Below are 288,358 nucleotides of genomic sequence, written 5' to 3'. Positions count from 1 at the left end.
TTGGCTTTAAATCTAAGCTCTGCCATTTTTAATTCTTTGAGCCTGGGCAAAGGCTTGCACATTCCTGAGCTTTAGCTTCCTCATCTGACAATTAGAATAGTCGTACCTACCCCACAGAGTTCCTGGAAGTATTAAATGAGATCATGTATACAAATCAATTACCAAAATTCCTGACTCAAAAATGGCTGGTGCTATTTGCGTGTAGATTTGTGAGCCTGCAGAATGTATACGAGAAATGTAGAAAATAGAATGGCTCTGATAATCCTAGTTGTGCAAGACAGATGGAAAAAGGAGCACACTTGAGGATGCCAGCACTGGGAGGGGCTGGAGGAGGAGCAGGCAGAGAGACTGATGAGAAGGCACATGGGAGAGGCAGGAAGAGAATCAGGAGAGTGGCCTGGGAGCCAATGGAGGAAGGAGTGAATCAACAGCCACAGAGGCTGCAGAGATTAAGTAGGACTGAAACTAAGAATTAACCATTTTATTTGGCCGTGAAAAATTCACTGTTGGCCTGGAAAACAGCAACGTCCACGGAAGTGTAAAGGCAGAGGCAGAACCCACTAGAAGGACCATGCAATCCTGAAGTGCTGTAACTTTAATCATGGAAATGGATTGATAACTGGAAGAGAGAAAGAGGATGTAAGCCATCTTCAAAATGGATAGAGCCCGATTAATGGCATTAATACATATAATGAAAGAATTTTGCTGAAATGAAAATTTTGGAGTTATCCATGAATCATTTCTTTCCACCACATCTCACATGTGATATGTGAAATATTTGTTAATATTTGGTGATAGGTCCAACAGAGGTTGTTAAGTTCATCCGCAGCCTCTTTTGGACCTATCACCAAAATAAATCCCAAATATATCCACTTTTCTGCTCCACTACTGTCATACTAATCCAGGCTACCCTCACCTGACTCCTAGGCAAATACAATGGCTACAACTGGCCTCCCTATCTCCTTTCTTGATGTCCTCCCTGCCTCAGCTCTCTTCCCAGCAGCCCCAGAGATATTTTATCATGTAAATAAACTACAGTAGTCCCCTAATTCAATCCCTTCACAATTAGCAAATAATCCACAATATTTACTTTGGTGAGCAAAGCCTCACCTACCTGGTTCCTGCTAACCTTCTGATACCATATCGTCCAATACAACAGCCACTAGCCACACGTGACTGCTGAGAATTTGAAATAAAGCTAGTGTAATAGAAAAGCTAAATGTTAGATTTTATTTAATTTATATCAACTTAAATTTAAATAGCCACATGTGGCTAGTGGCTACCATATTATCCGGCACAGATTCAGAACATGTCTATCATCACAAGCTCTGTTGAATAGCGTTTATCTGACCTGGTGTCTCTGCTCTTCCTTCCTTATTGCACTTCAGCAGCATTGGCAAACTCACCCACAACAAGCTACTTCACCCTTGAAAGCCTTTGCACGAACTGGATATTATGAGAGGATGATATTACTCCCAATATTGCAGAGGCAGAGATAATATTACTACCAATATCATAAACACCCTGGGTGTACACCATCTGTGATATTGTTCATAATATCCAGGGGGGAGAGGAAGATATTACTCCGCATATTGCAGGGGGTGAACAACCTGCCATCATATTGTTTGTAATATTCAGGGGGGAAGAAGATAATATTACTCCCCACATCGCAGGGGGTGTACACCTTCTTGTGATATTGTCTGTAATATCTGGCGGGGGAGAGGATGACATTACTCCCCATATTGCAGGGGGTATACACCCCACTGTGATATTGTTTATACTATCCAGAAAGGACCACTCCCCATATCGCAGGGGTGTACATCCCCCTGTGATATTGTTCATAATATCCAGGGGGAGAGAGGATGATATTATTTACCTGTGACGTTGTTCGTAATAACCAGAAGGGAAGAGGATATTACACTCCATATTGCAGGAGGTGTACACCCCCCTGTGATATTCTTCATAATATCCAGGGGGGAGAGGATGATATTACTCCCAATATTTCAGGGGGTGTACACCCCCACGTGATATTGTTTGTAATATCCGGGGAGGGCATAATATTACTTCCAATATCATAAACACCTGTGTACACTGACAGTGATATTGTTTGTAATATCCAGGGAGAGAGAGGATAACATTACTTCCAATTTCATAGGGGGTGTACACCCCCCTGCAATATTGTCCATAATATTCACAGAGGCAGAGGATGATATTACTCCCAATATCGCAGGGTTTATTCACCGCCCTGTGATATTGTTCATTACATCAAGTGGAGGAGAGCTTGACATTAATCCCAATATCTCACGGGGTGTACACAACCCTGTGATATTGTTCATAATATCCAGGGGGGACAGAGGATGATATCACTGCAAATATTGCAGGCAGTGTGCACCTTCCTGTGATATTGGTCATAATATCCAGAGAGGGAGAGGATAATACTACTCCCAATATCACAGGGGGTGTACACTCGTCTGTGATATTGTCCGTAATATCAAGGATGGAGAGAAAGATATTATTCCCCCTATCGCAGGGTTTCTTCACCCTTCTGTAATTTTGTTCATAACATCCACGGGGGAAGAGGATGATATTTCTCCCAATATTGCAGGGGTGTACACCCGTCTGTGATATTGTCCGTAACATCAAGGGTGGAGAGGAAGATATTACTCCCCATATCACAGGGTTTCTTCACCTTTCTGTAATTTTTTTCATAAGATCCACGGGGAGAGAGGATGATATTTCTCCCAATATCGCTGGGGGTGTTCACCGCCCCTAGATATTCTTCATAATATTCAGGGGGGAGAGGATGATATTACTCCCAATATCGCAGGGGGTGTACACCTCCCTGTGACATTGTCCGTAACATCAAGTGTGGAGGGAAAGATATTACTCCCCATATCGCAGGGAGTGTACACACTCCTGTGATATTGTCCATAACATCTAGAGTGGGAGAGGGTGACATTACTCCCCATATTGCAGGTGGTATTCACCCCACCTGTGACATTGTCTGTAACAATACAGACAATTGTATTGTGGAGGTGATAATATTACTCCCCATATTGCAGTGGGTGTACGCCCTCCGGAGTTTTGTTCGTAACGTCTAGGGAAGGAAAGGATTATATTACTCCCCATATCGCAGGGCGTGTACTCCTCTCTGTGATATTGTCCATAACAACCAGAGAGGGAGAGGAAGACATTACTCCCCACATCGCAGGGAATGGAAGCCCCCTTAAGAAGTTGACTGTAACATCCAGAGAGGGAGAGAATAATATTACTCCCCATATCGCAGGGGGTACACACCCCTGTGATATTGTTTGTAACATCCAAGAGGGGAGAGGATATTTCTCTCCATACTAAAGGGGGTGTACACCTCACTCTGATTTTGTCTGTAATATCTGGGGAGGGGGAGAGGATGATGCAACTCCCCATATCGCAGGAGCACACCCCTGCGATATTGTGTGTAAAGTCCGTGGGTGGAGAGAAGGTGTACACACCCCTGCGATTTTGTCCATAATATCCAGAAAGGGAGACGATGATGTATCTCTCCATATCGCAGGAGGTGTACACCCTACTGCGATATTGTCCGTAATAACCAGGGGGTAAGGATGATGTTACTCCCCATATCGCAGGAGTTGTACACCCTCCAGCAATATTGTCCATAATGTCCAGGGTGGAGAGGATGATGCTACCCCCCATATTGCAGGGGTGTATACGGATCTGTGATATTGTCTGTAAAATCAAGAGGAGGAGAGGGTGATTTTCCTCCCCATATCAGAGGGAATACACAGCTCTCTGGGATATTGTTCATAATATCCAAGGAGGGAGAGAATGATGCTACTCCCCATATCGCAGGATGTGTAAAAACCCCTGCAATATTCTTTGCATTATACCTGGGGGAGGAGATGATATTACTAATCATATTGCCGTGTGTGTGGGCCCCCCTGAGATATTCTTCGGGATATTCAGTGGTGGAGAGGATAATATTACTCCCTATGTCACGGGGGATGTACACCACACTGACATATTGTTACCCCCCGTGATATGAGGAGTAGTAGCAACCCCCTTATCCCCCCCTGGCTACTACAATCCACATCACAGGGGGCTGCACACCCCCCTCAATGCGGGGAGTAGTGGCAAACCCCTCTCCCCCACCCACCGGCTATTATGACCCATGGTGGATCCACACCGTGTTTATGATATTGTGAGTAAATCATGTCCACCTCAGCAAATTACGAACTATTTCACAGACGAGTGTACAACCTCTGCCGTATTGGGAACAATATCATCCTCTCCCCCGCTGGATATTAACAACAATATCACAGGGGTGTTTATACTCTCTACGATATTGCGTGTCAATATCATCCTCTCCCACGTTGAAATTAGGAACAATATCACTGGGTGTGTGTACACCTGCGATGTTCAAAGTAATATCATCCTCTTCTCTCGTGAATCATGGGAATAGTGTCACTCGGGGATGCACACTTTTTCCGATATTGGGAGAAATATCATCCCCTCTGCTTTGGAATATCAAAAACACTCTCACACGGGGGTGTACATCTCCTGCGATATTGGGAATAATATTATCCTCTCCCCCCTGCATATTAGGAAATATATCACAGAGTGGGTGTACACCTTCTGTGATATTGGGAGTAATATCCTCTTCTCCCCTTCTGGATATTAGCAACTGTGTCGCATGGGGTTTACCCTTTCTCTGATATCTGGAGTAATGTCATCCTCTCCTCCTTTGAACATTAAGAACAATATCACAGGAGGCATGTACACCCCCTGCCATATTGGGAGTAATATCAGGCTCTCCCCCCTCCCTTGATACTAGGAACAATATCCTAGTGTGGGTGTACACCTCCTAGTATATGGGGAGTAATATCATCCTCTCCCTTCCTGGATATTAGGAACAATATCACAGGGTGGGGGTACACAGCCTGCAATATTGAAAGTAATATCCTCTCCGCCTCCGGATATTAGGAACAATATCACAGAAGGGTTGTACACTCTCTTTGATAATGGGAGTAATATTATTTTCTCCTTCCCTGAATATTAGGAGCAATATTCCTGGGTGGATGTACACTCACTGTTGTATTGGCAGTAATGTCATACTCTGCCCCCTGGATATTAGGAGCAATATCACAGGGTGGGTGTACACCCACGGCGATATTGGGAGTAATATCATGCTCTCCCTCCCTAGATATTTGGAACAATATCACAGGTGGGTGTATACTCCTGAAGTATAAGGAATAATATTATCTTCTCTTCTTTAGCTAGTAAGAACAATATCACATGGGGGGTGTACACTCCCTGCACTATTGGGAGTAATATCATTCTCTCTTATTCTGGAGAGTAGAAATAACATCACAGATGAAGTGTACACCCCCTGCGATATTGGGAGTAATATCATCCTCTCCCAACGTGGATATTAGGAACAATATCGCAGGGGGCGTGTACACTTCTTTGATATTGGTAGTAATATCATCCTCTCCCCCTTGGATATAAGAAACAATATGACAGGTGGGGTGGACACACCTCGCCATATAGGGAGTAATATCACCCCGTCTCCCTCCCTGAATATTATGATCCACCGTGGACACACTGCGTGTTTACGGTATTGTGAGTAATATCATCTCCCCTTCTAGAAATTACGAACAATATCAAAGATGTGTGTATGCCCTCTGCAATATAGGGAGTAATATCATCCTCTCCCCCCTTGGATATTAGTTACAATATCAAAGGATTGTGTATAACCCCTGCGACATTGGGAGTAATATCATCCTATCCCACGTTGAAATTAGGAACAGTACCACCGGGGGCCTGTACACCCCCTGCGATATTGAAAGTAATATCATCCTCTTCCCTCCTGGGCCATGGGAACAATATCACTGGGCGGTGTACACTTTCTGCGATAGTGGGAATAATATCATTCTCTCCGTCTTTGAATATTGAGGACAATATCACGGGGGGGTGTACACCCTTTGCGATATTGGGAATAATATTATCCTCTCCCCTCCTGCATATTAAAAAAAATCACAGAGTGGGTGTACACATCCAGCAATATAGGGAGTAATATCATCTTCTCCTCTTCTGTGTATTAGGAACAATATAATACAGGGGTGTACACTTTCTGTGATATTGGGAGTAATATCAACCTCTCGGCCTTTGAATATTAAGAACAACATCACAGGGTGGATGTACACCCCCTGAGATACTGGGAGTAATATCAGCCTCTCTCCTCCATGGATATTAGGAACAATATCCCAGGGTGGGTACACCTCCTGCTAGATGAGGAGTAATAGCATCCTCTCCCTTCCTGGATATTAGGAACAATGTCACAGGGTGGGTGTACACAGCCTGTGATACTGGAAGTATTATCATCCTCTCCCCCTCTGGATACCTGGAACAGTATCACAGAAGAGGTGTACACTCCCTGCGATATTGGGAGTAGTAACATTCTCTTCTTCCGTGAATATTAAAAGCAATATCACCGGGTGGATGTACACCCACTGCTATATTGGGAGTAATGTCATACTCTAACCCATGAATATTAGGATCAATATCACAGGGTTGGTGTACACCTACTGCGACACTGAAACGAATATCATGCCCTCTCTCCCTGGATATTAGAAGCAATATCACCAGTGGGTGTAGACCCCCTGCGGTATTAAGAGTAATAACATTATTAATGATTAATTATAGCTTCTTAATATTAATATTAATGATCAATATTATTATGAATTGATATTTTTTCTAATATGATATTAATTGTAATAGTAACAGTAATTGATATTAATTACTCATTATTTTATTATTATTGATATCACCATCAACTAATGTTAATCATTAATATTAATTTTTATTAACATTGTGATCAACATAATTGATAATATTAATTGGTATCATGATTGTCATGTTTATTAATATTTACAATGAATATTAATTATTAATAATTATTATAAATAATATTGTAACAATGATTATTAATAAATAACTAATAATTTGTTAATTATTCATAATTGCAACTTAATTAGAATTAATAATTTAAAATCAATCAATTATTAATTATTAATAAATAGTATTATTATTTCTGATATCCGGGCAGGGAGAGTGTGATATTACTGCCAATATCACAGGAACTGTGCACCCTTCTGTGATGTTGTTCCTAATAGCCAGAAGGGGAGAGCATAATATTACTGTCAATATCACAGGGGGTGTACACCTCCCCTGTGATAGTGTTCTTAATATCTATGATGGGAGAGGATGATGTTACTCCCAATATCGCAAGAGCTGTACAGCATCCCAAGATATAGTTACTAATATCCAGGTGGGGAGAGGATGATATTACTCCCAATATGGCACAAGTTGTGAAACCCCTTCAATATATGTCCTACATTCCGGGAGGAGAGGATGATATTACTCCCAATATGGAAGGAGGTGTATACCCTCCCATGACAGTGTTCTCAATATCCACGTTGGCAGACGATGATATTACGATATTATGCCCAATATCGCAGGGGCTGTACACCCACCCTGGGATATTGTTCCTAATGTCGAGAAAGGGAGAGGATGATATTACTCCCAATATCGCTGGGGCTGTACACCCCTCCTGTGATATCGTTTCTAATATTCAAGAGAAGAGAAATGATATGACTCACAGTATGACAGGGAGTGTACAGGCCCTCCATAATATTGTATCTAAAATCCAGGGGGGATTTGAAAGATATTACTCCCAATATCACAGGGGGTGTAAAAGACCCCTTTGATATTGTTCCTAATATCCAGGAAGGGAGAGGATGATATTACTCCCAATATCGTTGGAGGTGTACACTCCACCCCGTGATATTGTTTTTAATATTTAGGTGGGGAAAGGATGATATTACTCTCAATATCTCAGAGGGTGTACACCCTTCTTGGGATATTTTTTCTAATATCAAGTGGGGGGGAGCATGATATTACTCCCAATATCGCAGTAGGTGTACATCCCCCTGTTATTTTGTTTCTACTATCCAGGTTGGTAGAGGATGATGTTACTGCCAATATCGCAAGAGTTGTACACCCAACCTGTGATATTATTCCTAATAGCCAGGGGAAGAGAGGATGATATTACTCAAAATAGCGCAGGAGGTGTACACACCCCTGTGATATTGGTGCTAATATCCAGTGTGGGAGACGATGATATTACTGGCCGTATCACGGGGGGTGTACACCCCCTCTGTGATATTGTTTTTAATATCCAGGGGGTAGAGTATGACATTACTCCCAATATCGCAGTGAGAGTACACCAACTCTGTGGTATTGTTCTTAAAATCCAGGGAGGGAGAGGATGATATTACTGTCAATATCGCAAGGGGTGGACACCTCTTTTTTGATATTGTTCCTAATATCCAGGGGGACAGCATGATATTAATCCCCATATCGCTGAGGGATACACCCCTTTTTGATATTGTTCCTAATATCCCGGGTGGAGTTAGTGATATTGGCAATATCACAGGGTGTGTACACCACACCTGTTATATTGTTTCTTATTTCTGGCAATGAAGAAATTGATATTATTCTCAAAACGGAATGCACGGTACACCCTGCATAAGATATTGTTTCTAATATCCATGGGGGAAAGGATGATATTACTCCCACTGTTTCAGTGGGTGTATAATCCGCCTGTGATATTGTTCCTAGTGTCAAGTGGGGGGTAAGGATGATATTACTCCCAATCTCGCAGAGGGTGTACACCGCCCTTGTGATATTGTTCTCAATATCCATGGGGGTAGAAAATTATATTACTCCCAATATCACTGGTGGTGTGCACTCCCCCGGTGATATTGTTTCTAATATTTAGGTGAGGGAATGATATTACTCTCAATATCGCAAGTGGTGTACACTTCTCTTCTTCCGTGAATATTAAAAGCTTCTTTGATATGTTTCCTACTATTTTCGGGGGGAGAAGATGATATTACTTTCAGTGTTGAAGAACGTGTACACGACCCCTGTGATATTGCTCCTAATATCAAGGTTAAAAGAGGACGATATTACCCCCATTCTCGCAGAGGGTGGGGTGTACACTTCACCTGTGATATTATTTCTAATATCCAGGGGAAGAGAGGATATATTACTCCCAGTAGCGCAGGGGGCTTACACACCTTTTGATATTGTTCCTAATATCCAGGGAAGGAGCTGATGATATTGGTGGCCATATCGCAGGGGGTGTACATCCTTGTCTGATATTGTTTCTAGTATTCAGTGGGGGAGAGGATAACATTAATATTGCAGGAGGTGTACATATTTGCTGTGATATAGTTCCTAATGTACAGGGAAAAGAGAATAATATTATTCCCAATATCTCAGGGGATATATTGTCCCTGTATATTGTTCCTAATATGGAGAGGGGTAGAGGCTGATATTACTCCTAATATCTCAGGGGGTGTACACACCCATCCTGATATTGTTCCTGATATCCAGTGGGAAAGAGGCTGATATTACTCCCAATATCACAGTGGGTGTACACCTCCTTTCTGGTATTGTTTCTAATATCCAGGGTGGAAGAGGATATTACTGACAATATCGCAGGGGGTGTACTCCCCTTCTGTGATATAGTTCCTGATATCCAGGGGGTGAGTGGATGATATTACTCCCAATAATGTAAGAAGTGTACACCCACCCTGTGATTTTGTCCCTAATAACCACATGGGGAGAGGTGATATTACTCTCAATATTGCAAGGGGTGTACACACCGCCTGTAATGCTGTTTCTTATATCCAGGAGGCGAGAAGATGATATTACTACCAATATTGAAGGAATGTACACCACCCATGTGATATTGTTTTGAAAATCCAGGTGGAAGGAAGATGATATTACTCCCAATATAACAAGGGGTGTACACACCGCCTGTGATATTATTCGTAAAATAGAGAAGAAGAGAGGATGATATTACTTCCAATAGTGCAAGGGGAGTACACCCTTCCTGTGATATTGTTCCTAATATCTAAATGAAAAGATAATGATATTACTTGCAATACAGCAGAGAGTGTACAACCCCCTGTGATATTATTCCTAATAACTAATAGGGGAGAGAATGATATTACTTCTAACATCACAGTGGCTCTACACACCCCCCACAACCCCGTGATTCTGCTCTTAATTTCCAGCTGGTATAGTATAATGTTTCTCCCAATATAGCAGTGAGTGTACACTCAACGTGTGATATTTCTCCGAATATTCAGGGAAAAACAGGATGATACTACTCCGAATATCACAAAGAATGTACACTCCTTTTGTGATATTGTTGCTAACATCCAGAAGGGGAGAGGATGATATTACTTTTAATATCGCAGGCAGTGTACACCCCCCTGTGATATTGTTTGTAATATCCAGGTGAGGATAAAATGATATTACTCCCAATATTGCATGGGGTGTACATTCTCCTGTGATATTGTTAGTAATATCCAGGGGAGCAGAGGTTGATATTACTGTCAGCATCGCAGGTGGTATACACTTCCCTGTGATATTTTTCATAATATCAAGGGAAGAAGAGGTTGATATTAATCCCAATATCGCAATGGTCATACACTCCCTGTGATATTGTTCATAATACACAGGGAAGGAAGGATGATATTACTCTCAATATCTCAGAGGAATATACACATATCACAGAGGACCATATCACAGAGGAGGTATGCCCCCTGAGACACTCCCCTGCGATATTGTTCATAATATCCAGAGGGGGAGAGAATGTTATTACTGCCAATATCGCAGGGAGTGTACACCTTCTTTTGATATTGTTTGTAATATCCATAGTGGAAGAGGATGGTATTACTCCCAATTTCGTAGGCGGTGTACACCCCCTTGTGATATTGTTAGTAATATTCAGAGGGGGAGAGGATGATATTACTCACAATATCACAGGTTTTGTTCACTGCCCTGTTTTATTGTTCATAATATCCAAGGGTAGAGATGACATAACTCCCAATGTCGTATGGAATTTACATTCTATGTGATATTGTTCATGATATCCAAGGTGGCAGATGATATTATTTTCAATGTCGCAGGAGGTGTACACCCTAACTGATAATGTTCGTAATATCTAAGGGGAGAGATCATATTACTCCCAGAGTCGCAGGGTATGTACAACCTCTGTGATATTGTTTTTAATATCCAACGGGGAAGATGATATTACTCCCAAGATCGTAACACCCTGTGTATGCACCCTCTGTGATATTGTTCATAATATCCAAGGAGGGAGATGACTTTACTCCCAGTATCTCAAGGGGTGTACACCCTCTGTGAAATTGTTTCTAATATCCCAAGGGTAGATGATGCTTCTCCCAGTATCACAGAAGGTGTACATCCTCTGTGATATTGTTCGTAATATCCAATGCGGGAGATGACGTTACTCCCAGTATCAAAGGGCGTGTACCCCCTCTGTATTGTCGTTCATGATATTCAAGGGGGGAGATGACTTTACTCCCAGCATCTCAGGGGCTGTACCCCCTTTTTGATGTTGTTCATAATATCCAAGGAGGGAGATGACGTTACCCCCAGTATCGCAGAAAGTGTGCCCGCTTTGTAATATTGTTCATAATATCTCATGTGGTAGATGATATTACTTCCAGTATTGCAGCAGGTGTACCCTCTCTGTGATATTATTTGTAATATCTAAGGGGAAAGATGACGTTACTACCATTATCTCAGAGAGTGTACCTTCTCTCTGATATTGTTCGTAATATCCACGGGGTGAGATGACGTTACTACCAGGATCGCAGGGGGTGTACCCCCTCTGCGATATTGTTTGTAATATCAAAGGTGGACGATGATACTACTTTCAATGTCGCAGGTGGTGTACACCCTCTGTGATATTGTTTGTAATACTCACAGGGGGAGATGATACTACACTCAATGTCGCAAGAAGTGTACATTCTCTGTGCTATTGTTTGTACTATACAAGGGGAAAATGATACTACTCTCAATGTTGCCGAGGGTGCACACCCTCTGTGATATTGTACGTATTATCCAAACGGGGAGATGGCACAACTTCCAATGTCACAGTGGTTGTACACCCTCTGTGATACTGTTCGTAATAATCAAGGGGGACGATGATACTACCCCCGATGCCACAGGAGGTGTACACCCTCTGTGATATTGTGTGTGATACCCAAGATGGGAGATAATACTACTCCCAGTGTCGCGGGGGGTGTACACCCTCTGTGATATTGTTCGTAACATCCAAGGGGGAGATGATACTACTTCCAATATTGCAGGGGGTGTACACCCTCTGTGCTATTGTTCATAATATCCAAGGGGTGAGATGATACTACTTCCAAAGTTGCAGGGGATGTGTGTCTCTGTGATATTGATTTGTGATATCCAAGGGAAAAGATAATATTACTCCCAATGTCACATTGAGTGTACACCCTCTGTGATATTATTTGTAATATCCATGGGGGGAGATAATATTACTCCCAATGTCACAGGGGGTGTATACCCTCTGTGTTATTGTTCATAATATTTAAGGGGGGGAATAATATTACTCCCAATGTCACACGGGTGTACCTTCCAATGGTGGATATTATATTACTCCCAATGTCGCAGGGGATGTACTCCCTCTCTGTTATTGTTTGTATTATCCAAGGAGGGAGACGATACTACTTCCAATGTCACAGGGGATGTACATCCTCTGTGATATTGTTTGTACAAAATCACAGAGGATGTACACCCTCTCTGTTACTGTTCTTAATATCCAAAGGGGGAATGATGTTACTCACAATGTCGCAGGGAGTCTACACCCTCTGTGATATTGTTCTTAATATCCAAGGTGGGAGATGATATAACTCCCAATGTCGCATGGGGTGTACACCCTCTGTGATATTGTTTGTAATATCCAAAGTGGGAGATGATATAACTGCCAATGTTGCCTGGGGTGTACACCCTTTGTGATATTTTTGGTAATATCCAAGGGGGATAATGACGTTACTCCCAGTATTGCAGAAGGTGTACCGCCTCTGTGATATTCTTCATAATATCCAAGGAGGGAGATATCATAACACCCATTATCGCAGGGGGTGTACCCCTCTCATATCATTTGTAATATCCAATGGGGGAGATGACATTACTCCCAGTATCACAGCAGGTGTACCCCCTTTGTGATATTGTTCATAATATTCAAGGAAGGATATGATACTACTCCCCATATCGTAACACCATGTGTACACACCCTCTGTGATATTGTTTGTAATATCCAAGGGGGGAGATGATACTACACCCAATGTCGCAGGGGGTGTACACCCTCTGTGATACTGTTTGTAATATCCAAGGGGGGAGATGATACTACTTCCAATGTTGCAGAGGGTGTACACCCTCTGTGATACTGTTTGTAATATCCAAGGGGAAGGTAATACTATTCCAAATTTCACAGGGGATGAACACCCTCTGTGATATTGTTTGCAATATCCAAGGTGGGAGATTATACTATTCCCAATGTCCCAGGGGATGTACACCTTTTGTGATATTGTTCGTGGAGATGATACTACTTCCAATGTCACAGGGTGTGTATACCCTCTATGATATTGTTTGTAATATTCAAGGGGGGAGATGATACTACTCCCAATATCACAGGGGGTGTACACCCTCTGTGTATTGTTCATCATATCCAAGGGGGGAGATGATACTACCTCCATTGTCACAGGGGATGTACATCCTCTGTGATATTGTTTGTAATATCCAAGGAGATATATGATATTACTCCCAATGTCACAGCTGGTGTACACCCTCTGTGATGTTGTTTGTAATATCCAAGGGGTGAGATGATACTATGCCCTGTGTCGCATTGAATGTACACCCTCTGTGATATTGTTTATAATATCCAAGAAGTTAGATGATATTACTCACAATGTCACAGGGGTGTACACCCTCAGTGATATTGTTCATAATATCCAAAGGGGGAGATGATATAACTCCCAATGTTGCATTGAATGTACACCCTCTGTGATATTGTTCATAACATCCAAGGGGGGGAGATAATATTACATTCAGTGTCACAGGTGTGTATACACCCTATGTGATATTGTTCATAATGTCCAAGGGGGAGATCATATTACTCCCGTTGTAGCAGTGGGTGTACAACTTCTGTACTATTGTTCATAATATCCAAAGGGGGAGATGATATTACTCCCAATGTCATAAACATCCTATGTGTACACCCTCTGTGATATCGTTTGTAATATCAAAGGAGGGAGATGACATCACTCCCAGTATCACAGGTGATGTATACCCTCTGTGAAATTATTCCTAATATCCAAGGAGGAGATAACGTTATTCCCAGTATCACTGAAGGTGTATCCCCTCTGTGATATTGTTCATAACATCCAAGGGGGGAGATGACGTTACTTTCAGTATCGCATGGGGTGTACCCCCTTTGTGATATTGTTCGTAATATCCAAGGGGGGAGATTACGTTACTCCCAGTATTGCAGCAGGTCTATCCTCACCGTGATATGTTCGTAATATCTAAGGGGAATGGTGATGTTACTCCCAGTATGTCAGGAAATGTACCCACTCTGTGATATTGTTTGTAATATCCAAGGGGGGAAATGACGTTACTCCCAGAATCGCAGAGAGTGTACCCCATTTGTGATATTGCTTGTAACATCAAAAAACGGAGATGACGTTACCCTAGTATCACAAGGGTTGTACCCCCTCTGTGATATTGTTTGTAATATGCAAGGGGCGAGATGACGTTACTCCCAGTATCGTAGGGGGTGTACCTTCTCTGTGATATTTTTCATAATATCTAAGAAGGGAGGTGACGTTTATTCCGGTATCACAGGGAGGTGTACCCCCTCTGTGATATTCTTTGTAATATCCAAGGTGGGAGATGACTTTACTCCCAGGATAGCAGGGGGTGTAGTGCCTTCTGCAATATTGTTTGTAATATCCAGTAGGGAAGATGATGTTACTTTCAGTATCATAGCATGCGTACCCCCTCTGTGATATTGTTTGTAATATCCAAGGGAGCAAATGACCTAACCCCCAGTATCTCAGGGGGTGTACCGCTCCTGTGATATTGTTCGTAACTTTTAAGGGGAAAGATGACGTTAATCCCAGTATCTCAGGGGGTGTACCGCTCCTGTGATATTGTTCGTAACTTTTAAGGGGAAAGATGACGTTACTCCCAGTATCGCAGGGGGTCTACCTTCTCTGTGATATCGTTCATAATATGTAAGGGGGGAGACGAGGTTACTCCCAGTGTCGCAGGGGGTGTACCCCTTCTGTGATACTGTTCCTAATATTTAAGGGAGGAGATTATGTGCCGAGACCAGCTCGGCCGGGGAGACCATAACCCAGCGGTGCTAGAGGAATTAAAGACACACACAATGTAAATGACGAGTTAATGTGTGCAGCACACCAACATGGCGCATGTATTCATATGTAACGAACCTGCAAGTTTTGCACATGTACCCTAGAACTTAAAGTATAATAATAAATAAATAAATGAATAATAAAAAAATAAAGTTATTTAAAAAAGAAACAGAAGTGTGGAGTAGGAAATCAGGGGTCTCACAGCCTTCAGAGCTGAGAGCCTCAAATAGAGATTTACCCACGTATTTATTAACAGCAAGCCAGTGATAAGCATTGTTTCTATGGATTCTAGATTAACTAAAAGTATTCTTTATGGAAAATAAAGGGATGGGCCAAAATAAAGTGATGGGTTTAGCAGGAGCGTGTCCTTAAGGCACAGATCGCTCATGCTATTGTTTGTGGTTTAAGAACGCCTTTAAGTGGTTTTCCACCCTGGGTGGGCCAGGTGTTCCTTGCCCTCATTCCGGTAAACCCACAACCTTCCAGCCTGGGCATCATGGCCATCACGAACATGTCACAGTGCTGCAGAGATTTTGTTTACGGCATTTTGGGGCCAGTTTATGGCCAGATTTTGGAGGGCCTGTTCCCAACAATTATGTAACTCCCAATATTGCAGACGGTGTACCCTCTCAGAGATATTATTTGTAATACCCAAGGAGGAAATGAGGGTGTACCCCGTCTGTTATATGGTTCGTAACATACAAGAGGGGAGATGACGGTACTTCCAATATCGCAGCAGGTGTACCCCCTCTGTGGTATGGTTCGTAATAAAAAAGGGGGGATGAGACGTTACTCCCAATATCACAGGGGGTGTATCCACTCTAGATATGTTTCATAATATCTAAGAAGGAAGAAGACGTTAGTCCCAATATTGTAGAGGGTGTACCTCTCTGTGACATGGGTCGTAATAACCAAGAAAGGAGATGACGTTACTCCCAATATCTCAGAGGGTGTGCTCCTTTTCTGACAGAGTTTGTAATATCCAAGGGGGGAGAGGACGTTACTCCCAATATTGCAGAAGGTGTACACCCTCTGTGATATGGTTCATAATATCCAAGGAGGGGAATGACGTTACTCCCAATATCGCAGGTTGTGTATCCCCTCTGTGATATGGTTCGTAACATCCAATAGAGGAGATGATCTTACTCCCAATATCTAAGGAAGTGTACACACTCTGTGATACGGTTCATAATATCCAAGGGGGAAATGACGTTCACCCAATATCGCACAGGGTGGACCCCTTCTGTGATATTGTTCATAATATACAGGGGGGAGATGATGTTACTCCCAATATTTCAGGGGTGGACTTCCTCTGTCATATTGTTCATAATATTCAAGAAGGGAGATGATGTTACACCCAATATCAAAGGGGGTGTACCCCATCTATGATTTTGTTCATAATATCCAACTGGGGAGATGGTGTTACTACCAATATCACAGGGGGTGTACACCCTCTGTGATATTGTTAGTAAAATCCAAAAGACATGACGTTGCTCCCAATATAGCGAAGGTGTATCTCCTCTGTGTTATTGTTCATAATATCCAAGGGGGGAAATTTTGTTACTCCCAATATTGTAGGGGGTGTATCCTCTCTGTAATATTGTTCATAATATCCAAGGGGGAAATGATGTTACCCCCAATATTGCAGGGGGTAGAACCCTCTGTGATATTGTTCACAGTATTCAAAAGAAGACATGATGTTACTACCAATATCGCAGGGAGTATACACCCTCTGTGATATTGTTCATAATATCAAAGGGGGGAGATCATGTTACTCCCAATATCACAAGGGGTGTATGCCCTCTGTTATATTGTTCATAATATCTAAGGAGGGAGATGGTGTTACGTCCAATATCACAGAGGGTGTACCCATCTGTGATATTGTTCATAATATCCAAAAAAGGAGATGATGTTACTCCCAATATCGCAGGCAGTATACCCCCTCTGTAATATTGTTAATAATATTCAAGGGGGGAGATGGTATTTCCCCCAGTATCACAGGGGGTGTACCTCCTCTGTGAGATTATTGGTAATATCCAATGCAGCTGATGATGTTACTCTCCATATCGCAGGGTGGGTGGGTAGCCCCTCTGTGATATTTTTCATAACATCTAAGGGTGAAGATGATGTTACTCCCAATATGGCAGAGATGTAACCCCCTGTGATATTGTTCATAATATTCATGGGGGGAGATTATGTTACTCTCAATATCGCAGGGGGTGTGCCCATTCTGTGATATTGTCCATAGCATTTAAGGGGGAAGATAATGTTACTCCAAATATCACAGGAAGTGTACCCCCTCTATGATATTGTTTATGATATCCAAAGTAGGAGACGATATTACTCCCAATATCACAGAGGGTGTACTCCTTCTGTGATATTGTTTGTAATATCCAAGGGGGAAGATGGTATTACTCCCAGTATCATAAACACCCTGTGTGTACACCCTCCGTGATATTATTTGTAATATCCAAGTGGGAAGAGGATGATATTACTCTCAATATCACAAGAGGTATACACCGCATGTGATATTGTTCATAGTATCTGGGGCGGAGAGGATGATATCACCCCCAATATCACAGGAGGTGTACACCCCCTGTGATATTGTTTGTCATATCCCGGAGGGAAAGGGATGATATTACCCCCAATATCACAGGAAGCATACACTTCCTTTGATAGTGTTCATAATATCTGAGGGGGGAGTATAATGTTACCCCCAATATCATCATGGGTGTTCACCCCCTGTGATGTTGTTTGTAAAATCCAGAAAGGGAGAGGATGATATTATCCCCAATATCACTGGGGGTGTACACTACAACATAGTTCATAATATCCAAAAAAGAGAGGATGGTATTATCCTCAATATTGCAAGGATTGTACACCCCCCTGGAATATTTTTTGTAATATCCGAGGAGGGAGAGGATAATATTACTCCCAATATGGCAGGGGGTGTACACCCCATTGTGATATTGTTTGTAATATCTGGGGGGGAGAGGATGATATTACCCCCAATATGGCAGGGGATGTACACCCCCTGTGATATTGTTCCTAATATACGGGGGGGAGAGGATTATGTTATCCACAATATCGCAGGGGTGTACAGCCCCCTGTGATATTGTTTGTAATATTTAGGGGGGGAGATGATGACATTACCCACAATATCACAGGGAGTGCACACCCCTCTTTTATATTGTTCGTAATATCCAGGGGTAGAGAGGATGATATTACCCCCAATATTGCAGGGGGTGTACAACTCCCTGTGATATTGTTCGTAATATTCGGGGGGAGAGGATGATATTACCCCCGATATCGCAGCTGTTGTACACACCCCTGTGATGTTGTTTATAATATCCGGGGGGAGAGGATGAGGATATTACCCCCAATATTGAAGGGGATGTACAGCCCCCTGTGATATTGTTTGTAATATCCGGGGGGGTAGAGGATTATATTATCTCCAATATCGCAGGGGGCCTACAACCCCCGTGATGTTGTTTGTGATATTTTGGAAAAGAGAGGATGATATTACCCCAATATTGCAGGAGGTGTACAATCCTCTGTGATATTGTTCGTAATATTCGGGGGTGGGGGAGTCAATGACATTACCTTCAATATTGCAGATTGTGTACACCCCCCTGTATTACAGTTCATAATACCCAGGAAAATAGAAGATGATATTACCCCCACTATCACAGGGATTGTACACCCCCCTGTGTTATTGTTTGTAATATCCAGGGGAAGAGAGGATGATATTACCTTCAACATCACAGGTGGTGTACACCCTCCATAATTTTATTCATAATAACGAATTATTCTGAATATCGCAGGGGATGTACACCCACTGTATTGTTATTCATAATAACCAAGGGGTGAGATGATATTATTCCTTATATCGCAGGGGGTGTACACCATTTTTGGTATTATTTCTAATATCCGGGGTGGGGACATGATATTACTTCTAATCTCGCAGGGGGTGTACACTCTCCGTGGTATTATTCGTAATATCCAAGGCGGGACATTATATTACTCCTAATATCGCAAGGGGTACATTCTGCATGATATTATTCATAACATCCAAAGGGGAACATGATATTATGCCTGATATCACAGGGGTTGTACACCCTTCGTGGTATTATTTGTAATATCCAAGGGGAAACATGATATTGCTTTGTGGAGGGTGTCCACTCTCCATGATATTATTTGTAATATCTAAGGGGAGACATAATATTACTTCGCAGGGCGTGCACATTCTCCATGACATTATTTGTAATATTCAAGGGAGGACACAATATTACTTCCAATAGCACAGGGAGTGTACATCTTTCATGGTATTATTCGTAATATCTAAGGGGGGACATGATATTACTCCTAATATTGCAGAAGATGTACACCCTCCGTGGTGTCATTTGTAATATCGAAGGGGGGGCATGATATTACTTATAATATTGCAGGGCATGGTCACCCTCCGTGGTATTATTCATAATATGCAAAACGGGACGTGATATTGCTTCTGATATTGTAGGAGGTGTACACCCTTTGTGGTATTACTCGTAATATTTAAGGGGAAACATGATATTACTTTGCAAAGGGTGTACACCTTCCGTGATATTATGTGTAATATCCAAGAGGAGACATAATATTACTTCACAGAAGGTGTACAACTTTTGTGAGATTATTCGTAATATTCAAGGGGGGGAGAATATTACTTGGCAGGGTGTGTACAAGCTCTGTGATATTATTTGCAATAACCAAGGGGGAAGATGACATTACTTCACAGAAGGTATATACCCTTCACAATATTATTCATAATATCCAAGGGGGGAGATGATATCACTCCTAATGTTGCAGGGGATGTACACCCTCTGTGATATTATTCGTAATATCCAAGGGAAGGGATGATATTACTTTTTAGAAGGTGTACACCCTCTGTCATATTATTTATATTATCCAAGTGGGGAGATGATATTACTTTGCAGGGTATGTACACTCTCTGTGATATTATTTGTAATATCCAAGGGGAAAGATTTTATTACTCCTAATATCGCAAAAGGTGTACAACCTCTGTGATATTATTCGCAATATCCAAGTGGGGAGATATTACTTCGCAGGGGGTGTACACCCTCTGTGTTATTATTTGTATATCCAAGGAATAAGATGATATTACTCCTAATATCACAGGGGGTGTACACTCTCTGTGATATTATTCATAATATCCAACATGGGAGAGGATATTACTTCGCAGGGGGTGTACACCCTCTGTGATATATTTTGTAATATCCAAGGGGGGAGATTATATTAATGCTAATATCACAGTGAGTGTATGCCTTCCATAATATTATTTGTAATATCCAAGGGAAAAGACGATATTACTCCTAATGTAGCAGTGGGTGAACACCCTCCATGATATTATATGTAATATAAAAAGGGAAGGAAGATATTACTCCTAATGTCACAGTGAGTGTACACCCTCCATGATATTATTCATAATATCCAAGGGGAGAGATTATATTACTCCTAATATCATAAATACCCTGTGTGTACACCCTCTTTTACATTCTTTGTAATATCCAAGATGATAGATGGTCTTACTCCTAATATCATAAACGCACTGTGTGTACACACTCTGTGATATTCTTTGTAATATCTAAGGGGAGAGATGATATTAATTCTAATATCATAAACACCCAGCGTGTACACCCTCTGTAATATTCTTCATAATATCCAAGATGAGAAATGATGTTACACTTAATATCGCAGGGGGTACACCCCCTGTGAGATCCTTTGAAATATCCAAGGGAAGAGATGATGTTACTCCTAATATCGCAGAAGGTGTACACCCTCTGTGAAATTATTTGCAATATCCAAGGGGGGATACCATGTTACTCCTAATATCGCAGGGTATGCACACCCTCTGTGATATTCTTCGCAATATCGAAGAGGGAAGATGACGTTACTCCTAATATCACAGGAACTGTACACCCGCTGTGATATTCTTTGTAATATCAAAGGGGGTATATGATGTTACTCCTAATTTCCCAGGGGGTGTACGCCCTCTGTGATACTGTTCGTAATATCCAAGGGGGTAGATAATGTCACTCCTAATATCGCAGGGGGTGTGCACCCTCTGTGATATTCCTCATAATATCGCAGGAAAGAAATGTTGTTACTCCTAAAATCGCATAAAGTGTATGCCCCTCTGTGATGTTTTTCATAATATCCCAGGAGGGAGATTATGTTACTTCTAATATCACAGGGGATGTACCCCTTCTGTGATATTCTTTGTAATATCCCAGCAGGGAGATAATTTTGCACTTAACATGGCAGGGTGTATACACCCTCTGTAATAGTCTTTGTAATATCCTAAGAGAGATAATGTTACTCCTAATATTGCAGTGAGTGTACACCTTCTGTGATATTCTTTGTAATATCTCGGGGGGAGATGATATTACTTCTAATATCGCTGGGGGTGTAAACCCTCTGTGAGATTCTACATAATATCCAAGTGGGAAGGAGATGATATTACTCCTACTAATATCGCAGGTGTGCAGCGCCTCTGTGAGATTCTTTGTAATATCCCTGGGGGGAAGAGATGACATTACTTTTAATAATATCGTAAGGGGTGTACCCCCTCTGCGAGATTCTTCATAATATCCCAATGGGGAGGAGATATTATTCCTAAAAATGTCGTGGGGTGTACCCTCTCTGCGAGATTATTTGTAATATACTGGGGGAGGGGATGATATTACTCTTAATAATATCGCAGGGCTTGTACCCCCACTGTGAGATTTTTCATAATATCCCGGGGGGAGATGACATTACTCCTTATAATATAGCAGGGGGGTGTACCTTCACTGTGAGATTCTTCGTAATATCCCAGAAGGGAGATGATATTATTCTTAGTATCCCAGTGGGGAGACGGTATTACTTGTAATATTGTAAACACCCTGTGTGTACACCCTCTGTGATATTCTTCAAAATATCTAAGAAGGGAGATGATGTTACTCTTAATAACGCAGGGGGTGTACACCCTCTGTGATATTCTTTGTGATATCCAAAAGTGGAGATGATGTTACTCCTAATATCGCGGGGGTTAAAACCTCTGTGATATTCTTCCTAATATCCAAGGCAGGAGATGATGTTACTCTTGATATAGCATGGGGTGTACACCCTCGGTGAAATTCTTCATATGATCTGAGCAGGGAGATGATGTTACTCCTAATATCACAGCAGGTGTACACCCTCCGCGACATTCTTTGTAATATCCAAGCGGGGAGATGATGTTACTACTAATATGGCAGAAAGTATACACCCTCTGTGATATTCTTGGTAATATCCAAGGGAAGAAATGATTAGTTTCACAGGGGGTGTACATTCCCTGTGATATTTTTCATAATATCCAAGGGGGCAGATGATGTTACTCCAAATATCACAGGGGGTGTACAACCTCTGTGATATTCTTTGTAATATCCCAGAGAAGAAATGATATTACTCCTTATATCGCATAAGGTGTACACTCTCCGTGATACTTTTCACAATATCCCAGGGGGAAATGATGTTACTTCTAATATTGCAGGGGGTGTATACCCTCTGTGATATTCTTTGTAATATCCAAGGGGGAAGATAATGTTACTCCTAATATCGTAGTGTGTGTACACCCTCTGTGATATTTTTCCTAATATCCCAGGAAGAGATGATGTTACTCCTAATATCGCAGGGGGTGTACACCCTCTGTAATATTCTTGGTAATATCCCAGGAGGGAGATGATATTACTTCTAATATCGCTGGGAGTGTACACCCTCTATGATATTGTTTGTAACATCCCAGGGGGGAGATAATTTTACTTCTAATATCTCAGGGGGTGTACACCCTCTGTGAGATTCTTCATAATATCCCAGGAGAAAAATGATATTACTCCTAATAATATTGTAGGGGGTGTACTCCCTCTGCATTGAGGGATGAACTCCCTCTGTGTTGAGATGGCATTACTACTAATAATATCGCAGGCATGTACCCCCTCTGCGAGATTCTTCATAATATCCCAGGGGAAAGATGACATTACTCCTAATAATATCACAAGTGCTGTACCCACTCTGTGATATTCTTCATAATATCCCAGGAAGAGATTATGTTGCTCCTAATATCGCAGGGAGTGTACACCCTCTGTAATATTCTTGGTAATATCACAGGAGAAAGATGATATTACTACTAATAATATCGCTGGGGTGTACCCCCTCTGCGAGATTCTTTGTAATATCTCAGGGAGAAGGTGATATTACTCCTAATAATATAGCAGGGGCTGTACCCTCTCTGCGAGATTCTTCGTAATATCCCCATGGGGAGATGACATTACTTCTTATAATATTGCTGGGAGTGTACCTCCTCTGTGAGATTCTTCATAATATCCCAAAAGGGAGATGATATTACTCCTAATAATATCTCAGGGAATGTACACCCACTGTGATATTATTCTTAACATCTGAGGGGGGAGATGATATTACTTATAATATTGTAAACACCCTGTGTGTACACCCTCTGTGATATTCTTCATAATATCCGAGGTAGGGGTTGAAGTTACTTCTAGTATCGCAGGGGTTGGACACCCCCTCTGTGATATTCTTCAAAATATCCGAAGGGGAAGATGATGTTACTCTTAACATCACAGGGGGTGTACACCATCTGTGTTATTCTTAGTAATATCCAAAAATAGAGATGATGATACTTCTAATATCGCAAGGGGTTTACAACCTCTGTGATATTCTTTGTAATATCCGGGGTGGAGGGAGATGATGTTACTCCTAATATCGCAGGGGGTGTACACCTTCTGTGATATTCTTCGAAATATCCAAGGGAAGAGATGATATTATTCCCAATTTTACAGGGGGCGTACACCCTCTGTGACATTTTTCATGATATTCAAGGGGGGAGATTATGTTACTCCTAATATCGCAGGAAATGTACACCCTGTGTGATATTCTTCATAATATCCAAGGGAGGAGATGATGTTACTCCTAATTTCGCAGGGAGTGTACGCCGTCTGTGACATTTTTCATAATATCAAAGGGGGTAGATGATGTTACTCCTAATATCGCAGGGGATGTACACCCTCCGTGATATTCTTCATAATATCCCAGGAAGAAATTATGTTACTCCTTATATCGCATAAAGTGTACACTCTCTGTGATATTTATCGTAGTATCCCAGGGGGGAGATAATATTATTTCTAATATTGCAGGGGGTGTATACCCTCTGCGATATTCTTCATAATATTCTGGGGGGGGGGTGAGATAATGTTACTCCTAACATCACAGGAAGTGTACACCCTCCGTGATATGCTTTGTAATGTCCAAGGGGAGAGATGACATTACTCCTAATATCACAGTGGGTGTACACCCTCTTAGATATTTTTGTAATATCCAAGGGGGTAGATGATGTTACTTCTAATATCACAGGGGGTGTATACCCTCTGTGATAGTCTTCATAACATCCCAGGGAAGAAATGATGTTACTCCTAATATCGCATAAAGTGTACACTCTCTGTGATATTTTTCATAATATCCCAGAGAAGAGATGATGTTACTTAATATTGAAGGGGGTGTACACCCTCTGTGATATTATTTGTAATATCCCAGGGGGAAGAAAATGTTACTCCTAATATCACAGGGCTTGTACACTCTCTGCAATATTTTTTATAATATTTCAGGCAGAGATGATGTTACTTCTAATATCACAGGGAGTGTACACCCTCTGTGATATTCTTGTAATATCCCAGGAGGGAGATGATATTACTTCTTATATCTCAGAGGGTGTACACATCTGTGATATTCTTCGTAATGTCCCAGGGGGAAGATGGCATTACTCCTAATAATTTTGCAGAGAGTGTACCCCCTCTGAGAGATTCTTTGTAATATCCCAGGGGGTAGGAAACGATATTACTGTTAACAATATCACAGGTGGTGTACCCACTCTGCGAGATTCCTTGTAATGTCCCAGGGGGGATATGACATTACTCCTAATAATATTGCAGGGGGTGTCTCCCTCTGCGAGATTCTTTGTACTATCGCAGGAAGGAGGAGATATTACTCCTAATTATATCGCAGGGTGTGTACCCCCTCTGTGAGATTCTTTTAATATCCCTGGGGGGAGGAGATGACATTACTTTTAATAATATCGCAAGGGATCTACTCCCCCAGCGAGATTTATCGTAATATCTCAGGTGGGAGGAGATGATATTACTCAGAATAATATCCCAGGGTGTATACTCCTCTGCGAGATTCTTTGTAATATCCCAGTGGAGAAGAGATGATATTACTCCTAATAATATCGCAGGGGTGTACCCCCTCTGCGAGATTCTTTGTAATATTTCAGAACGGAGGTGACATTACTCCTAATAATATCGTAGGGGCTGTACCCCCTTTGTGAGATTCTTCGTGATATCCCAGGTGGGAGATGACATTACTCCTTGTAATATCGCAGGAGGTGTACCTCCTCTGTGAGATTTTTTGTAATATCCCAGAAGGGAGATGATATTACTCCAAATAATATCCCAGGAGCTATATGCCCTCTGTGATATTATTCTTAATATCTGAGGGGGGAGATGATATTACTTATAATATTGTAAGCACCCTGTGTGTACACCCTCTGTGATATTCTTCATAATATCCAAGTTTAAAGATAATGTTACTTCTAATATTGCAGGGGATGTACACTCCCTGTGATATTCTTTGAAATATCCAAGAGGGGGATGAGGTTACTCGGTTACACTTAATATACCAGGGGGTGTACACCTTCTGTGTTATTCTTCGTGATATCCAAAAGAGAAGATGATGTTACTTCTAACATCACAGGGGGTTTACACCATGATATTCTTCCTAATATCCAAGGGGGGAAGATGTTGTTACTCCTAATATCGCAGGGGGTGTACACCCTCTGTGATATTCTTCATAATATCTCAGGGAAGAAATGATGTTACATTTCATATCGCATAAGATGTACACTCTCTGTGATATTTTTCATAATATCTCAGGGGGGAGATGATGTTACTTCTAATATTGCAGGGGGTGTACACCCTCTGTGATATTCTTCATAATATCCTAGGAAGGAGATGATATCACTTCTAATATTGCTAGGGATGTACACCCTCTGTGATATTCTTTGTAACATTCCAGGGGGCAGGTCATATTACTTCTAATATCTCAAGGGTTGTACACCCTCTGTGAAATTCTTTGTAATATCCCAGGAGGGATATGATATTACTCCTAATAATATCACATGCAGTGTACCTCCTCTGTGAGATTCTTTGTAATATCCCAGGGGGGAGGAGATTATATTACTACTAACAATATCGCAGGGAATGTACCCCCTCTGCGAGATTCTTTGTAATATCCCAGAAGGGAGATGACATTACTCCTAATGGTATCCCAGGGGGTGTACCTCCTCTGCGAAATTATTCATAATACCCCAGCGGGGAGGAAATGATATTACTCCTAATAATATCGCAGTGTAGGTATTCCCTCTGTGAGATTCTACATAATATCCCTTGGGGGAGGAGATGACCTTACTTTTAATGATATTGCAAGGGGTGTACCCCCTCTGCGAGATTCTTCGTAATATCTCAGGAGGGAGGAGATGACATTACTTCTAATAATATTGCAGAGAGTGTACACCCTCTGTGAGATTCTTCGTAATATCCCAGGGGGGAGGAGATAATATTACTCTTAATAATTTCGCAGGGTGTACGCCTCTGTGATATTCTTTGTAACATCCCATGGGGGAGACGATATTACTTCTAATATCTCAGGGGGTGTACACCCTCTGTGATATTCTTTGTAATATCCCAGGGATGAAATGATATTACTCCTAATAATATCTCAGGGAGTGTACCCCCTCTGTGAGATTCTTTATAACATCCCTGGTGAGAGGAAATGATATTACTCCTAATAATATTGCAGGGGGGTTACCCCCTCTATGAGTTTCTTTGTAATTTCCCAGGGGAGAGATAATATTACTCTTAATAATATCGCAGGGGTGTACTCTCTCTGTGAGATTCTTTGCAGTATCCCAGGGGAGAGATGACATTACTCTTAATAATATCACAGGGGTGTACCCCCTCTGCGAGATTCTTCGTAATATCCCAGAAGGGACATGATACTACTCCTAACAATATCGCAGGTGGTGTACACCCTGTGTGATATTATTTTCAATATCTCAGGGGGAGATGATATTACTTATAATAATGTAAATACCCTGTGTGTACACCCTCTGTGATATTCTTCATAATATCCAAGGGGGGTGATGATATTACACCTAATATCTCAGGGGTGTACACCCTCTGTGATATTATTCATAATATTTAAGGGGGGAGATTATGTTACTCCTAATATCGCAAGGGGTGTACATCCTCTGTGATATTATTCGTAATATCCAATGGGAGAAATGATGTTACTCCTAATATCGTAAACACCCTGTGTGTACACCCTCTGTGATATAATTCGTAATATCCAAGGGGAAAGATGATATTATTACTACTATTGCAATGAGTGTAGACCCTCCATGATATAATTCGTAATGATGTCCAAGAAAAAAGATGATATTACTTCTAATATCACAGTGGGTGTACACCCTCTGTGACATTTCTCATAATGATTTTCAAGAAAGGAGATGACATTACTTTTAATATCGCAGTGAACGTACACCCTTTGGGATATTGTTCATAATGATGTCCAAGGGAGGAGAAAACATTACTTCTAATGCGTACACCCTCCGTCATATAATTCATAATCATGTCCAAGGCAGGAGATTACAATACTCCCAATATCTCAGTAGGCTTATAATATCACAGTGGGCATACACCCTCCGTGATATTACTCATAATGATGTCCGAAAAGTAGATGACATTTCTCTTAATATCACAGTAGGCTTAAACCCTCTCTGATGTTATTCATAATGTCCAAGGGAGGAGAGGACATTACTCCTAATATTGCAATGGGCATACACCCTCTGTGATATTATTCGTAGTAATGTCCAAGGGAGGAGATGACATTACTCCTAATATCGCAATGGGCGTACACCCTCTGTGATATTATTCGTAGTAATGTCCAAGGAGAAGATGACATTACTCCTAATATCGCAGTGGATGAACACCCTCTGTGATACTATTTGTAATAATGTCTAAGTGAGGAGATGACCTTACTCCTAATATTGCAATGGACATACACCCTCTGTGATATTATTCATAATAAAGTCCAAGGGAGGAGATGACATTACTCTAATATCTCAGTGGGTGTACACCCTCTGTGATATTATTCATAATAACATCCAAGGAAGGAGATATTACTCCTGATATCGCAGTGGGTGTACACCCTCTGTGATATTATTCATAATATCCAAAAAAGGAGATGATATTACTTCTAATATCACAGTGGATGTACATCATCTGTGATATTATTTGTAATATGCAAGGAAGGAGGTGATACTACTCCTAATATCCTACACACCCTGTGTGTACACCCTTTGTGATTATATTTGTAATATCCAAGGGAGTAGATATTACCCCTAATGTCTCAGTGGTTGTACACCCTTTGTGATATTATTCATAATATCCAAGGAAGGAGATATTACTCCTAATATAGTAGTGGGTGTACACTTTTTGTGATATTATTTGTAATATCCAAGGGAGGAGACGATATTACTCCTAATATTGTACACACTTTGTGTGTACACCCTCTGTAATATTATTCACAATATCCAAGGGAGGAAATGATATTGCTCCCAATATCGCAGGGGGTGTACACTTTCTACGACACTCTTTGTAATATCCAAATGAGGAGATGATATTACTCCTAATATCGTAGTGGGTGTATACCCTCTGTGATAATATTCATAACATCCAATGGAGGAGAGGAATTACTCCTAATAACTCAGGGAGTGTACACCTTCTGTGATACTATTGTAATATCCAACAGAAGAGATGATATTACTTCTAATATCACAGGAGGTTTACACCCTCTGTGATACTATTCAGAATATCCACGGGAGGAGATGATGTTGCTGCTAATATCACACGGGATGTACACCCTCGGTGATACTATTCTTCATAATATCCAAGGGAGGTCATGATGTTACTTCTAATATCACACAGGGTGTACACCCTCTGTGATACTATTATTCGTAATATTTAAGGGAAGAGATTATGTTACTTCTAATATTGCATGGGGTGTACACCCTCTGTGATACTATTATTTGTAATATTTAAGGGAGATGATGTTACTCCTAATATTGCACGGGGTGTACACCCTTCGTGATACTATTATTCATAATGTCTCAGAAAGGAGACAATGTTACTGCTAATATCGCACGGGGTGTACACCCTCTGTGATACTATTATTCATAATATTTAGAAAAGGAGATGATGTTACTCCTAATATTGAACAGGGTGTACATTCTCTGTGATACTATTATTTGTAATATACAAGGAAAGATATAATGTTACTCCTAATATCGCTTGGGACACGTACACCCTTTGTGATGCTATTATTCTTAATAGCCATGGGAGGAGATCATGTTACTTCTAATATCACACGGGATGTACACCCTCTGTGATGCTATTATTTGTAATATCCAAGGGAGGAGATGATGTCACTTGTAATACCCCATGGAATGTACACCCTCGGTGATACTATTATTCATAATATCCAATGAAGGAGATTATATTCTGTCTAATGTCACACAAGGTGTACATCCTTGGTGATACTATTATTTGTAATATCCAAAAAAGAAGATTATATTAGTCCTAATATCTCAGGGGGTATACACCCTTAGTGACATCTTCATAATATCCATGGCGATGATGACATTGCCTCTAATATCACCGTGGGTGGTCACCCTTTGTGACATTATTCATAATATTCATGAGAGATAATTATATTGCCACAAATATCCCCATGGGTGGACATTATGTGACATTATGTTACCTCTGTGACATTATTCATAATATCCAAAGGAGATGATGATATTGCCCCTAATATCACCGTGGGTGGACTCCCTCTGTGACACTTTTTGTTAAAGAGGATTATAGAGTGAGCAATATATTTTTATATATGTGTTGAGGGTCCCTAGCAAATATTATAACATCTGAACTATGAAAGCCTGGATTGACAACTATACTTTTAAATAACACTTGTCTTATTCACAAAATGTTATAAAGCTTAAGATGGAAAAATACAAAATGCTTTGACATTACCTAAAGAAGCATGAGCTCTTGCTAGGTATATGATGGTGGCCCTGAACTTGAGCCAACATCTATAATCTCTTTTATCAATCAAAAAGCCATGTTCTTTTATATGGCCTGTAGACTATTAAAATACAAAAACGTGATAATGGATAAACAACCAACAAAAAGCACCCACACTTCAAACACTGTCCTGGATTGATGAGGGAAGACTGGTTGGTGTGGGGGTGGGGGAGATTTCAAACATTTATCTGCAATCCTAATGGTTAAAATTTTACCAGGAACAGACTTGCCACTCTCTTGAAATACTGTCTCTGAGATTAACGTAAGAACAGCATCATCTCTGTTGAAAGGCTACATTCCCTTATGATGCTGATTTTTTTTGTATGATTTTGTTTTGTTTTGTTTTGTTTTGAGATGGAGTCTTGGCCAGGCTGGAGTGCAGTGGCGATCTCGGCTCACTGCAACCTCTGCCTGCCAGGATCAAGCTATTCTCCTGCCTCAGCCTCCTGAGTAGCTGAGACTACAGGCACGTGCCACCACGCCCGGCTAATTTTTGTATTTTTAGTAGAGACAGGGTTTCACCATGTTGGCCAGAATGGTCTCCATCTCCTGACCTTGTGATCCACCTGCCTCGACCTCCCAAAGTGCTGGGATTACAGATGTGAGCCACTGCACCCAGCCTGTGTATGTTCTTTATGTTTACCCTACCAAGCAGACCTGAGCATTTTGCTGGCCTTAGAGGTATGTAAAAGAACTCTAAACTTAGGCATGCAGAATAGGCACTGGATGTATGTAGTGAGGTTACCAGAAGTCTTGTTGGCTCCATGACGTCCTTATCATCTCTCTTTGCAGGCTGTGGATGCACACAAGGCAACTAAAATCTTAGGCATCATTTGAAAATGTTTGGCTGCCTGCTACAAACCCAGAAGAGAGAACACTTACTTATATTCATACTTATATTGGACTGGATATATTTTAAATCCAATTCTTTTTTTAAAAAGATGCTTCACCTTAGGAAAGAAGACATCAGACCAGCAACATCAACTAGGTGTGGAATACTTGCTGGTGAAACACTTAAAACTAGGAATCTTCTAAATCTTCAAAAGGTGCTTAAGAGAATGGAGAAATCAATAAACAGGCATCCAAGTGTTGTGGCTATAAAGCAATAACATAGGGTCCCTAGTAAAGAGTAGGCCTAAGGGTTGGTTTTGGAGAGAACTTGGGCCAAGAACAGCAGAAAAAGCTAAATGAGCTACTTATGTTGATGTGTTTTATTTTTTTTTTTTTTATTTTTTATTTTTTATTTTTTTATTTTTTTTTTGAGACAGAGTCTCGCTCTGTCGCCCAGGCTGGAGTGCAGTGGCGCAATCTCGGCTCACTGCAAGCTCCGCCTCCCGGGTTCACGCCATTCTCCTGCCTCAGCCTCTCCAAGTAGCTGGGACTACAGGCGCCCGCCACCACGCCCGGCTAATTTTTTGTATTTTTAGTAGAGACGGGGTTTCACTGTGGTCTCGATCTCCTGACCTCGTGATCCACCCGCCTCGGCCTCCCAAAGTGCTGGGATTACAAGCATGAGCCACCACGCCCGGCCTGTTGATGTGTTTTAATACTGATGCATTAGCAGTATCTTATGGAAGCTGTGAACACTAAGAACCAATTTCAAGAAAAACAAAAATGTTTATAGAGAATATTAAAATAAAAACAGCTTAAATTAGTTCTATAAATAAAACAGGCCTGGCACAGCAACTCATGCCTGTAACCCCAGCACTTTGGGAGGACAAGGTGAGAAGATCACTTGAGGCCAGGAGTTCAAGACCAGCCTGGGCAACAAAGTGAGACCCCATCTCTGTTCTTTTTAATATCAAAATTATTATAATAAAAAAGTAAAAATAAACATACCTACTTAGAACACATATCAAATAAAGGAATGCCATGAGAAAATGGCACTGCATTTACCAAGTCACCCCTAGATTCTTGTGCAATGATAAAGATTGGGACTATGTATTAACAATTTCGTAAACAAACAAGTAATCAACAATTTTCTTTCCACTATTTTGATGTTGGGTAAAGCCTGAAATGTGGTGTCAAGTTTTCCATTTGCATTATATCAAATTCTTGTCTACTATGGATATCCTGATATGAAAAAGACTAGTTAAACTCCTATTGAAAGATTTGCCATTTACTACACTCAAATAACTTCTCTTAGATATAGATTCTTTGATGTTGAATGAGCGTTGGGTTATGACTGAATCTCCTCATGCACATACACATGTATTACATTTATAATCTTTTTGCATGGCATGAATTTGATACTAAACAAGGTAGTTTCTTTGACTGATGGCTTTTTCACATTCATTGCAGTAATGGAATTTTATTCCCATATGAATTCTCCAAATGTGACTAAGGTATGAGAATATTAATAGCATGAAAATTGAATTATCTGATGCTGAGTAACGGTTGAGCTATGACTGAAGGCTTTACCACATGCAGTACGTACATGATTTCTCCCTGGTGTGAACTCTCGGATGTTGAATGAAGCCTGAATTTGACTAGACTAAATGTCTTCTCACCCTCATTATATTCATGAGTTCTCTTTGGTATGAATGCTCTGATATTGAACCAGGTGTGCTCTCTGACTGGAGTTCTCTTCCCATACATCACAATCAAAGACTTTCTGTCTGGGGAGGACTTCTTGTTGCAGGATAAGGTCTGAGCTATGACTGAAACTGCCCTCATACTCATTACATTTATATGATTTCTCTTTCCTATGCATTATTTGATGGTGAATAAGGCATGAGGTTTGACTGAAAGCTGTTCCATATTCATCACATTCATGCAGTTTCATTCCTGTGTGAATTTTTTGATGCTGAATAAGATGTGAATTGAATCTGAAGTCTTTGCCACATTCATTACATGTATAGGGCTTTTCTCTGAAATGAATTCCTTGTTTAATATAGGCCAACGCATATTCATCATACTCATAGGACTTCTCTTCATGGTGGACCCTCTGATGTTCAAGCAGGTAGGAAGTATGGCAGAAGTCACTGCCACATATAGTACACTTACAGGACATCTCTGTGAATTTTCTGATGTTGAGTAAGGTGGACACTATGACTGAAGACTCTTTCACAACTGCTACATTTGTAAGCTTTGACTCTGGTGTGCATTTTCTTGTGTTGAATTATGCCTGAGCTTGGACTACAGGATTTATCAGACGCTTCACAGGATTTATCAGATGCTTCACATTTGTAAGGTTTTTCTCTAGTGTATATTCTTTTATGTCGACCAAGACTTGAGCTCAGACTGAAAGACTTTTCACATTCTTTACGTTTGTAGGGCTTCTCTCTAGTATGGATTCTCTGATGTCTAGTAAGGGCTGAGCTCTGACGGAAAACTTTCTCACATACATCACATTTATAGGATTTCTCAGTGTTAGGGATGCTGTCCCATTTATTAAGGAGAGAGAGAGCCATTAAGCTTTCCTTAAATTTACTACTCTGAAAATCCTGTGTTAGATTTATGTGTTCATGTTTACCAGAGGCTGAATTCTGGTTGGAGCTTATGTCGTTCTTATCATTATCATCAGTGTTCTGTATTCTAAGAACTTTCTGATCTGCATCAATAGTAGAGTCCAGACTGAAGCTTTTTTCAGGTTTATTACATTCGTTGTTCTCCTCCCTGGTGAAGGCTTCTTTGCTGATTGGTATTTGCCTAAACTCTCCAGGTACAGAAATTTCCTTAGAATTTCCTGAAGCCTTTCTAGTCTGTCCTCAGACTTATACACTTCTCTAGTCTCAGGAACTTAGGTAATATTGTGTTTGAGTCTTCCTACTATCACTTTGTATGAATGTACTTCTTCTGAAATTTTGTCCTTAGGAATCAACAGCTTGTTCTCTGGTCTCTCCATCTGCTACAATATATAAATAGAAAATACAAATGTAATCTGTACCCTGTGCTTAGGAAAAGAAAACTCAGATGAGAAAACTGAACAATGTAATAGCTCCAAGGACAAGAAAAGTTTATTTACTCTGAAAAACAGGCACAAAATCTCAACAGCAAAAGTAAGGGGATGAACAGGAGCAGTGAAGTAAAACAGCAGACGTGTTCAGCAGAGTAAGAAAACAACAGTTAAGGAGATAATAGGGAAACAGTTTGAAAGAATTTTAGATAAGCAACTTGATTAGAGGCCCAGTACAACATGGGCACAGGTCCTAAACAAATGGAAAGAGTCAACCTAACTGAAGGAAAAAGAAAATAACTCTCCATGCTGGGACACACACAGAACTCTTCATTATGAGTGCCAAAGCAGCTACAACTTGGCTCAACAATTGAACTTTACTTCCCTCCTAATTCCATCTGATTGATTCTGCCTTCCTCATCTGAGCAATCATCTCTTAAGGCTTCACCAGTCTTAGTTTCCAGATCAAAGACCTGTAGATCCTGTTCCAGCTGGGAGAGCCCATCGGGCCTGGAAATTGGAAATCCTGATCATAGAGAAGGAAATGGGATGTGGCAATGTATCCCCAGATGCTACACCAGCCACTTTTTCTTTTAACTAATGATTAAGACAGAGAGAAGGTAAACTCTGAGAAGATGTTAATTAGGAAGGCCTGGAGAGTAAAGAGGGCAAAGATCTTCTACAAGGGGCTCAAATTTGGGCTCTAGAAAGATGTGTGTTAAGGGGCAAGTTGATGGTTTGGGAGCAGAAGGATTCATTTAAACATTATTCGGACAACAGAATGTGTGCATGGGTTTGTCTTCACAGAAGTTATCCTTATCACTCTCCATTTGTTACCTAAAGATCAATCTTTGGATTAGAGCTGGTCTACAAGCATCAAAATGGAGGTCATCAAAATATAATTCTGCTGGACTGGAAAAAGGTGAAACTCAAGCACCTGCTGCATGGTTAGCTAACCTGTAGCAAAAGAATCAGTGAAAACTGAATAAATATTCTAAGAACCAGTCTCAAGAAACAATTTGTTTCAGTGCACATAAGAAAATAAAGAATAATATGACACATTCTTACCCATTAGGAGTGTAGCATTTATTCAGTAAACATTTATGGAGTGCCTCCTTCATGCAAAGTATGCAGGGGATAAAGAGGGCAAGCAAGGTCCCTTCCCTTAAGGACCTCAAGGATCTCACACTCTACACAGAGACAGCTCTAAACAACTAACTACAATAAAATGTAGATAGAGGAAAGTGCAATCAAAGTGCATCTTCACATAAAACGGTCTTTCTATGGCTTGCATAATGGAATGCTTGGATCTAAATCTCTTTTAAAGCTAAAGCAATAAGCAGTCTGCTTCCGAGGAGACAGAATTTTAATACTATTAGCATCAAGGGCAGTTTTTATATGTGTCCAGCCCAGAAAGCTTCTAATAGCACACATACAAGGTCTAGCTCAAGCTCCTCATCTCCAAAAACCTTTCTCTCCATTTACTGAATGTCTACACAATTTAATAGTTGTTCCTCTTATCCTGACATGTCACATATAATGGTGTTTACATAGATTTGTTTTATTTTTTGTTTTTTTGTGACAGAGTTTCTTCACTCTGCCGTCCAGGTTGGAGTGCAGTGGCACGATCTCAGCTCGCTGCAAACTTTGCCTTCCCGGTTCAAGCGATTCCCCTGCCTCAGCTTCCTGAGTAGCTGGGATTACAGGCGTGCACCACCACACCCAGCTAATTTTTGTATTTTTAGTAGAGATGGGGTTTCAACATGCCTGAACTCCTGACCTCAGGTGATCCACCTGCCTCGACCTCCCAAAGTGCTGGGATTACAGGCATGAGCCATAGTGCCCGGCCCTTTACATAGATTTTTTAAAGTAGTTTCAGGTATTATCATTCATACTTGATTTATAAACTCTTTGACAGAAGAGATCATGTATCTTGTATCTTGCACTTCTTTTGATTCATTTACTTAACGGCTACTTATTGAGTGCCAACTCTGTGCCCAAGTATCAATGTATTAACAGCTACCCAATTTTGTAAAACGGGCATTGGGGCTGGAAAATATGAAGAACAGCTCCCCCGAAGATTCCACATGAGAGCCTATGAGCAAGGAGATCAGAACCGATAGAAAAAGGTATTTACGGCCGGGTGCGGTGGCTCACGCTTGTAATCCCAGCACTTTGGGAGGCCGAGGCGGGCGGATCACAGGTCAGGAGATCGAGACCACGGTGAAACCCCATCTCTACTAAAAATACAAAAAAATTAGCCAGGCGTGGTGGCGGGTGCCTGTAGTCCCAGCTACTCGGAGAGGCTGAGGCAGGAGAATGGCGTGAACCCGGGAGGCGGAGCTTGCAGTGAGCAGAGATTGCGCCACTGCACTCCAGCCTGGGGAACAGAGTGAGACTCCATCTCAAAAAAAAAAAAAAAAAAAAAAAAAAAGAAAAAGGCATTTACACCCCCTGCGATATTGGGAGTAATATCATCCTCTCCCCCCTGGATATTTAATCCTTATAACCACCTCTGAGATGTGTGCTAAAGAATTCACACTTGGCCGGGTGCAGTGGCTTATGCCTGTAATACCAGCACTTTGAGAGGCCGAGGCGGGCAGATCACCTCAGGTCAGGAGTTTGAGACCAGCCTGGCCAGCATGGTGAAACCCCATCTCTATTAAAATTCAAAAATTAGCTGGGCATGGTGGTGCATGCCTGTAGTCCCAGCTACTCGGGAGGCTGAGGCAGGAGAATTGCTTGAACCTGGAGGTGGAGGTTGCAGTGAGTCAAGATCGCACCACTGCACTCCAGCCTGGCGACAGAGTGGGACTTCGTCTCAGGAAAAAAGAAAACAAAAGAGAAAGTATTCACACTTTACAGGTGATTAAACTCAAAAGCAAACAGGTCCAAGTAAGCTGTCCAAGCCCAAGCAGCTAGTAAATGGAGGAGTGAGAATTTGAACCCTGGCATTCAGAACCCAGAGCCAGAGCTCTTTGCCACATTGTCATACTGCCTTCCTCCTTATTACAGAGGTGCACACAGTAGCCATTCCATTAAAAATGTAATAAAGGAATGTTCATTGCAGGGCTCCGATAGCTCCTCATTCCTTCCAAAGTAGCAAACCAGGCATAAATAATAAGATGAGATACATAACTTAGAAACGTTTACATAAATTTCTACATATTAGAAATTTAGCACACAAAATGGTACACATTATGCAAGAATACAAACAAAAAGATGTTAAACATTTGAGAGTGGTTATGTATGGAGCATTGTAAATAAACAGGAATAGACAAAACAAGAGCGGCCTCCTGATATCGCATGGACATATAATGATAATGTGCCATGAACTGAAAATATAATTATTTGGCACTCAGCACCTGAGGCCTTAGCACCTGGGCCCATGTCTCCAGAGGTGAAGAGCAGAGTCAGATGCCTCCCTCCTCCCCTACAGAGGTCTCCCACCATTCTAACCTCACAGGGCTTGAGGTGGGATGAGATTTAAATTTATATGAAAATACTTACAAATATTTTAAAATTATCTCTTACTGTTGCTATATTTATCATACAAAAATATGAATACTTAATCATTTTTAGGTGAGGCTAGTGTAAAAAAAATGGACCTTCCAATCAAAACTCCATAAATAAAAGTTTTAAATGCTGTCTTGGTTCTCATCCTTGGCAATGACTCTTAAATATATCTCTCTGTATTAGGAATCTGCAGCTCTGCAGTGTGGCCTAGGCATCTGATAGTGTGTGTATATACAAGTGTGTGTGTGTGTGTGTGTGTGTCTGTGTTTATTTCTGTCATTGCTTTTTCTAATTGACTGAATTTTTTTAAGAGATAGGCTGAGGATAGTCTCAAACTCCTGAACTCAAGTGATCCTTTTCCCTCTGCCTCTGGAGTAGCTGGGACCACAGGTATACACCATCATGCCCAGCTTGCCATTGTTTTTTTGTTTGTTGTTTTCTTTCTTTCCTTCTTTCTTTCTTTATTATTTTGTTCTTTCTTTCTTCTTTTTCTTGCTTTCTTTCTTTTCTGTCTTTTTTTTTTTTTTGGAGAAGACTCTTGTTCTGTCACCCAGACTGGAGTGCAGTAGCATGTTCATGGCTCACTGCAGCCTCAATCTCCTGGGCTCAAGAGATCCTCTCACCTCAGCCTCCTGAGTAGCTAGGACTATAGGCACATGCTACCACACCCAGCTAATTTTTAAACTTTTTGTAGAAACTGGATGTTGCCATGTGGCCCAGGATGATCTGAAACTCCTGGCCTCAAGCGATCCTCCTGCCTCAGCCTCCCAAAGTGCTGAGATTACAGGCATGAACCACCATGCCTGGCTGCCATTGCTTTTTTAACAGCTTTATTGACATATAATTCACATACTGTATAATTTATTCATTCAAAGTGTACAAATTGACAGTTTTTAGTATATTCACAGAATTTTGCACCCATCACTAAAATTAAATTTTAACACATTTTCAGCACTCCAAAAAAGAAACCAATATACTATAAGAGTCACTCCTCATTCTCCAGTCTCACACCTGACCCACAGTCCCAGGCAATCTACTTTATGTCTCTTTAGAGTGACTCACTTTCCGGACATTTTAACCTACTTTCTGTATCTTTGAATTGGTCTATTCTGGACATTTCATATAAATAGAACAATACAATATGTAACCTTTTGTGATTGGTTTCTTTCACTTGACATAATATTTTGAAGTTTCAACCATGTTGTAACATGTGTCAGTATTTCATTCCTTTTTTTTTTTTAATATACTTCAAGTTCTGGGATACATGTGCAGAATGTGCAGATTTGTTACATAGGTATACAAGTGCCATGGTGGTTTGCTGCACCCATCAACCTGTCATCTACATTAAGTATTTCTCCTAATGCTATCCCTCCCTTAGCCCCCCACCCCCAGACAGGCCCCAGTGTGTGATGTTCCCCTCCCTGGGTCCATGTGTTCTCATTGCTTGACTCCCACTTATGAGTGAGAACGTGCAGTGTTTGGTTTTCTGTTCCTGTGTTAGTTTGCTGAGAATGATGGTTTCTGGCTTCATCCATATCCCTGCAAAAGACATGAACTCATCCTTTTTTATGGCTGCATAGTATTCTATGGTGTACATGTGCCACATTTTCTTTATCCAGTCCTTCATTGATGGGCATTTGGGTTGGTTCCAAGTCTTTGCTATTGTGAACAGTGCTGCAGTAAACATATGTGTACATGTGTCTTTATACTAGAATGATTTATACTCCTTTGGGTATATGCCCAGTAATGGGATTGCTGGGTCAAATGGTATTTCTGTTTCTAGATCGTTGAGAAATTGCCACACTGTCTTCCACAATGGTTGAACTAATTTACATTCCCATCAACAGTGTAAAAGCATTCCTATTTCTCCACATCCTCTCCAGCATCTGTTGTTTCCTGACTTTTTAATGGTCACCATTCTAACTGGTGTGTGATGGTATTTCATTGTAGTTTTAATTTGCATTTCTCTAATGATCACTGATGATGAGCATTTTGTCATATGTTTTTTGGCCACATAAATATCTTCTTTTGAGAAGTGTCTGTTCATATTGTTCACCCACTTTTGGATAGGGTTGCTTTTTTCTTGTAAATTTGTTTAAGTTCCTGTAGATTCTGGATATTAGCCCTTTGTCAGATGGATAGGTTGCAAAACTTTTCTCCCATTCTGTAGGTTGCCTATTCATTCTGATAACAGGTTTTTTGCTGTGCAGAAGCTCTTTAGTTTAATTAAATCCCATTTGTCAATTTTGGCTTTTGTTGCCATTGCTTTTGGTGTTTCAGACATGAAGTCTTTACCCATGCCTATATCCTGAATGGTATTGTCTAGGTTTTCTTCTAGGGTCTTTATGGTTTTAGGTCTTACATTTAAGTCTTTAATCCATCTTCAGTTAACTTTTGTATAAGGTGTAAGGATGGGGTCCAGTTTGTTTTCTGCATATGGCTAGCCAGTTTTCCCAGCACCATTTATTAAATAGGGTACCTTTTCCCCATTGCTTGTTTTTGTCAGGTTTGTCAGACATCTGATGGTTGTAGATATGTGGCATTATTTCTGAGGCCTCAGTTCTGTTCCATTGGTCTATATATCTGTTTTGGTACCAGTACCATGCTGTTTTGGTTCTGTAGTCTTATAGTATAGTTTGAAGTCAGGTAGCATGATGCCTCCAGCTTTGTTTTTTTTTCTTAGGATTGTCTTGGCTATATGGGCTCTTTTATAGTTGCATATGAGCTTTAAAGTAGTTTTTTCCAATTCTGTGAAGAAAGTCAATGATAGCTTGATGGGGATAGCATTGAATCTATAAACTACTTTGGGCAGTATGACCATTTTCACAATAATGATTCTTCCTATCCATGAGCATGGAATGTTTTTCCACTTGTGTCCTCTCTTATTTCCTTGAGCAGTGGTTTGTAGTTGTCCTTGAAGAGGTCCTTCACATCCCTTGTAAGTTGGATTTCTCGTTATTTGATTCTTTTTGTAGTAATTGTGAAGGCGAGTTCACTCATGATTTGGCTCTCTGTTTGTTATTGGTGTATAGGAATGCTTGTGATTTTTGCACATTGATTTTTATATCTTGAGAGTTTGCTGAAGTTGCTTATCAGCTTAAGGAGATTTGGGGCTGAGACGATCAGGTTTTCTAAATACACTATCATGTTATCTGCAAACAGAGACAATTTGACTTTCTCTCTTCCTATTTGAATACGCTTTATTTCTTTCTCTTGCCTGATTGCCCTGGCCAGCACTTCCAATGGTATGTCCAATAAGAGTGGTGAGACACCCTTGTCTTGTGCCGGTTTTCAAAGGGAATGCTTCCAGGTTTTGCCCATTCAGTATGATATTGGCTGTGGGTTTGTCATAAATAGCTCTTATTATTTTGAGATCCATTCTATCTATACTAGTTTATTGAGAGTTTTTAGCATGAAGTTGTGTTGAATTTTATCAAAGACCTTTTCTCCATCTATTGAGATAATCATGTGGTTTTTGTCGTTGGTTTTGTTTATGTGATGGATTACGTTTATTGATTTGTGTATGTTGAACTAGCCTTGCATCCTAGTGATGAAGCCGACTTGATCATGGTGGGTAAGCTTTTTGATGTGCTGCTGGATTCAGTTTGCCAGTATTTAATTGAGGATTTTCACATCAATGTTCATCACGGATATTGGCCTGAAATTCTCTTTTTTTGTTGTGTCTCTGCCAGGTTTTGGTATCAGGATGATGCTGGCCTCATAAAATGAGTTAGAGAGGAGTCCCTCTTTTTCTATTGTTTGGAATAGTTTCAGAAGGAATGATACTAGCTCCTCTTTGTATCTCTGGTAGAGTTCGGCTGTGAATCTGTCTGGTCCTGGGCTTTCTTTATTGGTAGGCTATTAGTTACTGCCTCAATTTCAGAACTTGTTATTGGTCTATTCAGAGATTTGACTTCTTCCTGGTTTAGTCTGGAGAGGGTGTATATGTCCAGTAATTTATCCATTTCCTCTAGATTTTCTAGTTTATTTGCATAAAGGTGTTTATAGTATTCTCTGATGGTAGTTTGTATTTCTGTGGGATCAGTGGTGAGATCCCCTTTATCATTTTTATTGTGTCTATTTTATTCTTCTCTCTTTTCTTCTTTATTAGTCTGGCTAGTGGTCTATTTTGTTAATCTTTTCAAAAAATCAGCTCCTGGATTCACTGATTTTTTAAGGATTTTTCATGTCTCTATCTTCTTCAGTGTTGCTCTGATCTTAGTTATTTCTGGTCTTCTGCTAGCTTTTGAATTTGTTTGCTCTTTGCAAAAGAACAAAATTTGTTCTTTTAATTTTTATGCTAGGGTGTCGATTTTAGATCTTTCCCACTTCCTCCTATGGCATTTGGTGCTATAAATTTCCCTCTAAACACTGCTTTACCTGTGTCCCAGAGATTATGGTACATTGTGTCTTTGTTCTCATTGGTGTCAAAGAACTTATTTATTTCCACCTTAATTTCGTTATTTATCCAGTAGTCATTCAGGAGCAGGTTGCTCAGTTTCCATGTAGTTGTGTGGTTTTGAGTGAGTTTCTTAATCCTGAGTTCTAATTTGATTGCACTGTGGTCTGAGAGACTGTTATGATTTCCAAGATTTTGTGCTTGCTAAGGCATTTTTTACTTCCAATTATGTGGTCAATTTCAGCATAAGTGCAATGTGGTTCTGAGAAGAATGTATATTCTGTTGATTTGGGGTGGAGAGTTTTGTAGAGAACTTGCTTTATGAATCTGGGTGCTCCTGTATTGGGTGCATATATATTTAGGATAGTTAGCTCTTCTTGTTGCATTGATCCCTTTACCATTATGTAATGCCCTTCTTTATCTTTTTTGATCTTTGTTGGTTTAAAGTCTGTTTTATCAGAGACTAGGATGGCAACCCCTGCCTTTTTCCCTTCCATTTGCTTGGTAAATATTCCTCCATCCCTTTATTTTCAGCCCATGTGTGTCCTTGCATGTGAGATGGGTCTCCTGAATACAGCACACTGATGGGTCTTGACTCATTATCCAATTTTACAGTCTGTGTCTTTTAATTGGGGCATTTACCCATTTACATTGAAAGTTAATACTGTTATATGTGAATTTGATCCTGTCATTATGATGTTAGATGGTTATACTGCCCATTAGTTGATGCAGTTTCTTCATAGTGTCAATGGTCCTTACAATTTGGTATGTTTTTGCAGTGGCTGGTACCAGTTTTTCCTTTCCATGTTTACTGTTTCCTTCAGGAGCTCTTGTGAGGGAGGCCTGGTGGTGATAAAATCTGTCAGCATTTGCTTGTTTGTAAAGGATTTTATTTCTCCTTCACTTATGAAGCTTAGTTTGGCTGGATATGAAATTCTGAGTTGAAAATTCTTTTCTTTAAGAATGTTGAATATTGGCCCCCGCTCTCTTCTGGCTTGTAGGGTTTCTGCAGAGAGATCTGCTGTTAGTCTGATGGGCTTCCCTTTGTGGGTAACCTAACCTTTCTCTCTGGCTGCCCTTAACATTTTTTCCTTCATTTTAACCTTGATGAATCTGAGGATTATGTGTCTTGGGGTTGCCCTTCTTAAGGAGTATCTTTGTGGCATCCTCTGTATTTCCTGAACTTGAATGTTGGCCTGTCTTGCTAGGTTGGGGAAGTTCTCCTGGATAATATCCTGATGAGTGTTTTCCAACTTGGTTCTATTCTCCCCATCACTTTCAGGTACACCAACCAAATGTAGGTTTGGTCTTTTCACATAGTCCCATATTTCTTGGATGCTTCATTCATTCCTTTTCATTTTTTTTCTTTCTAATCTTGTCTTCATGCTTTATTTCTTTAAGTTGATCTTCAATCTCTGATACCCTTTCTTCTACTTGATTCAGCTATTGATACTTGTTTATGCTTCATGAAGTTCTCATGCTGTGTTTTTCAGCTCCATCAGGTCATTTATGTTCTTCTCCAAACTGGTTATTCTAGTTAGCAATTCTTCTAACCTTTTTTCAAGGTTCTTAGCTTCCTTGCATTGGGTTAGAACATGCCCCTTTAGTTCAGAGGAGTTTCTTATTACCCACCTTCTGAAGCCTACTTCTGTCAATTCGTTAAGTTCATTCTCGTCCAGTTTTGTTCCCTTGCTGGCGAGGAGTTGTGATCCTTTGGAGGAGAAGAGGCATTATGGATTTTGGAATATTCAGCTTTTTACACTGGTTTTTCCTCATTTTCATGGATTTATCTACTGTTGGTCTTTGATGCTAGTGACCTTTGGATGTGGTTTTTGTGTGCAAGTTCTTGTTGATGTTGATGCTATTCCTTTCTGTTAGTTTTCCTTCTAACAGTCGGGCCCCTCTGCTGCAGGTCTGCTAGAGTTTGCTGGAGGTCCCCTCCAGACACTGTTTGCCTGGATATCATCAGCGGAGGCTGCAGAACAGCAAATACCGCTGCCTGTTCTTTCCTCTGGAAGCTTCATCCCAGAACGGCACCTGCCAGATGTCAGCTGGAGCTGTCTTGTATGAGGTGTCTGTCGACCCCTGCAGGGACATGTCTCCCAGTTGGGAGGCATGGGGGTCAGGGACCCACTTGAGGAGGCATTCTGTCCCTCAGCAGAGTTTGAGTGCTGTGCTGGGAGATAACGCTGCTCTCTTCAGAGCCAGCTGGCAGGAATGTTTAAGACTGCTGAAGCTGCGCCCACAGCTGCCCCTTCCCCCAGGTGCTCTGTCCCAGGGAGATGGGAGTTTTATCTATAAGCCTTTGACTGGGGCTGCTGCCTTTCTTTCAGTGATGCCCTGCCCAGAAAGGAGGAATCTACAGAGGTATTCTGACTACAGTGGCTTTGCCGAGCTGCAGTGGGCTCCACCCAGTTTGAACTTCCCAGCATTTTTGTTTACACTGTGAGAGGAAAATCACCTACTCACGCCTCAGTAATGGCAGACACCCCTTCCCCCACCAAGCTGGAGCATCCCAGGTAAACTGTAGACTGCTGTGCTGGCAGCGAGAATTTCAACCCAGTGGATCTTAGCTTGCTGGGCTCCATGGGGGTGGGGTCCGCTGAGCTAGACCACTTGGCTCCCTGGCTTCAGCACTTTTTCCAGGGAAGTGAATGGTTCTGTCTCGCTGGTGTTCCAGGCCCCACTGGGGTATGAAAAAAACTCCTGCAGCTACCTTGGTGTCTGCCCAAAGGGCCACCCAGTTTTGTGCTGGAAATCCAGGGCCCTTGTGGTGTAGGCAGGCATCTGAGGGAGTCTCCTGGTCTGCGGGTTGCGAAGACGGTGGAAAAAGCATAGTATCTGGGCCTGAATGCACTGTTTCACCTGGCATTGTCCCTCATGGCTTCCCTTGGCTGGTTCCTGGACGCTTTGCACTTCCCAGGTGAGGTGACGGTCCACCCTGCTTCTGCTTACCCTCCATAGGCTGCACCCACTGTCTAACCAGTCCCAATGAGATGAGCTGGATACCTCAGTTGGAAATGCAGAAATCACCTGCCATCTGCATTGATCTTGCTTGGAGCTGCAGATCGGAGCTGTTCCTATTTGGCCATCTTGCCAGTCCCCTCATTCCTTTTTAAGACTAAGTAGTATTTCATTGTATGTAGATGCTAATTTTGTTTATCCATTTATCTATTGACAGGCACATGCTAATTTTTGATGATTACGAATAATACTACTATGAACATTTATGTGTAAATTTTGTGTGAATGCATATTTTTGTTTCTCTTGGCTACATACCTAGGAAAATAATTTCTGGGTCATGTGGGAACTCTACATTTAACTTTTTGGTGAGTTTAAGCATCTTCATACTTTAATGCTCCCTGGAAGGACAAGGACCTGGCTCTCTGACTCCCCAGGCTGTCTCTTGAAAGGGCCACACTCCAGGTCAGGTTTTTGAGAAGTTATTTTAATGTTTTATGAAAAGAGAGGTGTCTTCACTTCAACTTTTTAATGAAAAGATTCATCATAATGATTATTATCTCCCTTTCATCATACCTCTCTCCTTAGCTCTATATACTTTGAGAATGACATTATTCACCTTTTTAAGTAAATAGGTCACATACAACAGTTATGAGCACATGCTATAGAGGCAGGCTTCCTGGTTCACATGCTGCCTTTCCTACTTACCAGCTGTATAATTTTGGCCATGTTACTTAACAGTTCCTCATCTATAAAAATGATATGATGATAATATGATACTACTTTCTTAGGGTTATTGTGGAAATTAAATTAATTAATATCTGTGAAGTCCATAGAATGGTACCTGGCATAGTCTAAGTATTCTATAAATGTTCATTTTTATTATCCCACTACCAACATTCCATAATGTTTGTCATATAGATGGTGCTCCATGAATATCTGCTGAATGAGATACATGATAAGAGGGCTTAGCTAGAGCAAGACTCATCACATGGAAATTATTAATAGAATGAACCAGTCCTTCCCATTTGTTCCTAGGGAAACTAATCACTCCTTCCTGGTTGCACCTATAGCACTTAGAACATCCAATAGAGCTGACATCTTGGCCTTGGAATATTGTGGCTGTGCTCAGATCTGTGGCTCACAAACAGCTACAAGCTCTTCTTCAGCTTTTTATAACTGACACCCAGCACAGGAGCCAAGCACTAAGCAGGTTTGCAAATATTCAGTGCAACACCTTATTCGTACTTGATTGGCAATAAGACCAGTCTTAAATAAAATCTATATGTATATTAGCCAGAAGCCAAGACCACCAAGTTTTATGTGCAGTTTTATAATTAGCTTGTAGTATGACATTTGACCATATAGCTACCCTCTTTTGTGTTTTCCTAAGGTATAATATTGGCCCAGATGAAAATGGGATTTGTTTGGTTCAAAAATCATCACAAATCAGCTATTTCATATGATTCAAGCTGATACTTCCAGTCCTCAAGTTCTATGCCCTAAGCAAGTAGTTCTCAAAAGACTCCTTTAGTTGAGGAAGAAAAAATACTCCTTATGACAGACTCGTACAACATAATGTACACCCAAGCATGAGTGTACTTAATAAGCATAGGTGACTTTGAAGCACAGCACTAAACGAAGAGAAATAAGTATTTATTAACAGTCAGGACCACAATCCCATTTAAATTTCAAACAACTTTCAGAAATAGGTATCTGTCCACATTACAAATGAAAGAAACAGATGCCAAATGAATCACCTGTAAATGATACATAAGTATTAAGTGTGGATCCAGGACTCCCACCTACCCCCAAGTCTATCTGAATATAGAACCGATGGGCCAGGCGTGGTGGCTCACGCTTGTAATCCCAGCACTTTGGGAGGCCGAGGTGGGCGGATCACGAGGTCAGGAGATCGAGACCACGGTGAAACCCTGTTTCTGCTAAAAATACAAAAAATTGGCCGGGCGTGGTGGCGGGCACCTGTAGTCCCAGCTACTCAGAGAGGCTGAGGCAGGAGAATGGCGTGAACCTGGGAGGCGGAGCTTGCAGTAAGCCGAGATTGCGCCACTGCACTCCAGCCTGGGCGACAGAGCAAGACTCCGTCTCAAAAAATAATAAATAAATAAATAAATAAATAAATATATATATAGAGAGAGAGAGAGAGCCTATGTTTTCCCCACCATGACCCTCTGCTTTCGCTGAGGAAGCCTAACCTACACAGAATGGCCCTGGAAAGAATGACTAAAGGATAAGCAGCCAAAACCAGAATGGAAAATAATTCATATACTCTAATTTTACTGCAGGATGCAACTGCAATTTTATTTCAGTTGTACCATTTATTATGAAATATCTCTTCTTGACTTCATTCCCAACCCTGACATTGAAGTCTCGATGGTAACATTAAAAAATCTCTTAGCTATATCCTTAAGGGTTCAGAATAAAATCTTCCTGTACATGATAAGAGGCAGCATAGGTTAAGAGCCTACTCTGATTTCTGTTCTTGGTGATCATATAACTTTATACAAGTTACTTGGCCTCCTCTTGCCTCAGCTTCTCACTTCTGGAAAAATTAAGAAACTATCAGTAACTATTATGGAATTTTAAAACACACCTTCTTTTTCTTACAGAAAAAAAAAAAGAGGAGCTAAAAAATTGTATTTCTGGGGTTTTTCGTTTGTTTTTTGTCCATTCTTGGTTAAAAAGGAATCAGCTAAGGAAACTTGAAGGCGAAAGAGTGATGTAGAAACTACAGATACTTTATCGATAAACAGTTGATGTAAATATCTTATTTTGAGTAGGTGACGAAATGGAAATGGCACTAAAACTTGATTAAGTAAAGGCAAAACTGGCCAGGCATGGTGGCTCATGCCTGTAATCTAAGCCCTTTGAGAGGCTGAGGTGGGTAGATCATCTGAGCCCGGGAGTTCCAGACTAGCCTGGGCTACATGGCAAAACCCTGTCTATACAAAAAATACAAAAATTAGCCAGGTATGGTGGTGTGCACCTGTGGTCCCAGCTACTTGGGAGGCTGAAGTGGGAAGATTGTGTGAGCTGAGAAGTCGAGGCTGCAGTGAGCTGAGATTGCACCATTGCACTCCAGCATGGGCGACAGAGTGAGACCCTGTCTCAAAAACAACAACAACAACAACAACCAAACAAACCTAATATGATGTGAATAAATTTAACTCTGTAACTCCTCTGTATAAGTCATGTTAGTTTTCCTCTTGTGTGATTTCCTTCTTTTCACTATTAAAAAAATGAGGACTCTTCTGTTGTTGAACTTTGCTAAATCATATTAATAAAATGTATGCCAGTTAAGGTGTGATTTTTTCTTTTTCTCTTCTTTCTTTGTTCTCCAAAAAGCCATCACAAGAGAGAACAATTTTTTTTTTTTGAGATAATGACTAAGATTAATGTGGTCCCTTTTATATAAGCTAATAAGACAAATTGTTTTTAATTTTTGAACAAAATTATTATTTTTTAGAGACAGGGTCTTACTCTGTCACCCAGGCTGGAGTGCAATGACAGTATTACTGCTCACTGCAGCCTTGAGTTCCCAGGCTCAAGGGATCCTCCTGCCTCAGCCTCCTGAGTAGCTGGGACTACAGGTGCACACCACCACACCTGGCTAATTTTTTATTTTTTGTTGAGACAGGGTCTCATCATGTTGCCCAGGCTGGTCTGGAAGTCCTGGGCTCAAGTGATCCGTCCACCTCAGCCTCCCAAAGTGCTGGGATTACAAGTGTGAGCCACTATGCTCGGCCTATAATATTTTAAATTGTAAAATTAAAACATTAATAAGTTTCTAAACCTGAATCTAACATGTGGCTTTATGTCCTCACAACTCCACATGATGTTATGATGATTAAAGGAGTAAATTCATGAAAAACACTTAGGACAGTGTCTGGCACAAGTTAAGTGTTCAGGAAATTATTATTATTAGTGTTGCATCTTAATGGTCTCAAGCTATTATTTTTCACCAATCATATTTATTGTAAAATAGAATTTGGCCCTGGGAATCAATGACCACATACATGGTATAACTAATCTCAAATGTTTAAATTGACTAAGATATCTATGTTTCATTAAGGTAATCTTGGCCCATAGAGTCTAACTAGATCAATGGTTTACAATCATTAAAAGAAAAAAAAATGAAGCCCATAATGCAAAAACATTTCACAGGACTCCATGTGATATAAATTATATAAATTGTATTTTGATTTATCCCCTAGCTGAAAAAAATACATAAAGATCAAAAGCTACCATAAATCCTCTAATGCTTTGAAATTAATTTGTATTTTGCTTTTGACAACGTATATTTGAAAATTTGTATTTGAGCCATATTCATTCACACGACAGTTAAGCTTGTAGAATATACAGATTCACTGGCGTTTTAATAGCTTAACGGGCTCCTGGGAAGCCATGGCTAGCCATTAGGAATAATGAGTTAGAAGGGTCAGCAAAACCTTTTCTGCAAAGGGCCAGAGAGTGAATGTATTAGACTCTGCTGGCCATGTATGCCTCTGTTGAAACAACTCAACTTCGTCATTGTAGCAGTGGGCAACATGTAAACAAATGGGTGTAGCTGTGTTCCAATAAGACTTCAATTTCAAAAGCCTCAGCCCACACTGAAAGTGGGGAGGTTATGCAAAGGTGTAAATGCCAAGCAGCAGGGATAACTCGGGGCCCTCGCAGAGGCTGCTGGCCACATAGCCCAATGCTCATGATCCCCAAAGTGTATTTGGAGGAACATGAATTGTTGATGTGTTTGGGAATTTTTTTAAGCTGCATTTTATATTTAAACTATATTTTTAAGATTTTACACAGGAGCTTCAATCAAGCTGTGTAATAAGTATATGGAGTCATTTATTTTATTCTCTGTAATTTATTTGTTTGTAATACATCAAAACAAAAATGCCTTAAAAATATATAGTAAAAGAATCAAACACATTCCTAGAGTTGTTTTTATGAAACAATCTGTTTATATAGTTTGTCTATGTGCTGGTTTATGTTTTAATCTTGTCATAATTTTAACATATGTTTAAGATATGAATGTTTATATAATAGTAAGTTTCTCTCATAGACCATCTCTCTTCTGCTTACCACATTTCCTTTAACACCCTAATTACAATGACTCTGAGATTCTACCTGAAAAATTAGCAGGATGCCCCCACATCCTAGCTTTTCTCTCCATAAATATCCAGGAAAGCCCCAGCTTTGTTTATACATGTCCTTGAGTCAGACCTCATTGCCACCTACTGATGTGATATAATTTGGGTATGTGTCTCCTCCAAATCTCATGTTCAAATGTGACCTCCAATGTTGGAGATGAGCCTAGCGAGAGGTGTTTGGGTCATGAGGGCAGATCTTTCATCAATGGCTTGGTGCCATCCCGATGGTAATGAGTGAGCTCTCATTCTGGCAGTTCACATGACAGCTAGATTGTTTAAAGGCGACTGGGACCTCCTCCTCCCTCTCTTGCTCCCTCTCTCCTGCCATATGATATGTCCACTTCCCCTTTGCCTTCCACTATGAATAGAAGCTTCCTGAGGCCCTCCCGAAGCAGATGCTGGTATCATGCTTCTTATACAGAACTATGAGCCAAATAAACCTCTTTTCTTTATAAATTACCCAGCCTCAGGCATTCCTTTATAGCAATACAAAGTAGACTAACACATGGTGCTCATTTTTTTTTTAAAGCCTGCAAACAGTAAGAAGATTCCCCTGTCTTTCTCAGTGGATGTAAAGTAGTGATTCTGCATAAATGTATCAGCCCTGTAGCTCAACTCCTTCTGGAGTGGACTTCCCCTAGACCTGGAGAGTGAGTCCTGCCTAGCATACACGGCCTGAAGTTTGAGATCTCTTCCAATTCAGGTAATATTCTGCTTTCTGTATGCCTGATCTCTACATATATCTGACATTGATTTTTAACTCAAATGAGGAAACAGGAAATTATTAATTACAATCTCCTAAAACTATAACAGGTGTTATAAAACTTCTGAATATAAACAGGCAGACAGCAAAAATGTACACAGGCATAAAAGGTAAATTTGAGTGAGAAAAAGGAGCTGAAAAATGAAAGCCTCGCTTTGAAACAAAACAGCACTGAAGAGTCTACAAAGAGAGAGTGACTGGAGAGAGACTGATGTGGGAGAGCGGAGTGCGGAACAGATTATAACGAGTATCTTTCCCACACTAAAGAATTTGGAGCTTTTTTTGATAGGCAATAAAGAGTCACATATAACAGCTGTATTTAAATTGTTCATAGGTGATGGAGCTGCAGGTAATTCTTTTTTTCTCCCTTTTTGTATTTTACTTTTACTTTTTTTTTTTTTTTTTTGAGACAGAGTCTCACTCTGTCACCCAGGCTGGAGTGCAGTGGCGTGATCTCAGCTCACTGCAACCTCCACCTCCCGGGTTCAAGCAATTCTCTTGCCTCAGCCTCCTGAGTAGCTGGGATTATAGGCACACACCACCATGTCCAGCTAATTTTTGTATTTTTAGTAGAGATGGGGTTTCACCATTTTGGCCAGGCTGGTCTCGAACTCCTGACCTCGTGATCTGCCCCCCTCGACCTCCCAAAGTGCTGGGATTACAGGCGTGAGCCACTGTGCCCAGCCTTAGTTTTTCTTTATTGGAAAAGAAAGAAAATCTATATTTTTAAGACCACCAGCCAGAGCACTTAGAAAAGAAGGAGAATGTATATTGTTTTTGCTGTTTCCTGTTAGCCTGACATTTGCGACTATATTGACTCTGCTGGGGTCACTTTCTCTAATTTGTGGATTTTTTTTTCTTTCTCAACTGCCTGGAGGATATGTATGGGTCCATGACTCGGCCACCACATAAGATTGTGAAGATTATACCTGTCAAGGGTGCCCAGTCAAGGAAGAAGAGTGGCTGAATTCAGCCTGTGCTCTGCCTAAAAGCCCTATGCTCTGTGTGGGCCTTAGTCCACCTAAAGGAAGGGGTACCTTTTAAAAGTACACACAAAGGCACATCATGGGCTGGCAGCAGCCCTGCCTGGCCCCAGGTGAGCTAGCAGTGCCAGATGCCTCCAGAATAGACTGGAAGGCCTTCTGTCCCTCTATTATGTCAAAACTGCAACTGGAACTACTTTGTCCAAGGAAAGGAGAGAGAAACCATAGGAAAAGGCCATAGGAGAATGAATGGTATCTGTAAAAAAAAAAAAAAAAAAAAAAAAAACTGCAAAGAATATAAGAGATATGAATGAAGCAGATGCAATGAAACAACAGGTTTAATTTCAGGCTTAAGTTTATTTTAGCGAATGGAATAGAATCCCTATTGAGTAAACATGAATACAAAGGGTTTATTGAGGAGATACAGAGGAATTGCACAGAGCCAAAAGCCCAGCCTGACTTCACAAGACTTGGAAAACTAGAGTGAGGTTCAAGGAGGTTTTCCCCTTTCATTTCTCTGGAGTCACACAGCCTCTTCTCTCCTCACCTCTGTATTGTCTGCTCTACTCTTCAGTCTCTCTCTAAAGACAAGTTTTTCTTACTCGTTAGAAAGCTTGCGGCAAAAAATGGCTCCTCGATCTCAACTTTATGGGACCATCTATTCACGCATTCACTGTTCTCTGACCACAATGTCTATAGATTTGGATCAAATTTCCAAGAGATGAGAAAGCAAATTCCTATTTTACTCACTTGCAGATTCAAAATTAACACAGATATGATTTGTAAAGAGAGTATTTCTACCAACCTTGACCAGGACAGTAGATTTCTATATTGAGTTCTACAGATCAGCCCGTAGCTGTGTTGAAGTCAAATAAAATGTAGAGACTAATCTCTAAATTTAAAACATTTTATTTGGGAAGCAAAGATTGGATTCAGCACATACCCACAGACTGGGTGGCCTTTAGCATGTCCGAAGAAAAAAGAGAAGGTTGGAGGCTTTTATAAAAAGGACAAATGTTACATATTATTTTGAAAGTAATTTCATTGGCACTAGTAAGGTTTTGGATAGCTGGCAAGCTCTGATTGGTGAATGATGGTGGTGGCTAAAACTAGTTGTAGAGTTACAGCAGGCTGTTTCTGTAGCTATTATATTAAAACTGGTTCACGTTAAAACAGGTAGTTTCAGCAGCCAGGTTTGCAGAGGATTACATTCTTGGAGCAATATGGTATGCCCTGAGTGTATTTTCCCCCTGGCTCCTCAACTCTGATTTAGTTGAGTATAACAAGAATGACCCAATTTGTGTCATCAGCTTTCACAGCTGGTTCCCAATCATTGAGTCCAAAGTAAGAAATAATCAAGACAAGATAGAAGCAATTTTATGAAAATTCCCCCACAATGTGATAAATTTATTGATGATCAACAGTGAAATAACCATGCTTAAAACTCCCTGTTCTATATAAATTATTGAACTGACAGACACAGGTATGTGACTTATCAAAGAAAAAAATAAGTATGCTTTTTAGATAGAATGCCTGGGGAATTAATGAGTTCAAAACTTAGAGAGATGGGTTATTCTCTCTTGTTAAACAAAATGAGACCATATTTATGGGTTAATATTTTGCAAAGGTGTACACCTACCATCAGAGATGGCTTTGAACAGTCATGGAGTCTGAATGCTTTATTTAGCAAAAATTGTACAAGAACCCTGTTAGAATACTAAGGCTACAAAATTCACAGCAGGTAACCTTGATTTATACGTATAGGAAAAATAAGTCTTTCAAATGTCAGATAGAGTCTGGAGTTTTCTGCAATGAAGTCATAAATTTTGCTATTTTTACAGGTCAACAAGAAAACCCAATTCCTCTTCAGGAAGTTAAATGACTGAAAGATTACATAAGAGCTAAGAAGACAAGCCAGCTAAGCATGTTCAAGACCAGGCTTTTTGAAACTGCACCAATTGATCATAATGGTGTGAGTTTCAAGCCCCTTCATAGCTTTCCTATAGCTCACTCTGTGCATCTCCCAAATGACAAAAACAAGGCAAACCCACAGAGTATTAGTTTACATCATATGCAAAAAACACAAAGTCCAGAGTATAGAAAATGGAAGAAGAAAAATGAAATCAATGAACGTTAATGTCATTAAAGTTAACACCATATGCATGGAACTTTGTCTGATCTGGCATAGTTTTTTGCCACATTTTATTTAAAAGATTTCAATTTATGCATCCCTTTCGACATCTAGGTTATGGATTCTGACAGATATAAGATAGTCTCTTATTTAATCTCTGTATCCTTAGCAACTAGTGATATACCTAGCACAGAAAAAGCACTCAATACATTTGATGAATGAATGTGATTGTTCTGTTGACAAAATGATAATAATCTCTTGACTAGAAAAAAAAATCATTCTAAAAATCATCACCTCAGGGACTAAAAGAATTTGGGGGTCTATTTACTGTTGTTCCTCTGTGTTTAAACACAGCAGGCCCTCCCAAGTATCCTATTGCATCTTGCCCACAAGGTCTAGTTGCAGAGATAAATGATTCTAGAAAATTTCCCTGGCGTACTCCCCACTTATACCAGATCCACTACTTTTGCTTTCATCCTCCATTTCTCTGAATTCAGGGCCCAGTACCTCTGACTCTCATCAATGCTTTGGGCTCCTTCAGGTTTGGCAATTGATAGAAGTTCCCCTCTGGTTGATGAAACCTCTGCCTCCCACATGACTCTTGTCCTAGCTTGCTTCACAATGATATGATTGTATTAGGCTCCATAAATACCATCATGATAATCAAGTCAACCCTCTTAGAGGGCTAACTGATAATGGCAATGAATACACCATGAATTCAATGGAGACATCTGTCATTACTTGGGTAAATGATACTCATTAGTGGTTCTCTGCCTTGGCTGTTCATGGGAAATACCTGGGGAAATCTAAAAATATTGATGCCTACCCCCATAGATTTTAACAGGATTGGCTTGGGGGAGGCCTGGCATTAGAACTTTTTAAAAACTTCCAGCTGATTCTTACATAAAGTTTTCAAATCACTGCTTTAGGCTGAAAACCTAACTGGTGCAATTTTTTTCATACTGCAGAGAATAGACATTACTAAATGAAAATGAAACAGTTTCCTAGCTTTGTGTTCTATTTTCTTGTCTATGTATACCATAACATTTAGATAAATATTGGTAGGTGAATGTACGTTGGCTGAGATGACATATTAAAAATTTCCCTGGAGTAAAATGAGATATGCTGAGTGGATAGGTTTGAGACATGTTAAAACCAAAAAATCCAAAATGTTAATGCCATAAGGATTGATTCTTCTCTCTAAAGTGAGAACCAGGGGAGAATGTTCTCCTTCACTTCTTATCTTAACTGAAGGCTGAAAGCTGTCCATCCCCACTCCCACCCCACATGATCAACAAGAACTGGCATTCTCTGACTGTCCCCTCCCACTTGCAGGTCATTTGCCCAGGCATTGGCTATTTTGAGAGCTGTCTGTCTGGAGACATAGGGAACTTAGCTGTTAATGGAGGGATAAATGCCAGCCCTGGGAGCTGACTCATGCCTAAAATATGCAGAGGGAGCCCAAGGGAATGCAGGCTTCCTTTCTCTTCCTTTCTATTTGTCTTTAAACAGCTGATGGGGAAGCTCCCTTGCTACAGGCAACTGAGAAACAGTGCTGACTCGGCTTCTGTTTCCAAGGCTCAAGAGATAAGGGCATAGCACAGCCCTGGGTGCTGGCATCTTCAATTTTAACTCCTGTTTGCCATTTGTCCCTCTCTCTAGACCATAAATGCCTGCTTATATGTTGTGCCAAAAGTAAAGCTTCGATTTCTAGAAGAAAAGGAGGGTTTATTACATTTAACAAAAATGGCAAACAATACTGTAAAAATCGCATACCATGTACAGTTTAAATAAACTACATATAGTATATTTATCTTCTTTCATTAGGCCTCATTATTACAGTTGTCTTCGATCACTCCATTGATAGTGATCCTCCCCTTGGATAGTCCCGGTTTGAGGCCAGGGCAGAGCTGGGAGGAGAGTGGTCACTAACTGTTCACAGCTTGCACCATCCCTAACATGAGATTCCAAATGGATTTTGCCACAGCCCAATTCTTACAGACCCTTCAGGCTGTAGCAGTGTCATTTAAGACACCTGGCTCTTCTCCAGAGACACATATGAACAGGCATTGCTATCACCTTGCTGGCAGAAGAAAGAGAAGATAGGACAGTCCATTAGTGGCTAGAGCTGCAACTTGAACAGAGTCAGAGACAGGCAAAAAGAAGCAGGTAGCCCATGGGCAGGCAGTGAAAGCTGACATTCTCTATGGACAGGACTATCTCACAGGAGAGCTCACGGCAGGGCTTGTGTGGATTAAGAGGGGGGTTAGAGATAAACAGCAGACTCCTCAGTATCTTGAACAGCAGACCCCAGCTTGCCTTGTATGTGGAGATAGCAATGAATGGGTCTCCTTGGCAACGAAGGCATGTATGCTCAGCAGGACTACCAGGCAGGCATCTGGAGGCTTGCAATGAGTGTTGGTGTCCCTGCCCTCTTCTTGTTAATGTTCATGTCATCTAAGTATACTGCCCTTTTACTCCTCTTCACTGCTGTCATCTACTGCCTTCAGATCACTGTCCATCATTGCATAGAAATATTCTCCACCACAAATCCTGAGAGATTTCAACCTCTATTTAGATAGCCACTGAGCAATATTGCTCTGTAACTCCTGAATCTCCTTTGCTGCATTGCATTTCAGCCTCCTAATCCAAGGAGCTGATCTTGGATCTTAATATCCTCCAAATGCCCCAATTAAGAAATCCTAACTCCAATTGTCTAGTTTCAGATCATCCCCTATCCTTTCTGCTGTCTCTAACTTCAAACCATCTGTTCACAGAGACTCCTAATTCCTTGACTTGTTCTTTCATTAAGGACTAACAGGATCTTCTTAGCCTCTCTTCTTCCATTACACCGCTCAGACCCCTTCGTTCTAAATTACTACCTCACCAGAAAGATCAAAACCTATGATCAATTTTACAACCTACCTTTTCTGATTCTAAACTCTGGTGTTCCTGCTGCAAGTGCACACTGGCACAAAGTTACTATACAATTCATTAGTGCTTTTCAATCTCAGCCTAGCCCTGAGCAATTTGTCAATCTTCCTATTTGTCTTTGACCAGGTTCTTCATCCCACTTCTTCAAATGGCTCTAAGTTGACCACCTCATCTCATACTTTATTCACAAAATTGGCAGTGTCAGCACAACGTCCTATATCATCCTACTCATACACATTACAAAGTTGCCTGCCTCCTCTGCCCAAGTCTCAGAGGGCAAGTTCTCCCTGCCCTCACCACCACTGGAGACGTACTCCCTCCTGCTCCTTCTGGAATTGGCTTCGTCAATCTTTTTCTTGTTTTCCTTTACCTTCAACCTCACCTTCTCCACTGAGCCCTCCTCTAGTATATACAGACCTGCTCATGTTCCTCTCAACCTAACATTTTATCCCTTGTACAAATATAACTCATCTGGGGTTTGGCAAACTATGGCTCACAGGAAGCCTATCTTTGTAAATAAAGTTTTACAAATCACACCCTTCTTGAAACTCTGGGGAAAGAACCCAAATTCAAACTCCAAGAGAAGCCAGGAAAGCTGTGTCAATTAATGAAGAAAGCCACATTAAGATAAGAACATTGGCTTAACATGCTAAAGCCTGCGGGGAACTGGAGAGCATGTACCCCATAGCAATAGGGCAGCCCCTTGGCCCCTGTGAGGGACTGCCTTCCAGCCTTAAAAAACAAAATTTCCAGTGTTTCAAAGGAAGCTAGAAATGCAGATTTCTTGAGATACCTCTCAATTCTTAACTGTTGGCAACTATTTTTTAAAAATATTGTAAACACTGGTGAGGGAAACAAAATGAAACTTTGGGCCAACTTGGTCTAAAGGCTGTGGATGAGTGCCCCTGGATTCCATGGCTGAATTTTCTTGGTTTTCTTTGGGAATCTTTGGTTTTTGCTGCTGGTGGTTGTTTGTGAGCCAACCTCCCTCTGCCTATTCAGGTGTTCATCCCCAGCCCACGAGTCTTCTCTTACTACACAGTCTTTCTGAGTGACGTCCTAAGTCTGTATCTCACACTCTTACCTATGCTTTTGTTGCTGACTTCCATTTCCAATTCCTGCTATAGCTGAAATCTTACAAACACTTCAAAGTCCACACCAGCCCTCCCATCACCCCCAACCTCTACCCTTCGCTAAGCCGACACCAACACGTAATTTAAGACTCAGCTTCCCTGAAACCAAGATGCCCTCCTCTCCATTTTTCTCTCAGGATTGGGATACCTCTCCCATGTCTTCAGAACATTTTTATAATTATACTTTCTACAAAGTATTATAATGATCTGTCTTGGTATCTGTCTTACCCACCTACAATGTGACATGTCAATGAGCAGGGGCTGTGTCTCATTAATCTTTGTAATCCCAGCTTCTAGCATAGTGCTGACATATAGTAGCTTCCTATTAAATGCTTGGCAAATTAATAAACAAACAAGAGAAAAATGCACTAAAAAACAATATTGTCATATGTCCACAGAACATATTTCCTAGTGTTATTTTTACTTATGGTCTCTGTTACATAATTAGTGTTACAGTTAATGTAAAATTTTGGTATTTTATCAGAAAAAAGTATTTTCCCTTGTTACTTTTTAAATTAAGAAAAAAACTTAGTCAAGTGCAGTAGCGAGAAGGCAGGGAAGAGTGGAACAACAAGTTCAATCTGTAACTATAAACAATCAAGTGAGATAACTCACTACCTTCAGACCAGCCTTGATTGTTATTTTGTAAAGCATTCATTTGCATGCTAAAATAAAACTTTATTACATTCAGCAATAAAAAATATAAAACTGAATGATGGAAGTCAATTAATAAGGTAGGATTTGCCAAATAAATATACAAAACATAATGACACACATTTCTTTTATTAAGTGAGAGATTTACTAGGACAATTTTCTACCATAAAAATGGAAAAATTTGGGGTGTTTTTGAAATTATTTATTTATATTTATTATTATTATTATCATTTTTTTTGAGACAAGATCTTGCTTTGTAGCTCAGGCTGGAATGCAATCATGGCTCACTGCAGCCCCCCAGTTCAAGCGATCCTCCCGCCTCTGCCTCCTGAGTAGCTGGGATCACAGGAGGCACCATCACGCCCTGCTAATTTTTCTTTTGTATTGTTTGTAGAGACTGGGTTTCACCATGTTGCCCAGGCTGGTCTAGAAGTCCTGGGCTCAAGCGATCCGACCGCCTCCCAGAGTGCTGGGATTACAGGAGTGAGCCACCTCGCCCAGACGAAATAGTATTTTTTGATCTTAAAAATCTTACGTGGAATGAAAGTGAACAATGAGACAATGAAAGTGGAAGTTTCTCTCAAGGAAATACAGAAGTCAGCCATTCCAGCTAAGGTAATACTCTTTCGTCTGTTTTATTTTATGGCATAATGTTAAGACTCCTGTGAGCTATGTCTTCTGGGGAAGTTTGGGAGGGACAGGCAGGGTGTCAATGTTGAATTAACATCAGTTTAATTTTCGCCCATGGCTATCTGGGCCTCATTCCAGTATTAGGACTTTCAGAAAAAACATTGAGATAAAGCTGTCTTTTTATACCAATAGGTGGCAGTATTGCTTTGAAACAAACGACAGCAACGACACCGTACAGTCCCATTTTAAGAAACTTCTAGATCCATTGCATTTCTAAAGTCTTACACTTTTAGACTTCGCCTTTTTAATTTTTCCTTTATTTATTTATTTATTTATTTTTTTGGAGATGGAGTCTCGCTCTGTCGCCCAGGCTGGAGTTCAGTGGTGCGATCTCTGCTCACTGCAACCTCTGCCTCCCAGGTTCAAGCAATTCTCCTACCTCAGCCTCCGGAGTAGCTGGGATTACCGGCATGCACCACCACACTAGGCTAATTTTTTGTATTTTAGTAGAGACGGAGTTTCACAGTATTGCCCAGGCTGGTCTAGAAGTCCTGAGCTCAGGCAATCCGTCCGCCTCCGCCTCCCAAAGTGCTAGGATTACATCATGAGCCACCGCGCCCGGCTTTTTTTTTTTTTTTTTTGGACCGTCTGGTGGCTGTCTCCCAGGTTGGAGTGCAGTGGCTGGATCACAGCTCACTGCAGCTTCGACCTCCCAGGCTCAAGCGATCCTCCCACCTCAGTAGGAAGTGGGACCTACGAGTAGCTGGGACCACAGGCACACGCCACCATGCCTAGCTTCTAGGCTTCAACATGCCCCCCAAAATGACAGTGGAATAGCCAGATGCAGTGGTGCCAGCCTGTAGTCCCAGCTACATGGGGGACTGAGGTGAGAAGATCGCTTGAGCCCCAGGAAGTCGAGGCTCCAGTTAGCTGATTGTGCCACTGGGTGACAGAGCCAGAACTTGTCTCAAAAAACAAAATGAAACAAGAGTGGATTAAATAAAGCACAAACATGGTATTTGAAGAACATTAAAAAGGACTCACCAATATCACCCGTTCATTCAAAGCCTTGCCTTTGGAAGAAACACACACTCATTTATCTTCCCCCAGGAAGGCCTCTTTCCTATCAAGTAAACCTAGAGTGATGATTAATGCAGAAAAACAGGCCCCGTGTTGCAAATGATAAGTTTGCTTCTCTGAGAACCTCCAGATTGGGTTACATTCAATTCACTAATCTAGTCTCCAGCCTGGCAAAAATTTGCTGTGAAAACGTCTTCAAGTAAGTTTCTTTTTTACACTGATTGTTGGGATAGGACTGGAATCAGGGATCACAATTTGATCCTAATTTGTTGATGCTCCCTTAATTTTTAAAAATTTTTGCATGTACCTGCACTTGTAACCATCACACTGATTAAAATATAGAATATTTCTAGTACCTAAGAAGGTTTCCTATGCTCCCTCAAATTTTAAAATCAGAAAAAAATATATTTCTCAATTTGTGTGTTTAAAACAAAAACAAACAAATAGAAAACATGAAGTAGGAGGGTTGGGGATGTGAAAGGAAAATAGAAGTTGGGGGTCCCCAAATCACTAAGCTAAAGGGAAAAGTCAAGCTGGGAACTGCTTAGGGCAAACTTGCCTTCCATTCTGTTCAAAGTCACTCCTCTGCTCACTGAGATAGATGCATGTCTGATTGCCTCCTTTGGAAAGACTCAAAAGAAACTCAAAAGGGTGTAACCCTCCCTCTCTCACCTATCTGTGACCTGGGAGCCCCCTCCCTGCTTCAAGTCTTCCTGCCTTGGCTTCAAGTTGTCCCGCCTTTCCAGACCGAACCAATGTACTTCTTACACATATTGACTGAAGCCTCATGTCTCCTAAAATGTATAAAACTAAGCTGTGCTGCATCACTTTAGGGACAAGTTCAGGACTTCCTGAGGCTGTGTCACAGGCACATCCTCAACCTTGGCAAAATAAGCTTTCTACTCAAATTTTCTGGGTTCACATTTTGGTAACCATGGAGGGATTCTGAGTGGAGATGGCCCTGACCTTTGACAAGTCTCCTATTGGTGCTTGATAGCAGCAGGAGCTAACTTTATGGCTCAAAACAAAAGAACAATTTGCTAAGGTCTGAGAGCACCCACTCCAGAGAATCCCTGATTTCCCAAAATTTGGTCATGACCCAAACTTTATTTTGCTATACAACTCCTCTTTTTCTTTTGAGTTTTACTTGCTCCCAACACAAGGAAGGCAAGTTTTCCTGCTTCCATGATGTTGGAAGGCAGGTAACTCCTTTATGGAGTTTGAGCTCGCTTACAACAGAGAAGATGAGCTTGGTTTTTTGTTGTTGTTTTTTCCTGCTTCTAGGATGGTAGAGAGCAGTCTACAGCCTGAGACCCATCACTAGGTAGGAAACTGGTTTGTGATTCTATCTTGCAAACTCCTTTTAAATGACTAAAGTTAGCGTTTAACAACCAGCTGGTGTTAATTTCTTCTTAACACTTACAGCGCTCAGAAATAGTATATTTTTGTGTGATCATTGTTACTTTAGCAGCATTTTGTCCTAGTTAAAATATGGTAATAAGATTTAAAAAAATTTTTTAAAGGAGCTCAATGTTAAAAATCAACTTAATTAAAAGGCCATCCAAGATGTGTGTGTGTATGTGCATGTATGCATCTTTGTATTTGAAAGGCCTTCAAGTTTTTGCTTTTTGTTTGTTTTTCTCTCCTAAGATCTTGTCTTTGTTTTTGTTTTTTTTTTGAGCAAAAGTTTTTTTTTTTCTTTTTCTTCTCAGTTGACTGAATTCTGTTTTCACTTGATTTTTTTTCTTTTTTTTTTTTTTTTTTTTACTGAAATAGTTATTGCAACAGAGGCTACTCGGGTTTTTAAGAAAGAGTGTAGTTTGTTTCATTTGGCTCAAAATAAAATAAAAAACGTCTCCCTCTAGGACCACCGACTCTTTATCTCTGTACCTTATGATGTAAATTTTGCTATTTGATTTTCACCTGTGTTGTTTCCTTTAGTGTGCAAATTTAAGGCTATTTAGCTGACAACTGCCTAGGGTTGTGAAACAGGCTATCAAGAATCTGAAAGTCTAAGATAGGAAAAAAAAGAGCGGGGTCTTTATAAATCTATAAAATGTACTTCCATCGGCATGCCTAATACATCTTTGTATGTATTTATGTGCTGTGTACAAAATGTTTCACTACTAAAAATATATAAAAGAGCTCTAATTAATTGGCTTAAAGGAAAATAAAAGCTCTTAAATCAGATACTAAAAAAAAAGACAGGCCGGGCGCGGTGGCTCACGTTTGTAATCCCAGCACTTTGGGAGGCCGAGGCGGGCGGATCACGAGGTCAGGAGATCGAGACCATGGTGAAACCCCGTCTCTACTAAAAAATACAAAAAATTAGCCGGGCGTGGTGGCGGGCGCCTGTAGTCCTAGCTACTCGGAGAGGCTGAGGCAGGAGAATGGCGTGAACCCGGGAGGAAGAGCTTGCAGTGAGCCGAGATTGTGCCACTGCACTCCAGCCTGGGCGACAGAGCAAGACTCTGTCTCAAAAAAAAAAAAAAAGAAAAAGACTAGTCAAATGCTTTTTCAAGTTTATGTAACTTAAATAAAATCTTTAACAAATAAGCTAGCTTTAAAATTATTGGTAAAGTAATATTAGAAATGTCTTAAGTGTCTTAAGAATTGCCAGCATACAGTTTTTGTTTTGCATTTATTAATCAAGCAATTCCATACTTAGCCCCGCCAAATGCTATAAGGTGTCAAAATTTGGCATGAGATTACGAAACTATAAACCCAGTCCAAAACAGAATGATTTTTGGTTGTGTAATTTTTAATAAGACAGACATTGATATGGGTTTAATGAAAATAGCTGCATCTTGAATTTAGTAAGATTACCATAACTTCTAATCCTGTGGCTTTAGGCAGTCTAGTCCACAGGCAATAAGGAAGTTTGTTTTGGGAAAGGACTGTTATCATTTTTGTTTCAAAGCTAAACTATAAACTACGTTGCTCCCAAAGTTAGTTTGGCCTATGCCTAGGAATGAACAAGGACAGCTTGGAGGTTAAGAGCAGGTTGGAGTCAATTAGGTCAAATCTTATTTTCACTGTCTCAGTTATATATAATTTTGCAATGGCGGTTTCATAACTTTAAATTCATGACTATCACAGTTTTCATAAATAATCTAGATAGACAATTAAAATAAAATAGATAAATGTAATGGGATAAATACTTGTAGACAAACCAGTCATAATTTCATAATTTAGAATATAAAGTTATATTAAATCAAATAATATTTATTTCATTATTTGAGTATTTTCCAATAAATATATATTGTAGGAAAATATTCTTGCAAAAAAAAAAATGTCTTTTTTAAAAAAAAAAGGTGAAAAATTTTTGTCTAATTCAAAGCTTACTTAAAGGTTATATATAAAACAAGGTAAAAGGAACCATGAAATAAAAAGAGATGTAAAGTTATAAAAAAAAAAAAAAGAGGTATTTTTGTGTGTGTGTGGTAAGAAAGCTTAAAGAGAAATAATTTTATATGAAAAAGAATCTTATATGGTAAACTTTAGTCCTAAAATAAAATGACTGGTTGTTTAAAAAGGAGGGATGTTCAGGACAAATCAGAAAGTCCAAATATTATTATTAAGTTCTGGTTTGCTTAGGGAAAAAAAACTGAGATTAAAAAATTTTTTTTTTATTAAGGTTGTTACATCCATGTATTTTCCTGTATGTGCTTTTAAAGTCCTTGTGACATTGAGTTACAGGGCTTTGACTCTTGGATCTAAAAAGGACACAAAGTCCTGCTACATCTTAAACACCAACAGCAATTAAAGCCTCATCTTCAGGCCCTGTAGAAGACGCCAGTCAAAATAAACTGCATTTCTGCGACACAGGGCAAGAAATTAAAGCTATTTCAACTCCTCAAGGCCCAGGGACTATCACAGAAGAGATGGGCACACAATATTGTAAGGGCCAATTTTGAAAGATAAAATAAGTTAAGCTTCTTTATAAATCAATCATTAATGTCAAAGGCACACTGATGCAAGACCAGCATATGGGCCGCTGTGTCAGATTAACAAGGTTTTCTCAAAGCGTTAACCAACTCCTTAGTGAAGGCCATAAAGATTATAAAGTGCTATGGAAGCTATATCTTATGGTCAAGATTAAAAATTTTATAGATTGTTTATAAAATTTTGAAAAACAAATTTAATTGGATTCATGCTGTTTTTATTGGGGCTTATGGTTTGGAAAATTAAGTCTCTTCTCAAAGAATAAAGGTTCTTGCCTTTTTTTAAAGTCCAGAAGTTATCACTTTGGTTAAATGAATGACTTATTTTACAATGACCTGTGTTCCTATTTTGTGATATCAAGTGTTTAAAACCTTTGATATTTGACAAACTTTCCAAAATCAAATTATAAATTATGTCTTTTTCTGACCTAATTAAAGCTTTAACATATTAGGTTCCCTAAAGTCCAGAAAATAACATAATTTAGCTTATTTGGTACAAAAATTATATAGGAAGCATTGTCAAATATGAAATGGTGTTGGTTTTTTGAGGGCTGTATTTGTAAAATATGTTATTAGTATGTGTTCCAAAATTATGGGAAATTCCTATAATTCTATATAACTCAGTGTACATTATCAGTAATAATCATAATTGTTATATTAAAATTATTGTGTGCCACAGAGGTAACAAATGTCCTTTTCAATTGTGTTTTTGACTATGGCTGTCCTAAAACTTTTTGTCATCCATGGACAATTTTTGTCTTGTTTTGGTCCTCTTTAGAAGGTGGTTTTATAATCAGCTACAAAACTCTAACAGGTGCTCTTGAATGCAGGTTTCTGATAACTTTGGAGATTGTGACATCAGAATAGAGGAAAAACTTTCAGGACTCATGGAGAGCTATAAAATATTCATAAGTATCAAGCAGAACAGGAATTAACTGCATGGACTGAACTGATCTTTTTGACTTTTTGCTTAAAATGTTGCTGATCTTTTGTTTTGTTTTTCAGAGTCTTAAAACTTTTCTTTTGAGCTACTGGCAGCTTTTAACAATTTAGTATACTCCCATAAACAAAATTTGGAGCATATTTGTTTCTCTAACTGATTTCTCCAGAATTTGGAAACTATTTGTAAGTATTCTTAACTTATGGCAATACAGTTATTTGCATAAGTGTAATAAGAATCTGTTTTCATTAATAACAGACCACAATTGGAGAAACTGCTTGTTTTACCAAGGCTTTGACTGGAATGGTGTGCTTTCGTTTAAGGAATCAAACTTGACTTATGGAGCCAATAAAGCCCTTGAAAAAATTGGCCTCATATTTTGTGTACATAGTCCCTGTACAGGGTTTCTGACCTGTGGTAAGTAAAGAATGTCACTTCTAACAGGCACAGAAGCCCCCGGTTTATCTTGGAACCTCAAGAGGAGAGAAAATTCACCCAACTCATAGATATTTGATGGCACAAATCCATGGCTGGGCTCTGCTTTAAAAACATCTTATCTGGGATTCCTTCTATGGAACAAAGTTCCATCAGAGCCAATATAAAGCCTATGTAAAAAATAATTATTTTTTGCACTGTATATAAGTAATTAGGCCAAGTATAATAAAGCAAACCAATCCTACCATGATTTGTCTTTAGCAAAAATGGGAAACTAGAGAGAGAAATATTATATTTCAAAAACAATTGTACACCTGTTGTTAGATTCTAGTCTTTCCTAATGTTTTTCAATTTTTATTATTTCTACAGTTTGGGCTAAATTCTAATTTTCTCTTGACTACAAGTCTTCAAAATAATGTTTTCAATTTTTTTTTTCTTTTTTTTCCTTCTTTTTTTTTTTTCTTTTCAATTTTTCCTAACTGGGAGTCACTGAAAACCAAGCTGTGCTTTCTTAAAGCCCTGCAAACTGAAACTAGACAACTTAAAGTTCAGAAGAAAATAACAGCCACCTATTTACATACATAAGCCACTTTCATACCTGCTACTGATATATAGACTTCAGAGTAGTGGGGCCTATATTGATTTTCCGGGAGTGTTCTTTTGTTTCTTGTTTTTTCTCCCTTCTTCTTCCACTATTTGCTCTTCTAGGAATAAACCATCCTAGCCAGGAAAGATCAGGTGAAACCTGAGACCAAAGACTCATTTTCTAGTTAAATGCTGTCTCCAAAATATTTTAAAAAAGAAAAGAGGGTAAATGTGAAAGGAAAACAAATCTTGAGGCCCCCAAATCACTAAGCTAAAGGGAAAAAGTCATGCTGGGAACTGCTTAGGGCAAATCTGCCTCCCATTATTTTCAAAGTCACCCCTCTGCTCACTGAGATGCATATCTGATTGCCTCTTTTGGAAAGACTAAGCAGAAACTCAAAATAATGCAACCCTTCCTGTCTCACCTGTCTTTTTACATATATTGACTGTACTTCTTATATATATTGATTGATGTCTCATGTCTCCCTAAAATGTATAAAACTAAGCTGTACCCCAGCCACCTTGAGCACATGTTGTCAGGACCTCCTGAGGCTGTGTCATGGGGACATCCTCAACCTTGGCAAAATAAACTTTTAAATTAACTGAGACCTGTGTCAAATTTTCAGAGTTCTCAGGAAGAAAGACAACCCTCCTTTATACGTGGCTCTGGGCCTCTGCATTGCCTGGATGGGAACTCTGGGATAGATGCTTTTAGAAGGGTCTACTGAAGTCATGAGCCATTCCCTTCTCTGGAAATGGCTCCCCAATTAATAGCTTGGGTTTCTAGGAATCATATTGGTAGTCTGTAACTCCCCACTCATGTGGATATAGTTAATTGGAAAATTTGGCCTGGTTTGAGCTAATCATTTTTCTTCTCAGGAATGTGGAATCCAGACCAAAGGAAAGCCAGCCAGTCTATTTTCATGGCTGTAGGTGCAATTTGTATGCTTGGGAGCTGTGGAGTTGCTGTATTCTGTCATAAGCGCAGATCAGCAGAGAAAGCTAAAGCAAGAGGAAAATAGTAACATGGACACAAGGCAGAAATGGAGAGATCAAAGATGGAAAGAGAATATATCCCAGATTCCTAATGGCTTTCCAAAACTGATCCTCTTCTTTCCTTGTTTCCCAAATACTGCCCTCTTCATATGGCCCTTAAATTCTTGTAATAAATTCTCCCTTCTTTGTTTAGGCCATTTCAAATTGGTTTCTGTTTCTTGCAACCAGACACTTTAAAAAAAAAAAAACTCACATTTTCTTTCATGCTCCCTTTTTGCATGGTAATTAAGATAAAAGAGATAAAACTTTAAATTTCAGCTCCTTCATTCACTAGTTGAAAACCTAGTAGAAAAACTTAATCACTTAAACTCTCTGACCTTTAATTTCCTTATCTGGAAAAGGGGAATACTTTTAGCTATCTAAAAGCATTTGGGTGTCAAACAAATATAATGATGTATATAAAATGCTAATTATAGTACCTGGCACAAAATAAATAATTAGTGGTAATAATGATTACATATTTATTCAATAAATACTTATTGATTACTAACTATACAAAAGTTAGATAACCTGAAGTGTACGAATATATTCAAGATTTAATCTCTGCTCTCAGACACGTACACAAATATACATAATAGAAGACATCATAGAATAATAAAGGGTACATGAATATTTTTAAAAAAAACAAGGACTCTAGGTCATAATCAAAGAAATGCAAATTAAAATCACAATGCAGTGCCATCAGAATCAGAAAAATAAAATAGATTAAAGGCCCAGCACGGTGGCTCATGCCTGTAATCCCAGCACTTTGGGAGGCCAAGGCGGACAGATCATAAAATCAGGAGATCAAGACCATCCTGGCTAACACGGTGAAACCCTGTCTCTACTAAAAATACAAAAAATTAGCCAGGTGTGGTGGTGGCCACCTGTAGTCCCAGCTACTCGGGAGGCCGAGACAGGAGAATGGTGTGAGCCCGGGAGGCGGAGCTTGCAGTGAGCCAAGATCATGACACTGCACTCCAGCCTGGGTGACAGAGCGAGACTCTGTATCAAAAAAAAAAAAAAAAAGATTAAAGATTTTTCTAATTTTTAAATTCTTTTTATTTTTAAACATTTTAATGGAGAAACAGGGTCTCACTATGTTGCCCAGGATGGTCTCGAACTCATGGCCTCAAGCAATTCTCCCACCACAGCCTCCCACCACAGCCTCCCAAGCAATTCTCCCACCACAGCCTCCCAAAGTGCTAGAATTATAGGTGTAAGCCACCACATCCAGCCAGTTTAGAGATTTCAAGTAATAGTGAGGATGTTGAACAACTGGAATTCTTGTACATTAATGGTGGGTATGTAAATTGATATAATCACTTGGGAAAACTGTGTGGCAGTATCTACATATACATACCCCATGACCCAACAACTCTACTCTTACCTCTATACACAACAAAAATGCATACATACTTTCACCAAAAGACATACATCAGAATGTTAAATGTAGCCAAAAGCCCATGGACAGATGCATAACTAGATTGTGATAGTATTCACACAATGGAATACTGTACCACCACAAGAACGAATCATTCACAAATAACTATAACAATATGAATTTCATTAACAGAATGTTAGGAGAAAGAAGCTAGATGCAAGAGAGTGCACGTGTTATAATTCCACTTTTATACAGTTCAATATTAATCTATACCCCAAAGTGTGAGTTGTAGTTACCCTTAGGTGGGAGTAGTGACTGGAGAAAGGGTTTCTGGAGTGCTAGTAGTGTTCTGATTCTTGATTATTCCAGTGTGTTCAGTTTGTGAAACTTCTTCAACCTGTATACTTACATTTAGGTAAGTATGTAAGGAAGTACATGTAAATTATACTCAAAGTTTTTAAAAATTAAGCTTAGCCAAGTATAGATAAAAGTCACTTCTACCTGGAATGACAGTACAACTGGATGAAGGAAATCACATTTCTTTTCTTTTTTTTACTTTTGTTTTTCTTTGAGACAGGGTCTGGCTCTGTTGCCCAGGCTGGAGTGCAGTGGTATATTCATAGCTCACTGGAACATCGAACTCCTGGGCTCCAGTGATCCTCCCCAAAGCACAGGGATTAAAGGCAGGACCCACCTCACCCTCAGATCTCACCCAGTAAGAAATCACATTTGCATTAGGCCCTCAAAGATGGGCAAGTCTTCCTAGGTAGAGACAGGGAATGAGCATTCTAGAAAAAAAGGAATGGCAGAATGGCACAAGAGCAAAAGCATAGAGGTTTGAAAAAGTAAGGAGCATTTGGAAAATGACTAAATTAGCCAAAGAATAAGGTTGGTAGAAGAAGGTAGGAAAAAAGTTTCAAAACTTATCTAAAGAATTTGTTCTTATTCATTGGGCAACAAGGAGCTAGTGAAGTGTTATGTTCTATTTTGTTTGAAGTGGAAAACAAAATGATCAGATCTCTACTCTGAGAAGATCAATATACAGGAGATAGTGGAAGAAGAAGAGCCTAGAGGTTGGGTAGGGTAGTATACAAGGAGAACATAGGACCCTTTGTGATCTGCCCCAGACTGTCACTGAATACTCCCATTTTTCTAAGAGATAGATTTAATTATTTTTTCTGTCTCTTCTCTTTTTCCTTTTTCCCACTTCCTACTTAGCTCTTTAGAAATGCAATTATAGTCTTTACCTCCTCTTCAGCAGATACTCCTTATAGGGCAAATTCATCTAACTGTGTGCTTAGAAGCTCCAGAATGGAACTCTTCCCCACCAGGAGGTTGCCCCGAGAGATAACAGTCAATTTACAATCCGAAGTATGCCCGCTAGAGTTTTTGGCCACCATTACAACTCATTTCTGCCCATGAAAACACCAGCTTGACTGCCTGATAGATAAGGCACCAAGCTAGCACAAAACCCCTCACCTGCTTGTGTCCTCCTTTGCCTTTTAAAAGTGCCCGCTTTCTGCTCCAAAGGTGAAGCAGTATACTTAAGGACGGATCCTATACTCCTTCCCCTAAGCTAGTTTTGGAATAAAAAGTCACTTTCTTTATACCAGACCTTGTTCTTGTTAATTGGCCTCTGCAAGTGGCAAATAATTGAACCTGCACTTCGGTTGCATGACTACCAACCCATCTCTTCAGCCTCATCCCTCACCCAATCCCACCCAGCTGCAAGCCAGTCATCCAATCACTTGCCGTTCCTTGAACAAACCAAGCCCTGCTGGCTTTGCACAAGGGGCTCATCCCTGCAGAAGACCCTTCCTCTGCTCCTTCACTAGGCTTAAGCTGGAAGAGAGACAACTTCCTTGCCTCCAGCACTCCAGAGAGCTTTTCCATAACATAAAGTAAAGCCTGCAGGTGTAAAACTTGTCTTTAGGATTCTTAGGACCAAAGAGTGAATACATAAACCACATAAGGAAGCATAAGCTACAATTAGCTTTTATTCTTAAATTGTGTGAAAACTGTGAAGGAAAACAAATCTGCTACTAATTTTTAACATATTAATTCACAAACAATAAAATTGCACATTGTAGTTATTCCTGAGCCTCTCATCACTTTGAGTAGTCTAACCAGGATCTCTGTAACCACAGAAACATGTAGCTGTTTCTATAATTAAAAAACGCCAGAGGTCACCTCAAAAGATAACCCGACCCAATTTTATTGTGGTGCGCAACATGCTATGCCTCCCCGTTCCCACACTAACAATCAGAAAGATTCTCCTTGGTTATTGCCAAGAAATTAGAAATGAGATATTGCATCATTTGAGTTATTTTTACAGACTCAAGTTGTTCAGTGCATGAAGAAAATGTGTAAGAGCAGAAGAGAATTATCTCGATGTTTTCTAAGGTTCAAAAGGAAACAGGAAAACTCAGGTAATCCACAATCTTTCAGGCCATCTACACAATACACACCATTAAGCATTGTTAAGTGCAGTCTTCTACAAAAGCAAATATTAGCCCAAGTAACACACATGCACGGCAGTGGCAAAGAAGAACAAATATTTGTAGTGAGGTTTCAATGCCAGAACCAGCCCAGATAAAGAGGAAGAATGGAAGCCAGCTAATGCCTTTTGCCCTGCCCGGAATGCCTGTTCCTAAGTCCTCCATCCGGCTTATTACTAGTTGTCTTTCAGAATACATCTGTCGTAGGTCACCTCTTATGAGAAACCACACTGGACCCTGCCTAGTCTGAGGAGGGCTTTGCTGGAGTACAAGGGCACTCCATGTTTTACACTAAGCACAGCCGTTGCTACTGTGAAGCCACTAAAGATTTCCTGGTTAGCTCCCATTCTGACTTGGAGTATCTTTAGGATAGGGACTGTATCTTGTTCCTCCCTCAGTCTCCCATGCCTAGCAAGTTCTTCCCAAATTAGGGCCCAGGAAATTTGAATGTATGCCTGAAGTTCTTTTTAAAGCTTTTGGCCTCTTAGCTGGTCCTGCAAGATCTTAAAAGAATATAGCGTGATCTGCTCGTAAGTACTACAGTCAGGACTTGAAGGCATCTTCTATCTCTAAAGCTCATGGTTCCCCCCCATAATAATATCACTATTTTCTTTACCCTGTTTTAAAAGACAGTGACACAATCTAGATTGCAAATAATAAAATATAGGATTACTTTCAAAAACTTAGAAAATACAGATAAACAGAAAGAAAAAATCACTCAGAATCCCATCCCTAACTACAATCACTATTAACACCACAGTACACACCCTTCAAGATCTTTCCTCACATTAAGTCATTACATACAGACATGTCCAGGTTGGGACTAGGCTTATGTGGAGGAATTGTTCTTTACAGGGTCAGTGCCATGACTGCAGTATTGCTCAAAAGAGACTATTCCTTGTTCCAGCTCAAAAATTTCAAAAACGTGTGGGTTTTTTGTTTCTTTGTTTTACCCCTCACCAATTGCCTTAAACAGGACATGACTTTTCATTTTGTACACGTATTCTGTACCTTTCTTATATCCTAAAGTTTTTCAAGCTCTCGATGATAAACCAGGCCAATCCACCTCAGTCTTTGCCCAAACAGCTCCCATCTGGAGTCCTCAATCCTCCTGCTCCAGTGTAGGCTATTGCTCTTCATGCTGCTGCCAGCAAATGTCCTGAGGCCTCAACGACCTGCTTCCCTGGGTTGGAGAGACTGCTCCAGCGTCCCCTACCTTTCTCTTTCTTAAGTTATTCTGTCATTGCTGAAATCCATCCTCAAGGAACATTTTTTTAAAGGGTATATTGGAGATAAAATTCCTAATACTTAACTATTTGAAATGCCTTTTTCCTCCTATTGATTGTTTGGTTAGCCAAACAATAGCATAGCATAGCAACCTGTATTTTAAATTACTATATAAATTATTATTTAAAACAATAACATCGCAACCTGTATTTTAAATTACTTTTCCCAGAACTTGGAAAGCCTTGCTCCATATTTTTCTTAGCATTTCATGATGCTGATAAGAAGTTTGATGCTGGTAATTAAGTCTTCTGTTCTCCTCTCTCTCATCTCAGGTTTTAGAGTATGTGAGTTGTGTTTATGTGTATAATTGCTAGATAAAAGGGAATGTGTATATTTCACTGTAGTGGACCGAATAATGCTCCTCCTCCTCCTCACCCCCCTCAAACATGTCCGTGTCCTAATTCCCAGAACCTGTGAGTTTGCTATCTTACACAGCAAAAGAGATTTGACAGGCATAATTAAGGTTACTGACCTTGAGATGGGGAGATTAGTCTGGATTGCCTGAGTGCACTCAATTTAATCACACAAGTCTTCGAAAGTAGACAACTTTCCTCTCTGGATCAAACTTGAAACAGAAGGAGGAGATTTGAATCGTGAGAGGGACTGGAGCTGCCATTGCCGGCTTTGAAGAGAAAAGACTATAACCATGAGCCAAAAGTACAGGCAGTTTCTAAATGATAGAACTGCCCTCAGCTGATAGCCAGCAGGACCACAGGCAGTTTGGATTTACATATTATCTGCAAGGAACTGAATTCTGCTAGCAACCAGAATAAGCTGCAAACGGATTCTAGAGCCTAGAAACCCTAGATCCTAGGAATAGATCATAGAGTTTCCAGAAAAGAACACAGTCCTGATGACTCTTTGATTTTAATCCAGTGAGACTCATACCAGACTTCTGACCTACAGATCTTAAATTAATAAATTTGTGTGTGTCTTTAAATATGTGTTGTTTTAAGTCACCACGTTTGTGGTAATTTGTTACAGCAGCAATAGAAAACCATTTTTTTAAAATAAATGCTGCCAAAATTTCATCCCCCCAAAGCTAAATTTATTTATACTTATACCAACAGGTGATGAGAAAACTCTTCCTCAAAACCTTCACTGACAAGGGATATTTTCAATATCTTAATTTTTCCAAGTTGATCCTGAAAAATATTTCACTTTTGTTTTCATTTGCAGGCCAGGCCTCTAATTTTTTAACAAGGTTGAGCATCCTTTATATATTTGTTAAACATATTCTGTTTTATTTGGAATTACACCATTTTGTAAAAGTCCCTAGATTTCTAAAATTTCAAACTATTAATAGTTATACTATGCCTATGCATATAAAAAATATGTCCTGTTTGGTATTTGTTAAACACTTTTAATTTAATGATTTATATCTCCTGCACTGGAAATTATTTTGCATAGTAAACCCTGTGGCAGAATCTGTTAGCTGCCTAGCTGAATATCAACACTCCCTTCCTTAATAAGCACATCTTGATCTTTTTAACATCATATTGTTGCCCAGAATAAAGGACTACATTTCCCAACTTTCCTTGCAGCTAGGTTTGGCCAGTGAGATATAAACGGAATTAATGAAAAGCTGCTTAAAGTTAGTTCCCACAGCTTAGAAGGGCCTTTCCCCACACCACCCCGACTCCCCTTCTTTTTCTTGTCTGGATTTAGACTTAAAGGATGCAGTTCCAGCAGCCATCTTGAACCATGAGGTTGCCGTGCACATGGAAACCATTTAGGGCAGGGAGTCGTAGCTCAGCCTGTATTCCCAGCACTCTGAGAGGCCGAGGTGGGAGGATCACTTGAGCCCAGGAGTTTGAGATCAGCCTGGGTAACATAGTGAGACCCTGTCTCTACCAAAAATAAAAATATTACCTGGACATGGTGACTTGTGCCTGTAGTCCCAGCTACTTAGGAGGCTGAGGTGGGAGGATCGCTTGAGCCAAGGAGGTCGAGACTATAGTGAGCTATGGTCACACTACTGCATGCCAGCCTGGGCAAGAAAGCAAAACCCTGTCTTAAAAACAAGAATGAAACAAACCATTTGGTAGATGATAGAATGGGAAGGTAAGAGCCCGGTGACCCTAATGCCTCACTGAAGTCACCAGTCCACCTCAAAATTTTTTTTATGTGAGTGAAAAACTTATGTCTTTTCAATCTTCTATCATTTTGTGATTTTTCTACTGTATGCAGTCAAATCCATTCCTAATACAGAATTCTTACGGTGATCCGTTATGTATTTTATCTGTTATCTTTTGATCCCTCTCTCTTTTTATTTTCCAGGTGAATGCCTTCATTTCATCTTTAAAACTTTTTTACAAAAATTTCTGCAATTATAATTTCATTTTCTAAGAGTTATTTCTTTTTCATAGCATGTATTTTCTTGTTTTGTGTATGCAATAGCTTTTCAAATCTCAGAAGTCACTAGTTGGAAAGTCTGTCCTATTTTGAAGTACACTTCTGTTCCCTGAATTCTTTCTTTTGATGTCACTTTTTTCCCGTTGGTTTATCTTGGGTTTTCCTTTTCATGTTAGAGACTTTCATCTGATGTTTATTGATCCTTGGTTCCTGCTCACACTAAGAGTGAGACAATAATGGGGTAAATCTACATGACGTGCCTTATCACAAGATATGCACTGAGGAAAACACTGACTTCGGTGGTATTCCTGCCAAAAGTGCACAACCTGAGTTTAATCATGAGGAAACATTAGACAAACTCAAACTAAGAGACATTCTACAAAATAATTGACTTGTCATCTCAAATGTCAATACCATGAAGCACAAAGACTAGGAGATTGGGCCCCATTAAAGGAGATTAAAGACATAAGACAACTGAATGCAACATGATCTGGAAATTTCCTTTCCTAAAAAGGATTTTTTAAAAAATCAGCGAAATCTGAATAAGGTCTATATTTAGATAATAGTATTATATCAGTATTAATTTCCTGCATTTGATATTCTTCCTCTAATTATGCAAGAGAATGTTTTTAAGAAATAGGCACTGGAATATCTAAGTATAAAGGGGCATCATGTCTACAACTCTGAAATGGTTCCACAAAAATAAATTGCATATCTATCTATTCATCCATCTATCTCTCTATATATCTATGGAGAGAGAGAAAAGGATAAAGTACATATGTTAAAATGTCAATATTTCAGAAACTTAGGTATATGGGAATTCTTTGCACTTTTCTTCCAACTTTTCTTTTCTTTTTTTTTTTTTTTTTTTGAGACGGAGTCTTGCTCTTTTGCCCAGGCTGGAGTGCAGTGGCGCAATCTCGGCTCACTGCAAGCTCCGCGTCCCAGGTTCACGCCATTCTCCTGCCTCAGCCTCTCCGAGTAGCTGGGACTACAGGCGCCCGCCACCACGCCCGGCTAATTTTCTGTATTTTTTAGTAGAGACGGGGTTTCACCATGGTCTCGATCTCCTGACCTTGTGATCCGCCCGCCTCGGCCTCCCAAAGTGCTGGGATTACAAGCGTGAGCCACCGCGCCCGGCTCTTCCAACTTTTCTGTAAATCTAAAATTATGCCAAAATGAAGACTTTTAAAAAGAATATGGCCCATATAAAGATTTTCTGGGAGCTTTGTGGGCATAGTCAGGACTGGTTAATGACAGGCTTCAGTAGTGTGTGTGTGTGCAGGCGTGAAGCCAGCTGTAACTCTGGGAACCTTTAAATGCCAGACTTAAGAGGTATTTACTCTGAGAGTGCTTTCCCTTGCCATCTGTCCAATTTTTTCCTGGGCAATGTCTTAAGATTATTTAAACCCTCTAATTTTTGGCTTGGGGCAAATGGCTGCCTGCAAATCCTTTCAGTCCAACTTCTCAAACCCATTTCCCACTCTATCTACTACAGCCTTTCTGGGTGTCTGCCAGGACAGTCAGCTTCATGGTGCTGCCTCGGCTATGGCTGTCTCTACTCAGCTTCATCAATCTTGAGAAAACTTCCAGAAATGTATTGCAATCTCTTGTCTACCAATTATTCCCTCATTCTTTTTATTGTGCTGTTTTTGTTTTTATTCTTTATATACTTTATTTTTATTATTTATATAATTTTATTTTTGTTTTTATTTTTTATATATTTTATTTTTGTTCTTATTCTTTATATAATTTTATTCCTAAGCATGTGCTTCGTCAGCTGTCTTGAATCAGAATTCTTTAGATAATTTAATGTTAATTTTTATCTGTAACTGTTTATTCATTATTTAGGAACGCATACTTTTTTTTCTTTTTTGGCATATCTGATAATCCTTCAGCTTTTCAACAGTCCATATTGTCATAATATGGTATCACTACGGATCATATTGGATTCTCACCCTTTGGTACTTTTTGTCATATTATTATTCATTGGGCCATTTAGTCAACTTATGTAATTCTTTCATGTGCATTGTCTTCTATAGCTTCACCTCATAGATATTAAGTTTGCTAAGCCCAACGTCAAGTACGTTATTTATTCCTTTCTTTTACCTGAAGTAAATATATACCCAGAAGAATAAGCAGTCCAACACATTACATGCTACCTCTTCTTCCCCAAGCCATGGATGATTAGGTCAGGTATCTGCTCCAAATGGGCAGCTAATCTGTTGGTTTATCAGAGACCTCTGATTGGTATGGCTTGACTAGAACAGATGATCTGCATCAATCAGATTCCCTCCATCATTATTTTAAACTATAAAATACAGAGATTGTTACAAGTCAGGGATGGACATTGGAGTGGCAAAGTCAGCTTAGTGGTGGTGGAAGCCATTTGCAAGATGATGAGTAAGCAAATGAAATTGATTTTTAGAGAGATAAAAGTGGTATAGTTGTGGAAAAAGAAGCTGAGATTAAGTGAGAGAGAATTAATATTGGTTCTAAACAGCTTTCTAGTTTGTATGAGGCCCAGTTTCACACAGTTCTGTGATATATCTTATCTGTAACATTGAAATTAATCTTCTTTTCTAAGCTAGTTTGAGTGAGTTTCTAATTCTTTCTAACCAATAAAAAAACCTTTCAACTTTTAATTTTATGATTTTAATTTCCTGGTTTTTGTTTTTCAAAAGAGAAAGAATTCTTTATTAACAAAATTGTGCGTAAAAATTAATATCTATACTAATCATTCCACAATTTTTTTTTTTTTTTTTTGTGACAGAGTCTTGCTCTCTCACCCAGGCTGGAGTGCAGTCGCACAATCTTGGCTCACTGCAACCTCCACTTCCCAGGTTCAAGTGCTCCTCTTGCCTCAGCCTCCCTGAGTAGCTGAGATTACAGGTGCATGCCACCACACCCAGCTAATTTTTTTATTTTTAGTAGAGACGGGGTTTCACCATGTTGGCCAGGCTGGTCTCAAACTCTTGACCTTAGGTGATCCACCCGCCTCTGCCTCCCAAAGTGCTAGGATTATAGGTGTGAGCCACCACACCTGGCCCATTCCACAAATTAAAGTGTCAAAGAATTAGAATTTTTTATAAATCCTCTGATAGAATATGGAATCTTCCTCACTAATCCTTGACTGTTTTTACTGTTTAATCCCATCACTAAAGTAAAAGTTTCTTTTGGGGAAATTTGTTTCAAGAGTCAAGGATCAGGCACAAATTTTCAATTGCAAGCTCACTTGTCAGAGTTGCTACCTAAAATGGATTAGGGAAATGCCATGAGCCCTCTGTTCCCTTCATTTGTCCTTCTTCTTCTTTCTCCAGAAGCAACAGGAGAAAGACCCAATGCCTTCAATGTGTTTCTATAGTTGCTATTGTGAAATTATGACCTTTATATGCATTTTGGCCTTTGAAGCTAGAATTTCTTCTTGTTTTTACATCAGATCAATCAGATATATTATAGGTTTTTAAAAGAATATATAGAATTATAAAAATATCCAACCAGGATAAAATTACTTAAACACAAACAAATCTTAATTTTGAAAGAGGGTTACAAAATAATTTTACAAAAGTCCTCCAAAGTGAGTTCCCAAATGTAGCAACCACATCTTTTAATTCCTTTGTATGTTCCCTCCAAAATGAAAAAACAAAAAAAGATTCAGAGTTATGCAACTTTCAGCTGTCCAATAAATGTGGTTGAATTGAATCACTTCAATTACCAGAAGAAAATTGTATTAAACTTCCGTGCCAAGTTTCAATTTGAAAATACTTTTAAAACAATGTTTGGAAATGACATTAAAATTTTTGAGTTGCAAAAGTCGGCTATTAAGAAAAGTACTCCAAAATAAGCACGTCTCATCTCCTGTGAATAAGCAGTTTACTTTGGCAATGGCAGAAGCTTGTCTTGGGTGGATTCATAATATCCCACTCCATAGCTGTTAACTTCCAAACCAGTGAGAGATTTATTTTTTATTCAACTATCTAACTGATTGTTAAAGCTAAAACAAATATGTTTTCATAACAACAATTTTTTCCACTTTAAAATAGTTTATGTTCATAAAAGAAATTTTTGAAAAGTATCACAAAGTTGGAAAAAGAAATTATCTAGAGTTTTATTCTCCAGCTAGATCCACTTTAAATATATTCTTTTTATTATTTCCTTATTACAGTCCAAAAAACACACTAATTGCTTTTTTCATAAGATAATCTAATCGGCATGAAATGTTGAGTAACTGATTATCTAAATTACAATGTACCACTTGTTTGTGGATTCTCCCAGACTTACTTCTGTGCTCTAGATTAAAGTTGCCCTGCTGGGGGAAACACTTTGGCCTTAACCACAGGATGTTCAAGTACATATATGTTGAGCAAAGAGAGGGAAGCCTCCAAAAACAGTGCTCCTCAAATTTTTCTGCACTTAGTAATCATCTGGCAAACTTGTTAAAATGCAGAGTTGGCATTTTAACCTAGAATATAGGATAATTGATGGAAATTTTTGCCTTAATACATCTATCTACCATTAAGCAATTACCCCAACTCTAACCCATTTCTGGGAATACATAAGAGTATTTTTCATACCTGGAAAGTTTCCCATAGTCTGAGGGTGGAGTAGGATTTATTTATTGCAATGCAAGTGAAAGTGTTGAGCAACTATGGTGAGTCCCTCTGCACAGGAAACCTTCCAAGGTTCTCAAAATACTTGTTCATTTCTTCTCCCTTGGTAGTAATACATATCATCTCTGGGCACATAGCTTCCTAGAATAAAGGTTGCATTTCCCAGCCTCCTTTGAAGCTGGATGTGGCCATGTTACTAAGTTGCTGCCAATGGGATCTAAGCAGAAGCATGTGTAAGAGCCATGTTCTGAGGATGGCAATTATATTTAATTAAGATATTTTGTTTGTCCAATTCAGGTTAAGTTACAACCCAAGGGCAGTCAGCTAGAATTTCAGTTGAAAGCTTGCACTCCAGAGGTGGCATTAATGTTCTAATTAAAAAACCTATATCATAGAAGTGACTGTTTCTGTCATTCATATCTGGGTCTTTGCTAATATTCTCAGTGAATTTCAGAAATGGGCTTTTAAGGGTGAATAAAATTAACAGTCTACTAATGAATGCTAGAAAGGAATTGTCATTGGCTAAATTAATGATATTTAAGGTATAAGGTTAGCTAAAATATTTTAGAGACACTCCCCACCTTTGCACGAGTAGAATAAAAGAATCCAGTGTGACCTGTGGCCTATGGTCTGTACCTTTAGGAATAATGCCCGTGGCTTAATCTCTAAATGATCCTGAGTTGAGTATTTGGTTTTAAGGGCTTTTTAGCTCCCTGATGCTGACTACACAGATAACAGATTCCTGCTTCTGGAATGTTGTCATAACTGCCTTGGTTCAATTTTTCATGTCAGGTGAGATTGGAGATTGGAGGAAGGAGAGCCGAGACTACCTTCAATTGAAAGAAAAGACTAGATAAACTATTCTTATGCTTTCTTATAATTAAATATTTTGTTATAAATGATTGCTTTTGTGGCAGAATTTGTTCTGCGACTTGCTTTCCATACAACCTGATAGCAAGGTTGAAGAAGCAGCTGATACTTTCATCTCAAATCTAGTATATTCTACCAAAAACACCCTAAGAGTTGTATGGGACCAAATGGGCTTGTGTCAGTCCACAGTACAGAGCAATGGGATAGAAAAAGATAGGTCTCCTAAAATGCTCTGGACTGCTCTCCTCCAGACAGGTTGTTGTGTCCATGTTGTGTCCAAATTGAAAAACAAATTTCCAATGTGTGCCAGCCTTTATCATCCTATGTTTTCTGTTATTCACAGCAGAACCTATCTGATAGTCCTGTTGGTCCCAGTCACCACCACAGGGAAAACTTCCTATGGAAAACTTTCATGATTTAACCTCCCCCCTCCTCACGCTTGTCCTCCTCTTTAGTTTAGGGTTCTCTCTTGCCCCTCCCCGCCTCTACTTTCAGATACTCCGCATTCCCCTTCAATGTTTCCAATCAGAAATATCTACTCTCCCCAGGAAGGATCTTCTGTAACATTGTTGCCTCGGTGGGGAGTTAATCACTTACCATTACTATTTCAAAGAAAAGAGTTTTGTTGTTGTTGTTGTTGTTATTGTTGTTGTTCGTCTTTTTGAGATGGAGTCTAGCTTCGTCACCCAGGCTGGAGTGCAGTGGTGCCATCTCAGCTCACTGCAACCACCACCTCCCAGGTTCAAGCGATTTTTCTGCCTCAGCCTCCCAAGTAGCTGGGATTACAGGTGCCCGCCACCACACAGGCTAATTTTTGTATTTTTAGTATTTTTAGTAGAGACAGTGTTTCACCATGTTGGTCAGGCTGGTCTCAAACTCCTGACCTCAAGTGATCCACCTGCCTTGGCCTCCCAAAGTGCTGGGATTACAGACATGAGACACCACGCCCGGCCATCAAAGAAAAAAGTTTCTAATCCTAATTATTTTTCCAATGGCAGATATATCAGAAGTCAGATATATTTAACCCTTAGACTCTGCATCTTACCACATATAATTTTAAAAATAAAAATGATCAGTTGTTCAGGATCAAATATAATCCAAAGCCCACATAACATGATATGGTATTTCCTTATTTTTTCAGGTACTTTTTAAAAAGCTCATCTTTTCACATGAAAAAATCCTCATCATCACTGGCCATCAGAGAAACGCAAATCAAAACCACAATGAGATACCGTCTCACACCAGTTAGAATGGTGATCATTAAAAAATCAGGAAACAACAGGTTCTGGTGAGGATGTGGAGAAATAGGAACACTTTTACACTGTTGGTGGGACTGTGAACTAGTTCAATCATTGTGGAAGTCAGGGTGGCGATTCCTCAGGGATCTAGAACTAGAAATACCATTTGACCCAGCCATCCCGTTACTGGGTATATACCCAAAGGATTATAAATCACGCTGCTATAAAGACACATGCACACGTATGTTTATTGCAGCACTGTTCACAATAGCAAAGACTTGGAACCAACCCAAATGTCCAACAATGATAGACTGGATAAAGAAAATGTGGCACATCTACACCATGGAATACTATGCAGCCATAAAAAATGATGAGTTCATGTCCTTTGTAGGGACATGGATGAAACTGGAAACCATCATTCTCAGCAAACTATCGCAAGTACAAAAAACCAAACACTGCATGTTCTCACTCATAGGTGAGAATTGAACAATGAGAACACATGGACACAGGAAGGGGAACATCACACAGCAGGGTCTGTTGTGGGGTGGGAGGAGGTGGAGGGATAGCATTAGGACATATACCTAATGTAACTGATGAGTTAATGGATGCAGCACACCAACATGGCACATGTATACATATGTAACTAACCTGCACGTTGTGCACATGTACCCTAAAACTTAAAGTATAATAAAAAAAGAAAAGAAAAAAGAAAAAAAAAATTCATCTTTTGTGTTCATTTCACAATTTTTTTTAAAAAAAAACAGTTTTTCAAGATTACAAATGCCTCAAAATTACATAATATTTAAGATTACATAACATGGCTTTACCCATTAGAATGCCTTTTAGTCCTATTACCATTCTTTGTCATTCTCTTCATACTTACACTCCACTTCTCCAAAAAGTAAATAGAAAAGGAACTAAGTAAACTAAATAAAGGATCTAAGACCTCTCCAATATTTGCATAGATCAGTACCATAATTTGAATTCTTCGAGGATTTCTGTTTGTGCAAAGTTCAGCCTGCTTTGAAAGCAGGAGAGTCTGATGATTTAGCATATGCTCTAGAGGCAGTCTGAGTTCAAATCCTGACACTACCTGTGTGCCCTTAGGCAAATAACTTAACCACTTTGTGCCTCAGTTTCTCACATGAAAATGGGAATAATAACAATACCTACCTCTCAAGGTTGTAAGGATTAAAGAAGATATTAAAGAGCTTAGTATAGTGCTTGGCATGAAGTAGCATTTAATAATATTCAGTTATTCAACAAATAATTATTCAATGTGTGCTTTGAGCAAAGTACTGCTAAACACCGTAGGGAAATGAACACTGAGGCAGACTGGCTTCTTAGTCTTAAGGAATGTACAATCCAGTAAGAGAAATAAAACATGCCAAGTACATAACTAGAATAATAGAAATGGATATATGTAAAGCTATTCAGATAAATTATTTATTGCAATATATTAAAGATGGTTGCAGATCATTTGCTATTCCTGCTATTGAGTTTAATTCTCCTCACTTTGAATCTGGAACAAGTCTTAGTACTTTGCTTTACTAATAGAATGTGACAAGTAATCCTCTAGGACTTCCACTGTGTCTCTTAGAATGCTCTAGGGGAAGCTAACCATTATGTGAGAACTCCAGGTATCTAGGACCACCATGTATAAGGAAGCCCAAGATATCCCCCTGGTAAATCTGCATAGACATGGCACTAGGCCTAGCTATTCCAACCATCCCAACCAAGACATCAGACATGTGAGAAGAAGTTGTCTTGCAGCGTCTTGGCTACCTCTGTGAACATGAAGTAGAGAAGAACCAAGGAATCCAACTAACAGCCAGAACCAAGGGTTCAGACCTATGGTCCCAGGTGAACTATCCTAGCCAACTAACTAGATATGACTTAAAACAAGCTAGTCAGCCTGTCTGTGCTACAGATGAGTTATCTTAAATGAGATTATGTCAGTTGTCATTCTTATGTCTCTCTGAATGCTGGAATGAAGAAAATAGTGTGAGCAGAATAGTTAACATAGCAGGCCTGAGCCTGCTATCCTTAGAAAGGCCCACTTACAAGATCAGCCCTTGGCTGGCATCTGGGAACTTGGCTGCTAAAAAGTTTCCTGAACACATTTAAAAATTTGCCTAAATAACAAAGGTGACTTACTATGGCTATACTGTTTGTGTAAACAATATGTTTATGGTGAACACCTCCCTGGGAGGGGAGCTTGGAATTTTGGTATATGGTAGGAAGAGAGTTCCTATTTGACAAGCCTTCAGCAAAAGAAACCTTGGACAACAAGTCTCTTCTGAGCTGGCCCAGTAGAAAGCACTTTGCATGTGTTGCCACAACTCATTGCTGAAGGAATTAAGCCACTCCACTATGAAAGAACCCTTGGAAGCTTGTGCTTGGTTTTCTCCTGACTTTGTCTCATGTGCCTTTTCCCTTTTTTGATTTGGCTTTCTATCTTTTCATGGTAATAATATCAGCCATAAGTACAAATATATGCTAAATGATTTGAATCCTTTTACTAAATCATTGGAAATGAGGGGTGGTCTTGGGAACCCCTGACACACAGCATTCTAAAAATTGTGAGAGAAAAGTTGGGAGAAATGAGATTGCTCTTCTACTTTCTTTTTACAAAAGGAGATTTCTCTCCTACCTTTCCCATGTTCTTCCTCTTTTCTTCTTCTTTCCCAGAATATGCATGCTGGACTTCCTTATTTATTCCCCACCAAAGTCCACAGTGGCTCGTGGACATAAACATAACTCTCAGAGACAACACTCTCAGTTCCTCAGCCCTGGAAAAGCTATGTAACTGCTATCCTGCATACAAATACAAGATTGGTTTTGCCTGTATTTTACTTTTTATCTAGTTGTGTTTACTTTGTATGGGTATAGCATAAAGACCTTTATCTTATTGGGCTAAAGATATTGAAATTTATTTTTAAAGTATTTACCCAAAGACTAAACTAATGACAAAAAGTGTTTTCCTTGCAATTACATAGCAGCCTTCTTAGATTTTTGGCTAATCTCTAAAAGAACTGACACCAGAGCAGGAATTTATGTCTACCGCATAAAATCTATGCAGCATCTCCTGCTATGTAGTATATCCTTCTCATATCATACAATATGCATGACTTATTTTCAGATGATTTTCCTGATAAGCTTTGTGATTATATTTTGACAGGTCTGAGTATCGTTTCTTTAATCTTGGAGAATGACAAGAGCTTAGGCACTATGACAAGCAAAGATCTTGGATTTGGCTCTAAAAATTACTAACTGAGCACAGTATATTTTAAGAATTCATGCAAGAAGCCAGTAAACTACTGAGAATTATGTGCAGGAATTCTGTTAAGCACTTTAAATCACGTTGTAGACATAGGCACTGAGAGTTAGGAGACCAAGTTCTGACCTAGTCTATGTTTTAAAGATATGGCCTTGGGAAATAATTTATCCTAGTGGGACCTCTGTTACTGTAAAATGACAGGTTTGAGTGAATCATTTTTTTCCATCTCAAACATTCTATGGTTCAATGATAATAGAAAGTGTGGGATAAGTGTCAAATGAGAGGATACACATGTATTTCATAGGAGGGAGAAGTCCCCAGAGGCTGAAATGAGAGACTTTAGTTGGCCAAATAGAGAGAGATACTTCTGGGGAAGGGAGCTTGAGTGAAGGTAAAGAGACACAATGCACTTTGTGGGATCTTAGTGAAATGTCAATGTGCAATAATAATGATATTAATAATAGTTAACCTTTATGGAGCACTCACTAAGGTAATATGTGTTATCTCATTTAATTCCCACACCAGTCCTAGGTATTATTATTATTCCCATTTTACAGAAGAGAAAACAGGCACAGAAAGATTCAGAATTTGCATGAGGTCAAATAGCAAGTGGTAGAATCCACATGTGAACCTAGGCAATCTGATACTCCAGAGAATAACTTCTAATTACTGCTGTGGCAGTAATGCATGTAAGTCAGAAATAAAATGCTCCATAGAAGCACTATAGTTTTCGTGAATTTGACTGGAAAACTAGCATAAACAGAAAATGATAGGCTGTCATCAAGAAGAATAATGATAGTTACTATTTATGTAGTGCTAATTGTGTGCTTTTCATACATTAGTTCTAATCTTCACAGATGTTTTTGTTTTAAATGACCATTTTACGGATAAGAAATCTGGGCTCAGCGCATGCAACTTGTACAAGGTCAAAGTTTGTAGGTAGAAAGCTGGGATTCAGCTCTGAGTTTGCCTTATTTCAAAGACCCTCCTTAACCCACTATGCCACCCTAGATTCTTGGCTAGAGAGAAGAAACTATTTTCAAATATTAAAAACAGCTGTATTTTGCTGTAGGCTTTCATTTATATGAAATTCTAGAACAGAAAAAACTAGTCAATAGTGACATAAATCAGATCTCTGGTTTCTTGGAGTGGAAGAAATGAGGGGATTGCCTGCAAAGGAACACAAAGGAACTTTTTGGAATGACGGAAAGATTTCACATCTTGATTATGGTGGTGATTACATTTACATCATATCTGTCAAACTCACTGAATTGTACACTTAAGATAGGTGCATTTTATCATATGCATATTATAGCTCAATATACTTGATTTTTGAGAAGCCCAGCTGAATCTAATATTTGGTCTTTGACAGAGGCTGGGGCCAGTGGCATAATGTGTCTTTTTATATGCATGGGACCATAGTGATGGATATAAAACCCTAGCTTTTTAGCAACCATTCCAAACACCTTCTATACTACTTTCCTGTATTGCAGAGGCTGAAAAGCTCAAAATTAGATTTCTCTGACTCCTTCATAGCTAACTTTCTGATTGTAAGTGACATACTTCCAATTAAATAGCTTTGAGTGAGACTAGGGCCACCTGCCTGCTATGATGTTTGTTGCTGCTTGGTAAGCAGGACCATGCAGGTGATGGGTTTGTCTGCAATAGCATTCCAATATCCAATGCCCAGCTTTATGAGTGTTATGAGTTAGTAGCTGCAAGGATGACAGTGGCTTCACCATCCTCAGATTGCAACTATAGCAGTGTGTTCAAGAATCTCAAAGGTTCCATGGCATACTCCTGATTTCACACATTTAGGACTGGGACAGAAGATATAGCTCCCCTAGCAAATCAGCTTGATGGTTATCTCCTGGGAGTTATTTCTGGAGGCTCAGTTTAGAGACTGCTCTTCCAGCTCTCCAATGATTTGACAAGCATGTAGTTACCCTTATTACATCTCTTTCTATATGAAATTGCTGGAGTGACTTCTGTTTCTCTGGAACTATACATTGACATCACCGTGAAAATTGGTATGTTTTTCTTCAGTCAAAATTGTAACTAAAATGATTACCAGCATCATCAGATTAACAGCAACGTTTTCAGGGTACTGACTTTCTGCTAGGATAAATGCAGTAAGATGCAAACAGAGCACACCTTTATTCTTTTTCCCATGCTACTTAAACTGTATGGGTAGATTGTCTCCTACTGCATGAATGAAATGAGGCAGGTCTCAGATCATAAAATCAGTCACTCTCAGATCATCAAAAGTTCTCCAATTCATGTCAGTCCCCAAAATGATCTCATTTTAGTTAGTAAAATGTCCGATCTGGGGTTAATATTACATAACCCAATGTGCTTCTTGTCCACTTACATACACCCCCAGCTTGAGATTCCTTGGGGCTGGAGGAGGACACGGTTGGCTTTTGCTCAATTTCTCTGTAAGATGCCTCTCCATTTCCCTTCTCTTTCCTCTTCCCCTTATATTTCTCATATCTTTCTCTCCCACTTGGGATCCTCTCATGTGGGAATACAACTGGGAAGAGGTAAAACTGGGAAAGGGGAAGAGCCTCTAAACTGGTCTGGATGTCATCTGGCATCGAGCCCTCTTAGTATGGCAGATTCCCAATGCTGATTCTTCCTCTGCTGGGGTGCTGGCAGAGCTTCCTCAGAGAACCTCCATTGCAGCCTTCCCACCGCAGCTCCTTACTAAGCTGGCCAGTGTTGAATCCCTCTCAGTTTCTGTATCTGATGGTATACTCCAATTTCTTTTTGCCAAGATCCAGTTTGGCAGGAAGCCCCCTCAGACAGTCCTTTTGAAATGACTCCAGGCTAGCTTCATCCCTCCAGCCCACTGCGCACACAGGAAATTCCCCACTTCATTGTTCTGCTGTCAGTGGCAGAGCATCTGGACCTCTGCAGCCATCAGGCAGGCAACTCCAAACATAGCCTCCCACATTTAATCTTCACAGATGTGAGTCAAACATCAGGTCCTACTTGCCCTCAAGCCCTCAGAAGGGTTCCTATCGCCTGACCTGAGGTGAGGGGGAAGCATTGGGAGCAGGAAGAAAAATTCTCTCTAAGAAACAATTTCCCTCTACTGGCCTTATCAGCCTTGATTCCTTTTTCAGTAGAGCTGAGTAGTTGCATATACCAGCCCAAATAGTTTTATACTCTCTAAGCATGTCTTGCATAGGTGGTCTAGCAACTCACTTTAGAATGTGAATACTTTGCAATTAATTATTTTGTTTTTGTTTTTTGAGGCCACGGCCAAAATTGAGATTGAAGGAGCTCTACTCTAATATCATGTTACTCATGTATTATATAATGATCTCAACAACCCTATAAAATAAAAATCAATGACCCCATTTTAGAAACAGAGGTTCAAATGGCAGCAAATGGGATTCCAACACAAATGAGTCAGCCACTAAGTCCTTTGCTGTTAACCATCACGTTTATATGAGTGATATCACAAATACTGATGATTGTTGTGGGTTGAATTATGTACCCCCAAATTTATACATTGAAGTCCTGACCCCTAATACTTCAGAATGTGGCCTTACTTGGAAATAGGGTTATTGCAGATGTAATTTGCTAAGTTACAATGATGTTGTAATAGAGTAGGGTGGGCCCCTAATCCAATGTGACCAGTGTCCTTACAAAAAGGAAAATATCTGGACACAGGCACACAGGGAGAAAGCCACGTGAAGACTGAGTTATGCTGCCACAAACCAAGGAACGACCAGAAGCTAGGAGAGAGGCTCAGGGTAGATCCTTTCCTTGTGCCTTCTGAGGGAGAAGGGCCCTGCAGACACCTTGATCTCAGACTTCAAGCCTCCAGCTTGGGAGACAATACATTTCTGCTTTACAAGCCACTTTGTGTTGGTACTTTGTTAAGGCAGTCCTAGAAAACTAATAAAACTACTCTGTGACAGCCATAGAAATATGATGGAGATTTCACGGTTGAAATCTGCCTGTGTGAGGGAGCACCTGAGCTCTGAGGGAAGAAAAGGTACTGGAGCAGCCAAAGTAGGGCCTGCTATTGTCCATGTTCAATGACAACATTGGGTTGGTCACCAAAAACTTTGGATAGGCTGTGAAGTAGAAAGCTTCTAAATTAATTCTACTTCCCTTATAGCAGAGAAATATTACTTGGAAAAACCTGAGAAAGTTTGCCTTGAAAAACTTTTAAGAAAATAAATCTCAAACCAGAATTTTGCATAATTGTTTCTGAGAAGGCCTAAAGAAATTTGAAAGTGGCCCAAACAGGATATTATACCTGTATCTGAATGTACAGAACTAGGGGTAAATGAAAGGACAATACAGTACAAGCTTATATTTAATATTTAATGTCTTGCTGGCTTTGAGAACAGGAGCGCTAAGATAGTGGAATAAGTGTAATGGAATTAATTCTCTTATACATCCATGGGACGTCCAAATGCCTTAATAATTATAAAGATTTTCAAATTGTAATTCATGCGGAATGTGAAGACACATCTGCATGTTCTGATCAAGATATGCACACACACATTATTGTTTTAGAGATTTTAGATTCAATCAATTTCCAAAAATATTGGCTCAAGTAACACAGATATGCAATTAAATATTAATGCAAATATCCAAAACATCTCAATTGCTTATCACAATAAATATTTATTTTTTGCTCACATCACAATCCAGGGTGGGTCAGATGGCCCTTCTATAGTTTGTAACTATGCCATCTAGAACATTTGACCTCCACTGCAGGGGAAGAAAGGGACAGAATAAGGCACTCTGGCTCTCAATTGCCTCAGTCCAGAAGAGACATAACACTACTTCTGTTCATAGTTCACTGGCCAGAACAAGTCACGTGGCCCCCAACCTAACTGCAACTGAGTAATATAGAAAAACAGCTGGAAAATTTTGGAAATGCTAATTGTCTTTTCCATAAAAACAATACAATAATACAAAGAGAATAAGTGTGTAAAACACATTAACTCAAATAATAAGATGTTTGTTAGATGATAGTCCAGTGAGAATCTGATCTCATTAATCTTAACAAGGGGACATTCTGGTGTCTTTTTATCTACGTGAAAATTATTATAGTATGGCTCAATTACTAAAATTAAATGCTGCTCAAGAGATCCCCATTTCTTCTGGAAATTCCCAAAGTAGTGGCTCATATGTGACCTCCCCACAAAAAAGCTAAATTGTTCCACATATAAAACAAAAAGGAACTCAAGAGTTTCCAGGGCAGCCTGGAAGCAAGGAGATAGCAGTAAGAGAATGCCAGGACTTGGAAGTGAAGTAAAAAGATGGAGGAGAGGGTCTCAACAGAGGGCAGGGGGCCCAGTCAGATGGCAGCAGGGAGGAGCCCTTGAGAGAAGGGTGGACAGTGATACATCCCCCATGTCAAGACAGTGATGTCTAATGTTCAAGTTTAAATCATTGTCAATTCTTTCATGAGCTTTCGTACTGTCTGTTAGTCTAAACAATACAAAAAGTCTACTATACCTGAGTAAGAGTCTGACCTTCAGGATCAGGGAAGTTTGGAATAGCTGCAGAAACTTTAGTCCTACATTCTCCAGGGTAAGGCCATCATCTGGTCCCACATTCTACAAAAAGTCCACTTCCCAGACCTTGTGTCCCAATTTTGTCTTCAAAAAATATTGTCATTGTGAAATCATCCCTGTGGAAAAATTGGAAAGAAAGATTTTTCTGTGCTGCAGGGAAGGCCCCATAGAGAGCAGATGACAGCACAGATTTGAAAGTGGAATCAGGCAGCATAGCTTTTGCCAACAGTGTTAAACAGAAAGAAAAGAAAGATCTGTATTTTTATTGTATTACATTTGCATAAGTAAACCCTAGAGGGATATCAAAGAAGCTAATCAAGTAAGTACTTAGGGTGGGGCGAGGTGGGGGATAAGGCAGATGATGGCAGAGATGGGAGTGATAATTTTTACTATGCATACTTTTATATTATTTGATTTTTGAACTATGTGAATATATTATATATTCAAAACGTTGAAAGCAATTGAAAAAGAAAAAAGTCTTCCAACCACCACAGCCTTGTGTTCAAGCTGTTTTGGGAGAACAAAGTAGTAGGACAGAATCCATCAAGAGGGAAGCAACATAGACAGAGGACAGTAGTCAAGGAAAGAACTACAATGTCAAGATAAGCAGGAAATGTGAACAGGAGGGAATCAAGGGAACTAGGAGTCCCTGACTCAACTCCCCCTTCCTTGAAGTTCCAGAAATACTTAGGGGGAGAGGCTTAGGATGAGGAGGAGGATGTTGGGCTTTCCAGAGAATGTGGAATAGGAGCTGGAGACTTTGCAACTTTGAATATTAGAAGAAAGGGTGGCCCTAGAAGGATGGTGTGACTTGAGGACATCCAGGTGGCAGATACTTAGATTATATTAACATGGCATCCAAGGCCCTTGACAATTTGATCTGAACCTTACTGACCCTCAATTCTTTCCCGCAGCACTTTTCTCATTAAAGACCAGTCCAGGCTAAGTGTTGGGGACACAGGATGAATGCAAGATTAAGGAGCACCCAGTCTGATTGATAAAAGCTGATTTAAAAACAAGATGTTACACATGCTCTACTAGTAAAGTGTACAGTTTCAGTAGGGACTCAAGTGCAAAGTGGACAATTGTGTGTTCCAGGGCTTCATTCACTTGTCAGGCACTCTAGCCAGGGTGATGAAAATAGCCAGGAATTGGCTGGGTTTCTCTCTTTTCACCAACTCTCTCATCATCCCATAATCTAGCCCTAGCTTCAGTACATAGAGGCTGGATCCCAAGAGTCTAAAGAAATGTGCAAGCCCTCTTAAAGTCTAGGCCAGCAAGTCACATTGCATCATTTTCACCACATTCTATTGGTGAAAGCAAGTCATGGGGCTAGTCCAAATTCAGTGTACAGGAAACAGATACTACCTCTTGATGGGAAGATTAGAAAAGTCACATTGCAAAAGGGCAAATAGTATGACAAGGATTATGGAGGCTGTCTTGAGAAATGAACTACCTTAGTGGCAAAGCACTAATTTGAGATATCTACAACTCAATTACAGACTCTCACTTAACCACTCGTTAAAGACTTGCTCTCTAAATGTAGTGAACTTAGATTGATAACCCAATATCTGGACTGCCATTCTAAGTATGGGTATCTTCCTTATGATACCCATACCCTTATGGCCCACCACTAGACTTTAACACCCGAAGAGTAAGACTCTATCTTAATCATCCTCTACATTCAGGATTGAATGTGATACCTGGCACTTAGTAACAACATAAAGTATTCAGTAATTACATTTGTTGAATTAATAAATAATAAAATTAGGTATTTATTGGGCACGGTCTTATACCAGAGACTATTCTAAATACTTTAGATGTTGTATTTTGCTGTTCTCATGCTGCCAATAAAGACATACCCAAGACTGGGTAATTTATACAGAAAAGAGCTTTAATTGACTCACAGTTTCATATGGCTAGGGAAGCCTCAGGAAACTTACAATCACGGCAGAAGGGGAAGCAAACATGTCGTTCTTCACATGGCAGCAGGAGAGATAAGTGCAGCAAAAGGGGAAAAGCACCTTATAAAACCATCAGATCTTGTGAGAACTCACTCACTATCATGAGAACAGCATGTAGATAACCATCCTCATGATTCAATTACCTCCTACCAGGTCCCTCCCACGACACGTGGGGATTATGGAAACTACAATTCAAGATGAGATTTGGGCAGGCACACAGCCAAACCATATCAGATGTTTTGATTTATTTAAGTAGTACAACTCTGGCTATAATTTGCCTAAGATTATATACCTTGTGTGCAGTGGCCCTGCATATAGATCTACTTTATCTGGCTCCAGAGCCTGTGCCCTGAAGGCTTTGCTGCCTTAGCAAAAGAGTAAACAACTGTAGTGAAGACAGGATTGAAAACTGCAGAAATAATGGACTTGTAAAAGGACAATTGTCCAAGGCATGAATCACTTAGAAGCATTTTAGTATACTGGTTAAGAGTGCAGTCTCTGAGTTTCAGCGCTGCCAAATACTATCTTGGGTGGGATGCTCTCTGAGTCTGTTTTCTCATCTGAAAAATAAGTCTAAGAATAGTGCTTATCTCATAGGGCTGTGGTGAGGCTCAAATGAGATAGGACAAGTAAAGTGTTTATCTTAGTTCTTCAAACGTAATGAATGCTCAGTGAGTATTTACCATTAATCACACAGACAAGCAATTAAAAAATGAAATGGCAAAACAGTGCTTAAAAGTAAAAATTGGAGTCAGATGTAAGTCGTTTACACCGTGCATGATAAAATTCCCTTCAGAAATGTTTATTTTTTAATACAAAGAAACCTAAATTGGAAAAAGAAAAACAATTAAAATTCTTCATTAGAAAGTCAAAAGAACTTTGAACATTGAGCAACTTTGTCTTTATCAACAATGCTTTGCTAACTTTTTGAAGAGGAAGATTACATCAAAAAGATTTTAAAGGCTACTGCAGGAAGAAAATAAAGGCTAGCTATAATAAAATCATTAAGCATTATAAATCTCAAGAGTCAAGAAGACTATCCAATGAGCAAAACACAGAAAATGATTGAACTCTATAAGAAAGGAAAAGAAAGAAAATTCCAGCATGCTAAAAAGCTAATACCAGCTTTCAAATTAAGGTTCAAGAACACTATAAAGAAATCAATATGTAAACATTAAGTGATGAAAGGCATGAAACCTATCGACACAAGTTTTATTAAAAGGAAACCATGCTAGGTAAATTGAATAAGGCTATGATTGATATCTGATGAGAGAAAAGTCACAGACATGATTACTAGAGTTGTCAAATAACGTTTTTTTGGCACATATATGAAACCTTTATTAGAAAATTAGCAAACAACTTCTAGAGAAATAAAAAATGATGCATCTTAAATTACATTTCAGTCATCATCCCTCAAGTTATTGTGGCTTCCCCTTCTCCTATGCCTTTCGCTTCGTCCCTCCCTCAGGAGAGTAAAGGAAGTGGGAAGGAGAAGAATTTGAGTGGCAGCAGTGGTGGTGAGGCGGAGATGGGTGCAAGCTTCTGAGGCTATTGCTTTCTTGTTTCTATCACATATTAACAACAACCCCAAAAGGCTTGTTTTCCATGTAGATTTTGGACACTTTGTTTTGTCTTTAAATTATAAATACCAATTGAAGCAGAAGATTATAAAACTATGTAGGTTTTTCAAAAGAGGACTTTTCTAAAAGAACTGGCTTTATAAGGCTCTATAAGACTAAAGACTATCAGGTGTTTACGGTGTTCCTTTTTCACTTCGCATGTTCCTTATGCAGCTCTGTAGACTGTAAATGATGCACCACTATAAGCGCTTTGTGGAAAAGAGGCATAAGAGGCAATATTTATTTTAGGTATAGGAAGCGTAAGAGCATGTTTTTAAAGGGAAGATAATATACAAGGCTACTTGACTTTCATTGACTAAAATGATGGGATTCATTTAATCATGCATTCAGCAAATATTTGTGAAACGTACCCTATGTGCCAGGCACTATTCTAGACACTGGGGAGACAGCAATAAACATGACAAAGTTCTCACTCTCTTGGGCCTTGCATTCTAGTGGCGGGAAAGAGACAATAAGCAAAAAGACTTACAAAAAGTTATTGGGCCCTATGAAGAAAGAAAATTCAGGGTAAAGAAAGGAGGGAAGACATTATGAATCTCTTTAGGTAAGGTATTCAGGGAAGGCCTCCTGGGGAGCAGAGATCTGAATACAGTGAGAGAGTCTTGCAGGTATCTGAGGAGAGAACATCCAGGATCCAAGCAGAGGATATGCCAAGTAGAAAGGTCATGAGGCAGGGTTTGTGATCTGTATACTCACATGGGTCCCCACTCTCAGAAGGACTCTGTGGTTTCTTCAATGCTCAGCAGTCACTGTCTTAAAATTCTTAGTAATTTTTTAGCAAGAGGCCCCAGGTCATTTTGCACTGGGTCCAAAATATTATGTAGCCAGTCATGTCATGAGATGGGAGTGGTCTTAGCATGTTTGAAGGATAGCACAGAAGAAGCAGGGATGGTGATGAGTGATCAGGTGAGGAGTAGGAACATAGGAGATGCAATGAGAGAGGTAGAAGAGGAGGGAGCAAATAGGACACTGCAATAATACCGGTAATTAATGAGCTGTCACAATCTCAGATGGTCATCATGGTGCTTGATAAGATACTCATAAGTTATGTTGCCTGATAAATAGATCGCTGATTTCAGATCCACAAATTCCTTGTCGTTCATTATAAATTGCAGTACTATTGGTACAACACTGTATAGTCATGTGCTGCATAACAATGTTTCCCTCAAGGATGGACCACATACATTTCGGTGGTCCCAGAAAATCATAATTGAGCTGCAATATTCCTGTCACCTAGTCACATTGTTGATTTTGCAGCCATCATAATGTTATACTGCAACACATTACATTTTCTATGTTTACATACACAAATACTTAACATTGTGCTACTATGGCATACAGTATTCAGTATAGTAATACTCTATACAGGTTTGTAGCTTAAGAGCAATAGGCTATACCATTCAGCCTGGGTGTGTACTAGGCTATGTCATCTAGATTCGTGTAAGAACACTCCATGATGTTTATACAACGATGAAATCACCTAATGATGCATTTCTCAGAATGTATCCCCATCATTAAGCAATGCATGGCTGTACTCAGGATCGAATAATTGGATGAAGCCCAAGCCCTTCATTTCTAGGAAACAACTAATTTGGTATCTATTACTAGAGAAACTGCTAAATAGCAGTAGTGAACAAAGGATTTCCTGGGTGCTGACACCCAGTGCCTCGCTCTCTCTTTTAACATTCTTTACAGGTATTAAATAAAAATCATAGCAGGTCATTGTTTTGGACTAAGCTCCTGCACTAGGGTCCAATGGACCAAAGCAAAAATCAAAAGGGAGTCAACTGTGCTAAAGTTCCACACTACCAAAACAAAACTAGATTGTTATGTGACTTTGAGAGAAATCAGGATAGAGAGACGACAGCCATCTGTCCAAACAGGTCAGTTTTAATTTTAACAGGCATGATAGTGACATTCCTTCTGTTTTTGTTTGTTTGTTTGTTTGTTTGATTATTGTACTTTAAGTTCTAGGGTACATGTGTACAATGTATGTATAAATGTGCCATGTTTGTTTGCTGCACCCATTAACTCGTCATTTATGTTAGGTATTTCTCCTAATGCTATCCCTCCGCCATCCCTCCACCCAACAACAGGCCTCAGTGTGTGATGTTTCCTGCCCTGTGTCCAAGTGTTCTCACTGTTCAATTCCCACCTATGAGTGAGAACATGTGGTGTTCGGTTTTCTGTCCTTGCAATACTTTGCTCAGAATGATGGTTTCCAGCTTTATGCATGTCCCTACAAAGGACATGAACTCATCCTGTTTTATGACTGCATAGTATTCCATGGTGTATATGTGCCACATTTTCTTCATCCAGTCTATCATTGATGGACATTTGGGTTGGTTCCAAGTCTTTGCTATTGTGAATAGTGCTGCAATAAACATACGTGTTTGTGTGTCTTTATAGTAGCATGATTTATAATCCTTTGGGTATATGCCCAATAATGGGATGGCTAGGTCAAATGGTATTTCCAGTTCTAGATCCTTGAGCAATTGCCACACTGTCTTCCACAATGGCTGAACTAGTTTACACTCCCACCGACAGTGTTAAGAGCATTCCTATTTCTCCACATCCTCTCTAGCACCTGTTGTTTCCTTACTTTTTAATGATCGCCATTCTAACTGGTGTGAGATGGTAGCACACTGTGGTTTTGATTTGCATTTCTCTGATGACTAGTGCTGATGAGCATTTTTTCATGTGTCTGTTGGCTGCATAAATGCCTTCTTTTGAAAAGTGTCCGTTAATATCCTTTGCTCACTTTTTGATGAGGTTGTTTGACTTTTTTCTTGTATATTTGTTTAAGTTCTTTGTAGATAATGGATATTAGCCGTTTGTCAGATGGGTAGATTGCAAAAATTTTCTCCCATTTTGTAGGTTGCCCGTTCACTCTGATGGTAGTTTCTTTTGCTGTGCAGAAGCTCTTTAGTTTAATTAGATCCCTTTTGTCTATTTTGACTTTTGTTGCCATTGCTTTTGGTGTTTTAGTCATGAAGTTCTTGCCCATGCCTATGTCCTGAATGGTATTGCCTAGGTTTTCTTCTAGGATTTTTATGGTTTTAGGTCTAACATGTAAGTCTTTAATCCATCTTGAATTAATTTTTGTATAAGGTGTAAGGAAGGGATCCAGTCTCAGCTTTCTACATATGGCTAGCCAGTTTTCCCAGCACCATTTATTAAATAGGGAATCCTTTCCCCATTGCTTGTTTTTGTCAGGTTTGTCAAATATCAGATAGGTGTAAATGTGTGGTGTTATTTCTGAGGCCTCTATTCTGTTCCCTTGGTCTATATCTCTGTTTTGGTAACAGTACTGTGATGTTTTTGTTACTGTAGCCTTGTAGTATAGTTTGAAGTCAGGTAGCATGATGCCTCCAGCTTTGTTCTTTTGGCTTAGGATTGTCTTGGCAATGTTGGCTCTTTTTTGGTTCCATATGAACTTTAAAGTTTTTTCCAATTCTGTGAAGAAAGTCATTGGTAGCTTGATGGGGATTGCATTGAATCTATAAATTACCTTGGACAGCATAGCCATTTTCAGGATATTGATCCTTCCTATCCATGAACATGGAATGTTCTTCCATTTGTTTGTGTCCTCTTTTATTTTGTTGAGCAGTGGTTTGTAGTTCTCCTTGAAGAGGTCCTTCACGTCCCTTGTAAGTTAGATTCCTAGGTATTTTATTCCCTTTGTAGCAATTGTGAATGGGAGTTCACTCATGATTTGGCTCTCTGTTTGTCTGTTATTGGTGTATAAGAATGCTTGTGATTTTTGCACATTGATTTTGTATCCTGAGACTTTGCGGAGGTTGCTTATCAGCTTAAGCAGATTTTGGGCTGAGTCAATGGGGTTTTCTAAATATACAGTCATGTCATTTGCAAATAGGGACAATTTGACTTCCTCTTTTTCTAATTGAATACCCTTTATTTCTTTCTCTTGCCTAACTGCCCTGGCCAGAACTTCCAACACTATGTTGAATAGGAGTGGTGAGAGAGGGCATCCTTGTCTTGTGCCCGTTTTCAAAGGGAATGCTTCCAGTTTTTGCCCATTCAGTATGATACTGGCTGTGGGTTTGTCATAAATAGCTCTTATTATTTTGAGATATGTTCCATCAATAACTGGTTTATTGAGAGTTTTTCAGCATGAAGTGGCATTGAATTTTGTCAAAGGCCTTTTCTGCATCTATTGAGATAACCATGTGGTTTTTGTCTTTGGTTCTGTTTATGTGATGGATTACATTTATTGATTTGCATATGTTGAACCAGCCTTGCATCCCAGGGTTGAAGCCAACTTGATCTTGGTGGATAAGCTTTTTGATGTGCTGCTGGATTCAGTTTGTCAGTATTTTATTGAGGATTTTCACACTGATGTTCATCAGGGATATTGGTCTAAAATTCTCTTTTTTTTATTGTGTCTCTGCCAGGCTTTGGTATCAGGATGATGTTGGCCTCATAAAATGAGTTAGGGAGGATTCCCTCTTTTTCTATTGATTGGAATAGTTTCAGAAGGAATGGTAGAAGCTCCTCTTTGTACCTCTGGTAGAATTCGGCTGTGAATCCATCTGGTCCTGGACTTTTTTTGGTTTGTAGGCTATTAATTATTGCCTCAATTTCAGAGCCTGTTATTGGTCTATTCAGGGATTCATCTTCTTCCTGGTTTAGTCTTGGGAGGGTGTATGTGTCCAGGAATTTATCCATTTCTTCTAGATTTTCTAGTTTATTTGCATAGAGGTGTTTATAGTATTCTCTGATGGTAGTTTGTATTTCTGTGGGATCAGTGGTGATATCCCCTTTATCACTTTTTATTGCCTCTATTTGATTCTTCTTTCTTTTCTTCTTTATTAGTCTTGCTAGTAGTCTATCTATTTTGTTGATCTTTTCAAAAAACCAGCTCCTGGATTCATTGATTTTTTTGAAGAGTTTTTTGTGTCTCTATCTCCTTCAGTTCTGCTCTGATCTTAACTATTTTTTGACTCTGCTAGCTTTTGAATGTGTTTGCTCTTGCTTCTCTAGTTCTTTTAATTGTGATGTTAGGGTGTTGATTTTAGATCTTTCCTGCTTTCTCTTGTGGGCAATTACTCCTATAAATTTACCTCTACACACTGCTTTAAATGTGGCCCAGAGATTCTGGTACATTGTGTCTTTTTTCTCATTGGTTTCAAAGAACATCTTTATTTCTGCCTTCATTTCGTTATTTACCCAGCAGTCATTCAGGAGCAGGTTGCTCAGTTTCCATGTAATTGTGTGGTTTTGAGTGAGTTTCTTAATCCTGAGTTCTAGTCTGATCGCACTGTGGTCTGAGAGACAGTTTGTTATAATTTCTGTTCTTTTACATTTGCTGAGGAGTGCTTTACTTCCAACTATGTGGTCAGTTTTGGAATAGGTGTGGTGTGGTGCTGAAAAGAATGTATATTCTGTTGATATGTGTATATATATATGTGTGTATATATATGTGTGTATGTATATATGTGTGTATATGTGTATATATATATATATATATACATATACATGTATGTGTGTATATATATATGTGTGTATATATATAGTTTCAGTGGCTGGTAGCAACTGAACCAGAATACAAGGCCAAGAAGACAGTCCAAAAATCTGTCAAATAGATATTAACCAGTGTTCCAAGAGGAAGTGGGCTGTCATTGGACACTCTCCCTTTCAAAAAAAAAGACCCTGAAAAAAAGGGTGGGGTTTTTAACACCAAGAGAAATAGAGTGGTATAAACGGAAAAGCCAATCACTCATAAGTGGGTGAAATTTGACAGTGATGAAAGCTATTATATAAATACCCAAGGGAAGTCAGGGTAGGGGATAAATGGGGCATTTATATCTCTTTCATGAGATAATAGTAGTGATAACAATATCCACAACAATAGGAGCAACAGAGCTAACACTTATTGAAACTTGTCAACAACTATGTTAAGCACTTTGCAAACATTACATAATTTGATCACAATATCCCTCCAAGGTATATTTTCTTAAGGAGGCCTGCAGAGGAATTTGGCCCCAGAACTCTCAACTGCTACATTATAGATTCCAATTTCCTAAAGAAATAACCTATGCTCACTAGGGAAATTTTCTGCTTTTAACATAATTTTTGCCCACTCCCCTCCCCTTCCCCACTACCCCCCTCACCTCCTTTCCCCTCCCCTCCCCTTCCCATCTTTTTAAAGAGACGGTCTCACTCTGTTGCCCAGGCTGGAGTCCAGTGGTGTGGTCTGGCTAATTTTTTGATTTGTAACTTTTTTATAGAGAAAGATCTCACTATGTTACCCAGGCTGGTCTCAAACTCCTGGCCCCAAACAATCCTCTCACCTTGGCCACCCAAAGGGATGGGGTTACAGGTGTGAGCCACTGTACACTATACCTGGTCTCTGTTTCTTTTCTTTTCTTTTTTTTTTGAGACAGAGTCTTGCTGTGTCACCCAGGCTAGCGTGCAATGGCATGATCTCAGCTCACTGCAACCTCTGCCTCCCCGGTTCAAGCAATTCTCCTGCCTCAGCCTACCAAGCAGCTGGGATTACAGGCCCCTGCCACCATGCCTGGCTAATTTTTGTATTTTTTAGTAGAGACGGGGTTTCACCTTGTTGACCAGGCTGGTCTCGAATGCCTGAACTCAGGTGATCCACCCACCTAGGCCTCCCAAAGTGATGGAATTACAGGCATGAGCCACCGCGCCTGGCCACCTGGCCTCTATAATACTCTAGTCTTATTATGCAAAGATTTATTATTTCAAAATTCTTTTCTTTCCCTCAACTATTTGAAAGTATAAGAACTGGCTGGACATGGTGACTCTCTCTTCCTCTCTCGTATTCTCCCACTTCTTCCCCAACAACCCCCCCACCACTGCCCCCACAAAGGGAAAACCCTATCAGATGACACTGCCTCCAGTTTTTAACTGGTACCAAGGAGCTACAAGTTATCATCTTGGCAAGCTTAAAATTTATGTCAACCACATATAATGGGAAAACATAAATTAAGGACACATAAAAGCTAAACTATTTATAAATGACATTGAATGAATTGAAATCATGAAATGCTCAGGAAAATAAAATATAAGGTAACATTAAAATTTACATTTTCATTGATATAAAATTCATTTTAAAGTTTGTGTGTATGTGATTTAGTTCTATATTTATTGAAAATGAAGGATGATTATGATATATTTAGAGAAAAAGACTGCAAAAGAGTATGACCATATGATTCTATCTTTGTTTTAAACATGAGTGTGCATTTGTTCAAAGAATAAAAATGTCTTAAAAGGTAACAACAAAAATATTTATAACATAGTAGTTATCTCTGAGTGATAGGATTATAAATAAAGATTTTTTCTAACTTTTCCAGAGTAAACATAAATTGTTTTTGTAAATTTTAATACTTAATGAAACAAATCACAGCCTGGCACTCAAGAAACATTTTACTCTGGGATACGGAGCAGGATTTATTTATTCAGGGGCCAGAGAGGGGAGTGAGTAACAATATTTAACAGTTATATTTTGCTGGTTACCAAGTTTGTTTTTCTGTTTGTTTGTTTTTGCAATCTTTTTGAAATGGAGTCTCACTCTGTTGCCCAGGCTAGAGTGCAGTGGCACGACCTCAGCTCACTGCAACTTCTGCCTCCCAGGTTCAAGCAATTCTCATGCCTCAGCCTCCCAAGTAGCTGGAAATACAGGTGTGTGCCACCATGCCTGGCTAATTTTTGTATTTTTAGTAGAGATGGAGTTTCACCATGTTAGCCAGGCTGCTCTTGAACTCCTGACCTCAAGTGATCCACCTGCCTTGGCCTCCCAAAGTGCTAGGATTACAGGTGTGAGCCACTGAGCTCAGTCAGCCAGTGACCAAATTTTTAAAGAGATCCTCACTAAGTGTCAGAAAATTCTAGATCCATTTTCTGGCTCTGCCATGGGCCATCTGGGCATGTTGGACAAATCACGCTGAGACACAGTTTACCTATCTAAAATGTGATGGTGTAAATGTACTTAATCTAGAATTTCTTTCCCAGAACTAATATTCATTGACTTCACATTCCTAGTTCTGTGGTAACCAGTAACATGGTGATATGGTTTGGCTGTGTCTCAAATGGAGATAAGGAACTTGTGAACCGCTGCCTAGATTTCAGAAGATATATGGAAATGCCTGCATGCCCAGGCAAAAGTTTTCTGCAAAGGCAGGGCCCTCATGGAGAACCTCTGCTAGGGCAGTGCAGAAGAGAAATGTGGGGTCGGAGCCCCCACACAGAGTCCCTACTGGGGAACTGCCTAGTGGAGCAATGAGAAGAGGACCATTGTCTTCCAGACCCCAGAATGGTAGATCTACCCAACAGCTTGCACTGTGCACCTGGAAAAGCCACAGAAACTCAATGCCAGCCCGTGAAAGCAGCCAGGAGGGAGGCTGTACCCTGCAAAGCCACAGGAGTAGAGCTGCCCAAGACCACGGGAACCTACCTTTTGCATCAGCATGACCTGGATGTGAGACATGAAGTCAAAGGAGATCATTTTGGGGCTTTAAAATTTGACTGTCCTACTGGATTTCAGACTTGCATGGGCCCTGTAACCCCTTTGTTTTTGCCAATATCTCCCATTTGGAATGGCTGTATTTACCCAATACCTGTACCTCCACTGTATCTAGGAAGTAACTAGTTTGCTTTTGATTTTACAGGCTTGCAAGCAGAAGGGACTTGCCTTTTCTCAGATGAGACTTTGGACTGTGGATTTCTGGGTTAATGCTGAAATAAGCTAAGACTTTGGGGGACTGTTGGAAGGCATGATTGGTGTTGAAATGTGAGGACATGAGATTTGGGGGGCCAGGGGCAGAATGACATGGTTTGGCTGTGTCCCCACCCAAATCTCAACTTGAATTGTACCTCCCAGAATTTCCATGTGTTGAGGAAGGGACCTAAAAGGAGGTAGTTGAATCATGGAGGCCAGTCTTTCCCATGCTATTCTCGTGATACTGAATAAGTCTCATGATATCTAATGGGTTTATTAGAGGTTTCTGCTTTTGCTTCTTCCTCATTTTCTCTTGCTGCTGCCATGTAAGAAGTGCCTTTCTCCTCCCGCCATGATTTTGAGGCCTCCCTAGCCATGTGGAACTGTAAGTCCAACTAAATTTCTTTTTCTTCCCAGTCTCAGGGAAGCAGCATGAAAATGGACTAATACACATGGGTAGATCTTTTCTTTTCCTTCCCAGGTATTAATTAATTTATTAATTTATTTATTCCTCCATCCATGCATTCATACTTCTGTCTCCTTGCTTGAATAATATTTATTGGCAAGCTATTATGTGCCTAGAACTTAGCTGAAGCATTTCCTATGATTTTTTGGTTGAAGCTTGTTTTCTCTGTATATTTCTCAGGGAATAATATTCATTCAGTTCTTGCATGCTCACAATTGCTTTATTTTTCTGTAGCTTTTATATTTTAAAGTAAGTTTGGGTATGTATAAAAATTTCATTTTTTTTTGGAGACAGAGTCTCGCACTGTTGCCTGGGCTGAATTGCAATGGCACCATCTCAGCTTACTGCAACCTCCGCCTCCCGGGCTCATGCAATTCTCCTGCCTCAGCCTCCCTAGTAGCTGAGATTACAGGCGCACACCACCACACCTGGCTAATTTTTGTATTTTTAGTAGAGATGGGGTTTCACTATGTTGGCCAGACTGATCTCAAACTCCTGACCTCATTCGTGATCCGCCCCTGGCTTGGCCTCCCAAAGTGTTGGGATTACAGGCGTGAGCCACTGCACCCAGCCTACTTTTTTCTTTTTAATAAATATATTGCTCCATGGACTTATGAAATCTGATGTAAATATGATTTTATTTATGGTTTTATTTTTGATGACTTGGTCTTTATACCTGAATGTTCAAAGAGTTTTTTTATTTTCCAGTTATACTGGAATATGTCTTGGTATTGGCCATTCTGGCTCCACTTTTCCAAGGTTAATGGTGTGCTCTTTCAAAATAGGTGTTCAATTTTTTTCTAATTTTAAGAACGTCTTTTTGCATTATGGATTTTTGTATTTGCTTTTTTCCATTGCTTTCATTTTCCTTCCAACATAAGTTACACTTATGGATCCACTTACGTTGGATTTTCTTTTCCTGTCTTCTATATCTGTCATTTTTCTCTCGAATCCTATTTCTTTCTTTCTGTTTTCTTTTCCTCCTTTGTAAATTGTATTTCCCAAGTCTTGTTTCTGAAAATAGTGAACTAGGTTGTTTTAGAACAATTTGAAGGTATTGAAAAACCACTCAGGTAGTGAGGACTTATGGGGCCAGGATCCAGAAGAAAAGGGAACCCCAGAGAGCCGAGCCTGACATGTGCCATTGTTTTTAGTCTTGAGGCATTTGCCTGTTTGAGAACAATGGTTGAAAGGATGAGAATTTGAACAAAATTTTCAATAGACTCAAGGAGTTGAGGGGAAAATTGGAGTTCTGAGCTGCACAAGGAGGATGAGATCTAAAATAAAACAAAAAACAAAAAACGAAAACACTAGGCTTTCACTTGGGACCACAAGAGACCACATTTTATGAAAAAGGATAAATTGGAAATGGACCAGTGACTCAACTCCAGTTCTGAATTATATCAATCCCCAATTGATGTTTAGCCATCTTGTCTCTGAGTTTCCTGGTTCTAATATATGCTCTTATTTTATAGTTTCTATTATTTTCTTAATTTGCTTCCATTAATTTTGTTATATTATTTAGTTTTCATTTCTTTAAATTATGTCTTTTCTGGTACATATTAACTACACATTTTTTCATTATTTAGTTCATTTTCTTTACAATAGTATACTTGTTTTGTGTTCGACCATGTCCTTTCTGTTGCTTTTGTATAAATAAAATCAGGTGTTCTGTACTTTTAGGAAATGGTTCCCTTGAAGGGAAATGGGATATGCCATGAAAGCCTTTATAGGGCCGGGTGCTGTGGCTCACACTTGTAATCCCAGCACTTTGGGAGACCGAGGCGGGCGGATCACGAGGTCAGGAGATCGAGACCACGATGAAACCCCGTCTCTACTAAAAATACAAAAAAAATTAGCCGGGCGTGGTGGCGGGTGCCTGTAGTCCCAGCTACTCGGAGAGGCTGAGGCAGGAGAATGGCGTGAACCCGGGAGGCGGAGCTTGCAGTGAGCCGAGATCGCGCCACTGCACTCCAGCCTGGGCGACAGAGCGAGACTCTGTCTCAAAAAAAAAAAAAAAAAAAAAGAGAGATTCCTCCCCTATTATTATCACACAGCAGATAGATTGAGATACACATGTAGACGTAGATGGCCTTTGTGTAGTCACACCCACTTTCAGCGATCTGCCTTCTCTGGAGACCCACCTGACCTCCCAGTGTTTGATCTTTTTCTCTCAACAAACAACAAAGGCATTGTAAGGTCATCAAAATATTGGATTTACTCTCAGAGTTTCTATCCTGCTCAATTCGAATTTTCTTCGCAGAAGTGTTTTCCTCAAGAGAGATATTTTATTGGCTATTTCTGAGTTCTTTGAGTACATAAGCCACCCAGTACCTTCTGATCTTCCCATTTTCTCTTAGTGTGTGGCTGAGATATTTTTATTCTACTCAGCCATAAATTGGAGTCAGAAGCCGTCTCCTTTTTACTGTTGTTTTCACAATATTTACCTGCTGAGAATTCCACTCAAGGTAAGACCTTCTCTTTTTGAGTATTTGTGGACAATTTCTGTATCAGAGTGTTCGCAGAACCTTCTAAACTCTTGTTCTCTCCTGTCCACTGCCTCTGCACAGCTGCTAAAACTAGGCATGCTCTGTATGAGTTCTGCTGCTGTTGTCTGTGGTTTGGGTGGGGCAAAACCCACTGGCATTCTGAGGCTCATGGGGATGTTTTTTCAGTTGGCTTTCTGGAGGATGTGGTGAGTAGAACTTATCTTTTGCTATTCTAGTTGGTTCAGTATGATTTTAGGAACGGATTTGGGGAAATTAAAAAACTGTACCTCATAACCTTGCCCTGACTTGAAGTCAAGATGGGTTTATTTTTAAATCATGAATCTATCAATCAAGGCACCGATTCCATGTTGCTCTACTGTCTTGACTGGCTTCTAAGATTATATTTATTTCAATATAGTTTCTGTTCAACTTAGTTGAGTGTTTATTAGCTTCCCTAAGGATACTCTTTTGAGGTATAATCAACCTCTATCTCAGAGTTGCCAACATTCTTATATTGCTTCCATTTTCTTTACCAGCACACTTCAAATTTCAGTTTCTTCATTAGCTAGCCTCAGTAAGGTTATGTATGTGTACATTCTGAACAATTCCTTCAATCAATGAGATCTCTTTTCCTTTAAAATCAGACTTTATTTGAGAACTGTCTTTTTGTTAAAATTGCTGTATTTTCCTCCCAGGCATGTTTCAAATTGTCCTTTATATTTCAGGAACCTCAGTCAGAATGCCTCCTTTAATGTTCAGATAACTTGCTAAATCAAAAGTAGTTTCCTCAAGTTGCTGTTACATTAACTTAGCAGTACATTCCTTTCACATGAAAATTGGTGTATTCAAGCCTGTTACCCTCACACGACCACAGCTGAAATATTTCTCTGATGAATAAAGTATAATTACTATATCCCTCTGAAGTTTTGTAGAGTCCACTCTAGTCTTTAGTACCTGTTAGAATGTCCCTTCCTTTTTGCTAAAGAAAAGAAATTAAATGGGAGGTTAGGGTGGGGCTAGGAAGAGTGGTCTCTAGTCTCCAGTGATCTACTGCAGGGCTCTATACCTGACTCTGTTCCGTCTAATTCAATCAGCATTCCAGTATTCCATTAGCACCTCCTATGTGCTGAGTTTTATGTTGAATAGAAAGGAAAAATAAGTCTCCAAGAAGGCATTGGAGTTAGATGTGGGTTCAAATTCTGATTCTACTGTTCACTAGCGGGTGGCCCGAGTCAGCTGTTTGATCTCTCTGAGTCTTAATTTCCATATCTGAGTATAATGATTCCTATATAACATAGCTATTGTAAACATTTTGTATATTTTTTATTATATTTTACATATTATATACACATACATTTATATATATTTGTATATTATATAAACATTTGTATAAATGTACAGGTATATATACATGTATCTATTTATATATGTATGCATGTATATGTATATATACACATATATTTAATCTATAATTTTATAAAAGCTGTATCATGTAGGACTCATATATGCATATACGACATGTAATAGGTGGTCAAATAAATGTTTGTTCCTTTTGGATAATGTTATGACCTACTTGTAATTAGATAACATTTCTTTCCCTTTTTGCCTCCCCAAACACACAAAATGGCTGTTAGATGGCCTATTGATTTTCTTAATGGATTAAAATTAACTGTTTTAAGACATTCTGTCTCAAACTGTGTGACATTTGTGAAATATACTGAGACAACAAGCAGGGTTCTTGATCTGAGGTCATAAACTATTAAGGGGTTTAGGGAGTTTTTGAATCTTCTGAAATTATATGCAAATAGGGCATGTTTGTGACTTATGCATTTTTGGAGTGAAGCAATTCATTGCTATCACCAGATTTTTAATGGGACTTAGAAACAGAAAAAGAAAAGTCAAGAATCATGAAGGTGTTATAAAATCACAGCTGGGACTCAAATGATTGTATGCTTTTGGAGGTCGGAAACTGTCTATGTAATTTCCTTTTTACAATGCTTGGCACAGAGCCAGAAGGAGTTAAGTATTTAATTTTTATTTTTGAATGACTGTAATATTGACCATCTTTTCTCTACTAGGAGGGGCAGATATAAAAAGTAGAACTAAAAAATAAAAGAGATTGGAAAGACACAGGACAAATACCAAGAGCAGTCAAAGACTAGGAAGCAAAGAAAAGGAAAGAAAGAAAACAGGAAGAGGAGGGGGAGGAGGAAATAGAGTGGAAGAGAAATAGAAATGCAAAGCAGAAGAGAAAGAGAAAGGAAAGAAAGTGGTGTGTTGGACTGTGATTTGTTTCCTCCCTTCTTGTCCCCTTTCCCCAATAATCTCTTCAAGGCAAAAGGTTCCCTAGAGGTCCAATAGAAGCAGAACTCTTACAGACTAGATGAAGGTGTATGAAATTCTAATTTTAGCTTAATTTGATAGTAATGCCTTTGGAAAGTCACTATTTTTACATGTAGATTTTCTTTATCTGCAATCTTTAGATAATGTTAGCAAAGTTAAAAAAATTCGCTGTCTCCATGTAAGCTATATTCAAAAAATCATTTTAATGTGATTCAATTCAAAGAATGCATTTTCCTATAGAAACAGTGTTACAAAGAGTATTACTACAGTTCATAAAAACATACTTAACATGTAATGGAAGAAAAGGGAACTGGCCTTTCAGCTATCAGCTCCGAACTTGGTAAACTGGAGCACAGCATCTCTTTATTTCCTTTCTCACATCCTAGGGAGCTTTGCACCAACCCATGTTCATAAATTGAGGGATATGTCTGCACTTCAAAGATCAATGGCAGCAACGTCATGAACACCTGTTCATACATAAGTAAAACTAGTTAAATTTCCTGATTCTTATTCTTTCCCTCAGCTCTTTCCTGCCCCACATGTGTGTCCTTCTTGTCCCTAGTACCTTTCCACATTTTATATTGGGTACACGTTCCAGTAGCTTCATGGAGCTAGAGATCTGTTTCTTCTCAACTCTGGAAAATTCTTTCTATTCTGTTTCTGCATATGACCTTTACCTTCCATCTAGATCTTTTTGGTCTTCAACTGTATAGAGTGTTATCTCTTTCTTGAACCTCCACCTTCCACCTCCAACCCCTAATCCCTGCCATTTTCCTAATCAGGTATATCCTTGACAAAAGTCTGACGTATAAGGGGACAGATAATGTTATCTTGATTGACAGTGTTCTAATACATATATTAAGCAGTTGATGTAGAACAGGCAGGAAGACAAAATGTTACCCTGTTGCTCATGAGAAAGGAGGCTACACTGCTCTTCTTAGGAAGTAGGAAGATAGATGCAATGACAGATATTTAGAAGGGGAGGAAAATGAAAATGGTCTATGTGTCTGCTAGCCTAAATCCATTCAGTAAAAGAGAAGTCAAGTTCAGTTCAAGATAGAAGTAAGGTTGGTTCCAAAGGATGGACACATACATGTAACTCATTCCTGGGTACAAAAGATGAAATAGAGTGCATGTGTCCAAGTACATGTCCAAAGGTATGAAGTAGCTGCAGGAATTTTATCAGAGAAACCAGTCCCCAGGACTAATGTTAACAGATGACAGAGGGAAAGCTGTGTGAGTTATTTGCCAGTAGACTACTGGTCAAGAGGACTTGGAATGATAGCTGAAAAAAAAACTTAGAACTACACACATAAACACAGTACTAATCAGCAGAAGTAATGAGTATTGAGAGAAAACAATGAGCCATAATTCACAATCAACTTAAATAGAATTTATGCAACTGAAAAGCTAAGACAGAATAGGCAGTAACTTCCAGTTTATAATAATGACTAATTGTGTAGTCATTACTACACAAAATTACTGTCTACTTGTGTACTGACATGTATTTTGCACAATGATATGACAGACTAAGACAAACGGAATAGTTTGCAAGTAAACTACTTGTCAAGAGGACTTGGAACCATAGCTCTATTGACATGTAACCATCCTTACCAAAGACAGACTCAAATTCTCAGAAACGTTCGCTTCTACTTTGGGGAGATCATCCAAATCTATAAACTTGTGAGGCTTAAACAGTGGGAAAAAAACCTTACAACTCACTTAGTCTAACTTCTTTACTTCAAAGGTAATTGCCCCTTGGATGAAAATCACATTTTAGTATAAACATATTTATAGTGAATAACTTTACATTTGCTAGCCAGAATTTGTTGCCAAGGGACTAAAAAATGTGGCAATAAATTGAAGTGTTTGTTAAAAAGATATTTACTTTTAAAATTTTTTGTCAGTCCACTTTTTATTATGAGAGTTGCTGATAAAAATAACTATCATTTATTGAATACTTATAACATGTTAGACCCTTTGCAAATATCCTCCCCTTTAACCAGCACAACCACTAGAAAAGACAGGCATCATCATCTTCCTTTTACAAAGTTGAGGACCATGAGGCTCAGAAAATAGTAGCTAGTAGCTAGTAAATAGTAGAGCCAGGATTAAAATACATGTTTTCTAATACTTAATACTCTATCATTGTGTCACAATGGTATTAAAAAAATTAGAAATATACGAAAACATGAATACTTTCCATATTGTCTATGGTAGATGCTATTTCAAGTATCCTTAAAATATGTGTGCAAGTGCAGAAGATTCTATTGAAGTTTACCTTAAGGCAAAGATAGTCATAAAGAGGTCATAAAGAGGGCTGACTTAGTGAAAGTACTTTAAAATTCTACTCTCTCATTAAATGTGACCAGTTCAAAAACTTTAGCAATTGTCATTGATCAGCATGGTGAAATGATTATGGGCTCATTTGTGGACAGGCCTGATAGGTTGCACTAGATCTATCTTTCTTCCTTTCTCATGTGGAACATTAACGTTAATGGGTCTATGACATATGAAGAGCTAACTCTAAGTAAGCAGAAGTAAGTCAAATTCTATAACCTATTGATCTGAGATACCTAAAAAGGAGCTTGGATTTCAGGAGGATTGGGATACAGCTCTCCTCTTGCTTTATATTTTGCCATAGGCTGGGTTTTCCAGAAAACAGACTCTGAAATGGATATCAGCGTGTAGAAAGTTTATTAGGGAAGACTTTTAAGATCAGCACCTGTGCATGGAAAGAGACAGAAGCAGGATTGGACAGTGGGAAAAGTTGGGCTGTGACGTAGTCTTAACAAAGTCCTCAGTCAACCCGATGGGGAACTCTGAAGGTGGAATGGCCCTAAAGAGTACCACAGGTCAGGGAAGGAAAGCTGTATTTTTAATACCCCTATGTTGATCAGTCATTGGATGTGGGTGCCTAAGGGGAGGCATGGCTTTAAGTTGTTTGCACCTGCAGCAGTTCCCTGAGAGGGCTGTTAGCTGAAGGTCATCTGCTGGCAGCACTCCCAATAGTTATGGAAATAAACCTTTCTGTCCTGAAGGAGGAACAGGGCAAACCATCACAGTGTTCACCTTGGGTTTGCTGCCTTTGATTGCATGTAAATATTATTTTGTATTATTTAAGATGTGTAGGGTGAGTAAAATGCCCTAGAAACCCTAGTAAAGATTAACCTTGCCTGTCAACTTTATTCATTTATGTGTTTCCTTTAGATTTGAAAGCCTAAGAGAAGGACCAAACAGTGTCTGAGAAGTTTGATTTTAGAATAAAAGGTTGGTCTGGCGTTTCTATGTGAACAGAACTAGAATCACATAGCCAGGAAGAGAAGATGGCCAGATAACTGAAAGACGGAAGGCAGGTTAGGAAGGAGCTCAGGCCAGGTTGTGCCCACCCATCTGTGTTAGAGGATGGTGATCCTTGTGCAAGCAGATATGGAACTAAATAAAGCCCCTTTACTCATTGTGGTGGGATTATGTGGAATAAACCATGCATCTAGGAGCCTTGACTATTTTTCCATTGCTTCATTTTACATAATTATACCCATTTAATTTATCCTTTAATATTTGTGAATGCATCACTCTATTTCAGTTATGCTAAGGGAGTAAGAAAAAAAATTGTGTCCATATTTGGATTAGAGAGAAAAGACAAACAAAATATCCATGGGGTGCAGATGAGACAGGTGTAGGAGAAATCAAAGTGAGAAAGATTAAGAGGACGTTTCAGTGTAGGAAGCTCTAGATGCAAGAATTCAAAGCTTTCAAGACAGGAAGAAAGAGTCCAGAAAGGCACGTACTGCTATATCTTTTCTCATTTCCTTCTCCGATATGTTCCCTTTCAGGAGAAAAAAAATGAATAGTTGTAAACACCAATTTATGCTCACATGGTACCAGTTGAGCATCTGTAATCCAAAAACCCAAAATCCAAAATGCTCTAAAATCCAAAGCTTTTTGAGCATCAACATAATGCTACAAGTGGAAAATTCCACACCTAACGTTATGTCATGAGTCACAGTCAAAATAGAAAAACTCGTTTCATGCACAAAACTATTGAAAATATTCTATAAAATTACCATCAGGTTATGTGTATAAGGTGTATATGAAACATACATTTCATGTTTAGACTTGGGTCCCATCCCAGAGATATTTCATTATGTATATGCAAATATTCCAAAAGTTCAAAAAAATCTGAAATCCACAATACTTCTGGTCCCAGGCACTTGAGATAAGGGACACCTGTACTAGGCGTTTTCATGTTATCTCATTTACTGATAACAACCATGTGAAAAATATATATATTACTGCCATTTTATTATGAGAAAAACTAAGACTCAGGAAGAATAATTAGGTTTCCTAAGCCCACACAATAAGTGATGGAACTGGGAAGACAGTGTAGCACAGGTTTAGGGTGAGAAACAATTGGATTAAACGTCCTTCAGTATTTGAATGAATACAAAAATTGTGGTATATTCTTAGAATACTACTGAACAATAAAAAGTAATAAACTATTGATAAACATAACAATACGGTTTAATTTCAAAGTAACAATGCCAGTGAATAAAACCAGATATGAAAAAGCACATAATGTATGATTTCATTTTTATAACTCTAGAAAATGCAAACTAATCTCTATTTACAGAAAGCAGATCAGTGTTTGCTTAGAGACGGGGCAGGGTGGGAAGTGGCAGCAGGAAACTTTTGGAGGTGATAGATACGTTCATTATCTTGACTGCAGTGATAGTTTCATGGGTGTATACATATGTCACAACATCAAACTATACACTTTATGTATATTTAGTGAATGGCAATTATACCTCAATAAAGCAGTTAAAAACAACTGGGTTGAAATCTCTATTATACTATTTACAAAATGCTTAATCTCTGAGACTGCATTTTTTAAAATCAGTTAAATGGAGTTGCTAATGCCTACCACAGAGGGTTGGTATAAACATTATATCAGTAAGGCAAGTACTTAGCACACTGTGTAATACAATAGTAAGCATGCAGCAGTAGTTACACAAGAAGTCCTAGACTGAGTTCTTCCTTCTTAGAGCTTTCTCCACTTTAATTAATCATGTTAGTCCTTTTTATTTACAGCTGGAATTCAAACACATCAGTCTTACTCCAAAGACCAAGATCTTTCCACCAAACTGTGCTAAGCCATGGCAAATTTTATGATTTGAGTTGAGGAGGGCATCCCCTGATTGGACACCAGGCTCAGAGTATTCCACATAAATGCTCCTCTGTATTATCCCAGGGTCTGGAAAAGTCACTCTGGGCCAGGGAGGAAGACCAGTAGTTCAGCTGCATATTCTTTACTTATACTCCTTCAGATTCTATCTCTGCTCCTTTTTCAGATCCCTACTGGCTAAACAGCAATGAAATTGCTTATGCAGTGTACAGATAAATTGAGAGAAACAGGTCCTGTTTCTCAGGAGTTTGCCCCGAATAGCAGTCCAAACTAGACATAATATTGGGAGAATAGCATTCATTGAGATTAACTGACTTACTCTTTATGAAACATTTGCTTTCCTGGATAAAATAGCATATTAAGAATGTTATACATCATGTATTAAAAAAGTTATACTGCACATTACACATCACACATTTAATCTTAAACTATATGTAAATTTATAAAATATATAAACAATGATAAATCTCCCATGTTTATTTTCTAAAGAATACTGTTAAGAGTAATACATCTTTAATATGTCCAATCAAGATGCCATTTCATGGAATTATGTAAGTTTTTTTTTTGTTGTTGTTCATTTGTTTTTTTTCTCCAAGTGATAATCATTGAGAGGGTCAAAAAAGGAAGAATTTGTGGTATACTGACATCTTATTAGATTGTCCTTGGACATTCCAATTCACCAAAATTTGGACCCCCTGATACTACAGCTCTTTCCTTGGCCTACTACCCCCAGGCCTCTTCTCACAGTGCCCAGACCCTTATTCTCCTGAGACTGTTCTTTCTCCTCTTTTCTCACCCTCCCTTTCCCTACTCCTATGAAGCAGCAAAAACATTCTCCTAGACCCAGAGTGAGGAGCTTAATTCTTGTCTCTGAAGCCTTGGTTAGCATCAGCCTTATGGAATCCTAAGAATCTTACCTTCTACTCCATTTTTTCAAGGTATTAAATTTTCTTTCAAAGAAAGACACTTTTCTTTCTTAGAGAAATTCTGATGCCATCTATAAAGAAATCTGTTCTCCACATTTCACAAGGGAATGAATAAATTCATGAATAGGTAAGTAGAGATGTTGAATGCAGACTGCTGTTTCAAAAAATCCAGTGATAATGCAAAGCAAAGAAGTGTGCAGCAGTTGTAGAGGGTGGTAAGGTAATGGGATATAGAAGTCAGAAGAGTGACAGAAATTGGAAATTTAGAAAAGATGCAGGTTAGTCGCTGAGGCAAGTGCTGAAGAGGAGGGAGGGGTTGGTCTCCAAAGCAGAGTAGGGCTGGAAGGCCAGCCTAAAGCAGGAGGAGACAACACTTCAGAAGTTGCTATTGAGGGAAGTTTGCAGGTAGAAGAGAAGGAGTTGAAGTATATTATCTTGAAAAATACCACCTGGTGAGCATAAAAGTGAATCAAATAAAGGAGTGTGAATATTGATTCAAGTAACTTTCATGGGAAATGGGAAAGAGAACTAATTGGAAAAGTAAAAGGAAAGCCGTCAGGCCCCAGCTGAGACAACAAACCTAATAGGTATAATAGAGAGATTTCTCCCAGCAATCTTCTCCTGTTTTCCTGTTAATGATAACTCTTAACAGTTACCATTTTCACTGTTACAAAATATTTCATCAAGTAGATGTATGATAATCTATCAAGATTACTCAATTCCTTTTCAAATGAATTAAAATGTGGTATTTTTAAAAAGACAACAAAGCATACTTTAATTACCTGTAAGAATACTGTCTACCTACAAATAATTAGTCTCTAAAAAAGGAAGCAAAACAATACATTTGCCTTTTCTGCCAACATTATTCCTTTCTTCAGCAAAACACTGTAAATTAAAAATATATACAGAATCATTTATTTTTTTATTATGATAACATATACATAACACAAAGTATGACATTTTAACCATTTTAAGGGTACAATTCAGTGGCATTAATTGCATACATGCTATTGTGAAAACACCACCACTATCTGTTAACGAAGCTTTTCCATCACCCAAAACAAATTCAATAACCATTAAGCAATAACACTCCCTTATCCCCTCCACCTTTAACCTATTTTCTGTCTCTATAAATCTGCCTATTCTAGATATTTCATATAACTGGAATTACACAATACTTTGTCATTTGTCTGGCTTATTTCACTTAGTATAATGTTTTCAAGGCTCATCTATGTAGTAGCATACATCAAAACTTGATTTTTTTCATGGCTGAATAATATCGCACTGTATGTGCATAAAATATTTTGTTTATCCATTTCTTGGTTGATGAACACTTGGGTTGTTTCCACCTTTTGGCTATTATGAATAAGGTCACAACAAATGTTCACGTACAAATATCTCTTGAGTCTCTGTTTTCAATTATTTGGGGTGTATATCTCAGAGCTGAACTGCTGTGTTGCATGGTCATTCTATGGTTAGCCTTTTGAAAAACTGCCATGCTGGTTTCCACAGTGGTTGCACCATTTTACATTCCCACCAGTAATGTGCAAATGTTCCAATTTCTCCACATCCTTGTCAACACTTATTATTTTCTGTTTGGGTATTTTGTTTTGTTTTTTATTAATCTTACAGCTATCCTAGTAAGTGTGAAATGGTACCTCGTTGTTTTGATTTGCATTACCTTAATAACTAAGGATGTTGAACATCTTTTCATGTGCTTATTAGCCATTTGTACATTTTTTTGAGAAGTGTCTATGCAAGTCTTTTGTCCATTTTTAAATCATGTTGTTTGTCTTTTAAGTATGCTGTTGGATTCAGTTTGCTAGTGCTTTGTTGAAGATTTTTGCTTTAATATTCAGAAGGGATATTGGTGTGCACTTTTTTGTGATGTCTTTATCTGACTTTGGTATCAGGGTAATGCTGACCTCACAGACAAAGTTAGAAAAGTGTTCTTTTCTCTTCTATTTTCTGAAAGAGTTTGAGAAGAATTGGTGCTAATTCTTCTTGAAATATTTGGCAAAGCTCACCAGTGAAGCTATCTGGTCCTGGACTTTTCTTTGTTGGGAGGTTTTTGATAACTGGTTCAATCTCTCGCCTTGTTATAGTTCTAGTGAAATTTTCTATTTCATCTTGAGTAAGTTTAGTTAATTTGTGTGTTTATCCATTTCATCTAGATTATCCAGAGCTGGCAGTAATGCTCCTACTCTCATTTTAAATTTTAATCATTTGTGTCTTTCTTTTTTGTCAGTTTAGCTAAAGGTTTGTCAATTTGATTACTTTTTTTACAGAGCCAAATTTTGGTTTTACTGATTCTCTCTGTTGTTTATTCCGTTTTACTGATCTCTGCTCTAATCTTCATTTCCTTCCATTGGCTAGTTTTGGGTTTGGTTTGCTCTTCCTTTTCTAGTTTCCCAAGGGATAAAGTTAGGCCATTGGTTATCTTTTGTCTTTTTAAATGTAGGAATTTACAGTTATAAGTTTTCCTCTGAGCACTGTTTTTGCTGCATCTTACCTTTTAATATATGTGTTTTAGTTTTCATTATTAAACATCTCATCTTAGGCTGGGCGTAGTGGCTCAGGCCTGCAATCCCAGCACTTTGGGAGGCCAAGGTGGGCAGATCACTTGAGGTCAGGAGTTTGAGACCAGCCTGGCCAACATGGTGAAACCCCATCTCTACTAAAAATATGAAAATTAGCCAGGCATAGTGGCAGGCGCCTGTGATCCCAGCTACTCAAGAGGCTGAGGAAGGAGAATCACTTGAACCCAGGAGGCAGAGGTTTCAGTGAGCCAAGATCATGCCACTGCACTCCAGCCTGGATGACAGAGTGGGAGTCCGTCTCCAAACAAACAAAAACATCTTATGTTTTAATATGGGTGTTTTCGTTTTCATTATTTTCTAATTTTTATTGTAGTTTCTTCCTTGACCAATGAGTGTTTGGTAGTGTGTAGTTTAATTTCCATATATTTGTGGATTTTGCAATTTTCCTTTGATTTTGATTTGTAGCTTCATTCCACTTGGTCAGAAAAGATACTGTGTATGATTTCAACTTCTTAAAATTTATTCACTTGTTTTGTGGCTTAACATATAATCTGTCCTAAAGAATCTTCCATGTGCCCTTGAGAAAAATATGTATTCTGCTGTTATTGGGTAAAATGTTCTATATATGCATGTTAGGTCTAGTTGGCTTATTCAAGTCTTCTATTTTGTGACTTATCTTCTGTCTAGATGTTCTATTCATTTTTGAAAGTAAATATTGGAGTCTCCAACTATTATTGTACAACTATTTATCTGCCTTTAATTCTGTCAATATTTGCTTGAAACATTTTGGGTCTCTGTTGTTTGGTGCATATATGTTTATAATTATGATAACTTTTTGATGATATATATATATTTATCTATATATCAATATATAATGTCCTTGTCATTATAACAGATTTTGACTTGAAGTTTTTTGCCTAATATTAGTATAGCCTCCTTGGCTCTCTTTTGGTTACTATTTGGATGTAATATCTTTTCCATTCTTTCACTTTCTACCTATTTGTGTCATTAAATCTAAAGTGAATCTCTTACAGACAGCATTTATCCATTCTGCCAATCTCTGCCTTTGAGTGAATAGCTTAATCCATTTATATTTAAAATAATTACTCATAATGAAGTACTTATGCCATTTTGATACTTGTTTTCAGTACGTCTTATGCTTTTTTCCTCTCTCATTTTCTCCATTATTGCCTTCTTTTATGTTTAGTTGATTTTTTTGTAGTGAACCATTTTGATTCACTTCTCATTTCCTTTTGTATATATCTTTTAGATATTTTCTTTATGGTTACCATAGCAATTATATTTAATGCCCTAAATTTAAGGCAATATATTTTGCATTGATACCAACTTAACTTCAAAAACATTTAAAAACTATACTACTATACATCCTTATCTTCCCCCTTTATGTTGTTGTCTTTTTACATCTTTAACATTGTGTCCCCAACAAGAGATTTATTATTTTTATGTATGTGTATGTTAAATCTTATTAAAAATAAAAGGTAGAGTTACAAACAAAAATTAAATAGTACTTGTTTTTATATTTGCCCTACCTTTACTGTAGGCCTTTATTTTCTTCACATGGCTTTGAATTGCTGGCTAGCGTCTTTTCATTTCAACTTGAAAGACTTCCTTTGCATTTCTTGTTGGAAGGAAATGTTGAACTCAACTTTTGTTTATCTGAATATATCCTAACTTTTCCATCATTTTGAAGGACAGTTTTGCTAGATATAAAATTTCAGTTAATAGGTTTCATTTTCTTTCACCCACTTAAATATGTCACTCCACTGTCTTCTGGCTTCCGTGTTTTCTGATAAGAAACTGGACTTTAATTTTAATGAGGATTCCTTGTATGTGATAAGTTACTTCTTTCTTGTTTGCTGCTTTCAAGATTCTCTCTCTACCTTTGGCTTTTGATGGGTTGGTTAAAATGTCTTAAGTGTGGGTCTTTTTGAGTTTATCCAACTTGGAGTTCATTCAGTTTCTTGGATTTGTAGGTTACTATATTTAATAAAATTTTGGAAGTTTCTGGCTATAATTTTTCAAATATTACTTCTGCCCCTCTCTTTCTTTGTCATCTAAAACTCCCAAAACACGTATGTTGGTCCTCTCGATGATGATGCACCGGTCCCTTCGTCTCTGTAAACTCTAAAAAAAAAATTAACAGACTTTATTTTTAATGCCATTTTAGGTTTACAGTGAAATGCAGTGGAGTTACAGAGAATTCCCATATATTCCTTACTCTCACACATGTACAGCCTCCCCCACTATCAACATCTCACACCAGAGTGGTACATTTGTTACTATCAATGAACCAACAGTGACACATCATTATCAAGCAAAGTCCATAATTTACATTAGAGTTCACTCATGGTGTTATATATTCTGTAAGTTTTGACCAATATATAATGAAATGTATCTACCATTATAGTATCATAAAGAATAGTTTCCCTGCCATAAAAATCTCCTATGCTCCACCTATTCATCATTCCTTCCCCTCATCTGATTGGAATCATGCAGTCTGCAACCTTTTCAGATTAGCTTCTTTCACTTAGCAATATGCACTTAAGGTTTGATATAGTTTGGATATTTCTCTTTGCCTGAATCTCATGTCGAAATGTAATCCCCAGTGTTGGAGGTGGGGCCTGGTGGTAGCTGTTTGGACCATGGAAGCAGATCCTTCATGAATGGCCATCCCTTTGGTAATAAGTGAGTTTTTGCTCTGGTTCACATGAGATCTGGTCATTTAAAAGTGTATGGCATCACCCCTCCACCTCTCTCTCTTGTTCCTGCCCTGGCCATGTGATGTGCTTGCTTTCCCTTCACCTTCTGCCATGATTGCAAGCTTCTGGAGGATTCCCTGGAAGCCAAACAGAAGCCAGCATCATGCTTCCTGTAAAGACTGCAGAACCATGAGCCAGTTAAACCTCTTTTCTTTATAAATTACCCAGTCTTGGGTATTTCTCTATAGCAATGCAAGAATGGATTAACACAAGGTTCAACCATGTGTTTTTTTTGGCTTGATAGCTTATGTCTTTTTAGCATTGAATAGTATTCCATTGTCTGTGTGTACCACAGTTTATTTATCCATTTACCTTGTATTAGTCTGTTTGGGCTGCTATAACAAAATAGTACAGACTGGACTGGGCACAATGGCTCATGCCTGTAATCCCAGCACTTTGGGAGGCCAAGGCAGCAGATTGCTTAAGCTCAGGAGTTGAAGACTAGTCTGGGCAACAAGGTGAAAACCTATTTCTATAAAACATACAAAAAATTAGCTGGGCATGCCCCTGGTCCCTGTTACTCAGGAGGCTGAGACAGGAGGATCACTTAAGCCTGGGAGGTGAAGGTTGCAGTGAGCCGAGATCATGCCACTGCACTCCAACCTGGGTACCAGGGCAAGACTCTGTCTCAAATTTTTTTAAAATAGGAAAAAAATAATATAGACTGAGTGGCTTAAACAGAAATTTACTTTCTCACAGTTCTGGAGGCTGGAAATCCATGACAACAGTGCTGCCAAATTCATTTTCTGGTGAGGGCTCTTTTCCTGGCTTTATAGGCAGCCATCTTTTTTTTTTTATGTCCCCACACGGCCTTTCCTCGTGTATGCTAAGAGGAAGAGAGAGTGCTCTGGTATCTCTTCTTGAGAACACTAATCTTACCAGATCAGGGCTCCACCCTTAACTTGCACTACTTCCTTAGAGACCCCATCTCCAAATACAGCTACACTAGGGGTTAGGGCTTCAGCATAGGAATTCTGAAGGGTACATAAAAGGGCATCTTGGTTACTTTCAAGTTCTGGCAATTATTAATAAAGCTGCTGTAAACATTCAAATGCAGGTTTTTGTGTAGACATAAGTTTCACCTGATCTAGGTAAATAACAATGAGCCCAATTGCTGGATTGTATAGTAAGAGTATATTTAGTTTTGTAAGAAAACTGCCTTTCAACATGCCTATACTGAACTGGGTGTGGTGGCCCATGCCTGTAATCCTAGCACTTTGGGAAGCTGAGGTGGGAGGATCACAAGCTCAGGAATTCAAGACCAGCCTGGGCAACATAGTGAGAACTCATCTCTAGTTAAAAAAGAAAAAAAAAAAGTAGCTATACCATTTGCATTCCAACAACAAATGAAAATTTCTTCATTCTTTTTGCTTTCTGCTCCTCAGGCTCAATAATTTCAATGGTCTTATCTTCAAGTTCACTGACTCTTCTGCTTGCTCAGTTCTGTTGCTGAAGCCACCTAGATTTTTTTATTTTTAATTTTCAGCTTCAGAATTTCTGTTTGGTTCCTTTTTATAATTACTATCTCTTTGTTGATATTCTCATCTTGTTCATACATCATTTTCCTGGCTTCCTTTAGTTCACTGTCAATGTTTTCATTTCCATGTTTAGCATTTTGAGCATATTTAAGACAACTGTTTTAAAGTCTTTGTTTAGTAATTCCAATGTCTGGACTTCCTCAGGGACAGTTTCTATCCATTTATTTTGTTCCTTTGAATAAGCCATACTTTCTTGTTTCTTTGTATGCTTTGTGATTTTTGTGTGTGAGCTTGAAAAGTGGACATTTGGCTCCTATGATGTGGTAACTAGAAATTAGATTTTCTTCACTTTCCTAGGGGGGTTTGCTGTTTTCTGGTTCTTGAAGGCTGTAGCAGTCAGTTTATTTGATGTTTGTCTCAAACTATTATTTCAAAGACTGTATTCCTTGTCAATATGGTCACGGAAGACTCTGTCCCTTAGCCTGTGTTCAGCTAGTGTTTTGGTAGATTTCCTCGAATGCCAGAAGCTCTCACAGTCTTTGCAAAGTGGCTGTAAGCCAGGGCTCTGCTTCAATTCTTAGTCAGGCTTGCACTGTCCTAAGGGATCAGCCCAAAATGAAAGCTTAGGGTTTTCTCAGGTGTTTTCTAAGCAAGTGTTTTGCCCTGGGCATGTGCATGGCTTTCTAAATTCCCATGTATACATGGTTACTTTTGAATATTTTAATTTCCCAAAGAAACTCTCTCCAGATTTTGCCTTAGGCAGTCTATTGCATGTTTCAACTGTAATCTCTGCCTCCAGGTGTCTAGGGTTATTACCTCAGTTTGCTGTGTTTTCCAGCTTTTTCTGCCCTAAGTTCTGAGTTCGCAAAACAGAGGAGAGGATCTTGCATCAATCCTTCAGGTAGCCCCTTTTATTAGTCTGCTTGGGCTACTGTAACAAAATATCACAAACTGAATAGCTTAAACAACATAAATTTATTTTTCACAGTTCTGGAGGCTAGCAAGTCCAAGACCCACATTCTGGCTGACTTGGTTTCTGCTAAGGGCTTTTTTTTTCTGGTTTACAGATGATTGGCTTCTCTCTGTGTCCTTACATAATGGGGAGAGAGAACTCTTCCTATTCTTAGAAGGGCACCAGGTCTATTGGATAAAGGGCCCTACCTTTATCCCCTCATTTTACCTTTATTACCTCTGTAAAACCCCAAAAGGATAGGGTTGGGGGGCTGTCCAAACACATAGAGGTTCCTAGAGGTTGGTATGCCTGGAGACAGCATGGAAGCTACATGCCATTTCTCCCATACCTTACATTATACATCTGTTCTATCTGGCTATTCATCTGTATCCATTATAATAAGTGAGTAAACATAGGTAAAGTATTTGCCCAAGTTCTGTGAGCCATTTCAGCAAAATGGGAATTTGTGGAAAAAGGTCGAGGAAAGAGATGCTTCTCAATGGAGGGTGAATAGAAACCAGAAAAGGTATCTACCATAGGTCCACCTTTAGATTTGGAAATACAACTTGAAATAAGAAAAAAAAAATGCCACATTATGCAGCTACACAATTTGTAAGTCAATTAGTTCTTTTCAATAACAGATGCAACATATACATTTACAAATAATTTACTCCTTTGGGATTTCAAACTAAAGAAACTTCAACTATTTCATTTACAACAAATGTTTCTGCTTCTGTTTCTCATTAATTGAGAAAACAATTAAGGAATACTCTTGATTCTTATTCCAGGGAACTAGAGGAACAAAGAGTAACCCCAGGGATTCTAGCCTCATAAGCTGAGAATATTTTTCTAGATGACACAAGTTCCTCAGTGCACATGTGACAGTCTCTGCTTTCAAGCTAATATGCTGTGAGTCACACTGAGTTCTCTTCCCTCGAGGTTAAATGTATTTCCTAGACTTTTTTTCTTTATTTCTTCCTCTGCTCTATTCTCCATCTTAACCCTATTCCTCTGTCAGTCAATTCAGAAAACAACACCAGCCATTCCAATTGTCTCAAAATCTTGGTAAATTTTGTGAAGATGTAGCTGCAAGGAATAAAAACTGTTTAGAAAATGTTCTCTTAGGTTATACAGGGTGGCATTGTCAGGTATTTTCAATAGAAGACGAGAAGCTCTGTCTAAAAGCATAATGTTGCCAGAAGGATTTCCCTCATCTTTGTTTCCTGCTGTCCATTTTTCACTTACTACCTAATTTAACATAGGAAATGAGGCGCATGAAGCTCTGTCCCTTTCTTCCCCCTAGAGTTCTTCTTTTTCTTACTCAGGGATCATCCACAACAACAAACAGTCTGATATCTAATTAGGCCAGTAGTTTCAACTGATTTGGGCTCACAGCTGAATAGCTGAAAGCAAGAAAAAACCATACAATTAAATTAGGGACCTTGTATTTACGGTCATTCATCCACTACACAATCAGGACTTGAATCTCACACTAAGGCTCTGTCTTACTCATTCTAACATAGTTACCTCTCAGGTTAGTCATGCCACAAAAATGTGCATTGCTAATAATTGCCTCATTTCTACCTTTGATGTCCCAGTATATAAAGCCTTCCCCTGTGTGCCCTAAGTTCTGTCCTCTGAAAGAGAAAGACATGTTTTCTGCCATTTATTTTCTTGCTATTGGGTGCAATTTTGCTCTAGGATGAACTCATAAACTCAAATAACCGGTTATATGTATGTTTGTTATTAAGTTTGTTTAAGTACCTCTGTCACAATCAAGAGGAGCAGATATACTCGGCCACAGTTACAAATTAATTCATGAAAAAGAGAAAGGAGCCAGTGATAATTATGCATTCTTTTAAAAGAGTAATAAATTTTCAACAGGCTCATAAAATGAGATCTGACATATAAGCTACCATTCTGCCATACTCTTAAATCCAAACTGCTTGCTATGAATGATGCTACTATTTTATACAGTATACAGTAAAATCAGTAAATAAGTTGTCACTTCCTGAAAGATTTCCATGGTATTCATGTAAAATACTTAATGCTTAATTGCTTAAACATCAGGTAGACCTCATCAGCCTAATTTAATTAAAAGAATGATAATGCTTTATATGTAAAGCATATTTACATGTAATCTCATTGACTGACTTTTGGGGTACATTGGGATAATTTTCCCCAGTTAGTGGATAGGGAAATTGAGATTCAGAAGGGTTAGGTGACTTACTACAGGTCACCCGGATAATCAGTGATAAAACTGGGGGCACTGAAAGATAAGTACCTGGATTGGGCTTACCAAAGTGGTGGCTACAAAAAGGCTAGAGCTGTGTTTAAAAGTTTACAGGAGAGCTATCCATTTTTAGTTGACTTTTTAAGGAAATGATTCAGTTTGAAAAGGAGCAAGAATGCAAGAATCCTGCAACAGAGGGCTTTGAGAGAATTTAGATCTGTAGATTCTGATCTTTGGATGGATTACATCAAAGCAGAATTGAACCGCCCCCTTGGTAGACCTGAGAAATGCAGACAGACCTGTTGGCGAGCCATGAAAATGTTGCAGGGAGAGTCATCAGAGGCATCTGTAGCTAAACATGCTATGCATCAGACTGGTCATTTGTGAAGAGAAATAATACAGCCAACTTTGTGAAATAGTATTGCAAGCCCTCTGGGCAAATTTGTATTATGAGTCAATCTGTAATTTGCTTGGAGATGGCAGACAAGATGGCTGTCTGGTTTCAAGACATGGTTTAATTTTGTGTTAACTCATTAACTTTTAAAAAAACTAAAAAAAATTGATTGAGGAAAAACAACTGGAGGCAGAACTCAAGTTTCAAGGATTCCATTGTTCTATTCACCATGTTACTTCCACAACTGGCAAAGTTTAGCTCTCAGTAAGATTCACACTTCATCTCTCTATAAGAGATCAAAAAACCCTTATATAATACAGGTGTCAGGGAGCAAAGATAATCCTAACATTGTATGCTACCCACTAAAGTGAAAAAGATATACTTCATTCAATTATTTATTCATTCAAACAACAAATAATTGAACACCTGCATGTGTGCCAGGCATTGTGCTGGGCTCTATTATATCCAGCTGTATGAGTTACCTATTGTTGCCTGACAAACTATCCCAAAATTTAATGGCTTAAAACAACAATCATTTAAACATTTAGTATCTCACTGTTTCTGTGGCCTAGGAATTCAGGAGCACCTTAGCTGAATGGTTCTGTCTCAGGGTCTCTTTCTAGGTTACAGTCAAGATGTTGACCATGATGCATGCAATCATATGAAGGCCTGACGGGTTGGAGGATCTGCTTCCAAGCTCACTCACATGGCTATTGTCAGAAGGCCTCAATACCTCACCAGTTGTTGGCTAGAAGCCTTAATTACTCACCATGTGAGCCTCCTTATAAGTTGCCTGAGTGACCTTACGACTCGGACATAACAGCTACCTGGCCCCAACAAGTAATCCTAGAGAAAGACTAAAAAGGCTGGCATGTTTTATAGTTTCCCCTCAGAAGTCACATTACATCATTTCCACTACATTCTATTCATGAGAACAAGTCATTTAATACAGTCCAAACTCAAGGTGAGGGGAATGAAGTTTGACCCTTTGAAGGAAGAAGTATCAAATAATTTGTGAGCATATTTTAATACTACCATATGAGTTAATAAAATTTAATTCACGAAATTTAACTTAATTATTATAAAGTGGTGTTAGTATATTTGTAAAATGTAGGTATTTAAAGGGAAACTAAGTCTATTAAAGAAGACAATGTTTTAATGTTGTTGCTAGCTTGTTTGCATTTTCTGTCACCATTTTCACCTCATTCTATTAAAAAATTCTATATATAGTGCTAAATAAATGATGACTTGGCCTATCTTATTATGTCAACTAAGAATTGTATTCGATACTTACAACAGACAATAACAAAATCCTCACCTAACAACAAACCCAGAATTGGATAGTCCAGAGCTGGTAAGTCAGCCCTCCAAAGCAACCATGGACCTAGGCACCTCTGGTGTCCTACACCATTAATAGTGTCTGTGTGGCTTTTGTTATTATGGGTGAAATATGGCTGCTCTACCTCCGGTATCATGTCCCTGTTTCAGGTTCAAAAAAAAAAAAAAAAAAAAAAGGGATGGGTGCAGATCAAATGGCTAAAGCGGTATTTCTTCCATAAAGCTTTCCTTGAGCCTCCTCTGCAGAAATTCACTTTTATTTAATTGATGGCCACATGGCCAGCCATGACTTATGAACGTCTAGGGGCATGAATATTTTTAACTGGACACAGTTAAAAATATTTCTTCACCCTGAAGAAATCAGAGTTCTACTAGTAAAGAAGAAAGGATATTGGTTTAGACAACTAGTAATGTCTACTGACCTACTCCAAAGAGCTTTGACATGCATTATTAAACACTAGACACAAGACAAACAACAATACTGAGGTTTATCTGTGTTTCAAATATGTTTCAAATGGGAGAATCTGGTCAGTTTTGAGTCCCACATATAAGTATATTTTTCAAAGTAACTACAACTTTTATTCTCTAATTGAAAACGTTGAAGAATTGGCTGACATTAATGTCACTTCTAGGAATGTGTCCAAGGAGATAATTGCACAATTGTGCCAAAGCCTATGGATAAGAATGTTCATCAGAGACTTTTTTTATGGTAGTAAAAACTTGGAAACATAAATGTCAATCAGTAGAATACTGGTTGGATAAATGATGGTATATCCATTTAACAGACAGTATGCAACTTTTAAAAATGATGTTATTCATGACTGTTGTTCACTGTGCAGATAATAAGATCCAATTTATGAAATATTTTATTTATATGTCTATATGTGCTTTTATTCTTAGAGAGATGCCTAGAAGAATGTAACACAAAATTTAAGAAATGGTTATCTCTATATTATGGTACTTGGACAGATTTTAACTTCTTTGCATTTTTGTTTAAATTTTTTAAATTTGTTTGCATAAGCATGTATTGTTTTTATAAAACAATAGTTATTAGCTGGGTGCCACAGCCTGTGCCTGTAATCCCAACTACTGGGGAGGCTAAGGCAGGAAGATTGCTTCAGCCTTCAGCCCAGTTGTTCGAGGCTGTTGTGTGCCAAGATCACACCTGTGAATAGCCACTGCACTCCAGCCTGGGCAACATATAAAGACCGTATCTCTTTTAAAAAAGAAAAAAAAAAAAGCTATTTTCAAAGAAAGGCAGGGTGGGGGCAGGGCTGATTTGGTCCGGTATTGTTTCTAGCAAGTAATTTTCCCGGATAAGGCTGTGGCTGACCTTATCTTAGGAAAGGGTTCTAATCTTTGCTCAATGGAAAAAAGTGTTATTCTTTATTAATTATAACTTTTAATAAAATTAAAACGACATAAGGAGTTGTGAGTTTTGGTTTCTATTTGGAACACTGACCTCTGAAAGAGTCTTCCTTCCGTGTTTCACAATGGGTGGCAAGATATTGCGGAAAGGTGGAAGGATATTGCGGAACGGTGGAAGGATATTGCGGAACGGTGGAAGGATATTGCGGAACGGTGGAAGGATATTGCGGAACGGTGGAAGGATATTGCGGAACGGTGGAAGGATATTGCGGAAAGGTGGAAGGATATTGCGGAAAGGTGGAAGGATATTGTGGTAGGATTTTGTGGAAACGTGGAATGATATCGTGGAAAGGTGGGGGGGCAGGAGGCTGAGCAACAACTGTATACAAGTTGGGGAGGAGTAGAGAATGGACGTAAGCATGTAAGCTAGAGAAGTCTGGACCCATGAGCCAGGGAAAGAGCAATATCCTGGACATCAGGATAGCTGCACTTCTCTTCTAGCATGGACCTATCAGTTTATCTTTCAGGCCTTAGTTTTCTCATCTGAAAAATAAGACATCTATATTAGAATCACTACATGTGCTTTATGTTTCACAATTCTTTTGGATATATTGATGCTACGTCCTGAGAAACTACACTACAGCTGAACCTAAGCAAATTAAAGGAAAAAAGAACAACAATAACTAACGTATATTATTATTTGTCTCAGGTATTCTAAGTAACTTGCCAATAGGTGGAGGGACCAAGACGCCAGCCCAGGCAGTCTGATTTCAGATCCCATACTCTTTAACAACCACGCTGTAGAGTACTGAAGAACCGCTTGGATAGGGCATTTAAAGGAAGCAGGGTAGCTTTCCTATTCTGGAACTTGGTCTTGTAGATAATGGTTAACGCCAGTAAAGCCTATACCTCACCCTCACCTCATGACTATTGTGGGGTTGCCTCAACAGGTGGCTGTCTCCTCCCCCTATTCCAAAGACAACTTCCTTATTCAGAGCCCAGCGAAAGGGGAGATAGGTTTTGTTAAGCTGACAGAACCAAAGACGAAATGTGCCTACAGAAAGCTTTCTGGTATTATTATCTCGGTTTTCAGCTCTTCCTGGTTCTCACATGACCCAGCACCCGTATGCATACTTCATCTTATTACTTCCTTTCATTAAGCCCAGAGAGATACTGAGTAAAGTGAGTACGGGGAGAGAACAGAAAAACAAATGAACGGGGTAAGAGCAGGCTACAGGCCACAAGAGTCCTGCAGGGTTAGAGCCTGTACCTCAGACAAAGGTCCCTCAGGCATCCCCTTTCTCGTTCCCTATTGTTGCCCTACTTTCGTCTCGCTCAAGGTCTGGAAGCTAGTGCATAACCTTATAGCAGGATCAGAAGGTGAAGGGTAGCCGACACAAGCCGCAAGAGGGGTACAACAAAATCTACTGCTCGTGGAAGATCCGACTTCCCAAACCCCTTCGCATTAGGGCGGAGCGTGCGCCCGACGGCCAATCCCCGCTTCCTCACGTCGCCGTATCCCCGCCCACCGCCCCCACCCCCGCTCCGCCCTTCCCGCTCCGCCCTTCCCTGGGGCTGGTGCGGCGGCGGAGACGTCAGCGCCAGGAGACTCCGGGTGGCGGCTGCGCCGTAGGCGGGCCACGGCCTGGACGCGCTGCGGGGAGGGGCGGAGCGAGCGGGCGGGAGCGCGCGCTGGGCCCGCCTTGGCCGCCGCTGCTGCTGGGGAATAATCTGGGCGGCAGCGGGCGGCCTCGGCTAGCGGCCACGAGCCACTTCTGCGGCTGCCCAGAGAAGCAAAGGTCGCCGGTCCCAAGTCGTCCCCCTCTCCGCCCCCCAGAAGGGGCGAGAGGGAGCCGCAGCTGATGTCAGGTATGGCCGGCGGAGGCGCCCTCAGGCTGCGGGTCCAAGGTCTCGTCTCCCCTCGCCCTCCCCCCTCTCCGGGTTGGTGGGGAAGCGTAGAGGATAGAACCAAACCACGGGCGCGGCGGAACAGGTGTCTCGGGGTCAGAGCCGGGCTGGGGTCGTCTGGGCCCCTGAGGAAGGCGCGAGGACTTCCTGCTCCCGGAGCCTTAGCGATCTGCCACAGCGTCCGGGTGCGTACCCGGCCTCAATTTGGTGGACATGTACCCTCCTCTTCGTCGTGGGTCCTTCCCTTGTGCCCGCTTGCGCTACTCTTCTGCTCGCTTGCTGCCTGGCGGCGCGGCGGGGCGCTGAGTGCTCCCGGGCCAGACCACTTAGCGGTCCTGCCCCGCCGGGCCCTCCCAGTCCCTCCTCCCGGGCCCTCCCCGCCCCGCCGCTGATCTGTGGGTCCCGCCGGACTCGGCGCCCAGGTGTGGGGCACCTTCGCCGGGGAGCCACTCAGCTGCCGCCCCGCCTGAGCGCCCAGCGAGCGGGCTCTTTCCAGAAGTGCCTGGAGCTTGCTTGGGTCTAGCTTGGATCATCAGGTTTGTCTGTAGTTGATTTATTTCTTTAAGTGTCCCTGCCGCAGAGTGAACCAGATACGTGTGTGTTGGGGCATTCGCTGCGTGGAGGAGGAAGAAAGGCATTAAAAAAAAAAATTTTTTTTTGTTTCTGCACCCCATTTTCCCCCAACAAATTGTGATGGGATTAGTAGGTGTTGACAGGTTGTCCATTTGCTTTGAATTTGGGTAAGTTGTACACTCTTAAAAGATGACCATAATTTAGCGCTGTGGATTTATTCTTTCCTAGCCCTTACCGTCTCCCCAACCCCCACCACCCCGCATTTAAAGCAAACAACAATATCAGCAACAAAAACCCCACACATCCTGGAAAAATTCTCAAGATTTCTAACCTATCTCTCTATATCCATTGTACATATTACTGTATTTCCTTTTAACGCTTTTTAAGATAGAAAACTATTGTGCTAACCATGGATTGATTTCATTATGAATTTAAAAGTTATAAATTTAGAACCATAATGAATCTGAATAATTAGGCCAATGTGTAAGGAGAGAAATATGTTAACTTACTAAAAGTTGGGCGTAGAACATAGTTCTGCCAGGAAAAAGTGCGCATAATTTCAAGTTGCTTGATTCTGGTGTGAGTTTGGGAAGTGGGAATCCGAGTTTTTAGAAGGTATTTAGATGACAGCTTTTCACTCTCTTAGGTAAATGGCAATTGAGCTTAATGCACATGATACTGTACGTTCTAAGTATTGTATATAGTAAACTATACTGTCTACCAGTCTTTATATATAGATGTACAGTTTAAGTGAATATAAAGTTTCAAGTTAGCAAACAGTTAACTCTTCACCTTATGTTAAGTAAAACAATGACTTAGTAAGGAAAGTATGACTCATTTAAAATTCTTCATAAAGACAATAATTTTTCAGTATTAGTGGAGAACTATTAAATGCCTCTCTTAAATTTGCCTGGAATGTGTATTTTTTTTGTATCTTCCTACTTAGGATTAAGCATTTTAGAAATATTTTGTGTTTCCTATTTAAAGTTTTTCATAATTATGCTTTTTAAGACTAGACTACGTTGAGTAAATTCAATATCCAGTTATTCTTAAAATGGTATCACAAATTCATTTCAGGGTACATATAATGAGTTCTTGTTTACCTAATAGAAATATGAAAAAGTATGTCACTAGGCATATGCTACTATTTGTATATTGATTTGTGCTAAAATTAAAATTGCATTATGCAGTTTAACTTTATAAGCCATGGTAATTTAGAGTCTTTGGTAAAATCATTGATTGGTATTTTTGTGACAGTGCAGCTATAAATAAACCTTAAGTGGAAAATGGAAAGCTTGATGCTGAAATTAAATTCATATAGGCTTAAAAGTTTAAGCTTCCCAGTACAACCATCTTTTCTTTTAGAAGATTTCTTAAGATTTGATTAAAGAGGCTGATGTACAAACTACAGCAAGGCTGAAAGAAAGGTATGACAAAAATCTTTTTACTTCAAATTCAGTGGAATTAAGTCATTCTTTTAAAAGAAGAAAGGGGGGGCGGGAAGGAGACTTGTTCCATAAAATGAGAATTTAGCCCTTTATCTTAAAATCTGGTTAGAGAGGAACTCCAATGTGTACTTAAATTATTTTGCAGCTAATTCAAATGTCCGAGGGGAATATATATGCCAAAATCTGTAATGTGTGAGAATAGGAAGTGTCCCTTGGAGAGAAAAAATATGTATAAAGAAACTGGTGTTTGTGATTTAGGGAAGCACATAAGAAGGTGGGGGAAACTGAAAGGAAAGTCAAAATAAATTATCTAGCACCTGTAGTATGTGCTGCCTTGCACATTGAAGGGGCGTGTTGGGGGCAACGAGAAGCAATATTAGGGAGATTCTGGAATGGGAAACCTGTATATTAAAGCACATTTAAACGGGTAGATGTTGGATAATAGGCAGAATTTGAAATTAAATACAGCTTGGCATAGTTATTTGCATTCTTGGTTGTTGTATTTTCTAGGGCTGCGGTAACAGTACGACAAACTGGGTGATTTAAAACAACAGATTTATTGTCTCAGTTCTGGAGGCAAGATGTCTGAAATCAAGATGTAGGTACGGCCATGTTCTCTCAAGTTTTGAGGGGAGAATCCGTTCCATGCCTCTTAGCTTGTTGTGTTACTGCCAATCCTTGGCATTTTTTGGCTTGCAGCTATATCACTCCAGTCTCTGACTCTGTTATCACGACATAATCCCTGTGTGGCTCTGTCTTCATATGGTGTGCTCCACTTCTTACAAGGATACTAGTCGTATTGGATTAAGATCCACCCTAATCACCTCATCTTAACTTGATTACATCTGCAAAGACCCTATTTTGAAATAAGGTCACATGCAGAGGTACTGGAATTAGGACTTCAATTTGTTTTTTGGGGGGACACAGTTTAACCTGTAAGTTACATGGTTTATCTTTTACAGCGTTCAGTAAATGTTTAGCATTATAGACTGAATCAGAGGCTGTAGTGGAAACAGGATGGGACACCTACATTTATTTACGTATATCAGTGATGTCTTAATCTGTTTTCTGTTGCCTCTAGCAGAGTATCTGAAACTGGGTAATCTATAAAGAAAAGAAATTTATTCCTTACAGTTAGGAAGGCTGAAAAGTCCTGGTTCAGGGGGCCATATCTGGTGAAGGCCTTGCTGGTAGGGACTCTGCAGAGTCCTGAGGTAGCACAGGGCACCACATAGTGAGGGGGCCGAGCATGCTAGCCCAGAACTCTTTCTTTTCTTGTAAAGCTACCGGTTCCTTTCCCATGTTAACCCATTCATGAGGGCCGAACCCTTAGGCCGAACTCTTAGGACCGTTTAAAGACTCCAGCTCTCAATACTGCCACAATGGCGATTAAGGTTCAACATGAGTTTTGGAGGAGACAAACATTCAGACCACAGCAAGTGCTTACTATGTGCCAGGTCCTAGAGATAAAACAGTGGATAGACAAAAATCTCTGTCCTCATGGAGCTTACATTCTGAAACACGGGTTCTAAAAATGTGGTCCCTGGATCTGCAGCAGCATCATCACCTGGGAAGTTGTTAGAAATTGAAATTTTCAGGCTCCATCGCAGAACTCTTTATTTAACTAGCCTTCCAAATGATTCTGATGGAGACTCAGCCTTCAGAACCACTGATCAAGATGGAAAAGAGACAGTAAACAAGATGGATAAGTAAAATAATATTAGATATTAATAGGTGCTGTGGGTAAGCATAGGGTGGCCAGTGAAGACTCCTGAAAAGTAAAGACCTGAAGGAGTTGGAGAGTGAGCCATATGAGCATCTGGGTGCGTGTTCTTAGCAGAGAACAGTAAGTGCAAAGACCCTGGCACGTTTGAGGAATGGCAAGCAGTTAGTATTAGGTTCAGTCTATGAAATTGCTGCTGTTTGTTCATTTTTGACCTACAAAAACACCAAAAACTGGGGAGAAGAGATCGAAAGAAAGGGATGGAGTAGGATGCAGATTGTGGGAAGATCGTTGTAAGGTTTTGGCTCTCTGAGATTAGAAGACGGGAGCGTTTTGAGCAAATGAGTGATACGATCTGATTTCAGTTTTAAAAGGATCATTGTGGCTACTAGTAAAAATGGGCCAAAGAAGGAAAGGCTAAAGGAAGGGAAAAGTTGGTTAGAATGTTGTTGCAGTAGTTAAAAGACAGAGAGGTTGCTCAGACCAGGTTGATAGCAGTGGAGAAGTCAGAAGAGGTACAAGACTAAAAACGCACAGTAAATGTTTTGAAAAGTAAGTTTTTTTCATCCCACTCCAGTTACCCCAGTTACCCAGTTGTCCTCAAAGGCAATTAGTGTTAAAAGTAGTCTTATCTCTATTCTTCCTGAGATTTTTTTTTTTTTTTTTTTTTGAGACGGAGTCTCACTCTGTCACCCAGGCTGGAGTGCAGTGCGCGATCTCAGCTCACTGCAAGCTCTGCCTCCTGGGTTCACGCCATTCTCCTGCCTCAGCTTCCCCAGTAGCTGGGACTACAGGTGCCTGCCACCATGCCCGGCTAATTTCTTTTTTTTTTTTTTTGTATTTTTAGTAGAGATGGGAGATCTTTTATGTAAATATGAGAAACAGTTTTAACAAATTAGTGGAGAGGTTGTTACCTGGAAACATTTAGCAATGTCTAGAGACATTTTTGTTTGTCACAACTAGGGGGAATATTACTGGCATCTAGTGAGTAAAGGCCAGGGATGCTGCTAAACATACTACAGAGGACAGGACAGCTTCCACAACAGAGTTATCCAACTCTTGATGTCAGTAGCGCCAAGGTTAAGAAACCTTAGTTAATGGGATTTACAGAGGTTGGTGGGAAGCAAGTGTTGTAGTCAGAGAAGACAGTAGGAAGAGGAGCTGACCATATTGGGAACCTTTCAGGAACTGTAGATAGTTCAGGATTGCTGAAGCAGACATAAATTGTAAGGCACAGAATAGCAAAAGATGAGGCTGGAAACCTGGACAGGCTCTAGATCATAGCCTTTATATATCTATATCGTGTTAATAAAAAATGTTTAGTTTTTGTCTTGTAGGCAGTGGAGTTCCGTGAAAGGATTCATGGGGTGACATGGTCAGCTTTTCATTTTAGAGAGCTCATTCTGGTGACAGAGGGGGTATCAGTTAAAGAAGAATAGCACTTGAGTCAGAGAGGTTAGATATTGTAATAGCCTGGGGGAGAGAGGAGAGTCTGAAATAGGATAAATACTAGAAATGGAGAGGAGACAATGGATTAGAATAATATTTAGGAAGTAATGTTGGCAAGACTTGGTAATTGGATTTGGGGTGAAGATAAGGGAAACATTAAGAATATCTCTGTACTTTGTAGTTTAGATAATCCTGTGGCTCTGAGTGAAATAGGAACCCATTGGTAGGTAATTGCCAGTAATTAAGGTAAAATGAGCAGAGGAAAGTAATGAGTCACTTTGGATGTGTTGAATTAGAGATGCCTATGGTCCAGGTGGAAGTATTTAGCAGTCATTTGTGTATGTGAATCTGAAACTTGGAGAAGTCTGAAAGGATCAAGAGATCATTTTGTTTAACAAGTGTGGAGAAATTAGTGGACTTTAATTTTTATCATATTATTTCACTTTGCAGATAAAAATTGCCTCCCTTTATTTAATTTTTATCAGAAAAGTAATGTGTTTACCTGATGCAAAATTAAAACATCAAAAGGTTATAAAATAAAAAAAATTTGTCCTTCCTTGCTCCTGCCACCCAGTGCTAGTTCCCAGAGATAGCTCTTGTTAAATATCATATGTATATATATCCTAACAGATTTTAAAATATATGCAGAAACATTTAAAAAGCCAAGTGAAATCATACTAGAAAAGATTTCGGTACATTGTCTTAAAAAATAAACCTTTTATCTTATACAGTTGTTAAAATGAATGACATTGTGTTATGGATAAAATAAGTGAAGGGGTAAAGTGCAGACTAACCGATAAGCATGATCTCTGATGTGAATTAAAAGCTGAACCATACGTGATGATATAGGCATTACCCAACGATACGAAAGCAGTTACTTTTGGGGAGAGATAGTGGTAGAGGTAGTAAAGAAAATTTACTCTTTTCTGTCTATGATTTTCTTTCATTTGTTTAGGTTTGTTCCTTTTGTTTTCTTTACATTTTCTGATGTTTAAAAAAATACCCAGTATACCTTATTAACAATAAAAAGTAACCTTTGTCAAAAGCACAAAGATTTTCCTTATCAGCACATGTAGATCATTGTTTTTAACAGCTACTACTATTCTATGCTATGGCTCTATCTTTTTCTTTTTTTAAACTAGTTCCTCATCAACAGACATCTTAGGGTTATGGCTGTCTTGAGCATCTTGGCTGACTTCTGTGATTGTATCTGTAAAATAAGTTTCTGGTCATGAAGTGATATATCAAGGCATAATTAGTTAAAAATTTAAAAAGATGTTGTGAAATGCCCTTCCAAAAGACAGTAAAAGTGTGTATTATGAGAAAGAATACAGGACTACCAGTTTTCTTATATCTGTGTCAATAACAGCTGTTAATAAACTTTAAAAGTTTTGCCAATATGTTAGGTTAAAAGTAATATCTCTTCATTTGATTTACCTTTGTGAGTGAAATTTGAACATCGTTGACCATTTTTTTACTGTGAATCTTATATTTTCTTTATCTGTTTTTATATGTGGCTATCTTTTATTATTTATGATACTTTTTGGTTCTTTTTGTGGTACAGGAAAAAAATATATCTCATAAAGAAATATGCCCTTTAACCAGCGACTTCATTGCCAGAAATTTATCCAATGAATAAACTCATAGTTTTTTAATAGTCACAGCTTCTGAGTGTGGGAGAGATCTCAATTCGTAATATAAAAATGCAAAAATATATTTTCTTCCAGTTTTGGTTTAATTCCATTTTCTAAAATACTGAAATCTTAGAAACATTTGAAATTGTTACCAGAAAGTAAGGATCCAGCTGGTTTTGTTTTTTTTCCAAAAGATTAATTGATTCAATACCATTTCTTCAATAAGCCACCTTTTTCTTGATTTGAAATGCTGTTTATTATGTATTAAATTTCCACATGAATTTTTGTTTTTCATAGACTCTTTATTTCAACCTGATAAAGTCCCTTTATAAGATTCATCTGGTAAAGACCACCAGGGACACATCTGTAGGCTGACAAAGGTTAATTAGCTTGCTGCAGTGAGGGAGACTTGCACGGCAGAGGAAATGTCAGCATTTCTAAAGAAGGAACCAGGGTTATTATAGGATTTTGGAGAAGGGTGGAGTTTGGACAAAGTTTAGATGCAACAATATTTGATAAGCTTAAAGCACAGCAAGACTGTGTGTCAAGGGTTAATAAACATCAGGCCTGGGCTGAGAAGCTGACTCAGGATTCTGATTCCCTGGGAGACTACAAAATCGAGATACATGTGGAATGTTGTGTCTGGAAACCCCTTATCTGAAGCTCTGAGTTGCAAAGTGAGGCTGCTTCTGTTTCATAATGATCTACCATCAGTGCAAGAGTGGGATGTTCCATTCTCACTTTATAAAATTTCAAACAACATAGTTTCTGACAGTCTGATGTAGAGAACAGTTTCTCAGCACATTGTCTTTAGTATTAACAAATGCATTTTTTTAAACAGACTCAGAGTCTGTTCAGCATAAATACCAAATTGTTTTCATTATCTTTTTTTAAGGTAATATATTTTTATATGTAGTAAACTTTGTCTCTTCCCCTCCCCCAGTTCCCCTTTCAAGAGTTTTCCAGTGATACTCACCTATTTTTCCAGATAACATTTAGAATAATTTTTGCCACATTAATTTTTTAAAATCTTTTTTATAACTTAAAATTGATTGGATCAGATTAGTACACCCCTTCCCACAATGCCCCTTTCCAGAATTTCCCAGTTACACCCACACGTTTACTGGTCCAAAGTTTTAGAATACTTTTTGCCAAGTTATATAATTTTTAAAAATCTTCCTGTGTTTTAGCTGGGATTACTTTACATACAGGTTAATTCGGAGGAAATCAACATCATTATCATTGATACCTTTTTTTTTCAAACTTTTTAAAATTGTGGTAAAATACATATAAAGTTTACCATCATAATCATTTTTAAGTTTACAGATCAGTGGTATTCACTACATTTATGTTGTTGTGCAACCATCACTGCTGTTTATCTCCAGAACTCTTTATTTTGTAAAACTGAAGCTCTATATCCATTTAAACAATAGCTCTCCATTCTCACCTTTCCACAGGCCCTGGAAACCGAAATCCTACTCTATCTCTGATTTTTCACTACTTTAAAGTACTTCATGTAAGTGGAATTGTGCATTATTTGTCCTTTTGTGATTGGTTTATTTCATTTAGCAAAATGTCCTCAAGATTCATTCATTTTGTAGCATATATCAGAATTTCCTTATTTTTCAAGGCTGAATACTATTCCATTGTATGTAAATACCACATTTTGCTTGTTCATTCATCCTCAGTGAACACTTGGTTTGCTTCACATTTTAGCTCTTGTGAATACTGCCGCAATGAGCATGAGTGTACAAATACTTTCTTGAAACTCTGCTCTCAAGGGGTATATATCCAGAAGTGGAATTGCTGGATCATATGGTAATTCTATTTTTAATTTTTTGAGGAATTTTCATACTGTTTTCCATAGCAGAAATAACATTTTACTTTCAAACCAACAGTATACAAGGGTTCCAGTTTCTCCACATTCTCTTCAACACTTACTATTTTCTGAATTTTGATGGTAACCATTCTTATGGGTATAAGGTAGCATCTCATTGTAGTCTTGATTTGTTTTGCTAATGATCAGAGATGTTGAGTATCTTTTCATCTGTTTATCGGCCATTTGTGTGTCTTAGGAGAAATGTGTATTTGAGTCTTTTGCACATTGTTGAATCAGGTTGATTTTTTTTTTTGGTTGAGTTTTAGGAATTTTCTATATATTTTGGATACTAATTTCTTATCAGATAATATGATTTGCCTATATTTTCACCCATTCTGTGGCTTGCCTTTTACTGTTGATAGGGTCTTCTGATGCACAAATTTAAAAATTTTTCTTCAAATCTAATTTGCCAATATTTTCTTTCAATGACTCTGCCTTTGTTGTCACATCCAAGAAATCATTGCCAAATATAATGTCATGAAGCTCTTTTGTTCAATGTTCTAAGAATTTGATAGTTTTAGGTCTTATATTTAGGTCTTTGATCCATTTTGAGTTATTTTTTCTTCTTTTTTTATTTCAATAGGCTTTTGGGGAACAGGTGGTGTTGGGTTACATGGATATGTTTTTTGTTAATGATTTTGAGATTTGGGTGCACCCCTCACCCAAGCAGTGTACACGGTACCCAATGTGTAGTCATTTATCCCTCACCCCCTCCCACGCTTTACTTCAAGTTCCCAAAGTCCATTGTATCATTCTATGCCTTTGCGTCCTCATAGCTTAGTTCCCATTTATGAGTGACAACATACAATGTTTGGTTTTCCATTCCTGAGTTACTTTAGTTAGAATAATGGTCTCCAGCTCCATCCAGGTTGCTGTGAATGCCATTATTTCATGATTTTTTATGGCTGAGTATTCCATGGTGTGTGTGTGTATGTGTATATTATACATACCACATTTTCTTCATCCACTTGTTGATTGATGGGCATTTGGGCTGATTCCATATTTTTGCAGTTACAAATTGTGTTGCTATAAATGTGTGTTCAAGTGTCTTTTTGGTATAATGACTTCTTTTTTTCTGGGTAGATACCCAGTAGTGGGATTGCTGGGTCAAATGTTAGATCTACTTTTGGTTCCTTAAGGAATCCCCACACCATTTTCCATAGTGGTTATACTAGTTTACATTCCCAGCAGCAGTGTAAAAGTTTTCCCTTTTTACCACATTGACGCCAACATCCATTATTTTTTGATTTTTTGATTATGGCCATTCTTGCAGGAGTAAGGTGGTATTGCATTGTGGTTTTGATTTGCATTTCCCTGGTAATTAGTTATGTTGAACATGTTTTCATATGTTTGTTGGATGTTTGTATATCTTCTTTTGGGAATTGTCTATTCATGTCCTTAGCCCACTTTTTGATGGGATTGTTTGTTTTTTTTCTTGCTGATTTGTTTGGTTTTTTTGTAGATTCTGGATATTAGACCTTTGTCAGATGCATAGTTTACCAAGATTTTCTCCACTCTGTGGGTTGTTTACTGATTATTTCCTTTGCTGTGCAGAAGCTTTTTAGTTTAATTAAGTCCCATCTATTTGTCTTTGTTTTTGTTGAATTTGTTTTTGGGTTCGTGTTCAGGAAGTCTTTGCCTAAGCCAATGTCTAAAAGGATTTTTCTGATGATATCTTCTAGGACTTTTATGGTTTCAGGTCTTAAAAGATTTAAGTCTTTGATCTAATCTTGAGTTCATTGTTGTATAAGGTGAGAGATGAGGATCCAGTTTCTTTCTTTCTTTTTTTTTTTTTTTTTTTTTTTTTGAGATGGTGTCTCGCTCTGTCGCCCAGGCTGGAGTGCAGTGGCGCAATCTTGGCTCACTGCAAGCTCCGCCTCTCGGGTTCACGCCATTCTCCTGCCTCAGCCTCTCCGAGTAGCTGGGACTACAGGTGCCCACCACCACGCCTGGCTAATTTTTTGTATTTTTAGTAGAGATGGGGTTTCACCATGGTCTCGATCTCCTGACCTCGTGATCCGCCCGCCTCGGCCTCCCAAAGTGCTGGGATTACAAGCGTGAGCCACCGTGCCCGGCCAGGATCCAGTTTCATTCTTCTACATGTGGCTTGCCAGTTACCCCAGTACCATTTGTTGAATAGGGTGTCCTTTCCCCACTTTATGTTTTTGTTTGCTTTGTCAAAGATCAGTTGGCCATAAGTATTTGGCTTATTTCTGGGTTCTGTATTCTGTTTCATTGGTCTATGTGCCGATTTTTATACCAGTACCATGCTGTTTTGGTAACTATAGCCTTTTAGTTTAGTTTGAAGTTGGGTAATGTGATACATCCAGATTTGTGGGTTTTGGGGGGTTTCTGTTTTTGCTCAGTCTTGATTTGGCTATGTGTGTTCTTTTTTGGTTTCATATGAATTTTAGGATTGTTCTCCCTAGCTCTGCAAAGAATGATGGTGATATTTTGATAGGAATTGCATTGAATCTGTAGATTGCTTTTGGCAGTATGATCATTTTCACAATATTGATTCTACCCATCCATGAGCATGGAATGTGCTTCCATTTGTTTGTGTCATTTTTTATTTCTTTCAGCAGTGTTTTGTAGTTTTTCTTGTAGATATCTTTCACTTCCTTAGGTATATTCCTAAGTATTTTTTTTGCAGACATAGTAAAAGGGGTTGAGTTCTTGATTTGATTTTCAGCTTGGTTGCTGTTAGTGTATAGCATTGCCACCAATTTGTGTACATTGATTTTGTATCCTGAAACTTTACTGAATTCATTTGCCAGTTCTAGGAGCTTTTTGGATGAATCTTTAGGGTTTCCTTGGTATACGATCATATCATCAGCAAACAGCAACAGTTCAACTTCCTCTTTACTGATTTGATGCCCTTTATTTCCTGGTCTTGTCTGATCCTTCTGGCTAGGACTTCCAGTACTATGTTGAATAGAAGTAGTGAGACTGGGCATCCCTGTCTTGTTCCAGTTCTCAGGGGAAATGCTTTCAACCTTTCCCCATTCAGTATAATGTTAGCTGCGGGTTTGTCATAGATGGCTTTTATTACCTTAAGGCATCTCCTTTCTATGCCAATTTTGCTTAGTGTCTTAATTATAAAAGGACACTGGATTTTGTCAAATGCCTTTTCTGTGTCTATTGAGATGATTTTGTGATTTTTGTTTTTAATTATTTATGTGGTACATCACATTTGTTGACTTGTGTATATTAAACCATCCCTGCACACCTAGCATGAACCCCACTTGATAATGGTGTGTTATCTTTTTGATGTGCTGTTGGATTCGGTTAGCTAGTATTTTGTTGAGGATTTTTGCATCTATGTTCATCAGGGATATTGGCCTGTAGTTTTCTTTTTTTTGTTATATTATTGACTGGTTTTAATATTAGGGTGATACTGGCTTCCTAGAATGAATTAGGGAGGGTTTCCTCTTTCTCTGTATTGTGGGATAGTGTCAGTAAGATTGGTATCAATTCTTCTTTGAATATCGGATAGAATTTAGCTGTGAATCCATCTGATTCTGGACTTTTTGTTTTTTGGCAGTTTTAATTACCATTTCAGTCTTGCTGCTTGCTGTTGGTCTGTTCAGAGTTTCTATTTCTTCCTGGTTTAACCTAGAAGGGTTCTCTGTTTTCAGGAATTTACCCATCTCCTCTAGATTTTCTAGTTTGTGCGCATAAAGGCGTTCATGGTAGCCTTGAATGATCTTTTGTATTTCTGTGGTTATCAGTCTGATATCTCCATTTCATTTCTGATTGAGCTTATTTGGGTCTTCTTTGCTTGGTTAATCTAACTAACAGTCTATCAGTTTTGTTTATCTTTTCAAAGAACCAGCTTTCTGTTTCATTTATCTTTTGGGTTGTTTGTTTCTTTCTTTGTCTCAATTTCATTTAGTTCTGTTCTGATCTTTGTTGTTTCTTCTTCTGGGTTTGGGTTTGGTTTGTTCTTGTTTCTCTAGTTCCTTAAGGTGTGACCTTAGATTGTCTGTTTATGCTTTTTCAGACTCTGATATAGGCATTCATTGCTGTGAACTTTCCTTTTAGCACCACTTTTGCTTTATGCCAGAGGTTTTGATAGGTTGTGTCACTTTTATCATTCAGTTCAAAGGATTTTTAAATTTTCACCTTGATTTCATTGTTGACTGAATGATCATTCAGGATTAGGTCATTTAATTTCCATGTATTTACATGGTTTTGAGGGTTCCTTTTGGAGTTGATTTTCCAATTTTATTTCACTATAGTGTGAGAGTACTTGCTATAATTTTGATTTTCTTAAATTTGTTGAGACTTGTTTTGTGTCCTATCGTGGTCTGTCTTGGAGAAGGATCCATGTGCTGATGAATAGAATGTATATTCTGTAGTTGTTGGTAAAATGTTCCGTAAATATCTGTTAATTTGTTCTGGGGTATAGTTTAAGTGCATTGTATCTCTATTGATTTTCTGTCTTGATGACTTGTCTAGTGCCGTCAGTGGAGTATTAAAGTCCCCCACTATTACTGTGTTGCTGTTTATCTCATTTTTAAAGTCTAGCAGTAATTGTTTTATAAATTAGGGAGCTCCAATGTTAGGTGCATATATATTTAGGATTGTTACATTTTCTTGTTGGACAAGGCCTTTTGTCATGATATAATGTCTCTCTTTTTTTTTTTTTTTTTTTTTTTTTTGAGATGGAGTCTTGCTCTGTCGCCCAGGCTGGAGTGCAGTGGCGCAATCTCGGCTCACTGCAAGCTCTGCCTCCTGGGTTCACGCCATTCTCCTGCCTCAGCCTCCCGAGTAGCTGGGACTACGGTGCCTGCTACCATGCCCAGCTAATTTTTTGTATTTTTAATAGAGATGGGGTTTCACCGTCTTTGTCTTTTTTAACTATTGTTGCTTTCAAGTCTGTTTCATCTGATACAAAAATAGCTACTCCTGCTTGCTTTCTGTGTCCATTGGCATGGAATGTCTTTTGTTGTTGTTGTTGTTTTTAATGTAATTTAATTTTATTTTTTATTATTATACTTTAAAGTTCTAGGGTACATGTGCACAATGTGCACATTTGTTACATATGTATACATGTGTCATGTTGGTGTGTTGCACCTGTTAACTCATTTACATTAGGTATATCTATCTCTTAATGCTATCCCTCCCCCCTCCCCCAACCCTACAACAGGCCCCAGTGTGTGATGTTCCCCACCCTGTGTCCAAGTATTCTTATTGTTCAATTCCCACCTATGAGTGAGAACATACGGTGTTTGGTTTTTTGTCCTCGCGATGGTTTGCTCAGAATGATGGTTTCCAGCTTCATCCATGTCCCTACAGAGGAAATGAATTCATCCTGTTTTATGGGTGCATAGTATTCCATGGTGTATATGTACCACATTTCCTTAATCCAGCTTATCATTGATGGACATTTGGGTTGGTTCCAAGTCTTTGCTATTGTGAATAGTGCCGCAGTAAACATACATGTGCATGTGTCTTTATAGCAGCATGATTTATAATCCTTTGGGTATATGCCCAGTAATGGGATGGCTAGGTCAAATGGTATTTCTAGTTCTAGGTCCTTGAGGAATCGCCACACTGTCTTCCACAACTGTTGAACTAGTTTACAGTCACACCAACAGTGTAAAAGCATTCCTGTTTCTCCACATCCTCTCCAGCACCTGTTGTTTCTTGACTTTTTAATGATCGCCATTCTAACTGGTGTGAAATGGTATCTTATTGTGGTTTTGATTTGCATTTCTCTGATGGCCAGTGATGATGAGCATTTTTTCATGTGTCTGTTGGCTGCATAAATGTCTTCTTTTGGGAAGTGTCTGTTCATATCCTTTTCCCACTTGTTGATGGGGTTGTTTGATTTTTTCTTGTAAATTTCGGTATTAGCCCTTTGTCAGATGGGTAGATTGTAAAAATTTTTTTCCCATTGTGTAGGTTGCCTGTTCACTCTGATGGTAGTTTCTTTTGCTGTGCAGAAGCTTTTTAGTTTAATTAGATCCCATTTGTCTATTTTGGCTTTTGTGCCATTGCTCTTTGGTGTTTTAGTCATGAGGTCCTTGCCCATGGCTATGTCCTGAATGGTATTGCCTAGGTTTTCTTCTAGGGTTTTTATGGTTTTAGGTCTAATATTTAAGTCTTTAATCCATCTGGAATTAATTTTTGTATAAGGTGTAAGGAAGGGATCCAGTTTTAGCTTTCTACATATGGCTAGCCAGTTTTCCCAGCACCATTTATTAAATAGGGAATCCTTTCCCCATTGCTTGTTTTTGTCAGGTTTGTCAAAGATCAGATGGTTGTACATGTGTGGTTTTATTACTGAGGGCTCTATTCTGTTCCATTGGTCTATGTCTCTGTTTTGGTACCAGTACCCTGCTGTTTTGGTTACTGTAGCCTTGTAGTACAGTTTGAAGTCAGGTAGCGTGAAGCCTCCAGCTTTGTTCTTTGGGCTTAGGATTGTCTTGGCAATGTGGGCTCTTTTTTGGTTCCATATGAACTTTAAAGTAGTTTTTTCCAATTCTGTGAAGAAAGTCATTGGTAGCTTGATGGGGATGGCATTGAATCTATAAATTACCTTGGGCAGTATCGCCATTTTCACGATATTGATTCCTCCTATCCATGAGCATGGAATGTTTTTCCATTTGTTTGTGTCCTCTTTTATTTTGTTGAGCAGTGGTTTGTAGTTCTCCTTGAAGAGGTCCTTCACATCCCTTGTAAGTTGGATTCCTAGGTATTTTATTCTCTTTGAAGCAATTGTGAATGGGAGTTCACTCATGATTTGGCTCTCTGTTTGTCTGTTATTGGTGTATAGGAATGCTTGTGATTTTTGCACATTGATTTTGTATCCTGAGTCTTTGCTGAAGTTGCTTATCAGCTTAAGGAGATATTGGGCTGAGACGATGGGGTTTTGTAAATATACAATCATGTCATTTGCAAACAGGGACAATTTGACTTTCTCTTTTCCTAATTGAATATTCTTTGTTTCTTTCTCTTGCCTGATTGTCCTGGCCAGAACTTCCAACACTATGTTGAATAGGAGGGTGAGAGAGGGCATCCCTGTCTTGTGCCAGTTTTCAAAGGGAATGCTTCCAGTTTTTGCCCATTCAGTATGATATTGGCTGTGGGTTTGTCATAAATAGCTCTTATTATTTTGAGATACGTCCCATCAATACCTAGTTTATTGAGAGTTTTTAGCGTGAAGGGCTGTTGAATTTTGTCAAAGGTCTTTTCTGCATCTGTTGAGATAATCATGTGGTTTTTGTCTTTGGTTCTGTTTATATGATGGATTACGTTTATTGATTTGCATATGTTGAACCAGCCTTGCATCCCAGGAATGAAGCCAACTTGATTGTGGTGGATAAGCTTTTTGATGTGCTGCTGGATCCAGTTTGCCAGTATTTTATTGAGAATTTTTACATTGATGTACATCAGGGATATTGGTCTAAAATTCTCTTTTTTTTATTGTGTCTCTGCCAGGCTTTGGTATCAGGATGATGCTGGCCTCATAAAATGAGTTAGGGAGGATTCCCTCGTTTTCTATTGATTGAAATAGTTTCAGAAGGAATGGTAACAGCTCCTCTTTGTACCTCTGGTAGAATTTGGCTGTGAATCCATCTTGTCCTGGACTTTTTTTGGTTGATAGGCTATTAATTATTGCCTCAATTTCAGAGCCTGTTATTGGTCTATTCAGGGATTCACCTTCTTCCTGCTTTAGTCTTGGGAGGGTGTATGTGTCCAGGAATTTATCCATTTCTTCTAGATTTTCTAGTTTATTTGCGTAGAGGTGTTTATAGTATTCTCTGATGGTAGTTTGTATTTCTGTGGGATCGTGGTGATATCCCCTTTATCATTTTTTATTGCGTCTATTTGATTCTTCTCTCATTTCTTCTCTATTAGTCTTGCTAGCAGTCTATCCATTTTGTTGATCATTTCAAAAAACCAGCTCCTGGATTCATTGATTTTTTTGAAGGTTTTTTTGTGTCTCTATCTCCTTCAGTTCTGCTCTGACCTTAGTTATTTCTTGCCTTCTGCTAGCTTCTGAATGTGTTTGCTCTTGCTTCTTTAGTTCTTTTAATTGTGATGTTAGGGTGTCAATTTTAGATCTTTCCTGCTTTCTCTTGTGGGCATTTAGTGCTATAAATTTCCATCTACACACTACTTTAAATATGTCCCATAGATTCTGGTATGTTGTGTCTTTGTTCTTATTGGTTTCAAAGAACATCTTTATTTCTGCCTTCGTGTTGTTATGTACCCAATAGTCATTCAGGGGCAGGTTGTTCAGTTTCCATGTAGTTGAGCGGTTTTGAGTGAGTTTCTTAATCCTGAGCTCTAGTTTGATTGCACTGTGGTCTGAGAGACAGTTTGTTATAATTTCTGTTCTTTTACATTTGCTGAGGAGTGCTTTACTTCCAACTGTGTGGTCAGTTTTGGAGTAAGTGTGATGTGGTGCTGAGAAGAATGTATATTCTGTTGATTTGGGATGGAGAGTTCTGTAGATGTCTATTAGGTCCACTTGGTGCAGAGCTGAGTTCAATTCCTGGATATCCTTGTTAACTTTCTGTCTCGTTGATCTGTCTAATGTTGACAGTGGAATGTTAATGTCTCCCATTATTATTGTGTGGGAGTCTAAGTCTCTTTGTAGGTCTTTAAGGACTTGCTTTGTGAATCTGGGTGCTCTTGTATTGGGTGCATATATACTTAGAATAGTTAGCTCTTTTTGTTGAATTGATCCCTTTACCATTGTGTAATGGCCTTCTTTGTCTCTTTTGATCTTTGTTGATTTAAAATCTGTTTTATCAGAGACTAGGATTGCAACCCCTGCTTTTTATTTGTTTTCCATTTGCTTGTTAGATCTTCCTCCATCTCTTCATTTTGAGCTTGTGTGTGTCTGCACGTGAGATGGGTCTCCTGAATACAGCACACTGATGTGTCTTGACTCTTTATCCAATTTGCCAGTCTGTGCCTTTTAATTGGAGCATTTAGCCCATTTACATTTAAAGTTAATATTGTTATGTGTGTATTTGATCATGTCATTATGATGTTAGCTGGTTATTTTGCTCGTTAGTTGATGCAGTTTCTTCCTATCTTCGATGGTCTTTACAGTTTGTCATGTTTTTGCAGTGGCTCATACTGGTTGTTCCTTTCCATGTTTAGTGCTGCCTTCAGGAGCTCTTGTAAGACAGGCCTGGTGGTGACAAAATCTCTCAGCATTTGTTTGTCTGTAAAGGATTTTATTTCTTCTTCACTTATGAAGCTTAGTTTGGCTGGATATGAAATTCTGGGTTGAAAATTCTTTTCCTTAAGAATGTTGAGGCCAGGCGCGGTGGCTCAAGCCTGTAATCCCAGCACTTTGGGAGGCCGAGGCGGGCGGATCACGAGGTCAGGAGATCGAGACCATCCTGGCTAACACAGTGAAACCCCGTCTCTACTAAAAATACAAAAAAAAATTAGCCGGGCGTGTTGGCGGGCGCCTGTAGTCCCAGCTACTCGGGAGGCTGAGGCAGGAGAATGGCGTGAACCCGGGAGCCGGAGCTTGCAGTGAGCCGAGATCGCGCCACTGCACTCCAGCCTGGGCAACAGAGCGAGACTCCGTCTCAAAAAAAAAAAAAAGAATGTTGAGTATTGGCTTTCACTCTCTTCTGGCTTGTAGAGTTTCTGCAGAGAGATCCGCCATTAGTCTGATGGGCTTCCCTTTGTGGGTAACCTGACCTTTCTCTCTGGCTGTCTTTAACATCTTTTCCTTTGTTTCAGCCTTAGTGAATCTGACAATTATGTGTCTTGGGGTTGCTCTTCTCGAAGAGCATCTTTGTGGCATTCTCTGTATTACCAGAATTTGAATGTTGGCCTGCCTTGCTAGACTGGGGAAGTTCTCCTGGATTATATCCTGAAGAGTGTTTTCCAACTTGGTTCCGTTGTCCCTGTCACTTTCAAGTACACCAGTCAGACGTAGATTTAGTCTTTTCACATAGTCCCATATTTCTTGGAGGCTTTGTTCGTTTCTTTTTACTCTTCTTTCTCTAAATTTCTCTTCTCACTTCATTTCATTCATTTGATCTTCAGTCACTGATACCCTTTCTTCCACGTGATCAGTTCGGCTACTGAAGCTTGTGCATGCATCACGTAGTTCTTGTGCCATGGTTTTCAGCTCCATCAGGTCATTTAAGGACTTCTCTACGCTGTTTATTCTAGTCAGCCATTCATCTAATCTTTTTTCAAGGTTTTTAGTTTCTTTGTGATGCGTTCGAGCATCCTCCTTTAGCTCGGAGAATTTGTTACTACCGATTGTCTGAAGCCTTCTTCTCTCAACTCATCAAATTCATTCTCCGTCCAGCTTTGTTCCGTTGCTGGCGAGGAGCTGCGTTCCTTTGGAGGAGAAGAGGCGCTCTGATTTTTAGAATTTTCAGCTTTTCTGCTCTGGTTTCTCCCCATCTTTGTGGTTTTATCTACCTTTGGCCTTGATGATGGTGACGTACAGATGGGGTTTTGTTGTGGATGTCCTTTCTATTTGTTAGTTTTCCTTCTAATAGTCAGGACGCTCAGCTGCAGGTGTGTTGTAGTTTGCTGGAGGTCCACTCCAGACCCTGTTAGCCTGGGTATCACCAGTGGAGGCTGCACAACAGCAAATATTGCAGAACGGGAGATATTGCTACCCGATCCTTCCTCTGGAAGCTTCGTCTCAAGAGGGGCACCCAGCTGTATGAGGTGTCAGTCGGCCCCTACTGGGAGGTGTCTCCCAGTTAGGCTACTTGGGGGTCAGGACCCCACTTGAGGAGGCAGTCTGTCCGTTCTCAGATCTCAAACTCCGTGCTGGGAGAACCACTGCCCTCATGAAAGCTGTCAGACATAGATGTTTAAGTCTGCAGAAGTTTATGCTGCCTTTTGATCATACAGCTCACCAGGGGAGTGGGGGAAAGCTGGCAGTAACAGGCCTCACCCAGCTCCCACAAAGCAGGAAAGGCCATTCCCACTCCCAAGGTGCCCGTTCCAGCAGCACTGAGTTAATTTCCAGGCAGCTGCTAAGCAGGATTGAGAAGCTGCCCCAGGCTATAAGCCTCCCCTCCACCCCGAGAAAGTAAGCAGGGCTTTCAGGTGTCACGCTTCCCTACCTGCCATAGTTTCTTTGCTGCTTTCTGCACTGCCTGTTTGCCTCCTCCCCCGATTCTGTCCAGGAAACTTCATGTTTGTTTGAAATTGTTACACAGTTCACCTGGAAGTTTCCTTCTCCTTGTGGTCTTTCCCCAATTCCACTGGCAGCCCTCCCCAAGGGCCTCTGTGAGACAAAGTCAGGAATGGCTTCCCTGGTGACAGAGAGTGCCCACAGGGCTCTTCTGCTTCTTCCTTTATCCCTATATTTCTCACAGCTCTCTAAATTAATCTCAGCTCCAGGTGAGGTCACATCCTTCTCTGGTGAATTGGCCCTTCGGGATCCCCAGTGAGGATGTGTATTCAGGGGCAGACATTCCCTTTCACACATTGGGCACTCACAGTTTTTTGGCTGTCTCAGGGGACCAGCAGCTGTAAACTGCTTCCTTTGAAAGGTCTATGGATTCTGTCGGCTTTCCTGGTATGTTCCTGTGGTAGTAGTTCTTGGAGCAAAAGTTCATGGTGTGAGTCTCCACACACTACTCGGTGTGTCTGAGTGGGAGCTCCAAGTTAGTTATGTGCCCTATCTGCCATTATTTTCCCATTTTGAGTTAGTTTTCATATATTGTGTTGCGTAAAAGTCCAACTTCATTCTTTTGCATGTGGATATCCAGTTTTCCTAGCAACATTTGTTAAAAACCTGTCCTTTTCCCATTGAATGGTCTTGGCTCCCTTCCCAAAAATCCTTTGACCATAAAGTGAGATGCCTTTTTTTCCTCTGAATTCTTTATTTCATTTTCTGTATGTCTGTTTTCATGCCAGTACTGCACTATTTTTATTAATGTAGCTTTGTAGTAAGTCTTGAAATCAGTAAGTATGAGTTTTCTAGCTTTGTACCTCTTTTTCAAAACTGTTTTGGCTATTCGGGGTCCCTTAATATTCCATATGAATTTTAGAATGGATTTTTCTCTTTCTGCAGAAAACATTGTTGGGATTTCAGTAGGAACTGCATTGAATCTGTAGGTCACTTTGGATAGTATTGACATCTTAACAATATTAAGTTTTCTAACTGATGAACATGTAATGTCTTTCTAATTATTTATGTATTCTTTAATTTCTTAAAGCAGTGTTTTGTAGTTTTTGTTGTACAGATCTTTCACTGTCTTGGTTAATTCCTAAGGTTTCTTTTTTATGCTATTGTAAATGGAATTATTACTTCAAGAAATGTTCTAGTTAGTGTGTAAAAATGTAACTCATTTTTGTGTTGACTTTGTATCTGCTTATTTGCTAAATTAATTTATTAGTTCTAAGGTTTTTTTTTTTTTTTTTTTTGAATCTTTAGGGTTCCCTGCATATAAAATCATATCTGTAAGAAGATAATTTTACTTTTTCTTTCCAGTTTGGTTGTCTTTTCTTTCTTTTTCTTTCCTAATTGCTCTGGGTAGAACTTCCAGTACTATGTTGAATAGAAGTGATGAAATCAGGAATTCTTGACTTGTTGCAGATCTTAAAGGAAAAGCTTTGAGTCCTTTACCATTTGATCTTAGAGGAAAAGCTTTTAGTCCTTTACCATTGTGTATGATGTTCACTGTGGGTTTCTCATATATGGCTTTTATTATGTTGAAGTAGTTTGCTTCATTTCCTAGTTTGTTGAGTGTTTATTAAATCATGAAAGGATATTGAATTTTGTCAGATACTTTTTCTGCCTCAATTGAGATGACCATGTAGGGTTTTTTTTCTCCTTAATTCTGTTAATGAGGTGTATTGCCTTGATTGATTTCCATATGTACAACCATCCTTGCATTCCAGGATAAATCCCACTTGGTCATGATGTATAATCTTTTAATATGCTGCTGAATTCAGTTTGCTAGTATTTTGTTGAGAATTTTTATATCACTGTTAATAATGGATATTGGTTTATAGTTTTTTTTTCTCTTTTTAGGTTGCTCTCTTTTTCTAAAAACAATTTTAATTGACACAGTCATTGTACATATTTATGGAGTACACAGTGATGTTACAGTACATATAATGTATCAGGGTAATTAACATATCCACAATCTCAAACACTTCTTTGTATCAGTATCCTCCTCCTAGCTGTTTGAAACTATATTATTATTGTTAATTATAGTCATCCTACAGTACTATAGAATACAATAACATTTCTCTAACTATTATCATTAGCTGTAATTTTGCATCCTTTAACACATCTCTCGCTATGCCTCCCTTCCCCTTCTTGGTTTCTACTATCCTTTGTTGGTTTGTGGTTTTCTTGTGTGTCTTTGTCTGGCTTTGGTATCAGGGTAATGCTGGCCTCACAGAATAAGTCCGCAAGTGTTCCCTCCTCTTCTGGTTTTTTTTTGTTGTTGTTGTTGGAAAAGTTTGAGAAGGCTTGGTTTTAGTTCCTTTTCAGATGTTGAGCAGAATTCACCAGTGAAGCCATCATGTCCAGGGCTTTTCTTTGTTGGGAGGTTTTTGATTACTCATTCAATCTCCTTACTGATATAGGATTTTCAGATTTTCTGTTTGTTATTCTGTTTCAGTAAGTTTTGTGTTTCTAACAGTTTTTCCTCATCTAGGTTATGTAGTTGTTGACATTCAGTTGTTCATAGTATCCTCTTATCATCCTTTGTATTTCTGTGAAACTATTAGCAATGCCCTACTTTCATTTCTGATTTCAGTAATTTGAGTCTTTTCTTTTTTTCTTAGTCTAGCTAGAGATTTATCAGTTTTGTTCCTTTTTGAAGAACCAACTTTTAGTTTCATTGATTTTTCCATGTTGCTTTCCTGTTTTCCATTTTGTTTATCTCTGTTCTTTTCGTTATTGTTTTATTTCTTCTGCTAGTGTTGGGTTTAGTTTGTTATTTTTCTAGTTTTTGAAGTTGTAAAAATAGGTTCTTGAATTGAGAACTTTCTTTTTGTTTCATGTAAGTGTTAATAACTATAAATGTCTCCCTTAGCACTGCTTTGTGTCCCATAAATTTTCTTATGTTGTGTTTTTCATTTGTCTCTAAGTATTTTCTAATTACCCTTGTGATTGGTTCTTTGCCCCATTGGTTGTTTGATTTCCACACATTTGTGAATTTTCCATTTTCCTTCTTTTATTGATTTCTAACTTCATTGTATTGTGCTCAGAGAAGATACTTTGTATGCTATCTGTCTTTTAAAATCTATTAAGACTTTATTTGTGGCCTAACATGGTCTATCCTGGGAAATATACCCTGTGTACTTGAGAACAATATGTATTTGGTTACTGTTAGGCAGAATGTTCAGTCTATGTCAGTTAGACCAAGTTGGTTTATTGTGTTGTTCAAGTTCTCCATTCTGTGTGGTTCTGTTAATTATTGAGAGTGGGGTACTGAAGTCTCCCAACTATTATAGAACTATTTCTCCTTTCATTTTTTTCACCTTTGGTTCATATATCTCAGTGGTCTGTTATTAGGTACGTAAGTGTTTATATAGCTGACCCCTGAACAACACGGGTTAGGGTTGCTATCCCCCACACAGAAATCTGCATGTAACTTTTGACTTTTCTAAAGTTTACTAATAGACTACTGTTGGAAGTCTTACTGATAATGTAAGCAGTTGATTAACACATTTTATATATGTATTATTTACTGTGTTCTTATGATAAACTACAGAAAATAATGTATTAAGAAAATTATAAAGGAGAGAAAATTTATTTACAGTTCATTAAGTGGAAGTAGATAATCATGAACGCCTTCATTCTTGTCATCTTCACACTGGGTTGAGGAAAAGGAAGGATTGGTCTTGATGTCTTCTGGGTGGCAGAGGTAGAAGAAGATGCACATATAGATGGACCTATACAGTTCAGACCCACGTTGTTCAAGGGTCAACTATAATTGTTGTATCTTTTGCTGTATTGAATCTTTTATTAATATATAGTGTCCTTCTTGTCTTTTGTAACCTCTTTTGATTTAAAGTCCATTTTGTCTGATATTAGTATGGCACTTCTGTTCTCTTTGTTCTTGTATGAATGAAATACCTTTTTTCCATGCCTTCACTTGCACCCTGTTTGTGTCTTTGGGCCTAAAGTGAGTCTTTAGTAGACAGCATGTAGTTGGATGATGTTTATCCATTCTGCCAATCTCTGCCTTTTGATTAGAGTTTAACCATTTACATTTAAAATCATAAGGAGGAACTTCTGTCATTTTGCCATTTTTTTCTATGTGCTTTATAGCTATTTTGTCCTTCATTTCCTGCATTACTGTCTCATTTCTTTTGGTGTGTATTCTATAAGCTATTTTCTTTGGTTACTATGATGATTACACTTAATATTTAAAAATCACAATATTTATACCAGCTTAATTTCGGTAACATAAAAAAAATTATGCTTCTTTACAATTCCATCCCCACTACTAGTTGATGTTGCAGAATTATATCTTTATACATTGTGTGTCAAAAAATATAAACTAATTTTTTAATGTGTTAGTCTCAAGTTATGTAAAAAACAAAATGTGGAGTTCCAAACCAAAGTTACAATGATACTAGAATTTATAATTGCCTATGTATTTACTGTCACTGCAATTTTTATTTTTTCATATAGCTACAAGTTATCTAGTATTCTTTTGTTTCAACCTGGAGAATTTTGCTCTACAGAGCAAGTCTTTTGGTAATAAACTCAGCTTTTTACTTGAGAATGTTTTATTTAAGAATGTCTTGAGAGGCTGAGGCAGGCGAATCACCTGAAGTCAGGAGTCAAGACCAGCCTGACCAACATGGAAAAACCCCGTCTCTGCTAAAAATACAAAAAAATTAGCTGGGTGTAGTGGCGCACTCCTGTAATCCCAGCTACTCGGGAGGCTGAGGCAGGAGAATCACTTGAAACCAGGAGGCGGAGGTTGCGATGAGCCAAGATCGCGCCATTGCACTCCAGCCTGGGCAACAAGAGCGAAACTCCGTCTCAAAAAAAAAAAAAGAATGTCTCAGCTTTTATTATAAAGGATGGTTTTTGTGGTTGTAGGATTCATGGTTGACATTTTTGTTTGTTTGTTTTCAATTATCTTAATTATATTGGCCTATGCCTTCTGTCCTCCAAAGTGTCTGATGAGAAATCTGATAATTTTATTGAGGACTGCTTATGTGTGATTAGTTAGTTCTTTCAACTTTCAGGATTTTCTCTTTGCCTTTTAGTGGTTTCATTATAATATGTTTTGCTGTGAGTCTCCTTGAAGTCATTCTACTTGAAGTCTTTTTCAGCTTCTTAGATGTTTATATTCATGCCTTTTATTAAAATTGGGATTTTCAACCATTGTTTCTTCAAACATTTTTTTCTCCCTTCATTACTTGGTACTATGACAGTGTGTATGTAGGCCTACTTGATGGTGTCACAAGTCCCTTAGGACCTTCACATTTCTTTAGTCTTTTTCTTTTCCTAAGACTCAATAATTTCAATTGTTCTCTCTTCAAGTTCACTGATTCTTTTTTTCTTCCTGTCCAGATCTGCCTTTCAGTCTCTCTAGTGGATTTTTAATTTCATTTATTGTACTTTTCAGCTTCAGAATTTTTTGTGTGTATCCTTTTAGGTTTTCATTCTCTGTGTTTCTCTTACTCTATTGCTTTTATTTATTTATTTATTTATTTGTTTGAGGTCTCAATCTGTTGCCCAAGCTAGACTTAAACTCCTGGGCTCAAGCAATCCTCCCATCTCAGCTTCCTGAGTAGCTGGGACTGTAGTTGTGCACACTGTGCCTGGCTCAGATTTTCCATGTCTTTATTCATATTTCCATTTTGTTCATACATCATTTTCTTAACTTGGTCCACATTTTCCTTTAGTTCTTTGAGCATTTTTCAGAAAGTTGTTTTATAGTGTTTGTTTAACAGATCTACCATCAGGTCTTTCTCAGGGACAATTTGTTAGTTTATTTTCTTTCTTTTAGTGGGCCATATTTTTCTGTTTCTTTGTATACCTTGTGACTTTTTTATTGAAAACTGGGTGCTTAAATTTAATTTAATGTGGTAATTCTGGAAATCAGGTGGTATCCCTTCCCCAGGGTTTGCTTTCTTTTCTTAGTTGTTGCAGTCTCTTTGCCAAAGATCAGTCTGAGATTTTGTAAAATTAAGGTATTTTCAGGTCTTTTCTGTGCCTTTGCCTTAAGCTGGATATGTAATACAATAGTCCCTCTTTATCCCTGGTTCTACTTTCTGAAGTTTTAGTTATGGTCAACAGTGGTCCAAAAATATTAAATGGAAAACTTCAGAAATAAACAGTTCATAAGTTTTAAATTACGTGCTGTTCTGAGTAGCATGATGAAATCTTGTTCCAACCTGCTTGGGACATGAATTAATCCCTTTGTCCATCATATGCACATTGTATATGTTACTCACCCAATAATCACTTAGCAACTGTCTTGATTATTAGGTTGATGCTCGTGGTATTGCAGTGCTTGTGTTCAGTTCAATAAAGTTAATGTTCAATAAAGTTAAAATAAAGGTTCAATAAAGTTAACCTTTATTTTACGTAATGACCCCAGGGCACAAGAATAGTGATGCTGGCATATTGTCATAATTTTTTTTTATTATTTGTTAATACCTTATTGTGCCAAATTTACAAATTGGACTTTCTCATAGGTGTGTATATTTAGGAAAAAACATAGTATGTGTAAGGTTCAGTACTATCTGCGGTTTCAGGCATCCACTGGGGTTCTGGGAACATATTCCCTGTGGATAAAGGGGGACTACTATGGTGAATTTCTATTTTCCCTCATATATGCAGTTTCTTCTGAATGCCTCAGTCCTTAATGTCTGGCTCCTAAAAAAAGGAAAAGGACGAAAATGAAGAGGGTTGGGGAAAGCACCAGTCTTTAAGTCCCCTGGAAGTTACCTCAGCTAGAGGGGGAGGGGCTTGCATCAGTGGATGGAGGTACAACCACAATGGCTGCCAGCCCCTGCACCTATATCTTCGTGATCAGAAGTAGCAGTCAACAGTCAGAACACCCATTCCTGATATTTGGAGGTCGGGGTCCTTATTGCCCACCCTAACTCCCACAGCTCCATATAAGCTGCTCCACAAACACGTGCACAGTTGCCTGCCTGTGGGAGTGAGGGTGGGGTGGGGTGGGTAGCTCCTGCTGAGCAAGTAACTGAAATTGACTGAAATCAGCCACAATTTACCTTACTGTCTAGGACTTTTTCTTGAAGTTTGAAGTTTTCAATATACTTTGAGAGCTTCAGACTAGTTATATGAGATAGATTCTACCAGTGTAAGTGTTCACTGGGTATACAGACTCATTCTTGGTGCTTTCTACTAGACTGTCTTCCAGGAATCCTCTAACTTAATCATGGATTCTTCATATCTCACAACATATCTTGTCTTTCCATTTACTCAAGTTTTATTTTAGATCCTTTGTGGAATTATAGTCTTCTTTATGTAGAGCCTATACATTTATAGTTTTGTTATTCTTTGTTACTTACAGCTTTTTTGTTTGCTATTGAAATGTGACCTTCCATTATAAGTTGCATATTATCTGTATATATAAAAAGTGATTGACTTCACGTACTTTGTAAATGGCAGCCTTAAGTGAATTTACTGGTTTTTTTGGACAGCATTTTAGTATTTTTTCCAAAGATGGCCATAGTATCTGCAGTTAATGATGATTTTCCCACCTCTTCTGAAATATTTGTACCTTTATCTTCTTGTGCAGTTGGATTGGCTAGCGCTTCCAGTATTAAATAGTGTTGATAACCTGCACCCTTGTCTTAAATGGATACTTTGTGCATATAAGTATAGAAATAAGAGCATGATGCAGAAAGAACAAGCTCTTTGAGAATAATCTGCTTCCAGGTATCTCTTACAGCCTTCTGAACCTTGTAATGGATAAGGATCAGCCTACTCCTGGGACAGGCAGATAGGACATTCGTGGAGAAAGAATATTAGATGTTTCTAGAAAGTTTTCAGTGTGATAAAGCAGTATAATTTTCTCCCAACCTTGGATATTGTAGAACCTTTCACTCAACGTCTGTGTGAAGAGACCACCAAACAGGCTTTGTGTGAGCAGTAAAGCTTTTTATTTCACCTGGGTGCAGGTGGGCTGAGTGCCAAAAGAGAGTCAGCGAAGGGAGATAGGGGTGGGGCCGTTTTATAGTATTTGGGTAGGTAGTGGGAAATTACAGTCAAAGGGAGTTGTTCTTTGGCCGGCAGGGGCGGGGGACACAAGGTGCTCAATGGGGCAGCTTTTGAGCCAGGATGAGCCAGGGGAAGGAATTTCACAAGGTAATGTCATCAGTTAAGGCAGAAACAGGCCATTTTCACTTCTTTTGTGATTCTTCAGTTACTTCAGGCCATCTGGATATATACGTGCAGGTCACAGGGGATATGATGACTTAGCTTGGGCTCAGAAGCCTGACGGAACCTATCGAGGTTGCAAAAAGTATTTGTGACTCTTGGAACAGTAACAAAAAGTTGTTCTGACTTTTTATTTTCTGAACCTGGAATTGTGGGACTATTTTAAAGAATATAATTTCAACTGGAGACTTGTCCAACTTGATTTTAACTTGATTGCGAAGCATCTGTATAGCTCATGTTGTATGTCCAGTTTATGGCTTTGTATTGTAGAAATGTATTTAAAGCTTCAAATGATGAGACCATACATAATTTCATGGTGGGCAAATTCTTTTTTTTGTTTGTTTTGTTTTGTTTTTGTTTTAAGGATTGGAGAGTTTAATAGGCCAGAAAGAAGGGAGAAGGCAGAAGGAAGAAGGTCCCCCGTACAGAGACAGAGGGAGGGAGGCTCCAAAGCCAAGAGAAGGGAACCCCAAGTGCGGTGGACACCAGCCAGGTATATATGCAGAGGCTGGAGAAGGTGGTGTTCGATTTGCATAGGGCTCAGGGGATGGGTTTGACTAGGCACGTCATTCACGTAGCTCATGAAACAGCTGGCCCTCCCACTGTAGCTTTTAATATGCAAATACATGGTGCCATGATGTTCTACGCTTGTGGGGATTCCAGGAACATGTAGGGCAAGGGCAAGAAGGCTGTGGGAATCACCATGTTTGGGTGGGCCCAGTTTCTAATGGCCTGCATTTGCATATGAAAGGTTGCTGGCCTGGCTTTAAGAGCCAGGGCTTTGCAAGAAACTTTTCCGGAGATGCTTTCAAAAATGAAAACGTTCCAAGGATCCCTTTTCCTTCTCTGCCTAAAATAATTTCTTAGTAACTCCTACAGCATTCCCCCCTGTGGAGATGCCACACTAACTGCTGTTAGAGGGTTTTGGGCAACAACTCCTTCTGGCTACTTCCTGCTGAAAAGGGGCATCAAATGGGGAACAGCAACTAGGGCTCCTCCCGGGGTTGATCTAAGGATCCTCGGAAGAATGGCATGTCCATGTGTGGTTCAGTTTGCAGCACCATTTGGAGTTTGATTGTTTCTAGGTGGGAAGAAACAATTTGAGATACAGTATTGAGTATAAAGGGCCCAAATATCAATACAAGACATATAAACAAGAGAGGGCTTAATAAAGGAGTTAACCAATTCCATAAGGAAGACTGGTATTTATTAAAGAAGGATTGTAGCCACCCAGGGCTGAAGCTGGCGTTTTCCCTGAGCCTGTCAATAATTTTGATTTGATCTTTAAGTACCTGTAGATTTTTCTCTACTTTACTAGAGGTGTTAATCACTACTAAACCCAAAAACAGTCCTAGCAGACTCAGTGATAGTAAAACTTTCATGCTTCCTTGTCAGTAACTATTATTCCTGTTCTAAGGATAATAATTAAGCAAAATACAACAGCAATGGAAACTCTGTCCAATATTTCAGTTAGAAGGTTCTACCGTGTGTATCCCTATTGCAAACAGTAGAGTGAGTATAGCAATTCCCACAAGTGTGGTGTAGTAGATAATTTCCATCTAAAATTTTACTTGCCAAGATAATTTCCCTTTGGCGGTCTATGAAGCTTTGGTTTTATTTTCCTAAACAAAGAAACCTTTGGGTTATGGGTACCCTACTTAGTTTCATTACCTGGCAGAATTTGCAGGATAATTGCCCAGAACTAGTATACTGATTCAGATTTTTACATTACCCATGCCTTTGTCTTTCTTCCAAGCTGCAGAAGATTACCACTTGAGTCACAGGAATAAGCAGCGTTAGTTTAAAATGTAGGCAAAAAGCTTAAAAACAATTAATGAGACTAGGATTTAATGACAAATGTATGATAAGCTTTGGAGCAAAATTTTTCTCTCCAGTTCTCATTTTTGGTAAAACTAATTGTGAATGAACTTTAGTCTTATACTTGGCCTGATTATTTGTATGAAGTGTTAGCAAGAATGGTTATTTCTACATAGGTCTTTTGGATTGGCTTTGATAAAACTCTGTTCCACAAGGAATCTTCGGTAAGACCTTTAAAGCCTAGTCCAGCCATGGGTTTGTATCCTCAAATACCTGTGAGTTGGGTGATCCTCTATTCTTGATGTCCCAAGAAACTTGGAGCTTCCAGACCTGTTAGAAAGTGACGTTCTTTACTGACTACAGGTTAGGAGCCCTGTGCCGGGACTGTGTAGACAAGGTATGATGCCAGTTCTCCCAGGGGCTTTTATTGGTTCTGTGTGTCAAGCTTGATTCCTTAAAGGGAAACACACCCTTTCTCTCAAAGCCTTGGTATAATAACCAGTTTTTCCAATTGTGTCCTGTTGACAAAGAAAAATGGATTCTTATTGCATTAATGCAAACAACTATATTGCCATAAGTTAAGAGTACTTACAGGTAGTCTCCAAATTATAGAGGAACCAGGTGGGGAAAAATGAACATTGTTACTTACGTCCCTATAAGAGAGCACCTGAGCAGGCTTAGTGTGAACAACAAGGCTATTTATTCACTTGGGTGCAAGTGGGCTGAGTCCGAGAAAGGAGTCAGTGAAGGATGGTAGGATTAGCATTGGTTTTTAAAGGTTTGGGATAGGTGGTGGAGTCAGGAGCAATTTTTTGCGGGCAAGGGATGGATGTTACAAAGTACATTCACAAGGGCAGGGAGGAATGTTTCAGAGTACATTCACAAGGGAGGGGAGGGTGTATTGTCACAAGGGCTGGGAGGAATGTTACAAAGTACATTCACAAGGACAGGTAATATCACAAAGTACATTATCACAAAGGCTGGGGAATGGTCACGATGGCTTGACCATGGTGCAGCCAGCTCAGAGGACCTTACAAAACATGCTCCAAATTTTGTTTACAGTAGTATACCTTACTCAATTATTAAAGGTCATAAATAGTTTAAAATAAGTTTCCTTGACTCTGAAAAACAAAACAAGGATCAACAATATTCCAAGCAAAAGTTTAAAAGTTGCTTAAACTTTTTGAGTGCAGTCCACTTAGTTAACTCTTGTTTTGCTTGATATTTGTGAGCATGTCAGTTCTTTAGGAGTCCCATACCTTCTTTCTCAATTTCAGTGTTAAAATCTTCAAAGCTATTAAAAACCTGCAGTTAAAGTCCTTAATGTAGCTTGATTATAAACCATCTTTTGAGAAGGAACAAAGCAAGACAACAATTGTCTGCAAATGACAAAATTTTCAGGATAGCTACAGTTAAAAACATGACTGATAAATAATTTATTTCAGTGGCTTACAGTAACTTTACCCTTAATTGTGATTGATAGCATATACTTGGGCATTAGAATTTTGGAAATCCCATGCAATTTTGGAACGTATATTAGTATTATTTACCGAAATATAATTTAAAGAAGATTGGACATCATTATGGCAATCTTATGTGACTAAACATGTCAAATGATTCTGTCTACCTTTTCTCTGAATGTTTCAGGGGCCCTCTGAACCATCCAGAAAGCCAGGCATCAGGAAGGACAATTTCCAGATTGGCATAAATATTTTGCCAAAATGACTTAAAAGGCAAAAACTTTTCATTAGCCTTTACTATGACATGAAAATTTTGTTTAAAGCCAAATTTTACCCTTGCACTAGTTTATTAATGTTAAACCCAATTAGTTTAAATGAAACCTTATAGATTATTTCATCTAATTTTAACCACTTTCACCATGAGGTAAAAATCTTTACAAACCTTTTATAACCTTTTTACTAAAGGGCAGATTAGTGCCTTAAGACCTTCTTGCTATGCGTTTATTTCAGTGCTTAATTTATGAAAAGAACATATAAATATTATGGGAGAAGACACTGTAGTTCTTCTACCATGCGTTTCATTGCAAGGCAACCCAAAGCCAATTGGCTTATTTTGTAATCAGTCCATCCCTGATGGGAGGCTCATGTCCCATTGGAGGGTGGGGATGTTTCCTTATCTTTCAGGTGGCCAAGAGCATGCTTTCCTAATTTATAACTACTGTTAGCCATCCCTTACAGTGTATTTTCTACCTAGTTATTACACACCAAAGTTTTTCATAATGTGAAGTAATTTGATACCCCCAAACTTAAAACACAGTAGATAACACAATGCAAAACAGAATAGAGCCTTTGATTTTGAGAGGGATCCATGTCCTTTTAATTCCTGGGATTTCATGAGGGAAAAAAAGGTTTTTTTCCCAAAACGGGGTCTGTGGCATCTCCTGTTTTTCCCAAGGAGTTCCATGGTACCAGAAGTTATCTTAGGACCTCTCATGCATGCATTAAGAGTGGTAAGACAAAAAATGGAGAAAAATAATTCAGTCGACTGAGAAGAGGAGAGCCTTTTTCCAGAAAAACAAGATCCAAGAAGAGAAAAACATAAAAGCCTTTTAAATATACCTATAACTTGAATATCCACTTTTAATTAAGCTGAGCACTCTTTAAGGAAATCCTTTCAAATCCCCTGTTACTTTAGCCATGCCAAGCAGTTAAGATTTTTGGCTTTCGAACTTTCCAAAGTAACCTCACAGGTGAAACCAACAAGCCTTAATCAGGTTATTACTCAACTGAGAGTGTACAAAGTATTTTCAAAATTGTGACTGAGACAGTGAAAGAGATCCAACCCAAACAACTCCATTTGGTTTCCAGCCCCCAAGCTGTCCTTGCCCTTCCTGGGGGTAGGTGGAACAAACTTTGGGAGGAGCCGGGTTTACATTCTACAGTCAAAAACAAAGATGATAATAGCCACTTGCCATGATATACTTCCCTCTTACCTGGGGACCAGACCAGGAAACTAGCTACAAGATTAGAAACCTTGGCCCAGGAGCCATGCAGCTGGAGGCTACAAGATTTTGACCCTCCGTAAACAGCTCTCAAGATCAGGCTTAAGATACTTTGTAAACCCTGCCCTTGATGGATCAGCTAGTACCATCCAGATTGACTAACTGGATTATCTGATTTTGTGGTCCTCACCCAGGAACTGACTTAGCACAAGAAGACAGCCACCATTGTAAAATGGTGGAGACTAAAACAAAGTATTGCCACGTGGTTACAGATCATGAAACACATGAAACAAGATGGAGGCTGTAGCTAAGTTTGCCACTGACCACTTTGCTGGGCTGGCTTGAACAGCAGGCTTACGGAGTCCTGGGCCTGCATCCTAACCTAAGGTACCTTTTCTTTGACAGAACCATACAGAAAGACATGCAAAGCACACCAGATTGTTTATAACTTAAGACCAACCTCACAAATTCTTCTTCATTAATTATAAATTTACAGAGAATATAAACAATGATCCTTATTATCCCTTTTGCCGGTTTGTGCAGGGAGAGAAAAGCCAAAAGCCCGATTGGTAAGAAATTTTTGTGCTTTTGCCAGCATATCAGACTTCTGGGTTCCCTTCCCCCTAGCTTAACTTTAAGCCAAGCATTTTAAGGTTTGGAAAATTAACCTTTTTCAGGTTGGAAGAACATTATAAAAGAGACAGATGCCATTTTAAACCGCGAAAGAAGGAAAAACACCATAGGAATTCCAGTTAGGGTTTTCAAGAAGTATTGCCTCTCTTCCTATTGGGAATGGTGTTTCCCCTATTTCTTTGGCTTCCCTATTTTTTCTTTTCCCTTTTGGCGTACTATAGGAGACATATTGCTTATCTCCAAAATTCTCTTCTGCTTGCAGAGCTGCCTGTTTTAGCTGCAGTGAGGGGCTTGACTTAGCAGCAACATAACATCCTACCGTGTGAGGTTAAATACCTGAGTTAAATTTTGGAAAGTTTATACCTATTAGGGTCATTAGAAAATCAGTCTAAGTCTCCTTTTACTTGCCTAAGGTCCTGCAATGAGCAGGGAACTTGAAGGTGCCCCAAATAAGGGGGACCCTCAGATGATTTCCCTGAAAGTTACTTTTTTTTAATTTGGGGGAACTATTTTCCCTGGGCCTGCCCAATATGGTTGCTAAAAGATCTGAGTTGATCTTACAACGCTTGCAGAGGTTTAGTAGAAATGCCATGCTCTCGTGCAAAAGAAAATGAGTTGCTTTCTTTAAAGTTCTGAGGTTAAGGAAGTTCCAGTGTTTCAGAGTGCACTCCAAAGGGGTGCAAGCTGAAGATAATTTATTACCCATTTAGAAAAAGAAGCGAAAATAAAAGCATTTTCTTAGTCTCCTTCCTTTCTGTATGACCCAGAGTGGAGGAGGAGACAGGGAGTATCCTCTGAATGTCTTACCTCCCCAGTATCTGGATTCTGGCACTTTCTTAAATGTACTCCCCCATGGTTGTAGGCGTGGTCCTCCAAGCTGTGGATGCAGATGAGCTAAGTGATGGGGCTAACCACATCTACCCAAGCAGCCTTAGCTTATCCACCTTGTGTGATTTCTCTTTGACTTACTAGAACCAGTGTGATTTGCCTGGATCGCCGCCCCCCCCCCCCCAAAAAAAAACCGTCTGGAGAGACTGCGTCGCCTTTGGGCAAGGCTCCTTTAACGGAGGCAATGTGCTATAGATTGCCTGCTATTACGGCCCATGCTAAAGCACTTACCCTTAAAAGAAAACAGTTCTGGTTAACTTCCGAACTTAAACTTCCCTTACTAATTAAGTACTATCTTAATCGGAGACAGAATAGATGCCTTAAAAGAACATAGGAATAGAATGGCCGTTTTCCCACTGATGGGACAATATCGGGACTAAAATCTGGCTGTCGAAGACATTTTACTCCTAACTTAAAAGCAGAAACTTTCGTTCTCAGAAGAGTCCTAGAGCCTGATTTCTACTAAGTGGCTTAGAAATAACCATGTGCTTCCCAGAGAAGCCGTAAAGAGAGAGAGTTATTGAGTTACTGCCTGCTGTGATTCTCTGTCTTTTCTAACAGATCTTTTTTTCCTAAACTGTGAGGATTCCTGCACATTAGACACACACACAGAGGGTAAGAGACTGCCGATAAAAAGAGAAAATTTGGCGACAGGGTGGATGGAAGAGAGCATTGAGATTATAGAACAGATTTAAAGTTGAAATCCGCTACATACTCATCAGTCTGGTGAATGAACTTCCTTTACCGGCCAGTGCACCAAAATGATAACGGTTCTGATGAGTGAAGGAACACCAGGGTTCTTGGTACTCATGCTGGTTTAGATAAAACGACATGGACACACATGGAAGGGTTTTAAGGAGCGGAGAGTTTAATAGGCCAGAAAGAAGAAAGAAGGTAGAAGGAAGAAGCTCCCCCATACAGAGCCAGGGAGCTGGGGGGGTGGGGGGCTCCGAAGCTGAGAGAAGGAATTCCCCTGCCTGCCCCCCCCGCCCCCGCCTTTTTTTTTAAGAGACATGGTCTTGCTGTATCACCCAGGCTGCAGTGTAGTGGTCATTCACAAGTGATCCTCCTGCCTCAGTCTCTTAAGTAGCTGAGACTACAGGCACATGCTACCTGCACCTGGCAGTGGGTAAAATCTTAATGATTATGTGGGCACATGCTTTATTCACTGATGAATTATTTCATTTTTATTCCGTTTTGTTTAATAAGATAGAAACTTCTTTAAAAGCTTTGAGAAAACTTGAAAACTTCAGAGGTGTAGGCATGATCTGAAATACAACAGAAGCAGTTCTTTTGTTGTTTTTATGTATTTATTTAAAGAAGCAGAGTCTCACTCTGTTGCCTAGGCTGGAGTGCAGTGGTACAATCATAGTTCATTGCAGCCTTGTCCTGAGCTCAAGTGATCCTCCCACCTTGGCCTCCTAAAATTCTGGGATTACAGGCATGAGCCACTATGCCTGGCCCAGAAACAGTTTTGTTTGGTAAATCAGGCAGCATAGATACCGATTTAGAAAAATCATTTCAATTGTAGCTCTCCCCTCCCCACTGCAAAAAACTAGATGGCTTTTGCAAGCTGAGCAGTATGTTAGGTACTGGCAGGAGAAAGACACATGAGCCCATAGCTGCCATTTGGGGGAAGCCTTACTGATGAGTATATAGTAAAGGTGTAAATGAAGGAATAAGGAAAAACTTGATGGGATAGTATTATAGTTTGGCCATGGGAGTTAGGGAAGGGGAGCAGTGGAAAGTGCTGAAACTAAGATAACCTTTAAAAGTTAGTTACAGGTCGGCCGGGCGCGGTGGCTCACGCTTGTAATCCCAGCACTTTGGGAGGCCGAGGCGGGCGGATCACGAGGTCAGGAGATCGAGACCACGGTGAAACCCCGTCTCTACTAAAAATACAAAAAATTAGCCGGGCGTGGTGGCGGGCGCCTGTAGTCCCAGCTACTCGGAGAGGCTGAGGCAGGAGAATGGCGTGAACCAGGGAGGCGGAGCTTGCAGTGAGCCGAGATTGCGCCACTGCACTCCAGCCTGGGCGACAGAGCGAGACTCCGTCTCAAAAAAAAAAAAAAAAAAAAAAAGTTAGTTACAGGTCTATGGAATAGACAAAATCAGGCCAGGCACTCCAGTCATAAAGACTAAAATGGTCAGTCATCTGTATAAAAGGCCATGGAAGACTTGGAGAAAGGCTCAGTGTAGGCTTAGGGATAGGGAATGTCAGAAATAAAATGGCAGAAAGGTGAACTAGAGCTAGACCCTGTGTACCAAGTTAAGCAGTTGGATTTAATTTTGTGGCATTGGAAAATATTGTATTTTTAAAACAAGACTGTTAGGTGAAGTCTCTATGGGGTTGTTCGCAGAGAGTAGTAAAAGTTATTGGCCCAACGAAAAATGATCAAGTAATGGAAGAAGAAAAGTGTCATCAGAGTGGTTAAAATGGAGCAACGTAGAGATATTAGATTTGGGAGTAGGGGATGAATAAGGGGAGCTGCTTTGCCCCCTCATTACAAGCTAGTTATTGTGTATTGCACTAGTGTCTCATAAAAAGAATCATAGCAACTCTGAGAGGTAAGATACTCTATTTTGCCTTATTTTGCCTTCTGAGAGTTTACATTGAAACAGTAGAAGATGTGCTAGTGACTATATCTTTGGTTCGTAGTACAATATTTAACACTTGGAAAGGTCCTCATTTGGTAGCACCTTCCAAAGATTGCAGAAAACCTTGTAATTGGGTTTAAAATCAAATTGGTATAAATCTCAAACCATGTTTCTATTTTTTTTTTTTTTTGAGATGGAGTCTTGCTCTGTCACCCAGGCTGGAGTGCAGTGGCGCAATCTCGGCTCACTGCAAGCTCCGCCTCCCGGGTTCACACCATCCTCCTGCCTCAGCCTCCCGAGTAGCTGGGACTACAGGCGCCCGCCACCATACCTGGCTAATTTTTTGTATTTTTTTTTTTTTTTTTAGCAGAGATGGGGTTTCACCGTGTTAGCCAGGATGGTCTCGATCTCCAGACCTTCGTGATCTGCCCGCGTCGGCCTCCCAAAGTGCTGGGATTACAGGCGTGAGCCACCGCGCCTGGCTCGGAAATGTTATTTTTCATAAAATACATTATTTGTGTTAACAGGTAGAGGGTTTAACGTCACTATTTTGAATAGTTTACACACAGGCTTTTAGGGGAATGAAAATATTCTATTATACTGTAATGACAGGTATGTATCATTGTACATTTGTCCAAACCCATAGAATGTACAACACCAAAAGTGAACCATAATGTAAACTGTAGACTTTGAGTGATAATGATGTGTCAGTGTAGGTTTATCAGTTATAACAAATGTACCCTCTGGTGAGGAATGTTGATACAGGAAGCTAGGCATGTGTTGGGGCAGAGAGTATTGGGAAATCTCTGTTCTCCTCCTTCCTCTCAGTTTTGTTGTGAATCTAAAACTACTCTGAAAAAAAATAAAGCCTTAAAAATTTTTCAGTTTTGGCCGGGTGCGGTGGCTCACGCCTGTAATCCCAGCACTTTGGGAGGCCGAGATGGGTGGATCACGAGGTCAGGAGATCGAGACCATCCTGGCTAACATGGTGAAACCCCGTCTCTACTAAAAATACAAAAAAATTGGCCGGGTGTGCTGGTGGGTGCCTGTAGTCCCAGCTACTGGGGAGGCTGAGACAGGAGAATGGCTTGAACCCAGGAGGCGGAGCTTGCAGTGAGCCGAGATTGCGCCACTGCACTCCAGCCTGGGCGAGAGAGCAGGACTCCGTCTCAAAAAAAAAAAAAAAAAAAAAAATTTTTTCAGTTTTAATTTCTAATAAAAATCTAATCAATAGATAAGACCTACATAAATAAAAACTATTTGGAGATCTTCACTAAGAGTTTAAAGGGATCCTAAGATTAATTTTTGAGAGCTGCTCAAGAAATATATATTCATTAAACTCAATTTAGAAAAAATCTTAGTTGGCCCTTATACAATTGAAATTTTAGAAGCATTTTAAATATTTTGGTTTATTCTAGTCTCTTTTTAGTATCACTTTTTTTAAGCACATAATTGGAATAACATTGTCTATAAAATTTTGTATGGAATTGTTTATGAAATTGTATATAAAATATTTGTGTTCACTTGTGTTCTAATATGTTTTCATAATAAAATGTAATCTTCAACAATTTAGCACTTGTATAATCTACTTAGTGGGTATATCTTAATTTACATAATTTTACCTTGTATTGATTCTGATTTGGGATATTAAATCTTTTTCATTTAGCACATACTTGGAAGCTTATTATGTACAGGCACTGCTCATAAATGCTTTTTATTTTTTATTAAGATTTTCTTAGATTAAGAGTTGAGTGGCTGAGTAAAAAGAGGAGAGTGTGCTAAAGAGAATCTTGTCTTTTGAGTTTTTTATAGTAGTAGGCCATATAGCAAGCAATTAAAATTAATAGGAATTTACACAACTCTGTTAGCCAGCATAGGGTTGTGGAAAGTTATGGTAAATTAATATAAAGCACTTAGAAGAATATCCTTTTCAATGAATAATTACTCAGTGTTAGCTATTTTTATTTGCTATATTATATTTTAGATTTGACTGTTCTTTTTAATTTGTAATTCAAATATACAGGTGACCAATTCTGAAACTTCTCCCAGTCCCCAGACCTGTATCTCCAACAGCTTGCTCAACATTTCTACATCAGTGTCCTACTGGTGCTTTAAAATATGGTATATGCTGAGCATTGATCTAAACAAAATCTGTCATGTCTTTAAAGTATCTTTCTTCTTCTTTTTTTTTTTTTTTTTGAGATGGAGTCTCGCTCTGTCACCAGGCTGGAATGCAGTGGTGCGATCTCGGCTCACTGCAACCAACCTCCGCCTCCTGGGTTCAAGCGATTCTTCTGCCTCAGCCTCCCAAGTAGCTGGGACTACAGGCATGCACCACCACGCCCAGCTAATTTTTGTATTTTTAGTAGAGATGGGTTTCACCATGTTGGCCAGGATGGTCTTAATCTCTTGACCTTGTGATCCGCCAGCCTCGGCCTCCCAAAGTACTGGGATTACAGGTGCGCCCGGCCCAAAAGTATCTTTATTCTTCCCTCGCACTTGTTGCATAGTTTGGGTATAAAATTCTAAGTTGAAAGTTGTTTTTCCTCAGAATTTCAAAGGATTTTCTCCACTGCTTTTTAGCTTTCAGTGTTGTACAAAAGTCCAGAACCATGTATTTTCTGGTCTCTTGTATGTGACCTTTTGTTCCTGTCTCTGAAAGCTTGCAGGATGGCTTCTTTGACCCACATGTTCTGCGATTTCATGATATGTCTTTATGGGTCTGTTTTTATTTACTGTGCTGGGTATCATTGAATCCTTTCAGCGTGAAAATGAAAATGTCTTTGAAATACTGAGTTCATGATTTCCTCTTCTGTTTTATCTGGACCTCAAAAGTGATCTTTAGTTTTCACAATTTTTTTTCTTATTTTCCATCACCTCGTCTTTCTTGTCTTTTAACTTTGCTTACTTTCAGGGAGATTTCTTTATCTGATTTACAGCTGTTCTATTTGAGGTTTTCAATTTTCTTATATTTTAATTTTTAGGAGTCTTTTGTCTTCTGATTTTTAAAAACTGATATCTTGTTCTTCATGAATGCAATGGCATGGCATCTTTTCCCTCTCAAGATATTAATGGTGGTATTTTGTTTTTAAGTTTTCATCTCATTGCATAATCTCTACCAAGTTCATTTAAATGTGACTATGTTTGTCTTTTTCTTATCAGAACCATTCCTTAAAATGTCTGGTGATTCATAACTGGTGTTGGTAATTTAGATTAACTAATAAAAAGCTAATTGAAATATCTGTACAAGTTGTTGGGACTAATCACCAGTGGTTTTTAACTGTAGGATGATCCCACTGGAGTGATATATTGCTCAACCTCTTAGGAATTCCATAATGCAAATCCAAACAAAGTGGTTTTTAGCTTTCCATATCCTAAAATTACTGTAGCAGATGATGCCAGTGCTCTCTCCGTAGGCCTGTGTTTCCTTCCTGCTCTCAGACTCCTAGTGTGTGTTGATTCTCAACATCTAGCTCCTAAGGCTTGTTGCAAGGCCACCCTCACCATGCCAGAGCCTGTTTTGCCAATGTACATGCCGTGGAAGTGTCTGGAAAATTTACTTCCTGAGGACAGCCCTTAACCAATGATTAATGATATGAGTAAACTCTGAGGTGTGACCTACATTAACACCAGAGCTACCCTGAGGGAGTGAGCTAAAATTACCCTCTATGGGACCTTCCTTGGTGTCTTACCCTTGCTTAGCTTCCTTCCCTTTCCTGTCCTGTTTCTCTACAAGTTTTTCCATAGAATACTTTCTAATAAATCACTTTGACACAAGCGCCTCATCTTAGAGCTTACTGCCAAAAGACCCAACTTACAATAACTACTACTAATTGCGCTGCATTCTCTTTAATTGGAGTGAAATCAGACTGAAGTTTTCTATGCTGTTCTTTGGGTTCTGTTTGTCAGATAATGTCATCAAACTTTTATATTAAAGAAGAATTGGTTAATTTCTGCTCCTTAATTTTCTGGAATGATTTATGTAGTCCAAAAATCGTTTTTTGAAAGATTGAGAGACTTCATCCAGGAAAGTCTGGACCTTTTTGAAGTCTGGCTCTTTGACAACTTTTATTTTTTCTATGGTTGTCTGGTTGTCTGTTAGGTTGTGTCTCTTGAGTCAGGTTTGATAATTAGCTTTCTTTTAAATAGAAATCTGTGTTTCATTGAGGTTTTTATGTTTAATAGCTATTATACAAAGTGTTACTTTTTCATTTTATCTGTGAACATGAATACTACTTGAATTCTGATTTGAACAAACCAACTGCGAAAAGACATTTTTGTCCTAATTGAGACAGTTTGATTACAGAAGACAGTTGTGGAAATTTGATTACAGACTGTGGGTTAGATGATTCCAAATTATTACTAATTTGTTAGGCATTTAGTAATGGCATTGTGGCTTTTAAGAAAATGTTGATATTTTCAGAGAGGTATACAGAAGTATGTAGAAATGAGATGACTTTATGTCTAAGATTTGCATTAAAATACTATAATCATTTGAAGAAAGAATAAAGTAAATATGCCAAATTTTTTATTATAATTCAATCTGTATGACAGGTATGTGAGTTTTTTTTTTTGTTTTATGCATGTGTGAAGGAAGATTTTTGTAGTTAAGCTGTTTTTTAAAAAATGACAATTGAGTTACTTACGGGATGAAATTAGAACACATACTTCTTATAAGCGCATTCTCTCCTATCCGCCACTTCATTTCAATTGGCAACATAATGCCATTTTTGCCTAACTATAACATAAATTAATGTCATTTTATTTTATAGAGTTTTTCTTTCTGGGATAATAACATTTCTGCTTTGTTGCATAATTATCACACACAGGTTTTTCTTTTTTTTTGGAGATGGAGTCTTGCTCTGTCACCCAGGCTGGAGTGCAGTGGCACGATCTTGGCCCACTGCAACCTCTGCCTCCCAGGTTCAAGCAGTTCTCCTCCCTCTCCCTCCCCAGTAGCTGGGATCACAGGCACCTGCCATCATGCCCAGCTCATTTTTAAAAATATTTTTAGTAGAGACGGGGTTTCTCCATGTTGGCCAGTCTGGTTTGGAACTCCTGACCTCAAGAGATTCCCCCACCTCAGCCTCCCAAAGGGCTAGGATTACAGGTGTGGACCACCGTGCCTGGCCACACACAGATTCTGTAGTTTTATATGGGAAGAGATTGCGTGTCTTTTGCCAAGCCTTTCATTGTATGATTTCTCCATTTGTGAGTTTTATGGGTTTTGTTTTTGTTTTTGTTTGTTTGTTTTTTAAGACCAGGTGTCACTGTCACCCAGGTTGGAGTGCAGTGGCTTGATCTCACAGCAACCTCCACCTCCCAGGCTCCAGCAATCCTCCCACCTTAGCCTCGTGAGTGGCTGGGACCACAGGTGGGCACCACCACACCTGGCTAATTTTTTGTATTTTTGGTAGAAACGGGGTTTCACCATGTTGCCCGGGCTGGTGTTTCATTTCGTTTCTTCAATTTAGATTCCTTGCTGAGTTACATCTTTAGGTAGTATATCAAGGATATATGGGTACTGAATCTGTAGGTATTTGAAAATGTCTTCCTATTATTTTGATTCTTGAATGACATTTTGCTAATTATCTGAGACTGTGAGCATATGTCTTTCCATTCAAAAACTTCAGTTTTTACAGCATTTCTTTTGCCATATATTGATACAGAGGAGAAAGCTGCCTGTTTTTCCTTTGTAGTTCTGCGTGATGCTTTTCCTTTGCCTTGCTTGCTTTTTTTCCTGGATACTTAAAGAGTTTAAGAATAAAGGTCAGGATGTTTTTAAATACTGATCTGTGTATATATTGCATTTTTCTGGTTCATATATGAGGCCTTTAAATATTCAGATATATGGCCTTCATTTCAGTGCATTTTCTTTTATTATATCTTAGACTTTTTTCCTATTCTATTCTTTTTTGGAATATAAGTTATCTCTGTTGGCTCTCCATTGCCTGTCTTTCATATCCGTCAACTTCTCTATAATTTCTTTAATCTCTTCAATTCCTAAATGTGTACAAAACAGTTCTGTATAGTTTATGACTTCCTTATTTTACATGGAATAAGTATTCAGAACTGTCTTCCACCTCTATTTTGTATCCTGTGTTTCATTTTTTTTCCACTGCAAGATTTTTATGTAGAGTCATTACATTTCTATTTATTTTTTAAATAGAATCAGTTCTAGCTAATCTTAAGAAATGTGTGGATGGGGAAACCTCTTTTACTTCTTTCCACATACAGACAATTGTTTTATACATCATTTGGATCATTCCCTTTAAATTTTAGCTGAAGTTTTATGCTGCTGCTGGTTGATAGTCTCTTTGTAGACATTTAGCTGCCTGAGACAGGTAAATAGGAGATCTGGGACCTGGGGCAAGTGCAAGTAGAGATTTATCTTGATATTTTCTGTGATTTTTTTAAAAGACTCCAGGAGATTGGGTGTGTGTGTGGGTGGAAAGCTTTACCAGACGGGGGGCATATCATTCAGATTTGTTTGGTATATTCCCCATTTTGTCAAGATGAATAGTGTCTCAGTTAAAAATCGGTTTAATGGTTTAGAACATATTTTTCTCTGCATAGTTACCTTTGATCCATAGTAGCTTGACACTGTTTTATGGTCCAACCAGCAATGTATAGTAATTCAGTTTCTCTACATCCCCACCAACATTTGGTGGTATCACTATTTTTTAAATTTTAGCCATCTTTGTAGGTGTGTAGAAGAATATTGTAGTTTTAGTTTGCATTTTCCTAATAATGAATGATGTTGAATATGTTTTCATGCTCTTGTCATCTATAGATCTTTGGTGAAATGTCTTTTGCCCATGTTTTATTGCATTTTTATTCTTGTTTGTTCTTGGTTTTTTGGTTTTGAGAGTTCTTTTTTTTTTTTTTGAGACGGGGTCTCACTCTGTCGCCCAGGCTGGAGTGCAGTGGCGCCATCTCTGCTCACTGCAACCTCTGCCTCCCAGGTTGGAGCGATTCTCCTGCTTTAGCCTCCGGAGTAGCTGGGATTACAGGCACACGCCACCACGCCTGGCTGTTTTGGGTTTTTTTTGTATTTTTAAGTAGAGACAGATTTTCACCATGTTGGTCAGGCTGGTCTTGAACTCCTGACCTCGTGATCCACCCTCCTTAGCATCCCAAAGTGCTGGGATTACAGGCGTGAGCCACCGTGCCCGGGCAAGAGTTCTTTGTATACTTCAAATGTGAATTCTTTTTCAGATATGTGTTGCTATGGTTTGAATATTCCCTCCAAAACTCATGTTGAAATTTAATTGTCTTTGTAACAGCATTAAGAGGTAGGACCTTTAATAGGTGATTAGGTCATTAAGCCTCTGCCCTCATGAATGGATTAATGCCATTATCACAGGAATAGGCTCTTGATAGGAAGGATGTTTGGCCCCGTTTTTCTCTCTGTCTTGTGCACACTTCCTTGCCATGTGATGCCTTCCACCATGGGATGACCCTCACCAGGTGCCAGTGCCATGCTCTTGGACTTCCCAGCCTCCAAAACTGTGAGCCAAATAAATTTCTGTTCTCCATAAATTACCATGTTTGTGGTATTCTGTTATGGCAGCTGAAAATGATCTAAGACATGTACTTTGCAAATATTTTCTCCCAGTCTGTAGTTTGTCCATTCTGTTAATAGGGTCTTTCACAGAGCAAGAGATTTAATTTTGATAAAGTTTAATATCAATTTTTCCCATTTATAAATTGTGCTTTTGGTTCCAAGTCTAAGAGCTCTTTTCCTAGCTCTAAATACCACAGGTTTTGTTTTTCTTAAAAGTTTAATACTTGCATGTTTTAACATTTAAGTTTATGATCATTTTGAGTTAATTTTGTCTCAGGTGTGAGACTTTGGTCTAGGTTTATTTATTTTTTTGCCTAGGAATGTCCACCATCATTTGTTGAAAAGGCTGTCTTTGCGCCACCACTTGCATTTGTACCTATGTCAAAAATCAGTTGAGCATATGTATGTGGGTCTGTTTCTGGGTTTTCTATTCTGCTCCATTGATCCATGTGTCCATTCACCAGAACTATAAGGTCTTGATTTCTATAGCCATATGATGTCTTGAACTGAGGTGACTTATCCCTCCCCTTTTTCTCAGTTTTCAAAACTACAGCTATTCTAGTTCTTTTGCCCTAACCTACAAATTTTAGAATAATCTTGTCCGTCTCTACAAAAAAATCTTGCTAGAACTTCAGTAGAAATTGCATTAAGCGTGCATGTCAATTTGGGGAGAATTGACCTCCTTACTAAGTTGAATTTTTAATTCCATGAACGCAGTATGAATCCTCATTTATTCAGATCTTATTTGATTTTCTTCATCAGCATTATTTAGCTTTTATCATACAAGTCGTATACATGTTTTTTTAGCTTTACACATAATTCATGTTTTTTTGAGCAATTGTAAATGGCATTGTATTACTTTAGTGTCCTTGTGTTCATTATTAGTATATAGAAATACAATTTCTTTTGGCATGTGTATCTTTTATCCTGTGACCTTGCTGAATTTACTCTTTCTAGCATTTTTCTTTTCACAAAATCCTTGAGATTTCCTTCACAGTCACATTATCTACAAATCTGCAGATAGGGATGGTTTCATTTTTTCCATTATAATCTATATGCCTCTTCATTCTCCTTTTTATTTTTTTCCTTTATTATACTGGCTAGAATTTCCAGTACTATATTGAGTAAGAGTGATGAGAGTGGACATCCTTTCCTTGTTCATGATCTTAATGTGAAAACATTCAGTCTTTTACCATTAAGTGTAGCATTAGCTGTTAGTTTTTGATACATGTTCTTTATCAAGTTAAGGAAATTCCTCCTGTTTTTGTTTTTCTGAGAGTTATTTGTCATGAGTATTGGATTTTGTCAAGTATTTTTGCTGCATCTTTTCATTTGTGTGAATTTTCCTTTTTATTTGGTTAATAGGATGAATCGTGTTGATTTTTAAATATTGAACCATCCTTACATACTCAGAATAAACTCTACTTGGTCATAATTCTTTTTACATAATGCTGAATTCTATTTACTAATACTTTGTTAAATACTAATACTTCATTAAGTATTAGTACTTAACATGCTAATTCATACTTTTAAGTATTTTTGTTTCTGTATTCCTGAGAAGGGTAGTCTAGTTTTTTTTTTTTTTTTTGTACTGTCTTGGTTGGATTTTGGTATCAGGGTAATATGAACTTGATAAAATGAATTGGGAAGTGTTCTCTCCTCTTCTACTTTTTGGGGGAGATTGTACAAAATTGATGTTAAAACATTAAAAAATAGTTTTTAGAACATCTGTTAGAATTCTCCAGTAAAACCATCTGGACCTGGAGATTTTTGTGGGGGTCGGGTGGGGGTGGGGGAGTTTTAAAATTGTGAGTTCAGTTTCTGTAAATAATTATATGGCTGTTCAAATAATCTATTTCATATTGAGTGAATTGTGATGGTTTATGCTTTTCAAGGAATTTGGTCCATTTCATCTAAGTTTTCAAATTTATACGTGTAGAGTTGTTTGTAGTATTCCCTTATTATCCTTTGATATCTGCAGGGTCAGTAGAAATATCCCCTGTATTATTCCTGCTATTGGTAGTTTGTGTCTCAATCTTTAGAGGCTGTCCATTTTATTAATCTTATCAAAGAACCAGCTCTTTCTTTTTACATTTTAGGTTCAGGGGTACATATACACATTTGTTACAGAGGTAAATTGTGTGTCATGGGGGTTTGGTGTATTTAAACATAGTCCCCAATAGATAGTTTTTCAGTCCTCACCCTCTTCCCTCCGTCCAGTCTTAGGTAGTTTCTGGTGTCATTCCCTTCTTTGTGTCCATATGTCCTCTGTGTTTAGTTACCACTTATAAGTGAGAACTAATAAGGTTTTCTGTTACTGTGTTAGTTCACTTAAAATAATGCCTATTTTAAATTTTATTAATTTCTGCTCTTATTTTATTCCTTCTTTCTTTGGGTTTATTTTGCTCTTTATGTTGAGTCTTGAGGTGGAAGCTTAAATAATCAATTTATTTCTCCTTTTTAAATGTAAACAGTTAGTGCTATAAGTTTTCCTCTTAGCACTGCTTTCGCTGTGCCGCTCTATTGTTTCCGAACTGTTTCTTTGCTATTTTTATTTCCCTGAATCATTAGCAAAACTAAACTCCAGGAAAGCAGGGAAAGATACTTGCTTTTTGCTTTTCCCAGTATATAGCATAGTGCTATATATTTGAAAATAATTTTTGAGCTTTAAAACATAGATCTCAGCTTGGCAGCTTATGTCTGCTTATAACTAGGAACTGGAAGAAACACAATACAAATATTCCCTAAAATTAGAAGAAAACTATAGAGGGTTTATTGCAAGTGAAATTCTACTTAATAAATTTATTTTTGTTTATTGAAAAGTATATTGAAAACACTGTATGGGTTAAGTCTTTAGCAGTGTGTTTGCCTTTTGTGTTTAAGAATTTATATAGAGAAACATTTGAGTTTTTTAATGGCAAGATTAAAGAGCAGAGGCATGAACATTTAGTCTGAAATCAGTTCCAATCTCTCAGCAAAGATTAACATCCACCCAGTCCATTCTTAGAGCCCGTGGACTTTTCAATATCTTATTTTCACCTCAAGATTTATACATAGAGCAAAAGCGGTTTCTTGTTGGACCTACTGATGACATAACCTTTTAAGTATTCCATTTAAAGATAATTTTAGAGGGAAAGGGAAAGGATATGGAAAGTTAATAGACAACTATAGGCGAGAGAGTGGTGTGTGGAAAAACTAGTGAACTTTAAATGAAATGGGGGTGAAAATTCCAATTTACTGTGTTGGCTGGCTGGTTTGGGTCAATTTAATTAACCTTTCTCATACTCAGTTTCTTCATCTGCAATATGAAGGGATACTGCTATCGAGTTTTCAGGTTGCTGTGAGGATCAGAAAAAAACATAAAAATTTCTAACATGGTACCTCACATGTACTATAATTGTAAATGTAAGGTGTGTGACTATAAGATTTATATCACTTTCATAAGGAAAATCTTTTGGGAAAATATAAAGATGTATCAAAAATTATTTTAATATCGTTAGAAAAGGGAATATATTTTGAATATGTAAATGCAGCAAATGCATATCATAATTCAGAGCAAAATTAGAAGTACCTGATTGTCAGCTTGGCAAAATGTGGTATAAAATGTTAAAATTGAAAAAAAAATTACTAGAAATTTCAGGGACTTTATTGTGAATTACACTGACTTTCTGAAAGCCTGAAAGGAGGAAGACATGCGCTCATGGTAAAGGGCATTAAAATCTTAGTGAAAGAATATTCTTGAACTAGTGGAGTGGCTGAAAACCAAGCAAAAAAGAAGAGGATAAAGGCTCTATCCTCAGAATTCTCTGGCACCCATGTAAGAAGACCATGGAGTAATATTTACAAAGTTCTTAGGGAGAAGAAAGTTTGTGCAATAGCAGACATTCTGAAGCCTGCAAGAATTTCAGGTATGGCACCGATTAGCACCATTAAAAAAACTACTTGCTGAAACCCAGCTAACAAAAACATGATATTAATGAAAAACTCAAATTTAGAAGAGTTGTGATTAAAAAGGACTCTTGGCGAGCATGGAATCTAGTTTAATGTAGATCCAGGATTAAGCAGTCATGGAATTACAGTTCATAGTTCATATAATGTAAACTATGTACATTTTTACCAAATAAAAGCAGTTAACAAAAATTGGTTGTGGCAGAGGGAGTGTGTGTGTATGTATATGTATATATATATTTGTACATGTGTGTATCCATGCTGATTTCCACATTTCACAGCAAGAAATCAATAGATACTGCCTAAAATTGAGCTTATTTAATAAGAGCCCTCCAACTCCTTTCTGTTTCTTTGTAAACTCATCTTAATTTTTAGAGGGATCCTTTAGAGGATGGGGGTCATATTACAAATGTCTAGGTGACATTCAGATTTTTTAGATTCATTTTCTTTCCTTTATTTCCTATAAATTCAAATAAATCTAATATGTTAAATCTTTAAAAATGAGATGAGTAATACAGTTCCCATTCTGTAAAACTGTAGTGTTATGGTTTGAATATTTGTCCTCTCTAAAACGCATGTTGAAATTTAATTCCAAGTTTGGCAATATTAATAGGGCCTTTAAGGAAGTGATTGGTTTATGAGACAGACCTCTGCCCTCATGAATGGTTTTATCCATTAATGGGTTAATAACTTAATGGGTTATCATGGGAAGGGAACTGTTGGCTTTATAAAGAAAGGGAAGAGAAACAAACCTAAGCTAACACGTTAGCATGCGTATCCCTCATGCCATGTGATGCTCTGTGCCACCTCGAGACTCTTAGAGAAGAGTCCTCAACAGCAAGAAGGCTCTTACCAGATGTGCCCTCTTTGGCCTTGGACTTCCTAGCCTCCGTAACTGTAAGAAATAAATTCTTTCTCTTTATAAATTACCCAGTTTCAGTCGTTCTGTTATAAATACCAGAAAATGGACTAAGACATAATAGCAAAGTGGTTAAGAGTCTGAATTCTGATTCAGATTGCTAGTGTGACTCTCTGTGTCTGAATTCATCTGTAAATCGGAATATTAGTCCGTACTTTATAGTTTGCAGATGCTGTTAGTACAGGGCTCAAATGTTAACTGTAATTACCTCTCCTATTTTTGTTATTGCTGGAGATAAACCTGTAATGATAATCACAAAATATTAATGATTATTGTTTCTGGGTAGTAGGACTTGTGATGATTTCTTCCTTCTAAATGCTTTTTTAACAATGAATAACATAAAGCTGTCCCTTTAAAAATAAAATTAAAATGTAAATTTTAGTTGTCCCGGGAGTTCTTTTGTATCTGAAACCTCAGTTGTCAAGCCTGGAAATCTGTACTTTTAAAATATCCTCAAGCTATTCTGATTACACATCAGGTTTGGAAGCACTTGGCATTAAGAACTTCCCCCACTCAATTCAAAGAAATATGTATTTAAGGCCTCATAATGTGCAATGTGGTTAAGCTGTGTCTTTTTCCGGTCTAGTCTACCTCAACACTCTTGTGGACATGATTTTTGCCAAAAATCTGAGTGAGCTTTGGGGTGCATTCTACTCCCATGAGATGCCTATTTTATTCTAGGAGCAGGAAAAAAAAAATGGGAGTTGACAGTTATTTAGTCATAAGGCAGGAGTCCTTTAAATTGGAAGGAATGTGGTAAACACAATACAAGAGGAACCAACACATTCTGAGTGTGCTGATACTCTGGAGAAGAGTAAGAGAGTATGACAGGCATCAGACAGCATCACAAAACATTTTAAAGTTAAAAACAATTATGTAACACCAATAAGTCAATTTTCCCTACACTCACTCCAGGAAAGATGCCTTGCTTAAAAAGTGCCTCTTCAGCTAAGAAAAACTGTGTCCATAAGTACTTCACTAGCTTTCCACAAACAGTAACTTTTTTTGTGCTATAGAAGTAGGCTTGTTGTGAAGCTCAACATGTCCTTGGAAAATGATTGAGTAGCATGTTAGTATTCGTAGTTGATGGAGCTGGGTTAGCACTTCTTTAACTTCGGATATCCACTATGATGTTAGAAATAGGGATTTTCTCTGGTCCTGCAGTCCTTCCTCTTCTCAGTCACAGTGCTTTCTGCCTAAGTGGTACTGAATGGCATTGTGACTACTGCTTTCTTCTCCAGTGCCAGGAGCGGTAGACTGCAGCAGTAAAATACTGTCTTTGTTCCTTTCTGAGATGGTGAAGTGGCTATATATGGTATTAAGGCAAAATCATAGCTAGGACAAAAAGCAATGGAAAATCAAGATCAGTGTGCTGTAAGGCAAAGTGTTAGTGAAAGAATCAGAGGATGTAGAGAGTGACACCTCAGTATCTGCTAATGTTACCTTAAAAGTCTTCCTCCAGGTTCACTGCTTCTATCATATTCTGCTTGTCTTTCTCCATAAGAAATTAAGAGTTAAAACACCTTTCATTTACTTCTCTTAGCTTCATGTTTTCAATTCATGGTACTTTCACATCACATACGTCTATTGTAGATTGTCTTGATCATGTATACTGCTAAAGGAAGGACTTGTATAATATCAAACAGATAGTTGAATAATCAGTTCTCTGGCTGTTTGAATGAAATTTCAAACCAAGATTTCTGGTTAGAGCAAGGTCTAATGAACTGGGCCTCAGACAATCAAGATATTTAGAATTTGAAAACAATCACTTAAGACAGGAGGGATATGTTTTATTGTATCTTTTGGATATAAAGATTTCACTAACGGCCAATCTGAATGAGGGAAAGAGGGCAGTAGGGAGGGAGAATTTGAGACCCCCTCATCAGAGAAAACAGCAGAAAGACATGGTAAACTTGTTTCTGCTTTTCCTGTGGGAAATTTGATTGAGGGTGGAGAGAGGGATTGTTGAGTGGGGCTATGTACTCATCATCTATGAAGGCCTACCTTTCTGAACTTGAAGGTACAGTTAAGATAGAGGAAAAGGTGTAAACAAGTATCTGATAGTTTCCGATGGTTAATTTACATCTCAAGGCAACTTTGCTTATACTGTGCTGTTCCGTCACCTCTCCTCTTCTTCTTAGGGTTGTTCTTTCCAAACTGGAATTACAGTTAAGGAGAGAGCCTGAAATATAAGATACATAATGCAGCATAAGCATGGTGTGGTGTGTTGTCATGGCATGTCAATTTTACTTGTAGATTTTGGGATAAATATTTTTATATCAAATATGAATGTATTAAGTATGTACTTAATGGGATAAAGAAGACACATGAAGGGGTTTTTGTATACACTTTTTACTGAAATAAATGTTAATACAGAAAAGTATATAAAATCATAAATGTAGAGCTTAATGAATGTCACAGAGAACAAGCCATGTAACTATTAGTGTTTTTTGTGGTGTCAGTAAGCTTTCCTTTTATTACTGTTTGTATGGTAAATCTTTCTATTATTTTGCTTTCAACTTTATAAATATATTTAATATGTGTCTCTTATATTTAATATGTAAGCTGCATGTAGATGGGTTTATTTTTCTCGAGTCTGGCTGGCAATCTTTATCTTTTAATTGTAGTTTTTAGTCTATTTGCTTTTAATATAATCATTGGTATGTTTGGTTTTAAATCAACCACCTTAGTATTTATTGTCTATTTGTCTCATCTATTCTATATTCCCTTTTTTTTTTTTTTAACATTGCCTTGATTTGGGGTATTTTCCCATTTCATTTTTTTGTATTTGAATTTAATTATATTGTTTTACTGTTTGTTTGTTTAGAGATTATATTATACATCCTTGGTCTTTTAAAGGCTATTATTAATTATTATTATTATTTTTTTAACAACTCCTGGACAGTGAAATGACTTTAGAGCTCTTAAACTCTATGGATCCTCCTTACACTTTTTGATGTCACTTTTGTAATTTGTTTTAATGGTAATAATACTAATATCTTGTGAGACTTTCATAAAATGTTTTATAGCCAATATTTATTTGGATTTACTTACATACATACCCTTTTTATGACTCTCTCTTCCTTCCTACATCTCTGAATTTTTATCTGAAATTCTTTTCCTTCTGCCTAAAGAATTAGAATAGACCTGTTAGTGATAAATTCACTTAGGTTTTGTTTTTCTGAACATGTTTTTAAGGCTCATTCTTGAAGGATATTTTTGCTGGATACAGAATGCTAGGTTGGTAGTTCTGTTCTTTTAGCACTTTAAAAATAGTTCACTGCAGTCTTGATTCTGTTGTTTCTGCTAAAAAGTCAGCTATCAATCTTATTACACCTTTTAAGTTTTTTTCTCTGTCCTTGGTTTTCAGTAGTTTGACTGATGTACTTAGGTAATGTTTTCTTTTTCTTTGTAATCTTCATTGGGTTTTGTAGATTTTTTTTTTTTAATGTGAGGGTTGGTACTCTGTCAGTTTTGGAAAATATTCAGTCATTATTTCTTTAAATATCACTTCTCCTGAGTTATACGTCTCTTCCCTCAAAGGTTCCAGTTAACAAATTAGACCCTTTCACTTTATTCTGTTTTTTTGCTCAATTCTTTTTCAATCCATTTGTTTTTCCATACTTCATTCTGCATACTTTCTTCTGACCTAGCTCTTTAGGTTATTAATTTTTTTCTTCAGCTGTGACTATTCTATGCCTAATTTCTTAATCTTGCCATTTAATTTCTTGACTTTATTAAGAATAGTTATTTCTAAGCTAAAGATATGAAAATCTTATTTGAGTCTTTTGGTTCTGTTTCTATTGTCTACTTTCTTGTGTTTAGCCGTAATTTTCATCTTGATGCCTGGCTGTTTTGGACATTGTGTATCAAAATTTTGTCCATGTTGTATACCGAGAAAAAAAAAAGTAGTGATAATTTGAGGTTCTTCATGATTTTATATTTCTCCAGGAGAATATTTTTGCAGTTAGGCTAGGGCAGATCATCCAGTCAGTGGCTGAGATGACTCCAACGTAGACTTCAGCCCTTGTAAAGATTGGTCTGTTTTTGTTTTGTTCTTATTCTCGGATTGTAGCCTTTCAGAGTCCTTGATACGAGCATAGGTGTTTTTCAGGACCTCTTCTCTAAGCAGACTTTGGACATTAATTTTTGCTTAGCTTTATTGCCGTTACTGTTTTCTCTTTCAGAATCAGTCATTGTCTTGAGGATAGAGCTGTGCCATATGTCTGGTCTGCCTCTTTCCTTCCTTCTTCCAGATTTTGGCCCTACTAATTCTCACTGCCTTATATCTTACCAATGTCTTCAAATGTATATTTATATTTTTTTACATTTTGTTCAGTTTTTCTGATTGTACTTGGTTGTTCTAAAAGAACCTAGTCAGCCATTCCAGAAATACATGAAGTTGTTTTTATTGTTGTAGTGGTGATTGTTGGTTTGTACCTTTGGCTTTCACAAAATATTTCAAAGCAATTTTGATTTTTAGGGTTATATTTCCCAGACCTCTACTTTCACTGCCCATTGCCCTCTGCTGTTTAGTGGTGATTAGGTGAAGAGTTTGTCCCAAAAAAAAAAAAAAAAGCCCATGCCCTTTCCATTACATTTCTCAGTCTTGCTCTGTCACCCAGGCTATAATATAGTGGCATGATCTCGGTCCTGCAGTCCTGCCTCCCAGGTTCCAGTGATTCTCCTGCCTCAGTCTCCCAGGTAGCTGGGATTATAGGCATGCATCACTACACCCGGCTAATTTTTGTATTTTTAGTAGAGATGGGGTTTCACCATGTTGGCCAGGCTGGTTTTGAACTCCTGACCTCAGGTGATCCGCCTGCCTTGGCCTCCCAGAGTGCTAGGATTACAGGTGTGAGCCACTACGCCCAGCCGGGCATGGGCTTTTTAAGCCCACAGACCTATATTCAAACTGTGGCTCCTTCTGATTGTGTCAACCTATATGAATTACCTGTTTAAAATTACCTTTTTAAAATTTCTCTTTCCTAATCTGCAGATGGGCTTAGTGAGAATGAAAAAGGACATTGAAATTAAATTTTATTTAAGATGAAATAATGTATGGACAGCTTCTGGTATATAATAAATGCTTAGTAAACTTACTTTTTTTAATTATCTTGAGGAATAGGAAATTAGAGTCAAGACCAATCTTAAAAGGAATTTAATAGAAATTTATAACTTCACCATGTAGTAATTGTTAACAAAAGCTTAAAAAGGGCCTTTATGTTTGGTTGTGGGGCAGTTCAACAGGCATCTGTGTCCCAGGTACCCTACTTAATCTCGTTAATATTATAGATTCCATCCAAGATCTAGATCTTGCAGTATAGAGCAGAGGTCAGCAAACTTTTTCTTTTTTTTTTTCTGAGACAGAGTTTCACTCTTTAGCCAAGGCTGGAGTGCAGTGGTGCAGTCTTGGCACACTGCGACCTCCGCCTTCTGAGTTCAACTGATTCTCCCACCTCAGCTTCCCAAGTAGCTGGGACTACAGGCACATGCCACCATGCCCAGCTAATTTTTTACCATGTTGTCCAGGCTGGTCTCAAACTCCTGACTTCAAGTGATCCACCTGCCTCAGCCTCCCAGAGTGCTGGGATTACAGGCATGAGCCACTGTGCCTAGCCAGCAAACTTTTTCTATAAACGGCTAGGTAAGGTTTTGAGAGACATATTGCCTCTATTGTAGCTATTCACTCTGCTGTTTTAGGGCAAAAGTAGCCATAGTCAATATATAAATGAATGGGCATGGGTGTGTTCAAGTAAAACTCTATTTACAAAAACAAGTGGCAGGCCAGCTTTGGTCCATGGGTCCCCAAACTGTGCTGACCCTAGTCCTCCACAAGCTACAAATGTTTTTTACATTTGTAAAGGATTGTTTAAGAAGAAGATGCAACAGAGACCACATGAGACCCAAAAAGCCCAAAATATTTTATTTCTAATTCTTTACAGAAAGGGTTTGCTAACTTTTGGGTTGGAGAATGGGTGGTGGTTGCTACCAAAGAAAAAGAAGTAGACTTCAGTACTCAGAGTTAACAGCAAAGAAAAACAACATGACAGGTAGTCCTGGATCCACAAAGGATCCTGGTGGGAAGAATAGGAAATTCTGTGTGCAATACTGATGTACTTATCCATACCCCACCCCAACTATGACTGTCCTACTAATTAATCTTTTTATGGATTTTCCATAGTGTGCTGTTTTAGCAGCAAATAGAGGGGTAAACTCATAGATAATAAATAGCTAAATACTGTTAGAAATTAACTTTCCATTATAGCTAAATGTTACCAGAATTTTTACTCCAGTTATGTATCTAGCTTTGATTTTATAACATCCTGCTAATTTTTGTTCTTACAGAAATACACTTTCGGGAAATGGCCTCTAAATCCTGGCTGAATTTTTTAACCTTCCTCTGTGGATCAGCAATAGGATTTCTTTTATGTTCTCAGCTATTTAGTATTTTGTTGGGAGAACAGGGTGATACCCAGCCTAATGTTCTTCATAATGATCCTCATGCGAGGCATTCAGATGATAATGGACAGAATCATCTAGAAGGACAAATGAACTTCAATGCAGATTCTAGCCAACATAAAGGTATGGTTTACTTTATTAAGGAGTAAACATAAGCAGTATTTTAGTCTAAATTTTGTCATATCCCTGTCTATGTCTGTTAATTAAAATGGGCTATATATTCCAGATATTAAAAATAATTCTTGGTTTGCCTCAAGAGAAGGGAATTGCTAAAACTCAGATTTATTTAGGGAATAACATATTAATTTTGAATTAGTTTTTAAGTAGAAATAGTTCAGAACCCATGATTTGGGGAAGGGCATAACTATTCAGATTTGATTTGTTTCTGAAAATGTTTTTCTAGGTCCAGTTTTGTTATATGTGTGTCTTTGGTTTTTGTTGTTTGTTTTGGTCATAGCTTTTGCTTAAGTCTTCTTTTCCTAGAGAAACTTGAGGTATATATAAGTTTCAATTTTTATTTTTATAATTAGTTAATATAACTAATCTTTTTTTTCCTCAAGAGGCACAAAGAACAAGGAAGTTAAAAACCAAGGATGCGTTCTAAAGACTTCGTTTTCTCCTAGCCTCCTACCTCTAACCAGATTTTCTCGGTTGAGTTATTTATGTGTCCCTTAAGTGTTGGTTATCTCCAAGTTTCTGTCCTTTAGCTGTTTGTCTGTGTGACGTCATCAACCCTCATAATTTTAATTTCCATCTATTTCTTACTGTCTTTAGCCCAGTTCCAGACATTGTGAGAAGACATTAACACGATACTAAGATCTCTGCAAAATACGGTTTGACAGGAAATAATATAAGTAGCTTGAAAACATTTGGAATTCTGGGATGCAGAGGGTCCACTATTCAGAGTTGTTTCTCTTCTCTTCTCAGTAGTAAATTACTTCTTCACCACCTCTCAAGCAGAGGTTGAAGGGTGAGATTTCAAAGCCTGGTTCCATTTTATCAACTAGCAAACATATACATACTATTAGAAAGTATGTCACGTTTTGTGATTGTTTATGTAATAGTAATTCAGCTCTGAGAAAGTGCTCTGTGTTCTTACAGAACAGTTTGGTCACTGTGTATTTGCTCTGTAGCATAGCTACATGTCTTTAGATGATCGATTGGAGCCAGAGTTCCCTACTAATAGTAGGCCGTACTAGGCCTCACTACAGGCACGTGTATTAGATACATACTTGTCCAGCTCAGTGGCCTACAAAATGTGGGGATGCTAAAAGTTTGTCTATTCCCTTCAGACTCAGCATGTGTAAATTGAGTCTCCTTTTCCTTCCTACTCCTAGAAGTTGCTCTTCCTCCTCTATTCTTTCTTTTATATAGCTCATTACCATCTGTCTGTGCCAGAAATTAAGAAATCACGGTAGGTGCTTGCCTTCACATGCTAGCCAATTTGATTTGTCAGTACATTCTAACAATGCTACTTCTTTACCATTTTTCATCTCTTTTCCTCTCAGTCCACAGTGCATTTCTGATTCAGGCCTTCAGCTATACCCGTGTACCTGCACTCAACCAAACTTCACCATTCCTTTTGGTGAACTTATAACTATTTTCTGTATTATCTCTTTATTTTTTAATCTTTTCTCTTTGTTCTACCCAGGTCCCTATATACTGCTCTGTAGGATTTATTAGCCACTACTTTCTTTTCCTTCAGCACATTGAATTCTTTGTTCATACCTCGATAATAACATCTCTTAGTATTTAGCAATTATTGGTTTGTATGTCAGGCTCAGGCTCCCTGAATGGACTGAATTCCTCTGCAGCAGGAAATGTGTCTTACTCATTTTTTTCATCTTCTATGCCAGCCCATGCCCAGTACAAAGTAATTAGTGAATGAAAAATTATTTATCAAGTTCAGCAGTGGACAAACCTGTCTTGCCTGAATGAAACAGATTGGGGATTCCTGCATTCACTGTTTCTATCCATTCAGGGTTTGGTATATTTGTATAGCCAAGAGATTGGGCCCCTCAAGGATATGAGATGTCTATGCTTTCCGACTGAAAGTAGGGTGATTTTGTCTGCTATTGTCCTTTTGGATTGTGAATTGATACTCAGAGGGACATGATAATTTTTTTTTCCTTTTTTTTTTTTTTGAGATGTCTCGCTCTGTCGCCTGGGCTGGAGTGCAGTGGTGGGATCTCGGCTCACTGCAATCTCCGCCTCCCAGGTTCAAGCGATTCTTCTGCCTCAGCCTCCCAAGTAGCTGTGATTACAGGCGCCCACCACTATGCTTGGCTATTTTTTTGTATTTTTTTTTTTAGTAGAGACAGGGTTTCACCATGTTGGCCAGGCTGGTCTCAAACTCCTGATCTCGTGATCTACCTGCCTCAACCTCCCAAAGTGCTGGGATTACAGGCATGAGCCACTGTGCCCAGCCGGGACATGAGAATATTTTTATGTTCCACCCAGCTTTTCCCATTATTCCCTCTCAGTTGCTTAACTAGTATATTATGCCTCCATTGTTAATTTCTCATAGGACTAAGCTTCTGTAACTTACTGTTTGACCTTAATTTTAAGCACATGCTTCGTCAGGATACTGCCCAGAACATTGCTACTGAAAGTCAGTTCATAGACTCATTCTGGTCCTATAACTAAAGAATGTCTGCTTATTTGGGAGTAAGCAGAAACTTTTATTGTAATTGGAGTAATTTTGTCTGAAGCTAAAAATAAAAATTTAGGGCTTGTTTTATATTTTAGTTTTATTTTTCTTATAATTCATTTTTATCCTATTTACACAGTGTAGACCTCTATTAGAAATAAAAATTGGCCTTTCACCACAGATAGCTTGAGAAGTACTCATCTAGAATCTCATCATTGAGCTCCTCCTCTATACCAGTGCTACTCAAAATGCGATCCTGGCCTGACAGTTCGTAAACTGTTTGTCTGCACAAGATAATGAGGTTACACTAGGATGTAAATCAGTTTTAAGCTCACTGCTTAGTTAAGTGGACATTTTGATTGGTTGGTTATGATAGTAGGCCTTTTTCAAAGTAATGTGTTGCTTTCTATTCTGGTATAAGCTCCTTATTTCTTTGCAAACCAGTAGTTTAAAGAGCACTGCTCTAGACAATCTTGGAATTCCCATGTCTACCACTGTTCTCTTCTATTTTTGATTGGTGGATTTACATTTTGGAATGAGGTATGTTACTATCAGAAAGTAATCTCAACTCCTGTGCTTTGAACTTTTACCACCTCAGGGTACTTGTAGAAATTCTTAATAGTGGATTCTTATGAACTTCAAAAATGAACTGCCACTTCAGCAACATATCTTTCCTGCTCTTCAGAAACTCATTCACAGCAGTGAGAAATTTCTGTCAGTAATCTATTAAAAATTGGCTGCTTTCTTTTATGAAGCACCAAGCGGAGACTATTTAAGGCAGCATTTAGCATGCCTATGAAGCACCAGGAGAACTTATTAAAATGCTGATTCCGATTCAGTAGGTCTGGGTTGGGGCCTAAGATTATGCATTTCTAACAAGCTCCCAGGTGATGCTGCTTTTAATCAGTAAACTACAGTTTGAGAAAAATTTAGATTATAATGTCAACTCTTATTAGCTCCAGTGATGTCCTGGATAACACTGACATGAAACCAATAAATCAGAGTGTCAGTTCACATTAGGATGAGTTTTGCTTTCCTTTGGCTAAATCACTAATAGAGGGATAAATAGGAGGGCCTTTGAGATTAGGAAAATGCTTTCTTCAGTATAATTTATTAATATGTGGATTTTACATCTATGTAAATAACTTTTTAAAATGTTTTGTTTAATAGATGAGAACACAGACATTGCTGAAAACCTCTATCAGAAAGTTAAAATTCTTTGCTGGGTTATGACCGGCCCTCAAAACCTAGAGAAAAAGGCCAAACACGTCAAAGCTACATGGGCCCAGCGTTGTAACAAAGTGTTGTTTATGAGTTCAGAAGAAAATAAAGACTTCCCTGCTGTGGGATTGAAAACCAAAGAAGGCAGAGATCAACTATACTGGAAAACAATTAAAGCTTTTCAGTATGTTCATGAACATTATTTAGAAGATGCTGATTGGTTTTTGAAAGCAGATGATGACACATATGTCATACTAGACAATTTGAGGTGGCTTCTTTCAAAATACGACCCTGAAGAACCCATTTACTTTGGGAGAAGATTTAAGCCTTATGTAAAGCAGGGCTACATGAGTGGAGGAGCAGGATATGTACTAAGCAAAGAAGCCTTGAAAAGATTTGTTGAAGCATTTAAAACAGACAAGTGTACACATAGTTCCTCCATTGAAGACTTAGCACTGGGGAGATGCATGGAAATTATGAATGTAGAAGCAGGAGATTCCAGAGATACCATTGGAAAAGAAACTTTTCATCCCTTTGTGCCAGAACACCATTTAATTAAAGGTTATCTACCTAGAACGTTTTGGTACTGGAATTACAACTATTATCCTCCTGTAGAGGTAAGTTTACAAATTTTATTACTATGTTAATACTTGGACTGACTGAATTTTGTTGATAATAACGTGTTAATATGTGTATGTTTCTTTAGTACCAATAACGAGGACTCTTTCTTAGTCTTTTTAAATAGAGTGGCAGTATAACAAAATAGATGAGAACAGGGACATCAGCAGTAGTCACTTAGCAAATATCTATTGGTGCTGTTATATGCCAGGCACTGCGAATGTAGAAGTAAATCACAGCCAAGTTCCAGTTCTCGTGAACCTTACATTCTGGATGAGGAGATATACAGTAAACAGGCAGACTTATAAAGATAAAATAGGATTTTAGTAAGTGCCCTGAAGAAAAATAAGCCAAGTAAGGGGATGGAGAGTGACCCAGAGTGGGACGGAGTCCTCTGGTTTGGGTGATTAAGAAGGCCTCTCAAAGAGGTGACTTTTGAGCAGAAACCTGAGTGCTATTAGAGAGCAAGCTGTGTGAAGATCTGGGTAAAGAGCCTTCTAGTTATCAGGAGGACTTAATGCAGGTTCAGAAAGACCTAGAGTCAAATCCTGCTCTCTCACTTAATAGCCAAACGACCTTGGATGGACAGGAGCCTTGGATGACATCTGAGCTTCAGTTTCCTCATTTGTAAGATGGACATAATGTACCTGTCTTATTTAGTTGTTGTCATTACAACATAGTACAGCCCTTCACACAGTAAGCATTTAATAAGCCTTGGCTCACATTCCTGAGAATTTTATCTAAAGTGCATTATTTTATGAAGTATTCCAGTTGTACAAATATTTCAGAATATAAATTGTACTTATCCCCCATCTTTACCAAATCTTAATCTTTTGCCACATTTGTTTCAGAGTTTTTTAAAGAAAAAAAATGCTATAGTTGAGGCGTGTGTACCCTCTCCAATCTCCTTCCCTGGAGTTAACCACTGTCATAACCACTGAATGTAATATTACTCATTACCATGAATTTTTATATTTTTCCTACATGTTTATGTATCCATTAATAATATATAGTATTGTTTTTCAGATTTTTAAATAAGTATCTTTCTACAACTTGCCCTTTTCACACAACATTGAGATTTATCAGTGTTAATTATATGTCTGCCGTGTTCACTATTATAAGCATTGCTTCAGTGAATAACTGAATGAGACCAAGAATCATGAAACCTAGCTTTTAGACTCAATTCTGTTACTAATAATGCCTTTAGGCAAGTCATTAGTTGTTCTCTATACCTTCTTTTCTCTGGACCTAACATATAAATAATACAGTTCATGCTACTACTGTCATCTTCATAAGGCAATGCTTTCAAATCATCATCTGGAACAGTGATTCTCAACCCAGGGCAATTTTGCCCCCAGAGGACATTTGGCAAGGTCTGGAGACATTTTTGGTTGTTACAGCTAAGAGGCTGCTACTGGCATCTGATGGGTAGAAACCCACTACATTATAAAGCTACTAAATGCTAAACATCCTAAAATGCACAGGACAGTCCTACAACAAAGAATTACTCTAGCCCAAAATGTCAGTAGTACCATGGTTCAGAGACCCTGGCCTAGAACATCTGACCCAAGCTTTAGGTAATCAGCTTTAAAAGGAAACTTTTGATAGAAAAACAGACTATTTTAGTGAGAGTACTACTTTGGATGCTTTTTTGATGTAAACTTTTCTTAATATATTCTGACCATTCCAAGATGACTTGATCTTTTCCTTTCTTAATTCTGTATCCTTTTCCCATATAAAAAATTTACCCAAATTCAAGAATATAAACATGTAGCAAATACATCCAAATACATATAAGATCTTACTAAGAGTATCTGATGTTGGATACACATACAATAGTAGCAAAGGGACATCATAATTGTCATTATTTTGTAAACAGTAAAATAGCCTTCCTTCCAAACAGTAAAATAGCCTTACTATTTTGTAAACAGTAAAATAGCCTACAATTCCTATTTACAAATAAAGTATACCTCACAATATGCTTTACATGAACAAAATAAATATAATGCATCCTTTATTTACACTGTAGTGGTTTATTAAATGGATGGCAAATTTGTTATTTCTATAAAAATTTATCAAATTATGTTGAAGACCATAAAACAGAATCAGAATTCAGAGTACCAAAATTGACCCATCAATCTGACATTGTTCTCCATCAGGAGATTCTTACATAAACCCAACACGAAACTAAAATTCTGTTATTATCCATCCATCATTTAATAAGTTTTCTTCCCCCTAAATGAGTTTAAATCTTATACATACTTTTTTTTCTATATACTAATTACTGAAAATACAGAAAATTTTTATCCAGCAAGTCAGGGTAAAAGATATTCTAATTCATGAAAGAGTTACATTCCTAAACTTCTTGTTCAGCACTGACTCTTAAGCAGTTTTCCCTACCCACTCCACCTTCTCAGTAATGACTTTTCACCAGAGAAGTTGCAGTGAGTCTTAATATGGTAGATTGAAAATATATGTGTAATTGTTTACATATATATATATCTCTCTCTCTACATGAAAAATTGACTTCTGTAGGTCAGAAATGGTCAAATATGATTTATTTTATTCTTCAGTCTTATTTACATTATTCTGTCTGAAACATATTAGTACATAATTGAGGTAGAGAGCTCCTGATTTTTTTAAATTGTTAACTAATTATTCTACTACCATTTTTTAACTCATTACTGATTTAAAATATCCCCTTTATCATACACTATAACCTTACTTATAGTAGGATCTAAATGTGGGATTTCAGTTCTATGCCACTGTTCTAATTTGATTTTGGCCCAGCACCGTATTGTTTTGAACCTTGTAGCTTTACAGTAGTTTTAAGTTATTATTCTAAGGGCAAATTAACTCTTCTTTTTTTCTAAGTGTTTTGGCAACTCATTTCTTTATCTTTGCATACAAACTCATTAATTTAGGGACAATAACATCTTTGCCCAGGATTTGTTTTAAGTTGCCTTTTAGGTCCTTTGGTCAAATTTTATAAACTATTTCCATAGGTATGCAATATTTTTGTTGCTGTTCTACTTGGGCTTTTAAAGACTTACCTTTTTACTGATATATATATATATATATGAAAACTTATTTGTTTGGTTTTATTTTTAAGCATCTTTAAAATCTGGCTTTGTAACCGAATTCTCTATTTCTGATGATTCTTCACTTGAGATTCTTGAGTTTTTTGGGTAACTGTAATTGTCTGCTAGCTCTTGTTTTCTAATAATTATAGCTTTTTTCTTTTATTGTCTTTTATTGCATAAATGCTTAACAGAATCCTGGCCATCCAGTAAAATATAAATAAATAAGAGTAACATAATTAATGCAGTAAATCTTATCAAAAATATTAATTATTTTAGAGAATATAAAAATTGCTTCCAGAGGTCAGCAGTTTAAAACTATTACTGGTCTAGTCCTTAAGTTTAATATGCACTGGACAGTATAGTAGCCACTAAGTACATGTGGTTATTGAGCACTTGAAATGTGGCTAGTCCAAATTGAGATATGCTGTAAATACACACCTGATTTCAAGAATGGCTTCATTAATCATTGTAAAACTATTGCATGTTAAATCAATATGATGAAATTTTTCAGTTAAATAAAATGAAATTAATTTCACTTTTTTTTTTTTTTTTTTTTTTTACATTTTTAATGTGGCTAGTATATGGCTCACATATCTGTTGGACAGAGCTAGTTTAGATAATCACAAGTTGACTTATCTGGTTATTTTTCCTATTTGCTATTATTCTGATATTTCCTAAAGGTGCAAGAGTAGGTTGTCTAAGAATCCACATATCCGGTGTGTGTTTCAAAGGAAAGTTTAGAGATAACAGCAGATAAAATGCAGTGGACAGTTTGATAATTTTTACTACACTGTAGGCTACATACTTCCAAACATAAATTATTAGATTTATTAAATATTCAATCAATATGAATCTTCTCTTGGAACTTGCCAGACTATCTCCCTCATTCTTTACAAAGATGTCAGATGGAGCCTGAAGTTTTGTTGGAGTCACCTGGATGACACCAACATTCTCCAGATACCAATTCTGACTCTAGGTTGACGCTTAATTCATGTTTTTCTGTGTTCCTAATTTTGTTGCTTTCTTATTCATTGTATTGTTGTTGTTTTATTTTAAACTTTGTTCTCATACCAACCCTATTAGGAATTTATGAATTACATAACTGGACCAAGGTTTAAATCTGACCTACCTGAGGGCCACCTGATGAGATTTTTCAGTCAATAATAGCTAACATTTATTGAGCATTTATTTTAAGCAAAGGGTATTGTCAAGCATTTTATACACATTGTCTCCTTTAAACAACCACCTTTTACAGATGTGGAAATTGAAGCTTATAGAGATTAAATAACTTACTCAAGGTCATATACTAGCCCACAAAATTTGGGTTCAAACCCAAGTCTAGCTTGAGAGCTTTGTCTGAAATACTGTACTGTTTGGGTTGATACATATATAGATGAAGTGTATTGGGTTGTAGACACCTAATGGGCAAAGCTTTGTAGTCACTGAATGCCCTAGAGGTATGTTTCCGAGTCTGAGCCACACAAAAAATTACAGTGAGAAAATTAGGAAGAGAAAGCAGATGTTGGAGAAGGAGATTTGTCCTTGTATAACTGCTCCTTTGATTTGAAGAAATCTCAATAATTTTGTCCGCTAAAGAGTGTGAGAGAATATTGTTTCAGTTAAAAATACTTTCCACAATTTCACTTGGTTTCACCAATTTCGATTGGTTTTAAATCATTAGGATGTCTAAGTAAACTATTGATTTCTTCCACAGGTCTAGTACATTAGGTTCCTCTGCTTTACCTTGCCATCTTTAATGTTTGTATTCTTTTAAAATTAGCTTGTCCTATAATTTATAGATATGTAAATACTGTATGCTAGCAATGTGCTGTTTATTAACCATGCCTGTTTCCACTACTTTTTTAGGGTCCTGGTTGCTGTTCTGATCTTGCAGTTTCTTTTCACTATGTTGATTCTACAACTATGTATGAGTTAGAATACCTCGTTTATCATCTTCGTCCATATGGTTATTTATACAGATATCAACCTACCTTACCTGAAGATATACTAAAGGAAATTAGTCAAGCAAACAAAAATGAAGTTACAAAAGTGAAGTTAGGAAACCCTTGAAAGAAAATCATGAATGAACAAAGGTAAAATGTCTAGCATTGCACTGAAAAAGGACTTCTGCATTTCTGACATAGAACACTGGAATCCCAGTGAGGAATTCTAAGTGAACATTCCTTATAGAAACCTTTCACATGAATGACTATAAACTGAAGCTTTAAATGAGCTGTGAAGTCTGTTAAAATGTGTTTTGATACAGTAATATATAAATCTATCTATATATATGAAGAACTTGTGTTTTTTAAATGGTGGCCAGGTAGTGGAACTAGAAAAGAGATTTTGTTGCCTGTTTTCTGACCATCTGTATTACTGTCACTGAGAAACTAAAATAGTTAAATTTACTAAAACTACACTGCACCATGTTAGTAATAAACAGATCTGCCTTAAAGAAAATTTTAGAAAGAAATATTGTTGCTCAGTGTTGTTAATACAGCTCAAGAATTGAGTTTATATTTGCAGTATGATATAAGAGATCCCCCCCGCCCCACACACACACACACACACACACGGAGTTTTTGTCTAATGAAAATGTTGCTGTGATTATTTATAATTGGTAGTATTTCTTCCAGAAAAAGCTAAAATAAGACTGGCACTTAACCTGAAGTGCATTAATAAAACCACACTTTAAAATTATCATGGGCCTTGACTATATTATATACTTGATTCTAATTAGTAATCTTTTACGCAATCTCTGTTGTCTCTTTTCTAAATATGTTCAGCCACTCTTGAATACCATTCTCCACTATTAACATTAATTTACTCAAACCGTTCATAGCATTCTGTAAACATGTATTTTACATATTTGTTCCCAAATTTACCCATTGTTAATTATGGGTAATAATAAATTTAATGCTATTTCAGGATGCTTTTCTTATAACAGTGCCACTCTCAGGAATTACTAAGTGACATTTTAAATTGATTATTTTAAACTCTTTCCAACCTACATAGTTATGGTTTATTTCATTCTCATCCTGTTGGGATGAGAACTTGTTTGTGCCTTTCATAACTTGTTTAAAGCAGAGTTTTAAAATTAATTTATAGGATCTGAGGTGGCTATTAGTTACAGTGTTAAGATTAGAATGCAAGATTTTGATGAGAATTAAAAACAATAGAAAATGCAGAGTGCTTAAACAAAAATGTTATGTATTGAAAGAGTAGATACATAATTTATAAATAACAGTCTGAAGGTTGATGCTATTTTGGGATAATTGTTTTGCTAATGGATAATTCTAACAACCCAAAATACCTAGTCAAGGCTGTCATCAAAAACATTCACAAATGTTTCATTCTATTTTTAGTGACTCTGTTTAAAGAGTTTCTGAAAGGAAAGAAATTTTTTATTTTTATTATCTTTAGCAGAACTGAGTGTGTCATAGCAGAATATTTTACAGACTTTCTATGAGATTATTTTTATGGTACAAAATATTTACATTTCCCTTATGTTTATCATTTTGCCAATTTTACATGGCTGTCATGCCACTGACTCTGCTATTTAGCTAGGTAATTTCTTTTTTCGGAGACCGTCTCACTCTATCCCTGAGGCTGGAGTGCGGTGGTGTGATTCTCCTGCCTCAGCCTCCCGAGTAGCTGGGATTACAGGCACGTGCCACCAGGCCCCGCCAGTTTTCATATTTTTAGTAGAGACAGGGTTTTGCCGTGTTGGCCAGGCTAGTCTTGAACTCCTGACCTCGGGTGATCCACCCGCCTCGGCCTCCCAAAGTGCTGGGATTACCAGTGTGAGTCACAGCGCCTGGCTAAGTAATTTCTGTTTATTGTGCCAAAACATGTCAAAATCATGACCTCTTTGAATGGTATATTTGAGAGGACGTTCATTTCATTGGCTAACCATGGACTACTCTGTCCACATAGTGAAAACATGCACCAGTTTTTACCTATTATCATGGTAGTATCATCTGCCAGAATTTCAAGGCATTCATTTTATTCTTTGAACAACTCTTCACCATGGTATGGACATGAATTTTCATATGTGTTACTTGACTAGAAGTATAAATGGTTTACTATAAATATCCAAAAACCTTAAGATTTGCTCATAGGAAATGAATGTGGTGATGAATACTGGGCTCTAGAGTCAGACTTGCTTGGGTTTAAATTCTTGCTCCAACACTTACTGTTTTTGTAACCTTGAGCAATTTTACTTAATCTCTCTGTGTCTCAATTTCCTCATCTGTAAATTAGGGATGATAATACTACCTACCTCACAGGATTTTTATGAGGATTAAATAAATGTAAGGTTCTTAGAACATTGTCTGTCCCAGAATAGGGAGCAATAAATAGAAGATTGTATTATTATTCTGTTACCTTGGAGTGTAAATACTGCATTTAAGTGAATGAAAAATTTGCTTTGACCAGATACTGAAGGAAATAAATAAATAATAGCTAGTATTTATCAAGTGCCAACTGTATGCTAGGTACTGTGCTTAGATAATCTGTGTATAATAGTGTTAATCCTCAAAATTTGGGTGTTATTCCCATATTATAGATAAGGAAACTGAGACTCAGAGAATTAAAGTAACTTTGTCACTGTCAAAAAGCTAGTAAGTAACAGAGGTAGGATTTATATTCAAACGCTGTGTGTTCATTTGAACCGTATCAGGCTTGGGGCTATTCATTTAGCATTATTTCCGTTTTTATATATATGATATGTGATACCTGATACATTGGCCAGTAATAGTCAAATTAACCGAGCCAAATTGTCACAGTGATTCTTAAACTGTGGTTCTCACACTTGCCCAGGATGTTTGTTGTTAAATGCAGATATGAAGACCCCAATCTCAGAAATTCTAATTTAAGCATGGGGCCCAAGAGTATGCATTCTTACCAGATACCCTAGGGCAGTGATTGTCAAAAGTGTGGTCCCAACAAACAGCATTAACATCACCTGGGAACTTGGTGGAAATGCAGCCTTTCTCAGGGCCCCATCTCAGATCTACTAAATCAGATACTCTAGGGGCAGGGGCAGGGGCTAGCAGTTGTGTTCAAGCAAACTCTGCAGGTGTCTTTCTTATCCTAGTTTGAGAACCAATACCCAACAACCTACATGATTTTGGTGCAGATAGTGTTTGAAACACACTGAAGATTACTGCCCCATTACCAAGACATTTTTCAAAAAGCATGTTTTAAATCAGTGTAGTCTAGGATCACACTATATTAAATATAAAATAAAGATAACTTAAAGGATCATTGGATCATTCATTTTGGTCAAATTTTTAGCTTCTCCAAAGTGATTAACATCAGGGCCCACATTAAAATCTGTAATTCTCCAAGTTTAGTAATTTTATATTGAGGCAGGAAGGGTTCATTAAGTACTAATAAGTATATAATTTATTAAAAGCATACATAAGTGTCATCAAAAAGGTCCATAATTGTTAGTAAAAAAAATTAAATTGAAGTAGTAAATGCTATTTTATAACATACATTTTTCTGCTAATTCATTGTTTTGTGTGACCTAATAAAGCAAAAGAAAAACAAAAAAGCAATTCTCCAAGTACTTCATAGAGCACATAAAACCAGATTTCATGATGATGATGTATTCATTATCTTTTAGATTAAGATCTCTGTTATTTGGTAAATGATTTTAGTATGGTTTCAAAACATAAGGCTTTTGATGTCTTATGTTCTCTAATAATGGTATGCTTGTATTTTCTAGTGGAAAGTTCATAGATAAAACAGACTTTTGTCCCAGTTTGCTTTCAAATATAAATTTCAGAGGAGTTTTTCTTACTGTAATGAGGTATGAAAATAAATCACTGAAATCGGCCGTTAATATTTTTTGAATATGGAGTTGGATTTGAGCAGTAAATTTGCTAACTGGTTATTTTCACAATTTTCTTGAGTATTAATTTTTCACTTCTTTGAGACTGTCAAACTATAGTTATTACCAGGTTGATGCACTGTTGTACCTGAAAGAATCCCTTGATTAAATTATATCTAGCATTTTATTTGCCATTTAAATTTTCAGGTCATTAGACTATAATTCTTTGACAGTTTCTGCCTGGTGTTTATTGCCCTTCTTTATTTGCTTTATTACTAACTTCCATTTTCTAGTTACTCTTAAATGCTGCCTTCACAGGGTTAATTTGGCTGTTAATAGTGATTAGAATTTTTATTACTTAATTGATCATTTTAAACCTACTAACTAGGGTTCCCTATGAAATTGAAAGTAAAAGTCTAAGAATAATGCCTGCTGGCTCTGCCTACTTGAAAATCTATAATTTTAAATTAATTCTACATCTACAATTATTAAAGGAAGTAACGTTATTTGGATTCTTTCACTCACCCTTTTCCCAAAAACAACAAAAAACAAAAGTCATTTTCTTTATTTTTCTACTTTATAGTAGGCCTGACAGAAGCATACTGAAGCAATCTGGGAGACAACCTGTGATAGTTTAAAAAATGTGTTTATATATAAGATTTGAAATGAAAACTTTAATGCGGGCTAGAATAAGGAATTTTACAAATTCTCTTTAGAGAAACCAACTTTAAAGTTTTAGAGTTGAATTTTGCTCTATCTCAACTCCCTTACCTCTCTAGTTTTCAGTTTATATTAATAACTTTGCAGGGCCCTGCAAATTAATAATCTATATGAAGTACGTTATTAGAGGGAAACTAATCTTACTGCTAAGCAGTGTGTTGTACTACATAGTGAATGTTGGTGTTTTGGAATTTAAAAATTATTTAAGGTAATGGTGTTATGAATGGTTTAAAAATGTCTGGTGACTTGCTTATTTTAAGTGATCACCATTAAGTCAGAAAAATGTATTTTTAAATGTTTCTTGAAGTGCCTTTTGAACATTTTTAAACAGCGGATTTAAATAATGCATAAAATAAATTGCCATGTTCAAAGTTGTTTCATCTGATTATTTTTAACCAATATAAAAGTTGTGAGATAAATGTTGTCTTTTATGGGTAGTTTGGGGTTATTTTTCCAAAAGTTTAAAATTGTTTTCCCATCAAAGCTATTTAGTTTGAATAGGCTTACGTAAGTTTTACTGCAATATATATTATTTACTTTAAAGCAAAAAAAATTCCACCTCTGACTGAGAATAATGTACTGTAAAAAAAATTAGAAACACTGTAGTCCAGGTAAGTGTGTCTAGATGGGTGGGGGCGGAGGAGGGGAGAGAATCTCATATATTTAGAGAGAGATTGCTTCTGTGCTCCTTGGTATAGTTTGATCTGTCTCATACACTGAGAAATTAGTTTATTCAACAAATACTTATGCCAGGCATCTGCTAGAAATACAGTGGTGAGCAAGACATACAGGATGTCTTAATTCTAGAGTTAGAAAATAAGCTAGTAGATGAATGAACAAAGTATTTCAGAGATTGGCATTAGGAAAATAAAAATATCAGAACAATTTTCTGGATGGGGGTATTAAGGAAGACTAGGAAGTAACATTTGAGCAGAGACTTGAATGTTGAATAACAGACATTTTATATACTTCAGAAGTTACTTTTATCTATGAAATTATTTGCTCCAACTATGTGTTTAAAAAAAAAAGTTTCCACCCTTGCTTAATCATGCTGTGGGTATATGTGAAGGCTTACTGAAATGTAAACTATAGGCTAAAAAACTTTTGTGTTTTTAGGCATACTTCATCCAGAGCTCAGGTCTATTGATAGATTTGTCTGAGAGTTTCAGGATATGTATAAAAACAGACCTAGTGTTTTATCTCTTCCTAGGCAAACAGTTACAAATTCCATAAGGCCCTTGAGTCTAGCCTGTATGTCTTGATTTTTCAGTAATCTGCTACCTAGTATGTTCTTTAGTAGCATGTGTGTGTGCACACGCAAGCATGCATACACACTGTTATTTGGATTAGACAGCTTTAGAAAAGCTGAGGAGATAAATACCACTTCATACTACTTTAGTGGTAGAGTTGTATAATTTAACATATTCAGACAGCTAAATATTTTCCAACTAGCTGTACTGATAATTGTTAAGTCATTGGAAAAGAGATATATTTACCTAAATATATACCATTAAATCTATTTTAAGTTTTCCAAAGGTATGACTTCATAGTACTGGAAAGGATACAAGAAGATTCTTGCTGAATTTATCTCCTTGTTAAAGGGAAGTACTCTGCAGAGCTCAACATAATTTTTGTCTTAAAGTCTAATAATGCTGACAGTATTTATTGTTCAAGGGAAATTTTTTTAGTGGTTAAGAATGAATGAACATTTAACTAAAGTTGAATAAGTTCGGCAACATTGGCACTCTCCAGATACATCTGTATTAGTAAAACAGAAGTGAACTTTGTTTTGCCATGAGTTTATTACTAATGAACGCATTTTGTATTGCTGCCTAGAACTTAAAACTGTCTCTGTGTTGCATTTCTTCGTGTTGCATTTCTTCTACCAAATGTGCTGGTGTTTCTTGTATTGTTATCAATATTGCTTTTCTCCAGGACTGAAAATTTGTCCAAGGCGTTATATACTTTCTTATATATTGCCCCTATATAGTGTAGTTGAATACAACAGCTTACTTTGAAATAACAAAATACTCATTTTTTAAAAAATGAGATTCAATCCTAGAACTTAGGCTCTTTGGCTTTTCTAATGAATGCCCAGTGAAAGATTAACAGTACTTCTTCATTTCTAGAACTGCTGAATGATGTGCTGTCATAGAACTAATTTGGGAACAGTGTCTTCATTTTTACAACTAATCAGGCTTTGACTTTCATAAGCTTCAATTTTTTTTTCATAGAACTACCTAAACTGCATTGTCTCCCCTTCTATAACTCTAACAGTTCATTCTCATTAATTTTCTTGTCTAATTGTTAGATTGTGGAAAGGTGGTGATAAAATCCAGAACATAGGTTTAGAAGAGAAGTAATATTCAACTTTTCCTTTAGTTCTACACATGACTGTCTTCCTTGTTTTTATACTTTTTGGTGGGGTGTGGGTAGGTGAGTGTGGGTGTGTATATGTCAGAGACAGAAAGAAAAAGGATGGTTATTATATTTTAATAACTGGATTTTTAATGTAATTGAAGTATTAAAACTACTGCATTTTCATGTTGATTAGGTTTATGTAATAAGCGGTTTATTTGATGAAATGAAGGTAAATATGTGTTTAGAATAATTGGCCACAGAGAGAATTCCTGATTTTTAAAGTAATTTTTACAAACCTACTTGCCTGACTGAATTTCTCTCTTTTTTTGGCCTTTGAATTTATAGCTCTTGGAACCTTCTCCTACTCATCTCTCCTTCCATGTTTTTTTCTTTTACCCTTTCTTTTTCTTCTAATTGGCAGCAGCAAGTCTTTAGTTTCTTAAGACTTTTTATTGCCCCCATTCTTTTTTTTTTTTTTTAAGTAGGGACAGGGTCTTACTGTGTTGCCCAGGCTGGTCTTTAAACAGTTTGGCCTCCCAGAGTGTTGGGATTATATGCATGAGCCACCATGCCCGGCTACCTCTATTTTCTATCAAAATGGATATGTTTAAGACTTTTTTAAAAATTATGTATCTTTTGTGAACCTCAGTTCCCTCTCACCAGCCTAGAAGTTGCTGAAAGAAGAGATAGCACTCAGAGAATTGATGCCCGCATTATCCTGCAGTTTCCTCTTTCGTAAGGAAATGTTTCCTTCTAGAACCTACTCAGTGAAAATATGGGTGCTTAAATACCTGGAAACCAGTGGGGAGAAAAACTTAACCTTTATAGATAAAAGATTTCAGTGTTCAGTATTAAGGCAGTCCTCTCTCACATCTTAAAAATGGTCACTATGACCTATTGAATAAAATGAATATAACCTCAGATTATGTGACCTTCCACAGCCTGACTCTAGCATGTATCCCCTTTTTAAATAATTGCTATTCCTTACCTAAACTCCAGACAAATTTAGCTCCAAATCATTTAACCAACATTTGAGTGCCTACTAAAAGTATTGAGCTAGATAATAGGGATAAAATGGCAAATTATATTTGTGGCTGTCAAGGAACTCACCTTCTATTAGAAGCAAAGTACCCAAAAAAGTAGTTGTGTGCAGTGGAGTTATACTCTCAGGCAATGTGCTAATTGTTTTACATTGCATTATCCCATTTAATTCTTATTACAGTCCTGGTGGATGGACTCTACTATCCACCGTTTCAGGCATCTACTGGGGATCTCGGTATGTATCCCCCCATGGTTAAGGGGGAACTACTGTATTTTGTTAACCTCCAGCACTTTACAAAAAAGAGGAACTGAAAGTACCAGATGTTACATAGAAGAAAGAATAGAGTGTGAAGCAAGAGACTCTTCTTGAAAGGGGCCATTTAAATCGTTTCATTTCCATATGCAGCCGTAACCGTGTAAAAACTTCCATCCACATCATTCAATGGCTTTTATACTCTTAATTCATATTGCTAAGAAAACTTCTGGCTTATTCTTCTTGTTAAAGTTTATGAAGTATCCTGATACTGGGGCGGGGCGGGGGAATGCCATTTCTATGACATAAGCCCATTAACCCATCCAAATTGTCAGAATCAAGAGGAGGTGTTTGAGAAATTGTTTCCTCTTTTTAAACATTTAACATTTTTCTTTTGTGTTAGTTTTTCTTCAAAACTTACAAAAAAGTATTCATCATTATATCTTGTGTATTTACTACCAACTTTTACTAAATAAGTCATCTTTCCATAAAAAAAGTGATAAGCTCCATTATTTTAAAAAAAACTTAAACATTCATTAAAGATGGCCATTTCAAAGACAAAAATTTTAAAAGGACCCCAAACCCCACCATCCCCCAAAGTAGGTCCAATTAATGCATAAATATAAATTGGATAGTAAGCTAAATAGATAGAAATGGTTTTATAAAAGTGAGATCGTGTAACAAATGCTAATTTTAACATTATAATTTTAAAAAAATACAGTTGCTCTTGATCTGGCCAAAATCTGCAAATTGTCCTGGGAGCAGGGAGAGGGGGTTGTCATCTTAGCAGCAACAAAATTAAGTGATTTCTTTGGGAGGGGGAGATGGAGAGAGGAAGAACAGACTGGACTTAGGCTTCTCTGTGGCAACATTGAGTGCTAAAGCAGAGTGAAACAAAGTCTACCAGATTCTTGGGGGAGGAAGAAGCCAAGTGATTTCAAATGTAAGGGTAAATTGAAAGAGTCAGGGTGGACACTTCTTGAAAAATCTAGATGATGAAGCCCATCTAAAGAGATGAATGGACAAACATTGAGACAGGACTGATGGTGGTTAATTATTTAGCTATGTAGTTATAGAATTATTTAAATAAGACTATAGAAGCATATTGAAATGTTATAAATCTTGATATAGAAAAGATGATTAACAAGTTAGAAAATAGAATATCAAAGACAAGGTAAGAGGTAATATATACATGCCCTAATTGGTTTTACTTTTCAGAATAGAAATTTTGTAAAATTGATAATATATCAAGAAATAGGGATGTAATATATTCTGAATAGTTAATGAAGGTAATCACCAAAACTCTAAGCCTGATAACTTTTAAAATGAAAACACAAAATTAAAGATAACACAGGCCGTATAAGAAAGCTAAAGCGGGAATTTAAAATAGAAAGATGACAGAATTAAGACCAAACATAGATATGATGTCAAATAAGGATAAATATGATTTAACTTATAAATGTATGAATATATAAAAACTGTTGGCAGTACCTTTGGGGAAGGGTACTAGGATTGGAAAGAAATTCAATAATTCACTGTTTTCCTTTTTGAACTTTTAAAAAATCATGTTTATGTTGTCATAGTTTAGAGAACTAAAGTGGGGAAAAAAAGCTGTTGGCCCTGGCTCCCTAGGGTTTTTACAACTAGTGGTGAAGAATGTCCACAGACATTCTTAAGCAGCAGTAGAGGTAAGCAGGTACACACATGAGCTGGAAAGATCTCAAAGCTGATTTGGATTCTTTTATCTTGCCATAAGAAATTACTTTCTTCAATCAAGGGTATAAAGACTGCTGAACTAGTTCATAATGAGGGTAGATGAAGGAGGTATCCATCTTAAAGAGTGGTAAATAGTTGACCCATACAAAGGACCAGCAGCCTCATGTGGACCCATCTTAGCATCCCTCTCTCCTACTCCAAGGGTGAAGAGTACTCAGAAGTTACTATTTATTCTCAAAGCCTTGTGTCAGATTATTTTCACATCTTTCTTAGATCTGTTCTGGCTTAAGTCTTACTCTCTTATTCATGGAAATAGAAGACATTGAGCCCTTTCCCACATAAAAATATGGGACTACTGATTTCTAGAGCTTAAAGATGTTCTAACACCTCGTTTGAAAGATTCAGAAACAGATCTAGAGATGTTAAAGTTTAGAAAAATGACACAAATAATGCCAGAAGTGGCAACTCAATTTTCCTGACCCCCAGGTTAGTGGTCTTTGTACTAAATGCAATTTCTTATCTTCACTGAACAACCTGAGCTATGTACTTTTTTTAACAAAATTTTTTGTGGGTACATAGTAGGTGTACATATTTATAGGGTACATGAGACACTTTGATACAGCCATGCAATAAGTAATAATCACATCATGGAAAATGGAGTATGCATCCCCTCAAATATTTATCCTTTGTGTTATAAACAATCCAATTTATACTCTTTTAGTTATTTTTAAATATACAATTAAATTACTGACTATAGTCACCCTATTGTGCTATCAAATACTAGGTCTTATTCATTCTTTCTGTTTTTCTTTGACCCATTATACTGCTAGATAGAACTCACATATTTGGTCCCTGCCTTTTCCCACCATTTGCAAATAGATCCTAGGCATGATCCTAATAGTTGCCAGGCACTGTTATCAGAGATCATATCTGTCTTGTTTCCAATTGTGTCTGGGACATAATAGGATTTTTTTTTTTTTTTTTTTTAAATAACAAAGCCACGTGTAGTGCTGCATGCCTGTTGTGCTAGCTACCCAGGAGGCTGAAGCTCAGGAGTTCAAGTCCACCCTGGGCAACAAGACTCCATCTCTACAACAAAAAAGTTTAAAAAGATTACTATACGATTACTATACATTGTATGTATCAAAATATTACTCTCTCCCCCATAAATATGTACATTATGTATCAATTAAAAGGAAATAAATGGTGAGCATCCTTTCACTATGAAGAAAAGTTCTCCATATGCCCCCTACTTTCTTCTGTTTCATTTTTAAGGAGACCTCTAAACAAAATGCTTTTCTCATAGATATGGAGGGACCCCTAAACAGGTTTTCTACTTAAGAAAATCTTGATTTGAACTCCACATATCATACACCATCGGGTAAAAAGCCTCACATTTATATTGGAGAATATAGTCCGGAAAAAGAACAAAACCTCAAGTGTGGGGAGAAGATTGTGTTTATTTGTCGTTAGGGAGGAGAGCTCAGGTTCCTTTTCTCTACAGTGACCATTAGACATTCCAAAGCACTGACACTTGGTGTATCTCAGTGCTCTTGGTTACTGAAGCAACAAGTGGTCTGTGATGACAAAAAAAAGGTAGGATCGTTCCTAACACTGGTAAGGAGAAAACTGTGTCGAGTTAATAATTAATTTACATTTCAAGTTACAAGTTTTCTATCCTAAAATCCAAAAAAAGCAACAGCTCTTTTTTTTCCTCCAGTCATTAAATCACCCATTCAACAAACTTTTACCAGGCTCATGGTTTGTCAACTATAGAAGAGAAAGGAGGACGAAACCTGTGGTTAAGGCTTGCCTGAAGGATCTCACATTTGAGTTGGGGGCTGACATGCCAGTGAACAAATAGCCTCCTCAGGACTATGATAGAGGTATTTACAAAGAACTATAGCAGGACTATATATTAAGTGTTTAGGGATCTGAGAAGTTTCAAAGAAATTGTGGCATTTGAACTAGATTTAAAGAATAAGGCTCAGGTACAACTTCATGTGAAAGAGTCGATATATTCACAAATTTGCTAAAGCCCAGTTAACTTCATTCTTCTGGAGTTCCAGTTTTTTCCCAAAAGTGCAGTCAGTGTACCATTTTTTCTGAGACCCAGAGCCATTTTCTTTCATTGGCATGTTTTTAGATTTATTTTTCAATAACTCCAGTACCCCTGAAGTTTCCTTCCTTAGATCTTGAACAAATATATTCAAGTTGGGCATTACTGCATGGTTTGAGGATAATGTCTTTCCTGTTAAAAATCTTTTTAAGTTTTTATGCAAAGGTAATATATGCATTTGGTAAAAGAGAATGAATATAAAATGAAAAACAATAATCTACTACAGCCCCACCCAGCAGTCCCTTTGTCCAGCCATAAACAGAAAATAACAGAACTGTGCTCATTTCCAAACTAAACACATCATTCTGCTCCTTCCCTTTTCTGCTTACTGTTTAATAACTTAGAGATAATTCTTTTTAATAGTTACCTAGATCTCTGCATGGATGTGCCATAATTTTTTAGCCATTCCTCTATTGATAATTGAGTTGGATACTTTTATTATAATTATTGCTGCACTGAACATCCTTGAAATGATTGTGTGAAATGACAGCCACAGGATAAGTTCCTAGCAAGGAATTGCTAAGATAAAGAATGTATGCATTTAAATATTCATAGATACTGCCAAATTGCGCTCTTAAACTGTACTACCTTATACTGCCACTCAACATTTGTGAGTATATTTTCCTGCCCCTTTTACCAAAGTTTTTCATTATTAAACTTACTAGTTTTATCACTGCATTAATATCTGATAATTGTTGATTTGTACTTAAGGTTTGAGTGTTTTTTTTATACATTGGTAATTTGCATTTCATCTTAGCCAGTTTTTAATATTGAATTACTAGGGTTTTTAAAAATTTTTATAAACTCTGAATATTGGCTTAGTTTATATGTATTAGAACTGTTATGATTATTTCGTACTTAAGTTGTTTTTTTCCCACACAAACCAATTAATCAATCTTTCCTTAGGGCTATTGAATTGTGTGTCTTGCTCACACCAAGGTTTATTTATAATATGCTTATGTTTTCCTCTTTCTTTCATAGTTTCATTTTTTTGTAGTTATATTTTTGATCCCTCCAGAATTTATTTTCTTACATGGAGTAAGGTAGGAAAATGGCTACCCATTTGTTAATACACTTTATTTGACGATCCTTTCTTTCAACATTTATTTTAAGTCACCATTACCACATGATATTTCATTATTGGTTTGTGTATAAACTGTATTCTGGTCTGCTTATCTGCCTATTTCCTCTGCAGTACATTGTTTTAATGATTTCAGATTCATAACACTTAATAACTGACAGAATGAATTACCTACTTAAATATTTTGTACAGACACTGTGGTGGATTCTGCTACATATCATTGGCATTATGCCATGAATCCTTTCCAGCATTACTGGCAGAAATAGCTACCCTTAAAATATTCCCCTCATGATCCTCAGCGGTTCCCAGGGTACAGTGTCATGTGTACCCAGAAATGGGTTGCCCTCTTGCCCATTCCTGGGCTGCCTCCTAGGGACAGTGACTCCAGTTAACTTGCTGCTTCAGTGGGCACTACCATCTTCTGCTGGTGTGACTTCTATCATCTTGTTTGACCCTGGGGAAAAGACTTATTTTCCTCTTTGTTGCCCACAGTAGAGACCAGACTTTCCTGACTGTTCCAGAATAATGAAAGAAAGGGTCCAGATAGTACTTTATGAGAGCAGCCAAGCTCCAGTGGAATCCTCTCCACCCTTACCAGGCTAGTGCTCTGCCCTCTTTGCTATCTGTTCCCAGGTCACCAAAGGTAGTTCAGCTACCCCACTAGGAACCTTCAGTTATCAGCACTTCTTTAGAATTGGAGCCAAATTGACATCTGCACTAAAGGAAATGAGGAAGATTTCCCCTCACCTAACACTCTGGACACCCTCCTCCCAAAATTCCTCCTGAACCAACCTCTTCCCTGGGAAACTGACAGTGAAAACATTTAGTCTTTTCAGTGGAAATTACACCTTTACTCAGAGAAATGTGGTCTGGATTTTGGATTTGCAGCCCCAATAAGAAAATTGCCTAATGATCTGGTATCAGTTAGTACAATCAGGCCCTTCATATCTGTGGGTTCTACATCCATGAATTCAGCCTATCGTGGATCAAAAATATTCAATAAAAAATAATACGACAAAAATATAAACAATACAGTATAACTGTTATTTCCATAGCATTCATATTAGGTATTATAAAGATGATTTAAAGTATGCAAGAGGATAAGCATAGGTTATATGCAAATACTATACCATTTTATATAAGAGATTTAAACATCCATGGATTTTGGTATCTGAGGGGGTCCTGGAACCAGTACCCCAAGGATACTGAGGGACAACTGTCTATTTCGCAGTCTATATTGTTTTTACAAGTGGGGCAGCAACAACCAAACCCAAATGAGGCTGCATCAGGCTCAGCCCTGTTCCTATTTTGTCTCCCTGCACTAAAGGTTTCAAGCATATCTTAGGGCTGTGGTCAGCTTGTTACACGAATCAGCCTTGAAACCTAACAGAATGTTACTTTACAATTTCCTCTTATTATGTTCCTTTTTAATGTAAGCTACTTCGAAATCGATCTTCATCCTTTTCAAAATACCAAATTTTGGAAATGGAAAGGGGAAAGGAATGGGGGAAATACTAAGTGAAATCACCTGTATTTTCTTCGGGACCCTAACTTAGACATGACCAGCTATTTCTGAGATTCTTAAGTAAACAGTGCTTTTTTTCTCTGAAAGTCTGACAGTCTTCCATGTCAGGCTCTTTATTTCATGTCTTCTTATACTTAGACCCACTCAGCCTACTTGGACAAATGCTCAAATAAATTGACCAAATGAAAAACGTGTTCAGAGGTTGAGTGACTCAGAGTGAGAACAAGTGAAGCAGAACTGAGTGGTGGAACTTAACCTGCATCTGAAGTTTCGAAACACATCAAGTCTAGTCTTCCTGTATGTTAATAATATACAGACTTAGAGGGTGGAAAGAGATAAACTGTTATGTGCTCATAAAATCAATTTATAAGTGACCTCATAGGGTCAATCACCTCAAGATAATATAAATTCATGATTTAATATATTAATGTGACCTTTGCTCTGTATTAATTCGTATAAATTTATAATTCAGTAGTCCACAAATACTAAACTTGGAGAATATTTTCTGAATTTGCTCTTTGATTACTCCATGTCTCTGCATAGAATTTTCTGATACTCATCAGGATGTGTTTATGAAGGGTTTTCTTTCTTCCTCTTCACATCTAAATGATACAGATTTACCCAAACTTCCTGTTGCTTCTGAAACTGAAGCAAGAGAAGCAAGGGAAATTGAAACTGAAAATGTGAACCAGCGACTTTACCCAGAAGCACAGTTGTTGGCATCAATGAAATTATTTTTTAATGAAATTAAAGTAGAGGTTTCAACTGACACTGTTTTTCTCCAGACTCTCTACTATGCAGCAGGGTGGTAGTTGGTTCCTCTCAACGGAGCTAAAAATTAACCTCATCCTATGGCATGATGTATTAAAATCAGGAGTGTTTGGCCGGGCGTGGTGGCTCATGCTTGTAATCCCAGCACTTTGGGAGGCCAAGGTGGGCAGATCACGAGGTCAGGAGAACAAGACCATCCTGGCTAACACGGTGAAACCCCATCTCTACTAAAAATACAGAAAAAAAAAAAAAAAAAATTAGCCGGGCGCGGTGGCGGGCGCCTGTAGTCCCAGTTACTCAGGAGGCTGAGGCAGGAGAATGTCACAAACCTGGGTGGCGGAGCTTGCAGTGAGCCGAGATCACGCCACTGCACTCCAGCATGGGCGACAGAGCGAGACTCTGTCTCAAATAAATAAATAAATAAATAAATAATAAAATAAAATCAGGAGTGTTCATGGTAACTTTCTCTTTCACCACTCCAACAGGTAATTTCTCTCAAGATCCAACCCAAGCTATTCTGTATACACAAGGTCAGCAAACATTTGATTCATTTTGTCAGTTTTAATATAAATCAAAATCACACCCACGAGCCTGGGGTGTGGTAAAACAGACATCAAATCCCCTATTGCACTAATAGCCAGTCAGTCACCCCCCTCTTTCATATGGGAAAGAACACCGGAAGCAATTTGACAAGTAACAATCAGGCTTCTAGAGCCATGGACAGTTGCTGTTAGCTCTAAAATGTTGTCAGAACAGTCAAGAGTTATCTTTTAGGAATATTAGCCTCCCCCATTAACAAAATGGGGAAAAACTCATTCCTCAAGGACCTCACTCTTCATTTAGTTCAACAGTTTGGATGGAGAAGGGAGATACATCTTGAGGGAACAAGTACATTGATCCCATTTTCTACCTCACTACATTGCTTACAGGAAGAGGTCTGCAACTTGGTTCACCCCCTTTTTTTTTTTTCTGCTTTAGTATTTTAGTTGGGTCAAAGTAACTAAAGAGTTACTTAAATTGCATATTGCAATCCCCATAATTTCCATTGGGTAAAATTTAGCTGTACACTTAAGCTTGCTGTAAACATGCAAGTGAGTTGGGAGAAAACATTACCATTAGAGAAGTGGAAAAAGACCAGCCCCCTTCTCTATCCCCACCAATCAGGTCTTAAGTGAAATCTCCCACTTACTATTACATATTACTCTCACAGAGAATAAACACCGTATCTTTCAGTAAGGATCCTCTGACCTGTCATTATGAAGGGAGGACTAGCTAGACTGAGGGTGTGGTGAGGAACTAGGGGAAGCACAGACAGAAGAAACTGCTTTGAGAGGAGAAGCAACTTTGAAGTGTTGCTTAGTCCAGGCCCTGACCTAGGGTTTGGTTTTTTTGAAGTCTGTCATTAACCCTTCCCTCACTTTCCTTCTACTCTTCAAGTCCTATTCTTACATTCATAGGAATGACTATTTTTGCCCCCAGGTATTTTGCTGGTCCTGGGATTGCAGAGAGGAAAAGATACAATCCTGCCCCCAGGAACTCAGTGTATAGAGATGGCTGCTACAACTTAACTATTACGGAGAGCTGATAATACTTTTCAGACATGTCGATCCAAAATGACCAATTAAGGATAAGGACTTGGAAGTAAAGAACATAACTCAAAGGCAACAAATGCCCATTCACCAAAGATAAAGCCATGAACTGTCCAGGGCAAACGAGCTCGCCTTTTGGAGATTAAGCTTCATGTGGGAATTTGTAGAGTTTGGGGGAGGTCACTCAGTAACTTATGTAATGAAAAGTTTTGTGGCAGCCAAGCGCGGTGGCTCACGCCTGTAATCCCAGCACTTTGGGAAGCCGAGGCGGGTGGATCCCTTGAGCCCAGGGGTTTGAGACCAGCCTGGGCAATATGATAAAACCTCGTCTCTACTAAAAATACAAAAATTAGCCAGGTGTATTGGCACACAGCTATAATCCCAGCTACTTGAGTGGCTGAGGCATGAGAATCAGTTGAGCCTGGAAGGTGGAGATCGCAGTCAGCCAAGATCGTGCCACTGCACCCCAGCCTGGGCAACAGAGTGAGACTCTTGTCTCAAAAAAAAAAAAAAGGAGTTTTATTGGTAGTATTTGTTCTCTGTTAAGCCCATCTATTGAGTTCTTGATTTCATTTATCAAATTTTTCAATTCGAGAATTTCCATTTGGTTATTTTTAATATTTCCAGGTCTCTGCCAATGTTCTCAATCTTAATTTTTATTTCCTTAAACATTGTAAGCATAATCATTATAGAATCCACGTTGGATAGTCACATTATCAAGATCCCCTATTGGTCTATGTCTATTGTCTGTTTTTTTTTTTGGTATTCAATTACATTTTCTAGTTATTTTTGGTTGAATTCTGTCTTTGGCAGGAATACGTCAGTAGCCTTTTGAATAGGATGAATGAATCTGTTACACCTTATGGAAGCCATAAAATCTATGCTGCCCCACATGGTGGCAGTGGTGTATATACAACTGAAAATCTAAGAACCCCACTGACCTGCTGACCGACATCATAGTGAGGTAAAGAAGTCTCAAACAGAGTTTAGCAAAGTATTATCCTTAAAGAATCAAATGAGATTGTAACCAGTTCATCTTGCCTGCTGCCCAGATACAGCCAATTTGTAAAGACAGGGAAGTGCAATAGAGAAAGATTTTAATATGCATAGAGCCAGCTAAATAGGAGACCAGAATTTTACTATTATTTAAATCAGCCTCCCCCAAAATTTGGAGGCTAGGATTTTTTAAAGACAGTTTGGCAGGCATGAATTAGTTCCTGGGTAGGGGCCACAAGACCAGATGAGTTGGTTTACCAGTCTGGGCAGAATGCAGGGTCTAAAAAATATCTCAAGCACCAATCTTAGGTTTTATAATAGTAATGTTATCTATAGGAGCAATTGGGGAGGTTAGTAATCTTGTAACCTCTGGGTGCATGACTCCTGAGTGATAATTTTTAATCTTGTGGCCAATCTGTTGATTTTACAAAGGTGGCCTGGTCCCCAAGGTACATTTTACCCAAGATGTAATATCACAGGAAACCAGAACCTTCCGCTCAACCTCTCATACACAACTGGCTTTATTAGTTTCCCACCACATTCAAGAGCACCTGTTGCCCTAAACGGTTTAAGGTTGAATTAAGGAGTGCTCTTGTCAAACTATCCCAATTTCCATGAAACCAAAGATATCAGAAGACCTAGAAAATATATATAGAATTGGATATCTTGGGACATGAAACAAGTGGATACTTACATATGTGAATCTCACATGTCTTAATATCCAGACTAATTCCACCTTGTCCTATTCTTACATACTACCTATTTTTCTCTTGGGAAGTTTTCTAATACTAGCTTAGCATCAGCATGTCAGTTTCAGTCAAATTAACACTTTAAAATATCCCCACTGGAGGTCAGCGAGTCAGGGCACATGCTGCTCTACAGAAGGGCCCAGTTACAACCTGAGGAGTAGCACTTCATCAGAGCTACTTCTTCAGGCCACATTCCCCACTACCCCAACCAACCACTCGTCAGGAGAACTAAGATGGATTTGTGGGAAATAATTTCCTTGAGCCATTTTTCCAAAGATAGTGGGGCATTCTTAAATGGTATTCATTTGAACATACTATTCATTTGAACTTTGACATAATGCCATTATTTTGTAAATGCCGTATCCTGGATAGCTAACTATGGCTGACAATCTACCTCTCATCATGACTGTGCTCAAATGCAGATACCTCTAGTGATCATTGAACGAAGGAATTTCACACACTTAAGTCCTCTCTGAAATTTTCACCTTTCAATTGTTCACTTTTGGAACTGTTTTTTGTGGGGATGAAATTGACACTTTAAAAAGAAAAATTGAAGCTTCTGATGGGATTCTAAAATCTAAAAAATTTACTTTCCAATCACATTTTAAACTGTTAGATCATTTGCCCATTTATTGTCAATTTAACATGAAAATAGACATGTGCACATGGACACATACACAGGCACACGTGTTGAAGGCCTCTAGCAAACAGTCTATCCTCAAGGTTGATGAGACTTGCTCAACTCTATTGCTAGCCACAGATGAGCATACAGGAAGGTTGTAGGACCCAAGTATGTCCATCCCACAGCCTGTGGGCTGCATGTGGCCTAGGATGGCTTTGAATGTGGCCCAACACAAATTGGTAAACTTTCTTTAAAAAAAATTTTTTTAAAATCTCATCAGCTATCTTTAGTGTATTTTGTGTGTGGCCCAAGACAGTTCTTCTTCCAGTGTGGCCCAGGGAAGCCAAAAGATGGGATACCCCATAGTGCCTTTCAGATTGACGCCTATGGGGAAATGGAGGGAGCAGAATTGGGTGGAGGGAGAAGTTGGACCATGAAGCAGTTCTAGCAAAGGCCTAAGCCAATTCCTCAGGGAAACTGTGCAGCCAGGATAGCCCTTCAGTCTTGTTCTACTTGAGTCTGTCCTTGCTACCCTAATATTTACCGGTCATTGGATGAGGACTGCCCAGGGAGGAGCCATGACCTTGGACAAGATGGCTCTTTTCAGCTCCTCTTAATTCCCTGAGAAGAACTCAGCTGAGGGTCATCAGCTGCCAGCACTCCAGCAGCTGAAGAATGGGTGCCTCAAACTTGAAGTGGGGACTGGCCCACATACCACAATGTTCCCTATAGAATGAAGTAAAAAATAAAAGTGGCCATGAAGCTCATCTACAGTTTCTGTCTTCAAACCTGTAATTTTTTTTTCATTTTGGTTTTTCAAGATTATCCCAGACTCTCCCATTTCCAGTAGATTTCTTTGTGCTTTGATTTTTGTTTGGTCATTCTTTTGTTTGTTTGTTTCTATTTTGAGACAGGGTCTTACTGTGTCACCCAGGCTGCTGTGCAGTGGCACAGTCATGGCTCACTGCAGTCTCAAACTCCTGGGCTCAAGAGATTCTCCCACCTCTGCCTCCTGAGCAGCTGGGACCAAAAGCATGTGCCACCATGCCCGGCATTTTAAAAATTTTTTTGTAGAGACGAGGTCTCCTATGTTGCCCAGACTAGTCTCACACTCCTGAGATCAAACAATCCTCCTGCCTCAGCCTTCCAAAATGCTGGGCTTACAGGCATAAGCCAGTGTGCCTGGCCTGATTTTCAATATTTAAAAAGTACTCCAATTTGAAGATTGAAAAGCAGACTAAAATAATATTGGCCTGAGAACTCCCAAAAAATTATCTGGACAACTACAAGGTATGTCTTGCTCCAAAACAGTAATTTCAGATCTGCCGGCACCAATTTGGGCTTCTGTGAAAAGTAGAATTGAGCTTAGGAAGGAGGGAAGTGGGTGGCTGCCAGTGCAGTATGATTAGAGTGGCCGTGGAAAGATTTCTCAGGCCCATCTGCTCTGAAATCATCTTTATTCATGACAGCTTCTGAACTCCAGAAGTGCTTACCTGTCAGTGTCCCTCACCTGTCTCCTCTTGCTGTTTGTCATTTTGTGTCTAACTGAAATCCTAGGCTTGAATACCTGAGGCCCCGAACCTCTCGAGGTCAGGCCAGCCTGCTATTCCTCTATGTCCATGGGACCCACAAATGCAGCAAGTGAAATTGCCATCATTCCTGCCTTGGTTTTTGCCCAATATAGGAAATAATTATACCTACATAGAGCTGCAGTGAAAGACATGATAGATGCTAACACTTCACCTGGAGATTGCTAAATACCAGCTGATAAGATTGAAGGCTGGATGAGAGCCACTGGGGGAAAGGGGTGCTGAACAGGAAGGTGGACAGACAGCTACAGTAGGCAGAATTTCTGAAAATGCCCTGAGGGATGTCCCATCCTAATCCTCAGAACCTGTGAAGATTGAGATATCACTTCCATGATTATGTTATAAGGTACAATTAACCTTAAATTAAGGAGATTGCCTGCATGGGCCTAGTGTAATCGCATAAGCCTGTAAAATTAGCTTTTCCAAAGGGGCAGAAAAGGAAGTTAAAGAGTTGCTGCTTTGAAGATCGAGGGGACCATATGACAAGGAATGTGGATGGCCTCTAGGAGCAAAGAGAGGACTCCAGCTGACATCCAGCAAGAAAACAGGGACTTTAGTCTTAAAACCACAAGGATGGAATTCTGCCAATATTCTCAATGAGCTTGGAAGTGGATTCTTACCCAAGCCTCCAGGGAAAAGCCCTGACAACACTTTGATTTTGGCCTATGAGACTCTTGAGTATAGAACCCAATCTAGCCTGCCTGGAGTTGTAACCTACAAAAGTGTGAGATGATAAACTGGTGTCATTTTAAGCTGCTAAGTTTGTGGTAATTTGTTGCTGCAGCAATAGGGAACTAGTACAGTAGCCAAGACAAACAAGTCTACTTGTCACTATTTTTGAAAAACACTTTCTTTGGAAGAAACTGGAATCTGCCTCTAAAACCATCTGGCATCTGGCATAAGGGGAAGGCAGACTGAGATCCAAAACTATTATGTGCTGGCTTGAGCTTCAACTTTATGTATACCAAACCATTTATACCTCACACCTACCCTCTGTGACTAACACTATTATTATCCCAATGTTATCTCCATGGGCTTCTAACTGCTGTTCGGAGAAATTAAATGATTGGTCCAGTAAGTTCTCAATCCTAGCTGTGCACCAGAATCACTGCATCACCTGAGTTTTGTTTGGTTTGCTTTTTGTTTTTAAGCTAATGAGCTTTTAGAAAGTCATGATGCTGAGGCCTCAACCCTGACCCACTGAATCAGGGAGGCTCAGACCTCTTGCACTTATTAAAGCTCTTGGATGATTCTGATTTAACCCAGATGTTTGGCAAATGGTGGTTTAAAGTGTGGTTAATGGACACCAGCATCAGATGCCCTCAGGGTGGTGGTAACCACTGATGTTGTGTCCCTAACAGCCATCCTCTACTACTTCACTTACAACAGGTCCTCAGGTGTGCTCAGATGGCCACATGCCTGGCCAGAAGGGATAAACCATGGTTCTCAATTTTCAGCTCTAGTCATGTTATCACATTTCTCTTTCCCAATACCATCCTGTGAAGGTTAATTTCATGGAGCAACTTGACTGGCCATGGGGTTCCCAGATTAAACATTATTTCCAAGCGTGTCTGTGAGAGTGTTCCCAAATAACATTAGCATTTGAATCAACAGACTCAGTAGGTTGTCCTCCCCAACATGGGTAGGCATCATCTAATCTACTGAGGGTCTCAATAGAACAAAATGTGGAGGAAGGAGGAATTTGCCCTCTTTTTCCCGCCTCACCTCTTGACCTGGGTCATCTCATCATCTCTAGTCCTTAGACTGAGATTTACACCATCAACTCCTCTGGTTCTCAGGCCTTTGGACTTGGACTGAATTACACTGTCAGAGGCATTTGAACCAAAGTGACTCCATCTTGCATAGGGGCTAGGTAAAATAAGGCTGAGACCTGCTGGGCTGCATTCCCAGGAGGTTAGGTGTTCTAAGTCACAGGATAAGAGGTCAGCACAAGATACAGGTCATAAAGATCTTGCTGATAAAACAGGTCGCAGTAAAGAAACTGGGCAAAACCCACCAGAACCAAGATGACGACAAGAGTGACCTCTGGTTGTCCTCACTGCTCATTATACACTAATTTTAATGCATTAGCATGCTAAAGACACTCCTACCAGGGACATGACAGTTTATAGATGCCATGGCAATGTCAGGAATTCACCCTATATGGTCTAAAAAGGGGAGGAACCCTCAGTTCTGGGAATTGCCCACCCTTTCCCGGAAAACTCATGAATAATCCACCCCATGTTTAGCATATAATCAAGAAGCCACAATAAGTATAAGCAGCTGAGCAGCCCATGCTGCTGCTCTGCTTATGGAGTAGCCATTCTTTATTTCTTTACTTTCTTAATAACTTACTTGCTTTCACTTTACTCTATGGACTTGCCCCAATTCTTGTGGGAGATCCAAGAACACTCACTCTCTTGGGGTCTGGATCGGGACCCCTTTCTGGTAACACCACCACCAGCTTTCTTGGGTCTCCAGCTTGCAGATGGCAGATTGTGGGACTTACTTCTTAGCCTTCATAACTGCATGACCAATTTATCATATTAAATCTTATTTTATTTATATATATCTCCATCCTACTGGTTTCTCTGGAGAACCCTAATACATTTCCCATCTCTCTGCAGCTAGAATCAGCCAAAAACATATAAGGAGACTCCACCAGGAGTGGGGAGTTCTTGGGAAAGCTTTTGCTTCTGAAAAAAAATAAAAGTACACAGGAGAGCTGTCTGGTGCCATTCTTTGAGCATGTGAGACACTGTGTCACTGGGAGCAGCAGTTATCTGTGGCCATAAGTTGAGATGACTGGATGAAATGCTAAAATGTTGAGAAGGTAGGACAAAAAGAAAGAACCAGGGACCCTGATGACATTGTTGAGGTGCATCAACCCTAGAACCATTATTAAGAGATGATGTGAGATATTATTATTTACTGTTTTACTACTTGCAGCTGAAAGCATTTCTAACTGTGTACAGGACTACTTTTAAACACAAGAAAGAATTTCTGGTGTTGAGGACTGGGTTATTTGCATTAACAACCAACCAATTCTTTGTGCACTGAAGTCTAAGTCACCCACATTCTAGGGTCACCTACACAGATAGTGTTGAAGCTGCTTCTAACTGGTCCATGTTTTTTCCACTCTATGATACTAAAAACAAATAGAAAAACATCTGCATTCTTCCCTTTTCACACACTTCCTGTGGCAATGTTGGTATTAGACATAGCAGAAAATAATAACTAAGAAAATAACCTGAAGAAAACATGTCTGCAAGCTTTTTGTTAAGAAAAAAAAACCCAACCTTTAAAGCCCATATTTATTATACAAATAAATCAGAAATAATAGGTATATGGGGAGAAATGGGAAAAGAGAAAGGAATACCAAGATAGTGCTCATTTTTCACATTAATTTCAAAGGACAAAGGATGGGATGGGAGCTCGGGGGGGTTCTGAAAATGCTCACCACAATCAGTTCACACTTTTCAGAAATATGTTAACTCTGTATCAGAACATACTTTAATAATCTAGATACATATAGAGACACAATCTGTCTAAAGAAGCTTCTAGATTTTCCATTTAGTGTGTCTTTTACCTTTACCATAACCCTGAGTCATCTCTGATAGTTCTCATTTTGGAAGTGATTCCATGCATAGAAAGTTGTGTGTGGGCTCCCTAAGGAGAGTAGCTGTGTCCCTTTTGTTCATTGGCCTACTCATAGCCTGCAGCACAATGCTTTGAACATAGGGAGTATTCAACCAATGTCAACTACAAGATCCCAGAAGACCCAGAAGGCCCCTTACACTTTAGGAATGTGTGTCTTGTGAGTCACCTGGGATATTATTGCTAGCTCATTTTCTCAGACAAAACACAGAACAGTGACATACTTTTGTAAAGGTCACAGGGCTAAGCAGCTCTCTCCAAATTTATTCCTGTGCACTTTTCCCTAGGTTTATTCCCAACAATGCCTGACACACTCTTTAAAACCAGCCTCAGACACATCTGTTCTATGAAAATTAAATGGAACAGAGAAGTAACTATTTCCTCTCAATGAACAACATTCTGCCATTTAAAAGGAAAAAGTGAACTTTGTGGGTTCCTCTTGTATAATTAGGATTTAATTTCCTTCAGATGGAGATGTGTAACTGATATTGTGTATTATATGCTGCACAGTCACTAATATAGAGAGATTTAATATGCACTCGCTATGACAATGCATCAAAGAACATGCAAAAAAGAACATGGTTTTTTTTTTTTACCCTTTTATCTTCATACCCCAGTTTGTTTTGCAAAAAGAATTGGCATTTCATTAAATATATAAATAAATAAAAGACTATTTTCCCCAGATTCACTAAATAGGTGTTGCTTACCTTAAGGCAAAATTTTCATAAACCAAAAAAATTCAATTTCTGTAACTGTTCCAACATGAAAAGGACTAGTTATTCACTGAGAGGAAATGTCTTATAATGAACTGAAGACTTTTTATTGAATCTGGATTAGTCCCTTGCCCAACACTAATACTGACATTTTTCCTGCTGAGCTGCAATTGACAATTCACTTTTGGAAGAATTTATGGGAAAATATAACATTATTCTATTTCCCGACCACAAGTTTTGTTTATTCCTCACACTATATAGATGGTGAGTCTCAGAGAACTGGGGGCTTCTTTGCTCCTTGATGGGGAAACCCAGCTGTGTGCTTCACGCAGGGCTGTCCATAGCCTGCAGCACAAGGCTTTGAACATATGAGGGGGTGTTCAACCAATGGCAACTGTAAGATCCCAGAAGGCTCCTTACACTGTGGGGACTGACAGCCTCTTATTCTCCAATAACTCCCGTGGCATTTCCAGCTTCACTCTTACATTGGCAAGTAGGGATGGAACGCGCTGACTGCAGTGTGAATGAACTGTGCACCTTGTTACTTCAAACACTGAAACTCTGATATTAAATTTTTTATTTTTATTTTATGTTATTTATTTATTTTTGAGATGGAGTCTTGCTGTGTCACCCAGGCTGGAGTACAGTGGCACAATCTTTGCTCACTGCAACCTCCGCCTCCCGGGTGCAAGCGATTCTACTGCCTCAGCCTCCTGAGTAGCTGGGATTACAGGCACGCACCACCACACCTGGCTAATTTTTCTATTTTTAGTAGAGATGGGGTTTCACCATGTTGGTCAGGCTGGTCTCGAACTCCTGGCCTCGTGATCCACCTGCCTTGGCCTCCCAAAGTGCTGGGATTACAGGCATGAGCCACTGCACCCGGCTCGTTAAATATTTTTTAATTTGAGAAGATATACTTGTAATCATGAACATAAAAGGGAGGGATTTGATTGTAGCCAAGCATTGAGGACATGTGACTTTGTCCTCTGGACAAACTCTGGAAAAACTCTGGATACCAACATCTGATCAAATGGAAAATTCATATGCCTAGGAAAAGTAGCCACTGTGATGAGTGAATTTGGTGGCACTGAAATTTTTTCTTTAATTGCATTGAAAGGAGGTGTATCAAACAAGCTTCAGCATGTTAATTATGAGATCTGTTTTAAAACTTAAGTGAAAAACCAGAATATCTAGAAGCAAGTTACAGAGAATGCAAAACCTATTCCCCTTTAGGTATTCGGCTTGATGAGCCAAGTGATATTAATGGCTGTAGTCATTTTGCAGTATGCTGTTGCAGTATGCAGTCATTTTGCAATAATGGCTGTTGTTATTTTTGCAGTATCTAAGGAAGAGAGTGTAGATGAATTCTTCTCTTGTGAACTGCTTCAGTTAACTATGAAAGGAATCAATGTGTTCAATCTCATCCAAGATTTCTTTCTGAACCATTAGCTAACACTTCATGTGTGTGGATCAACTCTTACTGATGGTACCTCCTGCTATGCTTGGTAAAACATCAAGCTTTGCTGCCTAGAATACAAAATAAAATAAAAATAAATAAAAATGAGTAGCTATTTGTATAATGCACTATTATGCACTTGCTGCAAGAAGTTTGCCTGCAAAAACAAATAATGTTCTGTCTTCTTTATATGGTAACAAAAACTCCACCAAGAAAAAGATCCAAAACTTTGCCTCTTCCATGATTTTTTTTAAAGGAATTGGTAAGCTGACACATCCATTTCCATATAGAAATGAGGTGGCTTCCCACAGCAACATGTTTATTTTGCAACTAGATAAAGTTATGAAAATTACTGAAACACTTCTCTCTTTCATCCTTCAGAGAGGGTAGCCTTCCCTTAGTTGTCTTGGGTGCCCATCTAATTGAAGAAAGAAAGAATGCAAAAATATTATATTTTTCCTATTCTGGCACTAAAAAAAAAAAAAGACTATGCAGGAAAAAAAAAAAAAAAAGACTTTCAAGTCAGGTTATTTCCTTGAGAGAAGATTTCCCAAATACTCTGTCTCCTCTTTAGCATACCACAGTCCCAGCCTGGAGGATCCAGCTTATGGAATTCTCCTGTGGGCTAGAGAAGAAACCTTTGCTCCCCATGACAGCAAAGCTTCAAGACCTGCTGCTACATGGCAGAAGATACAACATCACAAAATAGACAACCTACCCATTTTTTCCCCAAACGATGGCGGGAGGAAGGAAGCAGAATGGAAAAGAAGAACTAGGAAAGCCAAGCACAGAGATGATGTATGTTCCAAGCACCACCCCCCTTACCCCACCCCTGCCCCGCCCAGCTTAGAGGACTGAAGAAAATGCAGAATTAGGCATGGGTAGGGCTGCTCTTGTCCTAGTTCCCTTGGGACTGGTGGGGGACTGCCTCATAGGCTGTGCTGCACCACCCAGAGAGAACCTGGCAGTACAGTAGGTCAGGAGAAGATTGTGGTGGGCCCACGTGGCTCTGTAGTATTTACATAGGATCCTGCAGCTGCTGAGTCTCTGGTGGGGAGCAGCCCAGTGGGGGTTGTTATAGTGGCAGTGGGGTGCCCTGTAAAGAGCATTACAGAGTGGGTCACCAGGCCCAGGATTAGAAGTGTCTATAGCCCCCGAGGAACCAGGACAGGGCTGAATGAGTCAAGAAAAGACGAGATGACAATGATGGAGGGGCCACAAATTCCTCCCACCCCCACCCTATCCCAGATGAGCCCATGCTCTAATCACATGAAGAGCAAAGAAACAACAATTTCTTCTCAGGGACTACGTTAATGATTCCCAACCCTCAGTATTGAAGAAGAAGTCTGGAAGAATGTGAAGAATGCTAAGGCTTGTGTGGAGAATAGAGGGGAGCATGAAGACAATCCACAGCCTGCAGGCGGGGACGTCATGGACACTACATTCTGCAGCAGCTACAGAATTCAGCCACAGGTGCCAGCTGGGCGAGTACCAACCAGGTGGATTAGGTCCACCACCCGGAAGATGCATAAAAAGCCACACCTGTCCCCCCAGATCCACAGAAGCCATATTAGGGAAGAATCAGTGGGGATACTCAAGATCAAAAATGTGAAAGGCTCTTTTTCTGTCTTTTTTCCAAGAGCTGATTATTATCTGAAGGGATTGCTTACTAATTGGAACTAAGATTTCACCCAGATAGGGCTAAAAGTTAGAGATTTTTCCCCCCACTACTAGAGATCAGAGAGAAGTTCACAACATTTATAGATAAAAATAAAGGAGCATATCTCAATTGTAGTATAAGTGAAATTTGTAACTATTATATTTGTTTTTGAAAGCCATAAAAGTCTGCTTATTTACAACCAAATAATGCCATAGTTGACAATTTTAAAAAATAGAAAGTTTATGTTTTACCTAGCATATGCAGTAGCTGTATTCAAACATGAAAAGGAACACAATTAATTCATCTAAATATTGATCTAATAAGAACATGGTGTGACCAGAGAGAAATTATTCGCTTTTATAAGAAAATTTTGGTGGGTGATAAAGCACATTGAAGTAACTTTCCTTTTCTTAGAGAAACTGTTTTAACAAAATGAAAAAAATGACCATTGCAACTGATATGACAACATACTTTGCAACCATTGAGTGACTCATTTTTATGGATTTTCCACTAGACATTTCATGTAGAAAAAAACAAAAACAAGAACCAAGGATACTGGAGCTTTTTTAAAAATTTCAATTCTATCCATGATTGTCTTCTATAAAAATTATTATATTTAGTTAATTATAACTCAGTGAATGTATTTTAACAAGACTTGGGAGTTTCTGAGAACTTGACTAGCATTTTCTACAAATGGCAAAGAGAGCAGTGAAGATTATGTGATTTTAGATTTTTCTTACTTTTACACATCAAAATAAGGACTAGAAATTGATGTTGACATGAATATAATTATTTCCAAGGGAAATATCCTTGTTTCTTGAATATCTTGGAACAAAAGCTAAAGGAGTATATATTATTTTTATATGGCAGTAACTTTAATGTGTTATTAATTCAGGGTTGTAATAAACTCTAGTTGTGTTTTTACTCTATAATTATAGTTAAAAAGTATCTCTCTCATCATTATGTCCATGATGCTTACATGGACATAGTTTGAGAAAAAAATGATGCAAGTTGCCATGCGATTAGGATCATAGTTCAAAATTCAAACTCAGCACAGCTTTCCAAAGATCTGGTACTTAAGTTCCATTCCTATAGCAGCAACTCAACACAAAGCCCACTGCCCTGATCAAAATGTAACCAAAACCTAATGCAAGCATTCATTTACCTCTCATTTTAAACCATGTCTTGTAGATTTTGATAGACTATATATGTTAAGAAGCAACTGGAAAAGCTAGGGCACTGTATAATCACTGCTGTTGATATAAAACAAATGTAACTATGTCTAAATTGTAAGAGCACATGTTGAACATAGAATCATTTCAAGCAGGCATTTTCTCATGAGCTATTTGATCTTGAAGGCTCAGCATGTCAACATTCAATACATTAGCTCAGTGTCATCCCTTCCCTCCAGTGTTCTTCCAGCTGGCAGTCCTGTACATCCATTTGTCAATGGCAACTCCTTTTCCTTCTTCACTGGCAGTTAGTCTCGCTCGAAAATGTTTGGGCCTGCACCCGACATCTCAGCCTTCCTCCCTCCTTACTGTGCTTGTTGTTGTCCAGTTATTACATCTTCTCACATTCCAATGGGCACCAGATTCATTTTCATAAAAGGAAGTAGGTAGTGTGGAAAATCCTTACATGTATAGCATTTTGTTAAACTGTGCATTGGTTAGAGTTGAGCAATTAGATTGTCTAGATTCAAAGGTAGTTTTTACTACCAGATATCTGCTTCTCCCAAGAAGAAAGTCTGTCTCACAGTTTCATCCCCAGGTCCCAAGGGGTCCACGGGGGTGTGTGAGCTTGCTTCTTGGGAAAAAAGACATCTGGAGTTCTCCCACACTGCCCATGCTGTGCAGGATGTCTGGGAGGCTCTCCTCTGCTGACTTGATGCTTCCATTTCTCATTGTGTCTAGGTCAGTCTGGCTGTTCACTTTGGTATCTCAGCCACCCACCCCTTCTTACTTCCAACAAGTGCTTAAAGTAGATTCAGTATTGGATACATATAATTTTTTTTCACAATTTTATCAGGAAATCAACAAAGTACTGCAGCGTGTTTACTAATGCTGCAAAGAAAAGTCCCTCATACAACCCTTTTCCAATCTCCATACTGCCTCGGCTCCTGCCAGTCTCAGAGACCCTACCCTTAGACCTTTGTGTTTTCCACAAGGACTCTGCCTCTTTGGCCCAGTCACCTGGGTCACCTGAGCTCATGGCCCTCCATCCATAACCAAAGACCTATCTGAGTGCCACCCCCTTGGGAGGAACTCCTAGCAAACTCACACAAATTTTATGGATATAAAACTTAATAGACATAAAAATATCTGACTAATGGATATACATGAATTTATTTCTGGGTATATTTTTGGCTAACAAAAGAATGTTGGATTAACAGCAGCTCCTATCAGGGGTACTTAGAAAAAAAGAAAAAAACAACAAATTAGTCACAGACAAAAGGAGGCAGAGAAAGTTGGCAGGAAAGGAATAGAGATATGTGTAATGGAATACTGAAAAGATAAAAGAAGATAATGGAAAGTAACCTAAAGCTCAAGAGCCAAAGCATGTGAGGATATATGAGTAAAGAGAAGTACTGAAGAGCTGGGATGCTGGGAAGTAGGTGATGGGTGTCAACAACCTCAGAGTTACAAATTCAGAAAAAGATTTGCAGTAAATATGGCTAGTTATCTATGGGATTCAATTTTCCTCTTCTTCTAAAATAAAATACTTATTTGTTTAGGGCAGAAATTTCATCAGTTCAAAATATTTAACTTCCTAGACCACCCTTTGGCTAAGGGGCAGATGTGACACCAATGAGATGCAGGTGAATGGGGTTCTAGGGGCTTTCCTTCCACAGCAGGGTAAAAAGCCTCAGAAAGAAAAGGATGTTGCTATTCTCCTCTGCTTTCTTCTAATTCCTGCCTTGTGAGTGGTCCTGATGCTGACAGATGCAGTAGGTATCTTGCAGCCACGAGGAAGAAAACAGCATGACTAAGGACAGGAGGAACTGAAAGGGGGACGACACATGATTTCTGATGAAAGCCTTGAGCCATGACATTTTTTAAATGAAACTAGATACCTCTTACTGAAATGATGGAGGGATTTCCAGTTACATTTCCAGCAAAAGAATGAAAAATGGAAATTAACTATAAATCACCTATGTATGTAAAATAATATGAACATAATTTCTATTTGGGGTTCTGACTTTGTTATTGTATTTTAGTAAACCTTAAAATATAAGAGATTTAAAGTTTACTTATAACCTGAGTCTGCCAAGTGCTTTCTATTTCTTTGTGTATGGTTTTAAGTTCTTCATCCTCAAATAGTACTTCACTGGGTGTTTTCAGGAACCTACATCTGTTTGGGGAGGAATTGCTATGTTATAATCCTCTAGGACTTTGAGTCCAAGGATATACACACCCCAGCAATCATAGTCTTATAGCCACTAATTCAATTCTTCTTACAGCTTTTGGGGTTTGGGTATAACCCCTTAGAAGCCAAGTTATTAGCTGAATAAGGAACTAACACCTCCAACAATGCTGTTCACTCAGGTTTCTTAAAAAACTCTTTGTTATCCGAGCAAATCCTAAGGATATACACCCAAGATGAGTTATGGAGAATTAATTACTGACTCCTGAGAATCTAAGAATGGGGCAGCAGCCCAGGTGTTCTCATCCTTGAATCATGCTGTTTCATAGATGCAACTTACCTTAGGTAAACTTAGTGTTTATTTTTGATAGTACAACAAGTATAGACCTCAGACATGTTTCCAGTGACTTTCTTTAGGAAATCTGAGTATGTATTTGTTAACATTCATATGCAATAAGAATAAGCTTTCTAAAATTTGGACAAGTAGAAAAAAGTGGTATTTCTGTTCTTTGAATAAAAAGCAAATGCATTTAAAACATGCATAATACACAAGTAGGTAAATTTATCAAAAGGAAAAAATGATCAATCCTATTTAAACTAGCTGTTTTACAATTACAATAGTTTCTTATTCAGAAATGTATTAGGTCAACTTAAGTACTATTTATTACATCAGAACTACCAACACCTTTATTACCCTGTTTGGAAGACCGAACATGGATCAGATGTTAGTTCTACCTTAGATATAGCAAATCATTTCTTTCCATTTTAATAGTTGAAATTTAGAAAGCAAACGGACCCATAGGGGATATGCCCACAAGCAGGAGATGAACGTGTTCCAAATGGCAGTATTTCCAAGGAGACTTACAGGCTTTTTATTCCAATGATTGGCTCAATATTTCATTACTCAGAAAGTGTGTTTGATCAGGCGAGACCTTCAAATTTGAGCTCCTCTGTGGTCAGGGGAATGCTAATGACTGTCTGACAGCTTGTCACAGACATTGGATTTTTTTTCCTAGCATCTCTGGCCAGATTTCCTGTTTTCTGGCAGCTGTGCTGGTGCAGACTGCCAAGAGGCACCATACCCACAATCTTGAGAGGATTCTGTTTCCAACAAGCCTTCTTTTACTGTCATCTATGTATTACATCTCTATTTCAAGTCTCTCTAGAATTTAGTCATACTGGGCATTTAGTTTCAATTTGCATTTGTTTGTTACGTGGCTTTACACGACTTTTGTCTACTTCATGAATCTGTCCGATCTTCCCATTTTTACCTTAGGGTAAAAATGACCTTATATGCAAGTAGTAGTAATTCTTAGAGTAATATATGATGCCTAAACAATATCTGCAGGTGGTAATAAATTAGAGGTGTGACAGGGCAGTGCTTCACAAATGTTCCAGCTCAAGGTACAATCTCAAGCTTGTTCCAGCAAGTACATGCCCAAGTATTGGGGTTAGGGGCTTTGTCTTCTACCTTCACCATTCCTAAGGTATTTAGATCCAAGTCTCTAATAACTTATTCTGGTTTTTAAAGAGGGTAGTTGTTCACATGATACTAATTTCAATAGGGCTGAGATGTTTTGGAGCATGGTAGATGGGCATCACTCCTACTGAGGCTTGCAGGCAAAGAGGAAGACAGATATTGACATTTCTCAGCATGGGTACATGTGCTGCAAGTCACCTATTGGTCAGTTGTGAGAGCAGGTGCAGGACAGTGTATATACAAGTCAACACTGGGAGAGGCGTGTGTAAGAGCTGAGGGCTTATAGCAAGGCTTGGGCAAAGCAAGGGGTATGGTAGAACCAGGAAGTCTATGAAAATGAAAAGGCCAGGGGTAGAACCTCAGGCCTCAGATCTTGGTTAAATCCTAAAAACTGCTCATTGTGCTTCTGTTGCAGACAATGCATAGGAGTGAATGAGACAGAAAGCAAGACCATGAGGATGACTAAGAAGAGCAAGTACAACATGGCTGAGACTAAATGTCCAGGGAGTTGAGAATAAGTGGCCTATTGTCATGTCCTATATAAGTAGAGTATATGGATGGGAGGGCAAGAATACACCAACGAATAAGATATTGAATATATCGGTCAAGGGCATATCGAGATGATCAGGATGCTGGCTACTGGAATGTTTATCCTCCGACCCCACCCCAGAAGAGGAACTTCTTGTCTTGTTCACCGCTGTTTCCCAGCTCCTGGAAGAGCCTGGCACATAGCAGGTGCACAATGAACATTCATTAAAATCAATGATTAAACTGGCTAGTATTCCATCTCACTTTCATTACTGGAGAACTGAAGAGCCAGCTAGCCTACAAAAACTCATTCTGGATATAGAAGCAATAAGAAAACATGCATTCAAATAAAAGCAGAGAATCCTTCTAATATTTCCTCATGTGTCTATCTTTTCCCATCCCCAACACCATTTATTTATTTTCTTTGACCTGCAAAGGATCTGTTTTGTCCATGATGAGTCCCAAAAGCAGCCCGCAAAGTGGTTCTCCCCATCTACCCCACCCCACTGATGCTGCATCACATTAGGATGTTGCCTTGCTCCTCCATGCAGGGAGCTTTTCTCAGCACTACTAAGGTACCAGGGAAGTGGTAACTGGGAACAATTTTCCCAAATACAGATAAAGCCTAGATAAAAAGTAGGGTGATACATACGCAAGGGGTAGATGGGGCCTTCCTAGAGGACACTATGTCTTCCTGAATTTAATCCATTAATAATCAACAAACCAGCCCTACTGATTTAATGCCTAGGCTCTGCTGCCTGACTATATTTAGCAAAGCTTTTGAATGGCAGAGTGATTTCCTATAGGAATACTGAGTTTTTTCCAGGGACAGATGTAGCCTTGGTACATTGTCTGGTTATGTAGGATTTCCTTTTTTTTTTTTTACTGCACTTGTGCTGTTCTCCTTTTTTCAACTTATAGCTGGAGACCCTTTTCTGCTACCTCAAAACCTTTTTGAAATTAACCAGTAATAAATAAGATCTTTCTCTATAGACAGCTTTTTTCAAAGGAATAAAAGAACTAGAAAATATGGAGGATCCATAGTATGCATGCCTTTGGTTTCCTGAGGTCCCTTAGGTGATATGGAATTCTTTAAAAATGCAGATAGATTTTGATAACATCATAATCAAGATCCTAAGAAATCACTAGCATCCATCGGATTGTAAAGTTTCTGAGCAATTCTCTCCCCAAGCCCCATCCTGAGCCTAACATGGTGACTTGCTCACAGCCTCACTGGATAGATACTGGTTAGATAAATGAAAGCATTCATTAATCAATGTGATGTGAAGAATTCAGATAAATGATTCCTATTTCTCTCAGTCTAACAAGGGGAAATAGTCCAATAAACATACCTGTAAGTTTGATAGAATTTGTAAGTTCCTTTGAATATTTGGAAATCTATGATTTCATTTTTAAGACACACAGAATCTATTATGATAGAGCATTGAATTTTATTCAGTTAGGTAATATTGTGCCTCTTATCTTTAACCAGTTTGGTGTCTTTCTTGTGCTTCTCACTGTAGTATTCATGGATCCTATTAACAGTAAAGAAAGTGGCAGACGCCAGGCATGGTAGCTCAAGCCTGTAATCCCAGCACTTTGGGAGGCTGAAGCAGAATTATTTGAGGCCAGGAGTTCAAGACCAGCCTGGGCAACATAGTGAGACCCTTTTTGTTGTTGTCGTTGTTTTTTAAAGAGAAAGTAGAAATAATAGGTCACTCCATGGTGAGGCTTGGGATGTTGGTGGGAATGGAGTGGAGGAGGGACTCCCTTCCCAATGACTAGATATGTCTTAATTTGTAAGAGGGCTCTCTCCCATGTGACATTCTCTCCTCTGCCTATGTCAACTTTGTGTTGGGAGTGTTCAGGACAATACATGAATGGAAAATTCATAAATGAATGTACCAATAGAAATAAAGATACATGTGGGTGTTGCTTTTTCACTTTTTTTTTTTTTTTTTTTTTTTTTTTTTTGAGACGGAGTCTCGCTCTGTCGCCCAGGCTGGAGTGCAGTGGCGCGATCTCGGCTCACTGCAAGGTCCGCCTCCCGGGTTCATGCCATTCTCCTGCCTCAGCCTCCCGAGTAGTTGGGACTACAGGCGCCCGCCACCATGCCCGGCTAATTTTTTGTATTTTTAGTAGAGATGGGGTTTCACCATGGTCTTGATCTCCTGACCTCGTGATCCGCCCGCCTTGGCCTCCCAAAGTGCTTTTTCACTTTTTCAATGAAGATCTGATCCTTTGGTGTTTTACTTGGTCCCAATCCCACTTTTCCATGAGTTGTGGCTAAGGACTTGTCCTTAATTATAAGATTCTGGTTGTTGAAGCTGTTATTTATGCATGAAGGACTACTCAGAATATCACTGTAATTACACATCTGCCCCTCTGAGTTCTTCAAAAATAGGAACATGACTGATACGTTTGGAAAAGGTTAAAAATATGCTTAGTGCTAAAAGGAAAATCAGCTAAAATTTTCCTGGTGTTTTATTATAGTTCTATATTTTAAGATGATCTTTATTGCAACAGTAATACCTTGGCTTTATAAAATTCTTTCATGTTTTAACCTTTGGTGTCCATACTTTTGCCTTTGGGAATATCATGCAGGCTTAATGTAACCATTTTGCTTATAAGACAAGCAAATTGGGCCAGCCACAGTGGCTCACACCTTTAATCCAAGCACTTTGGGAGGCCAAGGGGGACAGAACACTTGAGTCCAGGAGTTCGAGACCAGCCTGGGCAACATGGTAAAACCTCGTCTCTACTAAAAATACAAAAATTTGCCAGGCATGGTGGCACACGCCTATAATCCCAGCTATTCAGGAGGCTGAGGCATGATCTTTTGTCAATTTAGTTTACAGGGCCCCAGCGACAGAACCTAGAAGGGTAAAAGAAAAGAAACCTTGTTCTCCCCTGCAATACAATAGGAGAGTTTAAAGGATGTGACTCAGGATGGGTCAGAGATCCACAAGGGTTTCATTTCTGTTGTCAAAATAAGTACAGTGAAAATACCTATGAAAAGTAATAATTTAGAGACTATTAGTAAATAGTTCTTTGGTATAAGGTAATTTGTTATATTATTTGACTGGGGAAGGAACTTAGGTCATCCTCAGCTCTGGGATGCCTACACGGCAGGCAGATTGGTGCTTTTTGCAGCCTCACAGAAGACAGAAACAAGCAGAGGGCAAAAGACAGAACTCAGAAGGAGAAAGTCTAGTTCACAGAGCAGGAACATCACCATCTTGGACAAGCACTGCCATTTTAAAGTTCACCTTCATCAAAAACCTCCTAAATCCAAGGGCATCAGCCTAATGGCTAAGGTCAGCATGACCATAAGCCACAAATGACATCTCTTACCAGAAACATTCCAACCATAAGATAAACCCCTCCCCAACCAGAGACATGCCAGCCCCAAGATAACCTCCCCTCCAGCCAGAGAGATGTCAGCCCCAAGATAACCTCTCCTCCAGCCAGAGACATTCGGATCCTGCAATAAATTTCTGCCCCACCAGAAACATTCCAAGCCTGTGGTAAGTTCTCTCACCCTGAACCCTGAAATACTCTTAGGCTGTATTTCTTTCCTTTTTAACTCTTACATTTGGTGCCAAAACCCGGGATGGGTGTTGGAGGTAGAGGATCCCTTGTAACCCAGGAAACAATGGACAGCAGCTGCTCATCCTGCTGGATCCTGAGAGTCTCTGGTCGCCCACCCCGTCTTGTCTCTCACTTCACTTTTCGAGCCATTTGCATGAGGAGGACAACCAACCTGAAGGGGACTGCGAGGCTTGGGCTGGGGCTACTCTCCAGTGAGCCCTCAAAACCCTCACGTCTCAGGAATCCACCTCCAACCACCTGCAGCAAAAGTATTTCACTCTCTCTTCTCTCTCCCTCTCTCTCTCCCTCCCTCCCTCCCTCTCTCACACACATGCACGGCTCTACTCCAAGAGGCCCTTTGCTGATTCCAACTGAAACATCCAACATCACACACTAATCCAGCTGACTGGTAAGGGCTGCCCTCCCCTGGCTTTCTTGTGGTACCTGGGAAAGTCAGGTGTGCTGTCCCGGTCCTCAGAGGACCAGTGTGACTAAGCTAGAAGAAATCTTGGGGATGCCTAGTTTCTTCTCAACTTGACCATCCTCTTTAGAAAGATGATTCTGGGTCTCTGTCTTTTGTCTGGGGATGCCTAGAACCAAAACAGACATCCTCGGCCTCTTCTCACCAGTTCACATGGGTGCCAAACAATCCCACATTCCTACATCCTCTACACTGGGCTGTCTCCTTCACAAACTCCCCAAACTTGTCTTACGGGGAAGCATAAAGCCAAAGCATTTAGCCTTTTATAGCAACACTGCCTGGTCCCAATACAAATTAGATAACGACAGCCGACAGCCCAAAAATGGAACCTTTGACTTTCAAATTCTCAAGGACCTTGACAACTTTATAACCAGGAACAGTGAAAGGCAAGAGGTTCTCTATGTTCTGACCTTTTTCTGCCTTAGATCCTGACCCCCTCTATGTCAAGCTTGCAACCCCTCATGAAATCCTTCGTAATGAAAACCCTCCCCGGGTCTTTCCTTCCTCTGAAATTCCTTCCTCTGAAACCCCTCCCTCCAAAACCCCTTTTGACCCTGCAGATGAACCCCCTCCATATTTCTCATGCCCCTGCATCCACTCCTCACCCATCTGAACCCTCCACCCCAGTGGCCCCTCCTGGCCCCAAGCCTTCAGACCCAAATCCTGCTCCTCCTCCTTCTCCACCTGTTAACCATTCACAAACTACTCCAACCAGTCAAACCACCTCTGCCATTCTCCCTCTCCAGGAAGTGGCTGGGGTTGAAGGCATTGCTCTCATTCATGTCCCTTTCTCCATGTCTGATTTGTTGCAGATCAAACAGCATCTGGGATCTTTCTCTGAAAATCCCTCTCATTATCACAGGGAATTCCTACACATAACCCAATCCTTTAATTTAACTTGGCATGACATTTATATAATTTTAACCTCTACCATCGTTCCTGATGAAAAACAGCACATCTGGCATTCAGCTGAAGTCCACAGAAATGAACTCCATAACCAAGCCCTTATACAAAATCCAGTGGCCAATGATGCAGTCTCCCATAGAGACCCAGATTGGACTTACCAACAGGGAGACAATGGCATCATGCGAAGAGACCACATGATTGCCTATCTCCTCGTGGGCATGGACAAAAATGCCCAAAGGCAGTTAATTATGACAAACTTGGAGAAATTACACAGGAGCCCAAGGAGAGTCCTACCCTTTTCTTACCATGCCTCACTGAAGCTATGCTAAAATATACCAATCTAGACCCAGAATCTAGAGAAGGGCAAACTTTTCTCCACCTCCAATTTATTTCCCAATCTGCCCCAGATATCTGGAAAAAATTACAAAAATTAGAGGAGGGTCCCCAGACATCTCAGCAGGACCTCCTAAATGCAGCCTTCCATGACTTTAACAACAGAGATGAGGAACAAGAAATTCAAAAAGACAAATATCTCTGTCCAAAATACCAGATGTTCACCTCTGCTGTCCAAAAGTCAGTTATACAAAAGCCTCCCAATAACCCAAAGGGAAACTTCCTCACCTCTCCAGAAGTCTGTTTCCAATGTGGCAACCTTGGACACTGGGCAAAGGCTTGTCCTAACCCCTGGCCCCTCACCAAGCCATGTTCAACTTGTGGTCTTTGGGGATGCTGGAAAATGGACTGCCCTCAATGGGGACATCCTCCCCATTTGGTGTGGTCCATAATGAGGCCCCCTGACCACCATAAGAGGAAATCTCTTCACTGCTGGCACTAACAATGGAAGACTAAGGGTGCCCAGGATCCTTTGCCCCCACGTCAAGTTAGTCCATGGGACCCAGGGTAACTGGGACGGTATCTGATAAGATTATTTCTTTTCTTCTTGATACTGGGGTGAGCCTATCGATACTAACCAAATATCAAGGCCCATCAGAACGTTCATCCATTTCTGTTGTTGTCATGAAGGCCATGCAAGAAACCCCATACAAAACACTGCCACATTGTATTCAACATACCACCAGGCTTTTACACTTTTTGGCTGAAGGCGTTCATAGAATGTGAGTTTTTGTGCCTCAGGGATAATCAGAGAGGTTGTGGCCAAAATCTGTAAGCAAAGGGGCCAACTTTTGTAAATGGGGTCTAGTTGTTTTGAAAAATACGCCACTATTTGGAGGGAATCTCCCATGGGTCAGGCTAATAGTCCAAGGGCCTGATTATGAGAACTGTGTAAATATAGAAGAAAGGGTCTCAGGGAGTTGGAAGACCTAAAGCAGGGGCTGTAATAAGGCACATTTTAGGTGAGAGGAAGCATGATAAAGGTCTGGAGTGGGAGCGAGTGTTTGGTTAAGATTTCCTTTTGTGTGTTCATAATGAGGTTTAGTGATAATGGCAAAATTTGCTATCCATAATCGGAAATATCTCACTAATCTGAGGAAAGAAAGTAAGTCCCTTTTTGTTTTAGGAAAAGAAATTTGTTGAGCACCTTGCTTTCATGCTGGTGGAATTTCTCATGTATTTGGAGTTATGATTAATCCTAGGTATGAGACTTTTGAAGAGGTTGATATCCTATCCAAAAGGAAGGTCCAATTAACCTCTTCAAAAGTCTCATACCTAGGATTAATCATAACTCCAAATACATGAGAAATTCCACCAGCATGAAAGCAAGGTGCTCAACAAATTTCTTTTCCTAAAACAAAAAGGGACTTACTTTCTTTCCTCAGATTAGTGAGATATTTCCGATTATGGATAGCAAATTTTGCCATTATCACTAAACCTCATTATGAACACACAAAAGGAAATCTTAACCAAACACTCGCTCCCACTCCAGACCTTTATCATGCTTCCTCTCACCTAAAATGTGCCTTATTACAGCCCCTGCTTTAGGTCTTCCAACTCCCTGAGACCCTTTCTTCTATATTTACACAGTTCTCATAATCAGGCCCTTGGACTATTAGCCTGACCCATGGGAGATTCCCTCCAAATAGTGGCGTATTTTTCAAAACAACTAGACCCCATTTACAAAAGTTGGCCCCTTTGCTTACAGATTTTGGCCACAACCTCTCTGATTATCCCTGAGGCACAAAAACTCACATTCTATGAACGCCTTCAGGTATTTTCTTCTTATAGTCTGCAAAATATGCTCAGCCATAAGGTGGTCACCTCCATCTCATCCTCTCACATGCAAGCCTTACATTCAACTCTCCTTCAACCCTCTATCTCTCTTCATTAGATGCTCCCCACCAATCCCACCGCTCTTTTGCCTTCAACACCAATTTTGGACCCTGACCAACACTCAAGCTCTGATTTAATTGAAAATTTTCCCACCATGTTTCACCACCTTACTTCTACTCACATAAAGGGAGCCCCAGATTGGTTTACAGATGGCAGCGCATCAAAAAAACCCTCCCATCCAAGCAGGGTATGCCATCATTGAGGCATATCATGATGACACTCACTCTCTCCCACCTAGAAAAGTCATAAAGCCTGTCCCCTTGCCTTTGGGCACATCCTCTCAACAAGCATATTTAGTTGCCCTAATAAGAGCATTAACCCTAGCAAAAAACACACAAGTTAATATATACACCAATTCTAAATGTGCCTATAACATCACCCATTCCAGTGCCCAAATTTGGAGCAAGCAAGTCTATCTCACGGCTAAGGGAACTCCTATCATTAATGAAAAACTAATCCATTATTTACTAAAGGCAGCTTTACTTCCAGAAAAGGTTGCAGTTACCCATTGCAAAGGACATCAGTCAGATAAAAGCCACATTTTGGTAGGAAACCGTGAGGCTATCGGGCAAAATACACCTCAACCAATTATCCAATGCCCCAGTACCTGTTTCTCCTCATACAACACATCCCCTCCTTTTATCCAGAACACCAAATACAATAGCTAGTCACAATGGGGGCACAATTCAAGCCCCCATACTGGTTCATACAAAACAAATTAGTCCTACCTGACCCTGAAAAAAAACAACTCTTTTACGGGACATTCACAACCTCTTCCAGAATAGCCATTCCCCTCTACATTTCTTAGGTTCCCATATACACATAACCCCAGATATAAAGGAACAGCTAAAAGCCATTTCCCATCAATGTTTTATTTGCCAAAAAGCTTCACCCCACTCCAACACTAGATCCCCTTCTTTCCTAACCCATCAAGCCAGGGGACACCTTCCAGGACAGGATTGGCAAATTGATTTTACCAATATGCCCCTGGTTAAAAAGGTTCAATTTCTTCTAATTCTGCTCAATACCTTTTTAGGATGGGTCAAGGTTTTTCCCATGACCAAAAACAGGCTTCTACTGTCACCTCAAAATTAATAACAGAAATCATGCCCAGGTTCAGGGTGCCTCTTTCTTTTCAATCCAACAATGGTCCTGAATTCATCTCTCTAATTACTCAAACACTTGTACAAGCTCTACAAATCACCTGGAAGTTACCCATCCCCTGTCGACCTCAAATCTTCAGGAAAGCTTGAAAAAATGAATGGCATTCTAAAAAACACCCTCACCAAGTACTCACTCCAAACACAAATACTGGGTTACATTTTTACCATTGGCCCTCTTAAAAATTCTGGCACTCCCGAATGCTCAGCCTTAATGCTCAGCCTCTTTGAACTCATGTATGGAAGACCACTCGCCCCCTTTGTTCTACCTCAGGGTCAAACGCCAATTCTACCAACTCCTCTCGTTTCCCGTCTTCTACATACCATCCACCATTTCGTTTGGGAATATGCTGACAAATACCTGCCACAACCCAATGCCAACTCCTCTAATCCCTTCCTACAGTCAGGAGATTGGGTTCTGATAAAAGATCCCAGTCCTACCCCCAATTCCCCCCTCACACCTAAATGGAAGGGACCTTACCAAATCATCCTTATGACACCCATGGCAGCAAAACTCCAGGGACTCCCCAACTGGATTCATTATACTTCTCAAGAAAACAGATTTCCCTTCCCCACATACCCAAACAACCAAATCTAAAACCCCTTCAGCCTTCTCTTGTGTCTCCATAGGACCCACTTCCCTCTGCCTCACTTGAATCCTGGAGGAAAAGGAAGAGAAATCCACATAAGCCACTTATGTCTCTTTCTCTCCCAAACTTTCATCACTTCTTAACCAATCTTGTTACAGACCTTCAGTAGTACCCTTAATGAAACTCTGATTATACATCCTGAGCAGCTCCTTGCTGTTCTGTGGGACCTATGGCTTCAAGGAACTTTCTAGGACTTTACTCCTATCCAAATAACCTTTTTCCCTTTTTGCTTTTTTTTTTTCTCCAATATAAATTCCCTAAGTACATCAACCTTACCAATGCAACCAATCCTCACTGCTCTCAAGCTAGAATGCTCTATAAACCTTACACAATCTCTCTTGTTGCAAGCTAACTCCTCCTTTGCTCTGGAATCCTGGATGTGCTTATCACTATCTTCCTCAGCTTACACGGTCCTTCCTGCACCCCTTTATGACCTTTTAACAGGAAACATAACCCTAATTTATAAATTCCAAAAAAGAGCTTCCTTTTTTGAAAGGGCCAACACCCTGGTCAGTGATTATCCCACTTCCAGGGCCAATCAGGCTAACAAATTATTTCAAACCTATTACAACTCCTACAATGCTTCAAGCCCCAAGGCCTTTTCATTGAAGTCCCTATAACTAAATACACCCCTTTTTACAACAAGCTTCACTTTGCTTTTCAGCCTCTGAGGGAAATCTCCGGGTAGGATCATTAACACCTAACCAATGCAACTGCACTATCATTATTAAACACCCCTCTGACCATCAAACTAACTGAGTTGACTACCAAGTATCGACTGAAGCAAATGGAGTGTTTCTGCATCTGGCTTGTTTTACGGCCTCTTCCTTAACCAATGCTTCCAGCCTAACTTGTGCTGTCCCTGGTGCCCACCTTTTCCCATGGCTCAATATCAATGGTGCAACATCGATTGCATTAAATGTGTAAAAAATAACTCTTGCTATATTTCTACTACAGTAAGTGTCTCCCTGGCCTCCTCCTTGTCCATCTGGAGTAATGAACCACAGGAAAGAAAAACACTCCATCTTTAATTTACTTATTCTCTTTACATATCTTTGTCTCCCCACAAACTGGACTGGAACCTGTACCTTGGTTTATCTATCTCCCCCTACTGGACTAGTTCACCCTAATCAACCTTTGCCCATCTCATCCATTCAATATGTTAGGAAAAGAAGGGCCAACCACATCATTCCCTTAATGGGTGCCTTGGGTATAACCTCTGGACTTGGATTGGGAACAGGCAGATCAGCCATCTCCTTAACATACTTTAAGGCTCTTTCAACAGAACTACAGGCCTCTTTGGAAGATATAGCCCGAAGCCTTCTAAGAGTCCAAGACTAACTAGACTACTTGGCTCTGGCATAGTCCTCCAAAACAGGTGGGGACTAGATCTTATAACTGTTGAAAAAGAGGCCTCTGCCTCTCACTGGGTGAGGAATGTTGTTTCTGTATCAATCAATCAGGCCTAGTAAGAGACACTGCTGAAAAACTTAAAAGAAAGGGCTAAAAAGCTAAGGGAATAACAAAACAACCAAATAGATTATTGATTTGAGAACAAAATCATAGCATGGGTCATCCCATCCCTGGGCCCTCTCCTATATGCCTAGGCCTAATGTACTTACCCTGCCTAATTAACCTTTCAAAGATTTTTAACCTACAGGATCATGGCCATTTCACAGTTACCCCAAAACATCTACAGATGATGTTACTCCTGCAGTCAATCTGAGACCAAAAAACTCTCCATCCCCTTGTCAACAGGAAGTAGCCAGAAAGAACACGCCACCCCTCATCCTTTTTATAACTATAGGGTCTGGATTGACAGAGCAGGAGCATTGCCATCTTGGACAAGCTTCATCATTTTAAAGTTCACCTTGATCAAAAACTGCCTAAATCCAAAGGGCATCAGCCTAATGGCTAAGGTCAGCATGACCATAAGTCAAAAATGACACCTCTTACCAGAAACATTCCAACCATGAGATAAACCCCTCCCCAACCAGAGACATGCCAGCCCCAACATAACCTCCCCTCCTGCCAGAGAGATGTCAGCCCCAAGATAACCTCCCCTCCAGCCAGAGACATTCCAACCCCACAATAAACGTCCTCCCCATGCAGAAGCATTCAAGCCTGTGTTAAGTTCTCTCACCCTGAACCCCTAAATACTTATTCTGTAAGACAGAAGGCTCCTAACCAAAAATCAGCCAGAAGCCCCTCTCAGGTTTATTCTCCAAAATAAACCTGTCTTTGACGGTTTAGCTGCTTTTCATGTTTCTTTCCTCTTTAGCTCTTACACTAGTGCTTTAGTGCTACTTTACTATTACTATTTTTTCTTCTAGAACAGCTGGAATTCTCTTTTTACATAGAATGGGACTCAGGGAGATTTGATCACTTCATAAATTTTTTTTCAAAGCAGGTCCCATTTCATTCCATCCCTTTCAACAATCTTTAGTGCCTTATATAGATTAAATGACAGTTTTCTAATAAATGACAATATTCTAGCTTAGTAGACAATAAACAAAATGGAGAGGGAGAGTTTTGCATAGTCTTAAAGTAATAATAGCTAAATAAAATATAATCTTCAACTTAAAGATGAGAACTCTAATTACCACACAATGTGAACATTTCCATATAATTAAATTAACTGTTGTTTAGGCTATAGAGTAACTAAGACAGCTCTCTGGTTTTCCTGTAGGTAGAAGACATATTGGTTTGGCAGATGTTTTACTTACTATCAACTGCTTTTCAATAGATAGTTTCCCTTCCTTTGCAGTGAATTCAACACAATCCACTTAAAACAACAAATGTTTATTGAGTAATCAGTACATACAAGGCAATATGTTAGGCCTGAGAAGAAAAACAAAAATAAGCCTCAATACTTTCTCTTGAGAAGGTAATAAAAAGGAATAAAATGTATGGGTAAATTATGATAATCTGTGGCAGAAGAAGTAAGTGAATAAACACATTTCATCTGAGTGGAGAAGTTTTGTCTTACATTTGTTATGATACTAGAAGGTAGGCAAGATTTAAAGGACTGAGATGAAGGAGTTTCCAAGAAAAGGGAACACTGCCTATGAAAATATGAGGCAGATAATCTTGAAGTGTCTTAGTTTTTTCAAGTTTCTATAACAAAATATAAACCACATGGCTTATAAACAATAGCAATTTATTTCTCACTGTTCTAGATGCTGGTCCAAGATCAAGGCACCAGCAGATACAGTGTCTGGTAAGAGCCCATTTCCTGGCTCCTAACTGACACCTTTCTTGCTGTGTCCTTAGATGGTAAAAGGGGCTAGCTAGCTGTCTGGTATATCTCTTATAAGCATACTAATACCTGTCACTAGGGTGGAGCCTTCATTATCTAACACCTTCTAAAGGCCTTACCTCCTAATACCATCACCTTGGACATTAGGATTTTACCATATAAATTTGGGGAGGACAGAAACATTCAGACTATAGCAGAGTGTTTTCAGGGAAGAATGAGAGATGTGGTTGACAGAAATTTAAGGGATCACAATAGAGTAGGCCTAGTTTATGCTAATACAGTAGCCATTAGCTACACGTGGCTATTCAGCACTTGAAATATGGCTAAAGAGAAATTTTCTGTAAGTGTAAAATACATACCAGATTTTGGACACTTAATTTTAAAAAGTAAAATATCAGATGCTTTTATATTGATTATATATTACAAGATATTTTCAATAAAATAGATTACTAGAATTAACTTCATCTGTGCCCTTCTTTTTTTAATGTGCATGCTAGAAAATTTTAAGTTACATATGTTGCTCATATTATTTTTCTGTAGGATAACATTGGGCCAAATTATGCCAAAATTTGAGTATCAGACAAAGCTCCCCAATAACCCTTGCTGCCACTGCAGACTCCCATAGCCTAGGCCACCAAGGTTTCCCACAGTCTTCACAGATGGTGACCTCAGTTGACAGAGCTACATGGAGACTGCACCACTGCACCCCATCAGCCAGCACCCTAACACATACCTGCAAGTGAAAGGCTTTCCCCACTGAAGCCAGTCCTTAAAATCTAGAAACGTTTACTGCTCCCTCCAATGGCAGACATCTATGCAAGGCCACAAGAAACATGAAAAAGCAAAGAAACATGACACCACCAAAGGAACAAAATAATTGTCCAGTTACTAATCACCTCAAAATGGAGATCTAGAATTGTCTGAAAATTGATTAAAAATAATTATTTTAAGGTAGCTCAGTGAGATACAAGATAACAGACACCTCAACAAAATCAGAAAAATAAGACATAAAATAGGAAGTTCAACAAAGAGATAGAAATCATAGAAAAGCCAAATAGAAATCCTGGAGCTGAAGAATACAATTAATAAAATGAAAAAAATACAATAGAGAACTTCAAAAGCAGATGAGATCAATCAGGAGAAAGAATTGGTGAACTCAAAGACAAGGCTTTTGAAATTATTCACTCTGAGGAGAACAAGAAAAAAAGAATGAAAAAGAGTAAACAAACCCTGCAGGACTCATGGGCCACCATTAAGTGAACAAATGTACACCTTATAGGAGTTTTAGAAGGAGAAAAGAGAGAAAGAGAAAGATACTTATTCAAAGAATTAATGATTGCAAACTTCCCAAATCTTGGAAGAGAAATAAACATCCAAAGTCCGTGAAGCTCAGAAGTTCTCAAATATTCTTTACCCAAAGAAGACTTCACCATGACACATTATAATCAAATTGTCAAAACTCAGAATTTTGAAAACAGCAAGAAAGAAGTGACTTTCCACATATGGTGGAACCTCAAAGGTTATCAGCAGATTTATCTTGCAGATCAGGAGAGAATGGGAAGATACATTCAAAATTATTAAAGAAAAAAATTTGCTAATGGAGAATAACTGGCAAAGCTGTTCAGAAATAAAAGAGAGATAATTTCTCAGATTAAAAAAAAAAAAAAGCTCAGCAAGTTCATCATTCCTAGACCTGCCTTATAAGAAATGCTAAGGAGAGCTTTTCAACAAATGAAATGAAAGAATGCCAGTTTGTAACATAAAAACATAAAAATATAAAATTTACTTATAAGGTAAATGTATAGTCAAATTCAGAATTCTTTAATACTGTAACAATCTTGTGCAAATCACTTTTAAACTCTAGCATATAAGTTAAAAGACAAAAGATTTAAAAATAATTGTAGCTACAAAATTTTGTTAACAAATACATAATATAAAACAATGTAAGTTGAGATATCAAAAACGTAAAATATGAAGTGTAAAGTAAAAGTTGAGATCTCTTGTGTGCTATTTAAGTTTTATTATCTTTAAATAGACGGTTACACTATAAGATGTTTCATGTAAAACCCATGGTGACCACAAGGCAGAATCCTGTAGTAGATACACAAGAGATAAAGAGAAAGTAACCAAAGCATACCAATATAAGAAATCATGAAATCACAAAGAAAGGGAGTCAGAGAGAAACAAAGGAACTACAGCACAGTCAGAAACATTTAACTTAATGGCAATAATAAGTCTCTACCTATAAATAATTACTTTAACTGTAAATAAATTCTCCAATCAAAAGACAGAGTGGCTAAATGGATTAAAGAAAAAAAACAATTATATGCTGCTCTCAACAGACTCACTTTAGCTTTAAGGCCATATATAGGCTGAAAGTGGAGGTATAGAAGAAGATATTCCATGCTGATATTAACCAAAAGAGAGCAAAGTGGTTACACTTACATCTAAAGACAAAATAGACCAAGTCAAGACAAAAATAGTCATTGCATAATGATAAACGTGTTAGTTCATCAAAAGGACATAACAACTGTAAATATGTATGCACATAATATCAGAGCACCTAAATATATAAAACAAATATTAACAGATCCCAAGAGAAATATACATAACAATTCAATAATAGTAGGGGACTTCAATACCCTACCTTCAACAATGGACAGATCATCCTAGCAGAAAAAATAATATAAAAGCATTAGAGCACTGGACTTAAAGTTCATTTTACACCAGCCAGACTTAACAGACATGTACAGAACATTCTATCCCAAAGCAGCAGGGTACACGTTCTTCTCAGGCATGCATAGAACATTCTCCAGGACAGATCAAATGTTAGGCCACAAAACAAATCCTAAATTTAAGAAGATTGAAATCATATAAAGTGGCTTTTTAACACAGTTGAATGAAATTGGAAATTTATAACAGGAGAAAAACTGGAAGGGTCCAAAACGTGGTAATTAAACACATTCCTGAATAATCACTAGATCAAAAAAGAAGTCAAAATGGAAATTTAAAATATCTGAGGCAAATGAAAATGGAAACTCAATGTACCAAAACTTATGAAATGCAGCAAAAGCAGTTATAAAAGGGAAATTAATAGCAATAAATGCCTGCATGAAAAGAAAAAAGATCTTAAATAAACTAACTTTACACCCCAAAGAACTAGAAAAAAGAACTATATGCAAAGTTTTCAGAAGGAAAGAAAAGATTAAAACAAAAATAAATGAAATAGGGACTAGATAAACCATAGAAAAGATCAAAACTAAAAATTTGTTCTTTGAGAAGATAAACAAAATTGGCAATAGTTAAGAAAAAAAGACTCAAAATCAAAAATGAAACAGGACACATTACAACTGATGTCACAGAAATACAAAGGATAAGAGACTGCTATGAACAATTAAGTGCCAACAAATTGGATAACCTAAAAAAAAAAATGAACAGGTTCTTAGAAACATACAACCTACCTGAATCATGAAGAAATAGAAAATCTGAACAGACTAATAATCAGTAAGAAGATTGTATCAGCAATCAAAGATCTCCCAATAAAAAAGCTCAGGACAGGATGGCTTCACTGGTCAATTCTACTAAACATTAAAAAAAAAAAAAATACCAATCTGCCTTAAATTCTTCAAAAATATTAAAGATGAGGGAACACTTTCAACCTTATTTTATGAGGCCAGCATTACCTTTATATCAAAGACAGACAATGACACTACAAGAAAAGAAAACCACAGGCTAATAACCCTAATGAATATAGATGCAAAAATCCTCAATGAAATACTAGCAAGCCAAATTCAACAGAACATTAAAAGAACCATACAGCATGTTCAAGTTGGATTTATCCTGAGGATACAAAGATGTTGTAATACATGCAAGTCTATAAATGTGATACATCACATTAACAGAATGAAGAAAACCAAATGATCATCTCAAGAAATGCAGGAAAAGCATTTTAAAAAATTTATTATTATTTTATGATTAAAACTCTCAATGAATTAGGTATAGAAGGAACGTACCTCAAAATAATAAATGCTATATATCACAAGCTTAGAGTGAACATCGTATTCAATGGTGAAATGCTGAAAGCTTTTCCTCTAAGATCAGGAATAAGACAACAATACCCAATTGTCCCAAATTTCTATTTAATATAGTAATGAAAGTCCTATTCAGAGTAATTAGGCAAGGAAAAGGAATAAAGGCATCCAAATCAGAAAGGAAGATATAAAATTGTCTGTTTGCAGATAATATAATCCCGTATGTAGAAGCCCTAAAGGCTCAACCAAAAAAACTGTTTGAACTAATAAACAAGTTCAGTAAAGTATCAGGATAAAAATCAACATACAAAATTAGGTAACATTCTCATTCTCTCTCACTTTATTGCCCAAGCTAGGCTTGAATCCTTGGCCTCAAGTGATCCTCCCATCTTGGCCTCCCAAAGCACTGGGACTATAGCTGTGAGCCACTGCACCCAGTAAGTGGTTTCTATACACTAACAATGAATGATCTAGGGGGAAAAAGTCAAGAAAATAATCCCATTTAGAATAGTATCAAAAAGCATTAAACACTTAGGAATACATTTAACCAAGGAGGTGAAAGATTTGAACACTGAAAACTATACAACATTGACAAAAGAAATTGAAGATGACACAAATAAGTAGAAAGATATCCTATGTTCATGGACTGGAAGAATTAATGTTAAAATGTCCATATTACCCAAAGTGATCAATGCAATTCATATAAGAGTTCCAATCACATGTTTCCATAGAAACAAAAAAATCCTAAAATGTGTATGTAACTACAAAAGACACCAAAGGGGGGAAAAAAAGCCAGAAGCATCACATTACCTAATTTCAAATTATATCACAAAACTATAGCAATCAAAACAATATGGTACTGGCATAAAACCAGACACATGAAAAATAGAACAGAACAGGGAGCCCATAAATAATCTCACATATATATAGTCACTAATCTTTGACAAAAGCATCAACAATACACAATGGGGTAAGAATAATCTCTTCAGAAAATTTGGTGCCAAGAAAACTGAAGATCTACATGCAAAAGAATGAAATTGTTCCCTTATCTTACATATGTGAAAAATCATTTCAAAATGCATTAAAGTCTCAAACATAAGACCTAAACTGTAAAGCTACTAGAAGAAAACCTAGGAGAAATCCTCCTTGACATTGTACGTGGCAGCGATTTTTTGAATATGACACCGAAGACACAGACAATGAAAGCAAAAATAAACAAGTGCGCCTACATCAAAGTAAAAAGTGTCTGCACAGTGAAAGAATCAATCAACAAAATGCAAAGGCAACACATGGAATGGGAGAAAATATTTGCAAACTATATATCTGGTAAGGGGCTAATATCCAAAATATAAAAGGAACTCATACAACTCAAGAGCAAAAAAAAAAAAAAAAAAAAATCAAAAATGGGCAGAGGATCTGAGTAGACATTTTTTCAAATAAAACATACAAATGGTCAATAGCTATATGAAAAAGTGGTCAGCATCCACTAATCATCACAACCACAAGGAGACATCACCTCACACATGTTAGGGTGGCTATTATCAAAAAGTCAAAAAATTTCAAATGTTGGCAAGGATGCAGAGAAAAGGGAATTCTGTACACTATTGGTGGGAGTGTAAATTATTACAGCCATTATGGAAAACAGTATGCAGTTCCTCAAGAAACCTAAAAATAAAACCTAAAATAAAAATTGTATAATCCAACAATTTCACTTCTGAGAATATATCCAAAGGAAATAAAATCAGCGTCTCAAAGAGATAGCTACACTCCCATGTTCATTGCACCATTATTCACAATAGCCAATGGAATAGGATATGGAAATAACCTAAGTATTTGTCAATGGATAAATGGGTAAGGAGAATGTGGTATATATACAATGAATTATTATTCTGCCTTTAAAAAGAAGGAAATCCTGTTATTTGTAAGAACAATGATAAACCTAGAGGACATTAAGCTAAGTGAAATAAGCCAGACACAGAAAGCCAAATACTGCATGATCTCACTTAAATAAAAAATCTAAGATGGAATCTAAAAAAGTTGAGCCCATAGAAACAGTAGAATTGAGGTTGTCAGTGTGTGGGAATCTAAAATTCTAAAATCTGAAAAAGTCAAACTCATAGAATGTGGAATCTAAAAATGTTGAACTTACAGAAACAGAGTAGAACAGTGGTTGCCCCCAGGGAGGCAGGTGAGCAACGGCAAAATGATGGTCAAAGGGTATAAGCTCTCAAAAAGCTCTAGAGATCTAATGTCCAACATGGTGGCTACAGTTAATAATAATGTATTGTGTACTTGAAATTTGCTAAGAGAGTAGATCTTAAGTAGATCTTGCACACACCCCCATCCCCCCCGCCAAAAAAAACAAGGTAACTATGTGAAGTAAGGAATAGGTTGTTAATTAGATGGGGGAATTATTTCATAATGTATATGTTTATTAAAACATCACATTGTATATCTTAAATATATATAATTTTTGTCAGTTATACCTCAATAAGGATAGGGGACAGAATTTTATAGCTATCTACTTTAAAGAAAATACTTTACATAGAAATTTCTGTGGGAAAAAAAATTTGTTATTACAGATCTGAATTTCTCTAGCCTGTAACTTTCATTTTCCTTTTGAAATGATAGTTCTTTGTAATGGAATTGTTAAAAACTGAAGGTTGGTTACTTGGAAACCCAGTTATTGAGTTTTCTTATGCTGTCTGAAATTTAAAGTACTTCAGCATAGATAATGTGATATGTAGGTGTCTGTTTAAATTAGCATTAATCTATACCCAAGAAGATGCTTAACACTCAGTATACTCTAATCATAAACTGACACGTGAAAGGTGGGTTGCATATGAAAGATGCTGTACTCTGGATAATTCTTCCAGAGCTTCAAAACTTGCTATCTGCATCTGCACTTAAAGAGTTTCAGAAGAGATAATATAAGACCATTTTCAATAGTGAAATGAATGATATGCTTCCACTCCTGGATGAACAGAAGAAGTATGAGAAATGAAGAGCCTGGCAGCTTAACACCTTGGGAAAAGACTCCTAAAATTTAGAACTCTATCTTGCATTCCTCCCCTTAATGAAGGGTTTTCTTGTCTGACACAATCAGAAAGTTAGCTGATCTTTCAGTCAGAACACTTTCTCATTTTTCCTGGGAATTAGCCTTTCAGGCAAAGTGGTTACTAGAGTTCCTAGATGATCAGAGTATCAGGACTACACTGACCTTACAGAGCAAGAAGTATGACTGTTTGGGAGTCTGCTTGTAATGGGTATTTGTACACCTCTTGATCTGAGACTTTCATGAGAGGTTGTAGAAAGATGTACACCTCAGTGACTATACACCCTGTTTTGCCCAGGAGGGTCCCAGTTTGCACTTACTGTCCAGTCTTGGTTTTTAATAACACCACTTTTCACTTCTAAAAGTGTCCAAGTTTGAATAAACTATAAGGATACCCTTTCGTGGTATTTTAAAACATATGTCCACAAATTCTTTGCTATTTCTCCCTCAAGAGAAGGAGCCTAATTCCTCACCTCTTGAGTACAGGCTGGACTTAGTGACCGGCTTCTAAGGAATTAAATAAGGCAGAAGTGATGCTATATAACTGTGGCCCATGTCCTAAAAGATCCCCTTGCTTTTTTAGTATTTTTAGTAGAGATGGGGTTTCACCGTGTTAGCCAGGATGGTCTCGATCTCCTGACCTCGTGATCCACCCACCTCAGCCTCCCAAAGCGCTGGGATTACAGGTGTGAGCCACCATGCCTGGCCTAAGAGCCCCTTGGTTTTTTTTAGGGGGGACCACTCACTGGGGGGAGACCAGCTGCCATGTTGTGAGAACACCAAAGTACGCCTAAGAATAGGCCCAAATGGGAAGGACCTGAGGTCTCCTGCCAACAGCCAAGTCAAGCAGGCCATTTTGGATGTGGATCCTCCCGCCCCAGTCAAACCTTCAGAGACAACAGCCCCAACTGACAGCTTAACTACAGCTTCATGACAGACCTTGAGCTAGAACCACCTAACTAAGCCATTCTCAGATTCCTAATTTTTAGAAACTGAAAGAATGTAAATATTTGCTCAGCTCTGCTAAGTTCTGAAGAATTTATTATGCAGCAAAATAGAATACAACTACCTATAGCTTTCACAAGTTCTCATCTTTAGACTTCATTGATATTTACTATGACAAATGAAAATGACCAAATTGCCCTAGGTCTGACTGAGCCCCAAACCCTCTCAGTATGTTCATATTTCAGCATGGCAAAGCAAAAATTAACCATTCAATTACACTTAATAGTAGTAATAGCCATCACTTTTTGGACATTTAGAGTTTTCGCTATGATTTTGTATAGATTTACCTGATATACTTCTCACAATAAGCCCTATGAAAGGTATTCCCAACTTCATTTTGTAAGCAAGAAATCTGAGACTCAGGTAACGCAGGCTCCAAAAGTTCCCACAGCCATTCATTGGTGGAACCAGCTCTCCACCCAGCTCTATCTGACTCCAAGGTTCACACTCTTCACCAAACTTAAAAATACACACTACTGTCTTTCAACAAAGAATCCAAAAAAAAAAAAAAAAAAAGAACAGAAATTTTAGTGAAAGACAATGAACAAATGCAGAGAAACTTTGTCTGAAAAAGAGAATATGTAAGGTTTTATATGCTGTTGTTAAACCATATTTTTTTCAAAGCAAATAATACATTCATATGGTTCAAAAGACACAAAAGATATTTTGACAAGACAGCACTCACCTTTGCCCCCAACCACCTGGTGACCCTTCCTGAAGGCAATGAACATTGTTTCTTGCATATCTTTCCAAATATATTCTATATGTATAGAAGACCATGCCTGCATATACTCCCCACCACTACCATTCTTTCTTAGTCCAGTGATAGCATAGACTGTACATTGTTTGGCACCTTTTTTTTTAACCTAAGAATGAATTTTGGGTGTCATTAAGAATCAGTGAATAATAAAGTATCCTCACTTTTTTTTTTTTTTTTCTCTTTGAGACGGTATCTCACTCTGTCACCCAGGCTAGAGTGCAGTGGTGCGATCTCAGCTCACTGCAAGCTCAGCCTCCCGGGTTCACGCCATGCTCCTGCCTCAGCCTCTTGAGTAGCTGGGACTACAGGCACCCGCCACCACGCCTGGCTAATTTTTTGTATGTTTAGTAGAGATGGGGTTTCATCGTGTTAGCCAGGATGGTCTCGATCTCCTGACCTCATGATCCGCCTGCCTTGACCTCCCAAAGTGCTGGGATTACAGGTGTGAGCCACCACGCCCGGCCCTCACTTCTTTTTTTTTTTTTTTTTTACAGCTTCATTATATTCTACCGAATTGTATAACATAATTTATGTAATGACTACCCTTTTAATAATGATTTTAGTTATTTGCAATCCTGTTATTTCAAAACAAAATGCTGTGATGAATAACTTTGCCCATATATCATTTCTAAATGCAAGTTCTCAGCCCCATAGAATACACTGACTTGCTGAAGGTTCAGTCCTAAGGCATTATGGACTAAATTATTTACTAGCTTAACGTTAAAATTATAAGTACTGTGTTGTGATTTTTATTGTTATAGTTTCTAATTTGGTCTTGAGGTCTCTGTGGAGAATGGCCATAAGCCAAGATAGCCACTTGCTAGGAGAGCCCTGGTTCAAGTGTGTTGGTCATGTGAGACACAATGAGAAGGTGAAACCAAATTGCATAAAACAGAAGAAATGTATGACTTACATATCCCAGAGAGGTTAGGGGTCCTGATGGGAGGCTCACAGACGTCTGGAGGCAACAGGGAGCTCAACCACCAAGTGGGGAGCGAGAGCGGAGAGAGCACATGTGGGACGAGGCTTTCATTAAGGCCCATTAGCCTTCCTGAGGGGGTTGTGAATTGTCTGGTTTAAAGAAAACACAGATGAAGGGGGTAACTTATTAACACGACTCTGGTGTGGGCCATTAGGTTTATCATGGCCAGCAGCTGTGGGATGAGGAACAAGTGGGCTATATTGTAAACAACCACACAGGGAGAGGAAGTTTTCACCTGGTCAAATGCGACGGGATACTACTGGGTTCCAGTAACTTGTGTTAGGTCTAAAATGGATGCCCAGGCAGCAACTCCGTTAAATAAATTTATGACAGTACTGAAACTACTGGCTTCCTTTTCTACTATTCTGAGAGCAGGGTGAGGGCAAAAGAGCACAATTATTTTAATATTTCTTAAACAAGTTAATAGGCATTTATCTTCTAACCCACTTTATCAGAAAATAGCTGATGAAATGATTGGAATTTGGCAGGCTTATCAGTTCAGTATTCAACACATTCTCACTTGTCTGTGCAACCAAGGAAATGGTGGCTGCTTTTTAATATAAGTACCTTTGTATTTTCCTCAAACTTCTCCCATCTTCTCTTCTTGGAATTCCTACCTGCTCCTCCTTTAAATATGCAATTATTTAGGCCTGAAAGCTGGAATTCACCTGTTTCCTCTTTTTTGCTCTCCCCCATATTGTGGGGGCAATCATCAGAAGAGCCAGAAGTGACCTCAAAATTCTCATTCTTGGTTGCCAGGAAAATGGGCCAGCTGGGATGGGAGGCTCCTTCTCACAGTATGAGAGGCTGCACTCACACCAGCTGCTCAAGTGACCAGCCCCCTTTTCAACCCATCCCTCCTACCCCACGCAATCTCCCATAAGCTCAAGGTTGCCACATGCTGCATGACTAGCATTCCTAGACAAAGTCTGTAAACTGCAGCCTCCAGCAGCATGTCTCTCCCTGCAACAGGCTGCTTTCTCACATGTGTCCTATAAAAAATATATCAGGGGGTTAGTTTCCACTATTGGAATATAGACCCACACTGCACATCCAGCAGGGCACCCTGCCCCAGCATACTTCTCTGTGAGATGATGGGAGAATGGAGACCTGCTGTCTCTTCCCTTGATAATTCTTCCAATTACCTTCCCAATAATTTAGCCCAATAATTTGTCCCTTTTTCCAATAAGGCCTCTTCCTAAACACATGCTGTGTGGCATTGTGGAACTTGTCCTGCCCCTGAAATGAGATAAATGAGATAAAAAGAGACCCATCTTTCATAGCATATGACCAGTCAGTCTCCAAATACTCCTAATCCCAGAGCGGCTGGTTTACTCAATGATGGACTTTGTAGGTAAGGCAAAGTACAGCATTTTTGTTTCTCACCTCTTAAACCTGCCCTGCAGATCCATTCTAAACCAGCCCTGGAAGAGCTCTCAGGCAAGGAATGTAACCTTTCTGGTCACTGTCACATAATAAACAGTCCAGTCTACCTGACCTGGCTGCGGGGATGAGGAATCACAAGAGCAGTCAATGTCACCAGAGTCAGAGCCACTGCTGCCAACCACCCTCCTGCGGCATGCATAGGGGAACTTCCAGCAGCACTACATCTCGGAACAAAGAGTAGATGTCCAACTTACCAGAGGGCAACATCCTACCAAAATCCCAAGGATAACAGAAAGATACAAGGGGTGAGAAGCAGCCTCCTTTATTGGATAAAACCAAGCTTCTCATACCAGACCGTGTCAACATGAGTAACTAATCAAAATAATTAGAAGGTGCTTACAGCTGAATGCTCTCCCTGTTGGTGAGCAGAAACAGTATGGTGAGCATTTCCACACTGGTTTCCAAGGTGTATAAAAATGAGAAGAATGAAGATGGATTCCTGTAAATGGGATATGACTCTCCGGAGACATTTGGAATGAAATTTCTATTTAAGACTGGCAAGACGCATCTATTCTAGAATTTTTAAAATTCCATGTTAACATGGAAGAAAAGGGATGCTACCAGCTGAGATGGATCCGTTCATTCAATCACAGGTCATCAAAACAGTAGCGTTTCCACCTAGGAGTTTTAGAAAAGCAGAAACACTGAGCTCCAGATGAGTACGTTCAGCTTTGGAAAACTGTATTATTTAACCTACACTTTAGAAATTCAAAAACAAAATACTTTGCATTTGAAGTTGCCAATAAAAGAGACTTTCAAGTTACTTTGATGTTTTTCTCCCCCAATATGAATTTGCAATTCAAGCAGTAACTTAAAATCATTCAGAGAGACCTTTTCTGTTTAGTTTCACAGAATCTGCCAACTTGTTTTAAAACCAGAGAAATCTCTGTAAGAGGATCTTTAGGTATAAGTTTTCAAGAATAGCCCCCCCAAAACTCATTTGCCATAACAGTTAGGGCAAAGCAGGATACTTGGGGGTATATTTAATAAAAAACAAAACAAAAACAAAAAAAACCTGACTCTCAATTGCTGTTCAAGATTTCTGATTTTTTATGGGAAGTATACCAAAGGTCAACTTTCTTGCAGTGTTAACAAGTTTTTACCTGGTTTGCTTCCTTTTAGAAGCAAACCAGGTAAATAACACAAGGGAAATAACAAAATCAAACCACTGCTTAATAGGAACCTTGAATAATTGATAGTTTTTGTCTAGCTTCTAAAACGGTCCCAGAGAGATTTAAAAAAAAGTGGCATTTCTTTTATTTTGGATTTCCTCCAATCTAGGAATTCAAACTAGTTCCTGATTCAGTAAGTAAAGAAGCAGTTGTGATCAGCTACATTCTTTGGGACGGTGGTAGAAACTATAGAATATAAAAACTAAAAGCATGACAATTCAAATGTATTCCCTTTTACCTTTTGGCTTAAAGCTGTACATGATTCATGTTATACGTTAAGTTTAATAAAAGGTGTTATTAAAAATTTCTCACATTTTTAGGAGTATTTCAGTTATCACTGTTAGGTGAAACAAGTCATCACAATTTCCCTACTCTAAGTGCATGTCGATTGTGAAGAAAATGTAGCCTAAGGAGACATATGTTCTTTACAAATATAAGGTTGAAAGTTAAACATCTTCAAAGTTCAATCTAGAATAAATGACTTGATGCTTCTCCCTACTTACATGGAAGTTGCGTGGGGTTTACGCTTTATGATTTCCTAGGAGTATCAGATAGACCACAGTTATGTCATTGTAGACTGTAGTGGTAGCAAGTCAAAGTTCATCCTTCTGTGTTTGAATGTGTGTGAAATACCTGTATCTGTTAGTAAAAGTTATTTACTCTAATGGAAAGAAAAAGTCAGTTTCACTGCATATGGACCCTCAACTGATTATAAAAGGATCTCTAGCTTCTGTGACCTACTCTTCCCACTGCATGCATCTGTCCACAGGGCTAATTTTTAATATGTATGTTTTTATATTATGTAAATTCTTTCAGTCTGTCTAGTTTAGATTGTATACATTATTATATTTGGCATTCTTACCACTCCTGTGTGATCCATAAGATTCCTATATGAAATACTGCTTTACAAAAAACACCATGCTTTACCAAAAATGCCATGCTTTACAAAAATCACACATTAGTGGGTGGTCACTTTATCTATAGAATCATTAAAGGAAGTACTTTTTTTTTTTTTGAGATGGAGTCGCGCTCTGTTGCCCAGGCTGGAGTGCAGTGGCGTGATCTCGGCTCACTGCAAGCTCTGCCTCCCGGGTTGGAGCCATTCTCCTGCCTCAGCCTCCCGAGTAGTTGGGACTACAGGCGCCTGCCACCACGACCGGCTAATTTTTTGTATTTTTTTTTTAATAGAGGTGGGGTTTCACCACGTTAGCCAGGGTGGTCTCGATCTCCTGACCTTGTGATCTGCCCACCTCGGCCTTCCAAAGTGCTGGGATTACAGGCGTGAGCCACCGTGCCCGGCCAAAGCAAGTACTTTTTAATGAACTATATCACATATTAGTGGGCAGTCATTTTATTTATAGAATCATTAAAGCAAGTACCTTTTTAATGAACTAAAGTGAATAAGACACAACTGAAAACTAGTTTTAAAAGGCACTTGCTTTAAAGATTTAAAAATTTTAAAAACTAAAGTGCAGTCCAGTTTTAAAAACTAAAGTTTTTAGTGAAACTCAAAAGTCTCATTCAATTTATAACTTTTCCTCTTCCCCGGGTCAGGACTACTTCAGGCTGAGAAATGTGTGGCAAAATATTCTTTAGTTTTAGAATCCTTTTTTAAGTATTGTTCTACCTCCTCCCTTCTATTTGGATACTGCTTTGGGCCCCTGCAAGGGTACAGCAACAGAAGACTGGCAATTAGAGAGAATGGGCATAAAATATTTAACTTTCTTGAAAGGCGTAGCTATAATCTTTGTTGATATTCCTGGGGTATGATGAAAGCAAGAGCCTCCTTGGTACTCTGAGACACCTGTGGTGTGATGGTGACATGAAGAGAAACTTGGCCCTCTTGGCCAAGGTGAAATCTACACATAGGTCACCATCAAAAATGCCACAAAGCCATCTCTTCCCTTATTTCTTGGCCTCCAAGTCATTCTGCACACTGTCACCCAGTAGTCTTCTAAAAATCAGATCTCACCTTAATCTCACTCTCCCAAGCTCTAAACATACAGGCTATTGTTACAATTTCCCCAAAAATTCAAGATACCATTCTCTGAAGCCCCAACTCTGAGGTAATTGCTTCTCCTAAAATCAATACAATGCATATTTCTTTTCCTTATAGAGTCGTTAATTGTTTATTATAGAAAATTAGGAAAATATAGAAAAGTAGAAAAAACTCATATCGCCACCATTGTTTCATGTTTTGGTCTATTTCTGTCCAGATTTGAAGAAGCAGCTTTATTTTTGTTTGCTTAGGTTTGCTGCTTTAAAGAGGACTATGAAACAGAGAGGGTAATATATTTGTAATTTTGCATCTGGCTTTTTTGATGTAACGTATTAACGTAAATATTTTCCTACATTAATACAAAGTCTTTGTGCACATCTACTGGGTGATATTTAACTTTTTTGTATTTCAAGCCCAGAATGCCCTTTTATATATATACATATATACTTTTAGTTTTGGGAATCTTCTGCAGAACGTGCGGGTTTGTTATATAGGTATACATGTGCCATGGTGGTTTGCTGTACCCATTAACCCATCATCTATGTGAGGTATTTTCTCCTAATGCTATCCCTCCCCTAGGCCCCCACCCCCCGACAGGCCCCAGTATGTGCGTTCCCCTCCCTGTGTCCATGTGTTCTCATTGTTCAACTCCCACTTATGAGTGAGAACATGCGGTGTTTGGTTTTCTGTTCCTGTGTTTGCTAAGAATGATGGTTTCCAGCTTCATCCATGTCCCTGCAAAGGACAAGAACTCATCCTTTTTTGATGGCTGCATAGTATTCCACGGTGTATATGTGCCACATTTTCTTTATCCAGTCTATCACTGATGGGCATTTGGGTTGGTTCCAAGTCTTTGCTACTGTGAACAGTGCTGCAATAAACATATATGTGCATGTGTCTTTATAGTAGAATGATTTATAATCCTTTGGGTATATACCTAGTAATGGGATTGCTGGGTCAAATGATATGTCTGGTTCTAGATCCTTGAGGAATCGCCACACTGTCTTCCACATGGTTGAACTAATTTACACTCCCACCAACAGTGTAAAAGCATTCCTATTTCTCCACATCCTCTCCAGCATCTGTAGTTTTCTGACTTTTTAATGATGGCCATTCTAACTGGCATGAGATGGTATCTCATTGTGGTTTTGATTTGCATTTCTCTAATGACCAGTGATGATGAGCTTTTTTTCATATGTTTGTTGGCCACATAAATGTCTTCTTTTGAGAAGTGTCTGTTTATATCCTTTGCCCACTTTTTGATGGGGTTGTTTTTCTCTTGTAAATTTGTTTAAGTTCCTTGTAGATTCTGAATATTAGCTCTTTGTCAGATGGATAGATTGCAAAAATTTTCTCCCATTCTGTAGGTTGCCTGTTCACTCTGATGATAGTTTCTTTTGCTGTGCAGAAGCTCTTTAGTTAATTAGATCCCATTTGTCAATTTTGGCTTTTGTTGCCATTGCTTTTGGTGTTTTAGTCATGAAGACTTTGCCCATGCCTATGTCCTGAATAATATTGCCTAGGTTTTCGTCTAGGGTTTTTATGGTTTTAGGTCTTACATTTAAGTCTTTAATCCATCTTGAGTTAATTTTTGTATAAGGTGTAAGGAAGGGGTCCAGTTTGTTTTCTCCATACCGCTAGCCAGTTTTCCCAACACCATTTATTAATTTGGGAATCCTTTCTTCATTGCTTGTTTTTGTCAGGTTTGTCAAAAATCAAATGGTTTTAGATGTGTGGCATTATTTCTGAGGCCTCTGTTCTGTTCCATTGGTCTATATATCTGTTTTGGAACCAGTACCATGCTGTTTGGGTTACTGTAGTCTTGTAGTACAGTTTGAAGTCAGGTAGTGTGATGCCTCCAGCTATGTTCTTTTTGCTATAGGGGCTCTTTTTTGGATCCATATAAAATTTAAAGTAGTTTTTTCTAATTATATCTGTTTTGGTACCAGTACCATGCTGTTTGGGTTATTGTAGCCTTGTAATAGAGTTTGAATTCAGGTAGTGTGATGCCTCCAGCTTTGTTCTTTTTGCTATATGGGCTCTGTTTTGGTTCCACATATGAAATTTAAAGTAGTTTTTTTTCTAATTCTATGAAGACAGTCAATGGTAGCTTGATGGGGATAGCACTAAATCTATAAATTACTTTGGGCAGTGTGGCCATTTTCACGATATTGATTCTTCCTATCCATAAGCATAGAACGTTTTTCCACTTGTTTGTATCCTCTCTTACTTCCTTGAGCAGTGGTTTTTAGATCTTCTTGAAGAGGTCCTTCACATGCCTTGTAAATTGTATTCCTAGGCATTTTATTCACTTTGTAGCAATTGTGAATGGGAGTTCACTCATGATTTGGCTCTCTGTTTGTCTGTTATTGGTGTATAGGAATGCTTGTGATTTTTGCACATTGATGGCAGAATGGGAGGAACAGGTGATGGTAGAGTATAATCCCAGAATAAATCCCCATGCCCCCTTTTTTCTGGGACTCTGATCATGGGATTTCGTAGTGGAAAATTATTAAATGATCTGTTCTATGCCAGCCTGGGGAGAGACAGACTCTGGAGAATCCTAGTCTAAAAAGTGAAAAGGGCAGTTCTTGACTAAGTCACTTGGCCTATCCCAGGTCCCATGCCAGCTTCCCTTCTACAAGTATGTGAGATTGATGGAGTAGGTAAACAGCAATCATCATACCCTAACCTGCATGTCTACCTAGGATTCGGCCTGGAATCCAGGAATCACAGAAGAAAGGTAGCTATTGTACCACTCTGTGCCTTCTAGGCAGGCCTGGGCATGTGCCTAGTGGTCTATGGGTAATTATTGCTCTTTCAGGGAGGTGCTAATATAAACCCTTCTCATTGCCTGGCAGTCAGGCTTTCCTTGGAATCCAGTGCTCAGGAGGAACTGACACTCATGGAGGATGGCCACACCGGGAGGTGGAACACTGAATTGGAGTCACTGCATTCCCAGGGCCTTCATTTCCTTACTTCTAAAAAGAAGATTCTCCTTGGACTCTTTTATCTTAGCTCATGTAGTCACGAGGAACAAATTTCTAAAGCAGTTATCTTAAGGGGAGGATTAATATACAGCTAGACAGAAACTGGAGGTAGAAAGTCAGAGAACCATCCTCAACGTCTATGGCTCTATCTCCCTCTCTGTCACTGCTTTGGTCTCCTCTCTCTCTCTCTCCTGCAGCTTCCAGGGTGGCCCCCTGCATCTTTTCTGTGCTCAAATAACTCCTGCCTGAACCTGGCTTTCAGTTGCCATGGACCTGATTCCAGTACATTGCTTTGTTTTACTTTGAACTCCACTTCCCAACTGATTAGTTCTCTGTGTGTTTCTTAGTTCCTATTTCCAAGAAAAAACTTTGACCTAATGCTGGGGGTTGAATTGCATCCTTCAAAAAGATGCTTTTAAGTCCTAACCCACAGTACGTGTATGTGTGACCTTATTTGGAAACAGAATATTTGAGATATAATTAAGATCAGGTCATACTAGATAGATTAGAGTGGGCCCTAAATCTAATAAAACTGATGTCCTTATAAGAAGAGGTCAAATTTTGACACAGAAAAAAAGATGCATAAGGAAAATGCCATGTGACAGCAGAAACAGAGATTGGAGTGACGCATTTAAAAGACAAGGAACAAGAATGACTGTTGGCAAATACCAGACAATGAAAGAGGCAAGGAAAGAATCTTCCCTAGAGTGTTTTGAGAGAGGATGGTCCTGCTAATACCTTGATTTCGGACTTCTGGCTTCCAGAACTGTAAGAGAATAAATTTCTGTCATTCTAAGCCCCCCAGTTTGTGGCCATTTGTTATATCAGTCCTAGGAAATTAATACATGCAGCTTATCTTTTGGTGTCAGGCCAGCCTGGGAACTTGGTCACATAGGGTTGGACACTCGCTCTTTACCCACTCAGATATGGCCAAGAGCGTTAGGGCAGTGTTTTCCAATCAGGGCCACTTAGGCAGCAAGGCTGTAACAGAGCAGTTTCCTTAGAAGGAGGCATGAGTGTGGGTAGATGTTTGCTGGTGTCATCTCTCCATTAGCAACAAGGTGACTTTTGAGTTAACTTTCATTTCTGCTCAGGACCGTATGCCATCTCTGGCTGTTTCCCATCCCAAGGAATATTTTTGTTACTGTTTTTGTTTGCCAAAGCATTGTTTTAAATATTAATTATTTTCTCACCTGCGATTCCTCAGAGAGTTTCTTGGAACAAAAGGCTAGTTGGGTACTGTCCAGACCTATTCTAGTTCACAGGTGAGCCCAGTGGCAGTGCCACCCACAACAGGCAGCCTCATGAGGAAGAATAGTTCTCGGCCAGCCTTGGAGGCATGTTCACCTGGCACAGCCAGAGACGACTACCTCTTAAGGAGAAATAATGATTTTACACAGAAAATTAAATAGAGCCAACATTCATGCCAAGTGAGATAAAGAAATGAAAAGAAGAAGGTCCACGGCCTAAGGGTTTGAGAGCAGGTGCCAAGAATGAGGAGGAAAACAGTTTAAAACCAAGACTATAAATTATAAGCATATGCACTATTTTCTCTTTCTGCCTAAATGGTGTGTGATTCCAGGGTGGATCTTGTGTATCTCAGCACAGAGTAGACAGCCTAAGACTCTATTCCTATAGATGCCTCTTTTTGTGGGGATTTAACTTCTTCTTAATGAATTAATCATTTTGGTATATTGGAACTCTATATTTATGATGGTAGTCCTGAATATTTGTATCTTTTTTAAATTGATACATAATAATTGTACCTATTTATGGGGTACATGTGATATTTTGATACATGGAAACCGTATACAATGATCAAATCAGGGTAATTAGGATGTCTATTTCCTCAAACACTTGTGATTTCTTTGTGTTGGGAATATTTCAAATCCATAATAGTAATTAATAATAAATTATTGTTAACTATAGTCATCCTACTGTGCAACAGAACACCTGAACTTATTCCTCCTAACTATAACTTTGTACCTGTTGACCAACCTCTCTTCATCCTCCCTGCCCCCATCCTCCCCAGCCTCTGGTAGCCACTACTGTACTCTCTACTTCTATGAGACCAGCTTTCTTAGATTCCACATATGAGTGAGAACATGCAATATTTATCTTTCTGTACCTGGCTTATTTTACATAATGACCTCCAGTTCCATTCTTGTTGCTGCAAATGACAGGACTTTATTCTTTTTTGTGGCTCAATAGTATTCCATTGTGTATATATAACATATTTCCTTTATCTGTTCATCTATTAATGGACACAAGTTGATTTGATATCTTAGCTATTGTGAATAGTGCTGCAATAAACATGTAGTTATGAATATATAGTCAAAAAACTAATTCTTAATTTAGGAACAGAATCATAGACTATAAGTAATTGGCAACGTTTCCTAGGGTTTAGTTTTGCCACTTATCTAGATATATGGTTTCTTGTGAGTTTAAATATTTTGTTTTCACCAATGTAAAAGTAACCTATTAAGTGTAGAGATTTAGGATGAAATCATATTTTAAAGATTTTTTAGGGTCTGATGCCAATAGTGATTTAGAATTGGGTTTTTTCAATCAAATCTCTGCTGAAGTTCTGTCCCTGTTAGTGCATTTTTTTTTCTTTCCCAGAAACTCTAGCTTTGCTAAGACCTTAGAATTGTCACTTCTTCAGGAAAGCATTGTTTTTACTCATCCTGGTTCCTCTATTTAAACAACACTCTGTGAAATCTGTCAAATTACAGGAATATCTTCCATTGCCTGCTCATACACTCATGAGAAAACCTTGGGAAAGATTCCTACCTGGAGCCAAAGACTCCTTGACACTCACTTTCAGTGACAATTTGTTTATCTGGGAAGCAGATGGCATTAACCCACCTCTAATTATTGTCTGTGATTCTTAAGCAGGTACCACAAGATCTCTCCACTACCTCCTAGAGATAGCTGCATATCTACAAAAGATGGGAGATGGTAGATCTGCAAATTTCCTGTTAAGTCCCACTGTTTAGAAAGAGTCTTTGCTTCCTTTCAATGTTTTAACTTTTAAAATATGGGAAAACTGGCTATATGGTGCCCGATAAGAGATATGCATGATTATGGCCCTGGGGAAGGTAATAAGAATGATTGCAGTATTTTTCTTTCTGCTCTCACCTCCCGTGTAAACTTGGTTATACCCACAGAGATTTGACTGTGAGTGGAGGACAACTGTGGCACTTGGGGTTATGAAAATCCATGGTTGACTGTTAGGCCTGAGCTGCATGTATGAGGCCATGTCTAGGCTCTGTCCCATCAGTGCACTGACTATAATTCTGCCTCCAGTCTATAGAATAGAACCTGAGGGTGGCAGGTGATAGCACCTGCCATTGGCACCCACACCCCACACCCCACACCCTCCACAGGCTCTGCACCCATGTCAGTCAGTACCCTAGCTATAGCTGTGCCTATTTTCTCCAAGGGCTTTTGAGACCAGTAACCCACAATACCAGTAAGCCCTTCTGATGGAGGTCCTCTCTTGTCTTTGACTGATGTGGTCATCATACTCTCTTGGATTGATTAAATGAGCAAAGGACATTCCTTGCATGGATGAAACTGATCCTCTAGCTTTGCCCATGGGTTCTTCTCCTATCCTCCTTATTAGTGGTGGCATGTGGAAAGAAAAGGTGCAGTCAACATTGAATGAGATGATATTCTAGAAACATAGCAATTACAGCTCAAAGAGTTCTAGAGAAGACATGATTGGAAGACATGTTGTTCTACATTTATGGTATAAAATTCCAAGTACTAAATTTAACATGACCAGAAAATAAGTTTTCATTCACATTTTTTTCTGCATAATATGGGTAAGACTTGTACTTGTGGTCATTATCAACAAAGCATGTTAACCTTTAAGAGAGACTTTCAATGCCAATATTCATGGGCAACAGGATGGATGATGCCATGTCATGAGTAATGATGTAATCAATATTACATCAGTGGTATCAGGAAACTGCAGGAGCAAGAATATCTATGAATCTGTATTTGCTTCAATACAAACAAGTTCTGAAGAGCCATAGCATTGTAAGAAATTAGCCAGTAGTAGTGCAGGTGACAGTAGAGAATACAGAGAGATGGTTCCTGGACCTGAACAGGAAGAGACATTTCAATAAATAATTTTGTGTGCTGATTGGACAATAAACAAATATGATAGTATCTCTTTTCTACCTATTACTTTAAATCTTCATTGATAGATAAATAACTACCTCACATGGGTCCATGAATTTTATAATATATTTTTAATCAAATTGCTTATATAGACTGGACCTTGCAAAAAAATTTTTGCCTAGGGCCTCACACACCCTATCTTCATTCATTTTTCTTGAGAGAAAGAAGTGGAAGATCTGCTTTCTAGGAATAATTCTTTGGGCTATGACCTTGATCTCATACCATCCCTTTACTCATTTCGTGTGTGTGTGTGTGTCTGTGTGTGTGTGTGTGTGTGTGTGTGTGCTTGGTCTCTCCCTCTCTATTGCTTCTTTTCCTCTTCCATTTATGCAAATTCTCCTTTTTTTCTTGACCTTCCTATTTCAGTGAGCCACCATAAAATGCTCTTTCTTTTCACCATCACACTTATTAAAAGAATAATTCACAGCTTCTTCACCCATCTGTATTAAGTTCCTGTAATCACAGGTTCTACCGCCGTTAATGACCCCATTTTCTCTTTCTCTCTTTAGGCTCTGTTCATGTGTGTTCTTTTATTTGCACTTAGCTCAGCATTGACCTCTTTTCTGAACACATTCTGAAGATATGCATTTCCACCTGCCAACTTGACAGCTCTACCCTTATGATCCCATGATTTATTCAAGCTAAACAAACTTAAAATTAAATCTACCATTGAGCTCCATTTCTTATTACTCCCATCTCTCACTCTCACCTAAAATGCTACTTCTGGCTTTCTTATTTTGATGGAGGTTATGGGTTTCTTGGGAGCCTTTTTTCGACCTCCCTTTTGAGAGCTTTTTTTGTATCTGTTTTAGTACTCATTTACTACTCTTCTTTTGCTCTGTTCTTCACCAAGATGGCTGACTGATAATATTGATCATACATTAATCGTCATTTTTGCTTTCTGTATTAGCGATAATTGTGATACAGGAAAAGTTTCCATTGAATTCTGAGATATGTCTTAAGGAAAACTCATTTTAAAAAACAGCAAAAAAATCACACCTTTTAATGTATGTCTCTGTAGTTCAAAATTAACACAGGATTGAAAGTTGAGGAAATTAAGGAAATCCCCAGAAAATAGGAGGAAAAGATAAAGAAATAAAAATAGGATGAAAAAGGTGAGGAAAGTGAGAGAATAATCTAGGAGTCCATGATCTCTCTAACAAGAGAAAAGAGCAGAGGAAACAAAGGGAGGGATACTTAAATGAGGAGATGCAAGACCCTCCTAGGCCAGGAGGTGACCTCAGGCTTGGGACTATTACCAACAGCTCCCTGAGTGTTGTTGCGCTTCATGTGCCACCTGGATCAATTTAGTCACTTGGCAGATGTCAGTCTCTTTTTAGAGATTATCTGTAGAACGAAGTAGAGGCAGTTCAGAGTCATTAAGTCAACCACTAAGTCAGAAAACTCACTATGAGATGGTAAAAGAAGGAAGACAAATCTCAAACTAAATCTTCTAAATTTAATGCTATATAATGGCCAAGCAGGCACAAATAGTTCTGCAACAACTTGTTGGAGTTTGGGAGAGGACTTGTTCCTATACCTTGAAGAGCACTGGCAGCATGGCTAATGAAAGACTCTGAGCCAATGTGACCTTGCAGGATGAGAGGCCTGGTAGGCGACTCAGATGTATGGCATGGGGAGGTCATGGGGGAGAACGCAGGCTGCATCTCCTTGGAATCTTCCATTTGGAGCCCATGGGCACAATGCCTCAAATTATGCCCCAATACCATATTATAATGAAATTCATAAGTTGTAGTAAATTTATACACTTGTGCAATCATCACAATTGAGCTTTTGAATATTTCCATCACCTCCAAAATTTCCCTCATGCTCATTTGCTGTCAACCCCCCTTCCCATCTGCTTTCTGTCTTTATAATTTTGCTTTTTCTAGAAATTTTAGGCAAACGGAACCACTCACAATATGTAGTTGTGTCTGGCTTCCGTCACTTAGCAAAATGTTTTTGAGGTTCATCCATGTTGCTACAAGTATCAGTAGTTTGTTCTTTCTTACGGCTGAGTACTTGTTATTTATTTATATAATTTATCATTTTTTTTCTTTAATAGATCTTAGTTTTTGTATCCTAAGAAATCTTTGTCTATCCCAAGACCATAAAGATCTTTCCTATGTTATCTTCTGGAAGCTTTCTAGCCCAGGCTCTTACATTAGGTCTTTAGAGCACAGTGAGTTAATTTTTACTGTATAGTGTGAGGTAAGAGTCTAAGGTTTGTTTGTTTGCATATGTATATCATATTGTGCTGCACAAAAGGTTGAAAATATTTTTCAACACTGAATTACCTTGGTACCTTTGTCAAGTATCCATTCAACATAAATTTATTTCTAAGCTCTTTATTCTATTCAATTTATCTATATGTTTTTATCCTTATGACAGTTCCACATTGTCTTGATTATTGTGACTTTACAATAAGTTTGGAATTAAAAAATATTTTGGCTATTCTATGTCTTTTGCATTTCCATATACATTTTTGGATCAACTTGTTATTTCTATTTTTAAAGAAGCCTACTGAGATTTTGACTGGGATTGTCTTAAATATATAGATCAATTTGGGGAGAACTGCAGCCTTAACAAGACAGAGTCTTCCATTCCATGAGCATAATATATCTTTTCATTTATATAAGTGTTTTAATTTTTTCCACAATATTATACTGTTTTCTTGTATAGATCTTGCAGTTTTTTTGTTAAATTTATTCCTAAGTATTTTATTCTTTTTGACACTATTGTGAATATATATATTTTCTTAATTTTATTTTCAGATTGTTGATTGCTAGTTTATAGAAATATAATTCATTTTTGTACAGTGATCTTCTATTCTACAACGTTGCTGAGCTCAGCGGTTACAATAAATTTTATAGATTCCTTAGGATTTTCTATACACGAGATTATGTCATCTGTGAATACATACAAGTTTACCTCTTCTTTTCCAATCTGTATGGCTTTACATTCCAATCAGCATGCCTTTACATTCTTTCCCCCTCTTTTTGCACTAGCTAGAATCTCCAGTACAGTGTTGAATAAAAGTTGTTAGAGTGGATATCTTTGCCTTTTTCCTGATCTTACAGGACAAGCAGTCTTTCACATTAAGTATGATGTTAGCTGTAGGATTTTGTAGATGTCCTGTGTCAGATTGAGGCAGTTTCCTCTATTCCTAGTATGTTAATTGTCTGATGCTTTTTTCTGCTACTATTGGAATGATCATATTTTTTAATCTTTATTCTATTAATATACTGTATTCATTGATTTTTGAATGTTAGCTTATCTGGTACTCTGGGATACATCTGTTCATTTATAATGTATAGTTCTTTTTGTATTTTGCTGGGTATGTTTTGCTAATTTTTTTAATTAAAGATTTTTGTGCCTATGTTCATGAGCCTGGTTTTCTTTTCTTATGATGTCTTTATCTGGCTTTGGGATCAGGCTAATACTAACCTCATAAACATGAATATAGAAGAGTTCTCTCCTCTATTTTCCTTCTTTTTTTTCTTTTCAAAAAGAATTTGTTTAGTACTGGTATTGTCTCTTCCTTAAATGTTTGATAGAATTCATGAGCATAGCTCTCTGGGCCAATGCATTTCTTTGTGGAAAAACTTGTAATTGCTAAATATTTTGGTTATTATAGATCTATTCAGATTTTCAGTCTCTTCTTGGTTCAGATTGGATAATTTGTATCTTTCTATGAATTTGTCCATTCCATCTAAGAGATGAGATCTTAAATTGCTATGCATAATAATTTGGCAGATTCTCTTAAAAAGGACAGAGTTGAACTGTTGGAGATGATTTTGTCTTGATGGTGGGGTTTGGCAATAGGCGAGACATGGTGAATGTCCCTTTTCTTGGTGGAAGATAAAGTTGCTACTCTGACATTGGAGGAAGCTAAGGAGATAGACTGTCATTAGGGACCCACCTCTTATAGAAGTGTGTGTGGTTGCACACTTAGGAGCAGCTGCGACCAATATAGTTTTAAGTTTTGATTCTTTACTATTGTTCTCCAGTGTTCAGTAAAGTTTTTGAAAGCCTCCACCTGCTTTTACCTGTATTTTTGGGAGTTAACAAAGAGGCCTCACAGGGAGGAAAGTGATTTAAAAACATGGCAGTAACCAACAGAAGCCAACTACAAGATGTCAAGAGGTAACTTCCAAGCCTTGGTGCACAGCAGCTCAGAGTATGGCGGAGGTAAAGAATCTATGGTCCAGGTAAATATTACTCAATGATTTTCTGAGATTTCTTTGAGTAGGTAAACCGGTTATAAAAATGGCTTTTCATCTAAGGAATGAAGATTCTGTGTCATTGAATTATGGATACTTTTTTTTTTAAAGATGGTCTTATTTGCTAGCCACAAGCACGTCAAGACCACGATTATATTAGTTACACACCATTTTCCCAGTAGTCTTTGTCAACATCTCCCAAGGCTTTAGGAGAGTCAAGCCATTAGCGGCTTCTTTCGAATTCAAAGCAATCACATAAAATCACATTACATAAAAGTGGTCTCTTTCCCAAGAACAATATGTGCATTTTTAAACAGACACATTAGCTATCTCAGAAGCATTGTATATTACAAAGAAAATAAATGTAAACTAGTGGAATTTCAGATCACAACCACAGATAGAGAAGATATTTTGTTCTTTGGGGTAAAACTTTTGAACTCCTTAGTTCACACAAATAGATGATGCTGTAACCTGCCTATTTATAGATAAGTCTCATCCTGAATCAAGAATGGCAGCTAGTCAGGCAAGCCAGAAGGAGAATGTAAAAGGAACATTTAAACCCCATTACCTGTGCACTTAGACAATCTGCTCATGTCCAATTATTCTACTATTAAATGACTGTGCATCCAACCAAAGAGAAAGCTTCAAAGTAGATAGATTAATTCACAGACTTCAAGGGTAAAGAGGCTTGTTTGAAATGGCATTTCCTTACTTCTCACCATCCTGTTTGGAGTCTTATTCACACTGAGATTGACATATAAGGCAACCATTTATGAAACTGCACACCAACAGACCATATGTCCTAGGAAACTTGCCTGGATGTCACATTGTGAGGGGTCTTCCACATGTCTGGTGATAAAAACATTGAAAAAAAACAGAGCCCAAGAACAAGGCTTGGTTGGAAATAGTTTGGCATATTAATTGTATAATTCTTTTTTTTTTTTTTTTTTTTTTTTTTTTGAGAAGGGATTTTGCTCTGTCACCCAGGCTGGAGTGCAGTGGTGCGATCTCAGCCCACTGCAACCTCCGCCTCCCGGGTTCAAGCGATTCTCCTGCCTCAGCCTCCTGAGTAGCTGGGATTACAGGCATATGCCACCACGACTAGCTAATTTTTTGTATTTTTAGTAGAGATGGGGTTTCATCGTGTTAGCCAGGATGGTCTCGATCTCCTGACCTCATGATCCGCCTGCCTTGACCTCCCAAAGTGCTGGGATTACAGGTGTGAGCCACTGAGCCTGGCCAATTGTATAATTCTTATACTCTCCATATTTTTGTTTCTTCTTAACTCCTCCATCCCCCATTCCTGCTCCTAGTATTCTCTGTGTCATTGTTTCAGAGAAGGTATGTGGAAGGTTGGAGACTTCATGCACTTCCTAGAAACTGAAGCCAGCTGAGTAGATTAGGATATGAGGGAAAGAGGCATTTTGGGGAGATAGACTGAGAAGATCAAGGTAAGGAAAAGATACGTCTTGGCTTGAAGAGAAGAGAGACCTATGGTCTTGGACAAGCAGAGCCATGCTTCTGCTTCAGAATATTGCCCTGAGAAGGTGATGAGGTCTCAGGGACTTACTGCTCTTTGCCAAGTCTAGATGGAAGAAGTCACAGTCCCCAGGATTTCAAGCCACAGCACCACAAAGATCGCTATGGTCTAAGAGTAGAATGGAAGTAAAACAAAAGCCCAGGCCTGAAGCTGCCATACTCCCAGGGACAATGGATAACATTTTCTTGGACATAAAATTGATAAACCAAAGTTTATGCAGCTCCCTCTGCACTAAATCAGCACTGGAAACTTGACATTATCCAGGCAGGAGGACTTGGAGGTGCCTCAATTAAGGTTGAGGTAGAATTTACTGCCAGGTTAGCTTCATGGGAACTCAGAATGAAAGCCAAATGAATATATTTTAAAAGCAGATGAGGTTTCTTGTCCACTTGACTTTGTGAGCTAAGGTTTATTTCAATGGGCAAGTACATTCTTCTCTGGACACCAACTGCAAAGCTTGAGGCTTTGGGAGTACTGTGGGTTTCTCACTGGAAACAATTTTGATACAGGCAAGGAAAGGAGGCAGTCTACAATCAGAGTATACTTTTAAGGCTACTGGCCAGTCAATTAAAAGAGCAGTTCCATCTTAAGGTTTTGCTACCTTTGGAGTAGGTAGTGGTTGGGCTGCTGTGATGGAAAGGATGCATGGAGAGCCTTCTCCCTGTCACATACTTTCACCACCACCTGTCCTAGTCCCTCAAAACTGCTCACAAGAAGTTCATACATTTGGTTCTTGCTTTTAAGCTTTTTAAAAAGATACTTATAAATCCAGATCCTGTACAATTTTAAGCTTTTAAGACCTAAGATTCAAAATATAAATCATTAAAAAGATCTTAATCACAGTGGGTAGTGCTTTCTAACCTCCCATCCCACCGCAAGAATGTTCCCTTGGAATAGGGAGGGGAGGGAGCAGAGGAAAGCCTCACCAGAAAGGACAGGCGGGGTAGATGTAGCATCACTGAGGCTGACATGGGAATGTCAGGTGGGGGACAAGGAAGAGGTCAGGCCTTAGCCAGAGCTCCCAGAGCAGTGACTCTGTAGAAGAAGCCCCTGACAGAAATCTCCTTAGAAAAAATGAATGACCAGTGCCCTGGAAAGCTGGCTTTGGCCATCTTCCCTATGGAAACCAAGACCAATCAGTGTTAAAGAGAGAAGTGATAACAACCAAGAGAATCTGCCAGGCAGAAGCATTCCTCCCTGCTCCTTACCAGTCACAGGGCAGAAAAAGGGGTGTAGGCCATTCCCGGTCACCCAGCTAGCCTGTGCTGGAGGGTGATGGGGGGGAATATGATGTTACGATGTTGAAGTTTCATAAATTAAGGTCTTCATCAAATAGAAGATTGAAATTTTATAAATGAACAAGACTGAAATATAAGAACATTAATAGGATTGTCTTAACTAAATACTTGTGGAGCTAGGTTGAGATACTAAGTTATCTGACTGTTAACAGCTATAGATGGGGAACAGAGGGGGCGAGGGTGGGTCGAGAGAGCAGTTAGCAGCAACTTTTAGATAAATAAAAATTAGATTTTGCGTATATACCCGTAAGTTGAGCTTCTTCATTCAAAATTATTATGTTTACAAGCAATTTAATTTCTTCTCTGCCCTTGTCTGTTTTTTTCTTGGCATGTTATCTGTATCTATTGATTAATTAAGGGTTCTTTACAGACTTAGGAAATTAGCATTTGGTCACATATTGGTAAAATATTTTTCCCAGTTTGTCATTGTGTGTCCTCTATTTGTCATTAATGAATTTTTTCCTGAAGTATTTTTTATGTAATTAATTTGTCATTATTTTACCTGTGGATTCTGGAGTTTGTATCTGATCCAGCTAAGAACTTTCCTCACCCTAAAATAGTAGTAAAAACAGTTGTTAATTGTAATACTTTCTTCCCATGTTTGTAAATGCTGTTTTGAGAAATCTGAGCAAACCTTTAAGACAGAGCATCCTCTGTTGCTTTAACAGCAATGACTCTTTTGTAACTTTTTCTTCCAGCACTTTTCCACTCATACTTGGGTATTTTCCTCCCTGCCACTGATGTCCTGACTTGCCATGGATCACTGACATTCCAAGGTCTTCTTGAACTACTGTCATCTGGCTAATTGCTCCAATTTCTCACTTTGCCATTTGAATACACTGGTTCCTACTATATGCAAGAACCCTTCTCACAATCACTCTAAATCTCTGTTCAAGAAGTGGCTTGGTCAGAAAGTCTATCATATCTTCATTCCACCTGCAAGAGTTGGTTTGATGTGAAGAACTCAGTCTGTTCCTAAAATTCAAGATCAGCAGCAGTCTCAGTGAACATAATGTTCCCTCATGTTTCTTGGGCTTACACTTGCATTATATTTTCAATGCCATTTTGAAGATGAACAATGCCTTTCCATTCCACTTTCCAGAATTTTCATCTCCTGCTGGATGGGGATTATATTGCTGAAAGTCAGCAGTACTTATTGTAAGATGTAAGGAATTAGCATTAAAATAAATAGGGCATGTTATGTCTTTCATCAGAGGACTTCTATTAGGGTACTGCCAGCTTGATCCACCTGTCTCTTGGGATTTGTCTGTGGGCTAAAGAATAATGTTCTGAAGCACTATATAGGCCTAAGAAAGACTCAAAAACCATGTCATAATTACTGTCTCCTAAAGGTTTTTTTTCCTCTATTATGAATTCACTCATTAATTCAACAGAGCTTTATTGAGCACCTACTATACAACAGGTACTGGGGATAAACTGTTATACAAAACTAAATTCCTGCTTTCATTGAGTGTACATTCTCATGGAAAAGACACGCCAAAAAAAATAAGTTAACCAATATGTGCCATAATATTAGACAGTGATAGGTGCTGTGAAAATAAAATCATGCTGAGTCAGGGGCTGAAGAACAGTAGGCATCAGGTCGTCAGGGAAGACTTTTCTGAAGAGACAACATTGGAGGCGAGACCTGAATCAACTGAGGGAAAGAGCAATGTGGAGATCACAGGGCAAAGCATTCCAGGAATAGGAAACAGCAGTGCAAAGTTCTTTGCAGGAATATGCCTGGTGTATTTAAGAAAGAGCACATAGGCCAGTGTCGCTGGAGAAGTATGAACAAGGGAAAGAATGGAGACACAGAAGATAAGGAAGATCTTATAAGCCAGGTGCCAGTCTTCAAGAGGACTATTTCGTATGATTAAAATAAAGAGATGATTAAAGTATGACTTCACAAATCACGTTTATTGTTATACAAAGAGTTTTTCTTTTAGAACAAATCTCACAGGGAATACTCTCAATAGATGAGGTATGTTAACCCTATATTCAGTGAGTTCCAATTTCATTTAGAGTTGAATTCTCATAGTCTAGTTGCTCAATTAGGATGGAAACAGGCCTTTGTGGATGTAAAGTCTAATCAGTTTTGAGGCATCCCTTTCTCTAAGAGGTTCTTGGGAGACACAGCCTGACCAACACAGGAGAGATCCATGAAACATGCAAGGTTCCTCAATGCTAGAGAGTAGTGACAGCATAGATGGGCAAGGCTTCAGGGAGTGGCTCAGAAGTTGACAGAGATGAGCCCTCCCACAGCCTGAGCTGTCAAACTTCTGTCAAAACCTTCGGTATGTATGTGTTTTGGAGTCTAGTAGTTAAGGCCAATAACTCACATATGTGGTCTGATAAGGTGTGACACAACATTCTTGCAGGGAATGGGATTACACTCCATTCTTTTTTCTTTTTAAATGTATTCCTCAGAGATCCTTGTTCTGATTGACTTCCATTTTAGAAGGCTCACTCTGCCTGCGGTGTGAGGAATTGAATGCGGAAGGGCAGGAATGAAAACAAGGAGACCAGTTAGGAGGCATAGGCCTGGCAAGAGATGATATGATAGTGGCTTGGGCCAGGAATGCAGTACTGGATGGGGTGAGAGGTGGTCAGATTCTGGAGATAGTTTGAAGGGCTTGCATTGGGATGAGAGAAAACAAAAGAAGTCAAGGATGACACTGAGGCTTTTGGCACGAACCTATAAATAGTAATCATATTATGGAGATGAACAACAGTGGGGGAGGAATCCGTTTGGGGGCTAAATTAAAAATTTGGCTTTTAACACATTAGTATTGAGAGGCCGATTAAACATCTAAGTAGATATTAGGGCAGACAGCAAAATGAGACTAGAAGGTTGAAGACATGGCTAGAGATAAAAATTGGGGCATATAAGAAGTACATAGCCTGGGCGCAGTGGCTCACGCCTCTAATCCTAGCACTTTGGGAGGCCGTGGGTGGATCACAAGGTCAGGAGTTCAAGACCAGCCTGGCCAAGATGGTGAAACCTTGTCTCTACTAAAAATACAAAAATTAGCCAGGTGTGGTGGTGGGCACCTGTAATCCCAGCTACTTGGGAGGCTAAGGCAGAGAATTGCTTGAAACCAGGAGGCGGAGGTTGCAGTGAGCCAAGATTGCACCACTGCACTCCAGCCTGGGTGACAGAGCGAGACTCCATCTCAAAAAAAAAAAAAAAAAAAAAGTATATAAAGCCATGGGGCTGGATGAGAGCTCCAGGAAGAAAACATAGATTGAGAAGCCATCTGAGACCTACATCCTAGGTTTCTCTGGTGCTAGAGGTCAGGAAGGGAAAGAGGATGTAGCCAGGACTAGGAAGAAATGGCCAGTACTGCAGGAGAAAGCCAGATGATTTCCTGGAAACCAAAGAAAAAATAGGCACTTAAGAAGGAGGGAGGGGCCAGGCACAGTGGCTCATGCCTGTAACCTCAGCTTTGGGAGGCTGAGATGGGCGGATCACCTGAGGTCAGGAGTTTGAGACCAGCCTGGCCAAAATGGTGAAACGCCATCTACTAAAAATACAAAAATTAGCTGGGCGTGGTGGCATGCACCTGTAATACCAGCTACTCAGGAAGCTGAGGCGAGAATGCAGAGGCTACAGTGAGCCAAGATCATGCCACTGCTCTCCAGCCTGGGTGGCAGAGTGAGACTCCATCTCAAAAAAGAAAAAAAAAAAGGAAAGAGGGAGGGATCAACTGTTTCAAAGGCTGCCAAGCAATTAAGTAGAATTAAACCTAAGGATTTTCCACTACATTTGGCTCCTCTGCTCCCTGTTTTCTCTCATTCAATAGAATAGATTTATCCCCAGTGGCTTCTGGGGCCAGTCTTCCCCAGTTTGGGGAGACTACTATTGCCTATAGAATATTTTTTCCCTCTTCCCTACTCATAGACCCTTTTATCCAGAGTGCTCACGTATCCACCTCCTCTGAAGCTAGAAATAACCATATGGCACAGGCCTAGCCAGTGAGAAGTAAACAGAAGGCATACAGTGCGGAATTTGGAAAGTTCTTTAAAAGGGAGTAACTCAGTGGGAATGAGAGCTTGTTTCCCTTAGCTCATCCTTTTTGTTCTGCCTGGCACATGGATGTGACAACTGGAAATACATCCTGACAACAGGAAGACTATGGATACTTCCTAATGAAGGTGAGCAGGGAAGCTGGAAGGAGCCTGAATTATTCCATCATGGTGTGGAGCCTCCAGGACAGTCCTGAACTATTTTTTACCTTTTGATTCTTTTTTCATGGAAAAAAATACGTATCCCTAATTTGTTTAAAACACTGTGATGCATTTGTTTTCTGTTATGTGACAACTGAACATAATCCCAAGTGACAATGCTAGTTGTGTGGTCTTTAACCACGGCTCTCCCGGCCAAAGCACCCCTGTCATCCCACACACGAGAAATAACGTGGGGTTGGAGATGGCAGGCCATGATTCCTGGGCCATCTCTGCTAGTCCTATACAGTAGTATGCCTTGGTCATGTTGCTTGAACAATCTTTAAACTTGGATTCTTTGTCTGTAAAATGGCTGTATTAGAAGGGCCAACCCTTGACCTTCTTTTATGACTTTACATTTTTTCCTTACAATTAATTCTTTTGTTGGTTATCAACGAATTGCTGTGGTCATGCTGCTTGAGCCTGGATGAAATCAAGACTGTAAAAAACAAAAATAATAATAATCCATGAACTACAATAAAAATAAGCTCCTACAAAACTTGATCTCCAAAAATGGAAAGCTTCATTCCTTTCAGTGACTGCCTGGTAAAGCAAGAAAACACAAAAGCAAAATTTTTGATCGTAAGTGAAAAGTAGGCTTGACACATTTAAAGGCCTAAATTTGAATTACAAAGTCTAAAACTATTTCAACATTCTGGGTAACTTATACAGGTATGGGTTCACATAAGACTTTAGCCATAACTGCTGGAGACCCTGGTGAAACCCCCCAGCCCCCTAGAAAGTGGGCTGGCAGAGTCATGCAGGTCAATGTGGATGAGAACCGATTGCCTGGCTCAAGACTCATGCCTCAGGTCAGTAAGGCTAGCTTTGGAACCCAGGCAGAGGGTATGTGTGTGTGTTGTAGAGGGCTAAAGGAAGGCAAAGGAGAAATTTAAAGTCTAAGGGGAGGAAAGAAGGGGGAAAGTGTTGCCTCTCAAAGAGAATGACTTTCAAAGTGTCATCTACAAACACTGATAGTTACATCTAAAATGCCAGCACAGAATGTGCTGGTTAAGAGTAGTGTCAATTCAGGGTCCAGTGATTTTCCTGCTGGAAACCCTCCAAAGTAATTTGAGACACAGAGGAAGAACAGTCCTGGCCCGGGCAGAACTGCTTATGTCAATGTTAATGTTCATATTTGCATGACCGAAAACACACCCAGGGCAGGTTAGTCATGCTCGGGGCTATTACCTGATCCAGCCCTGTCTTTCTCACACTGTGAAAGAGAAGCCTTCCACAACAAGTTCATTGGGGCAAAACGCTTAAAGTTGGTTGACAGCTTCAGCTGGGGCCACTTGTGTAGGAGCCTAGTCAGTTTGATCAATGTAGCTGAGTTGGCTCTGGGCTCTGTCATAGCTCCAGCTGGGTTCTGTTTACCATTTATTTCTGTGGGATATCAGCATATGCCTCCCAAAAATATGAAGGAATGTTGAGCTGAAGGCCGTTAACAGGAAATGGATACAGGCACACTCTCTGCCTTTCCTCTTTTTTCCTAAAAGCAGGACATAGATTTACAAAGACATGTATATATGAAATATACATGTTAATAAACTTCTCTTTGTTTTTCTCTTCTTAATTTGTCGTTTGTAACCGGGGTCAGTTTCAATAAGAACCTACTGGGGGTTATTATTTTTACCCTACAGTTAAAATATTTTGGTTTTTTTATACAACGATGTAACTTATTGGGTTTTTTCTTATCATTAGGGGAGGAATGATGGGCTCTTGGGTCTTTCTATATCTGGTAAAGGAGAGCCACGTGGTTATGGTTCAGTCCCAAGCAATATCATGGAGTCCCCGGGACAAAGCAGCTTGCAGGCATGCTCTGTGGGTTCATGGTTGGGAGCCTGTGACAGCTTTTCTTGTCAAACCCTGCCCAGAGCTGTTTCCACTTGGAAAAAGAGGCCCCAGGAGGCAGTGTCTTAGCTCAAAGGCATAACTGGTCAATCTAATGGAAGGACTTCAGATAAGTGGCAAGTAGATGGAATAGATATTTTAAGGTCACAGAGGACTTGCCAATTCCTTTATATCAGAGAACTGATGGGGTTTGGGACATGCTACCCTCCCCAAAATATGACACCTTGTGCCAGTTTATTACCATTCGATCATGCCACTCCTTCATCCTATCACATTTCCTCACCATTATCCACTCTTCCTCAAACCTACTATAAAATACACTCAGATTTAATAAAACTTATACTCAGTTTTAGTAAAACTCACATTAAATAAATGTGTATGCTTTTTTCTTCGTATAGGGGTCTCAGCCATGAACCTAGGGTGAGCAGAGAAAAAGGTACTTTTCTTCTCCTGTAGAACCTTGGAACCTGCTTCATTTCTATGCCTGAACTTTGTACCAGCTGCTGATGTTACCCTGGGCTCAGAAAAATAGGTAAAGGGACTAGAGACAATAGGAGAGAGGGAAAGGATGGCCTTACTGGGAGAAGAATGAGGCAGTAATGTTTCAGATCACTGCCACCAAATATAGGCCTGAAGATCCTACCCTTCTCCCATCCTATCCCTGCCCCCATCCTATCTCCCCCTGCTAACTGAGAATTTTTTCATTCACCCATTCAACTGATACAAATTCATTGGAGCACCTGTTATACACAAGACACCATACTAAATTCTGGGATATAGTGAGCAAGACATATAAGGCACTTGCTCTCAGAAGAGATAGTAAAAAGTAAATAAATAAACATCGTGGTAAAGAGTCACTGCAGGGAGTGTAAATCTTATTTTTGAGGCAGGGCCTTGCTCTGTTGCCTAGGCTGGAGTGCAGTAGCACAATTATAGCTCACTGCGGCCTTGACCTCCCAGGCTCAAGCAACCTTCCCACATCAGCCTCCCAAGTACCTGGGACCACAGGCATGCACCACCATGCCCAGCTAATTTTTGTATTTTTACTAGAGACAGGATCTCACTATGTTGCCCAGGCAGGTCTCAAACTCCTGGGTTCAAGTGATTCTCCCACCTCAGCCTCCTAAAGTGCTGGAATTACAGGTGTGAGCCACCATGCCCAACCAGGGGAGCTAATCTAGATAGGGAGGTCAGGAAAGCTGATCACATTTGAGCTGAGACCTGAGAGGTGAAGACTGAACCAGTCATGCAAAGAGCTGTGGAAGGGCTTTCCAGGGTGAGGGAAGAGCAAGTACAAACACTCTGAGGTGGGAAAGAGCCTTGACTGTGGAGGGAGAGAAAGGTTGCCAGTGTGGCTGGAGTTCATGGGAGCTGAAGTGGGAGGCATATGAAAGACTCAGGTAGGCGGCAGGAGCCAAGTCACACTGAGCCTTGTCTTGCAGGTTTTATGAGAGGCCATGGAATGATTCATTGTAGGAGAGGGACTCAATATAATTTAGATCAACAATGGCCACAGTGGTAGCTGTGGGAGAATGTATTGTGTATTGGGCCTGGAGGGAGGAGACTGGAGCATAATGTTGGAAACTGAGGAATTCCTCCCTCATCCTTGCTCTGTGGGGCTTCAACAGCTGAGGAGCTGAGGAGAAAATCAAAGATTGGGGAAGCATACATTCTTTTCTTCCCCATCCAGAATTCTCTCCCTAGTTCCCAAAGGTCTTGAAGGCATTTGATTTTCCTCAGTGGTTATTGTGTCTTTTCTGCTGGGGGGATGTGCCCACATTCTTGTCATTGTCTGTTGACCACCATCTGCTGCTGTCTGGACACTCATAACTCCCCTCCTCCCATTGCTGCTACTTTCTGTCCAACTGCTGCCAAGACTGTCTAGGGATGGGAGTGCTGGGATGGATATTACCTCATGATCGGAGAGATTTCTCTTGACAAGACTGTCTCAGACTCAGGCCACAGGTGCTTTAAGGTCATTACTAGTTGCCATATGGAACACCTCTTTCAGTGTTCTACTGTTCGGTTGTCCTGTCTCTAGTTATCTGAATGGCTCCAATCCAAGCCACCTTCTACTTCCTTCTAACAACCAACACCCTAGAGTTACCTCAGCAAGTATCATATTCCACTCACTTATTACCATCCTGCTGTCAACCTGATCCAGTGTGATGCTGACCTGAGACCCTGCAGACTTGACTTTTATCCTTGGAAATGACCATTTGTGGAGGGTGTTTCTGCTGTTTGAACATCAGCTTTTCCCACTGACCCCTGACTTGGTTTGTCCCTCCCATCTCTGCCACTAAAGAGCTTACAGCTGATCCCTCTAATTGGCCCCTGATTCCCTGTGAGAAAGGCTTGACGACTGCCTTGGATGCATCCTCTGCTCGGGTGAGTGACCCCACCCTCCTGGAATCTAACCATCTAATCTAAAGTTGCTTTTGCCTTTTCTCCCAGGAGTCTGAGAATGTCCTCATACAAACTGGACTCACAGCTGGCCCTGATATTCTAGAATTTCTGGGAAGACACGAAAATTAGATCTAAGCTGTGACCTTGATTTCACACATATAAAAAGAATGTGTGAGGACCTATGACTTGTGAAAGCAGCCTCATTTCTTCACAGTCATTTTCCAAATACCACTAATTGCCCTACGCTTTCAATGCAAACACAGAGTATTACTCAAAATGCCACAGAAATGAATGAATAGAGAGTACCACACCTGGGTCACTAGCACATCTTGAATGACAAGGTTTCTGTTCTGCTCTCTTGACATCCTACCCTTGGAAGTGACAAGATTGGAGTAGACACTGGCTCAGGGATCATTTCCTCCCTATATGCCCTCTACATGGATCCTATCATCTAAATTTCCAGCACTTTCTTCTTTGCTACCTGAAAGAATCTAACCAATAATATGAGTAAAAAGAAGCAGACTCAGTAGAAGCAAACATGACTATCTTGCTCTTTACAAAGCCAAATAGTTGATAGACTTCCCTGTATGTGGGAGAGAGAAAGGAAATTCTGACCCAAATAAGTTAGACCTTTTCTGTAGGATGCCAGAAGAGGCTGAGATTCCAAGCACATAGTTTTTTGGTTTTGATTTTCGAAGAATTAAAGAAGACTCAGTTAGTGATTGGAAGGGGACATGAGGAAATTGAGAATAGAAAACCACATGGATAAAGTTAAAACAAATCCCAAATCCATCCAAAAAAAAAAATGCAATGTCCCACTGCCATGAGTAAATGAATGTAATGAATGTTTCAGCGTATTGTCTATGTATGATGTTGTTGTAAAGCTGTTTTAATGTGTTAGAAGGTATTTTACTCTCTTCTTGATTGGGTCACTGAAGTAACTGAATAGCAATGTGGTGCATAAAGGCAGTGTGGAAAGGGCACTGGGCCCACAGCAAGAAGACCTGGATTGTGTACCATGTGAGGACAAAAGGCCACATAGGTCTCTAACCAATAATATAGGTTAGATATTATGTAGGAGGAAGACAAAGACCTAGAGACTGTGCAGCATTCTGAGCAGTGAGCACTTGAAGATGTGCCCCACTCCAGAGATAAACACTGATACATTTGTGATATTCAGGGGACTCAAACTGGTCTTATGCCATGGCAATCCTTGTCTCTTACAGGACATTCCTTCTCAGGGAACATCCAACCTACTCCTACACAAAGAAGGCTTTTAGCCCCTCACTCTGCATCCAGGTGGAAGGGGCAAAACACTTGGTGGGCCACTCATGCCCACTGTCACCAATTACATTAATTCTTATGAAGGCACTTGAGTTCCATCAGTTTTTTTTCCTAATATATTGATGTGCTGTCATTCTCTAACCTAATTCTTAAGGGGTCTGAAATTACTGATGAATTGGAAGAAATTGCATTGTGAAAATAATAGATGAGATTCAGTATTAACACAAAGAAGAAATGGTGTTTTACAAGTAACAGTCAATGATAATTGCAAAACAATTCTTACAGCAGTATGCATGGAAATGGGTATAAATCCTAGTGAAACTTATCTTGGATACTTCTACAGTTACAGTCTGCAACTTGAGAACACAGGACTGAAGAGGGCTTATCTGGATCTTAAGATTGTGGAAAAGAAAGCTAGGATTTTGATGAAGTGTAGATTTAAAATTCTAAGCCACTTGGTTCTAGGTCATATTCAAGGTCTAGGTTACACATTCAAGAGACTGCTTGAACAACTCTTGAATTTCAACTCTACTTTAAAGGACACTCTGTTAAACAGTCCAAAAGCAAAAGCAGTATTGCAAGTAGCTACTGCTATCTGATGCATATTTCTAAAATATTTCCTGTATGAAAAGAAGTTGAGTTTCTGTTTCGGTAATTTGGCTGGCTGGAGTCAACCAAACCCATAGGTTTGACTCATAGCTGATCTGCCTTTCTGGATACCTGTATCCTGGGAATGAACTGGAACCAAAAAGGCTGGAAGTTATTGTTTCTTCACTATTAGACTCTGAGGATTTAACAAACCACAGAATGGTCAGTACCCTGAGGCTGGACCAGAACTGACCAGCCCTTGGGAGTGGGCTCTTTGTGAAGGATCCTACCTGGTCAGTTACCCCATTCCCGGCCACCCTGACCAATAACCTTGGCAGTTAAAACAATAGCAACCTATTTATTGAAGTTAGAACTGGTTTGGGGTAGTTACTTTACTTTATAATTAGCTGTGTGACTAGTTAGATTAACTCACTAAAGTGACTAGCTGAAAATGACTATGAGCAAATCATTTTAACTTCAGGAACTAAGTTCTGGTATTTGTAAAATAAAAGCCTTGGACTCAGTAACAATTAATAAACTATAAACTTCTATTAAGATTAATGGTAAGAAACATAAACTTTATACAATTGAGGATATTAACCATTAGGGGAAAAAGTCTAGGTCTTATTCATCTAAAACTCCCTATTTCTTAAGTGAATGTACTAAGTCAGTCTTGGAGTTATAAAGATGCCTAACTGATAGAGCAACATTTTTGGATTTCCTTAATAATGAAGGGAATACACATACTTCATGGAAAACCCCAATATTGTTTACATTAGAATAAAATTTAAGTATTGGACAAAAGAGTTTAGATTACAAGAAGAATTCATTTAAATAGCACCTGACATTCCATAACAACAGTGATTTCATGAAATATTGTAATTGATTTGCCACCTATGTGTGGATCTATCCTAAATTGACTCCTTTAGTATGCAGGTTCGTTGGGGATTCAACATCTTTTACTTCTTTTTCAGTCCCAACAACAGCTAATTCAGTACTCTAAATATAGTCAGCAGTCAATACAAATTTAATTATTGACTGAATCTAGGCTGTCAGGGGAGAAAAAGATTTGCTACTTGTTTGGACATGTCCCTCTGATTAAATGCCACTTTTGCCTTACCAGCTAATCAGTCATAGACTAAGTGTGGTGCATTTTTGATCTTCCCCCTTAAAGAAGGTCAGTGGCTGAAAATGAGATCCAGAGTGATTACATTAGAAGGATTTTCATGTGTACTCCATCAGGGAGATTAAATGTCCAGGTGCCTCCCACATTTCCTTTTAGGACTTGTTCTTAGTGTTCATACTTCAAGGGCTCAAGAGCAGCACTGACACCCAACATATTCATTGTCAATTCCCAATTACGTTCTCAAAAGGTAACTGTTACATATTGTATTAGAGTTCTCCAGCTAAACAGAACCAGTAGGATGGAGAGAAAGGGGGCGCGAGAGGAGGAGGGAGATGGGGGAGAGGGAGAAGGAAGGGAAGGGGGAAAGGCAAGCTGGTAAATCTAAAATTTGTAGGGCAGCCTGGCAGGCTGGAGACCCAGAGAAGGGTTGATGTTGCAAATTAAGTGGGAAGGAAGATAGGAGGCAGAATTCCGTCTTCCTCAGGGGACTTCAGTTGTTTCTCTTAAGGCCTTCAATTGTTTGGATGAGGCCCACCCACACCACAAAAGGTAATTGGCTTTACTCAAAGTCTGCTAATTGAAATATTCCTCAGATCTAAAAGATATCTTTACAGCAACATCTAGACCAATGTTTGACTAAATATCTGGGCACTGAAATCTGGGCAAGTTGACACAAGGAATTAACCATCATACATATCAAAATGGGACATTTTTATCATTCCAGTTATCTTCTGAAAGTTCTCTGATTTCTTTCATTATTTAAAATATTCTCCAAATAACAAATAGTTCACCAATGCTAATTCTTTTTTTTTTCCCTTTTCTTTTTTTTCTATTTTAAGACAGGGTCTCACTTTGTCACCCAGGCTAGAGCGCAGTGATGTGATCATAGCTCACTGCTGCCTTAAACTCCTGAGTGCAAAGGATCCTCCCACCTCAGCCTCCCAAGTAGTTGGGACTGTAGGAGTGTGCCCCCATGCCCAGCTAATTTAAAAGAATTTTTTTTTTTTTGTAAAGACAAGGTCTCACCATCTTGCCCAGGCTCGTCTCAAACTTCAGAGGTCAAGCAATCCTTCCAAAGTGCTAGGATTATAGGCGTGAGCCACTGCACCTGGCCACGATTTTCTAATTACAGAAAGAAAAAAAACTCTCTATGGTCTTTCACTGCCTCCTTCCACCGAATCCTACTTCAGATTTTGTTCATTTTCTCCATAAGTTTTATATATTGGTGCTTAGGAGACATAGAAGAAGAGACATGGATTCCAACCCTCAAAAAGCCTGTAGTGGGAGAAGAATATGCAAACGATTGCAGTGGTATGGGGTTGCTGCTCAGGTGTTTAATAGAACAGTAGAGGAAGTAAAATTTAATAAGCTTATTAGCATATAGGTGGTGCTTGCATACACAAGCCCTGTTTGGGCTACACATACCCTCATTGTACAATGGTTAGAAGTGTGATTTCCCCAGGAGCTGAGTCTAAGGGCATGTGACCATAAAGGTTTATAAACAAACTTATCATCTCAACCCCGTCACCCCAATGTACACTCAGCTGAATTAGTTTAGTCTCTCAGTAACACGTGTTGCCCAAGGAGATGAAATTTACCTCAATGGCAACTTCTCTTTACATCTGCTTACAACTTTACATTTCTCTTATAAGATTTTGTTCATTAAACTCCAGATTTTAAAATAGACTCTATAGCTACATCTGTAGTTGATGGAGCTGAGTCTGAGGATGGAGTGGACAAGAGTGCTGACCTGTGTCACTGAGACCAAAGCAAAGCCTCTTTTCTCACAGCACCATGGTGCTGTGATTATACAGCTCTGGCACTAGCTCATCAGAGCCAGCAAGGTATTAAACAAGCCCAGACTTTTCACTAAGCCTTTGTCCCCCAGGCACTGCTGAGAAACCACTGCCAACAGGAATTGAATTCTAGGAACCAGCATGCCAAGAAACACACCTCCTGGAATTTTGAGCATTTGACAGAGGTCTGGCAAGCCCTCCTTCTTCTTATTGATATTAGTAGTAGGGAGGGGGCAGAGGGGCTTGTGGATAGAGACTGGGAATTTTCAAAGCTGTCCAGTTCTAGACCATAGATAGCATCTTCTGTTTTCTAGAACTGAGAACTAATACCATCCACGGAATAAGGAAAGTTATTATTGGTTTTGCCCCTTCCAGATTTAAGAGGGTTCTGTCCTGTTCCAACCCAAAAGCCTCCTGCCACTTCTCTTTCTTTTTTTCTTTGCTCCCAGGTATGAGCCCCATTTGTCTCAGGCCAAGATACAAAGATGGAGAAATCCTGCATTCTGTCCAAAGTGTGAAGGGCTCCCTGTGTTGTAGATGGTGCTGTTGTCAGTGGGCTGCTTCATGTTCTTGACCCACATGAAAGAATTTGAGAGTGAGTCCAAAATAAAAGGAGGCAAAGACATTTATTGCAAAGCGAAAGGACACTCTGCAAGCTAGGTCAAACTGGGTTCCTTGAGAATAAGACAGCCCCCTCTGACATTAGGAAATCTCATTTATGGGAAGCTTATGTGATTATTCATAAGAGGGTGGGAATGAGCCTGGCTGTTGGCTTAAGCATGTTGCAGGTGGTCTCCTGGGTGTGCATGTGCAATGCTATCACATATATGGCATGTCTTGTTAGCATCTTAATTCTCTACCCAGGAGTGTGTTTTTTTACTGTTATAATGAGCACAGGTCATGGACACTAATCATGGTCAAGGACACTAATCATGGGTTTCTGTGCTTGTGCAAATTTGGAGATTTTTCCCTTCTGCTTTTCATCCTGTCTGCTGCATGATGTTTCTAACCAAAGCTGCAGATGCAGTTTGTGCACTCTCAAGCGATTTGTTTTCTCCACCCGTTTGGCAATTTTGTTTCCCTTCAAGTGACGCTATGACCATCTTATCTAACCTATCTCTGTGCCAAATATGTCTGTAATTCCTCTCTGAAATATTAGAGGAAGGAAACAGAACTAAGTTTCTCGATTATCCACCTCACATGCTTAAAATTCCAGTGTGCCATTAGATCCTAGAATGGTTCAGAGTGAGAGTTCCAGGGAAAATGGAATAATTAAGCAGCAAAGCCCAGGCATACACCATTTAATAAAGCTACAAAAAATCCTGAGATGCTGAAAGTAGAAGAAAAATAGTTGGCATAAGACTTACTCTCCTGCTTTTTAAAATGATCCTCACATTTTCAATATATTCTGAAATCAAATGTTTCATTCTACTTAAATGACTTCTGCGTATTCACCATCAGTCCGGGGCAAATTTTGTGCTTCTTTTCCCATGTTTTGTCCTCCCAGCTCCTGAGAGCAATTACATTGGCTCAAGTATTTGAAAAATCACTGAAATTAAGGAATTTCAGTCCCTCCTATTCTTCAGTAGGCAAATAAAAAATATAGGATCAGATCCATCTCTCCCCATAGGCACATCTCATGGGAATCATAATCAGAAGGATGTTTCCGGAGTCTTTAATCTGAGCAAGGGGTCCTGGTGGGGTGATGGAAGTGTCCACTGGCCTCAGTCTGTGACAGCCTGATGTCTCTGTCCACAGCAGGGATGAATCTGGACACCAGATGGGGCTGTGACCTGGTATGCCCCATCCTCCTCTGCCAGAACAGGATGGGTGCCACCATGTGCAGTTTTAAAGTAAATTGAAAACCAGTTAGTTTTACAAATATTTGAGAATTGTGAATTATCTCTTGAACCAACATAATTTTGCAAAGCCATAGTTAATAGGATTGAGTTGCTGTACAAGTGCTTCTTACTGGTCCAGAATCAATTTGTGTCCAAAATGCTGCTTGATGTTGATGCAGGAGGCAGCATTTCATTAGGCCAGAAGGAAATGCTGCAGGTGGTGTCATGTGTATGTAGATTTAAATCATAAGAATTAGAGAAAGATGAAGTAGGAAAAATTGATATGGGAAAAAATAGAATTAGAAGGAGGTGAGAGGCAGGAGAGGGAAGAAAATATGTTTTTTAAGAGGATCTGTTTTGGTTGGGAGTTAAATTGCCTCCCAAAACTAAGCCTGTGACCACAGGTTCCTGACAACCGGTTAGGCAACACAAGCATCTGAGTGGAGAAACAAGCCATGCATCCTAATCTGAGATTAACTGAACAGTAATGCCTTGGGCAAGTTGCTTACTTTCTGTGTATTTTTCATCCATAATCCCAAGATAACAAATATTTGCAACGTAGCATGAAAATAAAGATCAAACTTTGTGGCTCACCATGATGGTATCCAGCCAAAATTACTAGTTGTTATTTTCTCAACTCTATTCTTCTCCTTTTTTCTTTCCTATTAGGTATTGAAAACTACCCATTTATTTTTCTTAGTAACACCAAAAACTTAATTTCAAATTGGAGTCAGCCCCTAAAGCAAGCCAACCAATAACCAACTAAATACATCAAAATTGTTCAGAATATGTCATAACACTAATTTATGAATTTCTTCAGGCTCAAGCATTTTGGTCAAAGAATTCAGAAACAAATTATATTAATAAGTACTATGTCCTAGGTTATATATCCACAGCCTGACTTGGGTTTAGTCCAACCTTGCTAGATAGGTGTTACTTATCTCAATGCACAGATAAAGAAAGCATTTTGGTGAGCATAATGGCCTGCATTCTTATTGCTAGTAAATGTGGAATTGTGATCCAAACCCACATCTGTCTCACTTGAACCTTCTTCCTGTGTCAGACCTTCTTCCCTTAATCCCTGATACCACTTCCCAATGGGGAGGAGTATTCTTCGAAGACTCTATTTGGGAAAACGTAATAACTTCCAGTAAACTTGCTCTTCAGAGACATGTATTATATGATTAACAGGTTGGACTTACTAGTTATGTGATCTAGGGCAAATTTCTTAACTGCACCTAAGTTTCCTCATCTGTAAAATTAGGTTAATAATGGTAACCTCACAACAACAAATGAAGCAATACAACAGAATATTCAGAAATATTCTACCCATGTCTGCTCACCTCTTTTGGGACAGTCACTTCAATAAATGGGACTCAGTTAACTGGATAGCAATATGGAAAAAAAATCACTTAATCTCTACTTTATACCATACCTCAAAGTCAATTCCAAATGGATTGAAGATTTAAATATTAAATACAAAGCAATAAAGTTTTTAACAAGAAAAATATTTAATACCTTGGAATAAGCAAATATTTCTGATTTCTTATTTATTTATTTTATATTTGGGGGTACATGTGCTTGCTTGTTACATGAGAATGTTGTGTACTGGTGGGGATTGGGCTTCTAATATACCCATTAGCCAAATAGCGAACATTGTACCCAATAGGTGATTTTTCAACCCTCATTTCCCTCCCACACTCCCCACTTTTGGAGTCACTAAGTCTGTTGTTTTCATCTTTATGTCCCTGTGTACTCATTGTTTAGCTCTCACTTATAAGTGAGAACCTGTGGTATTTGGTTTTCTGTTTCTGAGTTAGGATAATTGCCTTAAACTCTAACCATGTTGCTGCAAAGGACATAATTTCATTATTTTTATGGCTGCAGAGTATTCCATGGTGTATATATAGCACATGTTCTTTATCCAGTCAGCTATCAATGGACACTTAAGTTGATTCCATGACTTTGCTATTGTGAATAATGCAATGATGAACATAAGAGTACAGGTGTCTTTTTGATATAATAATTTCTTTTCCTTTGGGTAGATACCCAGTAGTGGATTTTTAGTTCTTTGAGAAATCTCCATACTTTTTTCCATGGGGATGAACTAATTTATATTCCCACCAACAACGTACAAGTATTTCCTTTTCTCTGCATCCATGTCAGCATCTGTTGTTTTTTGACTTTTTAGTAATACCCATTCTGACTGGTGTAAGATGATATCTCGTAGTTTTCATTTGCATTTCTCTTATGGTTAGTGATGTTGAACATTTTTTCATATTTGTTGGCTTCTTTTAAGCAAATATTTCTTTTTTTTCCAACTTTTATTTCAGGTTTTGGGGTACATGTGCAGGTTTGTTACATGGATAAATTGCATAAAATGACAGAAGATCCTGTCATGCAGGTAGTGAGCATAGTACCCAATAGTTTTCCAACCCTTGCCCCCCTCCCTACCTCCCTGCTCTAGTAGTCCACCAGTCTGTTGTTTTCATCTTTGTGTCTGTGTGTATTCAATCTGTACTCAATCTGCAGCTCCCACTTAGAAGTGAGAGCATGTGGTATTTGGTTTTCTGTTCCTGTGTTAATTCACTAAAAGGATGGCCTCCATCTGCATCCATGTTTCTATAAACAATAAGATTTCATTCTTTTTTATGGCTGCATAGTATTCATGGTATACATGTATTACATTTTCTTTATCCAGTCCATCATTGATGGGCACCTAAGTTGATTCCTTCTTTGCTATTGGGAATAGTGCTGTGATGAACTTGCAAGTTGCATGTGTCTTTTGGTAGAACAATTTTTTTTTAATATATACCCAGTAATGGGGTTGCTGGGTTGAATGGTAGTTCTGTTTTAAGTTCTTTGAGGAATCTCCAAACTGATTTCTATAGTGGTTGAACTAATTTACATTACCATCAATAGTGTATAAGCATTCCCTTTTCTCTGCAACCTCACCAGTGTCTGCTATTTTTTGACTTTTTCATAATAGCCATTCTGACTGGCTATTGGTGTGAGATGGTATCTCATTGTGGTTTTGCTTTTAAGCAAAGATTTCTTACTCTTTTTTTTTTTTTTTTTTTGAGATGGAGTCTCGCTCTGTCACCCAGGCTGGAGTGCAGTGGCGCAATTTTGGCTCACTGCAAGCTCCGCCTCCCGGGTTCACGCCATTCTCCTGCTTCAGCCTCTCCGAGTAGCTGGGACTATAGTCGCCCGCCACCATGCCCGGCTAATTTTTTTGTATTTTTTAGTAGAGACGGGGTTTCACTGTGGTCTCGATCTCCTGACCTCGTGATCCGCCCGCCTCGGCCTCCCAAAGTGCTGGGATAGATTTCT

At 38.8% G+C, this 288,358-nt stretch overlaps 1 protein-coding gene and 1 pseudogene across 13 annotated transcripts; one reads left to right on the top strand and one right to left on the bottom strand.

Annotated features, from left to right (window-relative positions):
- Positions 1–33,158: 33,158 nt before the first annotated feature.
- Positions 33,159–87,951, bottom strand: LOC129478554 (zinc finger protein 655-like; annotated as a pseudogene).
- Positions 87,952–105,852: 17,901 nt separating this feature from the next.
- C1GALT1 (core 1 synthase, glycoprotein-N-acetylgalactosamine 3-beta-galactosyltransferase 1) lies at positions 105,853–229,200 on the top strand. Of its 13 annotated transcripts, XM_063637090.1 has the most exons (7): positions 129,827–130,150; positions 131,556–131,614; positions 132,146–132,237; positions 137,899–137,957; positions 185,359–185,595; positions 189,293–189,960; positions 194,911–199,974. In XM_063637090.1, the coding sequence occupies exons 5-7, from the start codon at positions 185,376–185,378 to the stop codon at positions 195,112–195,114; spliced, it is 1,092 nt and encodes a 363-aa protein (XP_063493160.1). In that variant the 5' UTR covers positions 129,827–130,150; positions 131,556–131,614; positions 132,146–132,237; positions 137,899–137,957; positions 185,359–185,375; the 3' UTR covers positions 195,115–199,974. The 13 variants fall into 13 exon arrangements, with proteins under 13 accessions (XP_055128590.1, XP_055128589.1, XP_055128596.1 ...); XM_055272621.2 differs by lacking the exons at positions 129,827–130,150; positions 137,899–137,957 and adding an exon at positions 129,362–129,575 and having other exon boundaries at positions 131,553–131,614; XM_063637092.1 differs by lacking the exon at positions 137,899–137,957 and having other exon boundaries at positions 132,146–132,233.
- Positions 229,201–288,358: the final 59,158 nt, after the last annotated feature.

This window comes from Symphalangus syndactylus, chromosome 3 (genome assembly GCF_028878055.3).
Source record: "Symphalangus syndactylus isolate Jambi chromosome 3, NHGRI_mSymSyn1-v2.1_pri, whole genome shotgun sequence".
Classification (NCBI taxonomy): Eukaryota; Metazoa; Chordata; class Mammalia; order Primates; family Hylobatidae; genus Symphalangus; species Symphalangus syndactylus.
Note: the sequence above shows the minus strand (reverse complement) of the source record. Positions and strands in the feature narration are given on the sequence as shown.

What these genes read in the sequence shown, in the direction of transcription:
- C1GALT1 (XM_063637087.1), top strand. An exon ending in AGATTCTAGCCAACATAAAG is followed by an intron (nt 185,596 to 189,292) that starts GTATGGTTTACT and finishes TTTGTTTAATAG; the next exon opens with ATGAGAACACAGACATTGCT. An exon ending in ACTATTATCCTCCTGTAGAG is followed by an intron (nt 189,961 to 194,910) that starts GTAAGTTTACAA and finishes CTACTTTTTTAG; the next exon opens with GGTCCTGGTTGCTGTTCTGA.